Genomic DNA, 279,195 nt, shown 5'->3' on the forward strand with positions numbered 1-279,195 from the left:
GAAACAAGAAGAAGAAAACCCTGCGGAGGAAACCGGCGAGGAGAAGCAGGTGAGGAGAAGGGGGAACGGGGGCGGCCGCGCGGGCGGAATACGCCCCGGCCGCCGCTGATTGGCCGCCTCTGCCTCGGGCTCCACAGGGGTTGGCCACTACTAATGTCGCGCAGGCTACATTTCGGCGCGGCCTAGTGCCCTAATGTCGATTAGTCAAGCCGATTGTCAATCTGTGGGATCCCCAGTCTTATTGGCCAATAGACCTCTATTCAGTTCATGGAAGCTGTTCTATAATTGGCCGAGCTCTGGCGTGGGCGGGTGTTTGGAAAGATGAGGCGAATGAAAGGGGGCTGGCTGGTGGTCCTGAGCTGTAAATGAGATGTTTGATTAGTAGAGATAACCACCAGACCGGAGCTCATCCTTCATCCACAGCAAGATAAAGGTCAAGGTGAAGACATTTAAAATGAACCAGCATGGGGGCGGGGGAAGGATAATTATTACCGCGAGGTAGGTTCAGGTGGCAACTTCCTCAGACCTATTTGATAGGGATGATTTGTTGTTCACCGTCGGTGACTTATAGATCCCCTCGAATTTCTCTTCAGTGGGATGTAGTCCACTCACCATTGCATTATGAAAACACTAGTGCCAAACCCCTTCTTCAACATCATATTTGAGTTACTTAACACTGAGCTCAAGGACTCATTAAATACACTTTGTGTTCTCTCTGAACCTGTTTTTCAAATGAAAATACACTAGCCAGGAGATGGTGGCGCATGCCTTTAACGCCAGCACTCGGTCGACAGAGGCAGGTGGATCTCTTGAGTTCAAGACCAGCCTGGTCTACACAAAGAACCTGTCTCAGAAAATTTTTTAAAAACACCAAAACAAGAAAAACTAATGGCATGTTGATTTCTGTTTACCTCTTGCCTGCCTGCATTTATGAAAGTATATTACTCAGGTAGATATCTTTAGAATAGGCTACATGCCGAGCTAGAGTCCACAGCGAGACCAGATTGCTTCTTAGAGTGTGAATGAGGAGGGAGCCTCTCAGAAGATTAAGCTCCTCTTACCTGTACGACAGCCAGGAACTCTCCCAGGTCCTTTTTTTATCTTTCCTCCTAGCAATACTGAGTGAGTTATGGCTTGCTCTATGATTCAAGTATCATGTTTAGATACTACCTTTACCCTAATCCTCACAGGTCACTGGGGTGATTCCTTGGCTTAATATAAGAACTAGCTTGTTTTTCTTTACTTGATACAGTTATCTTGGGCAAATCTTTGAGCAAAGGTCTAACTTTTAAGAGTGGATGAGCAAAAAAGATGGCTCCGTGGTTAAGAGCACTCATTGCTCTTGCAAAACACCTGGATTCAGTTCCCAGCACATGGTAGCTCACAACCATTTACAATTCTGCTCTAGGAGACCTAATGCCCTCTTCTCAACCCAAGGGCACCAGGCATCCATGTGGTACACAGTCATACATGCCTGCAGAATACATGCACATAAAGTAAACCCTTCAATAATACACACACTAGACAGAACAGAGTGTAGATAGCATATTTACAAAGAGGTAGACCTCCAGGAAAATTTTGATAATATAAAGGTAGCCAGATATTAGAAGTCATTGGTTTTCAGCCATTAATTTCACTTGGCTTGTTTTCTTCAGGATACACAGGAGAAAGAAGGTATTCTTCCTGAGAAAGCTGAGGAAGCAAAGCTAAAGGCCAAATATCCAAGCCTAGGACAAAAGCCTGGAGGCTCCGACTTCCTCATGAAGAGACTCCAGAAAGGGGTATGGGACGCCCTTATACTGTGGCACCTTGGATGAAGTCTGTAGAGGTTCTACTGCATGTTTTTCTGTAGGTTTGGTTAATAGCAGTAGTAAAGATGAGCTAGAAACTTGAAAAGAGAAAAACATTATTGTGTTTTTCACATTATTGTGAATCTCTGCAATGATGTTACTACTTCCCTATACTATAGAAAATGAAGGCTTAATGTTGGGCATTTGGGTAGGTAGCAGATAGGGACTGAAGGGAGGATATTAGAGACAGAAGACCCAAAATTCTTAAACTGGCGCAGTAGGGTTCTTTAGACTATTAAAACTAGCATCACTCCCCAGCTCTGAAAAAAAAGAAAAGGGAAAAAAAAAAAAAAAAAAAAAACTAGCATCACACATTAGCTATACTCCTAGGAGGAAAGAAATTTGTTTTAGCTGGGTGTGCTGGCTCGTGTCTGTGACCTAAGCACCTAAGCTGAAGCAGAAAGATCACCACAAATCCAAGAGCAGCCTAAGTTTTAGAATAGCGTAGGCTAGGGCTAGAGAGGTGGATCAGCAGTTAAGAGAATTGGGCTGCTGTCTGCCAGAAAGGCAGTGTCTGGTTCCCAGCACCCACATCAGGCAGCTGGAACCTCAGCTCCAGGAGAACCTCTGGCCTCCATGGACACATACAGACATGATTTTTTTTTTTTTTTAATTGTAAAAGTACATGCTTTTAATACCAGCACTGGGGAAGCAGTGGCAGTTAGATCTCTGAGATTAAGGCCAGCCTGGTATACAGAGTAAGTTCCAGGACTTTTTGAGACACTTTCAAAAAAAAATAAATAAATAAAAAAGGTAACACAGAGACAATTCTTTTCCCTGTACAGAATGATAGAGGATATGACTCCATGGGAAAGCCCTTGTCTAGCCTGGGTTCAACCTAAGACCACAAAAGTGAAGAAATAGAACAGCTGGAAGGACCCTCCTCAACAGTGGGGGTCTGCCCTCACAGCCATGTCCATTGTGGTCAGGTTTCTCTGGCCTGTGAACTGAGCTGACAGCAGGTTATAAGGACAAAGTGGCAGTGTAAGGATGAGGTGGAGACAGAAGTAGCCTCCTGTGGAGAGTCCCAGGTGCTCAGTGTTAGTCACAGATGATGGTGTGATGCTGATTTGCAGCTTATCTCGCTTCAGGCGAGCCAGGCGTGGGCAGACAGTCTCACCATGGAACATGTGTGGGAGTGGTGGCAGTCTGGAAAGCACACTGCCTCATGAGCAGCCCAGTTCCCAGTTCCTATTCCTGCTCTGAGAATAATTTCTAACTCTGAGATGGTTGGTTTCCGCTTGGTCTCTGGTCCTCATAGACCCAGATTGACCCTTGAGTTTTACTCATGCATTTCCCCAGCACCAAGGCATTGCTTTGTCACCTGGCTGTCATGAATGAAGTGATTATAATTGAACCTTCTGTTCTCAGTAAGGTACAAAAGATATAGGAGTTGTCACCTAGGTTGAGGGACACAACTGCCTCTTAAGCTACAAAGGTCCATGTTTCTGCTAGGAAACTGCTTATATTCTGACAAGGTCAGAGCATGCTGGGGGATGAGTGTACAAGTGAGTGATGTGGACTCTGCATGGGGAATGCAGGGACAGCTGAAGTGGGTGGCAGCTTATGCTGGTGGTAGACAGTGAGCCCCTGCTTTTGGAGAACACCAGAGCTGCACCTTCATTTAAACCTCCCTCCTGTCTCTTAGCAAAAGTACTTTGACTCAGGAGACTACAACATGGCCAAAGCCAAGATGAAGAACAAGCAGCTACCGAGTGCAGGAGCAGACAAGAACCTGGTGACCGGTGACCACATCCCCACCCCACAGGACCTGCCCCAGAGAAAGTCCTCGCTCGTCACCAGCAAGCTTGCGGGGTAACCTGGGCCCCTCTCTTCCCCTTCCTCACCCACTGGACTTTTATATATTGTAGGCAGGGAATTGGCACCTAGTCAGAGCTCAGCTTGCTGACCAGGGAATACATCCTGCTGGGGGCTTAGGCTGAAGAGGGGCTCTGAGCTCATGTCTTTGGGTAAATTGAAACTCGTATACCATCAAGATAGCCCAGTAGACACCCAAGAGTAGGAAAGACTAGGAATGCAGAGCACTGCAGCTTTTCCTGTGGTGAGAAATGTGGAAGATGCGAATTCTCCTGCTGGAGGAGCAAGTCCTTGGACAAGCTGTCTTGGAGCAGTGTGACAGGTTCAGTGTCCCAAGGCTGAGTTGACATGTTGGGAAAGGTGGAGTGAAGGAGACGCTCTCTGTGCTTCTAAGTGTGTTGTCCCTTAGGCCTCTGTGCTTTGTGTTCCCATCATGGATGTTTAGGGAACCTTCAAAGGAGAGGGCATTTGCTTGCCTGAAACTACAGTTGCCCACCTAACCCCTCTGCTGTGTTCCTGCAACAGTTGCCCTGCTTCTCAAGGAATGTAAAGTTTAATGGACGTTAGCTACTCATGAAAAAAAAAAATGGTGTATTTTTTCTTCCGCATGTTGCTTTTTGAAAGTATTATGGGATATGGAAAGAGTTTAGGAGTTGGAATACGTGGGCTACAGTTCTTGTCCCGCTCAACAGCACTAATGTGTGAGCTTGACCAGGTCTGTAGCCTTTCTGGATTGATTCTGTTCCTCATCTGTAAACAGAAGGAAACACGTACAGGCTAATTCTAACTCTAAAGTCCTACGTCTGCCATTGTCGTACTGGTCATCATAAAACCAAAATTGTGGCAGGCCTGTGGCTGAGCCTTAGCTCTGTAAAGCTAGAAGTGCTACATGGGACGAGAGAGAGTTCAGACTTAAGGGTCATAGCTTCAGACAACAATCTCATAGGTGTCAGCTTTTTTGAGAGGGAAAAAGAACAAACCAAAAAGGCTGGCCCTGTACATGTCTTGACTCTGCCCACTTTCCTGGGTCTGCCATTGACCCTAGCTGCTACAAACCTGCTCTGGCAGCAGATGGATGGGCCTGAGGAGACAGCCTCACTCGCTGTGGCCTCACACTTCAGATGTAGTCAGACACTAGGTGTATGTTAGGCTTGGAGGAAGAAGGGACGAAGGAAGCTGGTCCCCAGAGCTCAGTGCTGCTGCCAGCTGGAGCAGCTGGTCCTTAGCAGATGATTCATGGTGGAGGCTGGAAGGAGGGTGCAGGGAGGGAGGCAGCAGCCTGTCTTGCTGTGTCATCACGAGTTTGGCCTGGATCTTACTGAGTGCCACCTGCTCATCATCAGCAGAGAGGGCCAGAATGAGAACTGGTCAAAAGAGCAAGTTGGTGCAGTCTCTCTCCCCTTCACAGATCCCAGTGTTCCCTTAGGTTGTCTGGCGAGTCTGTGGATGTGTGTTAGGGAAGAGACATGTAAATACACTCTTCTCCTGGCTGGCCACTGCTCAGGTCTCTGGCCATCGTTCAGATAGGGCAGACATAGGTTGGTGAGGAAGGAGTGGAGAGCACAGGATCCCCGGTCTCCCTGACCCCCAAACTCCTTGACTCTCATTTGTAATTGTATATAATTTTTGTGTTTTTTGCTCCATTTTCTCATGCTGTCATCCTTATCAGAAGTCCATGTGGGAGGGGACAAAGCCGAACGTCACTGTATAGTTTCTTCAGTGTCCAGCCTGTTGTACATAGATATGTCATGTCATTATATATATAAATATATATATAATTTTGTACGTTTTCTTCATCTCCGATCTTCTCGAATTCTGTACCTCTTTCTCCCCTGTCTGAGCTGCCTTCTCTATTGGTTAGTTTTGTGTCTTCAAAGCTAATGTTCACACTGAGTCTGGTTTTGGGGAAAGGGTAAGAGAACTAGAGAAACCAAACTGGCTTGCAGTCCCAGCTGTTCAACAAACTGAGGCAGGATGATTCGCTACTTCAAGGCTAAGAAGCCTGGCTCCAGAGTGAGTTCAAAACTGGCCTTTCAGACCCTGCCTCGAAATAAAAAGTGAAGATGGGACTAGGAATATAGTTCATAGGTAGAATACTTTCCTGACACGCAGGAGACCTTAGTTTCAACCTCCAATAATATACATAGTAATTAGTGTTACACACACACTCTCACTCTCTCTCTCTCTCTCTCTCTCTCTCTCTCTCTCTCTCTCTCTCTCTCTCTAGGTTGGGGATAGGGATGGGGAAGGGAAAAGGAAATCAAAATCAAGCAGTGTCTTTGATGCTAAGGAAACAAGCTGACTTCTCAGACTTGCTTCTTAGCATGAAAGGGTCATTTCAAAATCTAAATGTATTTGATTCGTCCCTTCCAAAGGAGTCATGTGGTCTGACCCTGGCCTCTGCCATCAGCATCTCACTGCTGTGATTGCTCTCCACTGCCTCTGCCATCAGCATCTCACTGCTGTGATTGCTCTCCACTGCTGCCGGTGGCTGTGCACTGTATGACTCCTGTGGGCCCTTCACTGCGAAACCTCCAGTTATTCAATGTCTCAAGAATTGTCTTCCTGTTTACTATGAGTATATCAAAAAGGCAGAAAACATTCTGTTTATGGATAGGGAAAGACTAAAATTTCCTTTTTATTTTCCAGCTTTCCTTATAATTAATATTCAGACATATGTAAGGTAGCCTAATGAAGTGTTTGGAGAAACCATGGGGTCAAGACTGGGATGGAATTCACCAGCTTTCCCCTTTTACTTGACAGTGTTTTTTTTTTTTGTTTGTTTGTTTGTTTGTTTGTTTTTTGTTTCTTCTGTGTTCGTCCACAGTGGCCAAGTTGAATGATGCTTCCTGGGGCTCCACCAGATCGTGAGACGCTGCCCACTCGGGTCCTGTGCTGGCTCCTGCCCCTCCCTGCTTTTGTAGCCAGGGGTCAGGAGATGGCCCGGGTGCAGGCCAGAGAGGCAGAGACCCTGCCCACTGGTGTCCCAGCACATGGAGCCCCTTGGGCTGAGCACCAAGACCTTGAACTTTTTTTGTTGTTGTTGTTTTACCTTTTTTTCCCCAAGTAACTGTTGGGAGAAAACCCAATGATATCCCAAGGGTGGGGTTGAAAGGGTGGAGTGAAGATGTGGGGGAAATGAGTGAAGGTTTATAATTTCCTATCACTCTCCTGAACTGCAGGGTTGCTGTGGGATGGCTACAGTGAAGGGATTGTCAGCAGAGCATGGTGCGAGCTCGGTTCCACTCTGACGGGAGAGGCACTCTTTGAATGTGGCAGGTAACCTAGTGTCAGGGAAGGAATTGTGCTCTGTACAGCAGGCAGGAATCTGCTTCTGCAGCCCAGGTTAAGGATTCAGTATGAGTTGTTCCTTAGGAAAAAATGCTGTCCTTGAAATAGGTTTGCTGTATGAAGAAGGGCAGTGAATGGGGAGCCCCACAGAGCCCTGGGGAATTTTTTTCAGAATTTGAAATAAAACAACAAAAATACCCACGGAAAAAACCAAAACTAGAACTATTCTGAAGCAGTTGGTGTGTTTTCTTGGGATTTGGGAGGTGAAGACCAATACTGAAGGTGTGATTGAGGGAGAGTCGGTGTGGGCCCTGAGTTTAAAGGGGCTCTGACAAGGCTTATCACACTGGGAGAGGGAGCAGGAAAGCTGGCACACAGGTCACTGTTGGCCTTTGCTAGCTTCAGCCTGCCCTTCATAGCTAATACAGAAGATGTCACCTTATAAAATGAGAGGTTCAGGGAATTTGATTAAATGGTGTACTAACCCCCAAAGCTTAGTCCAGGCTCAGCAAAAATGGGGCCCCCTTTGTCCTTCTTCCCTTCAGTTTCTATTCCCAAGTTCTATGTTTGTGTGGGAGAAGTGTGAGTTGTTAGTAATAAGCAAAAGAAGCTGGCCTTTCTGTTCCTGGCCAGCAGAAAGCAGAGTGGCTTGCCCATGTCATATCCTATCCCGCCTTCCTGAAAGCCGTTTAGAGGGAAATGCAGGAGACAGAGCTGACTGAAATCACCAGTGTCCTAGGGTTGGGGTCATATCTATAGAGAAGTCCTGCTCTCACTGTCATAGTCAGAAGCGGCCCAGGTCAATTTGTATCTGCCTGAGATGTTTCTGCCTCTCCTCATTTAGCCAGGGCTTGTGATACATCTCAGAAGTTTGTCCTGCTGAACAGTGAGCCTGGAGGGGTGAGAGTGCATTAAAAAGAAGTGTGCTGGGCGGGGTGCGCTGGCATATGCCTGACATCGCAGCCCTTGGGAAGTGGAAGCAGGGGAGCAGGAGCTCAAGGACCTCATCAGCTGCCTAAAACCCTAGATATGGTAGTGCTTGCTCATGACTCCTGTACTCCAGAAACAGGGAAGAATGACATGGTCAAGGCTGTGTGGTAGGACTCCATCTCAGAACAAAATGTGGTTGGTTAAAGGACTTGAAGGAAGCCTGTGTTTGAGTCCTAGAACCTACAAGGGAACTTACCTTCAGTACCCAGTAGAGGGCACTCACGTGCACAGTGACAGTTAACTGTGTAGCTTAAGGAGAGTAACACTTGAGGAAGGTCAGTGCTTTGACAGAATAAGCTCAGAGCGGTGTAATCCTTGCAGGAGCAGTGCTGCTGCTGCTGCCGCCGCACAGAGTCCATGAAACTTTTTAGCTCCATGACTTTCCCCAAGTAAGCTGTATTATGTCCATTAAACATGTATGGCTAGGGAGTGGGGAAAGCTGTCAGAGCATCCAGGAAGTACAGGTTCATTTCCGTACAAGTGAGGAAATTGGAGTATGGAAGAAGATGCTTATAAAACAGCAGGTCAAGGAAAAGCTCGTATACTGTCTAGCCCATGGTATTATAAACTCCGGAGTCCCCGCTCCTTAGTTAAGCTGTAACCCTGAAAGCCCTGGGTACTGAGAAATGGTCTTGGATGCCTGTTTACCAGTATTTGGGTCTGGGGAGAGAGCTCAGCAGGTGATGCACTTGCTGTATGGGCCCGAGAACCGATCAACCCCAGAATCCTCATAGCACTGGAAACAAAGCCAGCTCCTCAGAGGGGCAGGTGCCACATGTAATAAAATTCTGTTTTAAAATAGGGCTGGGCTGTGCATGGTAGCAGCACGCACCTTTAATCTCAGCGCGTGGGAAGCAGAGGCAAGCGGATCTCTTATAAGGCGGAGACCAGCCTGGTCTGCATCATCGAGTTCAGGCTCCCCAAGAGCTACATAGTGAGTCCTTGTCTATAAGTCTGTCAGTAGCCAACCTTACTTTGTTTTTTCTCGAATACATTCTTGTATAATCTAGGCTGGCGCCAAACTTGACTCCTGCCTCCCCCTCCTGTACTGGTTAAAGGCACACTACACGGCAACACGTGGCTCTGCTGAGAAGTTCAACCAGTATTCTCTGAAATCTTTTACCTCAGAAGTAGGTGAGGCGTTCTCCAGCTGCTCTGACATAGTTGGGCTATGACTCTGATGACAAACCTGTCAGCTGAGCCTTGGTGTGCACAGAGTAGCTAGTCTGCCCATTCTCTCTTAACTAGTGTAGCCTACACACAGAAAAGATAGAAGCCAGGCAAAAGGGCAGACACCTGTAACAGTTCTCAAGTCTGAGGCAAGCAGAGTGCCATGAGTTCAAGGCTAGCCTGGGCTACCTAGTGAAACTATCTCAAACAAAAAGTAATGATACACCCTGTAACCCTAGCACTGAGGAGATAAAGATAGGAAAATCAGAAATTCAAGGCCAGCCACCTGCCAGTAACCCCAGTTCTCAAAGGCAGAGGTAAGAGAATGGTCTACATAGCTAGTTCTAGGCCAGCCAGCACTACATAGCAAGCCCCATCTGCTCAAGCAGCTCTTATGACAGTGCCTGGAAGAAAACCAGAAAGGGAAGGGAGGGTATCAGAAGGATGCTGTGTGCTCTAAAGTGGGACTGCCGTGCTTATCTAACTATGGGGAGCCCTGCGTGAGAGGCCAGGCAGCATTAAGCAGTACAGTCATGAGAACAAGGGGACAGGTGCTACACACAAGCCTAAGCTTTGAAGGGGAGGGAGGGGCTCGGTGGTGCAGATCAGTGGTCATTCGCTATGTGCTCAGAATGTGCTAAAACAAAGTACTCTCCACTGGTGGAAAAATTGCAAGGGAATAAACTGACACAATAGTGTGACATTTAGTGGTGGTCCATCTGCAGGGGATAGAAACAGGAAAATTCCCAAATAGTTTGAAAAGTGTTGTGAAGCACCAGACCTCGCAGATAACTAGGGTCATCTTATTTAATCCTCAGTTTTGCCTTGTTTCGGGGAGTTTGATGTGTCCTGCTCTGTAACTGCAATTCCAGGGGGTCCTACACCATCTTCTGGCTTCCATAGGGATCGGGCACAAATACAGTGCACATGTGTGTGTACAAGCAAAACACTTTTACACATAAGAAGTGAGAGATGGGGGTTGGGGATTTAGCTCAGTGGTAGAGCGCTTGCCTAGGAAGCACAAGGCCCTGGGTTCGGTCCCCAGCTCCGGAAAAAAAAAAAAAAAAAAAAAAAAAGAAGTGAGAGATGCAGGCATTGTGCTACATACTGTAGTCCTAGCAATTGGGAGGCTAAGGCAGGAGGATTGAAAGTTCGGGACAAGCTAAGCCGTAGCAAGACTGTCTCAGAAACCCAACCGTGGGTGGAGGCAATGCGTGTGTCCAAGCAGACGGAAGCAGGGGGATCACTCGTTTGAGGTCAGCTTGGTTTACTTACGTCTCCAGGGGGAGTTGAGGAACTCCATGTGACGGGATTGTTGATGAGCTCCAGGTATGTGGGTCTGAGAGTAGAGAGTGTACTCGGTTGACAACAGAGGCAGGGAGCAGAGACTTCATGAAGAAGTTCTGACAGAAAGACAACAGCTTCAGGAGACTGACGGGAGGAAGACATTTTGGTAGAGGAACAGACAACGATGGAATGGCACACCAGCATGGACACAGTGAGGTGCCTCTGAAGACTGTCTTGGGACCAGACCAGGGCACAGGAGGAGGAGTCAGCTCTCAGAGGATGTGAGATGCACGGTGTAGGAGCCACCAAGGGGATTTCAAACAGGGATCTGCTCGGATCTGGTTTAGATTGGTCAGTGCCAAGTTGTGTGGAACAGGAATTTACTCTGATTGTTGAAGATGCACTCCCATGTGCAGGGCACTCCCCTGTTTGTGTGCATGTCGGGGCAGTTTTAGTTCTAGCGTCCAGTTAGTTTTTTTTTTTTTTTTTTTTTACTGTATTATATTTATTTTGTGGGTGGTGGGGTGAGAGGAGAGGCAAGTGCCCACAGTGCACTAGCAGAGGTCACTGGACAGCTCATGGGAGGTGGTTCCTTTTCTGCTTAGCTGGCCCTGGAATTTGCTCTGTAGAACAGGTTGGCCTTGAACTTTCTAGGTCCTCTGCCTTGCAAGTGCTAGAATTAACAGGCTGGTCCCCACCTGCCTGGCTAAAGTGGATTTAATGGCAGGCTGTCTGCTGGGTTTCAGATCCTGGCGTTGGTGTTTGGAACGGGGGTGGTGGTGTGTGATTGTGTTTGCAGGTGTGCATGTATAGGCCAGAGGTCAGCCTCAGGTATCATCCCGTCACTGAGACACATGCCACCACACCCAGCATTCATTTGGATACTGGGGATCTGAATTCCAGGTCCTCATGCAAACATTTACTCACCATGTACATGTCTGGATTTTGGTATTTAAAAACAATTTTAGATTATTTTTCTATGTATGTTTTTACCTACATGTATCTGTGTGCACCACCTTTATGCCTGATGCCTAGGGAGGTCAGAAGAGCATGTTAGATTCCCTGAAATTGGAGTTGCAGGGGGTGGTACCACTGTGTGTGAATGGAGTTCAGAACATAACCTTGGGAAGTTGGTTCTCTCCCTCCACCATGTGGGCACCAGGGATTGAATTTGGGGTGGGAAGGCTCAGTGACAAGGCTCTTTACCAACTCACTGGCCCAATGTTGGGGGTTTGTTTTGCTTTTTTATATTACTCCAAGCAAGGTTCTTAAATTCTCCCTCAATTTGTTTATAGAGGTGTAGTATGTACCATACAGTGTATGATTAAATCATACAAGACAATGCGTGTAAAGCCCTTCAAGGACCTCAGCAGTGTACAGATGTGGTTCATACCTTCACAGGGTTCACTGGCTATGGGAATATAATAAAGACAGATCTGAGCTTCAGATATAGCTCAGTGATAAAGCACTAATCTAGCATACACAAAGTCTTAGGTTCAGTTCCCAGTACCACACACCCCTAGGTAGGTAGATAGGAAGGTAAGAAGATAGGATCAATACAAGGACTGGGGCTGAGGAGGTGAGGTGCTCAGTGCTTAGGGCACTTGTTCTGCAAGCCTGAGAACAAACCCAAGCGCCAGGCATGGTTCTGCCTCAGCATACAGGTCTGAAATTGGCAGTTTCCTGGAGCTCGGTGACCTGCCAGCTAAACAGAAATGCAATCCACCGTATCAGTGAGAGACCCCACATGAGCCCACTAAGGCGGAGCTCAGTAGAGGAAGTCAAGCCAGTGTCCTGCACCATGAACTCACAAATCTGTACAGACTAATACTGATGAAATATCTGCTAACCCTCAGTAAAGCAGCTTGCTCTGCTCCTGCGGGGACAGGCATCCTCCATCCAAAAAGGTTGGGGGACACATGTCCTTAAACACCTCAGGCTGGTATCAGCCTTCCTAGTGCTGAGCTTTCTGGCACAAACCATGTACAGGCCAGGAACTTACACTGCAGTGACTGAGAAGCTGAGGCACTGAAGATGCAGCCTGCCTATGTGACTGCCTGTCATCAGCCTAGACTAGGGATGCGGATTGGGAGGGCAGACCTGACACAGGCCCGGTAGAGGCTTCTTGGAACAGTAACATTGAGCTGCTTGCTGGAGATGAGCTAAAGATAGGTGAGAAGAAGGAATGTTATGGAGGTTGTCAGCAAATGTCACACTTGGGGGGAATCTATATTATATATGAGACACTGTCTCTGTCTTCAGACACACCAGAAGAGGGCATCAGATCCCATTACAGATGGTTGTGAGCCACCATGTGGTTGCTGGGAATTGAACTCAGGTCCTCTGGAAGAGCAGCCAGTGCTCTTAACCACCGAGCCATCTCTCCAGCCCCGAGACCCCTCTTTCACAATGTCTTTCTAAGATGAGATGTAGAGGGGGAGGAGGGGGAGAGCTTACGAAGACACAGACTGGAGAAATGTCATCAGGAGAAAGGACAGGAAAATGATTCAGAGGTGCTATCTTCTGGAAACTAAAAATGATTCATACACTAGGCAAGGCCAGAAATGAGAAGAAGGAAGCAAGAGACAGGTCATAGGTGGCCCTTGACCTACCTTTATCCTAAAGATTTTGAGGCAGATGGGTCACACACCCATGATGCAAACATTTTGGGAGGAGCACTGCATATTTGAGGCCAGCCTTCACTAGACCTAGCGAGTTACAGGCCAGCCTGGGATACTTCTCTCAAAAAAACCGAAAATAAACAACTCTGAAACGGGCATGGCAGGTGAAGGGGGCGGGAGGCCCTGTGCTGTGGCTGAAGAAATAGACGCTCAGTGCAAAGGCTTTGGCTGCTCTTGCAGAAGACCTACCTAAGTGTGGTTCCCAGCCAGGCAGTGGCTCACAAGTGCCTGTAACTCCAGCTCCCAGGGATGTGACTTCTCTGACCTTCCTGCACTTGTGTACATACCTACATGCAGACAAATAGGTTTTAAAGTTTGAAAGTTGTTTTAAAGAGGCCAGCCTCACTAGGCAAGGTAGTGCACACCTTAATCCCAGCACTCCAGAGGCAGAGGTAGACCAATCTCTGTAAGTTCAAGGCCAGCCTGGTCTACAAAGTGAGTTGCAGGACAGCCAGGGCTACACAGAGAAACCCTGTCTGGAAAAACTAAAACCAAAACAAAGGCCAGCCTGGGCTACATAGTAAAACTTGAAGATATAACTTCCTTGGTAGAAGTGTGTGTCTAGAATCCCCAAAGCCCTGGTCTCTGGTACCCTTTAAATCCCTGTGTGGTACATGTCTATAGCCCCGACATTTGGGACATGGAGTCAGAGGGTCAGAGGTTCAAGGCTACATAGTGGATTCAGGTATACAAGGTCTGTCTCAAAAAAAAAAAAAAAAAATTGTAGCACCTAGGCATGGTAGCACACATGTGGAATCTCAACACTTTCAAAGTTAAGATAAAATAATGTAGAGTTAAAAGGTTAGCCTGGGGGGTTGGGGATTTAGCTCAGTGGTAGAGCGCTTGCCTAGGAAGCGCAAGGCCCTGGGTTCGATCCCCAGCTCCGAAAAAAAGAAAAAAAAAAAAAAAAAAAAAAGGTTAGCCTGGATGGACTGGAGAGATGGCTCAGTGGTTAAGAGCACTGACTGTTCTTCCAGAGGTCCTGTGTTCAATTCCCAGCAACCACATGGTGGCTCACAACCATCTGTAATTGGATCCCATGCCCTCTTCTGTCATGCAGGCATACATGCAGGCAGAAAGCTGTATGATGTATACAAAATAAATATTTTTTAAAAAGGTTAGCCTGGGCTACGTAACAAGTGGGGTAGGAGGGTAGTTCAGTAGTGAACACTTGGGACAATATGCACCAGCCCTCTGGGTCTGATCCCTCACGTGTACATGTACAGAGATTCCTATTCTTATATGATGCTACTCAAAACTCTAGAAAATACAAAAATAGTGATAGTTTCTTTAAAAGGTAAACATACAGACTATGTGGTAACATACATCCAAAATCCCAGCCTGATCTACAGAGTTGAGTTCCAGGCCAGCTAGGACTACACAGAGAAATCCTGTCTTGAAAAACAAAAAGAATTGTTTTGAGATACAGGATTTGGGGAAAGATGGAAATAAAAAATGAAAATAAAAAAACATTTCTGTTCTGAATTACTGGGTAAGTGGTGATGATACCATAATCAAAAGAAAATAAAACTGGGAGAGGAGAGGGTGCAGTCAGGTGGGGAGGCACTGATTTTGTGGATTTAGGACATACTGGCAAAACTATACAGTGGAAGTGGGAAGGTGGAGGGCCAGGGCTGCAGCTCAGTGGTAGAGTACTCTCCTCAGAGGTGTCAGGGCTGCATGTGATCTCCATCCAAACAAGGTAAACAACAGAAGCCTTGCTGAATGTGTGCACAGAACTAAGACCGAGGGAAGGTGAGCTTGCCTCTCATGTGGTCTCAGGTGGAGACCCCAGCTTAAGCTACAAATGCTAGGGACTGGGGCCCAAATTGAATGAAGAAAGCTCATCAAAATTGGGAGAATCGAGCTGGAGAGATAGCTCAGTGGTTAAGAGCACTGACTGCTCTTCCAGAGGTCCTGAGAGTTTAATTCCCAGCAACCACATGGTGGCTCACAACCATCTGTAATGGGATCTGATGTCCTCTTCTGGTGTATCTGAAGACTGCTACTGTGTACTCATACATAAAATAATAATTAAATGTAAAAATAAAACAATCTGGGCTAAGAAGAAGGCTCAGCAGCATTAAAGCACATGTGTGACTGGTGACCTCAGCTCAGTCCCTGGAGTCACTTAAAGCAGGTCCACCAGGTAGTGATGGCATATGATGCCTTTAATCCCATACTGATTTGAGGCCAGCCTGGTCTACAGAGTTTCAGGACAGCCAATGCTACATACAGAGGGAAACCCTGTCTCCAAAAACAAGAAGCCAAATTTGATGGCTGAGATCTGTAATCCCAGTGAGATGAGAGGCAGAGGTAGCAGCATTAATGGAAGCTTTCCTATCCAGAAATAAGAGAAATCCTGCCTCAGAAAGAAGATGGAGGGCAAGAGCCTACAACAGAGGTTGTTCTGTGACCTATACATGCCCACCATGGCCCGCATATACATACATACACATGTACATACATACGGTGACCTGAGCTAGGTTTGGAGGGAATGTAGCTCCATTTTAGAATTTTGCTTACCATCACGTAACCCTGTAGCATTGGAAACCAGCTGCGGTGTGGAAACACATGCCTATAATCCCAGCATTGGCAAGGTGGAAGCAGGGAGAATCAGAAATGCAAAGCCATCTGCTGCTGCTGATTAACTAAATATGAGGTCAGTCTGAGGCACAGGAGATTCTGTCCGAAAGAAGAGTAGAGGGGTTGGGGATTTAGCTCAGTGGTAGAGCGCTTGCCTAGCAAGCGCAAGGCCCTGGGTTCGGTCCCCAGCTCCAGAAAAAAAAAGAAAAAAGACAAAAAAGAAAAAGGGGACTGAATATCTACTTGATTTGTAACTTCTAGCCTTCCCAAAACGGTTATCAATAGATCGGTGGAGATGAAACCCTGCGTGTAGAACTGAATGCTCCAGGGCTACTTGGTAGTGAAGGGAAGAATGGTTTAAGCAGCTGAACATGGTGGGTGGTGCTCTTCATCCCAGGAGGCAGAAGCAGGAAGACCACAGCCAGTCTGAACTACAAGTCTGCAGCCTGCCTGGCATGTATCTCGGAAAGGGGGAGGGGAGTAGACACATGTGAGGGACTGCGTAGGGGATAAGTAGACCTGGGCTCTCAGAGGGAGAGCATGGGCCGAGGTCAGGTGCGAGTGGTTCTGTTACATGACAGCCCCAGTCAGCATACATTTATTGAGCTCCCACTGTGTGCCAGCCTAGATGCTCTATTTCGTCAGCTGGGTAGGAAGTTAGTTATAAGGAAAGGGTGTTGTCCTTGTCCTGTCTGGACTCACAGCAGTTTATGATTAGAAGTAGGCAACTGGTGGCTGACCCTCTCTGGCCACTACCTTCTTTATTAGGAAGGCTGTAGATTGAACCCAGAGCCTCACATATCTGGGCTAGTCCTTTACCACTGTCTAGTTACTCCCAGCTCTGTGAACTCAAATGTTAAAGTCACTTGTTGCATTGAGGCAGAAGCTGGGTTGGGAGTTTTAAAAGAGCAACCATAAGAGGATGCAGAAGACAGGCTGAGCTGGGCAGTGAAGCACATCTTTAACCTCAGCACTTGGGACACAGACAGGCAGGCGGATCTTCAAGTTCGAGGACAGCCAGGGCTACACAGAGAAACCCTGTCTCAGGGAAAAAGAGGGGTAGGATGGGGGATTGAAAGAGAAGGGAACAAAAGAAAAGCCCGCCCCAAAATAATAGGTAAAAAGGACAGCAGAAGCCAGAAGGATATGCAGCCATGGAATCATTGTTCTGAAGGCAGCCGAGGATGCATGTGGACAGCAATGGTCCAGGAACAAACTGGAAACCAGGAACGTGAGTACCAGCGCCTAGTCTCTTAGCTTAGGAGGCCTCAGCTGCCTGGGAAGAGGGCCAGAGAACAAAGGGTAAGGTTCTGGTGACCAACAGTGTGAAGACTCCGCCTGTCCTACTTAGATAAGAAGCCTAGGAAGTTACCATCCACTGTCCAACAGAATTCTTTCCCAAGTTAAAGAATAGGTGATTCAGCTGTGGCGGAAGTGAGTAACTGGGAAGCTTCAGAGAGGCCACAGGGATGTGGTTGGAATTTGAGACTTGTGAGTTGGACTGAGTTGGGTGCCTAGTAAGGTGGAGAGTGGGGATGGTTCAGCTACTAAGGGACTTGTCATCACTTAAGGCTGTGAAGTTGAGGACTTACATATCTGAGGTTTGTTCTGTTATTTTAGGAAGATAGAATTTTGTTTGTTTTGAAGGGGGGGGGGGTGTCCTGCCTGAAGCCCAGGCTGGCCAGCACTTCCTTAAATGGGTACTTGACCTTGAGTCTCTCCCTCCCCCACCCGCTGCTGAGCCGTGCTTCCAGCCACTGCTGTTTTCGTGGCAGTAGTTCCCCAAGCTTAATTAACACACAAACAATTAAAGAGTTAATAATCCAGAGAGAGTGGGTTGGGGATTTAGCTCAGCAGTAGAGCGCTCGCCTAGCGAGCACAAGGCCCTGGGTTCGGTCCCCAGCTCTGGAAAAAAAAAAAAAGAAAAAGAAAAAAAAAAAAAGAATAATCCAGAGAGAATCCAGTTTCAGTCCCTGGCACCCAAATGGCAGCTCACAACCGTGTGCAAGCTGCAGCCTCTGCAGGCACCAGGCACACTGGCGTACAGACAGACATGCAAATACTCATACTCATAAAATACTGCTTTAGATTTAAATACTCAGATACATCTCGAAAAGAAAAAAGAATGGTGACCTCTAGGGGAAGCTCATCTGGGTCACTGGATCTTAACCTCATTACATTGTTTTTATTAGCATTTACTAATGATACTCAGTGGCTTTGTTATGACACTTTGCACACATATATATTTGGATATTTTATTCTTAGCCACACCCATCGCTTCCCCCTCACTCCCACTGATCCCAATGAATTTGATTAGAAACGCCTTGTTTAGGAAGCCTTTCCTGTTTTATTTTGTTGTTGAGACAGGGTGTCTTGTTGTCCAGGGCTCTTCTTAAGCTCTGTGTGGCCAAGGATGACCCTGATCTCCTGTTTCCCTCTACCTTCCTAGTGCTTCCAGTACAGATGTAAGCAAACCATGGAGTTGAACCCGGGGCTGCATGCGTGCACCTTTCCCTGGCTACCCCCATCCAAATGGACTTTCTGCACAAGGAAAATTAAATTATCTAATTTAGAAAAGAACTAAGAGACTTGGAGAATTGAGTTGGTGGAATATTTAAATGAATCCAGGATTCCATGAGTGTGGAGAGATGGGGTGAAGTTCAGGGTCTTCCTAGAGTAGGAAAAAGAACAAGAAGAGGCAAGCGCTTACTCTGATGGGATTGAATCTGAGGTGGGAAGGGCCAGTGGCCAAGAGCTACCTACTCAGCAGAGCCTGTACCTCCGAGGGCCCTGGTTCAAGCTCCAGGGCTTCAATAAATAAAAGTCTGAAGGATGAGCTACCGTGTGGCAAGCTTCTGTAACCCCAGCAGCACTGGATAGCTAAGGTAGAAGGGTCAGCAGTTCAAGCCATGTGGCAGGTCGAGTCAGCCTGGACTTCAAGAGCCCATCTTTAAAGAACAGAAATAAAAACCATGGAAATCTAAGTTACTAGGAAACTGTATTTGCGGGGGTTTACAGGATGGCAACAAACCGAGCAGAACAAATCTAGTCTAAAATTTCCCAAATTTGTAAGTCTGCTTTATGAGGAAAGAAGAGCAAAAGAACCTGCCCTGGGAGGAACTAAGAAACCCTGGAGGGGGAAGGGGCAACTTCCTCTGGCTGAACGGACCTCGGCCCCGCCCACATGGAAATGTGTAGCCCTCACTAACAGCCTTTGCCACCCTTAGCCAAATGAAGTGTTGGCATGCGTTGTACATGTGATGATAAGCTCTCAGTTGGGTGTTGTGGTTCCTGTGACTAATCCCAGCTACTACAAAAGTTGAGGCAGGAGGATAGGGGATGGGTGGACACCTGACGTCTGCCTCATAAAAATCGTTTTAGTACTAACCAAGAAACCCCTTGGTGCTCGATTCTCTGAGTGGTGAGTGGTAGTGTTAAGTCCTACCTCTGAGAGAATGTTATATATATTAAAAAAAAAAAGACGTGGGGCTGGGGATTTAGCTCAGTGGTAGAGCGCTTACCTAGGAAGCGCAAGGCCCTGGGTTCCGTCCCCAGCTCCGGAAAAAAAAGAACCAAAAAAAAAAAAAAAGACGTTTGGAGGGAAAAAAATTAGTACAAAGACCATGTCATCCAGCCCAAACAAATGGAATAGAATCTTTATTTACTTACCTAACAAGCATTACATTCCTTTCTAGATTTAATTTTTCTGTTATATTTTTTATGTATATGAGTGTTGCGGGGGGGGGGGGGCTGGAGAGATGGCTCAGTGGTTATGAGCACTGACTGCTCTTCCAGAGGTCCTGAGTTCAATTCCCAGCAACCACGTGGTAGCTCACAACCATCTGTAATAAGATCTGATGCCCTCTTCTGGTGTGTCTGAAGACAGCTACAGTGTACTCACATACATAAAATAAATAAAATTAAAAAATCTTAAAAAGAAGTGGTTGCCTACAGGTACATATGTGCACTACATCTGCGTATGGCTGGAAGTCAGAGGAGTCAGGTTGTGACCCACCATAGGGATGCTAGACACCAACCAAACTGTGTCCTCTCTCAGGAGCAAGACATGCTTTTTAACTAAGCCATCTCTATTTTGTGTGCATCTGTGTTTTACCTGCATGTGTGCCTGTGCAAAGGTGTCTGATCCGCTAGAACTGGAGTTACAGTTGTGAGCTGCCATGTGGTTGCTGGGATTTGAACTCAGGTCCTCTGGAAGAGCAGCCAGTGCTTTTAACAGCTGAGCCATCTCTCCAGCCTCCAAACACTAACTCCCCCCCCCTTTCCTTCCTTCTTTCTTTCATTCGTTCCTATCTTTCTTTCCATTATAAGTACATTGTCATTATCTTAAGACACACTAAAAGAGGGCATCAGATTCCATTACAGATGGTTGTGAGGCACCATGTGGTTGCCAGAAATTGAACTCAGGAACTCTGGAAGAGCAGTCAGTACTCTTAACCACTGAGCGATCTCTCCAGCACCACTAAATTTTTTACTTTTAAGATTTATTTTATATATGTGAGTACACTGTAGCTGTCTTCAGACACACCAGAAGACAGCATCAGAACCCATTACAGATGGTTGTGAGCCACCATGTGGTTGCTGAGATTTGAACTCAGGACCTCTGGAAGAGCAGTCAGTGCTCTTTACCGCTGAGCCATCTCTCCAGCCCCACTAAATTCTTAATACCAATCATTAAACTATTTTGTGTGGCTTTGAAAGTCCTTATGATTATAGTTTTTCCTCTCCTTAGGTGTCTGTTTGAATGCTAACATGCAATTTTGTTGTCTCAAATGACTGTTTTATATTCTTGGTGGCTTCTGGGTTTTGAGACAGGTTCTCATGTAGCTACATTGGCCCTAATTCCCTAAGTAGCTAAATATGACCTAGAACTCCTGAAGTTGAAACAGGAGCCTGCTCCTTGGGGCCAATCCCACAACCTGAATCATGCCATGTTTCCCTACATATTTCTGGGGGTAACAGGGAATTAAGAAAGCAGTCTTGTCATTGGCCAGCTCTTCATTTATGGTACCTCCATACCCTTTGTCATGTTTGCTCTGCTGAACTAAATCACATGACGCAGAATTCCCCATCCAAACCTTTCAGGTCTTTCCTTTGTCCTGGGGATTTTGGTCTGGAGACTCTTCAGGGGGACTTTGCCTAGGAATTTTGGCCTGGAACTTGCTATGTAGAGCAGGCTGGCCTATGTAGATCCACTAACCTCTGCCTCCCCAGAGCTTAGCCTCCATTCTCACCCCTCTCCTTAATTAATTCTTTAAGAATTTCATACAGTGTATCTTAGTGGTGTTCACCCCAACGCCTCCCAAGCCCACCTCCCACACCCCCGTGCTTTGTGTGCTTTGGTTTATGTGCTGGGTGTTTTGCTTACATGTGTGTCTGTGCCATGTGGGTGCCTGGTGCCCACAGAAACGAAAAGAGGAAGTCTGATCTCCTGGAAGTGGAGTGACATGTGGGTGCTGGGAACCAAACCGAGATCCTCTGGAGCCATCATTTTTAATAACCTGTGAGCTCCCCTTTGTGCTGTAGTTATTCCTGGGTGTAGGGCCATCCACAGGAGCACTGGAGCCTGAAAACCGGTGCTCCCTCCCCACCTCTCTTGTTAGATTAGTAAGTTTCTCTGTGTAGCCCTGGCTGGCTATCCATGAACTCACTCTGCAGACCCAGGCTGTCCTGGATCTCAGAGACCCACCTCCCTCTGCCTCTGCCTCTGCCTCTGCCTCTGTCTCAGCCTCTGCCTCTGCCTCTGCCTTCGCCTCTGCCTCCAAGTGCTGGAATCAAAGGTGTGCACCACCCCACCACTGTCGGACATACTGGCTTGATCTTAGGAAGTGACCACAAGCTGCTGTACATTCCCAAGCGCAGTGAGTGGTCTTGTCATGTCCACAGTACAGCATTTTCCTCTGGTTCTGCCTAACCTCGCCAGGGTGGTGTAGGTGGCCCATCTGTGGCTGAGAACTGCCATCATTTATTGTCCATGCGTTGATCACTTGTGAGGTTTTGCATTAATTGCCATCCACTGCACCAAGGTCTCTGGTGAGGTCTGAGAGCCACATGTATCTATGGGCTCAGAGACATGAATCTAGAGGGCAGTTTCATACTACGTCCATTTAGCAGTAGACAGTTACATGTTCACCTCTGGACCTCTGAGCTCCCAAACCATGGGTTTTCGCCAGTGAAGAGGCCTTAAATCTAGTCAGAGCCATTAGTGGCTCACACCTTTAATCCCAGCACTTAGTAGGCAGAGGAAGGTGGATCTCTGAGTTCGAGGCCAGTCTGGTCATCTTCAGAGTGAGTTCTAGGACAGCCAGGGCTACATAGAGGAAATCCTGTCTCCAAAAAAAAAGAAAAAGAAAAAGATTCACCCCAAAAGCCATTACTGTGCCTGTCTTGCCACACTGATTGTTACTGCAGTTCAGAGGTCACAGCTGAGTAAGGCTGTTGACTCCCTCCCCAGAAGCCTAAATATGCTTATGCTAATAAAAATGTAGTTTTAAAAAGACCTGAAGGCCAATGAATAACTGTTTCTGACCTTGGAAACAGCAGCCTTCTACAAGGTCCCTGGGTCTAAACAAATGCCATTAGTTGTGGAAATGCCCCTTGTTACTTGCCTTTGAAACCCTCCAGTGACCAGCGTGAGCTCTGAGAAGGATGCTGGAGCCACACTGTGGTGCATGAAAGGAGACCATGATAAACTGACCATAGGAATGAAAGCTTTGACTTCTGCACTTGGAGGCAGAGGGAGGCGGATCTCTCCACAGACTCTAACTGTGGCTCTAGTCACAGCAGCCAGGAAGTGGAAACAGCCCAGATGAATATATAGACGTGGAGTGTGTACACATAGAGTGGAGTTGATTCAGCCATATACAAGAATGACAAATACGTTTGTCTAGACTGCACAAATATTGGACTTGACAGTAGAAGGGGGCTATTTAAGAGGAGGAAGAGGGTCAACAGGAGGGGGAATATGTGCAAAATACATGTTTAATATACATATATGAAAATCCCATAATGAGCCTCTGGTTTTGAGCAGTGAACATATGCTAATCCTATTTTAAGAAGATGGGGACCACTAAACAAAAATGCCTCTACTGTGGGCCACGTTCCTGAAAAGCTGGAGGCTGCTGTTGGTGGGAGACAACAGCCACGGGTTCCACTCCCCTCAACAACTCAGTTTGAGCACCGCACTGGGTGTGCTCGTTCACAGACAGGAAATAAATCAGGATATATGTTTGCCCAATTGGACCTGATGGGAAATATGGTGCTTTATGGGGTTTATCTTTTTTTTTTTTTTTTTTTCCTCAGAGCTGGGGACCGAACCAGGGCCTTGTGCTTGCTAGGCAAGCGCTCTACCACTGAGCTAAATCCCCAGCCCCGGGGTTTATCTTTTTAAGCCTGAATGTGACTGGCCAGAGTCCATCATCCTGACAAGTATATAATTAAAGCTTGTTTCAAATTTGTCTTTAAAAAATAAAAGAGGGGGTTGGAGAGATGGCTCAGTGGTTAAGAGCACTGATTGCTCTTCCAGAGGTCCTGAGTTCAAATCCCAGCAACCATATGGTGGCTCACAACCACCTGTAATGAGATCTGATGCCCTCTTCTGGTGTGCCTGAAGACAGCTACAGTGTACTTATAAATAATAAATAAATCTTTAAAAAAATTAAAAAATAAAAGAAGGGGGTTGGGGATTTAGCTCAGTGGTAGAGCGCTTGCCTAGCAAGCGAAGCACAAGGCCCTGGGTTCGGTCCCCAGCTCTGGAAAAAAAAAAAAAAGAAAAGAAAAGAAAAGAAGATGGGGGCTGTCAAGAAGGCTCAGAGGTTAAGAGCACTGACTGCTCTTCCAGAGGTCCTGAGTTCAATTCCCAGCAACCACATGGTGGCTCACAGCCTTCTGTAATGAGATCTGATGCCCTCTTCTGCTTTTCTGGTGTGTTTGTAGACAGCAACAGTGTACTCACATTCATAGAATAAATAAATCTTCTTTAAAAAAAAAAAAAAAAGAGATGGACTGGGCTTGCTTTTTTGTTTGTCTTTTGGAGGCCGGGACTCATGTATCCTAGTCTGGCCTAGAACTCAACTTTGTAGCCAAGGATGACCCCTTAAACTCCTGCTCCACCTGCCTCTACTTCCCAAGGGCTAGGATTACAAGCGTGTACCAGCATACTCGGTGCAAATGGTACTCAGGCACAAACACCGGGTCTGTGCATGCTAGGCAAGCACTCTGCCCATGCTAGATCCACACAGTCTCTGTGAAGCCTTAGTAAATCTGTCAGCAGATTCAGATAGAAAGACTGGATAGAATTTACATAACATCAAGTTTTCTCAAATCATCCCTGGATTTCCTCCTTGGATCATGCTCTCAGAGTCTTTCCTTTCCCATGTTAGAAACAAAATCTCAACATTAGCTCAGGCTGACCTAGAACTTACCTGTCTGTCCTCCCACCTCAGCATCCTAAATGCTGGGAGGTTACATCTGTGCATTGCCAGACAACACACAGTGTTCTTTTCAAAATTACATTCAAACTGTTGTTCACCTTTATATACTTGTTTGGAGGAATGTGTGTGCAGAAACCTGAAGAGGGCAGGTACGGGCTGTTCTATGTTAACCTGAGAGAGGTGCTGGGAGCTGGAATGGTGTCCTCTGGAAGGGGAGTGAGGATTCTTAAGTGCTGAGCCACCTCTCCAGTCCCAAAATAATAGTAATAAAATAAAAAAAGATTATTACATTTATGGCATGCGTGCATGTCAAGTGCAGCTGTGTGTACACGGAGGGCAGAGGACAGCTTTGGGAAGTCAGTTCTCTCCTCCACCACATGAGTCCTGGAGATTGAACGCAGGTCTTTAAGTTTGGAGGGAGGTGACCTTACCCTGAGCTGTTTTGACCTATGCTTGTTTTTAACCAGAGCCAAAATTCAGCCAACAGAATTTCAAACTGCAAACTGGGTTGTGGTCCTGCAGACCCGTAACTCCAGCACTTGGGAAGGGTAAGCAGGAAGCTCAAGAATTCAAAAACTGTCTTTGGCTACAGGGAGTCTGAAGTAAGTGGGGCTACATGAAACTGAAACCCTGGGGGGAGGGGGAGGAGAAGGAGGGGGAGAGAGAGAGAGAGAGATTTTCAAACATCAACAAGAGCAATGAGGCAGGTTTTTGGTTTTTGGGTTTTGTTTTGGTTTGATTTTGGCAGGGACAGTGGACTGTGACTAAAGCTATCCCACGTGAATCCTAACTCAGCCTCACAAAGGAAAGTCCTGGCATCACTCAGTTGTCATGAGTCTTGCTTTGACATTAAAGGTCATTTCAAAGTGCTTTTTATGATTAGGACAATCTGAGTCATTCTCCCGCTTCCTCTACTGGATTTCTGCATCACTTCCTCTTCTAATGGTCCTAAAGTACGCAAAATACCCAGGATGGGTGTGGCAGTACGTGCAAACCCAGATACTTAAAGCTGGAGGCAGAGGAATGGCTTGAGCCTAGGAGTCTTGAGTTCTGCCGGGGCAACACAGTGAGATCTGGAAAGAGGCCAGGGAAGGAGAGGAGGGGAGCAGAGAAGGCAGGAGACATAGAACCACCAGAACTTGGTGACACAGTGCTTGCCTGACATGGATGAATCCTTGGGTTTCATTCACAAGACCACAGCTGGGGGTGTGGCTCAGTCACTCAAAGCCCTAGGTTTACTCTCCGGCACCACACTGGAGGTGACCACATGTCACACAGCTCTGGCCTGAGCACTCAGAAGGTGGGGGCAGCTTACCTTTAGCTACACAGTGAGTTCTCGGCCACCCTGAACTCTGCAGATTCTGGCTCAGACAAAATAAAACAAGAGAAAAGAATAAAAGTACAGGGTTTTGAGAATTTGGGAACTAGTGGGTCATTAGAGCTCCCTGAGTTCTGTGCAGTCAGTCACAAGTGATGTAAACAAGGTTGAGAAATCCTTTTTCCTGGCTGCATGACCTCTGTCAAGTAGCTTCTCCTAAATCCAGATTCTCTCCTCTAGATGACTTTTTAAAAGGTTTTTATTACTCTAGTCATACGTATGGACGTATGTATATGTGTCTGGACCGAGGTATGCGCACGTGAGTGCAGGTGCCTTGCAGACCAGAGAGGATGTGGGTTCCTATGAGCTTGACTTGCAGGTGGTTGGGAAACAGCCAACGTTGTGCTGGGAACCAAACCAACCGCTGAGCTCTCTCTCCATCCCAACTGATTGATTTAGCTATTTTTGGGCTTTTGTTTTTTGGGTTTTTTTTTGTTGTTGTTGTTGTTGTTTTGAGACAAAGTCTTGCTATACACCCCTGGCTTGCTACACAGCCCTGGTCTTGCTACACAGCCCTGGTCTTGCTACACAGCCCTGGCCTTGCAGCTGGGTTCCTGCCTCTGGGAGCTGGAATCACAGGTGTCCACCACAGTACCTGCTCGGAGTGAGCTGATTCAAGGCAAGGCGAAGGTGAACTCAGAATAGATTGCTCTGTGCTGCAAACTGACTCCAGAGATTCCTCACTGGACCACGAGCTGTACCCGGGGGGGGGGGGGGGCAGTGTTGACTACGTTTGTTAGAAGCAAACTACACACTCTCAAACTTCTGAGACAGGAGGATCACAAGTTTGAGGTCATCCTGGGCTATGGGCTGGAGATGGCTCAGTGGTTAAGAGCACTGCACTGCACTGTACTGCTCTTCCAGAGGTCCTGAGTTCAAATCAAATCCCAGCAACCATATATATGGTGGCTCACAACCATTTGTATACAATTTAAAAAAAAAAAAAAAGAGGGAAAGAAGGGGAAGAAACCTCACAGGCCAGCACCTTTATTAGCACAACTGAGGTCTGTCGGTGTTTGAGCAGCATAATTTGTGCTCTGAGGCTGCCTTCTGCCTTTCAAGATGTTTACTGATGGGCTGGAGAGATGGATCAGTGGTTAAGAGCACTGACTGCTCTTCCAAAGGTCCTGAGTTCAAATACCTGCAACCACATGGTGGCTCACAATCACCTATAAGATCTGATGCCCTCTGGTGTGTCTGAAGACAGCTACAGTGTACTTATATGTAATAAATAAATCTTTAAAAAAAAAGATGTTTACTGACATCACTGGCAAGCCTAACGTTGGCTCACACTCATAACCCCAGTACCCAGAAGCCAGAGGCAGGAGGATCACTGAGTTTGAGGTTAGCTTGGACTACATAGAACCAAGTCAGCCAGGCTACAGAACCAGAGCCTGTATCAAAAAAAGAGAGACCCACAAACACAAAGATTGTCAAATGCCCCCTGGAGTTTCCTAGGAAGAATTCCAGAGCCTAGCCTCAGTTTCATGCCTCAGTGACACAGGGGCTACCACAGCATCAGGTGGGACTTTCCTGGGCTTTGGAAATGCTTCCTGGTTCAGAGACTGACTTCTGCTAGAGGATCAGGGTTTAATCCCCATCACCCAAAAGACTGATCAAGTCTGTGACTCCAGTCCCAGGGGACCCAATCCCCTTTTCTAGATGCTGAAGCACACACTTCCAGACATGCACCCTTATAGACACACACCCACACACCACACCACACATGCTCCCAGGCATGCATGCGCGCACACACACACACACACACACAGATGGGAGTCTCCCCTCTTTTCCCCTCAGTGGGTGGCCTCGAAAGTGGCACCTGGGGTGAAAATGGGAAGCCACAGCCTCTGTCCTTCCTCTTGCTCATGAAGGGGATCCCCCAATTGGATAAAAGTTTACATAATTGGTAAAAATATCACAAAATATTTGCAAAACTTGGTTTTACCTGTGAGTGCTATAAATCAAGGTCGGGACTTGAGCCCCTTTTAGGCTGATGTACAGAGGTCATAGGTCAGCAAACAGTGCTTGCCTAAGCCTGGAGCCGCCCAGCATTGAAGACACCAAGAAGGAGGGTCAAGAGTTCAAGGCTACGAGAGACGTCATCTCCCCTCCCCCACTCCCTAAAAAAAAAAGACAAAATAGAAGCGGAGTGTCTGCCTCACACCCTGAGTTTGATCCTCAGAACCAGCAAATTAAAAACAAAGCCTTTTGGGGCTGGGGATTTAGCTCAGTGGTAGAGCGCTTACCTAGGAAGCGCAAGGCCCTGGGTTCGGTCCCCAGCTCCGAAAAAAAGAACCAAAAAAAAAAAAAAACAAAAAAAAAACAAAGCCTTTTCTTGCGGGGCAGTGGTGGTGCATGCCTTAAATTCCAGCACAGTAGGAGGTAGAGGCAGGTGGATCTCCTTGAGTTGAGGCCAGTCTGATCTGAGGAACAAGTTCTAGGACAGCCAGGGTTGTGTCACACAAAGAAACTTTGTCTCAACAAAAACAAAACCCGTTTTCTTACTGTGAGAGGGAGTAAGGATAGGAGAGACCAGAAAATGTGCCTTTGATTGGAGGTTACATGGAGACATATTTTTTCTTTCTTTTTGAAATGATATGTCTCCATGCCCACCTGCAGGTCTCCCAAGTATTAGGATTAATGGTGAGCACCACCTTGGAGGGCCCCTGCAGAGTATGTTAATAAAGGACCTAGCTTAAGGGTTTAGAGTGAAAGAGAGGTGCCTGAAGCCCGTGAGACATAGGAGCCGGGAGGCGAAAACAATGTTGTTGTTTTTCTGCAGTCTTCCTTACTTACTACCACTTACTTCCCCTAGCCTGCACTTACTGGGGTCCTTGGCCACACTTGAGCAATTCAAACTATACAGTCACAGAAAGGCAGGAAGCAGATGGTTGCTATAGAGATGGTCTACTTACACACTGGAAAAGGACCAGGATGAACAGCAGTTCCTGCTCTTGCTTGGGCTGACTTTTCCTCTTAACTTGCAGCATTTATTTCTGTGTCTCCTTTTCTCATGTTTACACTTTCTCCCGATTCCCTGCTGGTTCCCAGCTCTCCCGCACTGTTCTGAGTTCCCTCTTTCCCCTTGGGAGATCACAGTTTAAACTGAATTACAGGGGGTTTAGGGGAGGGAGAGGAATAACAGCAAAGTATGACATAAATGTATGGAAATAACGAAACCCATTACTTTACATGCTAATTTAAAAAACAATGTTTGAAAGCTGGGAGTAGTGCCCCATCCCTGTAATCCCAGCTCTCCAGAGGCAGAGGCAGGTGGATCTCGATTTGGTCACTCTGGTCTACAGAGTGAGTTCCAGGACAGTCAGGGCTACACAGAGAAAGCTGGTTTTGAAAACCCCACAACAAACAAACTTAAAAAATAAAGCAACCAAACATTAATTAACTGGACGAGGTGGCTTATCCCTACAGTCCCAGCTCTCAGAGGTAGAAGCCAAAGGATCATAAATGTATGGTCCAGGCAGCAAGATCCCTCAGCAGGCAGAGGAGCTTACAGCCAAGTTGAGGTCATAAATTCAATCTGCAGGGCCTAAGGTGTCCTCTGAGCACTCACTGCCACACACACAAACGAATAAAACATACTAATATTGGGACATCCCTAGCTACATAGCGATAAAAGTCATACTTGCGGGGTTGGGGATTTAGCTCAGTGGTAGAGTGCTTGCCTAGCAAGTGCAAGGCCCTGGGTTTGGTCCCCAGCTCCAGAAAAAAAAAAAAAAAAAGAAAAAAAGAAAAAGATAAAAGTCATACTTGCCTAATCTAATATAAGGGATGAAGGGGGGAGCAACAGACATTTTCCTAGGCTTGGGGTGTGTACTGTGCAAACCTATTCAAGAGGCTAACTGCATGGCCTAACACACTGTTACAGTTACCACTTTAGGATTCATGGGACATTCATGGGAGTTTTTAGAAAATAAAATACTTGTTTTTGTATTTTCTCTCTTGGGTGAGTGGAGATGTTTGCTTTTGTTTAACAGGATTCTATAATAGACTGAGCTGGCCAGGAACTGGGTGAGCTCCAGCCTCCAAGCTTGGTGTCTTCACCTCAGCAATCCTGGGGTTACAGCTGTACCTACCTTCCACATCTATCTGTGGAATACTACAGGTCAAACCCAGGGCCTTCTGGATGCTTCTGGTCCATCAACTGCTCTCAGCCCAATCCTTGTAGCTCATAATCTTCAAGGACACATACCTCTACCCTGAAAGTACAGAAGACTCTCTCTTCTTTAATTTGACGACTACTCCATGGCTCTGCCTGTAAAGTGTAGCCTCAGACTCTGGGAGGTATATGTCCTGGCACCCTGTGAAGGTCAGAGAGCAACCTGAGGCACTCCATGCTCTCTTTGTCCCCTGGGGCCTGGGATCAAGTTCAGATCATCAAGCACCTTTACCCCTAAGCCACCCTCCTGTGTTTCTAAGGGTATTTTTTCCACTTCTACTGCTCATTATAGGACACTCTGTTTCTGAATGTTTTGGTTTTAATGTGTTTGGACATTTTGATTTTTGAGACAGGATCTCATGGTAGCCCAGGCTAGCATCAGAGTCATTATGTAACAGTAACAGCGGATGACCTTGGCCCTTTGCCCAGCTGCCTGTCAAGCACTGGTGGAGTCCAGGGATAAGTCACCCCTCCTAGCACCGGCTTTTGTTTTTGTTTTGTTTTTGTTTCTGAGAGACAAGAGACTCTCTCTGTGGCTTAGGCTAGCATTGGATTTAGAATTCTGTCTTCAGCGTGCTAGGCTTACAGCTATGCACACTAGTACATTATGGTACTGCAGGAGACTCAATTATTCCTTTGCCTCTAGTCCCTTCTGCTGATTCATCCTAACCCCACAATCAGTAATGAAAATTAATTAGAGCATACACCATGACACTCAATGTCATGTTTCCCAACTGCTTATGTAGTCCTAGGACTTGGGGAGACTCTCGCTCCAGTCACGGGTTGGGGTACCCCCAGGAAACACGAGAAGCCGGTCTTGATGTAATCAGCAAGAGGCAGTTTTATTTACGAGATCTCGGGCTGACACGTATCTCACACAGGAGATTGAGTCAAGCCCCGAGCCTCTCTAGGCAGGAGCTTATATAGGGAAAACCAGTAATTGGCTAGTACAAAGGGTGTACAGTTATTTTTTTTTCTGCGCGGAATTGTATTAACAAAGCATTCTAGCATCTTGGCAACATGGGCTAGGTGTCTTATCTCGCTCAACTAAGGGATGACTCATCAGGGAGTGAAGGAAAGGAAGGGAGGTAGCTCCAGGGGTAGCTCCAGATGGCCAGTGTCCTTGGAGCCCTATCTCAATTCTTTCAGGCATAGTCAGACTTTGTTCATGACTAACTTTTAGAAATTTTAACCCTTCACTTACACGAATCCAAACCCATACTATACCCGGGTGGGGGTGGGGGGGAACCTTGGAAGAAGCAGGAGAATTAATTAGCTCAAGTTATCCTCAGCTACACAGCAAGTTCAAGGCCAGCCAAGGCTACTTGTGACCCTGTGTCTAAAAGCTTTAAAAGAGAGATGGTTAGGTGGCTCAGGGGTCAACCTAATATGCTGCCCTTCCAGAGGACCCAGGTTCGGTTTCTAGAAGTTAGCTTCCTCACCTCTGACTTCCAGATGCCTCTGCACTCATGCGCACATGTACAGAACTTAAGATGATATTGTTTTAAGGTCAGGCTGAGTATGCCGCTTGTATCATGACTATACTTCCAGAATGCAGCAGGCTGAGGCAGGGATGGCTTCCAATTGAAGACCAACCTGGGCAAAACTTTCTCTTCCATAAAGCTTTCTTATAAGTCATCAACCACAAATGAATTTCTCTCAGTCCCAACATTTAAGTTGTCACCTCCTATGTGTCCCATCCCAGCTTATGGTTACTTCTTGTTTCGTGATTAAAAGTTCCTTACTGAAATATTTCTTAGTCAGTACAACTGCAAAATGCCTCTCTCCATATTCCCTGCCACATCCTATAAAACTAGGATTCTACTTCTTGTCTTACAAATAACCATGTGGTCCCTGTTTCCTTATTTACTGTAACTTAACATTTATTTATATTGGGTAGTGGGAGGCAGAAGCAGGCAGATCTCTGTGAGTTCGAGGCCAGCCTGGTCTACAGAACAAGTAGCAGGGCAGCCAGCAATACACAGAGAAACCCTGTCTCCAAACACTGAAGACAAAAATGTATAGATTTAATGCGTGTGTGGAGGTCAGAGACAATGTTCGGGACTCAGTTTCCTTTCCACTGTGTGGGTTCCAGGGGTGTGACAGCAATTGTCTTTACTCCCTGGGCCACTGTCTCCCCAGGCCTTCTTTTGTTTTGTGCCTCCCAAGTTCTGGAACTAAAGGTGTGCAGCCACTTTACAGGGTTTTAAATCCAGGGTTTTTGTTAGGCAAGTACTCTACCAATTAAGCCACATTCCCAGCTCCCTTGCTTGCTTGCTTGCTTGCTTGTTTGTTTGTTTATTTGGTTTGAGACAGGGTCTCACCATTTAACTAACACTGGTGACTTGGAGCTTCCTATGGAGGCCGAGTGTCTTAGTTAGGGTCTGTCTCTATTGCTGTGGTGAAATGCCATAACCAAAAGCAGCCTAGTGAGAAAAGGGTTTGTTTGACTTCTGCTTGCTTCCACATCACTCACTGTTCATCACCGGACATCAGGGCAGGGACCTGGAGGCAGAAGCTGATGAAGAGGCTGTGGACAGGAGCTGCTTAAGTGACTTGTTTCCCATGGCTTGCCCAGTCTGTTTTTTTTTTTTTTTTTTTTTTTTTTTTTGTTCTTTTTTTTTTCGGAGCTGGGGACCGAACCCAGGGCCTTGCGCTTCCTAGGTAAGCGCTCTACCACTGAGCTAAATCCCCAGCGCCCAGTCTGTTTTATTATAGAACCCAGGACCACCAGTCCACGTAACTCCAGCTTGTGTGAAGTTGATGTTAAGTCTAGCCAGTACACTAGTACAACAAAGATCTTCACCATTCTATGCTGTGCTGGGGGTCAACCTGGGACTTCCACAGGGGCAAGCAAACTCTATCATTATTTTAGACAGCAGGCTCATCATGTAGCCAAAAATGATCTTTAAATTGAGTCTCCTGCCTCTGCCTCCCCGGGACTGGGGAAGCACTTCTACCAATTGAGCTATAAGACCAGTCACCATAAAGGATTCATTTTTTAGACTTTTGGTGTGTTTGAGGATGGGTAGGGAGCTAGGCTCTTCTGGCAGCCGAAGGACAACTCTGTAAAGTTGTCTTGCTCCTTCACCTTTAGGTGGGTTCTGTGTATTGAACTCAGGACTTTAGGATTGGGTTTCACTGGCAGGAGCCTTTGACCAGTTGAACCTGGCTCCACAGAAATAATCCCTTAATAGTAATCCATGAAGTGTCCTCATTTTGGAACGCGTGGAGCGGACTCCCCCTAATTTCTAAGCGAATCAATGGTTAAGAGTGGTATGGTGCAGGAGTCTGGAGATGCCTCTGAGAATAAGAGCCCTGGCTGCTCTTCCGGGTGACTCAGGTTCAACTCCCAGCACCCACCTAGAGGCAGGCACACGTCCACACATGCACTCAAGGAAAAAAAATGTTTAAGAACAGGTATGGTAAAAAAACAAAACAGGATAGATAATGCAAGCCTATCGAGCCAGGACGAGAACTGCCTAATGTTAGGACCTGCCTGGGCTACGCAGAGTTCCAGGGCAGCCTGAAATTCAAAAATTGGCACAATGCAGCAGGCACTCTCAAGCAGGGACTATTCCCAGGGAAACCAAGCACTTGGCCAGCGGAGATGAGAGTTGCACAGGACATAAAAGTACAATCCGCGAGCCAAGCTTAGCAACCGCGCTCCGCCAACGGTACTCCTCAGAACCGCGAGAGCACTCAGCCGGAAGAGCCACGGAGTGGCCCGGCCAGCTCCCGGAAACTCCCGCCCCTCTCCCCTTTTACGGGAAGTCCTCGCTTGCGTCAGAGCGGCCCTAAGGCGGTGGCAGGGCACAACCTTCCTCACTCCTGACTTCCGCCTGCCTCGAGTCTGGAGTCGCGGCCTTCCCCGCTCTCGCCCCCCCTGAGCCTGCGGCGTCCCACCATGTTTGGCCTTCGGAGAAACGCGGTAATCGGCTTGAACCTGTACTGCGGCGGCGCTAGCCTCGGCGCGGGCGGCGGCTCTCCGGCCGGGACGCGCCTGGCGGCCGAGGAGGCCAAGGCGCGGCGCGAGGGGGGAGGGGAGGCCGCTCTGCTGCCCGGCGCGCGGGTGGTCGCCCGGCCGCCTCCGGTGGGCGCCGAGGACCCCGACGTCACCGCGTCGGCAGAGAGGCGGCTGCTCAAGTCGCCCGGCCTCCTCGCCGTGCCGCCTGAGGAGATGGCCGCGTCGGCCGCCGCCATCATGTCTCCCGAGGAGGAGCTGGACGGCTGCGAGCCGGAGGTGCTCAGCAAACGCCCGGCGGTGCTGCCCCTACTGGAGCGCGTGAGCGAGGCGGCTAAGAGCTCCGGAGCTGACGGCTCGCTGCCCTCCACGCCGCCGCCGCCTGAGGAGGAAGACGACGAGCTGTACCGCCAGTCGCTGGAGATCATCTCCCGCTACCTGCGGGAGCAGGCGACGGGCTCCAAGGACGCGAAGCCTCTGGGCGAGGCCGGCGCAGCGGGCCGGAGGGCGCTGGAGACCCTGCGGCGCGTGGGCGACGGCGTGCAGCGCAACCACGAGACGGCCTTCCAGGGTAAGCGGCGCCCAGGGAGGGCCGGGCCGTGCGGGAAGAGCCAGAGCCTGGCTCTGAAACCAGAATTTTCTGGCCGTGAGTCATTGTTTCCGCCCATCTGGCTGTTGGGTTCAAAGGCCGGAAAGGGTGGGATGTCAGTGTCGGCGTGGGGTCCGTCTGACTGTTCTAGAGCCTGGTCCCCTCATCGTGGGTGGGCAAGGGGGTTCCTGCCCCGCTGCAGACAAAGGAGGCCATGAGGTTTCTTGCTTTTCTTCTCAGGCATGCTTCGGAAACTGGACATTAAAAACGAGGACGATGTTAAATCTTTTTCTCGAGTGATGACCCATGTTTTCAAAGATGGCGTAACAAACTGGGGCAGGATTGTGACTCTTATTTCTTTTGGTGCCTTTGTGGCCAAACACTTAAAGAGCATAAACCAAGAAAGCTGCATCGAACCTTTAGCAGAAAGTATCACAGACGTTCTTGTAAGGACGAAGCGGGACTGGCTTGTGAAACAAAGAGGCTGGGTAAGTTTGTTTGCCTTGTGGTTTAAAGAGGCCATGGAGGAGTGGAAATGGGGTGCAGGGTTTTGGTTTCGCTATGTTTTTTTAAACAAAGGTCCTCTCTGGCTTCAGATCTAATTTGTGTATCTCTTGTTGCTTGATGGTGGTCGTTGTAGGTGATAGGTCCAGAGAAAATCTGACTATGACAGTCTTGAATTGTACCAAAAGGTCTTGTATCCTGTAGGTTGTTCTAATTCAGTTGGATAATCTTCAGAGCAGTGGATTCAAACCGTGACGAAGTAAGAGTCACCTGTGGTGACTAGATTACATTCCCAGTGGGCCCCTCATTTTAATCAAATGGATAAGGGGTAGAGCCTGCATTTTAGAAGCTAATACCCAAAGAGCTCTGGTGTAAGGTGTACTCAAGGAAACATTGACCTATGGGAGAAATACTACATGGGGTTCCAAAGAGTAGTTAGGATTTGTCTTTTACCTGAATAGCCCTCAATTCTTTTGTTCAGATTGTGCTAGAATAATTGAGGTGCAATATACAGTTGCCGTAAGTTAACTGTTGTGAATGGTTACTCACTAAAAAGAACTCCAGAACTCTCTCTCTTGCATGACAGAAGTAAATAATTGGTTTACCTTTGTTTGGGGGATGTTTTAATTCACCCTTTCTCTGTATTTAGTGTTAAAACAGCAGAAACCCATACTTGAAAATGTGCTTTTCTTTTTTGTTTTCTAGGATGGGTTTGTGGAGTTCTTCCACGTACAGGACCTAGAAGGCGGCATCAGAAATGTGCTGCTGGCTTTTGCGGGTGTTGCTGGAGTAGGGGCTGGTCTGGCATATCTAATAAGGTAGCTTGTGAGTGCAATAGGGGACTCTAAAACCTCCAGCCACCAACTACATGCTTCTGTGAGAACAAATGTGTTTATGAAGGTGCACTTGAAGCTGCCCAGGATTATAACACGGCAGAAAGAAAGTGGCTACAGAATTGTGGCTAACGAGAATAAATACATGGGAAAAGTGCTCCCTCTGGAAGAGTCACTGTCTGAATGAAGCAAAGTTCACTCTCAGCAAACTTTGGGAGGCCATGGAGGACTTCTAGAATGAATGAAAAGGGTGAATGGAAAGGTTTGATTTCCTTGTCTGGAGATGGAAGAGTGGCCAGTCACCAGGCTAGTCCTAGAGTTCAATAAGTATGCAGCACCCTTTACTTTGCTCCTAGTGCTGACAGAGAAGCCCTAACAATGGTGGTGACTTGTGTAAAATGGATGTTTAACCTACAAATAACCAATTTGGCTAGAAGCTGCAGTGCTGTACAAGAGGGTGAAGGAGGATGTGCTCTGAGCAGGCCCAGGTGTGCGTAAGTTTATTAGTCTAGTGATGGCCAAAAAGTACTTGACTTAATAAGGTTCATTAATTAGTTACAAAACTGAACAGCCTCAATTTTTAAGAAAACTTATGAAATGTATTTGTCTGTAAAAATTGTATATATTTTTACAGAAAGTCTATTTCTTTGAACATAAAAAGGAAGTCTTGGATTTAGTTTTTCCATACCCTTTTGAAATTTGCAACTTCTCTAGTTAGAAATGTATTTCTTACAGCTTTTTAAAACTTTGTCATGATCAGTTCTAGTGTATATGCAGAGCCAGTTGTGTGTGTGGACTGGTTGTAGTAGAACAAATCCGAGTTATAACTATGCAGGGTTAATTATCCAATCTGTTTCTGTATTTAAGGATCACAGGTAGATGTAAGACATTTGATCCCCTGTTGACTTACTAAATTGTAAAATGCTTTGGGAAAGCAGACTAATCTTTACCACGGTGCTATTCACAGGCTTTACTTGTTTAACACAAGTTTAAGCCTGGTGTCAATAAAACAAATATGTATTTCTTTTCTACTAATGACTGCCAAGCTTTGTTTGGAATTTTTGTATTGGTCTTTCTAGGTGTCTCACCTGTCTTATTGAATTAACCTTGGCTTCTCCTTCCTTTACATGTTGGCTTGTTATGCTTCCTGTTCCCCTATAGATGTAGTCGTCTGCATTTCCTCCCTGTGCTCTTTCCTGGCCATGTTATCTGCATTAGAACCCTTAACCCTAACCCCAAAACTTCAAACCTAAGTAATCCTTCCCCCATCCTAAGTCAGTCACCACAACTTTCTTGTTAGAGGATAGTAATACTTCCTCTTTGAGCCCTGTGACCAACAGTAACTAGGTATGGACATTCTTGGAATGGGATGTTTTCCATTGTTACTTTATCCTCTTTTGGTAAGAAAAGCATCAAAGGTCCCCTTGGGAATTTCAAAAGTTGGAGTGAGCTACATCATAGCTTTATAGTTTGCTCCAAGTGTGAATATGTTCTCAAGTTTAGAGAAACATGGGTTTCGTTAAACCCAGTTATATAAAAGCCACTGGTAAACTGAAGGTGTTTAAGCTAGGGTCATTTGAAAGCTTCAGCCTCAGAATGTGACCTTTAGTCAAGGCTGCAGATAAAAATAGGCATGAATCAAATGACTAAGAATGTAATGGGGAAGAAGTACCCTGCCTACCCATCTCAGACATGAGGCCATCTTGGTGGAGCAATTTGTACCTATGTATTTATCCTTGATCATAATTTGCTTATTTATGTTTATCTCTTTGGACTTAAGAGCACTTTATGTAGTTGAATAAACCCTATAGGTTGAGGTAACTAAAAGGTTGGCCTCATAATCCAGTCATGGAAGTTTTGTTTACTAGGAGCCTGACTTCCCAGCTCACAAGGTGTGAAAGCTGAAGTACAGATAGGATCTTAGTAGGTATTTTCGGTCCAGGGCTATGAAGACTTGGAGAGTTCAAATGGTTGGGAAAGGGATTGATTTAGAAGGAAAGCAGCATGTGGTCTGAGTGCTGACTAGATGAATAGTTGAGGCACATCCTCCAAAGTGTGAAGAGGGAGGGGCTGTTTGGAAAGATGGCTCTCAGCAAATTCTGTTTGTCTTACACGTCTCTCAGGGAAAAAACATGCAGTCTTCAAGCATCGTCCATGTACATTCTGTCTGGGGTGAACACCTTCATTCCGTAGAGCACCTAACATTTTAACACCTGTTCCCGAAAGGGTTAGGACCAACTGCAAGTTAATGTGGGTTGTAAATGTTCCCCAGTCTGTTTCTTCTGAGGAAAAAATAAACCTTTTCCCCCCCAAAGTAAGGTGTGGTATGGGTCTTTTCTTATCGCCTTCTTTTTTGCACAAGCCTTTTAGGGAAGTCAGCTGAAATGTAAGTGAAATAAAAGCAAAAGTCACGATTGATTTGCTTTACAACAGGAATATAGTGCCTGTAATTTAAATTTGTGATCAATGTATTCCTGCTTAAAAGATGGGCGAGAATGCTTTTTGATTTCCTTAGAAACAGCCTCAAAATAGCCCAGGCTAGACAATCTTAAAAACTTGGGTTCTCTTAGCACCACACCTGGCTTTCTCACCAACAGACTTTTTGTTACCCTAAATTCATTAGCCAAGGCTGACCTTAGCTATCTCTGGTGATCCTGCTCTGCTTCAGCTGTGATCTTGAGTGTGTTTTCCCTGCCTCTACAGGAAGTATACTTGGGGAAATTAGTTCTCCCACCCACCAACCTAGTAAAGACTCTCCTTTTGCGAGTTACCAAGTATCAGTGTGCATGAAAACAATGCCAGGAGTTGTACAATGGTTCAACTTGTAAACCAAGGTTCTTATCCCATGTGGCACTTGGGTGGCTAGTGCCCTTCCCTTACCCACTAAACCATCTCAACAGCCCTATCTGGTGTGGGTTTTTTTTTTTTTAAATGTAAAAAGGTTAGCAAAGCAATGACTAAACACACTTTTTTGAGATGAACAAGATTACTCATCTAAAGTTTTTAGTAGTTCTTGGTTTTCAGTGCTCCTTCCAAGGAGGTGCGTAAGCTGGTTAGAATAACTATCCTGTCTTTGTCACATACCTTGAAAGGGAGCTGGTCACCATGGCAATGTGCAAATTTGAGGTTTGCATAACTGGTTTCAGCCACAAACACTAATCATGCAAACAGGATCTGCACCTCCTACTTTTTTCTGCTTTAACATCTGTACCGTCTTAACATGGGTTTATCATTAGATGGCAGCAACTTTATTGCAAAGCCGCTTTGTGGTGGGCATACTGGCATGCCCGTGACCCCATCCACTGCGCCGAGGCAGAAGTGCCTCCTGGAGTTCAAGGGCAATGTGGGCTGCATAGTGCAGTGCTCTAAAAGTTGGGGGGTGGCAGGGAAGGAGCTGAAGAGATGGCTCTGCAATTTAGGAGCACCAAGTTCAGTTCCAGCATCTATGTAAGATAAACCAAAATTACCTTAGTAGAGCTCCAGGGAATGTGATGTCCTCTTCTACCTTGATCCCTGTTCACAAATTGTCAACAGACACGAAAGGGAGTGACTCGCTGTTGGGAATGTGGTTCACTGGATGCAGCACAAGGTCTGCATGAGTTTGGTTCCTAGGACTGAAAAAGCAGAGTGGTGTCCCAAGTACTCCCTTAGCAGGGGCATGCTGAGACAGTGGTAGCCGAGGAAAAGTAAAGCTTAGCATACTCCCAGCAAGAGGAGTACACCAGATTCAAGGTAAGATCCTGACAGGAGCCCAAAACAGACAAGTGTCCAAGTCTTTTTTTTTTTTTTGGAGCTAGGGACCGAACCCAGGGCTTTGCGCTTGCTAGGCAAGCGCTCTACCACTGAGCTAAATCCCCAACCCCTAAGTGTCCAAGTCTTGACCTAGCGGAAGTTCTGCTCAGTACTGCTGCTGCTGATAATTGGTGTTGGGCGGGTGCTTTTGACAGAGCTAGGCTTGCATCAAACTTTGGACACTTGTGCCTCAGCCTTGTATGCCACCATGATGGTCCCATTGATTCTTCAGGCCACGGAGTAGATGTGAGGCATGGAGTGGTGATGCACACCTGGGAGTCCCAGTGACTGGGTATGGAGGCCTGAGGTTCAGGGCTTAAGGGGCAGCCTGTGCCACCTGGGGATGTTGAATCTGGTTTAGGCTGCCTGAAAACTTGTTTGGAGAAAATGGTAAAAGGTGGGTGTGGTAGTGCATATCTTAATTTCACCACTACTTGGGAGGAGTTTAAAGCCAGGACTTACTCAAAAGTAGCCTGAATCACTAGAAGCTTCAGTAAAACATGCACATGGACACGCACGCACATCTGACATAGCTGCTGTTAGCATGTGCTGGTGTGAACCCAGAGCCTTCTGAATAGTAGCGAGCAGTCAAACAGCCGTCTAGCTGTTTTCTTGTCCTGTGATCTCGAGTTTCTCTGAGTTGTTGGTTGAGAGGCACTGGAGTTTCAAGCACAGCCTCCTGGATTGTTTGGCTAAGCTACACCTGTTTGTCTGGTCCAGTAACTCAGAGCTAGGTCGTGCTGTTGCTGAAGAATCCTTTCCAAGGTGGGAGTGTCACTCATTAGGCTGTGTATTAACCTTTGCAAGGTTCTAAGTTCAGCTTTTCTGAGACAACATTAGCACTCTAGCCCAGGCTGGAATCAAACTTGGGAGGATGGTCTTGACTCTACCTCTCACATCCTGATGTGAGGCAGCCATAAGGCCAGCTTAAAAACACCCAAAAACAAGTTTTGGTAACTGGAGGATTTTATAAAAATGAGTGTTGAGCGTTTAAAAAGTCCCATTAGTGCACAGCATGGCTGCAGCTAGAAGCCCAAAGCACAGGTGGGTTCCTGGAGCTGAAGAGTCTGCAGAGTTTTCTAGTGCTTCAGGGCTACACATGTTCAGTGATTTCAGAGTTCTGCCTTCATGAACCTCCCCACCCCCTCTTCAGAGGCTTCTAGAGAGTCAAAAACTTAGTTCTCTTAGCTCACAGTAGTTAGTGTAGGCTCAGCTTATCTCAGCTATGTGAAGCATCTGGAGTGGGGAGGGGCATCCGCCGGGAGGCCGGTGAGTCAAAGGGCTCAGAGAATTGAGTGTTTTGTTTTGAGACCAAGTGTCACTGCATTGCCCAGGCAAAACCTGGACTCCAGTGACTTCTTACCTGGGTCAAGGGAAGAAGCAGCTGGCTTTGGATCAGTCATTCTTTACTAATGATTTGTGACAGGGTATCCTTGAAACTCTTGAACTTCTGGTCTTCCTGCCCACACCCCAGGTGCTGAAGTTACATGCCTTTGCTACCTACCTCACCAGGCTATACACTAATAGTAGTTCTGAGGTAAAAGAGAGGCTCTGAGGAAGTTATGTTGTCTTGACTTTCTTCGAAGTCTTACAAATCTGTGTGTAGACCAGACTGGCCTTGAACGTGCCTTTCCTACCTTTAGCTCCTGTGAGTTTCTACAAAATAATAATAGGTTCCAACAGCTGGGAACTGTCTCAGAGTCCCATTTGTTTGTTTGTTTGTTTGTTTGTTTGTTTTAGTTTTTGAGATAGGCACTATGTAGCTCTGGCTGTGTAGACCAGATGGTCTCAGACTCAAAGGGATCTACCTGCCTTGTCTCCTAGGTGCTAGGATTTATGGCATGTGTCACCACACCCTTTGTCTTTAACCCTTTGTCTTTAGTTTGGAGACAGGGTCTCAATAATGTAGCCTTAGCTTGCTTAAAAGTTGTTATATAAACCAGGAGATCATGCTGGTCTCAAACTCCCAGGATCTGCCTTCCAAATGCTGGCATTGAAGGTTCATGGCCCAGCCAGCTTTATTTATTTTTAATTACCTATATGTGGGAAAAAGTTAATATGGATGTGAGTGGCTCCGTTCCTAGGAGCAGGGATTACAGGCATTTGCAAGCCATCTGGTATTCGTGCTGGGAAACAAACTCTGGTTTCTGTAAAGAACACATATGTTCTTAATGGCCGAGCTCTCACCAGCCCAGAGTCTAGTTTGGAGTTTTACTTTTTTCTGCTGGGACAGTGATATATAGTGCTATATATTCTGGCAATTGGCTACACATTGATCTAGCTCCTAGTCAGCTCTGCACTTCAGAGGGGAGCAACTGATATGACCCCCACAGTCAATATCACAACCCCACAATGTACTGTGGGAGTTGTGATATTAATTAACATTGACTAGCTTAAGTGCCTTGTCTTAGTGGAGACATTTTTGCTCCATAGGCTCTGTCCGTACCTCAGTTTCTGTGCTGTAGCCTATTAGGCTAGAGATGTAACCTCACAGCTGCCAGGGCCTTCACCTTCCAGACCCTCACAGCCAGGAAAGCATAGGACTCTGCAAAACAAAATTTAATAGGAACGACCCCTGAAAGTTACTAAATTCGTAGTGGATTCTATTAATTTTGTTCTCGTGGGAGACTTGATTACTGCTCTTCCCATCCTGATTGAGAAAACCAGTTTGCTCTGGCTGCCCAGACTCCCCACAGACTGCATTTTTCTTGCCCAATGAGCTCATTGTTTTGGTTGCTTTGCTGGTATTAACCCACCATGCCTGTTGGGGAGATCTCAGCTCCTGGTCTCCTAACTGGCCGGAGCTGCATTCCATTCAGAATCTCACCCCAACCCTCCTGTGGTCACATGTGTGTGTTTGTTTATTCAAGGTAGCCTGGGACAAGGTGTGCTGGGCAAGAGATCAAGAAAACAGTCAAGGAAAAGCTTTTGACTGGGAGCTTGCAGCTTTTTTTAAGAACATGGTTTGCTGTGTGTACTAGGTGGGTCTCAAACCTGCAGCAGTCTCCTGCCTTAGCCACCACAGCAAGCCAGAATTGTAAGCATGAGTCAGCGGGCCTTTACTCCCTGCATATGTATCTCCTCTACCTTTCTTTGCTCAACCCACACCTCCATTCCCTAGTGTGCCCGGAGCAGCCTCTGCCTTGGAAGTGGTGATGTGGACAGCTGGGCTGCGGCAAAGCAGCAGCTGCTAGGTTTGTTGGCGCTTCCTGAGGATGACAGTCTTGTTTACTTCCTTTTGACCCCGAGAAACCCAGGTCTGAGCACAAGCACAGCCTGCAGGTGACTGCTGTGCAGAGTGCTGTTTCTCCTAGTGTGGAACATTCTAGATTACAAAGTATGAGCCTGAGAACTGCTTTTCCTCTCCCATCTCGTCATTCAAAACAAAAACAAAACACCATAAATTATGCTAGCAATTTCAACACGAGAGGCAGACACAAGGATTACCTCCAGTTCCAGGCTAGCCTGAGCTACAAAAAGAAAATTACAAAGAAAGTAAGATAAAACAAAACTTAAAACAAACAAGCACACAGAGGCTGTGGGAAGTGACGTGTTTTCAATTCTCAGAAATCCCTCATGAGGCAGTGAAACAGAAACAAGGAAACAACTGTGTTGAAATGTGTGTGTGTGTGAGAGAGAGAGAGAGAGAGAGGAGAGGTGGCTTGGTTTTTTTATTTGGCTGTTGGACTAAACACAAACTCTCCCACTGTACACCCCAGCCCAGCCCTAATCCAACATTAGCTTTAGGAACAGCTACTCTGAGGATGCTACTCTTGGTGATGCTGGGTTTTGGGGAGCCCTTGCTGCCTGCCAGCTTCCCCTCCCCCCCACATCTAGTGGTTGAAGTCTGGTCTCCTCCTTTCTGTGTTGTGATGTATACAGAGCAGAAGCTAGGTATGGTGGTGTCAGAAGAGAAGTAAACCACAAGTGCCAGTGCACTGGAAGGCAGAGGCAAGTGGAGCTCTGACTTGGAGGCCAGCCTGGTCCACAGAGTGAAACCCTGCCTTAATTTGGTTTCTTTAAAAACACAGAAATGGGGGCTGGAGAGATGGCTCAGCAGTTAAGAGCACTCACTGCTCTTCCGAAGGACCCAGGTTCAGTTCCCAGCAACACATGGCAGCTCACATATGTCGGACTCCACGGATCCAATGCCTTTAGACAGATACGCAAACAAAACACAAATGAACCTAAAAAAAAAAAAAAAAAAGAAAGAAAAGGGTGCAGGGGCTAGAGAGATGGTTAAGAGTTAAGAATGTTAAATGTTCTTTTTTTTTTTTTGGTTCTTTTTTTTTTTTCGGAGCTGGGGACCGAACCCAGGGCCTTGCGCTTGCTAGGCAAGCGCTCTACCACTGAGCTAAATCCCCAACCCAAGAATGTTAAATGTTCTTGCAAAGGACCACAGTTCGGTTCTCAGCACCCACACAAGAGTGGCTTACAACTGCTGGTAGCTTCAGCTTTAGGAGACACCTGTGTATACACTTGTGCGTACACACATAGACATAAGTAAATTTTAAAAAAGAAAAACTGCTTAAGAGAGTTAGAAAAATGTATCAATGCCGAAGGAAGGAAAAACTTGTGGCATAAGAATTTGACAAAAGGGGGTTGGGGATTTAGCTCAGTGGTAGAGCGCTTGCCTAGGAAGCGCAAGACCCTGGGTTCGGTCCCCAGTTCCAGAAAAAAGAAAAAAGAAAAAAAAAAAAAAAGAATTTGACAAAAGGAGTTGCTCAGCGGTTAAGAACACTGACTGCTCTTCCAGAGGTCCTGAGTTCAATTCCCAGCAACCACATGGTGGCTCACAACCATCTGTAAAGAGATCTGATGCCCTCTTCTGGTGTGTCTGAAGAGTGAACTCACATACATAAAATAAATAAGTCATAATAGATTAATCTTTAAAAAAAGAATTTGACAAAAACAGCTGGCTGTGGTGGTAAACACCTTTAGCCCCAGCACTGAAGAGGCAGAGAGGCAGGGAGGCAGGCAGATCTCTGAGTTCAAGGATGCCAGGGCTACACAGAAACCCTGTCTTGGGATAGGGAAAAAGCTATTTTATAGCCCTTAAAACAGCATACTGAGATAAGTCACAGCATCAAATTCATTCTGGGAAAAAATTGGGTTTCCTAATTCTTACTGCTTACAATAACCTCGAATTCTGATATTTAGTCTGCCCGAATCTCCGATGCCCTGGAACCACAGTCACCATTAGAAAACACCTGGCTTGCATTATTTATTTTTTATTTTTTGGATTTTTGTGTAACTTTCACTGTCTTGAAACTTTGTAGACCATGGTGCTCTCGAACTCTCAGAGATCTGCCTCCTTAGTACTGGGATTAAAGATGTGTACCAGCTGACTTCATTTTTTAATTTCATTACATTAAAAAGTTATTGCATTTATTTTGTATGTATTTATGGGAACACCTCTGTGCCACAGCAGGGGTGAACCTTCAGGAGTCTGTCCTTGCCTACCCTGTGAGGTCCAGGAATCAAGTTCCAGTGGTCATTGCTTGGCAACTAGACCTTCTCTCACTGAACCCCTGACCAGCACCAGCACAGGGAGTGGCAGAGAGGTGCAGGTGTGCGGTCGGAAGAGAACTTGGAGGTGTTGGTCCCAGAGATCCATCTCAGGGCAATCAGTCTTGTTGCCCAGTGCCCTAACTCAGCTAACATGACAGTTTGGCTTGTGTTTCAAAATGGTTAATAAAAATCTAAAAAGCATTTTGTGATGTACTGAAATATGAAATTAAAAATTCCAGTGTCATACATTTTGATGGGAATGAAGCTTTGCCCATTTGTTCCTGTCTGTGACTCTTGTCCTGCAACACACACGGATGCACGGTTGCAACAGTGATTATACAGCCTGCAAAACCCAGGTATTGATCATCTAGTTGGCCAGAGCAAGTGCTGACAAGTCTCTTTGTATGAGAAAGAGCCTGGTGGCACATGTCCCCAACACCTGGGAGGTGAGGCAGGAGGACCAGGGGACCCGGAGTTAAGTGCTGGTTCAGCTACAGGACACCTATCTCAAAAACAACAACAGGGGCTGGAGAAATGGCTCAGGGCTTGTAAGCTGTGGCTGCTCTTGCAGAGGTCAAGTCCCAGCGCCCTCATAGAAGCTCACGACTGTCAACAGCTCAGTGCAGGGGATCGAATACCCTCTTAATAGACATAGGTGCAGACAAACACCAATGCGCGTGAAAAAAAACAATGTAAAAACAGAAAATGGGGGAACTGCTGGCACGGCGGCACGCCTTTTACATTTTTCTCCCTTAGATTTCATTTGTTCTCTGTATATGAGAAGTGTAACTCTTCAGGTTCACCAGAAGAGTCTGTCAAATCTCATTACAGATGGTTGTGAGATGTGGTTGCCAGGAATTGAACTCAGGACCTCTGCAATAGCAGTAAGTTCTCTTGACCTCCAGGAAGTAGCGCACCCTTTCAAACCAGCATTCAAGAAACAGAGGAATGTGAATCCCTGCGAGTTCAAGGCCAGCCTGATCTATAAAATGACTCCAGGACAGCCAGGGCTATTACACAAAGAAACTGTCTCAAAAAACAAAACAAAAAGAAACGAGCACAAAATGGTAACAGCCAATGGTCAGCCCTAGGGAGGACTGACTATGATATAGGGTAAGCTAATTCGGGAGCAGATGGACTCAGCACCTCTCAAGTGGATAATCTATGCTGAGTCTCTCCTTAGCATAGGAACCCAGGATTACAGCACACTACTCATGGCAAAGAATCCAATGTGGTGCCATCAAGAAGGCTGAGCTCAGTAGGTAAGGGCACTTGCTGCCAAGTGTGATGACCTGAGTTCTATTCCCAGGACCCATGTGATAAAGAACACCGGAAGTTGTCCCCTGACCTCAGCACTGTTGCACAGTGGCACTTGTATGCACCTTCCACACACAAAATATGTGGGGGATGGGGTGCGGGTGGTTCCTTCACAGCTGAACCAATCAACAGGTTTTGGTTCTGACACAGGAAATGCATGGCTTGGTCTGTTTTCCTTTTGTTGTATATGTAGGGGGCAGGGAGTGAAGGGAAGACTTTTATTCCTAGGTCCAGGCTGGCTTGGAACTCTTGATAATCCCTCCTCAGCCTCAAAGGTGAGAGCAAAGATGTGCAGGACCCCCAGCGCTCTGGGTTTAAGCAGATACAGCTGGTGCTCCCCGCCAGCTTAATTATTGAGTCTCCAACCCTACCCAGCTTCCAACCTCAGACCTGAAGCATCCTCCTTTGGAAACCCCCTAACCCCCATCTTCCAGGTAAAGGAGCCCAGCCCCATGTTGGTGACTGGTGCTAGGTGTGCTGAGATTAACCCAGACTGTTTGTCTCTTTTGTTGTCAGACTTAGGTACTTTCCTGAGACTTCCTACTTCCTGTACCAAGAAGGTGCTTTTCTCGCCTCTCCACCTGTGTGCAAGTAAACTCCTCCCCTAAGACACCCCCACTGGCCCAGGGATGGTGGGTTTGAGGATTGCTGGGGTGAAAAGAAACACCTCTATCTCTACTCAGATCTCTGTAGACCACAGGCCATTAGCTAGGTGCTCCTTGGTTGCAAGAGAAGGGCCCCTGGTTCCATTTACTGGTAAGAGAGAGGAGAGAGCAAAGTCTGTAAACCTTGGCATGGTGTGGCACATGCCTAGCACTTCAGAGGATCACCACAAGCCCCAGACCAGCCAGAGCTATAGAGGGGGCAGGCAAGAAAAGAAAGAGGACCAGCTGGAGCGAGTCCAGAAGGCTGTGGCTCTCCACCCCACATCTGCAATCCTTAACATCTGCTCGACCCTCAGCTATAATCCTCTTGTGGGTTTCTTGACCGAGAATGGCCAGTGACTGAGACACTCAAGCCTTTTGGCAGCAGCTCAGTGCTCAACCTCAGTCCTGCCGACCAGAAAGTGAAGTCTGGATGAGCGGCGGAGGGACTGGAAAGGCCAGCAGTGCCACCTTTGCAGCTGTGCACACCTGCTCACCAGGTGGCCGTCGGGGCTACGGAAGTCTGATGGCTAAATTTAGTAGAAAGGCTGCCGCTTAAATGAGAGGGTATTTACCCTAGGAAGTTTAAGTAAGGGGGAGGGGATCCCTAGCCACTAGAGCTTTTAAAAAGTAATGCACAACCCAGGGCGTCATGCAGGCAAAGTAAACTCTCTCACCCAGTGGTGCCTCAGCACAGCTGGACTTGTGAGACCACACAATTTATCTGTGTACTAAACCACCTTTCCCCCCAGCAAACATTCAGGAATGAGGGCTCCGTGGCCATGCGTTGGCCTCTGCCTGCACGCTTGCTGCCCGTGTGCATCTCATTTGCTCCCATCACTGCCCGGCAACCCCCATCTCTTAGAGGTCCAGTTCCTCTAAGTTCTTCCCTAAATTCCCCCTAGTGCACCAAACCAGGGGCTTCACCGCATCCATCTGCCCTGTGGGTTTTAACTTCCTTACTCAGACCCTCCAGAGTTTCAGAGGTCAACAAAGCTGTGTCTGGCCACACTGCCCCTTCTATCTGCGCAGGGAAAAGGGTGTTTTAAGTCAGGCCTGCCTTCCCATACTGCTCACGGTTGACCTGAGGACTGCAAGGACTCTTCTCGTCACAGTGAGGAAGAAGAGGGCAGACCCACCCCACCCCTTAGAGTAACAGGCTAGAGGCTGGAAGCTCTGGGGCTATCAGAAAAAGAAAGGAGGTGTTCATGATGTTGGGGGACCCTAGAGGGCTATGGCTGCGTTCTCCACCTGTGATTGGCTCTCAAGCCCAGACTGAACTCTAAACCTGCCCAGCAACAGCCCTAAGAGGCCTCAGAAGGGAGGGGAAGTCAGCTGAGCTGTGGCCTCCACCCCAGCCCTGTTTCCAGGAACTGATGGGAGGGGCTGGGAGCGCAGCCACCCCTCCCTTGCTCAGGAACTCTGCGTTCACTGCCTGTATCTGGGAGCTGGCTTGTGAGCCCCTTTCTCTGGTCCCTACATCTTTGCCGTCCCTTCCGGGTCACCCATGAAAGAAGCACATCTGACCCGCCTCAGAGGCAGGGTATTCTTGGGCCAAAGTCACTTCCCGCTCCTTCCCCCGCCCCTCCCTGCTCCCCAGTAGTGTTTTTTGAGACTGGGTCTCAGTATAGCCCAGGCTGGCCTTGTGATCCTCCTGCCTCAGCCTCCCAAGTGCTGCGATCATCTCGTGACTTTATTTTTGAATGAAAAAAAGAAAAAGGAAGGGACATGACTGCTCCTAGGTTTGACGAAGGAGATTTACCATAGATCAGGAGAGCACAGCCTGAGGCAGCCTCATCTGGGAGAGTCCAGAGTGGTCCTCACCTTGTGAGGAGAGGAGGAGGGGAAGGAAGAGGGGAACCAGGTGCAGCAGCCAGGAGTCCAAAGGTACAAAAGGGGCAGGTAGCCAGAATGGTTGCTTATACAGGGAGGGGCAGTCCAGTCCCCTGGGCCAGGAGAAAGGGTGTGCCAGCCATATCCATGTAACAGGTAAGGACTGAGGGATGCTGGGAGAACCTGGCCATTAGGTCCACTTTGATAGATTAAGCAGGCACCTCAGCCATTTGTCCCAGGTTTGAAAGGTAACAATTTTCCTTCCTCACCCACTCTCACACTGTGCTGTCTTCCTGCTCAGCTACATCCAGCTGTGTCCCAAGGCAGTGAGCCTTGTACCATTCTAATGTAACAAAGAATTCTACTCTAGAAAACCCTTATTTCTAGGGCAACTTGGTATCCATGGAGTCTAGCAAAGTCACTGAGTAAAACTGTCTGCAGGCTTTTACTAATGGCCAAACTCAGCCTGTTTGGAGAGGCAAGGACAGGACTGGGCTGCCTCCAGTGAGGCCATCTGAAGCAAGAAACTGAAGCCTTGGAACTGTAGGGGACAGGGAAGAGAACCTTGGAGAAGGCTGTCCCCTTTACATCACCTTTAGCTAGTTATTTACTTTGAAAGAAACACAGGGAGAGGGAAGTGGTTGGGGGAGGGAGGAGGCCTGGTGAGACATCTCTGAGGAATGTGTCTCTGGCAGGACATCAGGTCCTGCCTTGGCCCCTCCTCCCTCATCCTGCAGTCACAGAGTCTGGCGAGCCAAGCTCCTATGATTCTGCTGAGCAAGGGGAGGGGGCAAAGTCACCACCACGTGCACCCACGGGAAGCAGTAAACCAAGCATCTAACAGGGAAGTGGGTTAAAGAGAAGACGGGACCAGAGCAAGAGAACCTGAAAGCCTCACCCCTGCCTCCTCCACCCCCGAGTCAGCTTGGTCCTGGCTTGAAAAGTCCTGCTGGATTCCTAGAGACTACAGGAAGAGCCTAACCAAAAGCCCACCACAGGCGCTCTTCTGGGATTCAAGCACCCATTACTGCTCCTTAACTGGGAAAAGTAGCGGCCTCTAGTGGCCAGTGAGCCACCTGCAGTTCTGGGGTGGGACAGGATCTCAGAACGTAGGGCCAGGCTGCTCAGGTCTGTCTGAAGCTCACTGCACAGCCCTGGAGGACCCCACCTTCCTCCCATCCCTAAATGCTGCTCCCCTTCCCACACCACATTCTGGCCTCACACTGCTCGGGTGGTGGGGTCCCCATGAAGATAACAAAGAGTGTATTTCTTATTTGTCACAATCAACTTTAATAAAAAATAAATTACTTCTGGGGTGGGCATCATTTTCAGTGTGAAGTGAGGGCTGGGGCTAGGGTGTCTTATGCTGATGTTTCTCATTTCCACCCACGACACAACTGATCGCTACACTGGAGAGGTGTGGTCCTTCTCGGTCGGGTAAGGTAGGGTAGCAGTGGCTGACCCCCACCCCTGCTAATCTGGGTGGTAGGAATACAGAGACTAGATGAGGCAGGGATAGGAACAAGATAAGTTAGATGTGCCGCCTGACGTGGTTGTGAGGATTGGGGCACAGAACTGGAACTTCTGGGGACACACACTCTCCATGTATCTCAGATTAGTGTGGAAATATAACCTTGCTTTCTCCCCAGCCCAGAAAAGCATGAGAGAAGCCAGCCCTGTCCACTTCCTAATTCTTTCTCAGGGTGCTTCTGAGGAAGTGATAAACGTTCACAGGGGGCAAACACCCAGGTCGGACAGGTACACTCCTTGGGCTATCTCAATGGGTGGCGCGAGAAAACCATAAGAGAGGGGTCTCTTGGACCCATTTCAAGCAGGCTCCAGTTGGGACTGCTCCAGGACATGGGCACAGGAGCGGCAGCAGGTAGCTGTGTAGTAGGGGTAGACGCAGAGCCGTGCCTGTACCACCAGGGGGCAATGTGGAGAACTGTCCTTGCATTGGTCATCTGAGGACAGAGGTCAATAGCACATGTCAGGACTGACATCGTCCCTCTGGAAGTGTGGTACCCATGCCCACCAGCCCGTCTCATATCTGCCCATATTGCAGCTAAACCCCCTCCACTGGGGTGGGTAGAAGCTCTTTACCTGGTCGCTGGTTGCAGGGTTGGCTGTTACAGGGCCGCTTCCTAGAAGGTCGCAGGTGCGGAGGACATCGGGAGCTGAGAGTGTGGTTGCTACTCAGGCACTGGACTTCCCTCGTCTGCACACCTCCTTGACAGGATTGAGAACACTGGGGAGACCATAGCCATCAGATCATATGTCTAAAGTTCTCAGGGCTGCTACCCAGGACACCACCTTCCTCTCTGAAGGACTGCGGTGGAGCATTATCCAGGGACATTATAAAATCCCAAATGGAGAGGGTTCCCTAGTCCTCCAGGTCTACAGGAAGTGGGACAACACAAAAGCCCAGCTGGGTTGTCCTGGGCTGAAAGGGGCTTGGCTGAGTCCAGGCCTCTCTGCTAGAGGCCCAAGGAGAGCAAGGCAAGGACGCCAGGCACTCACCGGACTCCAGAGAGTAGAGAACCATTGGTCCTCACAGGCCTGGCCCTGACAGGGCTGCAGGGCAGGAGGCCTGGGTAGGTGGGAGCAGTTGCTGGGAGAAGTCACATTGAATTTGGTCCCCAGTTTGGATACACAGATAATGTCTCTGTGCTGTGTGCCAGACCCACACTCAGAGGAGCACTGTGTAAAGGAGGGGAAGAGAGACCACTCTTCAGTTAACAATGGGAGCTCACCAGGGCTGGTTTCCCTCCTGTCCCCCATCTCAGGGCCCTCAGCTGACCTCACTCCAGGGCCCGGTGTACCAGCGCCATGTCTTTTCACAGGGCCCTAAACTGCAAGCACGCATGTCAGGAGGGCGGCTTCTGAGAGGGCAACCCTGCTCAGTGCTTCCTGCTTCTGGGTCCCCCTGAAGGGTCTCCCCACTCCTAAGGCAGACCACAGCGCGTCTCTGGATGCCTGTCCCACACTCGGCTGAGCACTGTTGGGAGGGAGAGTGGCCTGTATATAGGGAGGCTGCTGGTGACTGGACCTGAAGTGGGGAGGCCCCAAATCCCCAGAGTTCAGGAATGACCCCGGGGTACCAGCCTGTGAGAAGAGACAGACAGCTGGGTTCCAGTCTGTTCTTGAACTTGGTATAAAGACGAGATACTTAAATTTCTGGTCCTCTTGCTTCTACCTCTTGGGTGCTGGGGTTACAAGTGTGTCGTACACCTGGTTTATGTATTACTGAGGAGCAAAAGTAGGGCCTCACACATGCTAGACAAGCACACCCCAGCGGAGGGAGCTACACCACACCTTGCTGATTTGTATGAAGCCTATTGTTTCTGTATGTAGGATTCTTTTTGAGACAGAGTCTCTTTTTGTAGCTCTAGTCATCCTGGTGCTGGCTGTGTGGACCAGGCTGGCCTCAGACTCAGAGAGATCCTCCTGCTTCTGCCTCTGGAGTAGTGGGATTAAAGGTGTGTGCCTCGAGGCCAGCCTATATGTGTTTGTGCAGGTACACAAGGGTCGGTTCTCTCCTTCTACCACGGGATCCAGGGACCTCACTTAGATTGTCAGGCCGACCACGAAAGGAGTTTCACTTACTGAGCCAGTCCCCTGCTCTGTTTTACTTTGCTATTTTGTGTGTGTGTGTGTGTGTGTGTGTGTGTGTGTGTGTCTGCCAGAAGGGTACCAGATCTCCTGGAACTGGAGTTACCAGTGGGTTCTGAGAACTGAATGCTGGGAAAACAGGAAGTGCCCATAACTACAGCCCATTTTTTCCTTTTTCTTTTTTGTCTGGGTGGTTGGTTGGTTGGTTGGTTAGATTTTTGTTGGTAGTGGCTTTTTGAGGCAGGGTCACTTTTTGTAGCCCTGGCTAGCCTAGAACTCAAACTCACAGAGATCCTTCTGCCTTAACTGGGAATAAAAGTACTGCCATGCCCAGACTGCGTTTGCTTTTTTAAAGACAGATTGAAGGGGGAGAGGGAGGGGTGCACACCTTTAGTCCAGCACTAGGGAGACAGAGGGAGGGAAACCTCTGTGAGTTTGAGGCCAGCCTGCTCTACAGAGCAGCCAGCTTACACAGAGAAACCTGTCTCAAAAAGCCAAAACAGAACATAAAGGTTTTACTGCAGCTCATATGACCTGGAACTCACTATGTAGCCCAGGCTGGCCCAGCCTCCCAAGTACTAAAACTATGGGTATGAATAAGTGGGAAAACCCCACTTATCCCTGAGTCCTTAGGTCAAGAACGAAGAAGTTCATGGAGGCTGTGCTGGACAGGCTGTGACAGCATGGCCTGGGGTGCAGTCACCAGGGAAGGCAGATTTGCCAGAAGTACAGGACCCACCTTGGAACTCCAGTCACTGTAGAACCAGGCTGTGGTACAGGGGCCCATGTCACAGGCCTCTCTGCTGGGAGGTGGCGGGGGCCCGGAAGCACACTCCTGCTTGCCCACCTCATGGCCATTACTTCCAACACACCGCACTTGCCGGCTCCTCTGACCACGACCACAGCGCACAGAGCACTGAAGGATGAGAGACCCGAGCCTGGTGTCAGCCGTTTTCCAGCCTTGATTCTACAGAACCAGGGCTTTACAGACTGAGGGAGCCAAACACCGGGCTCCAGGTGCCGATCCTGGTGCGTCTATCTGATATTAGGGTTCCAGATAGGTCTTGTTTGTAAAGTTTCTGATGACAAAAAAGATAATAAATAAATAAATTCTTTGGATCCTACTCCTCGAGGGTCCTCCTCACCTGGCTCCAGGGGGAGCTAATCTCCCAGTGGCCACAAAGGCGCAGCTGACAGGACTGGGTGATGTTGGGCCGGGGGAGATGTCCGCAACGCTCTGGAGGCACTGAGGAGCCACCGCCTCCGAATTCCTGTCTGCAGAGCAGCTGGCGATGCTGGGTGCCAGGGCCACAGGAGCGGCTGCAGGACGTCCACTCGCCAGCCTCCCAGCTGTGGGTGAGGAGGAGGGAAAGCTGGGTGGAGATGGGTGGGGTTGACAGACTGGGACCGCACAGGAGGGGAGTCATATCTCACACTTGGAATCTGCAGTTCTAGCTGGGAAGAGGCTGCCAGGGTTTCCTTACAGTCTGTGGGACATGAAACTTTCTAATCTAATCTCTCCCTGCATCCAGGTGCTGTAAGAGCCCGAGGGCCGGAAGCAAGTCCAGAACCAGTGTTTTAAGTATCTTAACCCTCCCTGTGGGCCGTACTCACTATGGGGGACACGGTGGTCTATGGCAGGATTCAGGGGAAGCTGGGGGTCTGGCCCCCACGGCACAGCTCTGTTCATCCAACTCTTCTCCTGACTCACGGGAAACGCAGAGGAAGATGGGGCGCCAAACACCTGAAGGGAGTAAGAGGGCAGCCAGGGGAGGCAGGAAGGCTCAGAGCCCCGCCCATGGTCCAGGTTATCTATATAGATGTATAGAGAACAGGGATTTGGGCTGAGCCATGGAATCTCACCTTTGCCACAGGATGCTGAACATTCAGAGTGCCCCACCTGCTTCCAGTACCCAGCCGAAGATCCCATGGCCGTCCTGACATGAGTCGGAGGAGGCACTTGGGGAATCCGTGCCTGACGCTGGAGGGTGCCTGGTGCCCGAACTGGGCGGGGGGCTGAAGGGAGTAAGGGCTCCCCCCTCAGCATCTCTGCAGGGAAGTCCAGGAGCCAGATTAGATGCCTCCCTGCTACCCTGGAGCCCATCTCTGCGTCACCCTCCTCTTCTGGGTCTGGGGATCTTGTTTTACCAGGCTGAAGCTGAAGGGCTGGAGGCATTGTGGAAGGGCTCTCTGGGGCTGCAGAGGTGACATACTGATAGAAGACACCTGGGTTGTCCTCTTGAAAGATCATCTGAGGAGGGAAGATCACCAATGGTTTGGGGTGACCAGAGGGGCATGCACTAGGCTTCTCCCCTATCTTAGCCTCACTGCTCTGCCCTAAGGGCCCTCCCTCTCCAAGGATCTAGTGCCCACTCCAGCTCCTGTCCCAGGCTCACATAGACATCCACAGGCTGGGTGGTAGGGCCTTCTGCTGACAGAGTCTCCCCCTTGCCCTCCTCCCGAGGAGGACGGTTATACTGGAAGACGGTCCCGACGGCCGCGTAGGATCCTGGAGGATCTACAGCCCAGTTCCCATTGATAATGGAGCGGCCACCAGGCCCTCGAAGTGCTGAAAGACAGAAATCTGAGCTGAGTGATCTTCCGAAGCCTTTGTGTCCAGAAATAAGGACCTAGGCCACCCACCTTCCTCACCCTCCACCAGCCCCTTCCTGCTTGGCCCTTTGCTCGGCTGAAGAGGGTGTAGAAGGCAGATCAGAGAAAAAGGATGGCCTGGGCCAGTTCTCACCAAGGTAATTGGAACTGGGTCGGAACTGGGAAATGCGAAGATGGGAGGCTCCCGCAGGAATCCACAGGATCTTCTGATAGCCCAAGGGGCCCCCTCGGTCAGTGAGATTCCCCGAAACGAGACGGCAGGTAGAGCCGTCACCCCCACAGACTCCACAGCCATCCGGACGCCTGCCAGAGCCAAGGATCCCATCACAGCCGGGGCTCTGAGGAGAGTGAGGTGAGGCAGGGGCCACACAGAAGCCAGGCACACCTCACACCTGGCCTACTCCACTCAGGGCCCTCAGCTCGGCCCCTGCTCGGCTCTTTGTGCTTTGGGTGAGAGTGTTCTTTGGGCCCCCAAGCACTTTTGGAGTAGTTTTAGCCGAGTCTGGTAGGATCCTGCCTATGACCCACCCTTACTGGCAGCAGAGATGTTCCCTCTGGCCACCTCAGTCAGGTGTTTTCACTCTTGTAACAAATTGGGGGGAGGGGCGATCTCGAGAGTGTGTGAGGGAAGGTGCACATATACAAACCTGCCCTCCCTCACCAACACCCTGCCCTCCCTCACCAACACCCTGCCCTCCCTCACCAACACCCTGCCCTCCCTTACCAGGCAGTGTCCAGCCACACAAATGTCTAGGGATCCAGGCTGACACAGGGTCCCATCCTGCACCTTTTCAGTGTGACGGACATAAAATCGGAAGCCACGGGGGCGGCAGTTCAGTTCACAGCGCTGGGAGCCTTGAACTAAAGGACAAGATATAGATTAATTAGCTGGGGGTCCCTCCGGGAAGAAGCACCCCAGAGCCCTGACAGCCATTCTACCTTTTATCATGTGTGAGGCTTCCTGAAGTTGGTGTGGAAGGAGGGAGGGGGAGTTTCCCACGCTTAGGGTTTTATGGCTTATATCTTTGTTATGCTGTGTAGTCTCGAGTTTACGATTTGACTAAGTCTCCCATTTCATTCTCCTAAAAAGGGAAAGTTTTGCACCTGGCCATCAAGAAAAGATTCTTGTGGTTTTGTTTTAGGTGTGTATAGGATTGGGGTGCTCACGTGAGAGAAGGAGGTCACCTTGCAGGAGTGGGTTCTCTCCTCCTACCATGGGTTCTGGAGACCAAACTCGGGTCATCCGTCAGGCTTGAGGCAAGCCCCTCTACCCACTGAGCCATCCTACCACTCCTCAAAAGGGTCTCCGACACCTACGATCATAGGCTCATAGCTCATGAAGGTTTGTCAGTGTGGAGTTGACATAGCCACAAGTCCAAGTGGACAGTAACTTGGGAGTAACAGAAGATAGTGTCCTGCTGGGACCAGTGAACAGGTCTCACTCATGCCCTGCCAGATCACAGCATCTTTTAGCCAGCTCCCTCCGCCAGCCTGCTGCCTGTCCTGACCATCCACCCATCGCTTCCCAGAAAACAGCTCCCTTCTCTAGGTCTGGGCTAAGCCTCTGGGGTGACCTGCAAAGTAGGACACCCAGGAGGGAGAGAGGGGCCACCCAAACCTGAGTCGCCCTGCCAGGGGAACTAGAAACTGCACCTTCGGTGAAGGGCTCCCACTGGTACAGCTGGCCCATGAATTCCTGGGAGTCAAAGGCGGCACACTGCAGGGCCCTGGGGTCTGGCTGCTCAGGGGGGCAAGGCTGAGAAGGCAGATATACAGGAGTCAGAGCTGCAGAGGAAACCTGGGGTGTGGGCCATGGCCAACGAGGCTTGGGAACTGGTTGGTCAACTCCATAGAACACCAAGGCGTCTGCCCTGAAGTCAGAACCACCACCCTGGAGTCCAAGTCTATCAAGATGAGGACTCGGGTCAGGGAACAGTGAAAGTCTAGGGTGCAAAACCTGGAGAACAGCTCACCTCTTGGCTGCAGGCTCTCATCTGTTCACTTTCCCCAGAACATTCTGGAGTGGGGCTACTGGGAGCAAAGAGGCTCCAGTGTGGGCTGGAGTCCCTTGTCAGAGGCAGCCAGCCATCTGGGGACCTGTGAGGACTCCCCGGAGGTCTCCAGTGCCTCCGGCTCAGCTGGCTCCGGGTGACAGGAGAGAAAGGATGTGGCTGTCGCTCTGCTCCCTGGGAAGTTGGCATTCGTGGCTCAGGGGATCCCTGGAAAGACCTACTGTCTCTAAAGGAGGAAGTGGGTGCAGGGATACCCATGTCGGAGGGAGCAGAACTGGTTCTGGAGGGCACTTCTGTCTGAGCAGTTCCAGACCTTGGAGTTTCAGCTGAGGGGGAACGGGATTGGGCACGCAGTTCAGGGGGCTGCATGTGGGGGCTGTGCTTTTCAGAGGCTGGTTCTGTGCTTGGAGGCTGGGATGGAAGTGTCTCTTCCGCTGTAGAGGAGTCCTTGGGCTGTCCAGGTTTGTGAGCAAGCCTGCGGCTCCGGTGCAGGGGCAAAGCAAAGGGCACTCGCCCGTAACCGAACATCCCTGGCTTGATAGGGTCTCGAACACGGAACCTGGGAGGATGTGTAGACTTAGTCACCTCTTCGCCTGTTTCCCCGGTCTGCTTCCTGAAAGACTGGCCTGCAGCGCTGGAGTCCCCTACACCTTTCTGTTAACCCCCATTCTGCTCTGCCCTCAGAGCCTCACCTCTGGGCCCCCCGAGGCTCCTGGGTCTCCTCTCTCCCCACTTGAGAAGCAGGACCTCGAAGAGGGCCACCCCTTCCCCGAGGCTGTGGCCTATACAGGGACTGGGGATCCCGTGGAGTCTGGGGTCTGGAACCCTGGCCCCGGGGCTGGGGGGCTTCTGGATGTCTTGGGGGTCGGGGAGGGAGGGACAGGGCTGGGTGCAGTTCACATGTTCGGCTCCGGCGCTGCACCCCCACCCCACAGGGCTGGGAGCAGGAGGCCCATCGGCCCCAAGGTCCCCAGAGACCCTCAGGGACCTGGTCCTCCTCTGATGGTGTCTGAAGAGAAGGACCCAACAGCTAGAGAGGGGAAAAGGTCAGAATTAGTGTCTCAAGGTTCAAGGGTTATTAGTTGTCCAAGGTCACATTTACAGGTAGGGTCAAACTCCAGCCTTTTTTGTGGTATTTGACTAAAAGAGAGGGAATCAGCAGGGAGACTGGGTGGGCCAAACCTGATACTAGGGGCTGAAGTCTCCCTGTGGGAATGTGAAGCCACCCCCAAGGGGAGGCCGGGGTACAGTGGAGGGACCCTGGGCAGGGTAGCAGTGGCTCACTTGTCCTGGGCTCACCTCCTGATCCTGGCAGAGCTGAAGGAGAAGCAAGAGCAGCATGACATACAGCCAGAGCCTGCACAAGGAGGGGGTGGTGGACATCAGAGGGAGCCAGGCCTTACGACATTGCCTGCCCCCTCCCAGGCTCTCCACAGCCTGGTGGCCAGCTCCTCAGCAAGCAGGAGTCCCTTGTCACTCGCCAGACCCCTTCCAGCAATCCGGTCCCTGAGCTTGCTTGAGCCCTCCCCACCCCCACCCGGGTGTGTGTGTGTGTGTGTGTGTGTGTGTGTGTGTGTGTGTTTTGAAACAGTGTTTCTCTGTGTAACAGTTCTGAATGTCCCGGAACTCTGTTCTGTAGACAGTGCTGGCCTCAAACTCACAGGCAGCCACCTGCCTCTGCTTGGATTACAGGTGTGCACCACTACCCCCAGCTCCTTCCCTGCCCTAAGTATCAGAGATAGAGCCGTTCCTCTCACTGCTACCCGTTTCTTACCTGCCCAGCCAAAGCTCCATGCTCTTCCTGTGACTGCCCCTGGGCTGGGGAGAAGGGACAGGGTAGCTACTCTGGCATCAGGGATGGAGGGTGCTCTGAGGAGGGAGGAGCATGGTGTTACCCCTGCAGATATCTGGGGGACTGAAGGGCTGTCTCAGCACAACACCCACAGTCTGGAGGGGTGGGGGAGGAGTGGTCCACCCCTTTAGGACCTAAGGGTGGAAGCAAAGGATCTTTGTCTTTGTCATCTGCTGAGGAGAGGGTGGGGGTCTGACCTCAGCCTCTCAGTTCAGTTGAGTCTCCTCCCTGTGGCCCAAGATGGACTTATCTCCTCTGGAAGCCGGAAGAGGGCCTGTGTGCAGGCAGCTTGGACCTAGAGGTTCTTTCTCCTAATACTCCAGGTCCTAGAGGAGACAGGCTATGCCAGGCACCCATGAGGGGCCAGCCAGAGGCCTCTTAGTACCAGGGGTAGGGGCACAAGCCATAATCCCACACTTGGGAGGGGGGAGTAGGAGGAGCAGGAGTTCAAGGCAAACCTGAGTGACATGGGACCTCTAGCTAAAAAAATTGAAAATCAACCTCCTCCCCCTAACAAAACCCAAGAGCATTTGTTTCTTACCCCTCTTACTCTCTTACTCTCTTACCCGCCCCAGTCTTTCTTTTCTTCCCCTTTTAACTAAGCTCCTTATGGAGGAACAGTGTCATACAGCTTTTTTTTTTTTTTTTTTTTTTTTTTTGTCCAAGGGATAAACTAAGTGCTAATAGCTTCATCTCTTGAGAAGAGGCAGTGACTTATTCTCCCAATGGGTGCCAGCATCCACAAGGCATTGGCTCAGGGTGACTTAGCTCATGTACTAGTTTTCTGCTTTTTTTTTTTTTCTCTTACAATGCTCAGCCAAAATGGCTGGGGCACCTAAGGAGAGATGCAGCCTTCATAGCAGCCCATGCGTCTGAGGCTCTCCTTCAGGTATACCTGGAAAGTCCACCCTTAAGTCTAGCTGTAAACACTGGGTAGTGGGGGGCTTCTATACCTGTCCTCAAACCATGTCTCTCCCTACCCCCAGCCCCAGCCCCTTCCTTCTCGCTGAGGCCCTGCCTACTCACAGCCCTCACCCCATCTTAGTTCTGCTTTCCAGGAAAAACACTGTTTCTGCTGGATCTGAATGGCACCATGAGAAGAATCCAAGGATTGCTGGCCAAAGTAGGCCAGCTCAGGGCATGCAAAGGTCAGAGAGGAGGCACAGCTAGGTTCCACTCCCCCTCCCTGGGACCCCAGGACATGAGAATTTGAGGAGGGGATCCAATTGGCTGAGCTGAGTTCTTGGGGCTGTGGAGGAGGTAAAATGCACTCCTCTCCTTCTTCCCCTAGCTGGGCAGCCACAGAGTCCACCACTTCCCTGATGGAAGAGACCCACCCATCAGCCCTATGCCTGCCTTGGGAGGCTGGACGGAAGGAAAAAAAGGGGTGATGAACACAACCTGTCTCTTGTCCGATGCGGGTCCCCTCTCCACCTCCCTCTGCTCCTCTCTTCTCCCCCAGGTCTGTCCCTGCTGCCTCTCCGTGGTCTACCCAGTACACATAATCCTGTCCTGAGCTGGTTTTGGCAGCTCTCTGGAGAAGTGAGGGGGGGGGGGGGGGACGAGAGCTCCTGGGGCTGGGGCCAGGCCTGGCTCCCTCTCTGGAAAAGTCCACCCCACCCTCCCCCGCCTAGGGGGGCAAGAGCTGACACCCCCTCCCAGCACAAATGTATGCTGGTTGTCCCGTTTTCATGCCCAGGGTGAGAAAGACAGAGGTCGGAGATGGGCAGGGTGGACCCTGAGGTTGGAGATGAGCAGGGTGGACCTAGGCTGAATACAAACCTATGTTGCTCCTGGTCACACCCCCTCTGGGCCAGTGACACCAAGGGAAGTGACCTGAAGGGAGCTAACCTTTTCACCCCAGGTTCACCTGGGGGGGGGGGGGAATGAGCCAATGCGGGGTTGGGGGAGGAGTATGGAGTTAGTAAGGGCTGGGCTAGCAGAGGAAAGATGTTGTCCTGTCAGAAGGCCTGGGTTTTCACGGGATCTCCACCACCACCACCCTGCAAACCATCCCAACAGGTGTCCTTTCCCTCAACCTCTCACAACAGGCTGAGCTGTGCAAAGCTCACTCACCCGCATCCCTCCTGGACACACTATCCCTGCGATCCCAGAGTGCAGGCGTCGGGGCGCATCCTCCCGAAGCCCCTCAGGGAAGAGCCGGCTGCGCCAGCGCGTAGGGAGGTCCCGGTTATGTTTTCCAACTTCACTATGTGACTTAATAGGAATCTTGGCGCAAGCCCTCGCCCGGGTGATGGGACCTGGAGTCCCAGAGACCAGACCCCCTCCCCAGGAATTCGCCTCAGGGTCTACTGTTCTAAGACAGTCAGAGCCCAGGCGGGGGTCAGGGAGGCTCTACCTTCTCTGCGCCCGCTCTCTCCAGCTGCCTCCGGTGGCCACCGCGGCCCGGAGCCCCGGGACAGCGCCGCCCGCGGCAGGCTCCACCCCACGCCACCCGTGCCCCGCCCGCCACGCGCTGGCCTCAACCACCCATCCCGGGCGCCCGGGACAGCTAAAGATCATGCAGTCACACTGCAGGCACCATTCCCGCGCCCACCCGGGGGCTCGGGACCCCACCGACTCTGGAAGGGCAGCCTTTGGGTGGAGCCTGTCCTCGAAGAACCTGAGCTAGCAGCGGACCCGGAGCAAGGGGATTTGCAAACTGGACCCTTGTGGTCCTGCGCAAGCTCAGATCCGCCCAAGCCAAGGCTCTCTCCTCCACGCAGCCAATGCCATCGCCTCCGCTTTTCCCATACTGGGCAGTGAACCATGTGGCTCTGATGGCCCAGGACGTCTGTGAGCCTCGGTTTCTTCATCCATAAAATTTTACACCCTGGAGCTTAGCGGAAGGAATGCACGCTGCATTATGAGTCAGACAAATTTGGATTTGAATTTCAGCTTGAGCACATGCCAGCTCTGTGGTCTTTCATGAGCGCTTCGACGTCAGTGCGGCAGTGTCGTCTGTAGAATGGGAGAATCTGATGTGTGTGCTAGATGTTTATCCATCTCCCTGTGGAAGAATGACTGAGGAGGGGTGGAGAAGGGATGAAATCGGCTTTCGGTTTTTATTCTATTCACATTCTATTTATACGTCTTTTTTTTTTTTTAAGATTGTTTGTTTTTCTTTGAGGCAGGGTCTCAGTAGCTCTGTCTGACTTGAACTGTGTAGAACAGGCTGGCCTTCCACTCACGGAGATCCGCCAGCCATTGCTTTCTGCAGTGTTGGGATTAAAGGCCTGCCTGTGCCACGCCTGTCCAACCTGGTCTACAGGGTGAATTCCAGCCAAGGCTGGGGCAGGGGGAAGTGGGGAGAACATATAGGGCATAGTATTGCACGTTTTATAATCTTAGCACTTGGGAGGCTGAGGCAGGAGAGGAGGACTACTGCAAGTTCAAGGGCAGCCTGGGAAACCCAGCAAGTTCTAGGGCAAGCTGGGCTACAAAGTGAGATCATCTCGGTTTCAACAACAATGAAGTACCCGAGCAAGGGTTGAGAGAGAGCTCAGCCACTGAAGGCCAGGCTCACCACCAATGTCCAAACACTCAACACACAAGTTCTGGCAACATTGTCTTGCAACCCGTAAAACAAGAGGCCCCTGGTGCACCAGACTAAGGTTTCTTGGATATATCTTGTACTTTGTTTAAATTCTTAAGGCTCCAAGTCTAGTTTGAAGAGATCCTGCCAGTGGAAATGGCCACTTTGGAGTTAAGGTGTTAACTGTGGGAGCGGAGTCTATCTCAGACAATGGGTGTGTGTATATAAACCATCCTCTGGCCCGCGGTGCGATTCATGCTGAAGCTTTGCATGCAGGGTGCTCTGGGTTCCGTTCCCAGCACTGCACGGAACCAGGAAGAAAGGTATTGTTTGTTATTTAGCAAGGTCCTGTGACTGTAGGGCAAGTTGACAGGAAACTTGCTGTGTAGCCCAAACTGATCCCAAATTTCAACTTCTCTTGCTTCAGCCTGAGTCTGAGTATTGGGATAGTTCAGAATGTTAACTTTATTTGACATTTAACATGCCTTTTTTTTTTTTTTTTTTTTTTTTTTTTTTTTTTTTTGGCTTTTCAGCAAATCCTCCCAATTCCCTTAGGACAAGCGCCTCCACTGGGGTCTCTCCTTGATCCTCCTCGGTTCCAGCGTCTGTGCCTCGGAAGAGCCTGGAAAAGCAATGAAAGCAATGGGTTAATGCTCCTCTCTGGAGGTGTGGCTTCTCCAGGGACCGCTGCGGACACACAGTCCCAACCTAGCGGTGTATTTATAGAGTTGTTTTCTCAGGGAAAGCCCCTTTGCTTAGAGGGCGCAAAGGCGGATGATCAAAGGCAGCCTGCCTCGTGGGGGCGGGGCGGGAAGAGGTTTTTAAGCGGCTTTCAGCGCTGACCCTGGCGATCGATCGATCGGCCTGACCCTGATTATCAGCAGCCCCTCATCTAGGAGGACACCAACTGCAGGACAGGCAGGCTCTACCGCCAGACAATGGGAAGGCGGTGGAGGGGGAGGACGGGAGGACGGAAGGGCTGTCTTTGACATTTGTAACTCTGAGAGCTGAAGGGCACAAATACTCCTTTCCATTAAGAAATGGCTGTGTACCAAAGAGCCATACAGCTGTCAACTCCCTGGACTTGGGGGTCTAGGGAACTTCTGATGACTCAGCAACTTGGGAAGGGTAAGTTTAAAATTGTGGATCCCATCTCGGACTTAAAGCGTTTTGTTGGGGCTGGGGATTTAGCTCAGTGGTAGAGCGCTTACCTAGGAAGCGCAAGGCCCAGCTCCAAAAAAAAAAAAAAAAAAAAAAGCGTTTTGTTTGTTTGTTTTTCTTTTGTTTTTTTTTTTAATAGAAAGATTATATAAAACCTGGGCCTAGTGGTTCATGCCTGCTATCCCAGTATTTGGGAGCCTGAGGAAGAAGGATTGCTCCAAGGCCAGCCTCAGCTACAGAGAGAGTTCCAGGGCATCCTGGATTAGAGTGAGATCCTGCCATTAAAGGACAAGCTTGGGGCTGGAGAGATGGCCTAGCAGTTAAGAGCACTGACTGCTCTTCCAGAGGTCCTGAGTTTAAATCCCAGGAACCACATGGTGGCTCACAACCATCTGTAGTGAGATCTGATGCCCTCTTCTGGTGTGTCTGAAGACAGCGACAGTGTGCTTATATATAATAAATAAATCTTTAAAGAAAAAAACAAGCTAAGAAGATTATTCAAGAAGTAGATGTTCACTCAAAAGCATCTCTAAGGGAGGAGCAAATTGAAGACAAAGGGTGCTGACCAATCAGGGGTGGCACAGCCTGCTTGCAGTCCCAGCACTTGAAAATCGGAGGTGGGGAGATCAGAATATATAATATAGGCAGGCAGCCAAGGCTACTTTATTCCCTAAGGCCCAAACAGACAACAAAACCACACTGAGCAGACTCTGTTCAGAACAGGGTGCCCCTCTCTGCTAGCTAGCTTTCAGAAGGTGCTGTGTGGCAGACATCAGTGACCCTACTTGGTGGGAAGGGTAGGGACCCAGGGGGTCCCTTCATGCTATAATACCAATGTGCCAGGCAACCTCTGCTACAGGCGCAATAGCAGGCTAAATAGCAGCTCTCTGGTGGGAACAGATGCCTGGTACTGCAATTCTGGTGAAAAGACCATGTCTTGCCAGGAGGCCAGAGGCCCTGGGGTGGAGCCAGCCCTTCTTATTTTACTGAATGAGCATGCTCAGATTGTCCTCCACTGTTCTATGTTGGTACCCATGGACTTGGGCTGATCTCAGCCTCGGTCAGAGAACCTGGTTTTTACAGTGAGTGGTTGTCAGTGCAAGATGCACCCTCGGTTGCAGTTGACAGCCCAAGATTGAAGGAGCCCTGCAAAGAAGCTGAGGCCTGGCATTATGAAGAGAGCCTATAAGAGGCTATTGGTGATGCCTCGTTGCCTTGGAAGACCCCAGCATGTGGTAAATGCCAGTACCATGGGATGATCACCAAGAACAGCAAGAGTGGAGTGGAGTCAACCGTAACCTAGAATGCTACAGAGGACAGAGCCAGAGAAATGACCTAGGCCCTTTGGAGGAGCCCAGATCATGTGTGGATCCCAGATATTGGAGCAAGAAGCTTTAAAATTGAAGTTGTCGTGGATACTCCAAGATGTTAGAGATGTTGGAGACATAGGATACCTGCTGCTAACTGGGAGTGGAACCAACCCAAGAGAATGAAGCTTGTTGCTGCTGAGTGCCAGATCTGCCAACAACAGTCAACAAGCATGAAAGGAGTTGGAGATCTGAGCAGTTCTTTTTTTTTCTTCTTCTTCTTCTGAGTTCTTTGACATTGGACCTGGAGATGTGGAGTTTGGAGTTTACCCAATTGGTTTTCAGTCTTACTTTGGTCCAGTATTTCCTTGCTGCTATGGTATTTTGGAACAGTAATATAGATCCTGGAATGTTGGAGGCATGGTTCTGCTTTTGATGAATCTCAGAAGAGACTTTGAAATTTTTTTTTTTTTATTCTTTTTTTCGGAGCTGGGGACTGAACCCAGGGCCTTGCGCTTGCTAGGCAAGTGCTCTACCACTGATCTAAATCCCCAACCCCGACTTTGAACTTTTAACATTGTTGAGACTTATAGACTATGAGGACTTTGGAAGTTGAACTAAATGTATTTTTTATTATGCTATGGCTAAGTATGGCCCCTATAGACTCATATGTGTGAACAAGTCTATGCCAGGGAGTGGAATGTGGTGGTTTGATTATGCTTGGCTCAGGGAGTAGCACTATGAGGAAGTGTGGTCTTATTGAAGTAGGTGTGACCTTTTTGAAGGAAGTATGTCACTGTGGGGGTGGGGTTTGAGACCCTCCTCCTAGTCAGTCTTTTCCTGTTTGCCTTTGGAACAAAATGTAGAACGCTCAGCTTCTCCAGTGCCATCCCTGGTTGGGCACTGACACACTTCCTGCCTTGATGATAGTGGACTGAACCTCTGAACCTGTAAGCCAGCCCCAATTAAATATTGCCCTTTATAAGAGTTGCCTTGGTCGGGGTTGGGGATTTAGCTCAGTGGTAGAGTGCTTGCCTAGCAAGCGCAAGGCCCTGGGTTCGGTCCCCAGCTCCAAAAAAAAGAAAAAAACAAAACAAAAAACAAAAAACAAACAAACAAAAAAAAGAGTTGCCTTGGTCATGGTGTCTCTTTACAGCAATGGAAACCCTAACCAAGAAAGAAGTTGGTACCAGGAGTGGGGACAGTGTGAGTGCTCAGCCCTTTGTGGAACACCTGTATTAATTCATTCCCCCAACCAAAGCTCCGAAAGAATGTAAGAGGTGGAGGGTGGGGAGGAGTGCTGGGAAGTATGTCATGAAGTCACAGCATGGCTACTTATACAAGATTGAGCCATTCAAAATTCTGCTATAGATAGGGGCAGAAGCAGGCAGATCTCTGAGGTAAAGGCCAGCCTGATCTACAAAGAAAGTTCCAAGACAGTCAGGGCTACACAGAGAAACCCTGTCTTGAAGAAAAATTAGAAATGAAGAAAGAAGAAAGAAAGAAAGAAAGAAAGAAAGAAAGAAAGAAAGAAAGAAAGAAAGAAAGAGAGAAATTGGGCTGGAGAGATGGCTCAGTGGTTAAGAGTACTGACTGCTCTTACAGAGGACTTGTGTTCGATTGTCAGCACCCATAGCAGGCAACTTACAGTCTCCTGTGTAACTTTAAGAAATCCAACATCCTCTTCTGGATTCTGCAGGGACCTGTACTCACATGTGAACAAACCCACATTTGCACACAGACTCACATATATATTCATTTCATTTATTTTTTTTCCGGAGCTGAGGACTGAACCCAGGGCCTTGTGCTTGCTAGGCAAGTGCTCCTATCACTGAGCTAAATCCCCAGTCACATATATATTCATAATTAAAAAGAAAATACAGAAGCAAGCAAATAAACAAAAAAAAAACCCAAGGGCCATTCAGTGGTGGCACGCGACTTTAATGCCAGCACTCAGGAGGCAGAAGTAGGCAGATCTCTGAGTTTGTGTTGTCATAAAATTATAAAAATAAAAGACTGTCTTTTTCCCCCACTAGGTCTCTAGCACCGTAGTGTCCCAAGATATCTGATAGATATCTTAATCTCAGTCAGCAAAGCCTCTCACCTGCTCTGCTCCATCCCATATCACAGTGCCGATGACTTCTCTCTGAGTCTGGCAGCAATCTCTCTACCCATCCAGTTCCCAAGGCAGGCTGCCACCATACCAGACATATACATCTCAATTCCATGGCAGTGCCACTACATACTCTCTTAAACTTAATTCGCCACAAGAAAGAACACACAGCACAATAACCTCTGATCCAATTGATAAGATATAATTGCCCACCTAGACATACAAAGCCCCGTACACATCCATCCCTTAAGAACATTCATAACGGGCTGGAGAGACGGCTCATCGGTTAAGAGCACTGATTGCTCTTCCAGAGGTCCTGAGTTCAATTCCCAGCAACCACATGGTGGCTCACAACCATTTGTAATGGGATCTGATGCCCTCTTCTAGTGTGTCTGAAGACTCATAAAAATAAAAATAAATCTTAAAAAAAAAAGAACATTCATAACAACCTATAAAAGTACAGAGTGGAATCTTTACATCAGCTTCCATATTCTCTCTGAGGCTTCCTCTGCCCTCCTGTTCCAGTCCCCTCCTCTTCCCTCAAAATTTTCTCCCGCCCATCCTTCCTTCTCGTCCAATGATAGGCCTCGTTCTATCTTGTACCTGGCTTCACCCGCATAATGACATCATCCCACAAGTTTGAGGTCAGCCTGACCTATACATTGAGTTCTAAGACAGCAAACCAAACAGGGAGATCCTGTCTCAAAAAAAAAAAAAAAAAAAAACAAACAAAAAAAAAACAAAAAACAAAACCAAACCAAACAAACCCTCCCCACCTCTATCCCCAGAGCATGTCGGTTCAATGATAAAGAGTTTCAGAGAAGGCTCAGCAGTTAAGAGCCCCATCTACTCTTGCTGGGGACCCAGGCTCAGCTCCACGCGGTGGGTTATGGTGGCCTGTAACTCCAGTTCTACGAGGTCCAATGCCCTCTTCTGGCCTCCTTGGACATGAGCACCAGGCACACATACGGTGAACTTACAAACAGACAGGCAAACATTCATACATAAAAATTAAAAAAAAATTGACCCTAAGCTTCAGTTCCCGCTTCTATTCCTGCCTCAGAGCTTTAAATGCTGTACATTTCTCTCAATAAATGAGACCTTGACAACGAAAAAAAAAATTAAAAATATTTTAATAATAACAACAACATGCTCTCTGGACTTAACTCAGTGGCCAAGCTGATAGGGCTTAGCACTTGCCCATCAAAGCTCCAGGCTTGACCGCTGGCACCAAATCAATAATGATTTAGCAACAGATGTGTATTCGCTCTGCCTGCGACCGTTGTAAGGGTCCTGTACACATTGCCACTCTGTCTTGTAGCTCTGTGTGGTGATGACTGTTACTCTATTTATAGATATGCAAACAGAAGCAGTCCTAAATCGGAGTGTGATGGCCTGCCCATGCCTGTAACTCTGACGAACTCGACCCCTTGAGCTCAGGTGTGGGAACACCCTGAAAGACTTGAGGAGAAACCAGTCTGCCACCCGTCCCCGGCCTTCTCCCTCTTGCTTTTCTTTTCCTTATTTAAGACTTTTCTTGCCTTTATGTGGGTGGGTGTTTTGTCTACATGTATGCCTAGGCTCTATGTGCATCTATGGAAGCCAGAGGAGGGGGACAGAGACCTGCCACATGGCTGATGGGAATCAAACCAGGGTGCTCTGCAGGAGCCTTAACTGATCCACCATCTCCTTAGCCATGGTCTTGGGTTTTCTGTTGTATGTGTGTATGTTTGTCCTATGTCTCAAATTTGCTATGTAGACAAGATAGATCGACCCTAAACCTCAAATGTCCTTGTTCTACCTCCCCAGTGACAGGTGCGGGACACCTGCCAGCACTCTTGTCTACATGTCTTTTCTACATGTCTGTCTTTCTAACCTTTTGAGACGTTCCAATAATCTCACTCAGTCACTTCTTTCTTGCACAGAGTAACTGTAATTCTAGCACTGACTGAGGCAAGAGGATTGAGAGTTCAAACCTGCCCCGAGTAACATAGTGAGTTTGAGTCTGCTTGGGTGTTGCATTAAACACCATCTCAAAGTGAATTATCGTATAAGATGTTATCCTTTCTCACGGAAGTGCTGATGCCGATACCAGTCTATACAGTTAGAACCCCGGAAGGAATCCTAAGCTATCGGCCTCTGGTATGTGGCCACGGCAACCGTTTCCTGAAAGTCTGTCCTCTATCTTTCCTCCTCTCAGAGTCATGCTTTGCTCATCTCTGTTCTTCCACAGGCAATGTTCCATTCACAACTGTGACACGCCTGGCTGTCGCTAGCCCTGGTTTCCCGGTCCCGTCATACTATCATACTCATCGATGATGCCCTTCTGACCTTTAAGCTTTGGCTTGACTCAGCTCACACTGCACTGTTCTGGAGGAAACCGCCACCTCCTGTTGTCTCCCCCAGGTGCCTGGAAGGTGGACCCTCTACCATGTGTACTCCGAGTCTACCCACCAGACCTGGCACACAGTAGGTGTTTATTGCGCAGTGTGGGATGAGTCCATAAGCAAGAAGTAACGAGTGCTTCCTACACCACTCTGGCCACGTCCCAGCACTTTCTGGCCGTTGTCTCATGCCATTGTGCGTGAACTGGTTCTTGGGCATTAAGACAATGAGGACAGGACCTATTGGGTAGGGTGAGGACTGAGGTGTGGATGGGTACCCCGGACTCCCAGATGCTCTGTAAAGTCCAAACTGCAAAGCCAAAGTCCTTCCTGGCTTTATCTCTGTATTGTCATCTACTGGGCCAGCCAGGCCCAGATGTCCCCACGCTGAGTGTGTTTGCTCTCTGACAGGGCTCTCAGGACAGGAAGTACATACTTAGGAGATTGGATGGACTGACCACGCATGACCTTGACAGCTAGAATTACATAATCATCAGTACAGTGGCAATTATGCTAAGTGAGTTTGAATGCCTATAAATCTCCCTACATTTTTTTGCTTGGGAAACAAGGTCACTAACTAGAACGTCTGGATTAGGCTTCTGGAATGTTCTCAGCTGATTGGAAAGATGTCTTTGGTGTTGTCTTGACATAACCATTTTACAGAATTTTGAAACTTTATCGTATGTATGAATGTTTTGCCTGCATGGGTACGTACCTGGTGCCCATGGAGTTCAGAGTAGGAATCCCCTGGAGCTGGAGTTGGCCACCCACACGTAGGTGTTGGGAGCCAAGCCCAGGTCCTTTGCAAGAGGAACAAGTGTTCTTGACTTCTGGACCATCTCTCCCGCCCCCATTTTACATATTTGATCAAATGGTATTAGCTATGACAACGGAGGGGGAGGGGTTGAGGATTTAGCTCAGTGGTAGAGCGCTTGCCTAGGAAGCGCAAGGCCCTGGGTTCGGTCCCCAGCTCCGAAAAAAAAGAACCAAAAAAAAAAAAAAAAGGGACGGGGATAGGTGGCTGGGATGCCCTCCTACCATCATGGAGTCCTACCCCTGGGGTCTTAATGAACAAAGTAGCCACACATGTTACGGGCTGGGAAGCCCACTCTAGTACCTGAGACTTTGCTGTTGTTGAATGGCCACTGGGCCTAGAGACACAGGCACAGTGCATGAGAGGGAGCTTTGCCTTCTGTGAGGCCTGCGGTCTTCAGCATTTTATGCGCCGGCTTTCTCCTCTATGAAGTCTGGACTGTGTATCTATTCATAGGTTGTCATAAGAACCAAAAGAGAAAGCATATGTGTGGAAGCTGTAGTCACCTACAAAAATAGCACAATGTTATTGTTAATGATGCTGTAAGAAAAAGACTATTTTTAGCTGAAGTGCCACTTAAAGTTGCCTGTCTCGACACCTGTGGTGCTTGACTGTGGCAGCCTTTACTTCTCATAGCATATTCATATACGTTCAGACTGGGTAGCCATGATGGTCAGTAATACCCAAGCTTCTGTTCAAGGGATTCTAGGATCGTGTGTGGCTATCTGGATGAACCCTGCCTTCTATTTTTGTTGTTGTTTTCTGAGACAGGGCATCACTATAGAGCCCAGCCTGACCTTAAACTCCTCCTACCTCTGCCCCCTGAGTGCCAGGATTAGGTACATAGAGCTAGGACTTCAACCAACTGGACACAGGGCTTCTAAACTTAGCAGGTTTCCTGGACTGGAAGCAGAGGTCATCCTGGGCTGAGGAGTTTGAATGGTTTTTGAGGACAGATGCTCTGAGAGAGAGACAAGGTCATGGAAGGAGGGGTGGGCACTGCCTAGAGGTGGGGAGTCAGGCTGTGGCCTCAAAGCGTGTTGAGAATACAGAGGAACCTATTGTTTCGTCCTCCAGTCTGGAACTGCAGTTAACTGCAACCACAGCTGAACTGTGACCAATTCCCAGATCAATGACAGATGCTGGAATAAGGGTGGGAAATATTACATTTTGTCTGGAGCAAGTAAGGTTATATAAACTCACCTTCCTTCTCAAAGCGTCCTTTAGGACAACAGGATGATTTGTGTGATAATCGGACCTGTCAACCCATCCAAGAAATTAAACCAAGAATGCGCCACGCACAGAGATCAGCTCTGGAGGTGACGAGAGCTCTATCAGTCATTGGAGGGAGTGCCTCTTTAAGAATTAGGGAGAAAAGCAAGGAGATGGGGAGGGGGTGAAAGATCAAGTAGAACAAATTATTTCCATCCCTGGAGCCTCTTTTCTTCCTGGGCTGCGGTGGGTCAGAGCTCTGGCCTCAGCCTTATCATGGGATCTTCCCCATCGAAGTCTTGTTCTGACGCCTAGGCATTTCCTGGTGTTTCCAGGGAGAGCCAGCTCAGTGTCAAATTAGTCTTGACAAATTGCCCTGGAGACGCAAGAACGGCAGACACAGAAGGGCAGGAAGAAGGGGCAGACACAGAAGGGCAGGAAGAAGGGTGCAAACTCCGCTGTGGTCAGAGGTGGGCCCGGCAGCCACAGGAGAGGCAAGAATTTCATACATGCCAAGGGCCTGAAGTCAGAAGTAGAAGCGCCCTAGCCTGCTGTGAGGGAAACAAGCTGAGGCAGGAGGGAACTTGTCTGGCCTCTAACCACCGGCCTCAAACCATGCCAGTGGACAAAGAATAGACCAAAAAGGGACCGTGTCTGCTCCAGGGTGGGCAGTCTTGTTTGCTTATGTCCCCCCTTCCCCCCCGAAGCTGTTGGACCTGGTTCTCCAGCCCTGTAACTCCTCACCAAGCTTTTCCTTCTGGACTCTGTCCCCTTTCCAGTTTTACTGTCCCACACAGACCAAGCACCCCCAGCCAGGGCCCTGCCACCTCCTTAGAGGCTTTAACTTTCTTGCTGGGAAGTTTGCTGGACACCAGATAACAGCTTTACACACACACACCCACCGATCTTTCCAACAAGTCCACTCTGATTTGTTTCCCCATAACAACTCAGTTTCCAGGCCAGGAGTTCACTGTCCCACTTGCCTGGGTAGAGTTGTTTGTTTTGTTTTGTTCTTTTGTTAACCTGACACAAGATGGAACTTAAGTGAGAAAATGCCCCCCATCAAAGTCTCCTGTAGGCCAGTCTGTGGGCTCATTTCTTGGTTAATGACTGGTGTGGGAAGCCCCAGCCCTCCACTCGTGCATAGTTCTGCCCCTGGGCTGGTGATCCTGGGGTTGTATAAGAAAGCAGGCTGAGAAGGCCAGGGGCAGGCCAGTCAATAGCACCCCTCATGACCTCTGTTTTAGTTTCTGCCTCCAGGTTCCTGCCTTGGCTTCCCCTGATGTTGAAATGTTGAACTTGTAACCTGTGACCCAAATAAACCCTTTCCTCATCAAGCTCTTTATGGTCATGGTGTTCACCACAATAGAAAGCAAACTAAAGCAGACATGGATACCAGGGTCATGAGAAGCGGCTATGACAGTCCTGCCACATTTTGAGGAGGGTCCTGGAAGGACTTTAGAACTTTGGGCTAGAAAAGCCACTGAGTGTTCAGAATGTAGGAGACTGTGGCAGTGTGGACGAAGGAGGTTTGGTTTATGACGTCTCAGAGAAAAGTAAAAACTGTCAGGGCCAGTCATTCGTTTATTAAAAATCTGTGATTCTGGTCATCTGGGGCTGAAGAATCAGCTATAATCAATAAGAGACCAGAACCACTAACACCTGGAGTCCCTGAAGACAGTCGTGAGAGGCCATTGGTAAAGGTATATCCTTAGCTGCAGTGGAGATCCTAGCAAGCTGGAGAGGTCAGGACCATGGAATGACCCCCATGCAGCAGCAACTGTGGAGTGGAGCTCATCTGAGCCTATGAGATAAGCTATGTGTGCGCAGAGGGCAGAGCCAGAGAAGTGGGCCATCCAAGGGCCTTTGGGGCCCAGAAGATCTTGAGTGAGTCCCACACGTTGGATACCAAGATAGTTACCTTTTTTTTTTTTTTTTTTTAGATTTATTTACTATTATATTTATATGAGTTCACTGTAGCTGTTTTGTTTTGATTTGATTTTTACTGTGTTCTGGAGCTACCCTTTGGTGAGAACATATATAATCTATTTTTTCATTTGTTAATCCTGAGAGTCACAAGAGAAACACCAGTTCCACAATTTTGAGCCAAATTTGAAGCAAGCTTTAATTAAACACTGACCAGGATGGGCTTTGGTCAGGAATTCCCAGCTGAGTGGTCCTGAGACACATGTTGCAAAAACCTTTAAGGATAAACCGAGAAGGTCACAGTATTTTCCCATGTGGCTTTGTTATTTTCTAAGAACTACAACTTCTAGCATCCCAGGTCCTTGGACAGGTGAAGCCGAGAAGTTAACTTTTGGGTCTTACACATTTCCCAGGAGGCCACAGTTAAAAGATTGGATTTTTAGGGAGATTTGGTTTCTCCCTCCATCCCCATACCACTGTTTTAGTTTTTTGTTTTGTTTTGAGACAGGGTTTCTCTAGGTAGCCCTGGCTCCCCTGGAATTCGATCTGTAGACCAGGCTGGCCTTGAACTCAGAGATTCACCTGCCTCTGCCACCATGCTGCTAACTTTGCATTGGGAGTCGTTCTTTAGGTTTTCCTTTAAAAGTTCTCATGAGTCAGCCCAACCCAGGCCAGTGTCAAACAAGTAGAGGGGTCGCTGAGCCCTCTCATGTCCCACACTGTCCTCTCTTGGCTACACAGCCTCCTGCCAGATATTTAGCCCCTTTGCCCTCCGTCTTCCGCCCTGAGAGGGACAGGCACCCCTGTACAGGCCACCTGGATAGAAGTAGGTGACCATTTTCAGAAGCATGAATGTCACTTAAGTCCAGTGACTTCTGGGTAATATCCGTAGTAGAAGCCCAGAGAGACCCACAGTGGACATGCTCCCCATAATGGTCCCTCACCAAGGTCTGTCCTCTCTCTGTCCACTCAGCACATCCCCCCAGGGACAGTGCTCAGAGCCTTCACGTGCCTCGTACCCAAGCTCTGCACAGGCAGTTTAGCTTCTTCATGTCATTTCAACTCTTCAGGACATGGGGTCATAGACTGATGGAGTGAGGGATACATGGGAGATGCTTGGCTTTAAGAGCAGAACCGGGGGTTGGGGATTTAGGTCAGTGGTAGAGCGCTTGCCTAGCAAATGCAAGGCCCTGGGTTCGGTCCCCAGCTCCGAAAAAAAAAAAAAAAAAAAAAGACGAGCAGAACCAGAGTCAGAACATTGGTCTGCACACTCCCAGCCCAGCTCTGTCACCCCTCACAGAAGGTGACTTTCACAAGTGGGATATCTTCTTCCACTGTGTGGGTCCTCGTCTTCAGGCCTTATCCACTGAGCCATCTTGCCACTCTTGACAATAAACACTTTGTCTAGACAGGTATGAGGGGGTATGCTCTCATCCCCCTTCCTCAGAAGAGGATGCCTTGCAGACCTCAAGGTGGAAGCAGAGGTCAGGGGGAGCTGGTCTTTTATTAATTGACTGTTAAACATTTTTTGTTTTGTTGAGACACAGCGTAGGGCCAGGAGGCTGACCTAGGCTTCTCACCTTGTTAGGGACTTGTCATCAGTGACAACATGGCCTCAGGTTTCTGAAGGTTTGAAAACCAAATGAGGTTGGTGGCTGCGAATGTTTGATGGTAGAGAACAGATGGGCCTTCAGGGCTGGCCAGAGCCCGGCAACCCAAGCCAAGACTCTAGGGAGGTCGAAGAGAACACTCTCTTCCCTGCCTCCCACTATGGGGAAGTTGGGTGTGGACCTTCGGGAAAGCCTTCACTGCAAGGCGGGCACAGGCTTCACAGAGCCACTGATGCGTTGAGCTTAGCAGTGTTCATGAGGTTAACAGCAGGCAGGTCAGTCAGTTTGGCTTCTTCCCAAAAAGGTGAGGGCTCAGTGGAGCCCAGGATGTGGGCAGAGGAGGACTGTGCCCTTGATGACCTGAGCAAAAGGCATCATTGTGTAAGGATCTCTCCAAGAACTGTGTGTGAAAGAGGCCTTGATGGGGCGCAGCCTTCTACAAAAGTTCCTTGATGTTGAAACGAGAGCATAGGTCAGGGGAACTCGGGCCACCCATGGGCCTGGAGGGAGGTGTCTCACTGTCCACCGTGAATAAGAAAGCAATGTTAGGGATGCAGAGATGGTTCCCCCTGGACCAGGGGACACGTCAGCCCCTTCCCCTTCTCCTATCTGTTCTCCAGTGAGTCTTTTACGGCAGAGGTGGGATCTACTATTTACTTGTTTTTTGTTTGTTTTGGAGTCTCAACTAGATAGACCCAGTCAGCTAGAAACTCACTCAATGGTCTTAACCTCATGCTGTCCTTCCGCCTCAGCCTCCCAAGTGTTGGGATTCTAACATATGAGCCGCCATGCCTAGTTTAACGTTTTTGCTTGTTTCTTTTCTTTTATAATGCTGAGGTTCTAAGCCAGGCCCTTATCATAGTAGACAGCGTTTAGTGAATGCTGTTCCCAAGTTACACATTGCTTTCAGGATTAGTTTTCGTTTGGGACAATGTTTCTTAGATTGGTCTGGAACTCCTTGGGACTGGAGGGGCCCTTCTCCTGCACCTTCCCCAGCAGCTGGGATTTTTCTTCTGTTCTTCACGGAAAACACGATGACCAGTACCACCTCGGGACCTTTGTTTAAGCCAGATTCTTCAACAGTTACACTGCTGCCTCCTGGCCTTTCCTGAGTCAGTGCAAACCTTATTTACTTAAGAGACAGCCCCAGTCGGCTTTTCTAGGTTTGGGCATCAACCCATGTCAGCATCCTTCCTGTTTCCTGAGCTCGTTTCTTTTTAAAGATTTATCATCTACTGATGCCCACTACATGGCGGGGGTGAGGCAGTGGATCTCTGAATCTGAGAGCAGCCTGGTCTGTGTGGGTATTTTACTTGCTCCTGTGCCTATGCGCCATGAACATGCATTACCTCACAAGGCCAGAAGAGGGTGTCAGATCGCCTAAACTGGAGTTGCAGACTTCAGAGCTGCAGTGCTGGGAATCAAACCCTGATCCTCAGGAAGACAGCAAGGTTAGGTCCCAAACCCCTAGCCCCCAAAATGGCAGCACTCCTGCCGGTGTCCCCAAATGACAGTCTGGGCTCAGCTCAGGCGGACTCAGGGAAAAACGAAAGTTTGCCTGTGGATAAACAAAAGCTTACACTCAGCATTCTCAAGAAACCTATGCGGGTTGGGGATTTAGGTCAGTGGTAGAGCGCTTGCCTAGGAAGCTCAAGGCCCTGGGTTCGGTCCCCAGCTCCGGGAAAAAACGAACCAAAAAAAAAAAAAAAAAGAAAAGAAACCTATGAAATGGGTTTCTCTCTGCCAGGAAGAGCCGTTTCCCTAATCTATCCCTGCCAAACGGGGCAAATGTGGCAACTAGTTCCCTATCAACTATAACTGTAGCACATATCGAAGGCCCTGGGCTCTTTCGGCCACCAATCTCCCTACCACCACTCTGAACTAACAGGCCGTTCTGGCTTGTATACCTCCCCCACAAGCTCTCCCCTCTTTCTATAACTGGCAATGTTTCCCTACCTTGTTGACCCTTGAGAGCTAGTCTTGGCAGTTTGAATAAACCTTTCCTTTCCAACCACAGGAGTGGTCTAATTCAGCTGCTTCACTGCGACTTCCGGTGCAAGCCACAAGTGCTCCCAAGTGCTGAGCCATCTCTTTAGCCCCTCTTCCCCCCCCAACCCCCCACCAAATCAGGGTGTTTGACTTGTCACTTTGCCTCTTTTTTTTTTTTTTTAAATCAAGGTTGTATTGTGTACCCTGGCTGGCCTGGAACTCAGTGTAGACCAGGCTGGTCCTTCTGCAGTACTGGAATTGAAGGCAAATTACCTTGTATTTTAAACTAATTTACAGCTTAATCTTCATTATCAGGAGCTGTTCACCAGACTTTGCCCTTGTTTAACATTTCTCAAACCTTTGAACAGGTTTGGCTAACATTGCACTCAGCAACTACCTGGTGAGTCCACACAGGACCAACTGGACCGACTGACTCTCAGTTCTCGCCAAGCCCTGTTGCTCCCTGGGGCTGGCTCCGGCCGCTCCGGGCGGCTCTGGGCGGCTCCGGGCGGCTCCAGGGGGCTCCAGGCGGCTCCATGGAACCCCTGGCTCAATCTGCAGAGGTCAGGCCTTTCCCGCTACATGGAGTCTGGCCTCATTTTCCCACCACGCTCAGCCACTCCCTCCCCAATCAGCATCTAACAAAAACTCTTTTGTGATTTTATGCCTGGGGGATTTGTCTGAGTCAACCGCTGAAGCGATTCCCGCAGAGCTGAGTCCAAAGGTCTGCTCAAGGTTTCCTTCTCCTAGTCCAGAACCCCGCCCTGAGGCCCCGCCCTGCCCCGAAGCTCCGCCCTGCTCTGGTTCGCCCTGAAGCCCTGGAGCTGGCCCTCTACTGCCCCTTCACGGTGGGATCACTGGGGTCTAGGGAATTAGAGGATCACATAAGACCAAATGAGTAAATCTAAGGCTGGGAACTGTGAGTTTGGGAAGACTGGGGGATCAGGAAGGCAGGATCGTGAAACTAGGAGGAGGCTGCCGGCCCTGGGAGATGGCACGCAATCTCCTGAAGTACCCCTGCTACGGTGGTGCTTCGCCTGTAAAACAAGATTCCTACAAGGTTATGGACAACCTTTTGGTCTTATGGGCACAGTAGAAAGGATACTTTGTTTTGGAAAATAACTTCCTTACTGCCAAGCCTCTCATCCCAACCTATCTCCCTCTACTCTCTGAAGACCTGTCAATTTCCCATGGGGGAGAGGCTGCCTCTTGCTAAGTGCACTTATAAATATAGTGTGTCTTAGCTGTTGAAAGACAGGCTCCCGTCTTTTCTGCCTCCTGTTCCTTTAAGCTGCCTTAGAAATATAACAGTTTCAGTAAGTCTGACTTCTCTGTAGACTTGACAGGTTCGCGGGCTGCAGGTTGCTGAACACAGTTATAATAATTTTTATGACTGCATTTGCACATTCAAGCTTTTTGTTTACTGACATATGCTAATTACCTGTAACAACAGACTTCATCACACTATTTTCATACACAAAATCAAATGCAGTTGATCATTTTCACCCCAATACATCCTTGTCCTAATTTACTCCCTGTTCCTGTGAATAAAGACTATGATCAAAGCAACTTGGAGAGGAAAAGGTTTGCATCTTACAGGCAGCAGTCCATCACTGATGACCCTCAGAGCAAAGTCAAGGAAGGAACCTGGAGGCAGGACATGAGGCAGAGGTCAGGAAGGAACACCTGCTACTCGTAGCTTAAGATGGCCCTGAGTTGGGAGCTGGACAGCTACAGTGTACTCAAATAAATAAAAAATATTAAAAAAAAAAAAGATGGCCTTGAGTTACAGCTCCTCCCACCTGCATTTCTTAAATCTTGGGGTTACAGTTGCCACTGTGGGGGTGTGACAGACAGCCCTAACCCAAAGGCACTGTGGTTTCCCCCGCTCAGAAGTGAACTACTTGGGGCTGGGGATTTAGCTCAGTGGTTAGAGTGCTTACCTAGGAAGCGCAAGGCCCTGGGTTCGGTCCCCAGCTCTGAAAAAAAGAACCAAAAAAAAAAAAAAAAAAAAAAGAAGTGAACTACTCTGTCCTAGTCAGACCTGACTAATAACTGAGACACATCCCTGTGGTGACTGAAGAAACTTAATACGGAGCCAGGCACACCCCAAGGGCTCTAGGGGCCAAAAGGTTGTACCTGGGAGATGCAGTAGGGGGACAATAGAGTGGGTGAGGGGCTAGGCTATAGGAAGTGCAAATACACAGAAAACATTAAAAATATTACAGTTGTGTGCCCGGGCAAGCCTAGTGGCCTGCAGGTGAGATTACAATAGTATATTAACAGCTTCCTTTTAAAAAGATTTTAAGATTTATTTTATGTATATGAGTACACTGTCACTGTCTTCAGACACACCAGAAGAGGGCACCAGATCCCATTACAGATGGTTGTGAGTCACCATGTGGTTGCAGGGAATTGAACTCAGGACCTCTGGAAGAGCAGTCAGTGCTCTTAACTGCTGAGCTGTCTCTCCAGCCTCTGGTGCTTCTTTACAATAAGTTTCTGTCTGGTCATAGAGGAAGCAGACAAAAAAGTCATTAAATGAAGGAGGAGAGGTAGATATAGGAGGGATGGGAATATTAATTGGCCCCTGACAGCCTGCTATAGAAAAATTTCTAGATCCCACTTGAAGGGGCTGTTTGTTATAAGTGAGGGTTTCTCGAACCTCGAGTCTCCATATTTACATGTTACCCTGGAGAGAAGCAAACAAGAGGACAGAGAGGAGACACCCAGGTCCACTCCAGGAAAGTCGAGCATGGCAGCCGGAGTGAGGCTCACTCTTCTGGGACTGGGGACAAGGTGGTTGGTCTTGGCTTCCTCTGAAACTTAACGGAGCAGGGTCCTGGTCAAGCTGATATGTATGAAGACATGGAAGGCATATCTGGAGTCTGTGTAGATGTTTAAGAATTGTCCTAGTGCTAATTGGAAAGCATGGGTGAGAGCTTTTAGTTCAGCCTGCTGATTAGTGGTGTGGGCAGGGAGGGCCTGTCACCTCTGTAACTGACACTGTGTCATAGCCAGCTTTTTGGAATCCCTCATGTACTAAGGAACTGTGGTCTGTGTACCAGGTATAGATGGCCTGAGGCAATGTGCCCTCCCATATGTGTGAGGGGTGAGGCAGTCGTTCCTCTAAGCTTTCAATGAAAGAAAGAGATGGGGAGTGGTCTGTGTTTGGTCAGGAGGAAGATTTGAGATATTAAGAGGTGGGCATGATTGGAAAGTAAGTACAGAGTCTTCTACTAGTCCCACCCAGAGAGAAAGAACCCCAGAGGGAGGAAGAGTTTGTAAATCTTTGAATGTTAGGAGGTGGGACAGGTTGTGGAAGATTTTTGGGAGCTGACCCAAAAGTCAATTTTTTTGAATTTGTGAATGAGGCAGGAGCTCAGCAGTGGCTAAAGCACACAGGCAGGGTGCCCATCCTTGGGTGGTCACACAGGCAGGGTGCCCGTTCCTGGGTGGTCACACAGGCAGGATGCCTGTCCCTGGGTGGTCAGGTCTAATTTCTTTGAGTGTAAGGCACGGTGCAAAGGAGGCTCGCAGTTGGTGGCCTAGGATCCTGAGGGCCGATCCCCACCCTTTGTTACATAAAGGGGGAAGGGCTGGGTTAGGTCTAGGAGGTATAAGGCTGGGCCTGAAGGATTAGGTGCTTTGTATCCAAGGTGCTTTGGAGGTTGGAGTGATCGTTAGTCCCATGTAGGTGACCTGAGGTGTGGACAGTGAGACGTTAGATGCTGAGACTCTGTAGCCGGAGCTGGACAAGAAGTTCAGAAGAGCAGAGGTGCTAGTTTGACTAATTTGTGGGGATGGACTGCAGAGAAGAATTTATCTATGTCCTGTATGGTGCAGATTTTTGGGGAGAGGTAAAGAGAGTAGATCAGAGGCCAGGACCTGGCTAAATAGGTGTGGTCTGTCCCAGAACCCCTAGGGTAGTCCAGTCTAGGTGAGCTGGGCAGAGGGGTGGGTGTCAGGAACGGTTGAGGTGAAAGCAAAAATGATTTTTGACTAGGTATCAAGGGGGATCAAAAAGAAAGTTTTGGGCTGGAGAGATGGCTCAGTGGTTAAGAGCACTGATCGCTCTTCCAGAGGTCCTGAGTTCAATTCCCAGCAACCACATGGTGGCTCACAACCATCTGTAATGGGATCCAATGACCTCTTCTGGTGTGTCTGAAGACAGCTACAGTGTACTCACATACATAAAATAAATAAATAAATCTTAAAAAAAAAAAAAAAGGCCAGCACTTCTGACTGTGGAGTGAGGGGTCCCTTTTCCAAGCACCTAAGCTTGGCTCTAATGTTGGGGAAACTCTGGGAAAAGTCATAGGTCATGAAGAGCTGTTTACCCTCTTGGTTTTTGGGGTATAGGTTGGTGTACTGTAAGAAGGCCTTTGTGAGGCCTTCTAGGAATTGAGACAGGTTTTCATGTTTGGCCTGGATGACCTTTTGGAGTTTCTCAAGATTTACTGATTTATGGGTAGCCTTAAGAAGACTGGCCAGGGGGTTGGGGATTTAGCTCATCGGTAGAGTGCTTGCCTAGTGAGCGCAAGGCCCTGGGTTCGGTCAGAGCTCTTGGGGGGTGGGGGGGGGAGAAGAAGACTGGCCAGAGGGCAAGTTGTAAACTGAAGTCTAGCTAGAATGGCCCCAGGGTATTGTAGTTCTATTGGGGATCCTCATTAGGGACCTTTAACTTTAATTTTTTCAAATCCTATTTTAATGATGGTTCTTAAAAGCTTTAACCCACCCACCCCCCTTGTAGCCTACCACCCACCAGAGGTAGGGGGAAAGAAAGGATAGGGGGGAAGTGAACCTGTTTAGAAGGGTTCCTTGGAGCAACTCCCGTCTGTGTTGTTTGGAAGTCAGCATTCAGTTCACAGGTCGGCAGGCAGCAGCAGCTCCATAGCTCAGTCCACTCACAAACACCTCACGGATACACCAGCATCCAGTTCAGGAGAGTCAGGTTAGCAACAGCAGTGATAGGAGCTAGCAGAGACAGCCAGGCCTCAGCCTCTGCTCAAGTCAACAGGAGAGACCAGAAGGAACACCAGGAGAAAGGCTGTGCCTCTCTCAGGGCAGTGAAGATCAGCGAAGACTGGAGACCCACAAGCATGGCACAGCTAGCTGTACCAGCAAGCCAAGCTCTGTCTCCATCACTCCCTGGAGTCCTATGTATACCCTCCAAACACCACGTGTCCTCCACGTGCTGTACCTCAGCACAGGCATCCAATCAGCCAGAGTCCTTGGAAGCCACAACTTCAGCACACTAACACAAGTTTTCGTTGTGTTTCTCTCTATGGAGTCCTGACAAATGGAGCTCAACTATGCAATGTAAGGTGAACCAATACATGTGTGTCATTAGCAAAGAATCCTACATCACGTGTCCTTTCGCATGCTTGCTTTAACAGAATATCCTCTCTCCTGTGTCTGCTTCACGAGTCTACCTTAGCCTTTCATACCTGTATCCACTTTAACAAAACGCTCCTTCACGTGTTTGCTCCAGCAGGACACCATCCAACCGACCATAGGATGGTCACAGAGGTCACAGAGGTGAGACTACAGGGCTGGCTCTCTGCAACGAAGGATCAGGAAGTTTGTACTCTCTGCGTGGCTGAGAAGTTTTTCACCTACTAGAACCCGGCTAGGGTAGGGGAAACAGGTGCCCTCCAAAACTAGAGTGCGAACTGCAGCCTACGTCCCACTGCAGCTCAGGAGCAACGTCAGGTAAGGAGCAGGATATAACACTTCTTAATGTCCAACAGAGCTGCTCAGTATTTTACTTTAAAGGGTGGTTTTTACATATTTGTTGTTGGTCGTCGTGTTTTCCAAAAGGGTGTTTTGACTAATAAGTGTCCATGAGGAAATGATGAATTCCTCAAAGAAAATTGCCCCCATTCTTCTCGGGTTGTTAAAGTTTCTTGGATTCGGTTTGGAAATAATGCCAAATAGAATTTGCACCTAAGGCATTGTTTTGTGTTCTGTTCCTTCATTCTTCTTACATCTACCCTAAGTTGTATTTGAAATATACGCGTGTATGAATTGTTTGTAAGACTCCTGGTGTGTATCTCTGATGTTATTTAATGAGTATTTATTTGAGCAGTTAAAACATTAAAGATGTTGTGCTAGTTGCTATAGAGAATATAAAAACTCGAAGATGACAATATTTCAATTCTCAAAAGGTTTAAGATAACATAACAAAAGAGGGACTATAATAAACATTTTAAAGGGCATAAGTATTAATTTCTGTTAAAGTACAACTGAGGGGAAAATCTAGTTCTAAGCATGTGACATATGCATAATGGGGAGATAGAAATTCACCTTAAGACCTCACTTGTGAGTCTTCAGTAGGCCTTAAAAGACTGGGCAACATTTAGAGAAGAAAGGAAAAGGGAGAAAACTCCAAAATAACAAGGATCACAGGCAGAAAGAAAACAAGATAAAAATTTTGAACTATCGGTCCCCAGCTCCGAAAAAAAGAACCAAAAAAAAATTTTTTTTTGAACTAGACACAACTAAGAACACCCTTTAAATATTAGTCTTTTGACTTCAAAATTGCTGATTTTTTTACTTGTCATAAAAACTGACATTTACATCTGACAGTGGTGGCACACACCTTTAATCCCAGCACTTGGGAAGTGGAGGCAAGTGGATCTCTAAGTTCAAGGCCAGTCTGGTCTACAGGGCTGGGTAGTACACTGGAATCTTTTAAGGAAAGTAGAGGAGTTAGAGGTATAGGACCCCGGTTCTTTCTTATTTGAGAGAGTTCACTTAATGAAAAGGGGACATGTAGCTTGACCAGGCCATCCATCCTTGTGACCTCCCAAAAAGGGAGAACTGGGGCTGGGTAAGGCTGGGTGGGGAGACACAGAGGGGTCCCACTGAAGAGTGGGAGAGAGCAGTGGGGGATTCAAGGCTGCTGGCGGGGTGGAAGTTGGTGTAACAGTGGAATGGTTAGAGTGGCCTGTGGCTGAGGAGGGAGAAGAGGAAGCTGAAGAAGCCAGCGGAGGAGAGGGAGCTGTGGGCTAGGGCCCTAAGGAGGGGGTTCATTAGCAAGATCAAGGGAAGTGGAGGTTTCCTCTGGGTGAGACTTCATAGCTAGAAGGAGCTGAGTGGGGAACAGGAAGAACAGAGGGAAGGCAAGAAGAGAAAGCTTGGCCATTGGGAACCCTTTTCATTTACCGGGTCGCTGGCAGAACTTATAAAGATCTCACACAATATTGGAATCTAATATTAGGCTACTTATCTAAGGGGTATTGAGGCCAAGCTCACCTGCAAAGGCCTGTACGTTTAGAAGCCTTTAAGTCAGGTACTAAGTTTAGGGGTCTGAGGTTCTCCAAAAGACATCTCTAAAACAGGGGATCTTGTACGGTCGAAGGCTGACAAAGCCGTTTCCATGGGTGGGGAGAAGAGTCAGGCCTGAGCCTGGGTGTCCCAAAGACAGGAAGGACTGAATTGAGAAGGCACAAGCTATCCAGTGTGTCATCACAGTGCTGGGCAGTGGCTAGGGCTAAAAGTCCAAACGGATGCGGTCTAGAATTTACTAGAGAGAGAGAGAAACCCCATCTGAAAAAACTGAAGCCTCACCGAAAGGAAAAGGTCAGTTCTGTGAAAAGGGCCAACCTTAAAAACTGTGGCTTGGGGAACATCCATTTCCGGGAATACCAGAGAGATGCCAGACATTCGACGGTTACTCCCTCCCATCCAGGAACGTGTTTATGCCAACGTCACTGTTGCATGAAGCGAGGGTGGAGGGGCAAAGATGGCGGGAGAAAAGAGACTGGCGTTTTAAAAGGGGATGCGGCGCATGCGCAGGGGGAAGACATGCCATTCGAGAGAGCGTGGGAATGTGTCGCTCTCTGCAGCTAGTGATGGATGATATATCCTACTGTCACTTGGTCCCTGGGCAGGCTGTGGAGATGCCCAACTGTTCACACAATCAAAAGCATGTTTGTTGAAAGATTGGGAAATGAGGCTTAGAATAATCAAAACCCAGCAACAATAATAATTATGAAAATTTAAATATTTACTTAGGTATTTTATGTTTTGTCTGCATGTACATCAGCACACCAGAGCAGTATGTCAGATCCCATGGGACTAAACTGTTGGGAGTCATTATGTGGTTGCTGGGAATTGAACTCAGGACCTCTGGAAGAACAGCCAGTGCTCTTTACCACTGAGCCATCTCTTCAGCCCCAATAATGAGAAGTATTAACCAACTAAAGATATGTGATGGGTGAGTGTGATTGCAAATCAAGACCCCGTCTTTCTTTTTCTTCTGTCTCTCTTTTTTTCTTTTTCTTTTTCTTCTTTTCTTTTTCTTCTTTTTTTTCTTTTTTCTTTTTTTTCGGAGCTGGGGACTGAACCCAGGGCCTTGCGCTTGCTAGGCAAGCGCTCTACCACTGAGCGAAATCCCCAACCCCTTTCTTCTGTCTCTTAAGAGGAAAACCCCTCTTTGTGCATGATTTGCTGATCCTGGTTCCTTGCTGGTATTCATAGCGCCTTGCACAGCTTAAGCGTTACATGTTATCAGCTCGTTTAACTGTTATAACCCTCTCAAGAACATAAACACCCAAGTAATTTCCTCAAGGTGGCACAGCCCAACCTCAGGGTCTGAAGTTTTCCTCTCTGCCTGTGTCACACTCTGGCTTATGGACAAGCAAGGACGTTTTTGCCCATCAGACACATATCCAGTGAGTCTAACCTCAAGTTAGTGGGCCCATATTCCTGGATCACAGACCACTCAGATCACATACATACATACATACATACATACATACATACATACATACACACAAACACATATACACACATAGATACATACATACACACATAGATACACACATACATTCATACATACACATATATACACACATACATGCATACGTGTATACATACATACATACACACATACACATATACACATACATGCACATACATATATACATACACATACATACAGACATATACACACATACACACATATACTCATACACACAAATACACATATACACATAGACATACACATACACACATACATATGCACATATACATATATACATACATACATAAACACATACACACATACATATACATATTTATATAGACACATACATTAATACACATATACACACATACACACATACACACTTTTTACTTTCTAGGAAATTCACACACTCCCTTCACGCTGTTGTCTAATCCTAACTACCGGCAACCCATCAGTAACAGAGCAGTTCTAGGACGGGTGCTGAAACCCAGGAACAGTCCTCAGTCTGGAACCAAAAGACAGCGCTCTGAGAGGGTTCACTTACTGCACCTCTTCCTTGTGCTTCATCTAAGAACACAAAGCAGACAGCTCGTGAGCCCTTGTTTTGGGATTGCTCTAATCCCCCAGCCTCTCTCCCGTGCCCAGTGAACTGTGGGGAAAGACTCATAATTCTGCCGGCTTCTGCCAATGCACATTTATTCTCCCAGACCCTGCGCAGTCTGTAGAACAGCTCTTCCTGAACCAGAGAAAGCACACACCCAGTTCCCACCACAGCTAGCTCAAAGCCCTTCTAAACGGTGAATTGAGCTTTAAAATTTCCACTTCATCAAAGAGGCATTACCCTCAGTATTTTGTCAGGTTCCCTTCCCTACCTGCTTTTTTGTTTGTTTGTTGAGAGAAGGTCTCATGTAGCCTAAGGTAGTTTTAAAGACCACTGTAGATTGAACTTCCGATCCTCCTTGCCTTTGGTTCCTGCGTTCTGGGATTACTATTTGTGCCAACACACCTGCTTGCTTTCACTCTTAATGCTTCTGAAAGGGTTTCACTTGTAGGGCAGACGGCCTCCAACTGTTAGTCCTCTGGCTCCCGCTTCTCAAATGTGGGGATTACAGAATGTGCACCTCCATGCCCACTTATCGATCACCTCTTGATTCAGGAGCCTGACGCTGGGAGAGGTGTTAGGATATTACACTTCTCTTGATGCAGGGGAGACAAGAGATGGCTCAGCGGTTAAGAGCACTGAGTGCTCTTCCAGAGGCCCAGAGTTCCATTCCCAGCATCCACATGGTGGCTCACAACCATCTGTAATGGGATCTGATGCCCTCTTCTGGTGTGTCTGAAGAGAGTGACAGTGTATTCAAAGTAAATAAATAAATCTTAAAAAAAGAAAAGGAAAGAAAGAACAAAAGAAGGTCCGCTTGGAATCTATCAGGATGAAGGTCAGTTAGAGCCATTAAAAAATAATTGATGTTCTATACGATTTACTAATACATTCACTTAGGAGATACAAATGATATGAAGTAGAATTTCGCTAAAGGAAGGCTGTTTCCCTGGTGACTAGTGATAAGTAGTGACTGGGCAGGCTGATTAGAAAGTGTGTATTTTAAAAACATTGTGCTATGAGTGAAGTTTAGGGTTGCTGAGAAAGTTTCCGCTAATGTTTATGCACCACTGATAAATGGTGATTGACCTCCAATTAGGCTCCATTCCCATAACAACAAGAGGACCCTGACTTACGACTGACCATTAGCCCCATTCTATCAAAGACCATGCCTCTGCAGGAGAGCTCACGAGGCACTGCAAGGTCCTGGCTGTCATTGAGCCCACTCTGCTCTTATCAGGGAAGCACGATTCTAACTGGGCAAAATGGATTTGGGATTGGATTTGGACCACAATTCAAGAAGAACAACACTGCTGAACTCAATAATCCTGGCAATGTCTTTGCTGTGTAAGTTTCTCCTACCTAACCACGTGCATAGACTTACAGTCTCTTCTGTAAATTGTTCAAAGTGCAACCTGGGGCCAGGACCTGAGAGGTTTAAGGACAACAGCATCCGTGAAATGCGTAGGCTTATGGTGTATAGAAGGCAGTGAAAAACTTCTATTCTTGGTCAGCTCCCCTTTGAGCGCTAGCCAGAGCGAGCAGTGGAGTCTCTTCCTTTATTTAATCTTTAGGCGGACTGAGTCCTTCCTCTCTGGGAAGGCAGATCACTCCTACAGCCAGAGCCAGAGAGGAAGATGGTTATTCAACAGTTACAGTTATGATGTGGGGAAATTGAGAGGACTCTAGAATACTCTGACCTGAAGGCTTTGAGGATGTCTCCTTTGAGAAAATGACATTTAAATGGACTCTTGAGAGATATGACAGTCAGGAATGCCTTGAGCTCCTCCCAGGATGCTTGTGTTTCCCATAGGGTGAAGGAGGCTCTGAGGATTCCTACCATTTCTGGAGCACATGGAGCAAAGGGTTCCAACATACTCATGTGAACTCAAGGATGTCCAGGGCCAGGTCTGAGAACCCTGGAGGTGGACGGAGAAAGACTGCCATAGGCTGTCCTCTGACTTCCACATGTGGAGAGGTGCACGCATGCATACACACGCACACACACGTGCACACACACACGTGCACACACACATGCGTGCACACACAAATAAATACATAACTAATGATGTAATAAAAATATCCACAACCACCAATTGACAACTGCAATTTTCTTGCTTTTCTCCTCAGTCAAAAGAAGGTCGAATGGGAAGTCCTTATGAAAAACAAGTTCTCCAAGCAAATCCAGCCCCTGAACAGCCTTCTTTCACAGGGGCATGGAAAGCCATCCTCTCGGGTCTTCGGAGATACACACGGGTCACACACCCCCTTTTGTCTTAGTTTGCTGTGATAAACACCATGACTGAGTGCAAACTTAGGGAGGAAAGGGTTTGTTCTGCTTATTACTTCTGTATTTCCACTTAACAGTTAATCATCAAAAACAGTTAATCATCAAAAGCAGGAATGACTGGAACACGGAGAGAGGAGCTGATGCAGATGCCATGGAGGCGTGCTGCTTACCGGTAAGCTTGCTCCTCATGACTTGCTCAGCAGGCTTTTTTTTTTTTTCTTTTTTTTTTTTGGAGCTGGGGACCAAAAACCCAGGGCCTTGCGCTTGCTAGGCAAGTGCTCTACCACTGAGCTAAATCCCCAACCCTGGCTTTTTTTTTTTTAAAGATTCATTTACTTATTATATGAGTACACACTGTAGCTGTCTTCAGACACACCAGAAGAGGGCATCAGATCCCATTACAGAAAATGCCCTCCAATCTCATGGACAGAGAGTCTCACTGTATAGTCCTGGCTGACCTGGAACTCAATGTGTAGACCAGATTCTCACTGGACTCACAGAGGCCTACCTCCATCTCTGCCCTCCGAATGCTGGGGTTAAAGTGTGCATCACCACGGCTTGGATGAAAAATAAATTAAAAAGAATCAGATGAGGAAAAGCACAGCCAGAGGCATCTGGAAGAGTCCAGAGCAGAGAGAGTAGTAAACTGAACATGGCCAGCAGACTGGATTTGGCCATGAGAGGAGAGAGAGAGGGAGACAAAGAGAGTGTAGGCAACAAAGATCAAGAGGGAGCGGGTCAAGGGAGAGAGACGAAGAGCATACAAGCCACAAGAGCAGGATTCTAAGGGGAGGACCGGGGGAGGGAAGCCATGAACTGGCTGGGAAAGGTTATGGTCGGGGCAGGGTGAGAAGAGCCATGAATGTTTGCTTTTGCTTTTTATTTTTTAAGATTTATTTTTTAAGTTATATGAGTTACTTTTTTTTCATTTTGAAAATGCACTGTTTATTGAGAAAGTTATAAAAGTACTTTGCAATGTAGCACACATGTTTCTGATTGGCTGTGTCAAAGGGTATCGTCTCTGGGGACAAGTGCTTGTTGTGTTTTCTGTAAACATTGTTTGGGTCAAAATCTGTTGGTCTTGACTCACTGGTACATTGCGCTACTCCAGGAGAAGTTATGTGTTTATGTCTGTGTGTGGGTGCGTGCACACGAGGGCATGGACCAGCAGATGCAGAAGTGTCTGGATCTCCTTGGAGCTGGAGTTGTGAGCCATCTGATGTGGGTGCTGGGAACTGACTTGGGTCCTCTGGAGAGCAGTACATGGGTTTTTACCATTACCATGGGTATTTGTGATACAGAATGAGCCTCCAGGAGAGCATGGGCTTTGCTATGCTAATAGGCACCACGGAGAGCCATTTGTCCCAAGTTTCTTTTGGATCTGCCCCATCACACACACACACACACACACACACACACACACACACACACGCACGCACGCAGGCACGCACGCACGCACGCATGCACACACACACACACTATATATATATATATATATATATATATATATATATATATATATATATATATATATAAAATTAAAAATAAAGATTCACGCAGGCCATGGCAAGTGCTTTTGATATCACGGCACTCAGGAGGCAGAGGCAGCCAGATCTCTGAGTTCCGAGTCAACAAGGGCTACATAGTGAGTAACCATCTGAAAAATAAATAAGTAAATAAGTAAATAAACATAACAAAAAGGCTCAACTAGGGGCTGGTTATAGCTTATCATGTAAGCATGGGGTCATAAACCACATCTTCAACATCTATGTCAAAAGCTTGAGGTGACCCACTCTGGTAATTTCACTATAGAGTCTCCAAGATTCCACTGGCCTAGCCAAATTACTGAGCCCCAGGTCAGGGAGAAAGTCTGTTTCAGAAACAAAAGAATAGCTATGGGGTCCCCTCCCCCCACTTTAATCCCAGCACTTGGAAAGAAGAGGCAGGCAGATCTCTGTGAGTTCAAGGCCAGCCTGGTCTACAGAGTGAGTTCCAGGGACAGCTAGGACCACACAGAGAAACCCTGTCTCAAAAAATAAAACTACAACAACGTAAACAAAAGAAGAGGAGGGGGTTGGGGATTTAGCTCAGTGGTAGAGCGCTTGCCTAGCAAGCGGAAGGCCCTGGGTTCGGTCCCCAGCTCTGGGGAAAAAAAAAAAAAAGAAAGAAAAAAAAAAAAAAAGAGGAGGAAGGGGAGGAGGAGGAGGAAGGGAAGGAGGAGGAGAAAAAGATGGTGGTGACGGATCTCTTCAACTTAAGAGTCACAGTGGTTATGAGCAGCCATGTGAGTGTTGGGAACCAACCTGGGGTTCTCTGCAAGAGCAGCAAATATTCATCTGTTGCCTCATCTCTCTGGACCCTTGTCTCCTTTTTTGATACAACATCTTGTGTCCCAGGGAACTCCTCGAACCTCTGGTCCTCCTGCCCCCACTTCTCTGGCAGTGTGGAGGAGTGACCCCAGCCTGCCTGTGCCAGGTGAGCACTCTTTAACTGAGGAGATTTTAGGACAGATTTTCAGCTCAAGTGTTCAGAGGAAGGGTCACACTCCAGAAGGAAGCAAGCTTGTCTGTGAAGACTCAGGTTTGTGTCTTCACAACAGTTGGGGACACCATTCTGAGAGGTCTGAAGAGGATCTTCAAAGAGTTGGTAGGGACTTAGGGGAGGTCCCAGGTTCTCCAGGAACACAGTTGATAATGTAGAATGTAGATATCAGGGCACAGGAAGTTGGGGTGTTTCTGCTGTAAACAAACAACAATCTTGTTTGTGGTATTTCCAGGAAATGCCCAGGAGAGAAGGCCCTCTGTCTCCCTTAAGTTCGCTTTTGGTTTTTAAGTCACAACAACATAAAGACATAGAGGTAGCTAAGACATCCTGCTGACAAATTCCCCTTTCTCCCTTGACTCAGTGCTGAGAGGGGATGCTTGGGAGACCCATGCTCCGAGTGGATGCTAAATCCTACCTGCTAGGCTTAAATCAACACAGAAAACTCAGGCCTGAACTTGATGTAAGGTGGTTACGCATGGCCAATACCCTCAGTGATTTGGCAAAGTAGAAAAAAGTTCTCTTTAAAAGGGTGTGGTGCACAGCCTGTAAGCTGGCAGCTGGGCCAGGGCGCTCAGTCAGTGGTTTGAAGCTTAGGTGCAAGACACAGCCAGAGGCTGTCTCAAAATAGATAGATAGATAGATAGATAGATAGATAGATAGATAGATAGATAGATAGATAGATTGATCAGATCAAAAAAAGAGTTCTCTTGGGGCTGGAGAGATGGCTCAACGGTTTAGAACACTGACTCCTCTTCCAGAGGACCTGAGTTCAATTCCTAGCAACCACATGGTGGCTCACAACCATCTGTAATGGGGTCTGATGCCCTCTTCTGGTGTGTCTGAAGACAGCTACAGTGTACTCACATACAATAAACAAATAAACAAATAAATAAATCTTTTTTTTAAAAGAAGGTGCATAGGAGATGACGGATGTGGTGTTGCATTGCCCACAGTTCTAACACTAGGAGAGCAAGAGGAAGGCTCCTGAATTCCAGATCATCCCATGGCACAGTCATAACAAGGCACGCCAGCCAGGGCTACATACAAAACAAATTAACAAACCCAAACTAACACTCAGAAAAGAATAGCAGTTATAATAGATCGTAGAGCAGACTCGCAAGGTCTCCAGATGCTATGATGGACAGCATGGCTTACAGAGCAATTGAATAGTCAGGAGCAAAAGCCGGGATTAGCTACCTGATTGAGAATTAAAAATTCTAAGAAAACGATAAAGCAGTGTCTGTGGTGGTCAGAAGAGGGCGTCAGATCCCCTGGAACTAGAGACCATTGTGAGCCTCTGTAGGAGATTTTGGAAAAACTCCAAGGGACAGTTGGAGGTCACTACCATTTATTAGTGATAGAGTGATCTTTCTGCACACCGGGCCCTTCCTGTCGGCTGCAGCCTTTTATTTCCGTTTAAAGTTAGACATACAGACTTGAACAGGCTGTGGTTGTACCATGCAATCTTTTCTGATACCCCTGGGGGACGGCCTTCAACATTCATATAAGAAGCAGAAAGGTGCAACTTGATGGAACTTAGAATCTAGCAGATATATAATTATAAACGAGAAACTCTGTCTCAAAAACAAAACACATATATCAAACAATGTCTTTTGTAACAGGGACTTATATAGCTTAAGCTCTCTTGAAACTCAATATATGGACCACACTAACTTGGAATTTTTGATTCTCCTGCCTCGGCTGTCTAAGTGCTGGACTTATAGGCATGGGTCATGCTTAAGCAAGTAAGTTTTTAAAAATATATATATATAGTTTTTTAAAGATATATATATATGTATATATATATATATATATACATATATATTTAGACATACTAGAAGAGGACATCAGTTCCCCTTATAGATGGTTGTGAGCCACCATGTGGTTGCTGGGAATTGAACTCAGGACCTCTGGAAGAGCAGTCAGTGCTTCTAACCGCTGAGCCATCTCTCCAGTCCTGAAATAGGTTTTTAAAAAAAACAGTAATTATGGGGGCTGGGGATTTGGCTCAGTGGTAGAGCGCTTACCTAGGAAGCGCAAGGCCCTGGGTTCGGTCCCCAGCTCCGAAAAAAAGAACCAAAAAAAAAAAAAACAGTAATTATATTAAAAGCTATGAAATATAGCTTGTTTGTCACTCCCCACCCACAACCCTGCACCCGTGTGTGTGTGTGTGTGTGTGTGTGTGTGTGTGTGTGTGTGTGTCTAGTTTTTTTGGCTGGTTGGTTGGTTTGGTTTTTGTGTTCAATCTGACACAAGCCAGGGTCACCTAGGAAGAGGGAATTTCAACAAAGAAAATGTCTCTGTCAGCTTGACCTTCTGGCAAGTGTGTGGCCATTTTCTTGGTTAGTGATGCACTGGGAGGGTCCATCTCACCGTGGGCAGTGCCAGCTGTGGGCAGGTGGCCCTGGCTGTGTAAGAAAGCAAAGAGAGCAAGCATCTTCCTCCCATGGTTTCTGTTCCCGTTCCTGCCCATAATTCCCTTCACCATGGGCCTTTTAGGCTGAAACAAGTCCTCCCCTCCCAAGGTTGCTTAGGCATGCGGTTATCACAGCGACAGGGCAGTTATCACACCCAGGGGATCGGTTCATTTTTTATTTTTGAGACAGGGTCCTGCTAAGTTGCTCCTGGAGCTCCTCTGTGGTCCAGGGGTGTTTTGGATTTGTGATCCTCCTGCCTCAGCTCTCTGATCCCCTGTTACAGTCAATGATCTTAGCCTGGACGTGGTCACATCACAGGTAAGCTCTAGAATGTGTTGTTGTCATTGTGGTGGTGGCTGTTTTGCTTTTTTTTTTTTTTTTTGAAACAGGGTTGCTCTGTGTCCTGGCACTCTCTTTAGAGGACCAGCCTGGTCTCAAACCTCACAGAATTCTGACTGCCTCTGTCTCCTGAGTGCTGGGATCAAAGGTGTGTGTCAGCACACCAGACAAGCTCATTGTTTTTTCCTCATTCTTTAAAAACTAGCTTTTGAAGATGTACGTATTGAATGTTGAGCACATTGCTGCTCCCCTCTGCCTGCTACCTGTGAAACGGATTGCAGAGTCCTCAGCTACCGCTCCAGCATGGCGCCTGTCTGCTCCCCACCACGAAGGTCATGCACTCACCCTCTGAAACTTAAGTAAGCTCCCAACAAACACTTTCTTTAATAAAATGCTGCCTTAGCCATGGTGTCTCTCCACAGCATCAGAACAGTGACTAAGACATTAACGACACAGTCATCTCCTACTGCACCTACTTTCCTGAGAATCTCATTCTTCTTTATGGTTGAAGGAATCCATGCTGGAGCTGGGAAATGGCTCAGTTGGTAACGTGCCTGATGCTTAGAACTGACTTCGAATCTCTAGTGCGTGCGTGCGTGTGTGTGTGTGTGTGTGTGTGTGTGTGTGTGTGTGTGTGTGTATGTGTGTGTATGTGTGTATGTGTGCATGTGTGTGTGCATATGTGTGTATGTGTGTGTATGTGTATGTGTGTATATGTGTGTATGTGTGTGTGCATGTGTGTATGTGTGTGTGCATGTGTGTGTATGTGTGTATGTGTATGTGTGTGTGTGCGTGTGTGTGTATACATGTGTATCTATATATGTATGTATAGTATATGTATGCATGTGTATATGTATGTATAGTATATGTATGAATGTGTATATGTCAGGCCTGGTGGTTTGTGCCTGTAATCTCAGGTTTAGATAGGCAGAGACAGGACATGAGGTCACTGGAGCTCCCTGGACAGGCAGCCTGGGTAAATCTGTGAACTCCAGGCTCAGCGAGAGGCCATGACTCAAAATATTGAGCATTGGGGCAGACGACTGACGCTAACCTTTGGCTTCCGTGTGCTTGAGCACACATGTGGCCCTCACATGAACATAGGCACCTACACACACCATATCTCCTTCTCACTCCTCTGCTGTTGGATACTTAGCTGTTTCAGGCACTATTGCAACAGACACTAAAGAACGAGTGTGTCTGTGACTTGTGTAAATGCCCATGAGTGAGACAGGGAGAGGGAAGTCATGTCCGGTTTTCTGAGAAACCTCCATCCTGACATCCACAGGGACTGGACTACTTCACATCTCCACCACCGTGTATAAGGTTCCTTCCTCTCCACATCCTTGTCAGCACTGGCGGCTGTTTGTTTTCTCAATGACTGCATTCTGATGAGGGTGAGATGGAATCCTAGCATGGTCTGACTTGTAGTCCTCTGACAGCCGGAGAGGTCAAGCGTTTTCTGTATTCTTGGGCATTTGTGTTCCGTCTTTTGAGAATGGTCTGCTCATCTCATAAGCCCATTCCTTGGACGGGTTGGTTGCTTGTTTAGTTTCTTCATGTATTTATCCCAGGTATTAATCCACTGTCAGAGGTATAACTAGAGTAATTTCTCCCTTCTGCAGGCTGTCTTTACTTAACTGTTTCCTTGGCTCCTCAAAAGCCCTTAAATTCCATGAGGTTCCCTTATCGATTGTCGACTTGTTTCCTAAGTAACCAAATTTGGATTTCTTCTCTTTCTTTCTTTTGAGACAAGATTTTTCTGTGTAGCCCTGGCTGTCTTGGAACTCACTCTGTAGACCAGGCTGGCCTCAAACTCACAGAGATCTGCCTGCCTCTGCCTTCCAAGTGCTGGGACTAAAGGCATGAGTCATGACCAACCTGACCTGAAAGGGCACCAGACCATATGTATGTATGTATGTATGTATGTATGTATGTATGTATGTATGTGGTATACATACATAAACACAGGCAAAACATACAGATAAAAAATGTTTAAGAGAGAAAAAAATGATGCACCAGATTTACTTCTTTTAAGACAGGTTCTCATGTAGCCCAGGCTGGCCTTGATCTTGGAATGTAGCCAAAAATGACCTTGTATTTCTGACCTCTGTTTGGAGTGTTGGGATTGGATGAGCACCACTATTCTGGGGCTCAAACACAGAGCACTTCAAACTCGAGCCACTGTACCCACTGAGCTACCTTCTCATCTTCAGAGTGAATTTAAATAGGACCGAAACACAGACATGAATTATGGGGGATGGGGATGTAGCACAATGGCAGTATGCTTGCCCACGATGCATACCCTCACACAAAAGTGAATTCTGGGAGCTGAAAAATTACAGAAAGCAAAAATAAGAAGCAATTAGAATAGATAGTGTTTGCTAGTGTGTACTCGAGGTCCCAGGGTTCAATTTTCAGCAAGACACAAAAATAAGCACAAGAACAAAGTTTTAGCAGCATAGACACAGCAGAAAGGTAAGTAATGAGGAAAAAGGTAGACAGTGATCTGGATACAGAGGCACAGGTTTGTAACCCAGCTCCAGGAAAGTCACAATTCAAGGCTGGCCAAGGCAACTCAGTTTTATATTTATTGAGCTAAGTTTTTTATTTTTCATTTTTATTTTTACTTGGTACCCACAGCTGACTTGAACTTAAGATGTTCATGGTACAGCCTCTTGAGGTCCTGGATGACAGCTTGTACCACCATTTGTTTTATTCCTACAGAATTTAAAGGGTCAGCATGGTAGCGGGAGGGAGCATTTGCCTTTAATTCTTTTTTTTTTTTTTTTTTTTGGTTCTTTTTTTCAGAGCTGGGGACCGAACCCAGGGCCTTGCGCTTCCTAGGTAAGCGCTCTATCACTGAGCTAAATCCCCAGCCCCTTGCCTTTAATTCTAATTCCAGCATTTGGGAAGCCAAGACAGGTGGACTTTTGTGAATCGAGGGCTAGTTGGGGCTATACAGTGAGAGAGTCTCCCTGTCCGTCTGTCTGTCTGTCTGTCTGTCTGCCTGCCTGCCTGCCTGCCTATCCGTCTGTAGACCAGGCTAGACTCAAACTCACAGAGATCTCTCGTCTTTGCCTCCTTAGTGCTGGGATTATAGGTGTGAGCCCCTATGGCTGGCTAACAGTGTGAGAAGAAGCCAGGCCAGCACGTTAGCTCATGCCTATAGACCTAACACTTGAGAGGTGAAGACAGGAATTAGGGGTTTAAGTTCTTCTACATAGCAAGCTGAGGTCAGCCTGGCTTATATCTCTGTGGGTCTGAGACCAGCCTGGTCTACATAGTGAATTCCAGGACAGCCGGCCAGAATTGTATGTAGAAACCCTATTAAAAAAACAAAAACAAAAACAAACAAACAAACAAATAAACAAATAAAAAGTGCTTGCAGTCCCAGCACTTAAACATCTTAGACTAAAAGATCACAAGTTCAAAGCCAGCATAGCTTAACTAGTTAAACTGTCTCAAAGTAATTGAAGCTTTAAAAGGTACCTTCAAAGCTCCAGTAACAAATGAACAAATGTAAACCTTTCAATAGGTTTCCTTTGAGATCAGTGATGTATTGGTATGTAGCTAACTAGCCCGGCACTAAGGAAATGGAAACAGCAAAATGTTATTGCAGATTCTGTGCTTAAGAATTTTGGAAGTGGCTTAATTGGATCAGGCTCGGGCACTGACGACAATGTCTCCTTGTAGGGAGGTGGGGCGGTTGCCAGGTCTCTGTGCTATGCATGGTATGGTACTCCCGCTGAAAACAGCAGCCTTGCCAAGATGCAATGACACTGGGCCACACCACCAAGCCTCAGGCCTCTTTCCTTTTTCTTATTCTCCTCTCTGCTCTTTCTTTCCTTATTTTTTTTTTTTTCTTTTTTTCGGAGCTGGGGACCGATCCCAGGGCCCTGCGCTTGCAAGGCAAGCGCTCTACCACTGAGCTGAATCGCCGACCCTCTTATTTTTGTTTTTAAACAGGGTTTTGTTGTGCAGCTTGTCCTGCCTGGATCTTACTTTGTAGACCAGGCTGACCTCACATGCAATACAGTCCACCTGTATCTGCCTCCCAAATGCTGGGACTAATGGTGTGCACCGTCACTCCCCTCTCTTCTCCTTCTTTTTATATTATTATTATTATTATTATTATTATTATTATTATTATTATTATTGATCATTTTGTTGTTTCTTGTTTTATTGGTTTTCAGTAATACTTATATTTTTTTTTCTTCTTTTTTCTTTTTTTTCGGGGCTGGGGACCGAACCCAGGGCCTTGTGCTTGCTAGGCAAGCGCTCTACCACTGAGCTAAATCCCCAACCCCAGTAATACTTATTTTTAATTGGAAGTTTTTGAATTATGAGGCACACTTCCATAGGCACTGTGTCTTCCAGTGGTTCAGATGATTGTTGCCAATTTTTAGCCATAATGTTTATTATTATTACTGATAACTTATTTTTATTCAAACTTAAGCATACATCTAATTTTGAAACAAAGATCTGTGTGCTTGGAGTCATGAGTCTCTTTATACCTAGAAGGCACAAAACTAATTTCTGGTAAATCTAGTGAGATAGTGTAGCTTAGATGAATTTAATGAATTATTAAAACTAAAGAATTAATATCTGGATGGTGCTTTTAAGTTGTTTTTGTTTTTGAGACAGGGTCTTCCTGTATAAGCCAGGCTACCCTGGAAAGTGTGTGTGTGTGAGATCAGCAGTGATCTTAACCTCGGAGCCATCTTTCTAGCCATATCTGTCAATCTGTCTGTCTATCTGCCCATCTGTCTGTCCACCCATCTGTCTGTCTGTCTATCCATCCATAGATCCATCCATCCTCTCTCCAGCTTATGGTTCTTCTTGCCTCTAGTTCCCAAGTTTATTGTGACAGGCATGAGCCGCCATGTCCACTCCCCTATAGTACTCTGGGTTGAATTTAGAGGCTCACATAGTCTAGGCCAGTGCTCTGGTCTTGAGGCCTGAGGTCCAGCTTTAGCCTTCTTTTTCTTAATTTTATTTTGAGACAGTCTCACTAAGTTTCCTAGGCTTGTCTTAAGTTCACTCCATAACCCGAACAGGCCTTACAATCCTCCTGCCTCAACCTCCTGAATACCTGGGACCTCAGGTATGGGTACCATGTTTGGCTGTTTCTTCCTTCTTTATTTCTTGTGTTCCGAAAATTTCTGGGAGATTGTAAGGTATCATTATTAACAATGAAGAATTGTGTATTGGCCTCGGAACTGCTCCCCTTCCTGTCTGTCTTTTTTTTTTTTTTTTTCCCCCGGAGCTGGGGACTGAACCCAGGGCCTTGCGCCTGCTAGGCAAGCGCTCTACCACTGAGCTAAATCCCCAACCCTTTTTTTTTTTTTTTAAAGATTTATTTATTACTTATAAGTACAGTGTAGCTGTCTTCTGACATACCAGGAGAGGACATCAGATCTCATTACAGATGGTTGTGAGCCACGGTGTGGTTGCTGGGATTTGAACTCAGAACCTCTGGAAGAGCAGTCAGTGCTCTTAAACACTGAGTCATCTCTCCAGCTCTATTGTTTCCTTTTTATTTATCTTTTCTCATTTATTAATTTTGAGATGGAGGCTTGTGTAGCTCTGACCTGGAACTATGTAGACCAGGCTGGCCTCAAATTCACTAAGATCCACTGGCCTCTGCGTCCTGAGTGCTGGGACGAAAGGTGTGCCCACCACTGTCTGGCTTATTTGTATTCTTCCCTTGTTCATGGGCCACAAGTCTGCCATGTGTGTAGCACGTGCTGGTGGAGGGAGTGTGATCCCAAGATCAGTAGTTGCATGCAGATGTGACCTTTCTATGTTCTGTGAACTGAACTTAGGGTTTCTTAACTTCTGAGCCATCTCTCCAATCCCTCCCAACAAAACCTGAACTTGTTTATTTTGTTGTTGTTGTTGTTGCTGCTGCTGCTGCTGTTAGTCTTTTTTAAATGACTAATTCAGTGTTTTGTCTGCTGGCCTGTGTGTATCTGGTCCTAGCACAGGCCAGGAGAAGGCTTCAGATCCCTGTCATTTACAGAGCTGTGAGCCGCCATGCGCATGCTCCATGCTGACGCAGCCAGTGCTCTTAGCCACTGAGCCATCTCTCCAGCTCCTCAAGCTTTTTGTTTAAGATTTATTTTATGTGCGTTGGTGTTTTGCCTGCATATGCGTCTGTGTAAGTGTGTGTGCTGGATCCCCTGGAGCTGGAGTTGCTGCCACATGTGTGCTGGGAACTGAACCCAGGTCCTCTAGAAGAGCAAGCAGCCAGTGCTCTTCGGTCGCCCCCTACCCACCATCAATCAGTTCTCTTCAGATCGCATTCTTGTGTCTCCCCAAAGCTTTAATTCTATCTTAATATTTTCACATCTAATTGCTATCCATTTTAACACTTCCTCCTTTCCTTGGTGACAGCAACCCACATCTTGCTGTTCAAACTCACCACCGAGTTACTAATGCTCACACGCTGAGCCACCATCTTTGCTTTGGTTACTGCTTCCTTCCTTTTGGCTGTTTACTTATTCCTTCCAGTTCCCTTGTCTCCTCCCCATACTGTGAACCACTGTGGAGGCCAAGACTGTGTGACTTGGCCCTGGGCTACAGCTAGGTAAAGACAGAAATGACTACAGGTTTGACAGTTTCCCAGCTTGTTCCCTCTAGTCAAAGTGCCTGGGACTTTGGTGCAGGCTCACTAGAGCTCTTGAGTTTAGGACAGGGACTGAGGTGGGGCGATGGGCTGACAGACAGAGGAATCTGCAAGGAAGTTGCTTAGGAACAACTCTGACCAAAAAATAAATAAAAGGCTGTGGCCCGGCAGGAAGCGGCTGGCGTGGCTTGGATCTCAGCCAGGGTCCATGACGGGCCTTGGTTCACCCACTCTACCAGAACTGGGAGTTGGAAATCTGTGTTTCTGGAAAGATGGACTGCCACAGGGAACGAGGCCGCAGGTCAGAGAGTCCTGTTCCCCAGGGGTATTCTTCATTCCCAGCCTTGAGGCTTAGGATGCAGGGGCCAAGGTTGAGGACCCTGTCACTGCCCATCTCTGGTTCTTCTCGAGCTGGAGCTCAGCCCTCTTGCCCAGGAACATGGCCTTCCTGCCTGCCTGGCTGTTGACTAGACATTTTCAGAAGCAAATCTAAGCACATCCTCTACTGGGAACTCCTTTTATCTCCAATACGGGAGCTGTGTGACAGGGTTGAGATGCTATCCCAAGTGCAGGATGCTGTTCCAGCTCAACTCCACCCTACTCAGGCCCCGTCCTGCTCAGAACAGCCTGGCACCTTGTCCACCCTATGCCACAACTTGTTAAACCTGCAAACAGGTTCCTGGACTGTGAATAGCCAGGGCTGAGGCTGTGTGTTTCCCAAGTCTTAACATGATCATAAACAGCGGTTCAGCAAACCGAACAATAGCCAAAGTGGGGAGTGACTTAAATGTCAGGCTTGGGCTGTGGAGACAGTGAGTGCCTGCCACTGAGTTGGGACCTCCAGCTCCTAAGTGAAACCAGCCATGCTGGTGCAGACCTGTAAGTCCCCAGCCAGGTGGATCTCTGCAGCCCTCAGAGCCCAGGACCAGGGTGGCAGCCATTGGTGAATTCCAGATTCAGCGAGAGAGCCTCGGTAAGGTGGAGGGCCCAGGAAAGGCTCTGGACTTTGAGCTCTGGCTTCCACACCATGTATGTGCATATCTACACGCACACTATAAGCACATTCACAAACACACAGAGACCACACAGACTGGGCTGGGATGTACCTCAGTGGTAGAACATGTGATTAGTTGTCAAGATGCTGGCTTGAGCCCAAGCAGAATAAAATGGCAGGTTGGGCTGTGGCCCAAAATACACTACATCTTCTTCTCTTTGAATACTAACAGCTAGCTACTGGGGAGGAGTTCTATTAAGAGATTTGATTAAGGCCATGATGCCAAGTGAAGTCAAGTCACTTAGCTCTGGTCCCACCACATAAGGAACAACTGTTCAGTCAGGGGAGCAGGCCACTGGGCCAGACCTAGGGAGCTTATGAGGGCGTGTTTGTGCGCTAAAGACAATGAGGATGCCAAATCCAAGAGGCATTTATTGTAATGAGTGTTCAAGGAGGGTGGAGTAGGGCGGGGTACCCCATCTAATCCTCTGAGGCTCAGGGTGACTCATTCTTCCTTGGACCCAGGGGCGGGGCCGACATTTGTTCCCCCAGTTGGGCCCTGCTGCCCCAGGCCAGTGGCATTCCCAGTGTCTCCAGCCACTAAAGCCACATTCCTCAGGTAGTTGGTATTGAAGCAGTTGGCTTGTTTATCTCCAGGAGACAAGGTACAGCAGAGGGCAGGATCTTTCCAGGAGTTCCTCCGGGGACCACAGAGATCCTCAATGAAAGCCAGTTTCTGAGAGAGCAATGTAAAGCAGGGGCAGTCAGGGCTGGGGACGTCAGAGGTTGGGTGTGGGTACCCTCTGGTCAGAAGCCCAGAGCCTGCAAGCTTCCCTACCACAGAGGGATTCCTTGTCACTGACAGATGTGTACATCTGGAAGTGCCAGAAGCTTGAGGCCCAGGGCGGGGACAAGAGGTTCTTAGGAAGGGAGACTTCTAGAACTCTGAGAAATGATGTATTCCACTCAGCCTGACTTCTATGAACAGGTTTGAGGTACTAAAAAGAAGGGCAACCTCTCTTTCTAGCCTTCTTCTGCACACTCACCTCCTCCTCACCACAGCAGGCCTGTTCTGGGTATGGCAGCTCGCAGCAGCGGACAGTCATGTTCTGGATCAGGCCAGGGATCTGTTTACTGTGGTGATTGGCAAGAGAAAGGAAGAGCTCAGGGTCTTTGTTCCACAGCACCCAAAGCCTGTTGGGGTCAGGACTGGTTTATGCCTGTAACTCCATTACTTAGAGTACTGACTGGGGCAAGAAGACCGGTTCAAGACCAGCCTTGACCACAGAGTGAAACTCCTTCACAATAAAGAAATAAACCGTCCTCTAACAACAACTTCAACAGAACTGGGAAGTCATGATTTTGTCCTCCCCAAGGGTATACACAAGGGAGGAGGTTTTGGAAAGGCAAGAGTGTGGAGAAGATCTGGGTAGGACTCACTGCTTGCTGAGAACTCTTCCGTTTCCACAGAGATGGTCCATGAGGTTGGGGGTGACTCGGCTAAGGTCAACGGTCAAGAGATCCCGGTCATAGTTGGGATAGGGAGCGAGGTGGGCAAAACATTCATCACGGGCAGGACTTGGAGGGTAGTGGCAGCACGAGTGGGGGTGGGTCTTTATAGCCAGCTCCCGATCACAGTATCCATCCAGGGTATCCTCCCACTGTGGACCAGAGAGACAGAGGTCAGAAGTCAGCTACTTGGCCCCTTCTCCTTACCACACCTTATCACTTTCAGCTATGAGATGAGGCTCCAGGGGTCAAAGGGGAGGTTGAAAGGGAGGAACACAGATGAGGCTCCTAATTGGCCACTGGAGATGAGCTGGAACAGTAGGTACAGAGGGTCGGTTGAGACCATAGCTGGACGGATGGATGACAGACAGATGCATATGTGGGGTCACGGGTGATGAGGCCAGGATGGAAGGACGAAGACTCAAGGTGAACAGACTTGGATGACATACACAACGGATGGGCGGACGGACGGACGGACAGTCACAAGCAGACGAATGTGGACGGATGGCTGTAGAATCAGCAGTTGGAGCTGGGTGGGCAGGCAGATAGGCTCCCGAGGAGGCTGGGATGCCCACTTACGGCCTTCCATGTGCAAGTGTGGTTGTGACCCTGGCGGCAGCAGCGCTGGAACTCCGTCTCCAGCCGGGTCAGAGCCTGCAGCTGCCTCTGGATGGCGTCAGTAGCTGGGAGGTTGCGCGGCACGGAGCGGAAGCGTCTCAGGAGACAGATGTTTTTGACATTGTCCGGTGTGGGCAACCCCGGAGGGAAAGGCAGTTGGGTTCCTGAGGAAATGCCAGTCTGGTGGATGGGGCAGGGTCGGAGCAGGTAGTCGGGCCGAGGAGCTTCCTTCTGGAAGCAAGAGAATCGCTCCTCCCCACGCTGTTTGCAGCACAGGTGGGGTCGGGTCTTGACAGAGAATTCAGCCTCACAGAACTGGGTCATTGCGTCCTCCCACTAGAGTGAGAGGGGTGGGTCAGCCCAGCACAGTTCATATGCTCCAGGAAAGGACCCTAGGTAGGCAAGTAAGTGGCACAGACGACCTGTGCTCCGTACCCAGGGTGAGTGTGGAGCCTGCGCACACGCATATGCATACACATGCACGCACACACACATATGCGCGCACACACACACACACACGCACGCACACACACACACACGCACACACGCACAAACACAAACACATATGCATGCATGTACACACCCAGCAGCAGCAGCCAAACCCTTACCACAAGCTTCACACAGTCTAGGCGATTTGTGTCGCTGCGGCAGCGACAGCAGCGGGAATATCCGGTCTCCAGCAAATTGAGGGCCTCTCCCTGGCGACTAAGGTGAGAGTAGCCAGTCTGTGGCAGGTTCCAGGGGCCATAGACCACGTGCTGGCGCTCAGGAAGGCAGATCTGCTTCAGATTGTCTGGAGAAGGCCGTCCAGGAGGGAAGCCATCCAGCCGGTGGCCCCAGATACCTCTCCGTCCCTGCTGGCAGTGACGGGCTGGATTCCAAGTTCGGGGCTCTGGAGGATGCTGGCCCGTCAAGGTGGGTGGCTTCTCTAGAACAGAGAAAGCAGTGGGAGGAATGCACTAAGGAGTGAGAGGATTGGAAACATAGTCTGGGCTTCTTACCTTCAGGGTCACTGAAAGGGAAAGATAACTGCTACAGGACCCCGTACCCGCAGGCGAGCATTAGCTCCTTCCTGAGGCTCAGGGGCTAACCATGGAACCAGACAAACCTATGCGGTCACTCACCCTCTTTCTGCCGGGACTGAACAATCTCCTCCTGATGTTGGACAGGTGGGTCTACTGGGGTAGAAGGAGGCGCGTGAGCAAAAGGCTTGGTGGATGGGCACCTCTAAAACACAGGCTCACGCTAGTTCCCATGCACGAAGGAACTCAGCAGAGAGGCAAGTAAAAAATGAGTGCCATTTTATATCATTTACTCATCTAGCTGTGGAGCAGGCATCGTTTCCTTCTGTCCTTCCCGCCCTTCTTTAAAACCGGGCCTCATGGGGCTGGGGATTTAGCTCAGTGGTAGAGCGCTTACCTAGGAAGCACAAGGCCCTGGGTTCGGTCCCCAGCTCCGAAAAAAAGAACCAAAAAAAAAAAAAAAAAAAAAAAAAGAGGGAGCCACTTACTTTCCTTCTGTTCAATTGGGATTCGAGGAGGGGGCTGCTCTTTCTGCAGGGGGATGGCTTCTTGAGGGAGAGCAGGATCCACTGCAAGATAGGGGAGGGCATAAGGTAGTGGAGGTCAGGCTAGTGTCAGTGAGGTCACTGTGGGGGTGGGGTGGGCTGGGGGAGTAGGGAAGCACTCACCTTTACCTACATTAGGGTTTAGGAAAGTGAGCCATTCCTCCTCATACACAGGGATGTCTTCTGGGGAAGAAGGGGGCTGCACTACAGAACAGGCAGTGTGAGCATCCTAGGCAGACAGTATGGAAGGGGGTTCCCTCCCCACCACCTAAAGAGCAGGAAGTACACAGACTAGAGAACTAGAGGGTAACTGAGGGCTTGGGGCAACCTCACCTTCTTTTTGTTCCTCAAAGAGGGGAGGGTCATGCGGAGAAGTTTCGGAGTGGTGAACTTGGAGTCTCCGGGTTTGTGGTGGGGAAGGGGGTGCTGCATAGCCTACTAGAGGCAAAAGAGGAGACACTCAGAGCCAACCACTTCTCCTAGACGCCCAGTCACAAGCTTGTTCCCCACAAATACTACCAGCCATAGTGTTCCTGTCCTCATCTGACCTGGACAGCTAAGGAGGTTGGGCTCTTACCTTCATGGAGGTGCTGGAAGAGGTGCTCTGGCTTCATCTCTCTCTGGTCTGAAACCTTGAAGGCTGGAGGAAGCAAGAACAAGTTGGGCAGTTTTGAGGGATCCTTTTCTGGTCTTGGGCCAAGGATGGGGAGGCTGCAGAGGCTAAAACTGTGGAAAGACTGCTGTGGGAGGAACTGCCTGTGTTACACACCTCCCTTCTGAGTGAGTGCCTGGGTTCTGAGGAAACCCGAGTTTGGGTCTGAAGGGAATGTCACCTGTGGCTGGGAAGGGAGGTCTGATTTCCTGTCAGTATCTCCCTTGGTTGGGGCTTGTGGCTGCCATCCAGTTGTCAGTGCTTTGACAGTTTTCTAGGGTTCAAGGGCCCGCCTCTTTCCAAACCTCTTCCTATAGGCCTTTAGCAAATTTCAGGCCTTTGGGTAAAATGTCCAGCCAATGTTTAAGCGCCTTCCTCCGTCTCAGCTTATTCTTGGTTTCTTAAAAAATATTGTTTATGTATAGAGGGGCCAGTGTGTCACCATGATCATGTGTGTAGGTCAGAGGACAACTTATGGGAGTCAGCTCTCTCCTTCTATGTGGGTAACTGGGATTAAATACAGGTCAGCAGGCTGTTGGCAAGCACTGTCACATACTAAGCCATCTCATTGGCCAGATGACTTAGAGCTCTGGGCATCTGGAGCAGAACTGAAGGCACAAGCCTAGGAGCCAGGACAGCGAGGCTCTATCTATGGAAAAATCTAAGTCCCCATCCTGTTCAGAGTTGGTATTTCGTTGCGTTAGGACTTCAAAGCAGTGCGTATGTGTGTAATAGAGGGTGAGTGTGAATGGGCCCCTAATTTGTCCTGTAACCAGATTGAGCCAGTCAGAGATCCCTGTTCAGGACACTGAGTTTCAGCAGCCTGAGGGCCTCTTTTTCTCCTCACATGTTCAGACAAGAGGCCCCTCATTCTGTAAACTCACCTGTCTCGTGTTGTCTATTCGACTCCAATTTTTGTGTTAGCAACTACCTCTGGGAATTTTGCTCCTGTTCCGGTCTCCATGGTTAAAGGTTCGGGTACCCCAGCCCTCCTTCACAGTGACACATTCATATAGAGGAAGCCAGTCACCCAACTGCTGACCCCACCCCAACTCACCTCCCTCAGAGGCAGCAGAAGCAAGAGCCAAGCAGGCCAAGATCAAGGCTGAGCTGCGTATGGTCCCCATCCTGGGGTAAGAACTGGTCACGGGTCACCCAGCAGCAGTTGTCACAGGCAGATCTAGACCTGAAGGGGCTGGGCCACTTGCTGCAAGCCTGCTCCTCTGGCTGCTGCTACTGCCGCTGTGAACTTCAAGGCCTGCTGTCTCTCTTTATATGCTATCTCCCGCCCTCCCTCCTGTTTCCTGCCATGACTCAGTCCCAGCGGCTCCTCCCCTTACAGTCACGCCTCCCAGCCTCCAGGAGCCTCCTTAGCCTGGGAAGAGTGGAGGTGATGGAGGGGACACTCATGAGACCCCTCAGAACTGATGCAGAGAACCACGGAGCAAGTTGGCACTGCACCCTTAACTTGTGTCTGGGCTTCCCTCCTGCGTATTGTCCTTTATAGAGAGGGGATCTGGCACCCTCCTGAATGAAGTGGGGGGACGGGCACTAAGAATTTTACTTGGGGATGGGGAGAATGGCTGCCTGAGGTACCTCCCTTGCTGGTCAGAGGCCTCAGCATCCCTTTGCCTCAAGTCTAGGACAAGAGGGAGACAAAACATCAGAGTCAGATGAAGGCAGAGCCTTGGCTTCAAGTTTATTTTTTATTCTCCTTCTATCTAAGCGATACAGCATTCCTTCCCGTGGGAGCCCTACACCATGTCTATTTTCAGAGAGCAGTTCTGATGACTCGGGAACATGCTGGGCGACCATGTGGGATAGGGTCTCCTGTGGAAAAGGTGGACGGCTCTCACGAGTGGACGTCACCAGGGAACATCACTCAGAACAGTTCTTCTGCGTTGGGGACCCTGGCGTCCTGTAACTCCAGCAGCCTCTGCACTGACTCAGCCAGGCCTCGCTCCCCCAGCTGCCGGTTATCTCGAGTGCGCACGTTCACTGACATTTGACTCTGCTCTCTCTGGCCAACCACTGCAGGAGAGGAGAGATTCACAAACCCAAGAAAAAGGTCACTCTATGGGTTGTTTCCTTTTGCTTTGCAAAACTTCAAAATCCTGAATCTTTGGGAAGGATGGGAGCAGAGCCTGGCCATGGTAGCACATGTGCTTGCCCCGCTGTGGTCAGTGCATTCTGAGGAGATAAGGAAACGTCCCAGGCTCGGGCTGCCTTATCAGCAGGTCAGGAGCCCGTCAGACAAAAACAAACATGGAGAGCTACACACAAAGAAAAACTGTATGTGTGAGACAGTACAGGAAGGGGAAAACTGCAGGGCGGGGCTGTGGCGCAGCTTGGTCTTAGTGCTGCCAAGGCAACGGGCATGTGTGATGCCCAGTCAGGCAATCTGGCTGGGAGTTTCTGCTTCTTGCCTTCAGAGGCTGAATAGCCGGGAACAACTTCCTTCCCTTAGGCCTTTCTTGTCCCTTAGAGCTGCCTCCACCCACATAACAATAAACAAGGCTAATTAATGTCTTGATTGGTTTTTGTGCTGGGATCAAACTCGTTGGAGGCCAGTGTTCCACCAGAGCACCATGCCCCGCTCTCAGTTCACACACAGCTCACAGAGGCCTCACACGTCTGGCCTCCTGCAAATCCTGGGATTACAGGTGTGCCTACCGTGCCTGGCTTCAACTGATCCCTTCTTAACCCTCTCTTGTTTCCTCCTCTTTGACGCTGGCCTGGTTAATTAACTTACAGAAACATCCTAGGGTAGGGTTAATGAGAAGACTGTTCTGAGGATGGAGGAGTAGTGGAAGGCAGGCAGATTAGTCAGGTTCTGATCCAGCCCAGGTAATGTACACAGAGCTAAACAACAGACTTATACAGAGAATGTAGAGCTTGGGGCTCTGAGGTCTAAGGCTAACCCTCTTACCAAACTGAAAATTGTAGTGGGCAAGCTGGGCCCGGCGGACTCTCCGGCTGAGGGTCAGTCCACAGTCCGCATCGAGGTCACTCACAAGCCCTGCGGCCTGCAGGCACTGTTGCACCTGGGACAGAGACTGCAGTGAGTCAATCTGAACAGAAGCCTGAGCTATGATGGTCAGTTGCTTGTCTCACCCCCCCGACCCCCGCCTTCCCCAGTGCTCTCTGGAGCTGGCTGCTTGCCTCTTCTCTGAGACACAGGCCCTTCCCATCCTTGACCTAAAACCTTTTGGTGTGCTTCTCACAGAAGAACCCTCGATTATTCTCTGGGCTGTTTGCCAGCGGTCTAACTCTAGTCTGTGTGCATTCTTTTTTTTTTTTTTCCTGAGTTGGGGACCGAACCCAGGGCCTTGCGCTTCCTAGGCAAGCGCTCTACCACTGAGCTAAATCCCCAACCCCATGTGTATTCTTAAGTTTTAAAGGCAATCTCACGAAGCCCAGGCTGTGGCCCTGTGCACAAACATGAACTTTTTTGATCTCCTGCTTTGGCCTCCCAAGTGCTAGCATTGCAGGCTCCTGTGGTACTGGGGACTGAACGCACTGCTTTCTGCTTACTAGGTAAATATGCTACCAACTGGCCTGCATCTAACTATTCAGAAAGGGTCTCAGTAGGAAGCCAAGGCTGGATTCAGTTTTTAGATGGAGAATGTCTAGCACACGGGAAGGCCGCCTCTCAGGCCTTTCCACTCTCCTCTCTGACCAGGGCTGCATGGTAGATGCCCTGCTGTTCCTCATCTTGCTCTCAACTCACCTGCCTGGCATAGTCCTCTTGCTCTGTCCTCACAGGGATGACCACCACCTGGAACGGGGACAGCCACAGGGGCCTGTTGGCAGGAAATGGGGCAGGAAGTTATTCATTTGGCTTTGGCCATTAGGTTAAGGCATAGCTGTAGGGAGGTCTGAGAAGGAAATACACAGGATAAGAGACCAGAACCTAAGGCATGAACTCTCTGAACACGCTGGTGTCCGGTGACTCACCATCTCCCCCCACAGCTTTCTGCCAGCACTCCCAAGAGCCTTTCCACAGACCCCAGCACTGCCCGATGAATAAGGACTGGACACTCGGGGGCCCCCGCCGGCCTGAGGAGAAGGAGCGAGCGAATGGTGAAAGTGCAAATGCTGGGCAGCCCAAATCACCTTCCCATCACCAAGAAGCATCTCTGATGCGGTGGGGTGTGAGGAGCGGCCAAGGTAGAAGGGGCTGAGGCAGGCGGGTGCTGTACCCCTTGTACTGTAGGTCAAATCTCAGTGGCAGCTGGAAGTCAAGCTGGATTGTTCCGCATTGATGGGGCCGGCCAAGGGCATCATGGAGGTGCACATCAATCTAGAAGGAGGGAGGGGAGAGAATCAGACCCCACAGCTTTCATTGGCTTAATTAGCCAATGTCCTCTATCTTGTCCCTGTGAGGAGAGCCGTCCACCCAGACAGCCAATCCTCCTTCCTCTCCACCTAATGAGGGACTGTCCATACCCCAGCCTCTTAATTCTGAATTCTCCTCTGAGACCTACGTCACCCATGCTGCACCACAGCCTATCATCTCCCTCAGTGACCGTCTATACTCTGACCATCCTGATCGGCTCTGCAGCCCCCTTTTCAACCACAGTCCCATCCCCTGTCTACCGCCCTCCTCAGCTCTAATGTTCTCTAGTTCCCCTCACTGCCATTGTACAACTGCTCAGGACCACCTACCATGTCACATGCCACAGATGCCAAAGCAAAGACTGATGCCACCATGGAAATCAGTCCAAGATTCAACTGGTCCCATGCAAACCTCTTTGCCTTGTTCTCCTTAGGGTTTCCTCTCTTAGCTACAGCTTGCTTACTTGACTTATTTCTCGTGTTCTCTCTCTCCCTCCCTCCCACTCTGTGTGTGTGTGCATATGTGTGTGTGTGTGTGTGTGTGCGCACTGACGCGTGTTGGAATCCATCTCGGTAGGAAAGGCAATGTCAAACAAGTGAGTTTCCTAGAGATGGCCCACAGTTTTGCATGGCTGCCGTGGGTGAGCTCTAGGATGTAGATCCTCAGAGACACGCCCTTCCTGTCACTATTACAGAGCCTAATGATTCCTGGGTATCAGCCCACCCCACTGGGCAGCTCTCCTGCAGATCAACATGAAGATGAACTTTCATGTAGAAATTCTGTGTAGACAAACTGGTGATTTCATAATCCCTGATAATGATTTTTTTAGAATTCATAAATCCACACGAGTAATCTTAAGCCCCCTAAAGAAAGAAAAAAAACTGCAAATAGCGAATGGCTCTAGGAAACCTCCATGTGTCATGGGCTAACTACACTAGGAAAAGAAAACAGATTCGAAACAAATTTATAACCAAGGAAAACATTCCTTCTAGGTTAGGAATGAGGCCACCATCTGGTAACTAAAAATCATAAACTGGGAATGGACAACTTGTTATAGGTGCAAGGACAGAAAACAAATGATGGGCTGGTTTATAGAAGACTTCAAAATCGTAAGACACGAGGCAGATGACTTGTCTGTTGACAAAACTGCTGCTTGCTTTAAACTTATAACAAGCTCATGGCCCCAGAACAGACGATGAGTGCTGTTGGATTGGTCCTAATGGAAAGACATGTAGGCAGTTCTGCTGTGACTGCAGGTTACCGCCATGCCAGGAAGTGTCGCCTTAAACTCACTCTGAGCGCATGGATGTAACAGTGCTTAGAAAATCGTGTCACCAATTATCCTGTTGTAATGTCTACCTGACAGCTGGATGATGCAAGTTTTTACGTTAAATATAAAAACTAAGAACAACGACGAAGTGGCAGTGTAGTCTTTTTCTGTTTCATCTGGTGTGCATGTGTCTATCTGTGCCTGGCTTTCTTTCTTTCCTCTCTGACTCATGAGGAGTTATGAACTGAGCTCTCACCTGGCCAGTGAGGGGTCTCTGAGTCAAAGAACTCAAGTAACTAGTTTCTTTTACCCTGCTGCTATCAGTAAGAGGTCATTGCCGGAAGCCATCAGCTTTTGGCCCCAGAACAGTAAGAGAGGTCAAGGGCAGAAGTCATCAGCTTCTGGTGTGAATAGGTATTGTTACACAGCTCTGGCTGATCTGGAACACTACCTTATTCGGTCAACCACGTGAACCATTTCACTTTTTCTTTCTTTCTTTTTTTTTTTTTTTGGAGTTGGGGACCGAACCCAGGGCCTTGCGCTTGCTAGGCAAGCGCTCTACCACTGAGCTAAATCCCCAACCCCACTTTTTATTCTTAATTGCTGTGTGAGTGTGCCTGCTTGTACACAGGTGCTTGAGGCTAGAGCCGAGTATCCTGTGTCTTCTACTGCTCTCTGGCCTCATTCCCTGGAGGCAGTGTAATGTTAGTGTCGACTGTTGACAGGATCTAGACTCACCTAGGAGATAGGCTTCTGACCAAGCTTCTGAGGGATTCTGATTAGATTAACTGTGTGTGGGGCCGTTTCCTGTGAGGAGGCCTGGACTGGATGAAGTGGAACATTGAGGCCCTGCGCCCTCCAGTATTCTTTGTTCCTGACTGTGGTGCAGTGAGGCCTCAATGGGACTCGAGCCTGAGCTATGGGGCAGTATAGACCCTTTCTCTTCCCTTAAGGTGCTCTTAGCAAGAGTATCTGATCACGGCAGCAGGAGAGCCTGAGACAGGCAGGGTCTCTCCCTGAAACTGGGGAGTTTCTCCCCGCTAGGCTGGCAGCCTGCAGGCTTCCTATATAACCGACAACAATGGGGTTACAGACAATCATGAGACCATGGTGAGCTTTTGGGTGGATGCTGGGCTCTGATCTCATGTCCTCACGGTCTGTACAGTAAGCCCCTAACTCAGAACTCTATCTCCGGTCCCTTTTTGTAAGACAGGATCTTGCTCAGCAGTGGTGGCACACGCCTTTAACCCCAGCACTCAGGAGGCAGAGGCAGGTGCATCTCTGAGCTCAAGGCCAGCCTGGTCTACACAGAGACCTCCAGGGCAGCCAGAGTTACACACAGAAACCCTGCCTCAAAAAACAAACACAGGTAGATAAAATATACTTGGCTTCGAGGCATTAGCTTCTCCCCAGGACCATGTGACTACCCCTCAGCCTGCCGTTTATCACATCCGAGCCACGATCAGTGTGCGGTGGTTTAACTTAGTTCTTTTCTCAGCTGTAGAATAATCGTCAGTAAGTGTCCTGCACGGGCCTTAGTGAGCATTCCTCTGCCGGCCGAATGCACATCAGAACACAAGCACATCTAGGCAGCATCCACACTGGAGCCTATAGGCCAGGAGTAGAAACCCTAACAAGCAGAAACTACGCAGGCCAGGATTGGGGGGACACAATTAAACACATGCATACACACACACACACACACACACACCCCTGTTGTGTGTGCTCGAGTGCATGTGCATGCATTGTGGTTGTGTGCCGATGGAAGCTGGGAGAAGGTGCCAGATTCTGAAGCACTACTGTAAGGCAGCTGTGAATGGTCTGATGTGGGTGTGGGCATCAAACCCAGATCTCCAACTGAGATGAACCCAATCTGTCTTTTGAGACAGGGTCTCACCATGTGGCCCTGTCTGGTTTGGAACTTGATATATAGACCAGGTTGGCCTTGAACTCACAGAGATCTGCTTACATCTGCCTCCAAGATTTAAGTGCTGGGATTAAGGCATGCAGTGAACCATCACATTAGGCCCCCTACTCCTGATTTTTTTAAAAAGATTTTTTATTATGTATATAGCATTCTGCCTGCAGGCCAGAAAAGGGGGCCAGATCTCATTACAGATGGTTCTGAGCCACCAGTGCTCTTAACCTCTGAGCCATCTCTCCAGCCCAACTCTTGACTTTTTAAGAGACAGAATTCTTTTTTCCCTTAGTACTTTTAAACAAGGTCTTGTTATGTGTTTCAGTTTGGCTCTGAAGTCAACATCCTCCTGTCTTACTCTCCTTAGTGCTAGGATTGTAGGAGTGTAACAAGATTCATACCTACTTATCTATATAGATATATATTATTTTTAGTTTTCTTTTTTAAAAAATATTTATTTATTTTATGTATGGGAGTATACTGTTGCCATCTTTATTTATTTATCCCTATCCCACTCCCACCTCTCGCTCTCTTTAATTGTATCCCATTACAGATGGCTGTGAGCCACCATGTGGTTGCTGGGATTTGAACTCAGGACCTCTGGAAGAGCAGTCAGTGCTCTTAACTGCTGAGTCATTTCTCCAGCCCTACTTTTGGTTTTCTTTTCCTTTTTTCTTTTTTTTTTTCGGAGCTGGGGACCGAACCCAAGGCCTTGCGCTTGCTAGGCAAGCGCTCTACCACTGAGCTAAATCCCCAACCCCTACTTTTGGTTTTCAAAACAGGATTTTTCTGTGTAGCCCTGGGAGTCCTGGAACTTGTTCTCTAGACCAGGCTGGCCTCGAACTCAGGGACTAAATGCCTGTAACACCACTATCCAGCTATATTGGTTACCTATATTTTAAATTATCATTACTTTTTTTTACATTTATTTACTTTGTGTGTATGTGCATGGAGTGAAACTGTAGAAGGCAGAGGACAACTTTGGGAATTGCCCTTGCCTTACACCATACAGGTTCCAAAGTTGTTTGTTTTTGAAAAAAGGTCTCACTACGGAGTCCTCACTAGCCTGGAATTCACCATGTAGATTAGGCTGGTCTTGAACTCATAGAAGTCCATTTGCCTATGCTGCTGGAATTAAAGGTGTGCATACTGTGCATGGCTATAGATAAATCTTTAAAAAAAAAAAGGCATATGTCACCACTGCCTGGCTCCTACACAGTCTAAAACAATTCTTTGTGGATACAACTTAATAAACCAAGAGAACTAAATATAACTCTTAAGTGTGGTTCCAGCTTGCCTTAGGCCCATAGAACGCCCCATCTCCAGGGTTGAGGTTCCAGGGTTCTCCAAACTCTTCCAAGGCTTGTTGTAGGACCTTAGAGGGAACAGATGAGAGGAATGTGTCAGGAAACTAATGAGCAAGGTAACGTGCCCACCTGTGAAAATCAACACCCATACCTATGCCTTCTGAAGACCTTGCTACATATCCCGGGCTCTCCCCTGGAGCCGGTTTATCTGCCTGGCTTCCCTTCCTCTTACTCACCTTCTCAGCCTGGTCCCATAGGTGAGGCTCCCCTAGGAAGCCGGGTGGTCGGGTAGACAAAGCCAGGTGGAAGGAGAAACCAAGAACCGAGTAGACAGACCGGAGAAAATCAAGGCAGCCCCGGATCTCTGCTTCCAGCTGGAGACAGGAAACCGGGGTGTGAGCTGTATGCCAACTAGAAATCAGAAGGGATAGGTAGTTTGGGGGGAAAACAGGGAAAACCAGAGGAGTAGCTATACTGCAGTAAAAGAAGGCAACTGGGGCCTGTGGATGAAGTCCTGGGTTGGATTTCCAGCACTGTATAATCCAGGCATGGTAGCACATACCAGAAATCTCAACTGCTCAGGAGGTGAGGCGGAAGGACCATAAGTTCAAGGTCATCCTCAGTAACATAGTACATTTGGGGCCAGCCTGGATTACACAAGACCCTGTCTTTAAAAAAGGGCAAAGAAAGCTGACTCTTTTGAAGAGCAAGGAAAACCACCTGACTGGGCGCACAAAAGATGTGAGCATCATCCTGCTGGAAGCGCCACAGCCGCGTCAATCCTCCCAGACTGCCAGAGGCCTCCGCACGATGCAGGACTCCGAAATCAGCCAGCCGCACAGGCAGTTCTCGCCAGGATCTGGGCCGGTGGGCAAACATCAGGCTGAGGTTGGGATGAAAACAGATTAGGGCCATAGGGAAAAGGAGCCCTGGCCTTAGGATGTAGCCTTGGATGACCTAGGACTTGCTATGCAGCTTAGGCTGGTCTCAAACTCATGATCTTTCTGCTTTTGCCTCCCCAGTTCTGAAATTATAGCTGTGTGCCACCACGCCTAACACTGAGTGCCCATTTTCTCTGCAATCCTAGCTGCCACCCTCCCCCTCCCAGCATGCTCTCCCTCCCAGCATGCTCTCCTCAGAGTTTGAGGCTAGCCTGGTCTATGTAGTGAGTTTGGGGTGAGCCAGGGATACATAGTGAGACCCCTGTGTAGAAAAAAAGAGTTAAACTCTTAGTCACACCGTAGTAGACATCAGTTACTGTCCATATTTTGTGATGGGTACAGGGCCTTGACATCACCTAGGGAGCTGGAGAGACGGCTCAGTGGTTAAGAGCACCCAACTGCTCTTCCAGAGGTCCTGAGTTCAATTCCCAGCAACCACATGGTGGCTCACAACCATCTGTAATAGGGTCTGATGCCCTCTTCTGGTGTGTCTGAAGATAGCTACAGTGTGCTCATATATAAATAAATCTTAAAAAAAAAAAAAAAAAAAGACATTACCTAAGAACACAAATGCTCAAGAAATAGAATAATTTCCCAAAATTCACTTGGCTAAACTGGAATCTATTGGAATCTATTGAACATAGATTCAAGGCCCAAATTAGATCCCTCACTATTCTTTCCAAGGTTCCCTCCCTCCTTCCCTCTCTCCCTTCCTTCCTTCGTTCCTTCCTGGTTTTTTGAGACAGGGTTTCTCTTTGTAGCTCTGGCTGTCCTAGAACTAGCTCTGTAGACCAGGCTGGCTTTGAACTCAGAGATCTGCCTGCCTCTGCCTAGAATACTGGGATTAAGGGCGTGCGTCGCCTCGCCCAGCTCCAAAGTATGTTCTGTCACTTCACATTTGGTGACCTGTATCCCAGCCCCAGGAGGAGCTAGGCCTCCTGGCTCCCAACTCACCAGTGTGCAGGGCAGTTCATGGGCTTTAGAGCAAGTGTGTCTTTGGGACACCTGGCAGGATGGCCACTCTGGGAGCTGTCGACACCATCAGTGCCTGGGGGCTTTAGGGAAAACATGTGTGCCCTATAATGCTCCCAGTGCCCTGACTGTTCCCAGAGTTTTGTAGAAAACAGCGTGGGAGTTTTCACCTCTGAGAAACCTCGTCGGGCATACTCAGCCTGCAAAGGTGGAGAGGAGAGAAAAAGCTTTGCAAGTCCCTCGGGGACTCGGACCATGCTGACAAAGCCATGCTGATTCTCTAAGCTGCTTCACCACAGACCACAACAGGAACACCTTGTTAAAGGTCACCAGGACTCTACAAGACTTAGGCTCTCACTCCCTACTCCTTCTTTCCTTTGAGACAGAAATCTCCTACTACATGGCTCAGGCTGCCCTCAAACTCACGATCCTTCTTTTTCAGTATCTTGGTGCTGGAACTGTAGGCACAGGCCAGCGAGCTTCAGCCAATCCCAAACTCCTTGGCTCCATCCCATCCCCTAGACTTGTATCCTTACCCTGATAAAAGCCACCAGGGCGTTATAAATTCTTGTCCCTCGTGGCAGGAAAAAGCAGCTCCCAGGGCTCAGCTCATGGAAGAAGAAGAGCTCCTGTTCCTGGGGAAAGAATAGCCTGTCACTCAAGGGGGAGGGCTCTGGGACTGTAGAAGCAAGTGACAGAGCTGCTCCTGCTGGCTGCGTCTTCTGGCAGATGACAGTCACACTCTTCCACCAGGGGTAGTTGTTTGAACCTTTAATCCCAGTACTTGGGAGGGAGAGGAGGAAGGTCAAGGGTTTGGGTCATTCTCGGCTATAGCAGGAAGTCAGACCAGTTTACATGAGACCTGTCTAAAAAAGTCAAAACTGAAAAAAACTCAAGATAAAAACCCAACAGAAGACCAGATCACATCCCCTCGTCTCTTCCCCCTCACCCCCCTTCCCATTCTTCTGTGCTCTCTACCTTCCCGATGCGTCTGTGATCTCTTAACTCTGCTTCCTCCCTTCGAGCTTCCCAATTCCTCAGTAACTCTGCCTTGGGGAAAGAAATTCCTGATACCCTCTGCAGTGTCTCAGGCGCTTCGGAGGACCTCCACAAGGCCGAGGAGTTCTGTTGAGAGGGCGGAGGGAGGCAAAGGGAAGATGAAGCGGATCAGAGGCACTGGCTCTACCTGACAAGTCTCTGAGGCTCTCAGCTTAGAGGCCACCGCTTGGAGATCAGTTCACCTCACCCATAGGATTACGTGTTTCTCCTTGGGCTACCTGGATCATGTCTTGTAGGTTGTGTGTGTGTGTGTGTGTGTGTGTGTGTGTGTGTGTGTGTGTATGTGAAGATCAGTTCATCTCATTACTTTTCCTATCATCAATACCCATAAGATTGCATCTTACTTGATCTTGTCTTTTATGTATCCCATATATGTATGCATGCATATATGTATGTATGTATGCATATATGTATGTATTAGATGTAATGTCACACAGACACCTTTTTCTCACTGCCCACGGCACCCTTGTCCTCTTACGTTTAGTTCCATCTCCTAATTAATGACTTATTAGAAAAACTAAACTATGGTCAAATGTCAGCCTGCCCACCATTCCTTATCAATACTCCCTACAGCTGCTAGGAAAGTCAATCTTCCACACCACACTCTACTCCCAGCTACATGAACTCCAAATGCCTCTGCCTTTAAGAGGATCAGTCAGAGCCGGCGTGGAGGTGCAGCCTCCAACCCCAGCACTTGGCAGAGGCAGGTGGATCTCTGTGAGTTGGAGGTCAGCCTGGTCTACAAAGCAAATTCCAGGATAGCCAGGACTATACAGGGGAAATCCTGTCTCGAAAAACCAAAAACCAAAATCAACCAATTAACCAACCAACCAAAAAACCCAATATTAATAAAAACCTTTGCTGATGTTGTAAGACAGGGTCTTGAACAGTCAAAGCTGATCTCAACTTGATGTATGACTCAAGGAGGACCTCCATTTCCCAAGTGCTGGCATCACAGGAACATGCCTGCCTTGAACGAACTGACAAATCATAGCCTTTCCCTTAAGCACTCTCACCTGTGCTATCTGGCTTTGTTCCTATGGTGCAGCTTTACCAGTGCCACAGCAATAGTCAGTTTTACTTTATAGACACAAGCATCAGCTGAGGAGATTTGGCCAAAGCCACATACCTCATTAGTGGCAGACCCAACTGTGCAGTTTTCGGCTGAGTTTTCAGGGGGTCTTTTCTACACACCCACCTGTCACCTGGTAGCTTCCACCTTGTCCAGTGACACAGAGTTGAGGGACAGCACTTTCAGGGAAGGCAGGCCTGTGCCTTGGGTGCTTTCCCAAGTCAAACAGTGTCACCACCCCCATATGACCCTATCTAGCCTGCTCATGGTCTCTTGTTTATTTCCCTTAATGCTGATCCAGACTACAGAGTCTAAACTGAATTCTGGACTCTGGCAGGGGCTCCAGTATGTACTGTGAAACTCAGTACCTCCCATGAAACCTTGAGATTCCAGAGTGGAGAGAACCCTCTTTCTCCTAGATTCCCTCATTAGCCATGAGAACAGGGAAGGGACTGAGAGAGAAAGGATCACCCTTTCCATGCTGTGATAACAGGAGTACCACCCTACCCTGACCCCACGACTCACCGTGAGCAGCTTCAGTGCTCCAATCTGTCCTGTGTGCCGAAGATGGGGGCCCTGGCACAGGTCAACCGACATGCCACACCTGAGAGAAGGAGGCCTGTCAGTGCTCTCTAGGTTCTCCTGCTTCCTTTTCTCCCTTTGAGGGCTTCAACTGACAGAGCAATGGCAGACAAAAGTAAACTCCTCCTCCCGTTTCTTTTTCTGGAGATCGGCTCTTCTGCCATCACCTCCCTTTACCCCAGGTCTGGCCTCCTCAGAGTGCCCCTGCTTTCTTTCCTCTTGACAAGGCTCACCCGTACACTGTTGCTGTCGTGCCTGTCACTTTCTCCTCGATCACATGAAGCTTAAAGTGGTTATCCTAGGAGAAGGCAGACAAGGACTGTGAAGCCGCTAGGACGCCTGGGGAGTTACCCTTTTTCTTCCAGCCTCATCAGGTCCCTCTGGCACACCGCCGAGTCACCTTGAAGAGCTGGCGAAGCTGACCCCGGGAAGCCTCTAGCCTTCGGAAAGGCTGTGCAGCAGTTATGATCTCCTGGCAAATCCGCTCTAAAGTGGGCAACTCCGTGCTGCGGACTGTCCTGGAAAAGGAGCATCACTAGCTTGCTTCTTTGGACACAACCCCTAAGTGATGACATGCTAGCCAGGGGTAAAGGCCTGACCATTGACAAATCTGTAATTACTGGCAAAGACAAACTCAGAGAAAACATAAATAGGAAAGTAAGTGTAGATAGTCTGTGTAGATTTAAGTGTATGTGCTGGGGATTGAACTCAGGGCCTTGCTCATCCTCGGCAAGTACTATTTAGGCAAGGTAGGAGGATCATGAGTTCAAGAACAGGCTGGGCTATAAAATGAGAAAGAGAAGGAGGGAGGGAGGGAAGGGGAGAGAGTGTGTGTTGAAAGGAGGAATGCCGGACGAACAATGGTAACACCTGAATTCATGAAGACCAGAAAAGGTGAATTGCAGCAGTCAGAAGAGAGACCCACTGCAGAAGGGATGGGAGTTTCTGTTTGGTGCCTAGAAGATCTCTTAGCTTCTCCTCTAAACTAAGGTTGCTCCAAGATCCCAGAAACCACCCCAGAATCAATCTCCTTTCTTGGACTGCTCACCGTTCTTTTCCCAGGAAGAAATCAAGGTAAAAGCCAGATTCTGTACTTGGACCTCTGCAGAGAACAGCACCCAGATGTTGCTCAGCTGCTGCACCCAGAACGTGGGCACTAGAGCGCCAGAACACCTGGATTCGCAAGAACGAAGTCTGAGCTCGTCAACCTCTTACCAGTACCAGCTCTGAGGCTCTTCTCGAGAGGCTGCTGGCAAAGCTGGAAAGGCTGCTCTAATGACCGCCACGAAATGGAGAACCTAGATGTCTAGAGATGGGTTCTATAAATAGTAAAAAGTTGTTTTAAATGGGGGTTGGAGAGATGGGCCAATGGTTAGTAACCTTGTTCTTACAAAGGACCTAGTTTTGGTTCCTGAACCAGGTAGCTCACAGCCACCTATTAACTCTGATTTCCTGGGATCTGACAGTCTTTTGTAGACTCTATGGGCTCCAGGTATGAATGTAAACACATAACACATACAGGCACTCACATGTATACAGAAAATAAAAATAAGAAGAAGAAACGAGGGGTTGGGGATTTAGCTCGGCGGTGGTGCACTTGCCTAGCAAGCACAAGGTCCTGGGTTTGGTCCTCGGTTCTGAAAAAAAAAAATGAAAAAGAAAAAAAAAGATCTAAAAAAAAAAAAGAAGAAATGATATATCTATTTATTTATGGGTATTTTGCCTTTCTGCACAGGTATGTGCACCGCATACATGTCTGCTGCCACGGATTCCCTGAAAGTGGGGTTTCAGATAGTTATAAGCTGCCATGTGGGTGCTGGGAATTGAACCCTGGTCCTCTAGAAGAACAACGAGTGCTCTTAACTGCTGAGTCATCTCTCTAGCCCCCAATAAAAAACATTTACAGGAAGCAGAGGGCCAGTATCGTTTCTTCTGCTACTGAGGGAAGTGTGGGTCCACCCTATACATCCTCAGTGTCTCCTGGACTAGGAGGCCAGGCTGTTGGCCTTTGCTGCTCCTTTGAGCTTCGGGGCTTCAGTGTGTACTACAGAAAGTGTGGCTCCTAACTGGATGCTCTCACTGGTGGGGAAGCTCTGGCTGGAGGCTGGACTTGGCCTACATAGCAAGACACTGTCTTAAAAAAACAAAACAGAACAAAACCAACCCGCAGTTCCTTAGACTTTTGGTTTTGCTGCTGTTGATACTGCTGTGTGTGTTGTTGTTATAACCAGGCCTCGCCCAGTGGCTGTGGCTGTCCCAGCAGTCTGATATGCATGCCTGAGTGCCATTATTTTCTGTTCCCGTAATCTACTGTGATGGAACTATTCTTGGATTGGTTCACTATTCACATCTAGATGATAAAAGAAATACATTTTTTTCTGGATTCTAATAAACAAGGTTCATATGATGCTTGGACTGACGTGAAAGGAAGGAAGCAGAAGGCCCCTGGTTTGTGTTCAGTTACGGAAGCCATGAGAACTGAGTCACAGATGACTTACACTGTGTGCACCGAGAGGTTAACTAGGACATTATCCTGTTTCTCAGCATTGTCTCCCTTTCACTAGCACACAAGGCATTCGCTTAGTAGACCAATGTTCAATCAATCACTCAATCAATAAATAAATAATAGAGCCTTCCTCAAGGTTTTCCAGGCTCCTAAGGAATAATCTGTCTGTGACAGGTCTCCTTCCCACTTTTGAATTGAGAAAGTGAAGCAAAAGAACAATTACATTTTCCTGTTTAAAGATCACTCAGATAATCAGGCTCGGTGCTCACCATATGGAAGAAACTTACCGCTTTGCCCTCTGGGGAATCAAATGTCAGAAATCTGAGGTGACAATCTGTCTCCAAGGGTCGGTCCAGATCGTAAAGTTCTCCATTTACTTCAGCAGCCACTGCAGTATCAGCCAGTGTCGAACTGCGGCAGTAGGAGGGCAGTGGGGATGAAGACAGAGTGTTATATTCTACAGGGCAGGGGGTGGTATCTCTCAGCACCTCTAATTTGCCAAGTGGAGATAAGTTTCCAGAGTGATAAGACCTACTATTTCTTCCCCCAATGTAACCTTTGGGAAGGCAGAAACTCTGGAACTATAAAGATAAATGCTTAAGAAAAAAGCTCCCACCCTCCGTTTTAAAGACAGGTCTTGCTATATGGCCCAGGCTGGCCCTGAATTCTGAGTCTTTTGTCTCCGCTCTCTGAGTGCTAAGATTACAGGTCTATAGCACCGTGCTTGGCAAGAAAGGCTATCCAAGCACAGTGGCTCACACATGTAACCTTGCCACTTGGGAGGCCTAAGCAAGAGGGTTTTTCCTAAATTCAAGGCCAGGCTGGGCTGAGGCAGTCTCAATAGAGGGAGTATCGAGCACAGTTCCTGTGTGGAGCAGAGTTCTTTGGAAGCCACTACAAGGTATGGCTGGGTCTCAGCAGACTTCTGTGGCCAGAGTTACAAAGACACAATTTTTCTTGCCCCTTTACTTCTTCTGACCTCCATGACAACTTAAAACAGCATGGCTTTACCCTCTTCTCTCCTTGTTTTATTCAGAGCAGCTGCTGCCTGCCCTGGAATTTTTTTTTTTAAACTAAAGTTGTTCTTGAAAAAAAAAAAAAAAAAAACCAAAACAAAAGACCTCACTCAGGAGAGCGCTTACTGAGATGCAAAAAGAGCTGGGTTTGATTTCCAGCATTACATAACCATAAATGGCCGTGCACACCTCTAATCTTAGAAGCTAGGAAGTGGAGGAAAAAGGATCAAGACAGCTCAAAGTTGGGGTGCCCAAAATGTTTGTGAGCTGGTACGGGTGCTTGCTTCCAAGCTTGATGAGCTGCGTTCAATCCCTGGAATTATACAGTGGAGGGAAAGAACTCACTCCCAAAAGTCGCTCTTTGACCTCCACATGTACACTGTGGTTTGCATTTGTGTGGCCATGCTGAGGCACACGGGTGAGCATTGGATAAGGATGTGTCTGGTGTGTGTGTGTGTGTGTGTGTGTGTGTGTGTGTGTGTGTGTGTGTGCGCGCGCACGCGCTCGCACAAATGTAAAAAAAAAAACAAAAACTTTTTTTTTTTTTTGGAGACAGGGCCTCTCTACACAGCCCAGGTGTCCTGGAACTTCAGGCGATCTACCAGGCTGGCCTGGTATGCAGAGACCCACCTGCCTCTGCCAATGAATTCTGCGATTAAAGGTGTGCACCAACAAGATCAGCTGGAAAAATAATTTTTTTTTTTAAAGATGCTTTTCTGGGGGAGTAGGTATTCTGTCTTCTTCCTTAAGAGCCAACAATCATGTCTTTGGCAAGGCGCACGGCCAGCAGGCTAGGCTGGCTGGCCAGATAGTTCAGGGATCTGCCTGTCTCTGCCTATCCAGTTCTGGCATTACAAACACATGCCATCACACCCTTCTTATTTTTAACCCCAAACTATTATTTCGTTTACTTATGGGTGGGACACACATGCTACAGAGTGTGTGTGCACGCGCGCACAGGGTGTGGGGGGTGGTCAGAAGACAATTTTGAGTCAGTTTCCTTTCACTATGTGGATTGTAAGATCAAATTCAGGTCTCAGGTCCTTATGCTTGTGACTGACTGACCTCTAATCCTAACCCTCTCCCTACCCAAAGACTACACCTTTCTGATGGGAAACAAAGACAAAGAAAAATGTAAACAAACAAAAAGCTGCTTTCTTTTCCTGGCCCGGTGCAGAAAAGGACAGAAAGATAATTCTGTAGGTAGAGGATGGCTTGATACCTGATCTGCTGGGCCAGTTGATAAGGGGTTGTATTCCATGCAACAGCATCTACCTTCTGGCCTTCAGGAAGTGATATCTTAATAGTCCGGGCTTTCTTCTGTGTCATACTTGCTAATCTCTTCACCTGAGCAGTCCATAGCTCCTCAAAAAGGCCAAATCGTTCTGCCAACCAATGTGGAGGAGTTGGTATAGGGGCCTGAAGGGAAAGACAGGTTAGGAGGAATCACGGGGAGTAGTTCCACTACTCCGGAATGGGGGTCGTAGGGGTTATGGGTGTTTAAGATGCATTGATTCTAAGGTGGGGACTGGGTGACAATAGGTCTTAAACTGGGGATTCAAAGGGATCAAACATTTCCGAATGGGGAAGTAGGGTCCAGGGGAGGCTGGACAGCCTGCCCTCTTGGACTCTGCAGGGCTGGATGGTTGGGAGCTTGGCGTACCTCACGCACTGTGTGGAGCTCGCAGCGGCGGAACCCCGGGAGTGGGAACCCAAGCCGGCGCCACCTCAGACAGAGACCCATGCTGCCTCAAGTCGGTACCTCCATGCTCAGATCACCGATTCTTCCTCATCAGACTCCTCATTGGCTCCTAAGCCAGTAATATCCCTTCCTATTGGATAATGTCGCCGCCACTCTGGTCGAGCACCACCCCCAGGAACTCCGCCGAGGCACGACCCACACAGCAGCAGCCGCTCTGGGAAAGGTTCCGGTTGACCGGAAAGTGGAAGCTGTTGCACACACCTGCAACCCGGCGCCCAAAGTGACAAGAAGGTGGCCAACTTTGAGGACCGGGGGCATACCTCCTGGGGGCAAGAGTGAGAGAAAAACAGGAAGTGGAAATTAGTCATTTTTCTTTAATTATAAAATTTATTAAATATCCTAAAAGCTGGCAAGAAATAAGCACAGACACTGGAACTAAACATCTAGAGTAAATCCTGGATCTGGCATTAATCAAGTAGTTTTTTGTAAACTTTCTGTAATCTCGATTTTTCTCATCCTTAAAACAAGAATAAAAATATCTGTTCGAGTTCTGGAGGTACATTTTATGTAAATTGCTAAACTCAGTGCTTGGTATATAATGAGCGCCAGCAGCAAGGCACTGTTACTACCACTGACTACAACAAGACTATCTTGGTGGCCATTCCTTTGCAGGCGTGGAGAAGGGAGAGTTTAGAGACCTCTTAATATCACAGATGTGGCATTTAATTAGTCAATCATTATTGTGTATGTGTGCATGGAGGATCTTTGTGGGCATGGGTGGCAGTTTTGTAGGTCAGATACCACCTTTCTGTGGTCAGTTCTGCCCTTTCACCTTACATGGGTCTTAGGGATCAAAGTCATGTTGCTAGGCTTGACCAGCAAGTCCCTTTTATCTCCTGAGCCATCTTACTGGTCTCAGATGTGGAATTTAGAAATCACAGAAGGTAATCAAGGTAAAAAAAAAAAACCTCGGGTGCTGATGAATCCGAGGTGTGTGCTCTTCCAGCATACCTTGCTTTTTCTGTACTTCCAATAGACTCCAAGACCATCTTAGCGACATCCAACTCTGTCCAGTTCTGTTCCTTAAATAAGCCTTCATCTTCCTTTATCCTTTCTTTTATCCCTCTCCATTAAATCTCGAATACAGGGCTAGCTATATCAGCTTTATACAGTAAAAACAAAAGCATGGTCAGATGTGTGGAGAAGCATAAAGGGAAGTGAACTTATAAGCACCTGTTGAGGCTCAAATAGTCCCTCACCTTGGGGTGGGGTGGGAACACTTAGTCCGTTACCAGAATGCGGTCGTGATGGGATCATAGGGTCTTGTGGAAGAGTAGTCAGAACAAGCTGCTTAACCTAGGCTTCCAAAAAGGCCCAAAGTTCTGTCTGGGGAGGGCAGCTGACTCGAGTCATAGGCCACTCTGGGGCTCCATCTTCTGATATGTAAGACCTCCTGAAATACAAACAAAGAGACAAGGCTATGGGGAGGAAGATTTTGTGTGAGTTCTGGTGGTCAGAGTGCAGCATTTTAAGTAGCATTCAGAAAGAATGGCGCCATCAGACCTAGATTTTCTTGTGGCACTGTGGCAGAGGGAGTGTGGCAGAGGCAGTATAGAGGCAAACCACAGACAACAAAATAGATGGTGTTCAATAAAAATGTTAAATATTACTGGTTGTGTACTGATTGAAAACTTCAAAAGATAGGGATTTTGGACACAATTTTTAAAAATTATTCTACAGGCCCTTTTGATAGGATCACAGAGAGGTGCCACCCTGGAATGACAGCTTCTTACACTCATCCTTCAACATTACTACGTGCAGTGCACTGGGCTGATGCTGCCTGAGCTGCTACTACATCATGAACCTTGATGTTATCCCCTCACCCACTGTAGCAAGTCAGGCATCTAAGGCCGATACTTATTTGTTCTTTACATCCTCAGGAGATATTAAGCTTTTAGTTTACCTGGAAAATACCTCTGCAACTTTCTTGCCTACCCCACACTTGCCTGCCAAGATCCCGAGATGCAGTATTATTTCACAATTCCATCTCATCCCCAGAACAACTGTCAGTACTGTTCTTATGCTCCCTTTAAACCCTGGAAAGTGACCTCAAGGCCAAGACCTAGTCTGCCCAAATCCACAGCCTGGGTTACTTACAGAGCCACACCACCTCTTTAAGGCCAGATAATCATAAGGGGTCATGCTTGCTAACATGGATTTCTTTTCTTTTCCTTCCTGAAGCATATGACCCAGATACTTGGAGTCCGAGAACTTTTAGAGTGAAGTACTTCCAAGAAAAACTCAAGAAATGTGATGTCTCTAATCCGTTTCTACAGACTGGTTAAGGAAAGTGAGTAAATGAGGCCCACAGAAGTTTAAAGAAAATCTGCAATAAAGAGTGTTTTAGATTCTTAATCAAATTTTAGGAACTTCTCAGGTTTCTTCTACTCTTAGACCAGGCATCCTCAGTTGGCTGAAGTTTTGGTTCAGGTATTGGCTTTATAGCTTTAAACTACTTGCAACTATGTCCAATGAGTACTTTTCATTTGTTGGGTTCAGTACATACCCCCCCAAACCCATCCTAGCTATTAGAAATAAATTCAGCACCCCAAATGTGAAAAATCTTTGCCACCTTTCCCCAGGGACACTGGGGCTCAAAGCCTCAAAAATGAGAACTTGGCTACTCTTAAAGCTCTAGTTCACCCTGCATGTGCTGGGAGTTCAGGTTTAAGACTCTTCAGTATTGTCTGTGGAAGGTGTAACATGGGACCAGGCTTATACTTTTATAACTTCTACTGTCCTCAGCAAGGACCAGTGTTTATAGGACTTTCATGTCCTATAGAAGGGCTCTAGCACATGATAAGGAGGAATGACTGGATGCTGTCAATGTTCTTCCGATTCTCACAGACACCCCAAATATAGGAAGCATCAGATTCTCTCTTTTCCACAGATCAGTTGACAAAGGACTTGAGCATCTTACAAATACAACAGGATACAAGAGATTTAAAAAAGAGAGAGAGAGAGAGAGAACATTTAGTTTGCCGTGAACCTAAACAAGTACAGGGTGGACTGGGTTAGCCAGCATCCTTTTGAGTCAGACATGAAGAGATGTGGCTTTTATTTCTCAGTTGTCACTAGTGCCTCCACCCATATTGATGTTCTCCTGCTTGAGAACAAAGAGATGAGAAAAACAAACAAAACCCAGAGGAGCTGGGATACAGTTTAGTGCTGAGTATGTATGAGGTCCTGAGTTCAACTCCAAGCACAGAAAAAAGAAAACAAACCCCAAACAAATCACAACCCAATTCCCTCTGTCCCCTCTCCCAATGTAACTATATGTCTAAATAAATCCCAGTCTTGTTTCCTAGTGTTAAGGAATCAAACCCGGGGCCTTTTTTATGCTAAGCAAATGCTCTACAATGAATTAGTCTGTCACCCAAGCCCAACTTTGTGGCTAAGGGAAAAAGTTTTCTTTCCACAAGTAACTCTGACGTCTAGTTTTTTGTTATTTTTTTTTTTAATAAATCACACTTCATGGTCTTCCCTTCTACACAGAACAGGATGTTTACTTTAGAGATGGCTCTTATAGGTGACCTTCTAGAAGCCTCATCTCCATAGCCTCTGTGAGTTATTCCTTAGCAATTGTGAATGGCAACTGATCAGACTTGTCTCTAGTTACTCATAAGCAAGTATGAGAAACATCCTAATACCCCCAAACCCATTCTGATGGCGTTACTAAGTCTACACACAAGAGGAGGTAACTCATTCCTCCCGTGTAAGACTGGCTTAAATAAAACCTGGGGGTGGGGGGCAGAAGCCATGTTTTCAAAATGCTCAGAGGCCAATGAGGAAGTCTAAAAACTGGTGCTCTTTCAAGGGTAGAGCAGTCAGCTAGGCACTGAGCTGTGAAGTGGAGCCAGATTCCATTGTCACTCTAGTAGTACACTGTAGCAGCTGGGTGTGGTCCCTAGACTGCTGCCGTCGTTTCTGAGACATTGTGACACACGGAGCTTCATGAAATTAGGGCTGCTGTTCAGAGCCTTCTACCCTGCCAGTGACCCAGGCCTGGCCCAGATGTAGTGACTATCCCTTGTGATCCTTTTAAGCCAACATTCCATTTACTAGGCCTCATTGGGTTATGAAAAGGGATGGAGTAAGAGAGAACTACATATGGTTTCTGCATGACAGATCAATCACCAATATGTGACCAAGGACAGATATGGATAGCTGACCAGAAGGACCCATTTCCACACATTCCCTCCACTCTGTGATTACTTTAAATGTTCCTGGAAGGTTAGGGATGCACTTCAATGGTAGGATGCTCGGCACTACAAATGTTACAATGAAAACCTTTTGTTCTTGGTTCACGATTGTACAGTATTTGGAAAGCACATAATTATCTACAAAGTATATAGTGACCATCCCTGGAGCACCATGGTCTCATCCCACCCATGACAATATAGAGGAACAAACAAAAAACCCAAGAGGCCATGAAGATCTTAGAGGCTCAGCTAGACTTCAGTGACACAGATATACAAGTCAGCAGGACAGCTGGAAAAGGTCAATGTGAGAGGGGAAAGTTAACCACGCAACAAACAAAACCATATTTTATTAAGCTGGAAAACAAAATATTGGACACAGTTTGTTTTTTCCAAGAAGCTCGGAGAGGTAAGTCTAAGTGGCTATGAAGAAAACAGACAAGGTGGGCAGGTTTGTGGCACATATGCCTCAGGTAAGTGGGGGGTACACACCGCCTTCTGTCCTTCCCACATACCCTCTGGTGAAAAGCCAGTTTAGTGGCATCTTCAGGGCTGTCCCCCAGCTTTTCTGCATTCTGAAGCCTGTTTCACCTCTGGCCCTGGATAGTCAAGATGTATCTTCACTGGAGAATTTAACATAGGTCTGTGCTATAATGCTGCTGTTTTGGCTCCTGGAGAAGAGAAGTCGCTTCTGCTTGCACTTACCAGAAAAGCCAAGGGCCCTTGGTCAAAGCCCCAATCTCAAAGAAAAATGTCAAACCTTTAGAACTAGTTATTTTATTGATATTAATACACATTCCAAAAGGATTTCACTGTTGTTGCCTCTAAAGCATGTACTTGTTTTCCACACTGAACACGTGAGAATATCAATCCAACATATCTACTTTTTAAAAAAATCTTAACAAGTAACCCCACCAGTTAAAAATATGAAGGTGGGGGTAGGAGCAGTAATTTACAGCCGCTTCAAAAACTAACAGCTGAGGCCTAACTCCATCACCAGGTAATATTAGGACTGAGTGGATACTCTGCAGTAAGAAAGCTGAGTCTACTCATATGGTCTGGATCGGTTTGCTGTACCACACGTTATCATAAACACTGTTTCTGGGTTCAGAGAGGAGAAAAGTCCTAGTTTGCTCCTGATACCCTCCCAGGAGTCAAACCAAGTTCTGCTGACCTCAGAGGGCAGAGAGGTGCTCCTGTCTAAGCTGAATAAACTCTCTGAAACCCCTTAAGGATCCTATCTGACATAGCATTGCTGAGCTCTGTGTGGCATTGGAGTATTCATGGAATTCTGTGTGGCTTTACAGTGAGCATTGAGGACCTCAGTGACAACTACTCATTCTGCTTCATATGACTCATGTCCTTGCTAAGACACACTATGTTGTTCATTCTTTAAAAAATATCTTGTTTATTTATTTTTAAACTCAGGGTGAAATACAAAAGTCAGAGTATGGTACCGAGTTTAAATCACAGACACAGGAAGAATAAAATCCTTGCTTTATCTTTATGAATACCAGAAATGTCTTTTGTTTCACTATATCACAAATATACAGTTGTCTTCATTTACTGTTGCAGGAAGATTTCCTTAGAATATCTGACAGCTTCATACAACCCCCACTTCCACCCTGAAACAAACACACTGAAGATCTTGTGGCAAAAACAAAACAAAAAATATCCCACAAACCCCCAGGCCCTGGAAAGTCCATCCTTGAACTGCACAAAGCACTCCTGTCATGTGGTGGCCACTAGGTTTTTGAAGACAAGTTATCCTGCTTCAACATTCCAGAAGCCACTTTCCTGATACTTCCCTGTTTTTTTTTTTTGTTTGTTTGTTTGTTTTTTTTAGAAAATTAAATGGTCAGAGAGCCTTTTCAAGTAAACAGTATGTTTAAGCTTAAATAAGAGTGGTGGAAAGAATTCACATTCTTTTATTCTAGACTGAAAAACACCCCCACTTAATTTCTGGGAAAAAAATTAATTCTGAAAGTCACAATTTCCCTGCCCCCACCCCCATTGTTTGATACTTTTTTACTAAAGAAATGTCTTAAGACTCAATATATAACTATATTTCCCTTGCTTTGCTATGCTATATACCCAACCTCACACACGAGGTCATGATATCATGCATTTTTGTGGGGAGATCTACAGGGCAGAGAGGCTTGAGGGAGGAAAGAAAGAACTGGCTCCAAACGGGATGTGAATTCTGAGAATGTCTTGCTGCATCGTTCACACAGAACACAGCTCCCAGGTTGTGCTGGACAGTCTTTCTTCAGGAAAAAAAAGTGGTTTGTTCTGAGACAAAGGATTGTCTGTGACCACATGCCACACTTCCATCCATTTTTGCTACCCCACTGAGAAATCCAAAGTACTCCTTTACCTCTATGTTAACTTGCTGGAATTCCTTCAAAAGCTCAACACATTGTTTTGCACACCTAGCTGGAGATTATCAGCATGCACCCTGGTGCAACACACCAACAGAAAACCTACTATGCAGTATTTGCTCCCCAGATACAAAGACAGAAACACTCCGAGCACAGTGATTGTCTTTACCTTAAGAACTAGATGCAGTAACACAAACAAGCCCTTTACTGCAGGGAAGAGCTCTCCCCGCCACAGCAATGACTCAGGCAGAACAAGTAGCAGGTGACAAGAGGGTGGGGGATTGAAGGTGGGCACTGGAAGCACCAAGTTGCTATTTGCTGAGGGCTAACATGGATTCACCAGGACACCGATTCTCTGTAAAGGCATGGCCAGCAATACCCACCTGTCTCTAAGACACACCTACACAGCTGTCATACAAGGATACCACTCAATCGCCTCTGAACAGCAAGAACAGGTGAATATAGGACTGAGATGGGGTGGGGGCAGAAAGAAACTATAAAGACAAAATATTTTCCTTTCTCTAATAGTTAATGTTTGCTGACAACCACCAGTTAGGCACCATAGTAAAGTGTCTACTTAAATATTTAAGAAGGCAGGGATGATATTTTACCTACACTCACCAACTTAGAATAACTGAGGGAGAAAAAGTAAGGGAAATCAGAAGACAAGGGCTTAGAAGAGAAATGCAGAACCATCAAAATGTTTCCCTTGTCCTTGTTTACAAAGGATGGTCACACAGCACCACTGAATGACCCTTCCCTAGTTTTACACATTGTGATCATTTCCCATTTTAACCTTGAAATTATATTCAGCTTTTTCTTTCAACAAAGAGACTTCGTTTTTCTTTCTTTTTGAGACAAAGTTCCACTACGTAGCCCAAGCTGGCCTCAAACTTGCCATTCTCTTGTCCCTGCCTCCCAGTGCTGGGGTTCTGTGTTCTACCACATCCAGCAAGAGAACTTTTTACTACATAGTATGAAGTTTGTACTGCCTCAGAGTAACTGCCTGGTTATAGTTCAGTGGAGGCTGCTTAAAAAAGGCAAAGTGCTCTGTTTCAGCATGCCTTAGAATTAAGCAAACACACCCGACGGGCCCAGAACTGCCTGCACTGTCTCTCTGCACACTCTAGGCCTTCTGCAGGGCAGAGAATATAAAGGGGGAGCCAAGCTGGTTACAGACGTTGCTTAGCTGGAGGGAAGGAGACAGGGATCCTCCTACTGAGCACCAGCCAGGCCAAGACCCAAATAACACCCAGCATTGCACGTTAGTATCTGTGCTGACCGAAGGTTTATTTTGAATGTAAATAATCTCTCCAATAGGTGGGATAAAATAACGGTTTTCCTCCCCACTCCCCACACCCCCAGCCATTGTGGCTTTGGTTATGTTTACTTGGTTTTTTTGTTTTAAGAAAAAATACAAACAACTTGGGAAAGGTCCTAGGTGTGGAGAGAGGACTGGATAATAGCAAACTGTTACCATGTATGCTTTCTGAATTTGGAAGGAAGGCCCTTCATTAAAAAACAAAATGAAACAAAACAAAAATCAAGAAAGGAAAAACAAATTAAAACAAAAACCCAAACTGCTACTTCCAATGCTCTCTAGACTGTTCAAAATGCCTTCCCCAGATTTCCATCAGTACCTGGGAGGGAAGAATGGGCGTTTTGGTGCAAAGAACGGAGGGCCTCTAACAAAAGGCGGCCTGGGCCTCTTTAAACTGTGGAACGGGTCTCTGCCGAGAAAAGCTTCCCTGGGCCGGAAGTCTGGCCGGGGACTCCGGAAAACCACACCACTTCGGCTGATGGCGTCTCTGTGTGCAGGACCCAAGGGAAGGCCACTGCTGCTGCTGTTGCCTCCCCCACCTCCTCCAAGGGCTGGGCCCAGGTGATCCAGAGGGTGGGAAGGCAGGCTCAGGCTCTCTCGTGCACGGCTAAGACCAGGGCCATTGAGGTCCCTGGGTCCTGTGAGCACCCCAAAATGCTCAGCCATGGTCCCTTGAAGGAGGGAACTATGGTCCTTGGGAAAAACTGCCACAGCCCCAGTCACTCCATGCTCTGGCAGTGGTGGAGTTGGGAAAGGTACAACCCCAGAGTGGTCAACAGGGGGTGGAGGAGGGGGCGGAGTAGCAAAGGGGACACCACTCCCTCCACTGCTAAGTTCCCCAGGGGGTGGAGGAGGGGGTGGTGGAGGGAAAGGAACTCCACTGTGCTCTCCAGGAGGAGGTGGTGGGCCAGCATGGGCCAGAGATGCCTCCTTTGTAAAGGGGTTCGAAAGATCCACAGAGGGCAGATGAGTGGGTGCCTCTCGAGAGAAGATACCACCATGATCCTTAGGAGGGGCAGGTGGGGCAGATGACGGCCCCACTGGCTCTCTCTGGAAGGGTGTCCCATGTTCCAAGGGGGATGGGGGGAGATGATGCTCAAATGTTGAGTTGAAACTGTTGGAACGAAAGCTGGTGACACTCTCCTGAAACTGGGGTGCCCGTTCCTTGTACGGCGTTGTCTTAAAGCCAGTTAGGCCTCCGCTGCCCCCACCCCCAAGGGATGCCAACTCAGAGGCACTTGAGGGACCATTGTCAAAAGAGCTGCCTGGTGTGCTCAGATCAAACCAACCCACTCTGGAAACCTCCCGCCCATGTCCTCTATTTCCCTTCCCAGGAACTCTTACAGACTCTACAGTCTGTATCGGCTCCCCTGACATCCTCCTATTAGCTGCGTTATGATAACCTAGAGTTTCTATGGGGGCCCCCTTTTCTTCTGTGCTGTCAGGCAAGTCTAAACAGGAGGAGGAAACACGAGTTTCTATTCGATAGTGTTCTTCTTGTTGCTGGTCAGTGGTAGGCAAGCTGGGCTGGGTGAGGTTTGACAGACTGACACCATCACTTGAAGTACCCTTGTTGGGGGTCTGGCCAAAATGCTTATCGTCTGAGGGCTTGCGTGAGGCATTTTTAAGCATGTTCTTAAACTCAATCGTCGATGTGGTGGAAATCGTAGAGGCCAGGACTTTCTCCACGCCTGATGTGGGTGGGTGACCCGCTGGAGCGGCAAGGGTATTCTGTGAAGAGAAAACGGACCGATGTGGGACTGAGTGAGGAGAGTCTGGGTACTGCGTCTGTGGCAAAGTGAGATGTCCAGCAGTAGACTGAGACAAGCCACTGTGGTTGGAGTCAGGGGTGAAAAATGAATCATTTTTACTCGGAGATGGTGACCGCTCAGACCCAGGTTCACTCCCTCTTATGCTGAAGGCACCAAAGAGCCCAGGGGGAGATGAGAGGCGGTCACAGTTCTCACTAGAGTCCAGGAGGGCCCTTACAGATGGAGGAAAGGCAGACTTGCCCCCAAACTCTTGGGCCCTGTGGTTGTAACTAGACAGGATTGGCTGGTACTCGGTGGCATCAGAAAGCTTGCTTGACTTCAGGATAGATTTGGCTGGTTTCTTCTCTAGGTTCATCATGGCAGATGGTGGAGGCCCTGAATATTCAAAGTCTCGGTAGTCCTCATCTTCCTGGAAGGAAGTATCTGGGAAGAGCTTTTCCTGTGAAGAGTCCATCAGTGATGACGGCCTCTCAACTGCACTAGAAGACTGCTTGTAGGGAGAGCCACCGCCCAGGCCAAAGGGTCGATATGTAGACACAGAACTGGGGGGCTCCTGGGGGTAGCTTTCATCTCCTCCAGCAGGTGGCGATCTTATACTGCTGGGTGTTGAGGAACCAGGGCTGATGATCTTAGACAGTAGGGACATAGTGTCTACACTGCTGGATGTAGGCTTATCCATCATCTCATCCTGGGTGGGTGTCCCACTCCGTTCATCCCGAACCGGAGTTCCATCGATGTTGTCAACTGAAGTGCTGGTAGGACCACGCTGGAAGTCCGAGGAATGGCCCTCTGATGGGGCACTGGACCCCAGGCTGCTCAGGATTGGGATGTTTAAGTTCAAGCCGCTGAAACCAGGATTACCTTTCAGGAAATTGTGGATCTTCATTTCCAGGCTTGGAGAGGTGGACTCTGATTCTGGCTTTGGCTTGGAGACCTCTGAGGATTGGCACATGGCAACTTCAGTAGGTGGGGCAGCAGGGCTAGTATTGTGTGTGCCTGTAAATCCTAAAGAACTGGACGGTAGTTTAAAAGTAGTGCTTGGGAGGACTGGGCTCTGCCCAACGGATGCCTTGCTTGCTGACGTGGAAGAGACTTCAGAAGTTGAAGAATTGGGAGAATAGTTGAAGCTCTTGGAAATAAAAGACTGGGTATTGGAGAGCAGATTTCTCCCCTTTACAGCAGAGCCTGTGGTGCTGGCAGGGGAGGCCGCAGTGCTCTGTGAAGCAGCTTCACTGGCTGGCACAGGGTTCCCAGTAACACTCTGAAGTAAAGATGACAAGCCTGCAGAAACAGATTAGAGGGGTTAAAGAGAACAACTACCCACACTATAATGAAAACAAGGCAGGCTTATTAGATACCATCACTCACTCTGGTGGGAACCAGATAGACTTTAAAATATGAAGTTAAAAGGAATCTAGACTAAACAGGCAGTGCCTAGATGAGACAAAACAAATCAGGTCTATTTATCAATCTAAGACAGCAAAGCACTCAGATAGTCCTAGAACAATCCAGATGCAAGTCCCATAATAAAAGGAAACAGGAAAGAGAGGGATTTTTAATGTCAGAATCATTCACAGCTTCAACAAAGCAAAGCAGCAGAGGAAAGGAAGCAAATTCCTTCTGACACAACATTCTAAGCCAGCATCTGTGCTCGAGCTGTGGAATCTCTAAACACAAATGAATATTCCCACCACCTTGTAATTTATTCTGATACATTAGCATGCACTGTTGTTCTCAAGAGGAAAAGAACGTATGTAAAACCTCAGGCTGGAATATTTTTTCAACAAGTTTGCCTATCGCTAGATCAATGCTTTTATTTTATATGTGTATGGTGTTTTGTCCTCAGTTATCTCTATGCACCACATGCATTCCTGGTGCCCAAGAAGGCCAGGAAAAGGCACTGGATCCCTGGAACTGGAGTGACAGTTGTAGACTCTATGTGGGTGCTGGGAATCAAACCTAGGTCTTTGGGAAGAACAGCCAACGTTTTTATTCACCAAACCATGTCTCTAATCCCCGGTGTTACTCTTTTTTTGAGTCAGGGTCTCCCTATGTATTCCTACATTCCTATGTAGACCAGGCTAGCCTGAACTTAGAGAGATCCACTAGCTTCTGTACAACCTCCCATGTTCCCACCCCATGTTTAAAGGTGTGAATCACCACAGCCAGTAACCAGAATTACTTTTTTAGGAACAATATTTTCTTTCAAAATTTTTACCGTGTATGAGTTTGTGTATTGGTACATGTGCCACACACAGCATGCATGGAATGATTAGAGGACAATTCTGTGGGATCAATTATTTCCTTTTACCTTTATATGGGCTGTAATACCAAACTAGGTCATCAGGCTTGTGACAAGTGCACTTACCCACTGAGGCATTTTTGCACACCTTCTCTCTTCAAAAAAGCATTCATTTTTTTATGTGTATGGATATTGTGTATACACACACACACACACACACACACACACACACACACACACACACCCCTCATGTGTCCATGGAGACCAGGAAAAGGCATCAGATCTCCTTAGCTAGGGTTGGGTATGAGCGGCCATGTGGATGCTGGGAACCGAGCCTTAGTCCTCTGTGGGAGCAGTAAATGTTCTTCAGGCCTGAGCATCATCTTTCCGGCCCTGTATGTTTGGGGGGTGGGAGTTCTTATGGAATCCAGGCGGGCCTCAAATTCCTTATGTAGCTAAATGTGGCCTTACACTCTAATCCTCTTGGTTCCACTTTTTAAATGCTGGGCGCTCACTATGTAGATTAGTTTTGCCTTGAATGCATGGAGATCTGCCTGTTTTTATTTGTGTGTATGTTTGTGTAAATGTTCACTATATGTGCTCAGGAGTCACTGGAAGACAAGCCATTGGGTCTTCTACAGCCACAGTTTAGAAAAAAAGAGTCAGGCTGTGGTAGCACATGGCTTTCATCCCAATACTGCAGAAGCAGAAGCAGGCAGATCTCCATGCATCCAAAGCCAAACTGGTCTCCATAGCAAGCTCAAGGTCAGCCAGAACTATATAGTTGAGACCCCACCTCAAAAATTAATAAAACAAGCAAGCCAGCCAGCCAGAAGAGTGGCTGGAGCAGGCCAAGCAGTTGAGAGCATTGTTTGCTCTTCCAGAGGGCCCAAATTGTCTTTCTGTCTAGCTTACTCTGCTTAACACAATGGTCTCTGGTTACACTCATTTTCTTGCAAATACTGTATTTTTCATTTTCTTCATATGGCTGAATTAAATCCAAACGGACATATGTGCACACTTTGTTTAACTATCTGTGGATGGGTACTGAGGCTGCTTCCATTTCTTAACTACCAAAGGCAACAGGACATCTGTGGTGTGTTGAGTTCTATAACTGTAAACTCAGGATCAACAGTACCTGAGTCTTACCAGAGCTCCATTTTCAGAGTTTCGAGAAAAGTTCATCATTACGTCTATGGTGGCTAAAACGTCTACAAACCCGCAGCACTAGAGACAAACTTAACTGTTCTTCTTGTTTTGCTCTACATGTGTAGGCAAGTGCTTTGCACTGAGCTACAGCCCTGGTTCAGGTGGGTCTTTTTCAGTCTTGCTGTATACCCCGTGGTGGCCTAGCACTTGCTCTTTAGCCTACACTGGATAAATTACGATACTTCTGCCAGTCTGACCCAGGTAAGGGTCACACAAACCAGGTCTACCCTTTGTTTATTTATTCTTTTGTTGGTTTTTTGAGACAGGGTTTGACTACATAACCGTGGCTGCCCTAGAACTCACAACATAGACCATGATGGCTTCAGACTCACCGGCCTCTGCTTCCTCAGTGCTGGGGTTAAAGGCGTGCAGCGCCATGCCTGTCTACTTGTTTATATACTGTTTTCTCAAACACACATTTGCTACACAGCCCAGGGTTAGCCTAGAAATCATAGCAATCATGACCAAATGCTAAGACTACAGATGTGAGGTATGCAAGACTTTTTAAAGTTACTTAGTTTTATCTCTCAGACTTATTCCATAGACTACTGCTTTTTCAAAGACAGTTACTGTCAAGTTAGTGCGGTGGCTCAATGGGTAAGGCACCCAATGCCAAGCCCGCAGACTTGAGTTTGATTCTCAGCATCCATATTGTAGGGAAGAGAAACAATTTCTACAAGTTGTCCTTTGACCTCCGTAAGAATAAAGGCACATAAACCCCTCCCCTATAAATAAGTGAAAAAGAGACAGCTGTTACTTATATTTTGTAAGACATAAACTTCTTTTTGACACTTTATTATACTTCTTTACCTCAACAAGCTGTGAAGTCTTTTTTTTTTTGGAAAATCCATCAGTAGGACTGTGGATAGCAAAATTAAAATAAAGTTCTAAGGAAAAAAATTTTTTTTAAAAGATAGGGTTTCTCTATGTAGCCCTGATTGTCCTCAAACTCACACTGCAGACCAGGCTGCCCTCTAACTCAAGAAAGCTACCTGCCTCTGCCTCCTAAGTGCTAATTAAAGGCATGTACCACCATACCCACACCTGGACAAAATTTCTTTTTTGTTTAAAAAACAAAACAAAAGTCTTTTTTTTTTTTTTTGCAGTTTTTTTTTTCTTTTTTCTTTTCTTTTTTTTCGGAGTTGGGGACCGAACCCAGGGCCTTGCGCTTGCTAGGCAAGTGCTCTACCACTGAGCTAAATCCCCAACCCCAAAACAAAAGTCTTAAAAAAAAAACTATACTCTGTGTATGTGTGATAAAGAGAGAACAATTTGAGGGAGCAGAGTTTCTTCTTCCGCCATGTGGGTCTCAGGTAGTCTGGTTTGGCAGCAAGTGGCTTTATCGACTAAGCTATCTTGTTGGCCTCTGAAAGATTTTTTACAGTGTTAGGGTGAACATGAGTATTTATGTCCTTACCATGCTGAAAAGTTTAGATGGCTCAGCAGTTAAGAACACTGACTGCTCTTCCGGAGGTCCTGAGTTCAATTCCCAGCAACCACATGGTGGCTCACAACCATCTGTAATAGAACCCTATGCCTTCTTGTGTGACTGAAAACAGCAACAGTGTACTCACATAAAACAAATAAATAAGTCAAAAACAAACAAACAAATAGGACCCCCTGTGTAGCTCTGGCTGTTTTGGAACATGCTCTGTAGACTACCCTGGCCTGGAATTCACAGAGATCCACCCGCCTCTGCCTTCCAAGTGCTGGAATTATAGCCACCACACTTGGCTAAGAGTTCCATTTTCTAAAAGCAAAAGAAAGGTGACAAACTCTGCTATATTCCATTAAGGGGTTATTTTCTGTGTTTTTATTTCTCATCTTGTCAGAGCACATTTCTTTCAACTCATAAGGATAGGGTTCCTCACCTTGTCTGCTGATATTCTAGCCTGGGTACATTTTTGTGGTTGAAAACTATTCTATGCATTATAAGATATTCAACGGTTCTCTGACCTTGACCCATTAATGCTAAACAGAGTTTCTGTCCCAGTTGAAACAAAGTATCTCTAGTCATTGCTAAATGTTACCTAGAACTACCTGGCTTTAACAACGATGATACTGTTCTGGAAATTACAATTAACTGCATAATTACACTGAGATGTTTAAGAAGGGTTGTGTAGGAATCTGGAAAATAAGAAAGATCAAATATGATTCATGAAAAACGGAAGCAATTTTATGTACAAGACATAGCTGAGAAAGCCAAAAAGAGAAGTTTAAATGAGGCAGAGACTACAGATAGAAGGGAGAAAAAAAAATATATATATAAGGATAAGGTTATATTTGATTATAAGTTATATATTAAAACTCAAAACACTCTCTCTCTCTCTCTCTCTCTCTCTCTCTCTCTCTCTCTCTCTCTCTCTCTCTTTCTCTCCACACCCTGCACTAAGAGCTAGGGTTAAAGGAAGCCCAGCAGTGCTCTGTTGCAGGATAGAGTATTAGCTAAGCAACACATCTGGCTTCTAGTCTCAGTCCAGACTCATCACCTTAACCAACCACATCACTCATGAGCCTAGTTTCCTTACCTGAACGGAGGATATTACTATAAATATTAGAGTCTCTTTTAGTGATGACATTTGCAATTCTGTAACTGCCATGTCATAAATGATAACTATAAAGACAGTAATGAATTAACTATATGGTATACTTCATGGCTTTGCATTCCTCAGAACTAGAATTCAAGGTTACACTGGAGACAAACATTCACAATTCAAGTCCCTCTGGCACATGTCAGTTTACCTTGAAGTGCAGGGGCTGACTGTGTCTGGGTTTTAGAAAGAGCAGAGAGGATGCTCTCTGGGGTGATCTCCACCTTTGACAGGATATTTGCCAGAGGGTTGTGAGATGGTGTTGTGGCGGGTGCAGGTGTTTTCAGGCCACTGCTGAGGCTGCTGGGACTGGTAGGAGTTCCTGGAGAAGGTCTTGATGCAGAACTGACCCCTGGTGGCAGAAAGATGAACTCAAGAAAATGCAATGCTCAATTCATGACACTTTCCACTCAATCAAAGATTGTTTTAATAGTAATTCTGGTGACTGATCCACAAATAGTGCCCATTTTGACATATACAAAGAAAAACATCTGAAGATAACTGTTGTTTCTATTTGGAATAGTCTTAAAACAAACAAGCACTATGTTATTTTCATGCATATTCCTTGGTTTTCAGAGTGGCAACCAGAACAGAGCAGGCAACCTGCTTCTGCTCCCATGATGCTCAGCGAATCCAGCAGGATGGCGGGATCAAAGGCACTGCCACTGCAGAACGCTGTCACCACGTGTCTATGTGAGTGGCAAGGGTTTTTCTCTTACACAGCCTTTAAAGTGACATTATACAAATAAAGCCCTTTACACTTTTGCACTTCAAAACACTGGGTCAGTTATCAACACAGTAAAAAGGTAAATGCAGACGCAAGAAAACATTTGATTTCTTAAAATATGACAAAACCACTATGAACAGATGTTTTACAAAGAAAGATAAATGAACAAATGAAAAATAATCTTTAATAAAAATATAGATATTATCTTTTCAAGATTGAACATGACAATGGGAAGGGTTAGGAACAATTAAAATTCGAAACACTAGGTATATAAAATAGTGTACTCTTGGATAACAATTTAAAAGCTATATGCTGCCTTTTGGTTTTGTATTTTTTTAAACAGGGTCTCATAATATACCCCAGGCTGGCCTTTAATTCTTAGTCTTCCCGCTTGGCTTCCTTAGTGCTCATGTTATAGGTGGCAGCACATCTAGTTCATATGCTCATTATTTTCCCAAAAATACTACAGCATGGGCAGGCACAGGTGAGAAAATGTGTTTCTGTGTCCTCCTGCACCTGCGTGTTGTGCAGTACAGTCTATTATCACATTTATCATTGTTAGTGTGTGGCTAATGGGAGAATTTAATGGAGCCACATCATTCCTGCCACCTTTACATGGATCCTGGAGATTGAATGTAGGTCTCATCAGGTTTGCATGACAAGGAGTTCAATTTTCTTTATAAAGTGAAAAGCTGGAAACAGTAATGTCTAGTAACAATTCTTATCATATAAAGCCATTACTGTAGATGACTTTTTCTGAGTGTGATATATGCACAGTTATACATTCCCACATTGTATGCACATGGAGACCAAAATGACACTATGTGTCTTCCTCTGTCACTATCTAATTTTGGGAGATGATGTCAATCACTGGAACTTCCAGTTTCTGCTAGACTGGTTGCCACTCCCCAGTCTCTACCTGTCTGTACTCACTCCCAACAGTGGGCTTACACACACAGAGCTCAGCCTGTTTTTCTATGGGTGCTGGCAATCTAAACTCAGGCCCTCCCTCACGCTTGCGAATCAAGAACTTCACTCACAGAACCGTCTCCTGACCGATCTCCATCATTTCTGTTCAGAATGGGCCTCATGTAGCCCAGGCTATCCTTGAACTCCTGATGCTTCTGCCTCTTTTCCCAAGTGCTGAGATTACAGATGTGTGCCACCACAACCAGCTGTTTAGATGAATATTTAATAACATAAAATCTGTGATACATACTTAAGTTTTAAAAAGCCGATTTAAAGATAATATAGACAAATCTTTAATTATTAAAGACAAAGTATCCAAATAGAATCCCTCAAATCCAGATACATGGGTGCTTTTCTTTGATGTAGTAAGATTATTTTTTGACTTTTCTATGGTGTCTAAATGTATTTTTGATGAAAAAATTTTAAGAAATTTCACCACCACCACCCACAAAAGAAAAAACAAAAAAACAAAAAAAACCAAACCAAACCAAAACCACTTTGATGGTTCAGTTAAAAAAAAGAAAAAAGATGGAAATCAGTGGTTTAGCATCGTCACTGGGCTCACTTACCCGTATTTTTCATGACTGATGTTAGGCTGCTAAGGATGGAACTGATCTTTGCCAGATCCACATTTGCCAGGTTTGGCAAAACCAAAGTTGGGGAAGGGGACAGAAGTGAAGTGTTCAGAGGCTTTGGGAGAGGCGGGGCTGCTGTCGTGGGCACAGACGGTGGGGCACATGGTGAGGTTTTCGAGATATTTTCTGTTGACTTGGTGACCACACCAGTAGAGACAGCTGGTTTCTCCACAGGTTTTTCTTTCCTGTCCTCCACTGTTTGAACAAACAAAGGAGACAATTTTATGACCTATTTTCTAGATTTTATGTCCAAAATGAAACAATGTTATGTTCTAATATTTCCTAATTTGAAGACAGGTAGCCCTACACCACACACTTTATGCTTCAAAACAAAACAAAACAAAACAAAGCAATATTAGGCATAGCAGCGATATTAGGCATCTGACAATGCCCAGAAACTCCAACTTCAGGGGACAGATATCCTCTTCCATGGCCCATGGGGTATGTATATACATGTATTCAAATGGCTGTACACTCACACACATAAAAAATACGAGATAGAAAAGATGAGTCTAGGGGCTGGAGAGATGGCTCAGCGGTTAAGAGCACTGACTGCTCTTCCAGAGGTCCTGAGTTCAAATCCCAGCAACCACATGGTGGCTCACAGCCATCTGAATGGGACCTGATGCCCTCTTCTGGTGCGTCTGAAGAGAGAGACAGTGTACTCACATATATAAATAAATCTTAAAAAAAAAATTCAGTCTATATATTTTATGACCATTCCCGCCAATTAAGTACTGCATCTTACTTTTTAATGATTCTTTTGTATATTCTGATTAGTGGAAGGCTAAACATAAAATGTATTTTTCTGCAACAAGAGACACCAGGGAGGGAAATAAGGATGTTCAGGGAGAAAAAGATAACCAAAAATAAAATAAAATAAAGAGCATTGCAGCAGCAGCACCAATAGCACCCCCTTACATTCTTGAGAACATATCTTTATTTGCTATTCATTTGTATTGTTTTATGGAGATGATGGTTGCCACAAGGTATTGTTTTTTTTCATGAACAACTTTCTTAGTAACAAAAACTCATACACATTATTATGATGTTTTTGCTTCTACAAGTTGTCCAACTGTGAGTTTAACAGACACTAATTATTTTTCAAATTTATTTTATGTATATGAATTTTATACGACTGTATGTATGTGTTCCATGTGTATGCAGTGCCCCAAGAGGTCAGAAAAAGGCATCGGACTTCCTGGAAGTGGAAATACAGAGGCAGAGGGCTGCCACTGTGTGCTGGGAATGGAGACGGGCAGCCAGCGCTCCTAGCTGCTGCGCCATCTCTCCAGCCCCTAGGTACTAATACTAATCTGAAACTGCAATGCTCTAAGTCTTAAAAACTTTGGTTGGACTTGGTTTTTTATTCCTTCCTTTTTTTTTTTTTTTTTTGGCTGGGGAATGTCTGGAGGCAGGGATGGGGTGGCATGGGGGCAGGAGATAGGGATCTAGGGGACTGGAAAGTCAGTATGATCCAGGTTATAATGTGCAATTTCCAAATAATCAATAAAAATATTGTGTGTAAAAAAGAAAACAAGGGTTGGGGATTTAGCTCAGTGGTAGAGTGCTTGCCTAGCAAGCGCAAGGCCCTGGGTTCGGTCCCCAGCTCCGGAAAAAAAGAAAAGAAAAAAAAAAAAAAAAAAAAGAAAACAAAACAACTTTAGACTATATTCCTCTTACTACTTTAAAGAACTTAGTGAATAGCTTATTTAATTTAACAGAAGTCAAAGTACTTAATAAGAATAATTATAAAAGTGCAGATGCCAGACAAAAACCAATTCAAGTTAGCTGTGAAAATATAGTTAATAAACTGCAGCTTTAGAATTCTTTTTCTTTAAATTGTTTTTTTGATTTACTTATGTGTATTTTGCCTGCATTCACATGCACATTTCTGCCTGGTGTCCAGGGAGGTTATAAGAGAATATCAGAGCCCTTGGAACTGGAGTTACAAGCAATCGTGAATTGCCAAGTGAGTGGTGGGAACTGAACTCGGGTCCTTTGCAAGACCGGCAAGTACTCCTAACCACTGAGCCATTTATTCACACTAGTCACTTTAAGAAGAAACAAAAAGCACTTAAGTGTTACAAATTCTTGTATTATAAATATATCCAAACTATTTGTATTCTGTAATGTATAAAAATAAAATTGTTATGAACACTGGGCACACTGCCTGTGAAAGGCTGTGGCTCTGACCTCCAGGTCTGTGGAAGATCAGTCAGTGAGAACCCTTCCTCCTCTGTGCTGATTAACTGTGGGAACCATGGCAGGCCTACCAATGATTTTTGATCCATCATCTTCCACATCTGAGAGTTCCATGTCCTCCACGTCACGGTTATCTGTCACAGGCTCAGGTGTGGCAGATTTGTCACTCTCCATGGTTGGTGACTGGGATTCTTCACCTCCCATACCCTGAAATGGAGACTCGGAACCAGTTGGAGAAGGAGCATCCATACTTGGAGAGGGGACTGGTGACTCCTCAGGATCAGGAAGGGTTGACTTCAACTGATCCAACTTCTTCTTTAAGTTGTTTACTCGGTTAGCGAAGGTTTTGTAAGCCTAAGAGAGAGAAAGAAAAGTGCTTATTTCTTGACATAAGGAACACCTAGCTATCATTTGACAAAACTGGCACAAAACAAGAATATCGCAGAGCACAGAGTAGTCTTGGGTTTCTACTTCTGCTCAGTGATATTACTACCCTCAGCTGTTAGAAATCTTTTAAGTTTATCGTGTATGTGTATATGATGGATAATGGGTGGGTAGGCCATGATGTGTATGTGAAGGTCACAGGAAAACTGGAGTAAGTTCTTTTCTTCCATTTTTATGCAGGCTCCAAAGATCGAACTCAAGTCTTGTATGTGCTCAAACTTTGCTTAACTTGATAGAAATGCTGTGTCAGTCACCGTCATGAGCTGGTATTGGCAATTATTCACCAAAGTTTTTGCTTTGTCCAGATTTCCTCTTTTTTGCCCACTATTCCTTTTCTAAGTCAGTATTGGATTTCAGATCCCACAGAAGTCATGTTACCCCGGTCTCTCATTTGTGATATTCTTGAAATTTGTTCCTGATGACTTTAACAAATGTGTATATTTACTTTAATAATTCAGAAGAACACTGGAAAGGTCAATTGATATTTGTCTAGTGATTTTTTTTCATGATTAGACAGAGATCATGAGTGTTTAGGAGGAAGAGCACAGAGCTGCCATTCTAATACACTCACAACTCATCATGGCTAATGCTGATGCCAGTAACTTGCTGTAAACTGATTATCTAGCTCCTTTTTCTTACTACTTAAGTGTGAGTGTGTGAGAGTGTGAGTGAGTGTGTGAGAGAGTGTGTGTGTGTGTGTGTGTGTGTGTGTGTGTGTGAATATGCACCATGGCATGCAACTCCTGAAAAAAGACTTGTCTTTACCTGCAGAGCCATCTCAGTGGCCTGCTGCTGTGTCCTCATCTCTTGATTATCTTAAAGCTTGGTGCTTTTTAAATCACTGCATGTACAGAGGTCAGAGAGCAAACTGTGAGAGGAGCTGCTCTCCCCTCCACTGCCCAGGTCTTTAGGTTTGGTAGCAGGTGCTTACACTCAGCTACCTTACCCTCCCTTCCTTTTGTTTTCAGAGTCTTGAACTGTCACATTGTAGGTATTATTTTGGCTAGATATTTAAAAAGACACTAACTAATATACTGGGTACAGTGGCACATGTCTGCAATCCCAGCACCTAGGAGATAAGGACACTGGCTACTCTTACAGAGAACTTGCATTCAGTTTCCCAGAACCCACATGAGAGGTCACAACTGCTTGTAACTCCAATTCCAGGAGATCTAACACTCTCTTTCTGCCTTTGAGGACAAAAGGCACACCTGTCATGGTCATGTACATACACATACATGTAGACAACACATACAAAGGCTCAAGACATAGCTCAGCAGTTTAGGAGCACTGACTGCTTTTCCAGAGGACATAGTTCAATTCCCAGCACCCACATGGGTGGCTTATAACCACTTACAGATTACAGCTGACTTGACACTCTCTTCTAGACTCCAAGAACACTGCATCAACGTGATACACAGATGTGTATGCAGAGGCATATATTCATGTACAAAGTAAATTTTGAAAAGTTAAAAAAACAAAAAAAAAAAAACAAAACAACAATAACACACACAAAAAAAAAAAACCCTCAAAATATTCTTACAAAATGGGAGGGGGTGGGGGTCAGGCAGGCGTGGAGCCACATGTGCTGGAGATGTGCCTCAGTGGCTAAAAGCAGTGGCTGAATCCCCAGTACCCACACGGCAGCTCAAAACTGTCTAGAACTGTAGTTCCACGGGATCCAATGTCCTTTTCTGATATGCAGATGTGAATGAAGACAAACAACCATATACCTCAATAAATTTTGAGACAGAGAGAAAGAGGGGAAGGGGAGGGGGCGAAGGGGAGGGGGGGAGAGAGAGAGAGAGAGAGAGAGAGAGAGAGAGAGAGAGAGAGAGAACACAAGTTTGGCATGGTAGCATGCACATTTAAACCCAGCACCCAGGAGGCTGAAGCAGCCTCTGAGTTTGAGGTCAGTTTGAGGGTGAGTCCTAAAACAGCTAGGGCTGTACAACCCCCCGCCCCCGCCCCCACCCCCGCCCTGCATCTCCCTGGAAAAAACCCCAACATCAAAAAAACCTAGGCAGATGGAACCCAGAAGTTGGGGAGATGTCTCACTAGCACTGGGTTCAGTACCCGATACCCACTTAAAGACTGGTGTGGTGACTGTAACAGGGCTGTGGGTGGAAGGGTCAGGGCAGGACAGGAAGATCCTGAGGACTTGCTGTGTGCCAGTCTAGCTGAAACCATAAGATTCAAGTTCAGTGAGAGATCTTGTCTCAAATAAAGAAGGAGGCCGGAGGACCTGGGTCCATCCAGAACCCACAGTATGTACATGATATAGACATGCTTGTAGACAAAACTCTCATACACATAAAATTAAAATAAATAAATCTTTGGGGGGAAAAAAGAGAAGACACCTGCAGTCGACAACCTCCAGTGGCCTCCCTATGTGCACGTGCAGGCAAGTGCACTGCAATGCACATATACACCTTCACATACAATGCACATACACACCTTCACATACAATGCACATACACATCTTCATATACAATGCACATACACACCTTCATATACAACGCACACAACAGAGAACATCACAGTGTATCTGAATGTACTAGAAACTGCTGGTGCGACCAAAACTTAAGAGAAGGACACCAGCAGAAAGACCATGGAGAAAGCCGGTTAGTGTCAGTGGTGTCCTGTTCCCTGAGGTTTGGGTTTTGGGGAACAGTGTAAAAACTTGAGTGTCCAGACAAAAAGGACACAAAAGGTCGATTACACTAATGAGTAGGGCTTTTCGCAGTACAGGGAAACAAAATTAGAGCCTCAAATGGCTGAGACCTTGACAAGAGGAAGGGCAGAACTGACCAACCACTTTTTGTTTGTTGTTACTGTTTTATCTTCTGACATACACAACATGTGCCATAGGATATGTTCCTGTCTACTCTCTTACACATGCCTCCCAATAAGAAAGTTTTAAAAGTGTATGTGTACACACACACACACACACACACACACACACACACACACACACACTTAGTTTTTGAGACAAGTTTCTCTTTAGCCCTAGCTGTCCTGGAACTAGCTCTGTAGACCAGGCTGGCCTTGTATTCAGTGACCTGTTTGCCTCCACCTTCACCTCCTGAGTGCTGGATCAAAGGTATGTAACAACACCCAGTTTTTCACGGACCTCTGCCTCTTTCCCTTTGCTTCTCGTCTCCCTCTCCCTCTCTATAACTAACTTATATATACTGAATAATAGTAAATACATACCGCAACAAATAATATATAAATTATACATATGTATTCTGGAGGTGGGCATATGGGTGAGTGTATGCCACAGCAAGCAGACAGCTGTCACAGATAAGTCTGTGGGAAAGCTGGTTTTCTCCTACCAGGCGAGTCCTAGGGACTGAACGTAGGTCATCGGGTTTGGCAGCAAGTACCTTTACCACCCTTTAAGGCATCTTACCAGATTCTAAAACTAGTATAGTCTATGTAGAGAGTCATGTATGTTTTACCCATATGTATTTCTAGTCTTTGTTTCCATTTCTATAATACTGTGAACTTCTAAAAGAGTAAAATTAACAGAAAGGAAAAAGAAACATTAAGCAAGATAAAATTCAAAAGCAAAGGGTCTAGTTACAATATGAGTTGTTATAGTAACTCATGCACTTCTGGAGGTTGGAGGAATCGCTTCTTGTTAGCTGAAGCTGAAACCTTTCATTAAAACATTCTAGGAAATGACTTCAGGCTTTCTGTTAAGATCTGTCCCCCATAGGGATAAACTTTTTATATATCTATGTATTGTATCTTTGTACATATACATGACTTGAGGAAGGGGTCCCCTTCTTCTCAAGAAACTACTACTTTACTCTAACATTCTGAATTACCAAATCTTTGGTTCTTTGACCACTTGCATTAAAAATTAATTTAAAAAAGTAATTAAAAATTACTATAGTATCTCTAGTCATTATGGTACCCCAGCTTAAAAAAAAATCCTTGTAATATCTAAATGTATAGGAAGAGAAATAAAGAAATACTAAGACACTATTGTTAGGATGTACATGATTACTGGTATCTAAAGGAGTCATGTCTTTTTTTAAAGAGAATATATTTTTTAATTCATCAGTTATTTTATATATGTGAGTACACTGTAGCTGTGTTTGGACACACCGGAAGAGGGCATTGGATCTATCCCATTACAGATGATTGTGAGCCACCATGTGGGTGCTAGGAATTGAACTTATGACCTCTGGAAGATGGTGGAGTCATCTCTCCAGCCCCCAAGATCCGTGTCTTACTCTAATCTACAGGCTCTAAGGTCTTGTGTGAGGATACTAACTATCCATTTGTGCAGTGGAGACTCTAATGCTCATCTGTATAAGCAGAGTCTGACACACAGTGAGCTCTGGGTATCAAACAGGCGCAAGTACTTACGTTAGCTACCACTTTCACTTCTTTGTACTGTGCTTCATAGAAGATCCCAGCATTCTCTAATGCTTCCGTTAGCGAGGGCCCATTTTTCACCTGCTTATCTAGTCCATTCACAAATTCCTCTAGCTTGGAACTTGCTTCTTCAAATTCTTTGGAGAACTTCTTTCCACCTGTTTTATCTGAAAGGATGGAGAAAGTACTTATATCAAGACTAGAAAAGTAAAAGTTAATCCTCTGAGTGAAATCCCTTTCCATGCCACAGTTCTTACTCTTCTTGGCACTTTTCTTGCTGCCTTGGTGTAGTCATTTTTGTTTTAAGAGAGTGACTAGGCAAACCAACCGTATCTTAAATTCACTATGTATGTAGCCCATGATGGCCTCAGACTCTCTGCCTGAGCTTCCTGAGTGCGGAGAGAGCTAGCATGTACCACCACATCTATCTTTAGTGTGTAATATTCCTAGTTTAAACTTTTATGGAGAAAGAGTTTCAGGAAGTTGTTCAGGTTGTCCTTTGTTCTTCACCTTCTCCTGAGTGGCCGATATTATAGATTTGTGCCACCAGACTATAAAACCAATCTCTACCCTACCACCAATACACACTCTGCACAGATCAACAAAAACAGATCCATGTGAACTTGGGAGAGTAACTCCAGAATAAAGGTGTCTGTAATTAAGATAAAGTCCAGCTGAACTGGTTACTTTTTTTTTTAAACTTTATTTTTATTTTATGTATATGAGCAAGTGAGAAACTAGAATTACAGCCAATGGTAGTGAGTCACCCAATATGGGTGCTGGGAACTAAACCCAAGTCCTCTGAAAAGACAGCAAATATTCTTGACCACTGAACCACATCCTTCATTTCACAAACTTTCTCCATGCTCTGCCTTAGGAATATCAGAATAAAGCTCCACTTATTTTTTACCTGTATCTACTTCTACTTCCTGTAGTGCAGAATATTCTAAAATATGTCTCTTCCTCAAGAAACTAAGGTTAAGAGAAGCTAAGTCATCTCTGGGGTAATCAACAAAAGTTCACTCTTCTCTGCAAAGTGTCCTTAAAATCCATCAAATGCTCCTTTCTCCGTGCTTCTTGAAATACAGCACTGCATAAGGGGATTCGTTCACTGTCTTTGCCTTTCATCAGCTACACAATGTCAGCAGCTCCTGCTCTCTGAATGAGCCCTGAGCGCTCTCATGGGCATCACAGAACCCTGTAGGATGCTCTCGCATAGTGAGAAGGATTAAATTAGTGCCTTATAATCAACTAAAAGTGTGGTGCAGAGGACAGGGATGAGTGGAGAATACTGAAGTCACTCTGAGCATCCAGTGTATTATCACTTACTTCTGTTCTCCCAAGCTATTTGGTGTACACTCAGTGGATTCACCCTTAGAAACATGACAAAAAAAACGTCCAGGCACCTTGATCTTTGGTAACTAAATGCACATTAGCAGATCTATGTCACTGTTGTAAAGCATGAGCAGAGCTGGAAGCATCCTTTGTGTCAATGTGAACTGTTTACAAAAGGTGTGTGTGTGTGTGTGTGTGTGTGTGTGTGTGTGTGTGTGTGTGTGTGTTGGTGGCAGCACATACCTTCCCATCCCCCACTGAATGTTAAACACAGCTACCTGGTTTAGAATGCATTCTTAGCTAAGTCTAACTTCATACAAATACTGTAAATGTTGTCTGAAGCAAAATGGGAACATTAAACAAATACCATAACCCTCACTAACAGCATTATGACCTTGCTATGAAGTGTAGATTTTGCTCTTTGGAGAAAAAGAGCTTATAACCATTATGTATGGCTTATCTAGAAACGTCTATAAATCTTATTATGTTCTAGTAAAATATTCTGTTATCCTACAACTAAGTAAAAACAAAGCATGGCACAGGAGCAACAGATACAAAAATGAACAGCTAATCACCACTCACTTGTTATTCTAGAGATGTGCATCAAATGCATTCTGTGCATTTGCTGAAGCATTAGAGGAGAGCAATAATTCAGTGAAAGGTAATCTCTGATTGCAGGACGCTTACATTCTAGTGAGTTATGAGTATAATTGTGTACTATCTAATGTGAACAAGGAGAGGAGTCAACTAGATCTACAAGACAATAGCATGGTCTTACTGAAGAACACACCCAAACCAATTAACCACAGAGGGGAAACAGCTGCTGGTTTATAATTCAGTGCAGCAAGAAAGTGAGAGTAAGAATTTGTAACTGGGGCTGGAGAGATGGCTCAGCGGTTAAGAGCACTGATTGCTCTTCCAGAGGTCCTGAGTTCAATTCTCAGCAACCACATGGTGGTTCACAACCATCTGTAATGGGATCTGATGCTCTCTTCTGGTGTGTCTGAAGACAGCTACAGTGTACTTATATACATAAAGTAAATAACTAAAATCTTTAAAAAAACAAACAAACAAAAACCTGTAACTGAAGCAGGTACAGTGGTGCACAGGAGGCAGAGGCAGGTAGTAGATCTGTGAGTTCAAGACTAGTCTGTCGGGGCTGGAGAGATGGCTCAGTGGTTAAGAGCACCCGACTGCTCTTCCAGAGGTCATGAGTTCAATTCCCAGCAACCACATGGTGGCTTACAACCATCTGTAAAGAGATCCGATGCCCTCTTCTAGTGTATCTGAAGACAGCTACAGTGTACTTATATATAACAAATAAATAAATCTTTAAAAAAAAAAAGACTAGTCTGTCTACCGTGTGAAACCCTGTAACAAACAACTCCCTACCCCACAAATGACAGAAAAAAAAAACTAAAACCAAAACCCAAACCAGGGGCTGGAGAGATGGTTCAGGGGTTAAGAGCATTTGCTGCTGGGGCAAAGGACCTGGGTTTTGTTCCTAGCACTCTGATGATGGCTCACAACCATCCCTAACCCCATGGGGATTGTCCAATGTCCTCTTCTGACCTCTATAGGTAGCAGGCACAGATGTGATGCACATACACACATTCTAGCAAAACACTGATACATAGCAAATAAAATAAATAAATCTTTAAAGCCCACAAAAAAACAAAAGCAAATTCCTATCCCTCCGCAGGGAAATTTATTTATGTACAAGGTTTACACAAATCAAACTGCTGTTTGGGAAACCAGTGGAACGACAAGGGTTCTGAAAATTGTTTCACCTGGAAAAAAGAAAACCAACCCCCCCTACCTCACTTTAAACACTTTGTGGGTGATTCATCCCAGAACCACACTGAAAATTCTTTTTATGTGACAAACTAGTCTGATTGCATAAAAACGAAGGATCAAGAAATGAAACACTAGGGCTGGAGAGATGGCTCAGCGGTTAAGAGCACCCGACTGCTCTTCCAGAGGTCATGAGTTCAATTCCCAGCAACCACATGGTGGCTCACAACCATCTGTAAAGAGATCTGATGCCCTCTTCTGGTGTATCTGAAGACAGCTACAGTGTACTTATATATAATAAATAAATAAATCTAAAAAAAAAAAAAAAAAAAAAAAAAAAAAAAAAAAAAGAAATGAAACACTAAGCTATTTTATTAGAAAAGACATGTCTGTTACCTTTTAAACACTTGAGAGTTTCTGTGCTGCAGACATCCACTCTCATGGTTGACAACTGTTTCTCCTTCAGTTCTATCTGATCTTCTGAGCGTTTGTACATCAACAATTCTTCAATGAGGGCCTGAGACTGAACACAGACCACAGTCAATTTCATTCATAGGATTAAATATTTTCTCTCCTAAAAATACATCAGACTAACGACAAGCAAAGCCCTTAGGGGGAAACACTTGCTTTTCCTCAGAGCAACAGAAATTGATGTTCAATTCTCATGTCAAAACCATACTCTTAGCTATACACTTACTTTTAGGTTTTGGAAGACAGGATCTTATTATGTAGCCCTGAAACTTGCTCCATAGACCAGGCTGCCCTCAAATCCGTTCCTGCCTCCTGAGTGACAGGATAAGCCTTTCACCATCACAACCAGTAAATTATATACTTTAATATATATATTTATATTTTTATATATATAAATATTTATATTATACATACATATTATATTATATATAAATATATATATAATTTTTTAAAACTTTCTTAAAAATTAAAAGTCTTAAAATTCTACATGGCTCTTTAAAATCTGCGCAGCACATGGGTGTCAGAGTGCATGTGTAGAGGTCAGCTGACAGCTTTTGCAGGAGCCAGCTGTAACAAATCCTTATATCCTCCTTAAATTTAATTAGATATATACTCTTGTTCTGCCTTAAGAAAATTTTAATTTAGTAGCGCTGAATTTTAAAAGGAGGCTTTCAGACATCATAAACTATGCGGGAGTAAGCTAGCTTAAAATCTGCGCAGCACATGGGTGTCAGAGTGCATGTGTAGAGGTCAGCTGACAGCTTTTGCAGGAGCCAGCTGTAACAAATCCTTATAACCTCCTTAAATTTAATTAGATATATACTCTTGTTCTGCCTTAAGAAAATTTTAATTTAGTAGCGCTGAATTTTAAAAGGAGGCTTTCAGACATCATAAACTATGCGGGAGTAAGCTAGCAGCAGATGTTCTGAAAGGCTGTTCTCCATTTGGAAAACAGACAAACTCTAGGCATTCATCCCTGCTCTGGATTCCCCACATACGACAGAGCAGAAATAAGTGTAACTGGGAAGGAACTCTGGCTTCAGAGGTGAGTAAGTGATTTTTTGTATACTTAGGGCATTCTGTAACTTACTCGAAACTCAGCAACAATCTTAGATTTGAGAGCAGCTTTTGGATTCGTGGATGCTGTTGAATGAAATAAAAATTCATTAAGAATACAGCACAAAGACTTAACCAAATCCAGGACAACTGAAACGTAGAGTTAAGGGTGTACTCTGCAAACATACAGCAGCCATGCACACTCAAGTCATAATACAATCCTACAGTAAATTAATTATGAAACTTAACACTCCTAGATATGGCCAATAGAAAAGTAAACTACTTAGATAAGTCTAACCAACTTACCTCCAACAGACTTGTTACATCCTCAAATTAATGATTTGGAGACACTGAGGTAGGTACATGAAGCACCTTCTCCTAGTCTCATCAAGTGTAATAAAATCTCAGTATTCCAGTTTAAGAGGGACTTCCCAGGAACAAGACATCCAATTAATCCTGAGCACTGGCTGGAGAAGATTCTCTACAAATATCAACTCCCATCTGGTTAAGTTTGGATTATATTAGCAGACTCAGTTCATAGCAACAAAGGTCTAAACACATTATCGCTGCGATTGAGCTTTGGCCAAACTGATGGGTCCCGTGGTTCCTAAGCATGCAATGTATGACCAAAAAGAGGCCAGAGGACTCCCTTAACCGTGGCGAGCATCACATGCTTGATGGAGCAAACATCCCAACTCTCTTGTGTCACCTCCCAATTTTCCACTGTCCTTCACCTTCAGCCCTCCAAACCTTCCAGTTTCTCGTATTCCTCAGTTTGCCCACAACAGTCTATCACATGCAGCATTCCACTCCCTTGATATCATGCTGGGTAAACAGGACAAACACAACAGGAGCTCCAGATAGAGAATGTTTCTGGCCAAAATTGGAGGCCCATGTCTAATGTGGTAGAGTGTATCCCCAAATCTGAAGGCTTTCATGGCTCCCAGAGAAACACTTCATAATGCCTAGTCTCCTCTTCCGCTCAGTGGTGTCATGCCAGCTGCCTCTAACTTCACAAAGCTCTGAATGTGGGAATTTCCCTGGGCACTAGCAAGTACTTTCTTTTCTTCTTTCAATACCCCTACTACTCCTGGATCTTCGCTCAGTTAAACCCTTTTCTGTATTTCCTTTAATAGTAGTTTTTTAAAAGAAGTAACTTCATGCTGGCTTGATTAGCCTAAGTCACTGGGAGCCTCTCAGGCCTGGAAAACACAGACGTGCCCAGGTACGATGTCAAACGGTTTACATTTTCTTCTGCTCCAAAAGGAGGAGGTAATTTTACGTTAGTTGAGATTTTATTCCTTACTTTGTGATTTCTTCCACTGCTTATTCGGTTGTTTGTTCAGATTTTCTTTCAGCTGCTTCTGAGTTTTGAAAGTGGTACCTGGAAAACATTGCAGTTTTTGCAGTCTGGCATTATGGGAAGCTGCTCTGTGTCCACTTCAGTGCCAAAGTTGTAGCATGAAAAAGGCAATCCGTGACTGTGCAGTTTCTTTCATTTCTTTTCTTTTATTTTTATAAAAACAAAAACAAAACCAGAAAACACCCACCAAATCTAAGAAGCTATTAAATAAATGCAATTTCTATAATTAATGAAACCTCCAATTCAAAAAAAAGGGCAGACACTAAAAATAAGTTACTTCTTTTTTTTTTTTTTTTCTTTTTTTCGGAGCTGGGGACCGAACCCAGGGCCTTGCGATTGCTAGGCAAGCGCTCTACCACTGAGCTAAATCCCCATCCCCAACAGTTACTTCTTAATAGAACACAAACTCATATGAAGGACTTAGCTTCTTAGACGGTGTTCGTTTAAAACCAAATTCCTAGTGATGGTCTGATAATGGTTACAGTAATAATTATTAGCAACTTCTATTCGGTGATTTAACTACTTAAATCTTATAAGAACTAATTTACTTAAACACATACAAACACACGCACACAAACACAAGAATATACATATATATCTTACTGCAAATCTATGTCAAATGGAGATTACTCAAGCATGCTCACCACCAACTTAAAAGCTGTGAAACCATGCCCAAACTTTCTCCGATAGTAAGACGACAGAGCAGTATTGATTAAACATAACCAATGAATACTCTGATGGGTATCCTCACTTAACATATTTGCTTTTAGTTGGCAGAGACAAAAATCTAACTCCCTACGCCAACCGGTTCTATTTTGAGTTCAAGCATTCATATATTTATGTATTCAATTCTAAACAAATCAAGCCAGATTCTTCTACCCCCCCCTTCAGAGTTATACAACAGAAAAAATCTGTAAGTACACACAAAACTGTAAAGACTGACTTAAATTCTTTTAGTAAAGAAAAGGAACTTACTTAAAGCTTCTCTCAATGCCACAATCATGTCTTCTGGGTACACATTTCTATCTTCCCAGATTTTAAAGATTCGTTCTATAGACTTAGAGACAGATGGATCCCTGGAAGAAAAGTAAAATATAAAAATGTTGACTTATGGGCTGGATGTGTTGACACAAGCACATGGGAGGCAGAGACAGATGGATCTCTGTGAATTCAGTATGGTCTATGTGAAGCAAATTCCAGGATAGCCAGGGCTATTACAAAGAGTAACTTAGTCTCAGAAACCAAACACAGCACAATACAAAAAGGTTGATTCACCCTCAAACTAGAAATCTGTTACATACGCAACAACTTACTATTACCTAAATTTCTTCTGTGTTTTATATGTGTGTGTGTGTGTGTGTGTATGTTATGAAAAAAGATCTACTTATTTATTTTACTTCATGTGTGTTGTCTGCACATAAACACATTTGCAACATCTGTGTCCAGTACCCAAGGAGATCAGAAGAGGATTTTGGATATTCCAGAACTGGAATTAGGGAAGGGTTTGAATATCCTATTGGTGCTGGGAACCAAATCTGGGTCCTCTGGAAGACCAGCAAGTACTGAGTCAACTCTCCAGCATTGTGTATCTTTAGGGTTACTATATAATAAACTTTGTGATGCGTGTGGAATTCAAAGGTCTAGTCAATGCCTGAACACTTAGCACTCCAAAGGATAAGCTGAACCTAACAAAACAGAGATTTGGGGCTAGAGAGACTACACAGCAGTTCTTCTCTTATAGAAGACCCCGTTGGGTTTCCAGCACCCATTATGGGCAACTTTTTAACTGCCTGTAACTTCAGCTCCTAGGATCTAACATCCTTTTCTAGTATTTATGGACACTGTCACCCTCCCACCCCTACCCAAAAGGAAAAGAAATGTTGGAGTTGGGGATTTAGCTCAGTGGTAGAGCGCTTGCCTAGCAAATGCAAGGCCCTGGGTTCAGTCCCCAGCTCCGGAAAAAAAAGGAAAAAAAAAAAAAGGAAAAGAAATGTTTATTTATTCTGCCCCCCCCAACCCTGGAGACAAGGTCTCACTCTGTATTCCTGGCTATTCTGGAACTCACTCTGTACATGAGGCTGTCCTTGAATTCACAGAGAGCCACTTTGCCTCTGCCTCCCAAATGCTTTAGTTAAAAGCATATACACAATGTTTTGCATAAAAGGAAATTTAAGTCAGGGGTGGGATGGTGGTGGTGCACACCTTTAGTCCCAAGGCAGAGGGAGGTGGATTTCTGAGTTCCTGGTCATCCTGGTCTAGAGAGAGAGTTCCAGGACAGGCAAAGAAAGCTATACAGAGAAACCCTGCCTCAAAAACCCAAAATAAATAAGTAAGTGAATGAATCAATGAATAAAAATTTTTTAAAATTTTTTTAAGGTAGAATTTGATCAAAAACTGAGAACTTAATTCTATCCCTGGGACCCACATGGTAAAATGAGAGAATTAACTCCTGAAAGTTGTCCTCTGACCTCCATATGCATGCTGTGGTATATGTACACATATATTAAATAAATGTAATAATGAAACAAAAACATAACAAATGGCAGATAGTTCAGCAGTTAAAAGTACTCACTGCTCTTGCAGAAGACCTGGTTTGGTTCATTACACCCACATGGGGCTTACAACTGTCTATAATTCCAGTCCTAGTCTTCTCTATGGACGGAAGTCATGCATGTGGGGTGTGTGTGTGTGTGTGTGTGTGTGTGTGTGTACAGATATGTATGTGTATAAGCAAAACAATCGTATACATAAAAATAAAAATTTAACAAATCAGAACAAAGAGCTGGGATGTATTGTACTGTCCCAGCACTGGACTACCAAGTATCCATACACACAGTCCTGTTTTATATCTTCAGCACCAAAACATGAATACCAAAACCAAAATAATTGCACTAGGATAGAAACACTGGAATTTTCTTCCTTTAAGGTTTACTGAACACTAATCACAAATGAACTCCACCCTACAACACGTATTCTGAGAAATGGACGGGAACCTGTCACACACACAAAAGAAAGGTAAATAAATCTAAAGGATAACACCCTCAAACACAAAAAACAGAAAAAAGAAGAGTCATGAGCTGAGCATGGCGGTAAGAAAAGAAAACGAGGGATGGAACTGATATGACCTCCAAATGCAAAATAAGGACGGAAGAACAGGAGAGCATCCAACAGCCTAATATACCCATCAACGGCAAACAGAACCCTAACTTTTAAAGCAAATCCATCAAACTATATGGACACTACAGTACAAGATTAAAAAACTAACCTAACTGGGTATGTGGCTCAGACCTGTGACTCCAGCATTTGGGAGGCAGAGAAAGAAGAATGGCCTGGCTTCAAGGCTAGGTTGGGCTCTGTAGCAAGATTTTGCCTTAAAAGAAATTTAAAAAGGGGAACTGGCAAGATGACTCAGCAGTTAAGAGTAGCCTTTCCTCCAAAGGACCCAGACTCACTTTCCTGTATCCATATTGTGGCTTTCAACCATCTATAATTCCAGTGCAGGGGATCTGATACCCTCTCTGGCTTCTGTAGGCCCGGCATATGGTGCACAGACAGAACATCCATGCACATAAAAACTAAGTTAAAAACTAAAATAAATAAAACAAAACAACAAACACCCTACCAGCCCCAAGCCAGGCAAACAACAAACTAGCACGGCGCACTTCCTGCCTCACTCTACAGGCTGTGACGCTGGCACACAGATGCCTTCTTCTGCTACTTAGTGACGTGCACAGGAAACAGAGCTATCCTGAGCGTCTGTAGAATGCTAACCCTGTGTTTCTAACGGCTTATTAACTGGAACAGATTATACTTCCAGTTCTTACACTTTTCATGCTGACTCCATTATTAAAAAAAACCCTGTAAGTTGAAGAACACTAAAATTAATTAAACTATGAATGAATCTAGAAAGAGGTAAGAATGAGCTACCACCTCCTACCCCCACCCCGTTTTTGCTTTTTGGACACAAGGTCTCATTGTATAGCTCTAGCTGGCCCCAGAGTCAAGAGCTGCGCCTCCCCGCTCCCCATTACCCTTGGCCGTTAGCACAGTATTTTACTTGGGTCTTGAAATATGCACATTTTTCATGTTTTTGCTAGTAAGTGCAAAAACAAGAAAATAAAAACTAAAAAAGAATTAAATTCCAAAGTACTGTAAGAATTTACTCACTTCACTAGAGCAGCAGCTTCAGGAAGCACATCAGCAAATGATTCTCGAAATATGATTGCATTTTTCCTTTTACAATTCTGTATGACATCATTGGCAAGATAAAAGAGATTCAAACGGTGGGGATATGTGGCTGGAGAGAAGAAACAAATGTCATTAACTTTTCCCAAATACACTGTTTTCAAATAGCTTAAAAATCACATGTTATTATTTTGTTTTGGCTGCTTGTATATACATCACATACATGTAGTGCCCACAGAGGCCAGAAAAGGACTTAAGAGGGACCAGTGCTTCCAACCTGAGCATCTCCAGCCTCATGACTAATTATATGGAGGGAATAATAAATAAATAAATAAGGGATTAATTTATTAAATGTACTAAAAAACCTGTAACTATTTGAGGTTAAATTTCTGTCAAAGGTACTCTTCAAGTAGACCACCTCTTTCTGTAGATACTTAGCACTAAAGAAAAAAATTTGTTAAAGAAATGAAAACAAAATTTTTCCCCCAAATATTTGTAAACACCAATAAGTAAGTAAGTGAATAAATAGTTGAATGAACTCAACTTATTCCAAAAATAATACCAAGGTTAGAAGAAAAAGCACAACATTGATCTCTAATCAGAAAAATCAGAAAATAACTGCAAATAATGTTTAATAGCATTCCATACACAGATCCTTAGATCAACCAATCCAGACACTACTCACAAAACATCTAAGTGCCCCCATTTACTGGCTGACGCTATTTGAATGTTTAATGTTCTAGGGATACTCTAACTCCATGTTAAGTTACACAAAGGTTTACTGTTAAAATGCTGGGCAATTCTAATATTCACATGGATGATCCAGCGCTGTAGTTACTCGATAACTTGTGGTATCTGCTCATATATCCCTTCTCTGACACACTCGCCCACTCCCATTATACCATTCTGCACCGTCATCAGATACAGTCCACTTCCTCTAACTCCTCAGTCTCTTTAGAATTTCTTATTTCTATTAATTCCACAGTATCTGATACATTGTTTATTAAAACCCTCAGTTTCTTTTCCTTCTCTACCTAATTTAGCTTTCTAGTACAAAATCCTAAGTTTGGATTAGTCTAAATGAATGCTTTTCCTGGACCTTTCTTTTCTTTACTTTTTTTTTTTTTTTTGTCTCAGAGCTGGGGACCAAACCCAGGGCCTTGCGCTCACTAGGCAAGCGCTCTATCACTGAGCTAAATCCTCAACCCGGACCTTTCTTTTATAATTTACATTTTTATAATCATTTTAAAATTAATTTATAATGTACATGTTTTTAAAATTATATCTATTATTTTTATTTTATGTGTGCTTAGCCTGTATGTATGTATGTGCATCAACAATGTGTCCCTCTCTCTAGCACCTTCTGGTCTGTTTTCTGTTGTTTTATTTTAAACAAAGTGTGCCAGTCTGAATAAGAATGGCCCTCATGGGGGCTGGAGAGATGGCTCACTGGTTAAGAGCACTGACTGCTCTCCCAGAGGTCCTGAGTTCAATTCCCAGCAACCACATGGTGGCTCACAACTATCTGTAATGGGATCCGATGCCCTCTTCTGGTGTGTCTGAAGACAGCAACAGTGTACTCACATACATAAAGTAAATAAATAAAATCTTAAAAAAAAAAAAAAAAAAGAATGGCCCTCATAGGCTCATATACTTGAACAATCAGTCACCAGAGAGTGGAACTCTTTGATAGGATTAGAAGGATTAGAAGGTGTGGCCCTGTTGGAGAAAGTGTTACTGTAGGTGGGCTTTGAAGTCTCAAAAAGTTCTTCAAAAGCCCATACTAGACCCAGTTTCTCTGTTTCTCTGTGTGCATACCCCGCCACACACACACATCAGGATGTAACTCTTGCCTATTTCACCACCACCCTGCCATACTCCCTGCCATGACAATAATGGACCAAGCCTCTGACACTGTGTGAGCAAGCGCTCAATTAAATGTTTTCTTTTATAAGAATTTCTTTGATCACAGTGTCTTGAACACAAGGTCTCACACTATGTAGACCGGGCTGCTTTCAATCTCTGGGGATCTGTCTGCCTACTCCAAAGGTGTAGTTTTTTGGAGTTTTGTTTTGTTTTTTTTTTTTTCCTGTTTCTGAGTCAGGGTCTTGAGAAGCCCAAGGTGGCTTCGATTCCTGATCCTCCGGACTCCACCTTCTAGACACTGATGTTACAGGTATGAGCTACCATATTTTGCTGTGCCTCTAATTCTGCTGTTAGATTCTATTAAAGAAAAAGTATATAACAAGAAGGGGACTAAAAGTCCAATGAACTCAGTTTCCTTCAAATGAGCCCTTTCTGTTAACAACTCCTCCAAGTATTTCACAATATACCACCCATAACGCTCTCTACAACACATAGCTCTCTCACCCTTGGGACATAAGCATGCATGCTATTTTACTGACAAAGTAGTCAAAGTAGAAACCATTGAATGAAAATTATCTTCCCTCAGAACATATGCGGCATCCCCAGCCCATTACTAGAGGAATTCTGACACCCTCAGTGGAAGCCCAAAAGAGTGAACAACTCAACAGTTTAAAACAAAACAAAGATAGACCAGCACCAGCACCAGCTCCAACCATCAAATAAAAAACCAAAACACCTTGCAAGGCCCACGTGGGTGCCAGTGCCTGCATTCCCAGCCTGGGGAGTGAACAAGGCAGGAAGATTAGGACCTGAGGGCTACTCTAATAATACACTCATGGAGCACATGAGTAAAAGTATACAGAAATTTTTTGTAATAGTCTTAAAGTATTTTTGCAGTTTGAACTTTAAGTGCTTGTATTACAAGCATGAGTTTAAGTTCAAACTTCAAGAACAACTTCCCAATGTGCTATATTTGATTTGGTTATCACCTTGTCTTACCCCATCAGAAACTTTCTGGACGTGCTCAGAAACCAACATGAAAGCCCCCAACTTACTGCCTCTCTGAACACTGTAGGCACACGGCACACACACATTTAGGCACTCACACACAGTAGATAGACAAATCTTAAAAAACTAAGTGGAGGTTGGAAAGATGGTTCCTTGGTTAAAAGCCTGGGTTGCTCTTTTAGAGAACCCAAATTAGATTCCCAGCACCCACGTAACAGCTCACAACAGTCCCAGAGGATCCAATGGTCTCTTCTGGCTTTTGAGATCACAAACAGGGCACAGAGACAGACAAAATACCCATGTACATTAAAAACAACAACAACAACAACAACAACAACAACAACATGATGTTGGCCTGGCAGTGGTGGCACACGCCTTTAACCCCGCCATTTGTGGGGAATCTCTGAGTGCAAAGAAGCCCCGTTCTACGGAGTGAGTTCCAGAATCAGGGCTACACAGAAAAACCCTGTCACAGAAAAATCAAATGAATGAATGAATATTTTAAGTGGCCAAGGACAAAGGCAATTAAACAGAAAGAAATCTGGGGCCATACAGAAATACTAATAAAGAAATGGAAAGCAAGTATTGTCTTTACAAAGACAAAGAGACAGAACAATTAGAAAGTACAATTCTTCCTAAGTTGTTGGTGTTCCAAGAATCAAAATATTTAACTGTTTACTGATGAATGAAATATTATAAATTATGTTATATATTCTCATATTTTAACAAGACTTTTACAAAAAAAAAATCAGCTGGGTGTGTTGGCATTTGCCTTTAATTCTAGCACTAAGGAGACAGAGATTCAGGTGAATCTGTGAGTTCAAGGCCAGCATGGTCTATAGCGTGAGTTCCAGGACAGAAAGAAATACAAAGCGACCCTATCTCAAAAATAAGTAAGTGAATGAATAAATAAGTAAACAAATATCATGGATGTTGTAATTAACAATTTCAGATACTTTCAAGTCTAGTGTCACTTAATGTAATGATTATAGAAACTAAGTGCTTAGTAAGTTGATTTTGATGTACATTGAAAAGGGGAGCCATATCCAACCTAAAATTCAAAGTAAAGTACTACCAGGGGCCATCAAGATGGCTCACTAGGTAAAGGCTCTCGCTGCTAAGCCTGAGCACCTGAGTTCACTTGCTGAGACTCACATGGTGGAAAGGAAAAGACACCAAATCATTCTGACCTCCCCCCACCATCACGCAGGAACACTAGTGGGTGATGTGCTTGCTGACACGCATAAGGACCTGAGTTTGAGCTCACAGCACCCACATAAAGCTGGGAATGGTTGGGTACACCTGTAACCCATCCCAGGGCTACAGGGTACAGGCAGGAAAAATGGCTTACGGGAAAGACAAGCCCCAGTTTCAGTGAGAATTTCTCAAGGGAAGAGTGAGAGTAATGAGTAAAACACCAGATGTGTTCCCTGCACATGTAAAGACATACACACATGTAAACTACACATATGAAAAGAAAAACAGACACCAGTCCACCGAGATCCACTCGAGAACACTGGCCGTGTAGCAGAACTGTAGCTCATAAAGTAGCTCTAACAGCCAAAAGAAAAGTAGACTCTAAACATCTGCTCACAGAGTTGACTTACTAAATCCAAAGCATGAACAGAACCACTGTCCAATGGGAAAACCTTCAACGATTTTTTTAAATGGTTTAAATGCTAACTATAAACAAACCAAAACCTAAAAAAGTATGACAGCCTTGAATCGTATCTTTATTTTCTACACCTCAAAAGCTCTGAATTAAAATTCATTTATATACTTCCTTTTTTGGGGGGGGGGCTTAAAACTTCCCTCTCCCCCTCCTCCATATTCCTCAACACCCTTTCCTAAATGTATTACTTCTAGCTGGGTGTCATCCTACATGCTTTGAATTCCGGCATTCAGGAGGCAGAGGCAGGCAGATCTCAGTAAGTCTAAGGCCAGCCTGATCTACACAGCAAGGTCTGCAGTTATGACCGCATGGTGAAAACACACACACACACACACACACACACACTGGTAACAGTACTTTTTTTTTTTTTAAAGATTTGCTTATTTTGTGTGTATAGGTGTTTTGCCTGCATGCCATATGTGTGCCTGGTGTCCTCTGAGGCCAAGAGAGTGATGGAACTGGAGTTGGACAGCTGTGAACCCCTACATGGGTACAGAAACTGAACCCAGGTCCTCTGGAAGAGTAGCCAGTGCTTTTAACCAGAGCCACCTCTTTTAACTTGGTATCTGCGCTCTTAAAGCTTATGCATAGCACAAGAATCTAAGAATCTCACTAAGTTTTAGAGACTTTCTTTTTCTTTGTCTTTTGAGACAGACAGAGTCTCCCTATGTAGCCCTAGCTGTCCTGGAACTCACAGAGCTCCTCCTGCCTCTGACTTCAGAGTGCTGGAATCAAAAGCCTCTCAAAATGTTTAATTCAAAATATAATCTTGACTGTGCTCAGCACTGTATTTGTTTATGCTTCCATCAAAGATTATTTATTTTCCTTTTTCAAAGCTATATTCTTTAAAATTCATTAACTGGGGCTCGATAAATGGCTCAGGATGTTAAGCGCACTCGCAGCTCTTGCAGAAGACTCAAGCTTGGTGCCCGGCCCCCACTGACTGTTAACTTCAGATGCAGAGGTTCTGACACCATTTCCGGGGCTCCTGGGTATGAACACAGCGCCAAGCATGTACACACCTAAGAAAAAGGATGAATCAGGGCTGAAAAGATTAGGAGCACTTACTCTTGCAGAGGATGGAGTTCAATCCTCAGCACTGCCTGGCAGCTCAGAATTGTAACTCCAGTTCCAGGGGACCTGATGCCCCGTTCTGACTTCTGTGGGCACTAGGCACACATGCAGTGTACAGATATACACACAGGCAAAACACTCATAACATAAAATTAAATAATAAATCATTTGAAAATAAACCTTAAAAAAAAAAAACTATTAAAAAAAAAAAAAACCAAAGCGGGGTTGGGGATTTAGCTCAGTGGTAGAGTGTTTGCCTAGCAAGCGCAAGGCCCTGGGTTCGGTCCCCAGCTCCGAAAAAAAGAAAAGAAAAACAAAAAACAAAAAACAAAAAAACCAAAGCCCATGTCTCTTATATCAAAGACCAGCAGCCTCTCTTGTTCAGCTTCGTGACCCTTCCCAACACTGCTCTTGCTCTCCTCATGAATATGATAGGTTAGCAATAACAGTTCCTAGCTGTTGTCAAGATTACGTGACTCAAAACATGTAAAACTCTAACTTCAGCATCTAGCGCATGACTGTTAAATGCATGCGCCAGCAGTGTGCTTGAGTGCTATACATGCAGCTAATTCCCTGCTACCCAGCTCTTGTCACTCATTCCCTGCGAAGATGCAGAGAACACATCTTCTGAATTTTTCTCTACCTCCACCCACAACATCCACCTTGTCAAGTTTGTCAAGTTCTACTTCCTAAATCCTTCTAGACTATTTCTCCCTCTGTTTTAATGCCAACTTTCTTGGTCAGATTATGTACGAGCCTTCTGACATTTCTTTCATTTTACTTGTGTCCCTATGAAGTTCAGGCTGGCCTTGAACTCACTCTTATTTTTAGTAACTAACATCACTGTCAGATACTGCCATGTGCGGTGCTCTTTTAAATAATAGAACACAGTACTTTGCTCCTCATATTTGAGACAGAGTCTATGTAGCCCAGCCCTTCGCCTCCTGATCTCCTGATCTCTTTGCCTCTGTTATCTCTGGTGAGAACCAAAGAAATAGATTCACCCTGAGATGGACAGGGTGACACAGATGAGGAGGACACAGATGAAGGAGGAGGCCAGGGCAAGACCAAGATGGCAGGTAACGGAACACATGGCTGAGAAGCAGGCCAGGCAGCAGAGAGGGTTAGAACAGCTCAGAACCTGCCCAGCCTAGTGCTGGGGCTTTTAATACACACACCACGTCTCCATGCCACCTATTCAGGAGAGAAAAGGAGGAACAGAAGAGCCCCTGCATTTACTGTACACAGGATTAGGGCAATCTTTCCTAAGTTAGCCAAGAGAAAAGTGAAAAGTTCACTCTTTTTCTTTTCTCTTTTTGGAAACAGGTTCTTGTAGCGTAGACTGGCCTCAAACTTATTATGAAGCCAGAAATGACACTGAATTCCTCTGTCTCCACCTGAAGTTTAGAAATGTTGAAGTGCTGATTAAACAAATGCTTCTGAAAGGACTATTTACTCAGAAGGGGTGAAAGAAGAGGAAGACACTGAAGTCCAGTGCAGAAAAGGACAGCACGCTCGGGAACTATAAAGGTGACATTTGCAATATGGAAGGCAAAAATGTCAAGGCCAAGTTTCAAACAGCTCAACTTAAATAGTTTGAAGATTTATTTTTTACTCTGAGATACATTGCTTCTAATTCTAGCAGTTTGTAAAACAGTAGTAATTAAGCCAATAGTAGCATTTTATGGTCTTTGGTAAAATAAATTGACAAACAAAGATTTTACACATTAAAAGAAAAACTACACTTGGGAGCTAATTCAGTTGAAAGTCCTGCAATGGGAAGTTGCCTGTTTAGTGCTTACTGCAAGGTAACTCTGCCTACTGGTCAAGCAGCTGCCAGTGAGGTCCTGTCCTTTATAAGGGGTTGAGGGGAGTATCCTTAGTAATTGAGAGCATGTGTTGCTCATGCAGAGGACTTGCGTTAGACTGTCAGCACATACACAGTGGTTCACAACTCCAGGTCAAGAGTTCTGATGCTATCTGACCTCTGTGGGCACCATGCACACAGGGCACAAATATAGACAGAGGCAAAGAACTCAAATAAATAAATTAAAATAAATCTAAAAAAAAAAATAGGTTGTCAGTATGCCAGGACCACCAAGGATGCTCTCTGGATGAAGGCTACCCAGTGTACCATAAATATGAACGTGCACACACAGAACTTAGTTGAGCACATCAGTAATTCCAGCACTAAAGTATCTAAAGCAGAGGAAATGCTAACAGTTTTTGACCAACATGGGCTACATACATAGTTCCTAGTCTCAAAATCAAACATACAAACAGTAGCTTGCCCACATGTTGCTAGGCCTTGTGTTTGCTCAACAGGTGCCACCAAGCCTGGTGAGAGGAGTTCCAGATTTCCTGGACCCCACACAGTGGAGGGAGAGAAGAAGCTTCTGCAAGTTGTCCTCTTACCTCCACATACATGCCATAGCACAAGTGCTGACAGGCAGACACACACACACACACACACACACACACACACACACACACACACACAAATAAATAAATGTAGACATCCTGTGCAGCCCAGTCTGATTAAGTGTAGTTCTTACATTTAATCAATAAAGCATCTTTCAGCAACATAAGGAACGTGGGTCACCCAACTAATTCATCTACAACACAATTCCTTTAAGAGGGAGTAGAAAGATTTTAAGAGCCAGAGGCATAAGACATCTATTGATAGTGTCTTAGGTATGACAGGGAAAATGAGCCAATAAAATCTCAGATAGTCAAATGCTTGCATAAACAAAACCAGCATGATGACAGCACAGCTGATATGCCAGGCCGAGCAGCAAAAATTCCAGATGGTCCCACCCCCGGATGAAGAGAAACGGGGTCAATGGCTACCAAGACAAGAAAACTTAGTTTTCTCCATGTATGAGTTCCCAAATGGGAACTAGTCTAGTTTCAAATGTCCTAGACATGTACATAGGAGCAACGCCAACTGGAGTCAGTAGTACATACATGTGCCCATGCACAGACACACTACAACAATCAGAGACCAAGAATTTGGAGAGGGGCATGGGAGGAGTCTGGAGGGAAAGCAGCAGTGGGAGTGATGTATGAAGCTGCAGTGGTCAGGGAGTGGCACTATGAGGAGGTGTGTCACTGTAGGGGTGGGCTTCCTCTTGGCTGCCTGGAAGACAGTCTTCTCCTGACTTTCTTTGGGTCAAGATGCAGAATTTGTGGCTCCTTCTCCAGCACCATGTCTGCCTGCACACTGCCACACTTCCTCCCATTTGGCACAATGATAATGGACTGGACATCTGAACCTGTAAGCCAGCCGCAATAATGTTTTTGTCCTTTGTAAGAGTTGTCTTGGTTACCGTGTCTTCTCAGCAATGAAAACTCTAAGACAGTTGTCAGAAAGGAAAAGAGAGAGAGAGAGAGAGAGAGAGAGAGAGAGAGAGTAAGTGTGTGTGTGTGTGTGTGTGTGTGTGTGTGTGTGTGAAGGGGCTGGTGTTGCGCAATATCTGATCATACTGAGAACTTCAAGATCATGTTATTTACTTGTAGGATGATGTCACAGGTGAGGCAGGCACAAGATAGAAGGAGGCCTGTCATTGGATGAGAAGGAAGGATGGGCGGGAGAGAAGTTTGAAGGAAGAGGAGACTAGGACAGAAAGGTAGAGACAGGAGAGAGGGAGAGAGAGGCCGTGGCAGGACAATATGGCAGGTGACGTTAAGATCTCGCTCTGTGTATTTACAGGTTGTTATTAATGTTCTCAAGGGATAGATGGTACCAGGCTTTGTACGTTTAAATGGGCAATATATCTTACCAATTGGGTCAAAGGTTATTGTGTTGTGTGTTCTTTTATGTGACGGAAAGTGTGTGGCCGCAAGAGACACTGGGCCGCCGAGGAGTTGGGATGTGATTCTGCCAAGATATCTAGCAGATATCTTGGGGCACAGCGGTGCTGGACCCAGCGAGGTAAAATACAACCATACTTATATTATTTTTATATTTTTACAACAACATTTACTGAAAAAAAAACTTTCTAGTTGTGAGACTCAGCTCTTATTACATACCTTTAATCTCAAACAATGATGGTAAAGTTAGTTTGTAGAAGGAAGCATCCATCTCTGAAAGTGATGACTAACTGAGTGGCAGACAAAGTGATGGATCAGAGAAAGATTTGACAGATTTGATAGGACAGCCTAAGTCTCACGAGGAAAGAGGGAAAGGGAAGCTTCTTGAGGGGCAATGCAGGAGAGGAAAGCAGTTTTACTGGGAGAGTTTTTCAGAGACCAGCTGAAGGGAAAACAAGCTAGACACGGGTGCAGACAGAGTGAGCCAGAGAATGAATAGGGAATAGAGGAGACTGCCAGAGTTAGTCTGAGGCCAACAGAGCAATTCAGAAGAGACCGAGAGAAAGAGAAGCTAGACGGAGTCAGTCTGGAGAGGAGTTTGAGGCAGAACAGCTGAGTTGAATCAGCCAGCCAGAGATCAGAAAGAACTAGGAAGGGGTGAGTTTATTCAGCAGTAAGTTTCAAAGGCTTGAAAGCATTCTAGGCCTAGATAAGATTGTACAGAGGCTAGAAGCTTCCAGTACTAGGCCTAGTTAGCAGACCGGGTTATAAGCCTCCAAGATGACAATTATATCAGGTGAATAAAAGAAACTTTTACAGGCTGAATAGCTTTGAAATTAAGGACACTTGTCCTTGCCTAGGATCCAGATTCTGCTCCTAGCACCCACGTGGTGGCTCACAACCATCCATAACTCCAGTTCCAGGGAGACTGGCACCTTCTCCTGACCTCTGCAGGCTTCTGGGACAGATGTGGGACACATATATACATGCAGGCAAATCACTCATACACATAAAATTTTGAAAATTGTTTTTAAGTAAACAAACTTATTTTCAAAAGGGAAAGGTTGGGGAATATGGCTCAGTGGTAGAATACTTGCTTGGCATGACAAGATTCTAGATTGGACTCTCAATACCACTAAATAAACAATAAAATTTAAAATGTAAATTATGCCAGGCATGGTAGCACAGGCCTTTAATTCCAGTTCTCTCAAGACAAAGGCAATGGATCTCTGAGTTGAGGTCAGCCCGGCCTACACAGTGATTTCCAGGCCAGGTGAGGCTACAGTGAGACCTTGTCTCAAACAAACAAACTAATATATGGTAAATTACATTGTGTGTAGTGGCATAAGCACTCAGCTACAGTGAGTTGAAGACAGTTTGGGCTACAAAAGAACTTGTCTCAGAAAACAGACAAAAATGTCAGAAAACAATGACAAAAAAAAAAGATTTCTTTTTCTTTTAAACACTAACTTTTTGTTTGTTTGGCTTTGTTTTTTGAGACAGTTTCTCTGTGTGGCCTTGCCTGTGCTGGAACTCTGAACTCTAGGATTAAGGCGTGTACCACTATGCCTGGGCAATACAACTTTTTTTTTTTTTAAAGATTGAGCCACCATGTGGTTGCTGGGATTTGAACTCAATACCTCTGGAAGAGCAGTCAGTGCTCTTAACCGCTGAGCCATCTCTCCAGTCCCGCAATACAACTTTTACCTAAGAGTAATTTTTATCTAATGAGTACCAAGAAACTAGAAAGTGAACTAAGTCACAGGAGTAAAATAGAAGGAGAAATAAAGATTAGGGGGAGACACACCATAATCAAACTAGCATTGAAATGTAAAGCCATGCTATCATTTAGTGTATTTCACTAAAATCTCTGTCACTAGCCTTGAAAACCTGCAATCTCAGCACATGGGAGGCAGAAGCGATGGATCCTCTGAGTTTTAAACTAGCACAGAGAGACCCTGTTTCAAACAAAGCAAAAGCCTCTACTTCTCAACCCAGGGAGGTGCACAGCTATAATCCTAGCACTTAGGAGGTTGAGGCTGGAGAATCTGTGTTCAAGGCCAACTCTGGGCTTCAAAGAGAACGCCTTAGAAAAGTGAAGCAGTTTAAAAAATCTTTATCTTATCCTGAAAGCTTTAATGTTTCAAAGCACAGAGAAATAGCTGCCTTTCTGAGGGGAGTAGCTAGTTTCTACCTCTTTCTGTTCAAGATGAGTTTTGCCTGTTCTCTAAACTCTGTGGGGGTGCTGGAATCTGTAACACCACAAAACACTGCCTATTTTTCTTTTCTGACAATAGATGACAAAAATCAGTCTGCTATTTTTTTTTAAATAATTCTTGGATTGTTTGTACTACAATCTTTGAGGCCCTTCTACAAATTAAACCTTTCTTTTCTTTTTTTTTTTTTTTCGGAGCTGGGGACCGAACCCAGGGCCTTGCGCTTCCTAGGCAAGCGCTCTACCACTGAGCTAAATCCCCAACCCCTAAACCTCACTTCTTGCACTTAGCAATCACCATTAAACATTTTTTGTTTTTAGACTTTTTTTTAAAATTTGTGTGTGTGCTTGTGGGAGTTCATGGGTACCAATGTGTGCTCTAGATCTCCTGGAACTGGAATTACAGATAGCTATGAGCCACCATGTGGGTGCTGAGAACCAAACTTGGGTCCTCTTGAAGAGTAGCCATACTCCTTACCACTAAGCGTCCAACCCCAGTCAAATTTTTACAATGATTTCAAATCTCCCTGCTGAACTTTGAGAAGTACTACTGTTAAATAATAATCACTTGGTTGACAAAAGCCTAAGAGGAAAAGTAATCTGGATATTAATTTGCAAATGGCAGGAAGCAACATCACCAAACATAAATCAGTACACCATGCAAGGTGGTACACACCTTTAATCCTGACTCTAGGGAGGCAGAGGCAGGTGGACCTCTAATGGATTCACGGAGTAGAAGCTACTGCACAGGTTAGTCATAAAGTTAGTGTTACATGGGTTTGGTTCCCAGCACTCACATGGTAGCTCACAGCCATCAATAATAACTCCATTTCCAGGCTATCCAACAACCTCTTCTGACTTCTGCAAGCACCAGGCACACATGTGGCACACATATATACACGCAGGTAAAAAACTCACACACATAGACTAAAATAAATCTAACAAACTGAGCTATATCACTTGCTCCTGATTTAAGTTTGTAAAAGATTATTTTGATTGCTGCAGAAATAAAGATATCAGAAACAAAGAACATTCCATGGTACCCTAATAAATAAATAAATAAATACAAAAAGTTAAAAGCCAAAAGAACAGAAAAACACTAAGTTCCTGAGCTAGAGTGAGCCAACGTGAGAGCATTTGTGGCTGGAAAGCAGTTAGGATGGGCCTTCATTAGCAGACAGTTCAGAGTTTATGATGGGATAGAGGGTAAAGGGATAATACATCAAGGACTGCTTTATTACAAAGAGATTTATTGTATAAACTGAGTATCTGTATATGAGGATGTCTTAGTGTGTGCATGTGCCTGTGCATGAATGTGCCCATGGAGGCCAGGACAGTATCCTATCTGTCAGAGCTAGAGTGTCAGACTGAGCCGCCTGATGCTGGGATCCCATGGGTGCTGGGATCTGAACTCAGGCACTTTTAACCACTGCTGAGCCATCCTTCCCAGTCACTCCTCATCAAGGGTCTTAATAGGGACTTGAAGACTTTGGATTTTGCTGTTTGTTTTTCTAGAATAGCCTCAGACTTATGTTGTAGCTGAGAATGACTTTGAATTTCTGATCCTCTTGCATCCAGGTCCTGAGTGCTAAGATTGCAATCGTGTACTACTGTGTTTAATTTATGCAGTGCTGAGGATTGAACCCTGGGCCTTGTGAATTCTAGGCAAGCCATCTACAAATTGAGCCATATCTTTAGCTTAGGACTTTTATACTTAGAGCTGTTGAGCAGAGGAGGATCATCTGATTTATGACAGCGTGTGTGTGTGTGTGTGTGTGTGTGTGTGTGTGTGTGTGTGTGTGTGTGTGTGTGTGTGTTTGTGTGCATGTTTGTATGTGTGCGTGTGACTGATTGAACCAAGGGCTCAATACATGGCTGATGTTCATTTGTTTTTTAAGACAGAGTTTTACATAGCTCTTTCTAACCTTAATGATCTTGAACTGACCTTTCTGCCTCCCAGGTGCTAGGATTACTGCTGTGTGACTGTGATAGAATGTAGGATATCGTGAATGCTACACAAGCATTCTACAAACTGGAGCTGGAGAGATGGGTAGTACTTGTTGCTCTTGCAGAGGCCATGGCTTCGGTTCCCAGCACTCACATGGCAGCTCACAACCATCAATAATAACTTCAGTTCCAGGGGTTCCAGCAACCTCTTCTGCATATACATGTACATATACATATATGTATGTGTGTATATGTATATATAAAATACAAACATAGAATAAATAAATATAATAAACTCAGCTATACCACTCACCCCTGATTTAAGGTGTAAAAGGTTATTCTGAATGCTGCAGAAACAAGAACACTACTAGTTAGATGACTAGTATAATCTGTATACAATGTTAGTGGCTTGGATTAACCTTGTGTTTCCCAGGTAGATCTAACCATAGCTTCATGTTAATTAATATTGTATTGTTATATACATAGCCCAGTCTGGCCTTGAACTCACTATGTAACCTAGGCTAGGCTCGAACTTACAGCAGTCTTCCGGTCTCAGCTTTCTGGATACAGAATGTGAGTCATGATACCTGGCCAACAGGATTTACGTACTACTTTTATTGGTATATATTCATTATAAGGAATGATGAATTTCACAAAAACCTTTCCATACAAGGATATAGTTTGGGATGGATTCGATGTAGGGCTAGAAGAATAGTCTGAAATGTCTTTGAGTTTTGCCTCAGTGACTACCAAGAGATAGTGGTTACTGGCGAAGATTGCAAATGGAACAGGTTCTGAAAAGTATATTAGAAATTTAGTTTTGAATATGTTAAGTTTTGGGATGTTTGCTTTTTAAGATACCTTGAGATACAATTTATGACTGTAAAATTCACCATTTTAAGTCGTTTTAGTGTATTCCCAGTAATATTTAAGTCACCATATTACCTGGGAGTTGAGACATGAGGACTGTGAATTTGCAGCCAGCCAGGGATACATACCAACAACAAAAAACATGCTTAATATATTCTAGACATAATAATTAAGTTCATGCTTAGACAGGGACTGGCTATGACTCAGTGGAGTACTGATACTGAGATCCAGGTAAAGGTGCTTCATGTTTTTGAAACATTCCCAAGAAACATGGAATAATATCTGTATCTCCATGAGCTTAACACACTGAAACAAACAAACAACAAAAAAAAAAGGTGATACAGGCATTCAAAGGGAAGACAGGGAGGGATGGCTCAGCAGTGTTCAAGAGCGCTTACTGCTCTTCTAGGGGACCTGAGTTCAGATCCCAGCACCCATGGGATCCCAGCATCAGGCGGCTCAGTCTGACACTCTAGCTCTGACAGATAGAATACTGTCCTGGCCTCCATGGGCACATTCATGCACAGGCACATGCACACACTAAGACATCCTCATATACAGATACTCAGTTTATACAATAAATCTCTTTGTAATAAAGCAGTCCTTGATGTATTATCCCTTTACCCTCTATCCCATCATAAACTCTGAACTGTCTGCTAATGAAGGCCCATCCTAACTGCTTTCCAGCCACAAATGCTCTCACGTTGGCTCACTCTAGCTCAGGAACTTAGTGTTTTTCTGTTCTTTTGGCTTTTAACTTTTTGTATTTATTTTAAAGAATGTGTGTGCTATGGGATGTATGTGGACAGCCCATAGGAGTTCTCTCCTCTTACCCTGTGGGTGCTAGGGACAGAACTCAGGTGGTCAGATGTGGCAAGCACCTTTTCCAGCTGGCACCCTCTTTGACTGTTATGAACACTTCTGACTTGCCTTCTCACTCAGATGTTATTTCCATACCACTAACCTGATAGTCCAAATCTCCTAACACCGTATTCCCCCTTTCTGCTTTATAACATTTACCACAGTATAAAAGATTTATTAAACTATGTATTCATTTTATCTGTTGTCTGTCTTACCTCACTACAGTAAGCTGTCTGTCAGAAAAATGCTTTACCCACTTTGTTTGCCCGCTATACTTCGTGGCCAGACATTCCCTGGCACAGTAGGTGTTCTGAGGATTTGTTGATTGCTGACAGGCACAGAAGTACAGTTAAGGGGAGGAATAAATCTCTCTCTAGCACAGTAAGGTAACTATGCTCAGCAACAACTAACTATACTTCAAAACAGCTAACACTAGTTTTTCTGATCCTTTTTAAAGATTCCTTTTTATTGTTTGCATATCTGTGCCTGTGAATGTACATGCTCATGAGTGTACTGGTGCCTACCGGCCAGAACAGAACAACGGACCCCTTGGAGCTGAGATGCAGGTGTTTGTGAGATATCCAATACTTGGTTCTCATGATAAAGCAACAAGTGCTCATAACTGCGGAGCCATCTTTCCAGACTCTTGGAAAGGATTTTCAACATTCCAAATGCAAAATAATGAAGTCTGAGACATCACAAAAGCAACTATGTTATATACTCATTACCTACTATATAAACACATTGAAATATTACACTGTATCCATGAATTTGTACAATTACCTGTCAATTAAAAATAGAAATAGTGGGGGCTGGAGAGATGGCTCAGTGGTTAAGAGCACTGACTGCTCTTCCAGAGGACCTGAGTTCAATTCCCAGCAACCACGTGGTGGCTCACAACCATCTGTAACGAGATCTTATGCCCTCTTCTGGTGTGTCTGAAGACAGCTACAGTGTACTTATATATAATAAATAAAACAAAAACTATGATTTTCGGGGTTGGGGATTTAGCTTAACGGTAGAGCGCTTGCCTAGCGAGCGCAAGGCCCTGGGTTCTGTCCCCAGCTCCGAAAAAAAGAAAAAAGAAAAAAAAAAAAAACTGATTTTCAAAACATCAAATAATTATTTTTATCATAATGGGGGAATTAAAAAAAAAAGCAAAAAAACCTCTCAAACCTCAAAGCTAAAGAGAGCCCTGGGTTCTTCTGTGGAATCCACTTTGGAACCTAAAGTTTAAACTAAGAAATCACTGCGTAGCTCAAAGATAATACTGTGGTTCCAGGCTAGTTTGGGATACACAGTTAAAGAAGCAAGCAAACAAGTAAACAACAACAAAATATGATCGCATTACTCACAAGGCAGCTCACAACCATCTGTGTATCCAGTTCTAGGGGGTCCAATACTTTTCTGGCTCTGCAGGTGCCAGGCCTTCAAGTAGTGTGTACACATGTATACACACACACACACACACACACACACACACACACACACACACACAAACACTCATATATATAAAATAAAAATTAAAACTTCAACGTTCTCCACAAAGAAATGTTTGAGGAAATAACATTTATCTTGGTTTGAACATTATATACAATATAACTATACAAGTATACAGTAAGAACACATGTATGTACAATTGTATATCAATCTAAAAACAAAAAAATTAGAGAAGCACCACCACAGTTGGTTGCCTATTTTTTGTAAATTTAACTAAAAATAGTTGAGGAAATGGCCAGGGTGATTGATTGCTCAGGTTGGAGGGGAGTCAGTTGGCTATCAAGTCTGACCACATGAGATCCATCCCTGGAACCTGTCAGATGGGGGAAGAGAACGGACTCCCAGAGACTGTCCTCTGAGCACACATGCCCTGTGGCATGGGTGTATTTCCTTCTCTAAAACAAATACATGCAAAAGAATGTTTTTTAATAGCTAAATGGAGCCTTAAGAAATTTTGTGGCTTACAGACTTAATTAGGCTTCTACTTTTCCTGTGGGAGCTCATTTAACTAATTCTCACTGTGCTTCCTAAAACATATCAAACCACTCAATGGTTAGAAATAAGATAGAACAGGGTCTAGAGAGATGACTCAGTGGCTAAGAGTGCATACAGCTCTTCCAGAGGACTTGAGTTCAGTTCCCAGCACCCACAACCACACATTCAAATTCCAGTTCCAGGGGATCCAACCCATATATCCCCAGACAGACATATATGTAATAGAGGTATCGGGATGTAACATTTCTACTTCTGTCCCACTGGTTGTTCAGACTACCTCCTAATCCACTGAGAAGTTGATCCAGTTCTCTCCTGATGACTAGTGACCCTGCCCCTATACTCCAAGCAAAGCTTTGCTGTAACTGCTGAATGTATAGGGTCTCAGTAGTAAACAATTAACATTTCTGTAGGTTAACTCTACACTAAGATCCATGCATAATCTCCTTAAACCAGGGCCACAAATTCTATGAGAGTATAATGTTCCCTATACATAAGTGATAAAAGCCACGGTTTAAGTACTATGCATAGTGCATCCCCCAGGATGAAGCAATGGGAAAGATCTCAGCCTAACTCTAAACCTAAAGCCTTGGTTTTTCTACCTTCCTATATTGACTCTTGTTTTACAATAAATTTGGGAGAGAAAAATGAAGTATAAAAATGATAACCTGGGGAGCTGGGGATTTAGCTCAGTGGTAGAGCGCTTACCTAGGAAGCACAAGGCCCTGGGTTCAGTCCCCAGCTCCGAAAAAAAGAACCAAAAAAAAAAAAAAAAAAAAAAAAAGATAACCTGGTTAAATTACACATCAACTCCCTGTAAAGCCATATCTTGAACCAGCAGACAAGCAATCCCTACAATTTCACTAAATTATAAATATTTTCATAAAAAACAATTAAAAAAATTGTTCGGGGCTGGAGAGATGGCTCAGCGGTTAAGAGCACTGACTGCTCTTGCAGTGGTCATGAGTTCAAATCCCAGCAACCACATGGTGGCTAACAACCATCTGTAATGGGATCCGATGCCCTCTTTTGTGTGTCTGAAGACAGCTACAGTGCACTCATATACATACATAAAATAAAAAAAATCTTTAAAAAAAATTGTTCAAGCTTTTTGGGTTAGGGGTTTAAGCCCAGGTTAATCCCAAGTGCTACAACTGCAGACATGTGCCACCAAGCCAAGAACAACGATTTTATTAGTCTTTTTGCAACATTATTTTGGCAAACAGTTACTATATCAAGTGGTTTGGGATAGAGAAACAAACAAGACACAACCCTGACATTTGAGACAGATAGGCAATAATGATATAACAAGTGACTTCAGTAATTTAATATACTAAAAAAAAAAAAAAATGCTATTGCCTGTCAGGCATGGTGGAGCAAGCCTTTTAATCAGGAGGCAGAGGCAGGTGGCTCTGTAAGTCTTAGGCCAGCCAGGACTACACAAAGAGGACCTGCCTCCAAAAAAAAAAAAAAAAAAAGGTAGAGGCATGACGCATGATCCGTTCATACCATGGAAAGATGGCTGCCAAGTATGTCGGTGAATAGCTACAAACCCAGCAACAGGGAGGCTGGATGGAAGATGCCAATGTGGGCTACATACTACATACCAAACTAGTCAGGGTGACCCAGACTCTCAGAAGACAATGACTGTTAGAGACATGCCTGGACGAAATCAATGGTGCCTGCCTATGGAATACATCTTCAGGAAGCACACTTGCTCATTAAATGTTTTCTTTACAATGTTTAAATGTTTAATTCTTTACAATGAATTAAAAGCCTGTTACTATTATTATACACCATAAGATTAAGGATTCAATAAAAACCCCTCTGGTGGGGTTGGGGATTTAGCTCAGTGGTAGAGCGCTTGCCTAGGAAGCACAAGGCCCTGGACAAGGCCCTGGGTTCGGTCCCCAGCTCCGAAAAAAAAAAAAAAAAAAAAAAAAAAAAAAAAAAAAAAAAAAAAAACCTCTGGTGAATTAAGGTGTAAGCTCAATGGTGGTGTTTGCACAGAATCAGATGTACCACCAAATGACAGAAATAAAACATCTCTTGATAGATCGAGTGCAGTTCCTTAAATCTAACTGAGGGCTACATGACTACATACCTGTTGTCATAAGAAAAGGGAGAAGCAAGAGTCTCATCAGGGAAGTGGACAGAAACACTGGGAATGCATGAGAGCCACCTCACAATTTTGCCTAAGCAAACTTAGCAACTCTGTGAAGGTCTAAAAATTAGGTGAAAACACTGGCCTAACACATCAACCATTTGTGTCCTAGCCTTTACCAGCCTGGCTTTATTTATCACCTGTAAATATAAATGTCCACAAATTATTCTTAGCCATTTTATAAAGTTTAAGTTCCACCCCTCTTTGAAACTGACAGATTTTTTTTTTTTTTGGTTCTTTTTTTTCGGAGCTGGGGACCGAACCCAGGGCCTCGTGCTTCCTAGGCAAGCGCTCTACCACTGAGCTAAATCCCCAACCCCGAAACTGACAGATTTTAAAAAGCCAAATGCTTGTCATTTCATTTAAATTATGTAGAATCCACTTTTCAAATAAAATACTGCCCTCCTACTCTTAGAACCAACAAAGGAAATAAACTCAGGCACAAAACCACAGAGACAGGAAAAATTCTGGTCCTTGCATTTCTCATTATTCTTGACTAGAAAAAAGTATAATTTTCACTTGTGATCCTACACACAGAGCTAGGGACCAACTTATTCTTGAAAATATGTAACATAGGGTTAAAGCACTAGAGACCAACAGTAGGCAATGGAAAATGCTTCATAACTCGGTAAAATGATTTAAAACAGGGTGGGAAATGTCCTCTTCCACACACTCGCATCGCTTACTACACTGATGCACCCATTACACCAAACACTGTTCCACAAAGTTAATGATAAGAGTCCAATCCAACCTACATCATTTTACTGAGTAACCTTTAGCCACCTGACATTTCTGAGCCCTAGTTTCCTCCTGTGTAATTCAGTGGACTATGAGATATATTATAAGGTATACAGAAATGCTTGGCATGTGGCAGATACATATATGTGAGTCTTCGGAGATGACAGATATTGCAGATTCTAGTATAATCTCTTGGCAAGAAGTAAACAAAAAGATCTGACAACAGTAAAGAAGGACTAGCTAATCCCGTCTTTTCTCTCAAATATCCTTCTCAGCACTGTATTTCAAAGAACCACAGAACAACTGTCCCATCAATAACTTTAAATACAAAAGATTTCAAATTTGGAGCCTATAATTTTGAAGTTTTACCCACTTGTTCACTAACAAGTAAACTCAAAAATATTATAGAAGCAAAAACAATGTGGGATAAGAAACTGGTAAATGAGTGCCACTGGCAAGAGGCCATATAGGTAAGATGCAAACTAAAACTCAAATAAATACGTATGAGTTCGCTTTATGACTGCTTGAAATTTACTGTGTAGAACAAGCTGGCCTCAAACTTGCAGTAATCCTCCTGCCTCAGCTTCTGGAATCACATGAGCCACCACGCCCAGTTTAACAATCATATTTTTAGAAGACCTCTTTTCTATAGTAAAGTAGTGCGGGGCGAACCCCACAGGTTGAAGGCAAAAAAGTACAACTTGGGAGGTGGGTTATACGCTAAAACAAATAATATTTTAAAATCCACATTTCCCATTTTGATTGCCTATGCAAACAAACTCAATTCTGTAAAATATACTTCAGGCGATTAAAAAGTGGCCGGATATATTTTATGCTCCAGTACTAATGATGATTACAGTCTCGGAGTTGTATCGTCCGTATCACTAGTCTGTATTTTACTGTTACAAACACAGGTAAAAGGAAAACAGGTGGTCGCCTCACAGCTCTGTAGAGCTCATACTGCTTCACATTCATCCAGGGAAATCCTCCTTAAAACACATGCCAAGTTTCACACACAGTAATCAAAAGAAGGCCCCTTTCTATAATATCACAAGTTTCACGTCGGCGGAAAACACTGAATGGTCCAACATATTCCAGGGAAGTGGACAGCTTAAACCATAGCTTGACTAACCAACAGGAAACCCAGAGATCATTAACACGTCAAGGCCTGTAAGAAATAAACGGACGCGACAATTTCCGTGAAGGTTCAGGATAATCAACAACACACCTCACAGGGCTCGGAAAGGAAACACGTAAATCTCTATGGGTCTAGGCCCAACGGCCCAAGGTCACGCCAAATGTGAAGCTGAAAAATTCCAAGCAATGAGCCCCCTGCAGATCAGAGCAACCGTGCCTAGGTTGGAGTCTGGGCTTGGGAACACTCGTGTCGGATCTTTAATGTGAACCCCAACTGAATGCAGCGGCTCCGTGGGCAAACCCCAGAGTGTTTTGGGCCGCATTTCCTCCATTTCCCCAGCCTCCCCCTTCCCAATCGCCCCCACACTCACATCTCCGGAGCCACTTCATCCAATGGTAGACGATTGTACTGTGGTGTTTCTTATTTTCTATACACCAGGACGACAAGCCTTGAATGGATTCCATGGTGTTGGTCACCGACTGGAATTTTCGATCCAACGAGGACTCCAGGGCCCCTGCGGACGAGGCCGACGAGGAGGAGGCCTTACTGCTGCCTCCGCCGCCGCCGGCCGCCATCTTCCCGGTTTGCACAAGCGCCGCTGGTCCTCTGGCGGCGGCGGCGGCGGCGGCGGGAGCGGGCAAAACAATCACTGCGAGTGCGTGAAAGCAGCAGGAGGGGAGGGAGGCCAGGGGGTGGGGATGGTGCACGCGCTAGGCTCTTCTGGAGGTAGGAAGGGTAGCTGCTGGGCACGCTGGCGGCTCCCACACGCTGCAAGGAGGGGCTGCGAGTTGCGAAGGTTTGTCAGTATGGTTCGGGGGTGGTGTTTAAACCAGTAGTCGGGAGAGAACTACGTAGAAAACAGGACCTGCGACGCCTTTCAAAATGCCCAGCGCCGAAAACTAATGGTTTTATCCTCTACGGTCCTCTCAACTCTCAAGGCCCTTCCCTCATCCCGTTGCCCAAACTCCGGTGAGCCAGGGAGGCCTTAGTACCGAAAACGTAATACCGTAATACTACCCGGCTGTCCCTTCGGTTGCAGAAAGCTTTTCCTTTAGATTCTCTACCACAGAAAAGGCCCAAAGCTACCTAGTCAGAATTTTTTTTTTTTTTTTTTTTTTTTTGGCAACGCAATAGCAGCAATGGACCAGCAAAAAAGCAATGCGCACGCGCACGGAAGCCCCGCCCCTCTGCTTCCGAGCGCTGGGAGAGGCGGGTTGGCGCTGCAATCTGACCAATCAAGGGAGGGGTCGGAGAAGCGCGCGCAAGAGTCCTCCGGCCCCAAACGCGGAGGAGGCGCTACGTTTATTTGTGCGCCTGCGCGTTAGTTGTTCGCGTAGCGGGTTGGGAGGAAAACCTGGGAAGGCAGGATGAAGGAGCTGGCGAACCTACGACGTTAATAGCCCGCGTTCGGTGCTCGGCACTGCTTTTGGCTTCATGGTGGGGTTACTCACTTGGGGCCTTTAGCTCACACTAGGCAGAGAAATGCCCATCCTTCTGGGGCCACTGTTTCTGACAGCTGCATTCCCTACCACCCGCAATCGGGGACCTACGCGCGACAAAATGGCTGGCACCCATCTTGCGGCATGGTAGAAGGTGCGCATGCGTCAGATCCAGTAGCCGTTCTCTATGCACTCCTAGACTCCTGCTATACATCCGACTTCGATGACACCATTCACAGCCAGCCGACCGTCTGCATTCTAGAAAGCGGGAATAAGAAAAACGAAATTTTCTCTAAGAGTTAAAAACTTATAGAAGCGAGGAAAGAGTAATTGACAAGATGTGGCTTCTTTGCACAGTTGTAACATCACAATTTCGTAATGCGTTATAGTTTACAAGAGTCTTGAGTATTGGATTTATTAGGATAGCCTCAGTTTAACCATTACATCTGATCTGCCTGTGTGAATCTTTTGGGGAAATTTGGATGTTCGTGTATTCCTACTGAACCCAGCAATTTCATTTTAATTAGGCCAACTCAACAGAAGAGAGATTTTTGAGGCAAGAACCCTGTTTCATCATTTAGAATTAACCTCTCTGTGCCAAGAACTGTTTTAGGATTAGGGAAATGATGGCAAAGCAGACAAAAATTCCTCCAACTTGATTTGGCATCAGGACCAAACCACAAGTATGTGTCAAGGAGTAAGGAGTCCTAAAGAGGTACGAAATAAGCTAAGGGAGAAGGACGGGGGATATGAATAACAATGATGTGACCAGTTTTTAACAAGAGATACTTGAGGAAAAAGCAACCAAGCACAAATGGGTAGGGGAGAAGAGCTGGCAAAAGAACAAGTGCTGATTCCCTAACCCAGGACTGTTAACGTTTTAGAGGAAGAACAAGGAAGCCACTGTGACTAGAAGATACTGAGAAAGCCACTAAGACAAGAGGCAGAAGAGGTCAGAAGCAAAGAGGGCACGTGTAGGGAATTGAAAGCCACTGTTTCTTTTTTGTTTCTTTTGAGGTAAGGTTTCTCTGTGTAGCCCTGGATGTCTTGAAACTTGCTCTGTAGAGTCTGGTGTCCAGCTCGAGATCCTGTCTACCTGCCTCGGTCCTAAGTGCTGAGATTAAAAGCCTGCCACCATGCCCGCCTGACTTTGGGCTCTCTTTCTTTCATCCAAGCTTTGATTTTTATTTCTTAAAAAAGTTGTATATTTATTTTGCTTTCTGACTCTGTGCTTTTGCCTTCAACACTTACACAATGACTTTCTGCTCCTCAATAAGGAAAGCCAGCTTGATCCTGTCACGGTCACACTGGGCACACATGGAGCCACCATAGGCCCTGCTGGCGTGCTTCTTTTTCTTTGACAATCTCACAAGGACTTTGGGTCTCACAGCAGGAACCCCTCGAAGTCTGCCTGGGCACCCATGCAGATTTAGGTGTTTTCCTAACCTTGGAATAAAGGTGAATAGTCCTGTTGCCAGGGGTTCGAGACAGGTACTTTAGTTAGAGGCTATATTGTAGGAGAGCCTACAATGGTTTGTCAAACAGTGGACTGGAAGATCAACTTTGGCTTTCTTAAAAAGAAAAAATTTGGGGTTGGGCATTTAGCTCAGTGGTAGAGCGCTTGCCTAGCAAGCGCAAGGCCCTGGGTTCGGTCCCCAGCTCCGAAAAAAAGAAAAGAAAAAAAGAAAAAAAAGAAAAAAAATTTACAAGAGTTATAAAGACCTTAATGATCCTAGAATCAGGCAACTTCTCCTTTTACGGAAGTTTGGCATTACAGATAGAAAAGGGCTGAGGAAAGAAGAAACAACTAAAAGCAGATTGTTTTCAAGTTATTTTCGTTCCAAAGGTTAAAAGCAGGACTTCCTTATCATGCCAGCTGAAACTGGCCTGCTCCGAGATGACTATTACCTCTTTCCTGGTTTCTTGGGAGATCAAAATAAACAAGTTTCACTTGGTCACATGAGCCTTTAACATGTGATTCCATTTTTATGTGGTTGAGCACTAGCCTGTAAATTCTAACCATCTTTAAATGACATAGTAAGCAAACCCTTTTAATCAGGAGCATTGCTGGAGTATGTGTGTCTGTCTGTCTGTTCATTACTTCTGGCTGAAGAAGAGGACTTCTCAGGTCTTGCTCTGTCTGTTTTATTCCTTACTGTTTTGTCTGTGGCCAGCAAGCTCCAGCAATCCTCCTATCTCTACCCAACACTAGCTGGGATCTGGGTTTGCAGATGCTAACTTCCACACCTGGTTTGTCTTTTTTGTCATTTGCTTTTTTTTTTTTTTGTAGTTCCACCTGGCTTGCTTCAAAGAGATACACTAACCTCTGCCTCCTGAATGCTTCGCCACGGCCATTTATGGTCTTAAACATTCCATTTTTGTGTTAGTGTAATGGTTTCAGAGCAAGGCTGTGTAGCGCAAGAGTAGTGTAAACGAAGCACTTCCCGTTTTTTACTATAAAAGCAGCATGAGGTGATGTTTACAGTTAGCCTACATGAATACAAGGACAGCAAGGGAATACACCTGGTGTTATGTCTTACCATCCTGTGAAAAGAGCCAAGAATATTCCTCCCAGGCTTTTGCCTTTCCCAGGGAGATAATGTGGACGTGCCAGGGCATCCCCTTCATGTCCTGACTTTCAAGTGCGTTCACTTATCATAGCGTATGCAATTCTTTCTAGAAGGTCACCTCGTGGGAAGAACATTCTGCACACTGCGCCATCCATAGATCACGTTATATTCACAGCTTTGTTACACATGCTCTAACACAGGATATTTAATTAGAAGACTGCTTGGCCAGACATGGTGGTATATGCCTTTAATTCCAGTACTCAGAAGGCAGAGGCAGGCAGATCTTTGTGAGTTTGAGCCCAGCCTAGTCTACATAGTGAGTTCCAAAACAGCTGTTGTTAACACCGAGAAACCTTATCTCAAAAAAGCAGAAAATAAAATCATACTACTGAAACAGTGTTTTCACAGGCAGCTGCAATTTCAGGTTTTTGGGTTTGTTTTTTTTTTTTTTTAATGTAGGAGTGACACACTAGAAGTAGGCATCAGATTACTTTATAGATAGATGTTCATGAGTCACCATGTGGTTGCTAGGATTTGAACTCAGGACCTCTGGAAGAGCAGCTAGTGCTCTTAACCACTGAGCCATCTCTCCAACCTTCAGGGATCTTTTCAAAACTCCTCCAATTTGTCCTAATAATTAGAAGCATGTCGAGTGCTTAGAGAAGTGCTTAACAGAGGTGAAGGCTTGATGACATGCATATAAACCTATTTAAAAAGAAAATTTTAAAGTTGTGGAGGAAGAGGAGGAGGAAGAAGAGGAGGAGGAGGAAACAGATTCCCTGGAGGTTGTGAGTTGCCTGGTGTATACGCTAGTGTCAGGAAGGGCAGCCAGCACTTTTTTTTTTTTTTTAAAGATTTACTTGTTTTATTTATATGAGTACTATAGCTGTCTTCAGGCACACCAGAAGAGGGCATCAAATCTCATTACAGATGGTTGTGAGCCACCATGTGGTTGCTGGGAATTGAACTCAAGACCTCTAGAAGAGCAGTCAGTGCTCCTAACTGCTGAGCCATCTCTCCAGTCCAGCAACCAGCATTCTTTTTTTTTTTCTTTTTTCTTTTTTCTTTTTTTCGGAGCTGGGGACCGAACCCAGGGCCTTGCGCTTGCTAGGCAAGTGCTCTACCGCTGAGCTAAATCCCCAACCCCAGCAACCAGCATTCTTTTTTTTTTTATTTAATTTTCAATTCTGTAACTTTATTTGACATTCAGCAGTTAGTTCTCATCCACATTGACCGTCTGTAGATTTTTGAATGTGGTAACAGGCACGTAAGTTACCAGTGTGTAGAGCTTGTTTGGTGAATCCTCATCCTCATTACGGTTTCTGGACAAACGTACTCGGATGCGGTACGGAACATTCCTTATTCCTTTGGCCCAGACGGCTTTATTGAGCCTGGTGTCTATGCGCACATCTGGAGTTCCCATCTCCTTCATGGCAAATTTCCGAATTTCTTTGAGTGCCCGAGGAGCACGCTTCTTGAAGCCCACTCCATGGATGCGTTTGTGAATAGCAACCAGCATTCTTAATGGTTAAGCTATCTCTCATCTCTCCTTTCCTGCCCCAGACTTGTTTTATCCCTTGTGTTCTTGGGGTCAAGCCACAACCTTTCCTAATCTATACCCCAAGCCCATTTCAATCTGTTTTATTTTGTAACAGGGTCTCACTTTGTAGTCCTGGCTGTACTAGAACTGTGTGTAGACCACCTCTGTCTCTCAAGGGCTGGAATTAAAGTATGTTTTTTTGAGACAGGGCTTCTCTATGAGTCTTGGTTGTCTTGGACTTAATTTATACATCAAGCTGGCCTAGAATTCAGAGATGTGCCTGCCTCTGCCTCCAGAGTGCTAGAATTAAAGGAAAGCCCACTTCGATCTTAAAACCCATTTCCGGGGCTCAGTGGTAGAGCGCTTACCTAGGAAGCGCAAGGCCCTGGGTTCGGTCCCCAGCTCCAAAAAAAAAGAACCAAAAAAAAAAAAAAAAAACCATTTCCCTTCGCCTCCTCTCCCATCCTTTTCTAAAGATTTGATTTATTAGCTACATTAAGATCTATTTAAGACGGCTCTGGAGTAGACCCATGGCTTCATATGTGCTGAATAATTAGTCCACCAGTGAGCTACACTTCTGGCCTCCTTGGTGTTGTTTTATAAACAACAAGCCCTTGTTGATGTTGTTTAATAAAAACTTTTTGGGGAACATAAAAAAAAAGATTTATTTAAGGTCAGTATCCTAGCTTTTATTTTATTTTTTTGAAACAAGGTCTCATGAAGCCTAGGCTGGCCTCAAACTTCTTAGTCCTGGACAACCTTGAATGTCTTCTGAGCCTTACCAACTCCCTAGTACTTGGTTTATAGGCACACACCACACCTAGTTTCCCAGTTACTCTTTCCCTCTATCAAACCTCAGACCCTCTAGGTTCTTTAGCATTAATCCCCTTGCCTTCTGAGGGTATCATTATCTTTACAAGGTGCTTTAGTCAGCTCATCTACAGAACCACCTGACGGGGTTAGGGATTTAGCTCAGTGGTAGAGTGCTTGCCTAGCAAGCGCAAGGCCCTGGGTTCGGTCCCCAGCTCCGAAAACAAACAAACAAACAAACAAAAAAAACAAACAAAAAAAACAGCTAAGTGGTTATAACAGCTTACCCGGGGCTGGAGAGATGGCTCAGAGGTTAAGAGCACTGACTGCTCTTCCAGAGGTCCTGAGTTCAATTTCCAGCAACCACATGGTGGCTCACAACCATCTGTAATGGGATCTGATGCCCTCTTCTGGTGTGTCTGAAGACAGCTACACTGTGCTTATATATAAATAAATCTTTAAAAAAAAATTGCCTGAACCTGAACATGAATACACACACAAATAAAACTAAAAAGTGTTATTTCTTGTAACCTACCAAGTTAAATACTAGCTTTCTTCCAAACCATAACCTAACTTTTCAATAATAAATGGCCTTTTTCCTATAGTTCCCTGGAGTCTAAGCTTTTTTTTTTTCAGTTAGCATATTTCAAAAACTTCTATACAAGATGTTTGCTTCCCTTACTATAGTTGCTTTTTTTTTTTCAGTAGCTCTAGGTTTTCAGATCCAAATCCAGAGCATTGAGCATTCTTTAATGTTTTAATACTGAACTATAAACCACAATTTTTCTATTCTCTTTCAAGTAAAATTATTTGTATATTTTTATGATCATCAGAAATATCAATAATCATAAACTCAAGTTCTGCCTGGACTACAGAGTGAGTTCAAAGCCAGCATGAGCAACTTAAGACACTTCCTCAGAATGAAGAGAAGTGTGGGGATACACCTGTTGAAGTAGTTGCAAGCATGCATGGGCCTTGAGGTCCAAATCTCATCCCTGATCGTTCCCTACAGACACAGCAGTATCAGCCAAAGGTTGGACTTTAGGATTTTTGAAAAAAATTATAAGCCAAGCAGTGCTGGCACACACCTTTAGTCCCAACACTTAGAGGCAGAAGCAGGTGGATCTCTGAGCTCAAGGCCAGCCTGGTCCAGGACAGCCAGAGCTATAGAGAAACCCTGTCTCAAAAAAAAAAAAAAAAAAAAAAAAGTGCTTGTGTGTGGGTGAGGGGTGGATGCATGCCTTGGTGCACTTGTGGAGGTCAGAGGTCACCTTGCAGTTGTTCTGTGTGGATTAAACACATTAGTGATTAACTCCAAGTTACCAATAATATGTTGGTTTTGCAGTAAGAATCAAATCTCCTTGGGGTCATTTAACCAAGAGTGAGTCCAGATTTGGATTCTTTGCTTCATGTTCCCTCTGTTCCCTCCTCTGTCTGTTGAGTCTGAATCTGTTCCGGCCTGAAGGCTGTCTCTCAAATGTGTTCCTATTCCGTCCCAACAAAAGGGCTGTGCTGCCTATCGAACAGCCCGGAAATCATCACATGGGAAAGCATATAGGACACTTAACAGAAACCTTGAACAGTTTTACAAGACAGTCTTTCGGACTGGGAAGACCACAAATGACCCAGAGAACATTATATGTCTTGTTTATCATCCAGTATCTAAACGTGGCATTCCAACATTTATGGTGGGTATTCATTTTAGGAGATTGCTTTCTTTCTTTCTTTCTTTCTTTCTTTTTTTTTAGTTTTGTAATAGATTTATTTTTAAAGGGTAAAAGGAGATTGCTTTCAATCTCTATCTTTGCACTTTCAGCAAACTATACACAAACTCTATGGGTTGTGAGCATTGAAAAGTGTCTAATATAAGTTTACAGCTATATATTGGCTTAGGATGTCAAAGCTGATTACATGAGAAACCCAAGGCAAATAAGGTTGATGGCTACAACTTTCTCTTAAAGGTAGGCTAAGCAGTTGGAGTGCACGGTAGGTTATCAGTCTTAAGTGACTTCAAGGTGTATTATTAACTCGGGCTGTGAGCTCTAGCAAAAGTTCATCTCTTAGAATGTAAGAGATATTTTTATAACATTACATCAGCATACTCTCCTTCTATCATGTGTGTCCTGGAATTGAATGGCAGTAGGCCATTTTTTTTTCTTTTAAAAACAAAACAAAATACAAGGGCTCTATGTGGCCCAGGTTGGACTCAAACTCATGATCTTGCCTCATCTAACTGCTAAGATTACAGTTGTGTGCTATCTTGTGTGGCTAAGGTTCACTCCAGAACATTGTTTGGACAAAAAATGTATTATGACATGAATTCTCATAGCTCTTCACAATTAATAATCTTTACAACTTTAGTTTGTATTTTTATTCATTTTATTTTATATTTTATTATTTATGTATTTATTATTTCCCATATATGTGTTTGCCTGTGTATATGTGCACTTATCAGCATACAGTGCCCATGGAGGTCAGAAGAGAGCATTCGATTCCCTGGAACTGGAGTTAAATATGGTTGTGAGCTATCATGTGTGCTAGGAATTGAACCCATGTTCTCTGCAAGAGCAACAAGTGCTTAGTCACTAAGCCACCTCTTCCTGATCTTTACTATTTACTATGTATTTTAGAATACATTCATTGTACAAAGCAATAGGTTTCATTTAAATACATCCCATGTTGGACCTGAGGGTGTATGGCTGTATTCCCAGCAATCAGGAGGCAGATACAGGAAGATCTTGACTTCTAGACCAGTAAACAACAAACATATACAAGAGAGACTGTATTAGTTTTTCTGAGGCCTTGTTTTTTCCGTATTTACTTTATAGGTCCTTCCCTGTAGCCATGTTGTTGGTACTCTATAGGGCTTTGGGGCCATTTTCGTTATAGCCTCAGTAGACAACATGAAGTGGTAGGATAGGTACAGGCAGTTCTATACTCGACCATAGGGACCATCATATAGTCAGTTTCTGATGAGAAGTTTTAAAAAATATTTAATGAGTGTTCTATCTGCATGTACACCTACATGCCAGAAGAGGGCACCAGATCTCATTATAGATTGTTATGATCCACCACGTGGTTGCTGGTGATTGAAGTCAGGACCTCTGGAAGAGTCAGCCAGTACTCTGAGCCAACTCTCCACCAACCCCCCCTCCCCCCTCCCTTTTTTTAAAAGATCAGGTCTCACTGTATAGCTCTGAATAGCTTTTTTTTTAAAGATTTATTTATTTATTTATTATATATAAGTACACTGTAGCTGTCTTCAGATACACCAGAAGAGGGCATCGGATCTCTTTACAGATGGTTGTGAGCCACCATGTGGTTGCTGGGAATTGAACTCATGACCTCTGGAAGAGCAGTCGGGTGCTCTTAACTGCTGAGCCATCTCTCCAGCCCTCTGAATAGCTTTGAACTCAAAAAAGTCCACCTACTTCTCCCTCCTGAGTGCTGGCATTAAAGGCATGCTACCATATCAAGTTCTTTTCATTTATTTTGAAACAGGGTCTCATTTTGTAGTCTTGGCTGGCCTGGACCTCTGTGTAGACTAGGCTGGTCTTGAACTTGGAGATCTACCTAATTCTGCTTTCCAAGTCCCAGAATTAAACGTGTGTGTCACATCTGGCTTTTCCCTCCTGCCCCTTTTGACATAGGGCTCTCTTTTTTCAAGGTAGGGTTTTTGTGTGTGTAGTCCTAGCTATCCTGGAACCCAGTCTGTAGATGAAGCAGGGTACTTATGCATCATAGGTCAGACTTGAACCACCTAGGCCAAGGATCATCCTGAACTCCTGACCCTCCTGTCGGTACGTCCAGTGTTAAGATTACAGGTATGTACCGCATGTTTGTGTGGTGCTAGATGTTAAACCCGACTCTACATTCTGTAAGTATTTTACAGAGCTGCGTTCCGAGTCCACCTATCTTTTGGAAAGGACTTGATAGGGTTAGGAACATAGCTACATCTACCAAGGGGGGTGGGGGTGGGGAACTAAGTCTTCTTCTGTAGGAAGAGCTTATCATGAACCTTGAGTTACCTTCAAATCCTGTTTTTTCCACTTGTGATCCAAGTGCTAGATATACAGATCTGTGTGCACAACCATGCACAGCGTAGTGGACAAAGTTGTGTATGTGTATCTGAGGGAGTATTCTGGTTCAAATGGGAAGTGCCTACATGGGTTTATGTATCTGACCATTTGACCTTTAAGTAGTGGCACTGTTTGGGGGGCAGTAGCTATGGAACCTTTAGGGCTTAGACCTTTGCAGATGAAAGACTACCGCTGGGGGCCAGCCTTGAGGGTTTTAGCTTTACCCCACTTCCTACAGACTTCCCTGCATCATGTGCAGGTGAAATGTGATCAACCAGCTTCCTGTTCTGTCCATCTGCTGCCAGGCCTGCCTCAACACACAACTCATGTGAAACCATAAACCAAAATAAACTTTAGTCATGGTGTTTTATCACAGCAAGGAAATAATACAAGGGATGTTTGAGATAGACCAGGCTGTCCAAACAGTCCAAGCTCAGTACTAGAGCTACAGGGATCTGCTTGATATAGCTTCCTTAGTACTGAGATTACACAGACCACTATGCCTGACTACCTGACTCCCCACCACCTGCCAAGGACAATGTATTAAGTTAGGGACTGGGAATGAGTTCAGCAGGTACGGCGCTTGCCAGTACGCACAAAATCCTGAGTTCAGTATCCCCAACCACACATATAAAGGCGTTATCTCAGTAGGTGAAGTGAGGGTAAGAAGCTCAAGGTAACCCTGAGCATAGCCAAGTTTGAGGCTGATCTAGGTTACATGACATCCTATCTTAAAATCATAAGTTTATTTAGCATATCACTGAGAGGAGTCGCATGGCATCACTAACAGATCTACCTGTGAAAACTGGACTGAATTACTGAATCCTGTCTTAGTCTACTGTAGTGGCTGTTCCTGGCTGTCAACGTGACTACATCTGGAATGAACTACATCCAGAATTGGAAGGCTCACCTGTGATCCTCATCTTGAGACTGGGAGATAGAAGTTTCTGACCTGGATCTTGGCATGGAGATCTTTTTTTTTTTTTTTTTTTGGTTCTTTTTTTCGGAGCTGGGGACCGAACCCAGGGCCTTGCGCTTCCTAGGTAAGCGCTCTACCACTGAGCTAAATCCCCAGCCCCGGCATGGAGATCTTGAGGCAAAGTGGCTATGAATCCCAGGAGCTTAAGGCAAGGAGATCTCTGAGAGCAAGGTCACCCGGGACAAAGCAAGTCCCAGATCCATGTGTGGTGTTACACACCTTTAATTTGGGACACACCTGCTGGAGACTTACATAAAGACATTGGAAGAAGGAAGACTCTTTTTTTTGCCTGCCTGCCTGCCTGCCTGCCTGCCTTGCGGGACTGTGCCACTGCTAGATCCTTGGACTTCCATTCACAGCTGCTGGGGAGTTGGACTACAGACTGTAAGTCATCAACCAATTCTCTTTCTATATAGAGACTACCCATAAGTTCTGTGACTCTAGAGAACCCTGACTAAGACATCTACCAACTGATGCCTTTGGACAGTATCTAGTTTATTTCAATCAAAATAGCCATACCCACTTAACTAATTTCCTGGGACCTGACCTAAAATAAAGAGACCAACATATGACCTTGTTACTATAGCTACCAAGGTTAAGAAATACACAGTGTACTTGGCCACTCATCCCACAAACACCTGATACCACTTCTGACTCACTAGCTCCAGAAAACTAGACTTACCGTTTGCTTAGCAGTCAGGTGTTTACACACTTCAACTGCCAGGATCCTAGGAAAATGGAAAAAAGTCACTCACAGAACCAAACTTTAATATCTATGACCATATGAAAAAATCATACTAATTTTAAAAATAACTCTTTAATCATATGCACATACAGGAGGAAGGGTAGCACCAGGCTGACTGGGTGAACTTGGTAGTCTCTTTGCCCCAGTATCAGCCTGGCACGGTTCTGAGATCACACGCACAGTTGGGTAAGGTTGGGAAGCAGAGTGAGAAGAAGACACAAGGCTAGCAGTCGTCTCAGTCGGTGGACTCCAGCACAGATTCACTCAGGGCAAGGTCCCAGTAGTGCTCAGCCCCGTGCTTCTTGAAATGCTCACGCGCCATGTTCTCTGTAGGGCACTGTTTGAACTTCATCTCTCCAAAGCTCCGGTCTTTGGCTGTGCCCTAGGTAACAAGTGAAAGGTATATTTATTTACTTATTTGAAAAGAATAACTCCCTTTGAATTAGAAATCCTACCTCAGCATCCTAATGTACCACCAAACCCAGGAGAGACTAGAATTGTAATAAGCTTTCTAATTCATCCGCTATCCAGTGCTGGAAACTGAAGTTAGAGCCTTATTCATGTTAGGCAAGCACTCTAACACCTCAACTTAATTAAACAGGTCATAATACTCTTTTAAAAAGGCTAGTAACATTTGTGTAGCAACATCCCTAGCTGAAATGTGATTCTATGATAAAGTAATTATAACCCCATGTCTTAGATATTTGTGTAATTATATATAAGGGTTTCTAGTTTGTTTTTTTCTGTTACTGTTTTAAAGGGAACCACAGATGTAAACAGCTTTTTTCCTCCAAGTACTGGGGATCTAATCTATGGTGTCAGGTATGTAAGAAAAACAACTCTAGGGGTTGGGGATTTAGCTCAGTGGTAGAGCGCTTGCCTAGCAAGCGCAAGGCCCTGGGTTTGGTCCCCAGCTCCGAAACAAAACAAAACAAAACAAACTCTACACTGAGTAACAGCATCAGCCTCTTTTTTTTTTTTTTTTTTAAAGATTTTTATTTTACGTATGTGAGTACACTGTAGAGTGAGTACACTGTAGCTGTCTTCAGACACACCAGAAGAAGGTTTCAGATCCCATTACAGATGGTTGTGAGCCGCCATGTGGTTGCTGGGAATTGAACTCAGGACCTCTGGAAGAGCAGTCAGTGCTCTTAACCACTGAGCCATCTCTCCAGCCTCCCAGCCTCTTTTTTTTTTTAAGACTAAAAAATTATTTATGAGCTAGAGAGATGGCTCAGGAATTAAGAGCAACTACTGTTTTTTACAGAGGACCAGGTTTGGTTCTAAGCACCCACATAGAGACTCACAACTATCTGTACCAGTTTTGAGGGATCTGATACCCTCCTTCTGGCTTCTATGAGCATTAAGGCATGTATGTGATGTAGATACACACATATATGCAAAGCAAAGCACTCACATACAAAATAAATCCCTTTAAAAAGGAAAACACATGTTCATGTGAGGGCAGGCCATCTGTCAAGGCCGCGGTGTCAGATCCCCTAGAGCTGAGTTACAGGAGATGAGCTCCTCCAAACTGAGTACAGGGAGTTGAATTTGGGCCTGCTCTAATTTATTCTCAACGCCCATATTTTATAGATAAGACAATGAGACTTGACGCCATCCTGCTCAGACTGAATGGCTGACCGACACACTGCCAGCGTCCTATTTTGCTACAGAGCTGAGGATCAAACTCGGACTCTAACTGCATTAGATAAGCACTCGTCACGGGGCTCCCACCCACCCACCATCAAATTCTTCCATCTAATGCAGTTTTACTCCCCCAGAGGAAAGCAGCATAATTTACTTCCCTCCCTCTTCAGGCCCGGAAACACTAACTTCCAGGTGAGATGTGCACTCCCACTCCTATTAGCATTATCTCCAGACACTTCCCCAGTTGGTGTATTCTACAGGCCAACTTCTAAACAGTGCTCTAAACATTCCAGCTAACTTTCCGTTGCAGCATTTTACAAAGACACTAACCTCCCACACTAGTACACATTTGTTAGTTTTCTTCACAGCTTCTTCATCAGATTCCTCATCATCTGGAAAAGACAAAAAAAATCTCAGTATTTGTTTTGCTTTTTTGAGACAGGTTCTCACTACCTAGTTCAGGCTGTCCTCCAACTTAGCAGGATTTGCCTACCTCCACCTCCCAATTCTGGGTTACAGGCACATGCCACACTTACTTATTGAGATAGGCGTTACCCCTGTACCTTGGGCCTCTTCTTCAATTTGAGACCATCCTCCTGACTCAGCCTACTGAGAGCTGGGATTACGAGCTTCAGCAATCATGTCCCAGTAAATATCTCTCTCTCTTTTTTTTTTTTTTACCTGCGCCCCACACCCTGTCCCTCAGTGTCCAGGATCTTGAACATGGTAGACAAATGCTTCACTAGTAAATTTTAATGCTAGCCCCAAAGTTATCTTCCTTGTGGCTGAGCATGGTGGCCTATGCCTTTAATCCTAGCACTTGGCAGTCAAAGTAAGGTAGACCTCTGTTGTGTGAGAAGCCAGCTAGGTCTACATAGTTTCAGACAAGCCAAAAACCAGTTTGTCTCTAAACAAAACCCAAAGTATCCTTTCCTGACTAAAAGTGTTGGTGATCTGAAAATCTGTTTTTTATATATTCAATACTCCTTTTTTGGGGGGATGGGAGGTGGGAGGAAACAGGGTCTCTGTATGTAGTCCATATCTGCTTTAAATTGGCATGTATCCTCAGTTGGTTTCAAACCCATGATTTTCCTACTTTCATTTTCTGAGTGCTGGGGTTTTGGGTGCACACTACTAGTCTAGAGTGATTAAAATAAATACCAACTTTTTTTTGAGACTCATGTGGCCTAAGCTGCTTTCAAACTGCTACATAACTCAAGATGACCTCCTTTGAGAGCCTCTTAAGTGGTACCATTACAGGTGTGAACTACCATGACATAGCTAACAAGAAACTTAACTGAAGAATAACATTGGGTAGATATTGTACACATGAATGCATAGTTTGCTGACTTTAAATATACTCTTGCAACCAGAACTTACAGCCAAGACAGAGAGGAAAGCCAGCTGGGAGAAAGTCCTGGAAGGATACAGGGAACAATGCTGTCTAAGTCAGCCTAGCTGGGCAGGGTGGCACACATCTTATCTCAGCCCTTACAAAGTACAGGCAGGTGGATCTTAGGAATTCAAGGCCAGCCAGTGCCATACAGTGAGACCCTGTCTCACACAAAACAAAACAAAATTAAGTAGTCTGTCTAAAATTCTTGAACACTAGACTATTCTAGGAAAGGTGGAAGAAAAGCAGACAGAACTATTATCCCACCTCCCATAGCTCTCCCATTTAATCCCTTCTAACCCCAATTCACCATCTCCCTTCGTGTTAGACGTCTGCTCATCCCACTTTATCCGATGTAGCATGAGACGCTTAAATTTCTTCTGGGCTTTGGGGCCTGAAAGAGAATTTTGAGTTGGAAAGATGACACCATAGAAAGAACCTCTGAGCCCGTCTCACACTTGGATGGCCCTGGGTGGGTGACCTGAGCCCAGGACCAGAGCACAGGTCCTACTGCAGACACAGCAGAGGCCACACACCTGCTTCACACACCTCTCTCTGCCTTCTCCCCACCATGCCAACCACTTTAGGGCTCAGGCTGTTGAAGAAGAGCTTCCCTCAACCCTGTGCACACTCACCCCCTTCCACGACCACCACGTTGACATCCTTGTGCAGCACTACCACCCCCGTCAGGTACAGCTGCCCAGCATTGGCCTCGATCTTGAACTTCTTGGCTGGGTTGCTCAAATTTCGAACTCTGGAGGAGGGAAATTTTAGTTACGTCTTCAGTTTTACTATTAGTAGCTGCCTGAATGGAATGGCGAATCCAAGGATCTACAATCAGGACCTCTGGAGCACGGCTGTGTTTCTATTCTCTTGTAAATACAGTTCTAGCTTACTTTTTTTTAAAAAAAAAGATTTATTCATTTATTGTATATAAGTACACTGTAGCTGTCCTCAGACACACCGGAAGAGGGCACTGGATCTCCTTACAGATGGTTGTGAGCCACCATGCGGTTGCTGGGATTTGAACTCAAGAGCAGTCAGTGCTCTTAACCTCTGAGCCAACTCTCCAGCCCCTGTATCTTACTTTTTAAAGACAGGGTCTCATTATGTAGTGTGGCTGGCCAGAAACTCACTGCATAGACCAAGCTAGCCTTGAACTCAAGAGATTCTGCCTCTGCCTCCCAAGTGCTGGCCACATAGTTCTCCATAGTAAGTAGTTAGAATATTCTCTATGAATGCAGGACAGGTACTTACTATCATCCAAAAGTATTTATAAGCACAATGTTCCAGCAGGTAGAAAAGGCTCTAAATTCTGTCACCTCTAGAGTGTAGATGCCATATATTCATAAAACTTTCCAAACAGAGACATCAAAAGCTGTAAATAGTAATTAGCTATAGATAGAGTCCTAAGAGATCAGAGAACAGGGAGGGGACTCTTTCAGAAAGTGCTTCTCTATATTATTAGAACATATCTTGCTGTTTTCCAGTTTGGGATAGCCAAAAACGTGCTATGTGGCCCAGGTTAGTTGCAAACTCAGAACTGTCCTGTTCCTCCTATGTGCTGGAATTACAGGTATGCATCATCCCATCTGCTCCAAAAATTTTAATCTAAATAAACAGTAGTTTAATAATAATGTGCCACTTCTGATAAAGAACTAGTTAGTAGAAATAAGCATAGCTAAAAAGTAGGAAGCATAAATTTAACCTAGAAAAATAAAATAAAGACATTATATTAATACAAAAATAAAAATGTATTCCAGCATGTGGATAAAGACAGGGTAATAAAGAAAAAAATTGTCCTTTCTAGAGAAGTGAGGTATTCATCACAAAAGAATAATATAGGAGGTATATTTTAAGGCTACAGTGATTGGGCTTCCCAAGTACTGGGAAGATATTGAGAATTTAGGTGCAAAGAGGGCATGATGATGGACCACACCTTTAATCCCAGAACCAGGGAGGCAGAGGCAGGTGGATCTTTGGGTTCGAGGCCAGCCCAGTCTACTTATGGATCGCCAGGCTATCTGGGACTAGGTAGAGAGACGCTGTCTCAAAAGAGAAACAGGGATGGCTGCCTATGTAACACCTACCTATACACAGATATGTGCACCCCCTGTGAAATGTCTTCTTTAAGCTTTTTAACTTTCTTGACCTTTCTCTGTTCTGCTGTAAGTTTTCGGGCAGCGTTGGCCTCTTCGTGCGCTCTGTCGTGACAGGAAGGACATCCACAAGTGAGAAAGGCATTGCCGATCAGAGGCAGGGCTAAGGGAAAGAGAGAGCAACAGAGGACTCTCCCCTCCTCCCACAGCAACCCCGGGAGGGTCTGGAAGGATAGCACCGGGGCTCTGCCCATCCCACCCCACCCCACCGCACTCCACCCCACCCTACCCCACCGAACTCTACTTACTTCTGTCTCTTTGCCATCTGAGCTCTGACGTGGGCTTCTACCTTTGTAGGGTCTTGAACTGCTTCTGTTCCTAATACTCGCATTAAATTGGAGATCCTCACTACAACGGAAAGAAAGCAGCAATCAATCTCCTAATCTCTTATATTACTTCTTTAGCTAGGATCACCTACTAGCTATATATACTATCTAGGTATATCCTCCCAAATATATATATTCATGAGGACAATAGTTGTATTTGTAGAGTTTATTTATTTATTTTTAATGCTGATGAATGAGAAATGAGAAATAAATTGAACTCCTATAAAATCTGAGTTAACCAGGTAAGGATTTTCAATGTAGGAATTATTGTAAAAAGTGAATTTAAAGCAGAGATCTGAAATAAGCAGTGATTAAGAGAAGTTAAAAAAACCCAACCAACCAACAACAAAATAATTAAAAACAAGTTCTAAATGACTTCTATAATGAATGTGTTCTAGAATGTATTGTTCTGCTATAAGAAAACAGCACAGGTAAAAAGAAATCCTGTAAATGATTAAAAAAAAAAAATCAAAAACATTAAAGTGCCTTTAGAAGACAGATTGACGGACTGACGGACTGACTGACGGACAGACTGACGGACGGACTGACTGACTCTGTGGTAGCAGGCCAGCAGGCATATACCTTTGGGCTCTGGAGGAGGTGTCAGGCCTAGCCTGACTTTCTCCTGTAGCTCCTTCTGTGCCTCCCTCCTTGTTTGCCTCCGAAGTTTCTTCTGCTCCTTCTTTGTAAGATACACACCCAGGGTAACTGGTGTGTCATTGTCAACTGTCAAAAAGAAAAAAGAGTTACCAAAACATAAATCACAGGAGCTTAGATGTGTATCTCTCACTCAGAAAAGCCATCAACTAGAATCTGAGGGAAGAGGCTGAAGGATAAGGCTTGCTTTGTGGCCCAGACTGGCCTTGAACTCAGGTCCTATTGCTTTCACCTTAAAACTGCTGGAATTATAGGCATCCACAAACCGTGTGACCCATTTGTTATTTTAAGGGGTGAGAGGGATGTGATTATTTTTTACTATAAAGTATTATCTCTCATCAATAGTGTTTAAGAAGCTGAACACTTTCAGCAGATGCAGTGTGCAAACAGCAGCACTGGGTAAGAAGTCGAGGAAGTGTAAGAATCTAGAATTCCACCCAGGCCCTACTTCCTGTACTTTGCTGCTTCCACGGAATACGATTTGAAATTCGCTAACCTATACAACAATAAATTTTGTGTTGGCAATGCAGCAATGGTAACTACTGTACAACTCGTCTCAATTTCAGTACTAGGAAATAGGGAGAATCCTCTGGAAGGAGCTAGAAGGGGAGATGGTTCAACAGTTAAGAATACTTATGGGGCTGGGGATTTAGCTCAGTGGTAGAGCGCTTACCTAGGAAGCGCAAGGCCCTGGGTTCGGTCCCCAGCTCCGAAAAAAAGAACCAAAAAAAAAAGAATACTTACTGCTCTTCCAGAGAACCTGAATTCAAGTCCAGTATTTACATAGGCAGTTTATAAATGTCTCTAAATTCTAGGACTTCCAAGAGCACCTAGATACATGCACATTACCCACTCCCCATGACACCTAAATAAAAATACATTCATTATTTTAAAAAGTGCACACTGCTCTTCCCGAGGACCTAACTTCGGTTTATAGTACCCACACGGGGTGACTCACACCAACCACCTGTAGCTCTAGTTTCTGATCACTGAGGGCATCTGCGCATTCACACATGCACACAGACACACACACAGACACACACACAGACAGACAGACACACACACACACACACACAGAGATCTTAATAAACCTTTACTAGCATCACACTCTAACTGAACCAATGGGCTTGATAGTAAAATAAAACTTTTTAAAAAATCCCCTATACTTTTAAAGCATATTTACTTGATAGTTTATGACAGTTAAATAGAATCTAATTAAGCCTAGTTCCTATTTTTAATTTGTATTATGGGCCTAATCTAAAAAACCTAAAACCTGCGATTCTCCAAAATGATTTTGAACAGGATGTCATTATCCCAGGCTGGTCTGAAAGTCAGTAGGTGTTGAACTCAATATACGAGGATGACCTTGCACTTCTAATATTCCTGTCTCTACACTGATATTATTAAAGTGTATAAAAGTGCTGATATTAAAAGTGTATGGCACTGCACTTGGTTTATGTAGGGCTGGGATCCAACCTAGGGGTTAATGCATGCTAGACAAGCATTCTACCAATTGAGTTATATTCCCAGTGTCAGAAATCCAGGAAGCATTTCAAATTTAACTTGTTTTGTATGTGTGGTGTGCAGACACGCATGTACACCTACATGTGTGTGCCTGTGTGTGTGTAGACCAGAGGCTAACTGGCGTCTTCCTTAATCGTTCTCCACTTTGCACACTGAGGCAGGAGGCTTGCTCTAGGGCTGTCTCTCTCTCACACCTGTGTAGCAAGTGCTTTACCCAATGAGTCACCCCTATCTCTTGAAATTAAAACTTTTCGACTATTATATTTTCAAATTCCCACATGAGATCTCAAATGCTATGAAAATGTCTCAAAGACTGAAACAACAGAATCTGAAACACTTTTGTCCCAAGCATTTCAGACAAAGGATGTCTGACCTTTATTTCAAGGTCTCAATATATTTTTCTGAACTTCTTGGAACTATGGCCAAGTGAAATTGTCACTATGGCATTATCTCAGTTCATCCTGAGGGAAGGTAACTCCCTTAGGATCTACATCCCTCTCTTTTGTTTGTTGGAAACAGGTTTTATGCACCCCAGGTTGGCTTCAAACGTAGAACTGCTTCATCTCTATCAGCTTCCTGATGCTAGGATTCCAAGAGCACGCATCATTATGCCCCGCCAGTAGCATATCAGCTGTTCTTTGGGGGAAACTCTAAGTTCTAAGTGACTTCCTGAAGGCACACAAATGGAGAACAGACCCACAACTACAACCTCTGCTGCTGTCTTAAAGTATATACAGTGGTCAGGTAAGCAACAATCGCCCTCCTCCTTTTGAGATAGAGCCTCTGTATCTATCCCATGCTTACATTGAATCACAATTCCCCACAGTGCTGGGGTTACAGACATGGAGTAACACAACCGCTTAAACCACCTATCTCATTTGACCAAACTAACAGATTTTATTATTTAAAAAAAGAAAAAAGGAAAAAAAAAGACTGAATAAAGTCAAAGACCCACAAATGGGGGCCAGCAACATGGGATTCACATACACAAAGGGTGGTCATTGCTAGAAGAATTTTACTGAGAAATTCCAAGTGATTTGGGGAAGTGAGTGAATTAGCACACATCTTCCATTTATCAGTGTCTCAGGCTAGAGACCCTTGGGTTTCTGACAGACTCTTCACCTCACAGATCCTTACCCAACCCAGGCACAGGAACAAATAAACAGGCTTATATTTCATAACAAATAGCCTAGGTAATGAAGTGGCACCTCCACTGGTTACCCCAAGAGTTAGCTAGATTTTGTTATTTTAATGCTAACACAATGCTAAAGGAAGCCAGGAGAGGAAAACAAAATAGATTGGGGGGGGGGGGGGGAGGGTTAATCAGGAGGCAGAGGCAGGAGGGCCTCTAAAAGTTCCAGGTAAGCATGGTCTACATAGTAAGACCCTTTCTCAAAACAAACATATAATGTATCAAAATAAATAAAAATTAAAAGCAAAAAACAAAATGGCAATAGATTGACAGTTTTTGGTGGTGGTAGAATTAGCATTTGACATTATTACAAGTTCAACTTGAAATATCCACAGTGTTGCCCCAGTAGCCACTGACCAGTTCAATCATTTAACTTAATTAAAATTTAAATTCAAGGCGCTGGAACGATGTCAGGAGAGCACTGGCTGCTCTTCCAGAGGACTGAGGTTCAGTTCCCAGCACCCACATGGCAGCTCACAACCATCTGCAACTCCAGTTTCAGGGGATCCGACACCCTCACACAGACATACACGCAGGCAAAACACCAATGCAACTAAAAAATAAATCATTTCAAAAATCACACGTGGCTCTAGGTTGGAGAGCACAGGCCAAGAGCGCATGTATGCATGCACTGTGTGGTCAATGCTGCATTCTAGACCTTAAGTTGGACAATCTGCACATTCATTACCTGGAGGGTTAAGCTGGGCTGGATGTTCAACAAGATTTGTGATTCCAAAATAATCTTCTCTCTTGGGATTTTCCTCTGTACTAAAATTGGAGGAAGAAAAGAAAACAAGATATGTGGGTAGAGATGATATCAAGAATAGCTTAGAAAACAAACAAAAAGAATAGCCTAGAAACACACTGAAAAAATATCCATTCTTTATGTGTTTTCCTATATTTATTATACTTAATTACACATAATTTTTAAAACAAGAAAATGGGGTCTCAATGGCAGATCACAGGTGTCAAACTCCAGTTCATACAGACATACATACAAACCTCCAATGTACATCACGCAAAAATAAAGAGTCGCACATCTTCTTTACACTAGCCATTCCCAATCTTAATGTCAACTTTGATATCCCTGATAGGCCGCCTGTTTTCTCTTTTTGATTCATTTTTATGTGCACTGGTGCTTTGCCTGCATGTGTGTCTGTGTACAGGCACCAGATCCCACCTCACAGATCCCTGGAGCTAGAGTTAAAAACAATTGTGAGCTGCCATGTGGGTACAGGGAATTGAGCCTGGATCCCCTGGAAGAACAGTCAGTGCTCTTCACCACTGAGCCATCTTTCCAGCCCCAAATGTATTTTCTGATTAGTAACAATGAGTTACTAGAAAAGCAGGCAGACAAATAAATAAATGGTTTGAAAAGAGAAAAAAAAAAAAAAAGGTTATGACACAGGCTTCTAAAGCCATTATCAGAATGAAGGAACAGATGTGAAGTTCTCCAATAAAGTCTTTGTCATGTGTATATTGTGCAAGTGTGCATTACACTCAAGTGGAGGACTTGCTCAATCCTTCTCCACCTTATAGACTGGCTGGCCAGTAAGCTGGAGGGATCCTCCTATCCCTGTCCTCCCTAGTGCTAGGATTACAGGCCCACACCATTATACAATCCTAGCATACTCATGCTCACTCACACGCATGTATGCACACACGAGTTGTTTTGTGTTCCATATGCATTTATGTATGTGTACCATGTGTGTGCCTGGTATGTACAAAGGTCAGAAGAGGGAGTTGGATCCCTTGGAACTGGAATTACAGGTGGTTGTAAGCCATGTGGATGCTGGATTACTTTAATTAAGTGCTCTTAATTTCCGAGCTCCCACAGCTGGCTTTTTACTACTGAATTAATATCTTAGACTGAGCAGCAAAGTAGTAGTTTGCCAACTGAGCAAACTCAGTGACACTGTGCTAATAAAGTTCATCATCATTATTGGACCAATAAATTAAGAACCTTTGTCCTAGAGGGGGTTGTAAACTCTGTAGTAAAGCACTTACTTAATTTGCATAAGCTTTGAGTATTACTAGTATTACCCATACTTCAAAAAGATGCCAGGAGTGGTGGTACACCTTTAATGTTAACACCCAGGAGGCAGAGGCAGGTGGATGTCTTTGAGTTTAAGGACACTCTACTGTACACAGTAAGTTCCAAGCTAGCCATGGCTACATATTGAGACTCTATCAAATCTCTCCCTGGAAAACAAAAACATAAAAAAACCTATGAAAAGAAAAAGAATGAAAAGAAATCAGTTACTAAATAAAGCAAGAGGACTAGAAAAATGGCTCGATGGCTAAGAACACTTCTACTAGACTGGGCAGTGGTATTGAACACCTTTTGTCCCAGCACTCAGAAGCTAGAAGCCAGCCTGTGACAAAGTGATAGCCAGGGCTACCCAGAAAAACCCTGTCTCAAAACAGCAAAACCAACAAAAAACCCAACTAACTGAAACCCACTTCTGCTTTTCCAGAGGCCCAGGGTTCAGTTCCTAGCACCCACACAATGACTTGTCAATGGGTACAACTCCAGGTCCTGAGCATCTGGCAGTCTTTTCTGCCCTCCTCAGGCACTAGGGAAACATGTGGCACATATTCATACACTTGCAGGCTATTCAGGCAAAGCATTCATACATATACAATAAAAATAAAAAGAAAGCTGACTGTAGGGCTAGAGACATGGCTCAGGGGTCAAGAGCACTGACTGCTCTTCCAGAGGTCCTGAGTTCGACCCTCAGCAACCACATGGTGGCTCACAACCGTCTGTAATGGGATCCAATGCCCTCTTCTGAAGATGTCTCTGTACTCATACATAAAATAAATAAATAAATCTTTAAAAAAAAAAGCAAGCAAGCAAGCAAGCTGACTATAGTAGCCCACACCTGAAATTCCAACATTCTTACAACAAAATGGGAACTGGAAAAAAGTGAATGGTTGGCAAAATCCTATGTGGAACACACTGGAGGTAACAAGAGAGACACCCCTCCTCCCAAACCTGTCTCAACAATGTAGAAGGAAAAACTGATAAAAAACTATACATGGGCACACCTGTACATCTGCATGCCTGTACACACACACACACACACACACACACACACACACACACACACACCACTAAATTTAAAGGGTGGGGAAAAAAAAAGCAGTGATAAATTTTCCTTTTTTGCAGCTCTGGTATCAAACCCAAGTACCTTCTACAGACGAGGCACATGTTTAACCACTGAACTAAAAATGGATCTTTATAAGCAGGTAAATACACAGAATACATAGTAAGAAAAAACCATAAAACTCTAAAATATGCCAAGATAAAATAGACCCTGGGTTCATCCCCTAGCCCTACAAAAATTAAAAAGTAAATATATGTTTTTCAGACTCATTTCACATTACTGGTCTCTGATTTTGGTACACTAACCCCAAAAGCTAAACATAAGTCAAGTCGGTTTGAAAACCTGTTTGTGTAGTTATTTACTCCTCTGCATTTAAAGTGTTATCTGATGTGTATTAGCACCTTTCTCTTGGTAACTTAACAAACTCACAGGTCAAAGCCATTGGGAATGATGTAGGAGTCCCACCACTCAATTTCAGGGATGTCGCCTTCCTTCAGCTCTTTTTTAGGAGCAATGAGGGCAAGTCTAGTCGACGTATGAATGCCTGTTTTTCTAGCAGCCTGTGAAATCTCTGCTTGCAGCTTTTCCAACTGAGCCTAAGAGCAAGACCAAACAAGGTAGGGAGGTAAGTTAGAGCAAAGAACGTCGTAGAGACACAAATTTGACAACAAATTTAACTCTTATTAAATTCTCACACCTAATGTAATGAGTTCACAACGTCTCAAGGGTTTGAAAGAGAAGCTGCCTCACTTTACTCGGTTTACTTACTCCCCCAACTCTTGTCTCTTTCACTCATACTGCGTGTTTTCAGTAGACATACATTGGTGGGAGTCCATAGAAACCTCACTCTGAGAAGACAAAAGGGTCAATCTAACTAACTACAGTCAATCCAACGCTCCCAAGCACATAGATTTCCTGTAGTCAATTTTAAAATCAGGCAATCGTTCAACAAAAGAAGTCAAGAAATTGCTTTGAGCTGTTCTCCTCAACTGTCAGTCAATGGGAAAATATCTACATAAGCAGAAAGCAGTCAGGAAGAGAAATCTAGTAAACAACAAACATTCTAAGAATATTAGACCACTTAAACCAACTACTCATTGTTTTAAATTGTTTCTATTTCCCAAATATATGGACCTAAAAGTGTCTTTGTGTCAGCTTCTTAACTTCTAAATTACCTTTGTCCGTAATCGTTGAGCAATCTTCTCAAATTTGCCCTTGTCATGGAATTTAAAAGTGCGTCTTTGACGCTGGGAAGGGGCAATTGAGACTCTGGGGTCAAAAAAGGTATTAGATTCCATGTCTTCTGATGGCTTTTCTTTTAGTTGCTGTTTGAACTGTTCCCTCTTCACAGCTCGAATGTTTGCCTTCAGGGTGGGCATGCGGTGTGTGAGCTCCACCTCCTTGCCTGTGGCATCCACAGTGCGGCCTTGCTCATCCAGGATCAGTGGGGTGGGCTTCGTCTGATCTTTTAACTCGACTTTCCTGAAAAAACAAAACATCCCCCAAAGAAATAAATCCTACATGGAACAACAAAGCAAGGAAAACCCAACAGAAAACAAAAGGAATCAGACTTATCAAAGACAATTGTAAATTAACCTTAGGGAAGGCAATCTCATCAGTGCTTAGGCTTGGTAAAATCTCCATTTAAAAAAAAAAAAAAATCAGAGGGCTGGAGAGTTGGCTCAGTGGTTAAGAGCATTGACTGCTCTTCCAGAGGTCCTGAGTTCAATTCCCAGCAACTACATGGTGACCCACAACCATCTATAATGGGATCCAATGCCTCCTGGTGTGTCTGCAGACAGTAAATCTTAAAAAAAAAAAAAAAAAAATCAGGGTTGGGGATTTAGCTCAGTGGTAGAGCGCTTGCCTAGGAAGCGCAAGGCCCTGGGTTCGGTCCCCAGCTCCGGAAAAAAAAAAAAAAAAAAAAAAAAAAAAAAAAATCAGAGTAGGGGGACTGAGAAGAGATGGCTCAGTTGAGAAAAGGACCTGGGTTTGATTTTCAACCCCAGTTGGGCCTTACGGTTGCCTGTAACTTGAGTTCTAGGGAATTCTAGGCCTCTTTCTGACCTCTGAAGATACCATCTACCCAGGAGCTACAAAGATATCTATGCAGGCAAAATATTCATATGCATAAAATAAATCTTGAAACAAAACAGCAAAAAATGTAAATTAGTTCTGTTTTTTAGCTAAGAGTTAATATAAAATAAAACATCAAACCATGATGAGGATATATCTCAGTATTTGAGAATTTGTACAGCACATTCAAGTTCATGGGCTCCCACAAAAAATACATCAAACCAAGTATTTGGAAACAGGGTATAATCAAATGAAATTAATTCTAAAATCATATTGAGAAAAATTTGTTCTTTTTTCCCCCTGGTTTTTCGAGATAGGGTTTGTGTAGCCCTAGCTATCCTGGAATATAGCCCAGACTGGCCTCAAACTCTGACTTCCCTGCCTCTGCCTCCTAAATACTGAAATTAAAGACATGTGCTCTTGCCACCACCTGGTCATTATCTAATCTTGTTTTATTCCCAAATTCTTCTCCTTTTTCAAAATTTATTTTCAGGTCCTCCAGAACCAGACTTAAAGATAGCCAACCTGTGAGTACGGAGAACCAAACCTTGGTCCTCTGGAATAGCAGCAAGTACTCTGAACTACTAGCCACCTTTCCACCAAACCCTCACCTGCCCTTTTTTGTTCTTATTTCACCTGCATTGGTGTTTTGTCTGCATGTAAGTCTGTGTAAGTGCATTGGGTCCTACAGAACTGGAGTCACAAACAATTGTGAGCCACCATGTGGACACTAGGAATTGAACCTGAATCCTTTGGAAGAAGAACCAGTGGTTTAACCATTGAGCCATCTTCTAGGTTATTCCCCTTCACCCCCATCCCTTTTGTGGTGGTTCAAGGGACTGAGAGCCCAAGGCCTCCTGCATACTAGCCAGACGTTCTACTACTGGGATGCATGGGAAACAACTCTATCATTTGCACCCAAGTTCTTAGTCTTGGGATGCTAGACCAATCACAAAGGAGACAGGGTCTTGCTACGAAGTTCTGGCTGGCCTAGGACTTGTTATGTAGACTAGTCTAAATTCGTATTTACCTCACTATTCTTGCTTCTCCCTCCTGAGTTAGAGTTGCAGACATATAGAGTCTCAACCAATATTGTTTAGTGGCTGAAGCTCTTAAGTAATAAGTCCAGAAATCTGATTCTATTCTTACCTCTGTTATTAAGTGAAAACATTATTTTATTTCTACCAGTTATAAGCAGACAACAAAAGCCAAAAATAAATGCAACTGAATTTAGATCATATATTAAAAATATAAAACTGTAAGAAATTATTTAATGTTCTTTGAGAAAATAAGTCATTAACAGGCCGGAGAGGTGGCTTAGCGGTTAAGAGCACTGACTGCTCTTCCAAAGGACCTGAGTTCAATTCCCAGCAACCACATGATGGCTCACAACCATCCATAAAGGGATCCGATGCCCTCTTCTGGTGTGTCTGAAGACAGTTACAGTGTGCTCACATATATAAAATAAATAAATCTTAGAAAAAAAGACAGAAACATGTAAGTAAATTACCTTTAATTAACTACTCCAAAAATGTTAGAAGTGACAAGGGACTGTGTGAAGGATACTCACGGTGGAGCTATGCCCATGGCATGGAGATTAGCTAGGCCCACCATGTTGGCATTGCCAATAAGCCCTGGCTTCAAAGCCAGCTGGGCCTGGATTCGGGCTTGTAGTTCAGCGGCTTTCCTTGCCTTCTCAATGGCATCATTCATAAAGGTAGCGGCCTGGGAGGGCTGAATAGTGTTGCCAATTGGAAGTCGCTCTGGTTGGGAAGAAGAAGGTGTCTTTGGCTATAAGACAGAGATTAAAAGAAATCCAAGAGTTTGAAACAGGCATAACACAGATACACACATAGACACCGTGGCAGATTATGGCAGACAGCTGGAGCACTTGCTGGACCCTCGAGTGGACGAATGACAACAGACTATGTGCTAACCCGTCTTTCAGTACCTGAGGTGCAGGGGGGCTGATGAAGCTCAGCTGCTTTTTCCTTTCCTCGATTTGTCTCGTTGCTGCCTCCATCATCTGTTTGATCTGCTCTCCAGAGGGAAAAGGTTGAAAAGATTAATTTCCCCCATACATGGTCCTAAATGAAAAGGCATTCAGTTCCAGAGACCCAAAATTTTGTGAATGTCTCCACAATAAATATATTATCTATACCACAGACAAGAAGATATACACTTAAGCACCAGAATTTTCTGATCGTTCCCCACCCCCAAGTTAGGACTGGTATATTAGGTAGCATACACTACAGTGACTGAGACTCAGACAGTATAAGGCTAGAACTGCGCCACACTTTCTGCCTGTATTTCTTTGGATAAGGCATTAATACCTTAACTTCTCACAAATCTAAAAGGGGGGAAAGCAGTGCATGCGTGCTTCCTAACAAGCTACTATGTTAAAAGCAGGCAGGGAGACTATAGAAATGGTTCAGAGCTAAAGCACCAACCACTCTTGTACAGGCCCTGAGTTCAGGTCCTAGCATCCACGAGGTGGCTCACAACCATCTCTAACCAGTCCTAGGGTATCTGACACGTAACTCCCACAGGTTCCTGTGTGCACATAAACATTCACAGTATGTTTAAAAATCATGGTTATGAGCCACGCATGACAGCACACGCCTTTAATCTCAGCACTTGGAAAGCAAGAGCAGGCAGATCTCTGTGTCTGAGGCCAGCCTGATCTTATACATTGTGAATCGCAGGCCAGCCAGGGCTAAATAGCAAGACCTTGTCTTTAAAAATGTTAATAATCACATTATCGGACCCTGAATTCCTACTGTAGGTGTGCATGGGCAATGGTGCAGGCTCTTTAGAGATGTCTCCATGAACCCTGGTTATGTCCTAACAAAATCAGAAAGAAGCTCTGAAGTCAAGCTAAGTGCTGTCATTTCATTTTCTTTTTCCGATGATGATGTATCATACCAGGTGCTCAATAAATCCAATTTCAATAATTCTTAGCTGGGTTACTTCTGATCAAACCAAAGACTGCTAAAATATAAAGGAAAAAATAAAACTCCCCCAAGTAGTTAACACAAACTCAAATCACGATCACTGTGGGCCTGAACCCATGTGCTTCAACTCACAAAAATCCCTTTGCTTCTTTTAACTGACCTGGAGCTTCGTTAGCATGCCAGGGCTTTCTGACGGAGGTCCAGGGATCACCTCTGGTTCCTCTTCTACCTCCTCAAAACGGGGTATTCGCCGCTTCTTTACCCCTGATGATTCCTTTGAGATCTCAGAGTCATCACCAAACACCTCCTAAAGGAACCCAAAATGAAAGAATTGTATCCCTCCCTAGGGGAAAAAGGAAGAACCATCCCAACCCCTACCAGCATCCTGTGGTTTCCCCAGGGAAATACGACAATCTTTCAAAAACTACTTGCAAGAAGCAGGGTCTTCTAGATATTCCACCAAGTGGACCATTCACCCAACTTCATCATTCTCCTTCCTGATTCAAGCAAATTTCATTCCCATGTTCTGATAAATGTTCCCATGTCAAGATCTTTACCAGTGCTACTGCCTATGTTTGTAATGCTCTTCTTCCTTTCCCACAAATCCTGTCTAAAACTCACCTCCTCCAGGAAGTTCTCCTCATTATCTATCTCACCCCACTCTGATCCAACTGTTCTTTCACACCGTCTCAGCACTCCGAGCTCGGCTCATGTTAGATCACATTATACTCTGACACTGTTTGCCAAGTGTTAGGTATTACTTTCTCCCAAGTAAAAGCTAAGTTCTTCCAGAAAAGAGATTTGTTCTTTTTTAGTATTCCCCAATAACATTTTCTTCTTATCATACAATGGGAACTCAAATATGTTGACTAATTTGCAAAATGAATTTAATAGGACCAAGAGTGGCCAACTGGAAGGGACAATGGGAAAAAGCAAATGTACACACCGGTGGTAGGCTTTGGGTGACATCCCCTCTTCACTAGGAGGGCTCGTGTTTTGCAAGGACATATCCTCAGCCAGGGGCGAGCGCTTCCTGGAACTCCTACAGTTCAAGAAAAAGGACTCTCCCATAATATATTGTGTGGAGTGGGGACTTGAATGGACCAAAAATGGGACCCATATCCCATGCTATCTAGATCTCTCCCTCAAGAAACCATTGTACTATCCCACCCAATGTAGTAAATTCATTCACAGCATGAGCTTGTCATTTACTGCAGCAGTACTGCTGTAACATAATCTTCCCTGAGTTAATCTGTATGGTAGGTGGTCTAATCATCTCCTCAAGTTCAACACAAGTCTGAAATTCCATAATCAATTGTAAATGTAGACAAAACTGCCACTCACATTTTGTAACGTGTGTCTGATTTATTGCAACTCCGCACTCCTAAACAGCAGACTGATTTAAGTCAAGGACTAAGTCTCCTTTCTCTGATCACCCTATAATGTTCAAAAAAACAAAAGGGATAGGAGTTTCTATTTTCCTGGTCATATGGCATGGGTATAGACCCAAGCGGACACTGCTTATTTTTCTGTGTGTACCTCAGGAAAAGCAAGTGATGTGCAAGGTATCAAAGGCTAGGGCTGGGCATGATGGTGGAGCATGCTCAGAATCTTGGCACTCAGGAGGCTGGGCCACAAGAACCTGAGCTTGAGGACAGTCTGGGCTGGGTAGCAAAATCCAAGACAAGGGCTGGAGAGATGATTTAGAGGTTAAGAGTGAGCACTGTCGGGGTTGGGGATTTAGCTCAGTGGTAGAGCGCTTGCCTAGCAAGCACAAGGCCCTGGGTTCGGTCCCCAGCTCCGAAAAAAAAGAAAAAAGAAAAAAGGAAAAAAAAAAAAAAAAAAAGAGTGAGCACTGTCTTGTCAAGAGTTTGTTCCCGTAGTGGCTCACAGTTACTTACAACTCAAACCCAAGGGGATCTGACACCCTCTTCTGATCTTTAGGGGCACTTGTGTGGATACATAGAAATAAAAATTTAAAAATGAGTCTTTAAGAAAAATCCATAAGCAAAAGAAAACTTGCTAAAGACAGACAACCTGATCATGGTGGTACACATATGTAATCCTAGCACTCGGGCACATCACAGTTCTAGAACGGCCTGAGCTAGCTATATAGTATGACCCGATCTCAGAACAAAGCAACCAAACATCTAAAAGAGCTGACGGGAAGGCAGATAGAGAAACTGGCTATGTTAGGGAACTGAGATAAGAGAGACCAGTCACTTGACACTGCTCATGTTAAAAGGTCATGACTACATAGCAACCACAGAATATGCCCTTTAGAAAAGGTGGTATTTCTACTCCCTAACTCTTTCACTTGGCCCACGCATGGAGTCAGTGACCCTCAGCAGGGTACAGAGTGATGTGGACTGTATGGTAGTTGTTTTTAGGCAGAGTATCTGTAAGCATTAAATAGAAATCTCTATTAATGAGGAAGAATGAGGTCTACAGTCAGGAAGCAGCAGAGACATTCTGAAGCATGTCTAGGCTTCAAACAGTCCAAGACTCTTGGACAGATCATTTTATAGGTAGTAGTAAAGAGGGAATGGTGAAAATAAAACCACATGTGAAAAAAAAAAAAAAAAAAAAAGACGAAGCTATCAATTGCTTCTTTGAACTACTTCAACTGGACTTCACTCATAATCCATAGACCATGACAGTGACAACCCTACCCTCTACTTTAATATCTGAGGACCTTTCTACAACACTGGGTGTTCTGTTTTGTTGTTGTTTTTAACCTCTATTAATTGTTGCAGTACTGGACGGAGCCCAGGGCCTCATGCATGCGGGGCAAGCACTCTATTAATGAGCTATCCCCAGCCCCAACACTAGGTGTTCTAATAGTAGATGCCAAGGGTGAGCCAGGTAAGCTCAGCACGTTTCTTATGGTTCCAAACACTCCTGAGCTCACTAGATAACAAACCATAACCTACCTTTAACTCTCGTTTCCTGCTTCTGTCACTGCTAGACTTGGAGTGTCTTGAGCTCCGGCCTTCCTCCACAGCTTCAAACAACTTATCCACAAATCGGAGAGTGGAGTCATCAAGAAAAGGTTTCAGGTGATCTGACAGGAAAAAAAGAGACCATAGATTAAAAAGTAAAGTATATAGTCCAATACCAGACATGTAGTAAACCACAGACTAAAAGAAGAGGGGAAAAGGTTCTTACTTTTTATTTTTTGGGGGGGGAATGCAGGAGGGGAGAGTGACAGGCTTTCTCTGTGCGGCTCTGGCTGTTGTAGAACTCACTCTGTAGACCAGGCTGGCCTCAAAGTCAGAGATCTGCCTGCCTCTGCCTCCTGAATGCTGGAATTAAAGGTGTGTGCCACCACCGCCCAGCAGGAAAGTTCTAAGAATTTCTTTGTAGAGGACTAGAGAGGACATACTGCTGCCAGTACCCAGAATCCACAATGAATACCTTACAACTGTCTATGACTCTAGATCCAGGGGAATCTGACCTCTCTGAAGGCATCTTCTCCCATGCACACATACCATATACAGACACACAGATGCATAATTTAAAACTACAAACTGTAGGGGCTCAAGAGATGGCCTATCAGTTAAGAGCACTGGCTGCTTTTCCAAGAGGACCTAGGTTTGATTCCCAATACTCACATGAAGGCTCACAACTGTCTTTTGTAACTCCAGTTTCAGGGGATCTGACTCCTTCTAGCTTGTGGAGCATATACATAAATGTAAACAAAACACTCAAACACATAAATAAATAAAACAAAAACAAAAATAGCCAGGCATAATAATATACACTTTTTTAATCCTAGATTCAGGAAACCGAAGCCAATTAAGGCTAAATTATGAAACTCTGTTTTCATAATAACTAAAGAAACAATTTCCTTTGCAGAATTCCCAGTTTCTGATTTACTTAATGACCTTGCTGTATGAAGTAAAAGGTCTTTTATTTTATTTTATTTTTTTAAGCAAAAAGTAGTATGGCTACTTTTGATGCTGAAATTGAACAGCAAAATTTAAAATGAAGGCTGGGAATGTAGCTCTGTGGAAAAATACTTAGGCAGGTACAGGGGCTGGGGTGCAATCCCTAGCACCTTAAAACCAATTTAAGATAAAATATCACTTTATACTACAAATTATGGAAGACTACCAATAACAAAATCTACGTATTTTGAGATGCCAATCAGAATCAGCCATTGATTGCAGTATATTTCCTAAGCAAATTTGACTTGGGTGACTTGGTACGATGATCAAAGATTGTAATTCACAATGCACCACGAATAATAAAAAGAGAGAAAGGTTGGTTATCTAAGCTCTTCCCATTATAACAGAAGAGAAAATAAGGAGCGAGGAATGGCTCAGCTGGTAGAGTGCTTGCCTAGGTGCCAGTTTCCTCAATCTTCAATACTGCATAAATCAGGTGTGGTGCAGGCCTGTGATCCCAGAATTCAGGACGCAGGACAGCAGTTCTCAACCTTCCTGATGACTCCACCCTTTAATAGTTCCTCATGTCATGGTGACCCCAACCATAAAATTATTTTGATGTTATTTCATAATTGTAATTTTGCTACCGATATGAATCCTAATGTAAAAACCTGATATACATGACATCTGATATTCAACCCTGTGGAGTCACAGCCCACAGGTGGAGAGCTGCTGATGTAGAGGAAGTAGACTCCTAAGTCTCAGGGCATCCTCGGCTAGTGAGCTGGAAGCCAGGCCGGGATCCATGAGACCCTGTCTTTTAATAAAAAAGGGGGAGGAGGGAGTGGTGTGTGCTTTTAATCCCAGCACTCAGGAAGCAGAGGCAGGTGGATATCTGAGTTTCAGGCCAGACATCGCTACAGAGGAAACCTTGTCTCAAAAAAACAAAACAAGAAAACAACAACAAAAGGAGAAGGGGCTAGCCCCACCTTTCCTTTGATGCTCCAATAGGAACAACCTGGGGCAGTTTCAAATTAGTGTTTGGAATCAATATACTTGTTAAGTCAGAAGAGTCAGAGAGGTACACACCAGCCGCCTTCTTTTTGTCCATGCCCTTCCCCACACAGTTCAATGCCGCTGTGACCACCGTGGGCTCTGAGAAACCCAGCACTCTCTTCACTGTCTTCTCTATCCATGGTTTCAGCTCATCCAGTTCCCGCTTAGACAGTGCCATTTTGGAGGAAACAGAGACTAAGAGCTCAAATCGGACAAAGTACTACACCTAAAAGAAACCAAGCAAGAGTCAGAGAAAAGGAAAACAAAGCAATCAAGATAACAGTATAATAAGGGTGCTTTCCCCACTCCTATTTTCAACCCCTAGGCATGTCTCTCCATTTGATATGGAGAATACTTTCCCTAAAACCAAGCTTCAAAACAGGAGGAAAGGGTTCCATTAGCTTTTCTGAGTTTTTTTTTTTTTTTTTTTGGTTCTTTTTTTTTCAGAGCTGGGGACCGAACCCAGGGCCTTGCGCTTCCTAGGTAAGCGCTCTACCACTGAGCTAAATCCCCAGCCCCAGCTTTTCTGAGTTTTGAGATAGGGTCTTACAATGTAGCTCATGCAGAACTCAACACTTGGCAATTCTCCTCCACTTACCTAGTGAGGAATTCCGGGAGCATACCACCATGCCCCACTCATTTGATATTTTGATTCTAACTCAGCATCAGTCATCAACACTATCTGAAGAATAAACAAACTAGGAATAACCTAATCTGAGGAATGGGTTCTAACTTCTGACTCTGTCATATAAAGGATAGGCAAACAGAACATCTGAAGAGTCAATCTAGAAGTCAACCTTACTATTACGTCTACTCTGGAAGGCATTCTCTAACCCGGCTTTGACCTAAAACATCTTTAATGGATACAAATAAGAGGTTTTATTCAAGTCAGTCCTCCTGTTAAATCTCATAATCTTTAAGAATGCTGTCATTTCTCTGTAGATTTATTCATGGTTGTAAGCATTCTATATGCCAAAATGATTCTTTATTACTTAATGCAAATTGGTGTAAAATTTCAACACTATTCATGCTTACATTTGGGTACTCTTAAATCTCAAACATCTTCACCAGCATAAAGTTAACTTAATTTCTGATTTTCTTCCCAATGGCTGTATGTCAGTCAATTGACCTTAACTTCCCAGCTGACCTCCTCTTAGCACTGCCCTGTATCGTAGTGCGATCTGGGAAATGACTCTTTCAAGGTGTTTAAAGACATCTAAAAGATGCCACCTCAAATGACCATACAAGTCTGTGATCCCAGCACAAGGGGAATCAGGAGTTCAAGTCCAGCCTTGTCTACGGAGTTCAATGTCAACTCTTGGCTATATGAGACCTTGTCATAAAACAAAAAGATGCAGTCTAATTAGCTCCTACAATTGACAGACTTATCTCTCAGAAGATCTATCAATGCACAGTATTTAATACACCTGAATGAAGCTGAAAGGCTGTTCCTCAGTGACAAGTCTTATGAATAATCCTGGGATTGCTTTTTGGGCCATCATGAGATAGCAGTATACTGCCTATCAAAAAGAAAGCAAACACAGGCACTAAAGGTGGAGAAGAAAGCCCACTGAAGAGAGGATATAGTAAGCACTACCATTTATAAGCCCTTAGGTAAGCAAGTTAATCACCAGAGCCTCAGGATACTCATCTTAGAAAGTGGGAACATCTGACATAACACTCCATTCAGTAAATACTTAAGTTCCTATTACTTGTTAAGCAGAATACTTACTGCATGTAAAGACACATACAGCAGTGAACAAAACAGCCAAGAATCCTCGTGTTAATGAAACTTACGACCCACTACAATTGAGTAATAGACTGGAAAGTTTAAGCAATTTTCAAAATCCAAAGTAATAGGTGAAACACTAGAAGACTGGATGTGAGCCCAGGCAATATACTGACAAATAGATGTCTTCAAATTCGACCCGAATGTGCAAACGAAGCAGTCAATGGATAAGAAAGTTCCAATCACTACAGTTGTCACCAACCAAATAACTATAATAGCGAGGAGGCGTCAGTGTCGGTGTGGGCCTGGGGGGTAGAGGGGAACGGGAGGAAGGCAGAAGGCTGTCTTCTGAATGAGCAGAAAGCAGACTCTCATCTTCTGAAGGAATTCCTTACTTTTCTAAGCTACAAGCCCCTGAGTCCCCCATGCTCCCTCTTTACTATCTTTCCAACTGGCCCCCGCTTCAACCGAGTCCGACCTAACTCCTCACCTCAGAGCAGGTCTGCCCACCCTGCTCCTTCCCGCCCCCGCCCTTTTCCTTCAGCAAGCCCATTCTGATTCCGTCCCCCAACAGAACCCGGGGTTCCTCTCAGCCTGCTTCCCGCCGAACACTCCCGCCCTGTCCAGCCGCTCGGACCGAAGGCTATCCTCTCGGGCGCAGGGCCACTACTCACCTCACAAACTTCAGCCCCTGAGACGGAGCCCGAACGTTACACCGGAACCGGAAACCTTCCGGTTGCCCTATGGCCCGCCGTCGCTACCGCCAGAGCCACCGCCACGCTGCGGTCCCTATAACACGTGACTTGAGAAGGCGGGACCTGAGCCGCGCAGCCGCGGTATCAAGGTGCCGGCGGCCGGGCGCACGCGCGGCGGGATCCTAAAGCTTAAGTCCGCTCGCTGACTTGCCGCGGAGCAAAGCCAACGTTAGTCCAGTCCTGATTGCCGGGAGCAGAAGTCGTTTGGCAGCACATTCCCTTGGGTCAAGAGTTAGTGCGCTAACCTTATTGCTAGAACTAAAAGCAAGGACATCCACATTCGTACTCAAAGTGTCCTTTATAGTAAAAACAAACAAAAAAAATATTAGGGGTTGGGGATTTGGCTCAGTGGTAGAGCGCTTGCCTAGGAAGCGCAAGGTCCTGGGTTCGGTCCCCAGCCCCGGAAAAAAAGAAAAAAAAAAAAAATTGAGCTGGAGAGATGGCTCAGCGGTTAAGAGCATTGACTGCTCTTCCAGAGGTCCTGAGTTCAATTCCCAGCAACCACATGGTGGCTCACAACCATCTGTAATGGGATCCAATGCCCTCTTCTCGTGTGTCTGAAGACAGCGAGAGTGTATTCACATAAAATTAAAAAAAAAAAAGTAAAACCTTCATGATAGAGCTGGAGAGATGGCTCAGTGGTTAAGAGCACTGACTATTCTTCCAGAGGTCCTGAGTTCAATTCCCAGCAACCACATGGTGGCTCACAACCATCTGTAATGGGATTTGATGCCTTCTTCTGGTATGTCTGAAGATAGCGACTATATATATATATGTATATATATATATATATATATATATACATATATATATATAAATCTTTTTTTTAAAAACCTTCATGCTATTGGAAAATTCTAATTTCCATCTTACTAGGAAACAACTTCACTTTCTAATGAGTCTACCGCATATTTCTTCTAGTTCTAGTTTCTGTTGGGGTTGGTAAGATGGCTCAGTGGGTAAAGGTGCTTGCCACCAATTCTTGCAGCCTGAGTTCAATGCTCAGGACCCACAAGGTAGAAGGAGAGAACCGATTCCTGAAAGATGTCCTCTGACTCCCTCAGGTGACTGTGGTGTGTGCGCACACACACAAGGTACATAAATACATGTAATCTGTAAAAGTCAGTTTTTGGCATAGTGGTGGTGTATAGTCCTTAATTCCAGCATTTAGAGAAAGGCAGGCAGATCTCTGAATCTGGGGCCAGCCTGGTCTACAGAGTGAGTTCCAGGAAAACCAGGGCAACCCTGAGAAACCATCTTGAAACAACAACAAAGCAAACAAAAACTCTTAGAAGAAAACAGGGTTTGTCTTCATGGCATTGGATTTGGCAATGAATTCTTAGATGTTACACCAAAAACAAGAGCAACAAAGTCAACTGGACATGGAAAACTTCTGCCATTTGGCTGGGCGTGGTGGCAGATGACAGTAATCATCTCAGTGGTTGCATCTGCAGAGTGGGAGGTAACACCTACATGTCAGGTACCTAAGGAAAGACCTTGTCAACTCAGGCAATAAGGGACTTGAATGCTTCCTCAAAGGAGGAACGGTGAGTAAAATCACAAGAGGGTTCAAAGGCATTCGCCATTAGAAAAAGGACAAGCCTATAACTTCAACCGGAGAGGATAAGGCAGATAGAGTGCAAATTTGAGGCCAGCCTGGGCTAAGTTCCTAATCAAAATGAAAAAAGTGAAGGCTAGAAATCAATGTTACACCACAAGGGGGCGATGTTTTCCCACTAGTTCTGTCCCTAACTCCATGCTTAGAGGGTAGCATCCTGGGGCGGGTGGCTAGCCTTCCTGCCTCTTCTTTGCCAGTCTTCTGCAGATGCTGCCAACTCTCCGGGTACTGGAGGTGCTGCTGCATGGCGACCGAGAACGGAGGAAACAGAGGGCAGCCATGAAAAAACAGCAAACTTTCTCACTGGGGTCAGAATGCTGGCTATGGGAAGGTTGACAGCGGGCATCTCCAACCGGAAGCTGAGTGCAAAGGTTCCACTCCAGCAGGAGTTACAGTTAAGCACAAGCATGCTTATTAACAGCGTGCTGGACTGGACCTAAAGCAGGGGCCCTAACATGAATGACACAGCTCCTGTGCTGACATTCTTTTTTTTTTTTTTTTTGGTTCTTTTTTTCGGAGCTGGGGACCGAACCCAGGGCCTTGCGCTTCCTAGGCAAGCGCTCCACCACTGAACTAAATCCCCAACCCCCTGTGCTGACATTCTACGTCTCACTGAGCCCTTCTTTCCTCTAAGCACACCGCGTTCCTCTCATGATTCAGTTACTGCTTTAGCATCCATTCAGTGCACTGTTCTGCCCTCCTCCCCTTAGCCCTTTCATGAAGATTCAAGGACAGAAGCAGGAGTTAGCATCACTGGTTAAGGTCTGTTCTTGGATTCTTTTGGAGTCTAGTTTAGTAGCTAGGTATTTGAGGAGAATTTATTATGAACATACTTTACTCAAAGGGTAAAGAAAGGCAGTTCAACTGCATTTCCAATGAGAGTTGCTTTGGGAGTCATAAAAACTGGATAGGAGGGGTTGGGGATTTAGCTCAGTGGTAGAGCACTTGCCTAGCAAGCACAAGGCCCTGGGTTCGGTCCCCAGCTCCGAAAAAAATAATAAACAAAACAAAACAAACAAAAAACCAACAACAACAACAACAAAAACAACTGGGTAGGAAATGCAGGGCTTTTTTCCTACAGTTGGAAACCTTCCTTGTCTCGTCTGGACTTAGAGAAGGGGCTTTAAAATTCTAAAAGCACAACAATTTAGCTGGACATGGTGGTGCACACCTTTAATTCCAGCACTCAGGAAACAGTAGTAATATAGCAATTTAACCAAGTGTACAGCTCAGTAGTGTTAAGTTCATTCACTTAATTCAATGTGTTTCACTAGCATGGCTGTCTGTTCACCAGGGGTATATATGGTGCCTATGGGGACCAGAAATTGTGGTTCCAGTCACAGTGAGCCACAGGGGTATGTGTACCACATGCATGAAGTGCCCAAAGAGGCCAGAGGGTGGCGACAGACCACCTGGAACTGGTGTTTCAGACCTCAGGAGTCACCCAGTAGGAGTTGGAATGCAACCAAAGTCCTCTGCAAATGAGCTGTCAGCGCCCTGAACTGCTGAGCCATCTCTCCAGCCCTAATATTCTTTTTTTGGCACCAAGGTTTCTAGAACTTTTCCAAATCTTTATAAACAGAAACTCTACCATTACATGTATCTTCTGATTGGCCCTTCTCCTAGGCTGGCAACAACTAATACTGCTCCTATTCCATTTTTTCATTCTTTTGTTTTCCCCTTTTAATCAAAGAAAGAGACCAATAAGATAGCTCTGTATGTCCAAGCCTTCTTGTTCACCTGTGATTGAGTTTATTGTGGAGAAAAGTAACAGAAATTGGTTGCATAAAAAAAGGAGTTGGACGTAGAAACAATGTGGGCTCAAGCCTTAGCAGCCCAGCCATGGGTCTGCACGGTTCTTTCGCATCAAGAAGTTAATCTTTCGAGCCATTTCCATGTTGTAGATCCTCCGGCATGTTTCATAGCTCTCCCTCTGGCGGCGGCGGCAAGGCTTCTCATAGTAGCGTCGTCGCTTTATGACGTCAATAAGCCCGTCGGTGGTGAGGATTCTGTAGGAGGCAGGTGATGGAGTCAGATGCTGAGGCCCCATCACTGTTTCACAGCCCCTCGGAAGCCAAGAGGCAGAAATAACTTGTGTTTGAAAATTACAGTGGGAAGAGGTAATAACACAGCACTCACCGCTTTCTAGAGGCTCCAGTAAGAACCCCGGAGGTGAAGTAACAAGCAGCCACAGTGCTGGCTCCCGGGGAACTTACAGTCAAGAGTTTGGCTCTCACGTTTGACTCCCACGACTCACCTGGTGTGTGACAGCTTCGAAGGGGCAGTGGTTCCCTACGCTGTGCTTTCCAATCAAAGGAGGGAAAGCACATGTGAAGCTTGTCTTGTCGTGGGGTGGCAATCACCTTTAATCCCAGAACTCGGGAAGCTGAGACAGGTGGATCTCTGTGAATTGGAGGCCAAGCAGAGCTACATAGAGACCCCTAGTCCCACAAAACCCAAACCAAATGAAAACCTCAACTGAGGCAAACCATTTGTAATTAAAATGAAACCAAACGGGGTTGGGGATTTAGCTCAGTGGTAGAGTGCTTGCCTAGGAAGCACAAGGCCCTGGGTTCGATCCCCAGCTCCGAAAAAAAGAACCAAAAAAAAAAGAAAAAAAAAAGGGGCTGGGGATTTAGCTCAGTGGTAGAGCGCTTACCTAGGAAGCGCAAGGCCCTGGGTTCGGTCCCCAGCTCCGAAAAAAAGAACCAAAAAAAAAAAAAAAGGAAACCAAACACGGTGATTCCTAGTTGATTCTTGGTGAAAAACGTAGCTTCTTCCTCTTTGTATTTGAAAACTGATATCTATGGTGGTACATGTCTGTCAGCCCAGGGCTTGGAGGCTGATGTGAAAGGATCTAGTTTCAGATGAGCCCTAGTAACTTATAATTTAGATCCTGCATTAAAAAAACAAAAACAAGACAAATGAACTCTAACTAAATAAAAGAAATATAGCTCAGTGGTAAAGTACTTGCTTTACGAATATGAAACCTTAGAAAAAATTGATACAACTTAAGTCTGAGGAACTGTGGGTGCTCTGTAAATACCAGCTTCGTCACATCATGATACAAATGAGAGACTGTCATAGCGTCACCCCATCTTCCCATGTCCCATGACTGTCACATCATGATACGAGTGAGAGACTGTCATAGCGTCACCCCATCTTCCCATGTCACATGACCGTGTGTCCATGAGTGTGTGGGTGCTTATGGAGGTTAGTGATCTGCCTGCAGCGCTGATTCTTCAGGCCCATCCTCCTTACTTTTGTAAGGATCTCATTGGCCTGGAGAGCACCCAACTGGGACAGGCTAGACACTTAGACAATGAGAGGGGGAGAGCTGGGTGGAGCTTCTCACCTGTGGGGAAGGAGCAAACAAGCCAAGAAGATGGCGTACCGTCTCCAATTCCTAAGCAGTTCTTTTGTCTTTGGTGCTGGAGAGGATACCAAGAGCACTGACTAGCAAGACAGACCACGCATTTAATCCCAGTACTCGGGAGGCAATGGCAGGTGGATCTCTGAGTGTGAGGCCAGACTGATTTACACAGTGAGCTCCAGGCTCACCAGGACTATACAGGATTGTCACAAACAACCAAACAAAAATGAAAATAAATAAATAAATAAATAAATAAATAAATAGCACAGATTAGGCTGCGGAGATGGTTGAGCTGACACAGGATCTGAGTTCCATCTCAGAATCCATGTAAAAGGCCCCACTGTAATCCCAGGGCTGGAGAGGTAGAGCTGGACAGACAGACAGCCCAGCTTACTGAGATAGACCCTGTGTCAAACAAGCAACAAAAAAAGGTAGGTGGTGCCTGAGGAGGGTCACCTTATGTGTCCTCTGGCCTCCAACACATGTGCTGAATACTCACAAGAACACACGCACGCTTGCTCACATGCACCCACACCAGAAGCTCTCATTCAACTTCATCTCTAATAGGCAAGGATGTAGGTCAAGCTTTGTAGCAGAACTAAAGTCTGGGGCTAGGATGGGACTCGGTTAACCCAGTGTGGTGTTGCACACCTGTAGTACCAGCACACTGGGAGGCAGGAGTTCAAATGTCATACATGGCCAGCTAGGACACACGAGGCTGTCTCTAAAGAACCCTGAAGCCAACCAAATAAACAACCCCAAAAGAACTCAAGAAGTAATACAAGGGCTGGGGGGTGTAGCTGAGGGGTAGAGCGCTTGCCTGAGTTACATGCAAGGCCCCTGGGTCTAGTTCCCGGGGCAGGGGTGGGGGTAGGTGCAGATGGAGCTCAATGGCAGTACTCTGGGATGGTGTTACTAGTGTCACATCAGTCTGCAAAGGTAGTTCAAGGACTAGCAGATGAGAGCTTAGTGTAAACAGATCAGCTTGGAGTTCTGGTGCCTGGCAACCTTACATGAAGGAGAAACCAGCTGCCAGTTTTAGTAAAATTCAACTGATTATGTAAAAGGAGCCGAGCTGCTTACAAGGGGAACCTGGGGGTGGCAGATTCACATGTCAGGGTAGCCAGGCTGCGTCAGCCACTGTGTATGCAGAAGGACTCAATGAACCCAGAAGCTGGCCCATCAGGAGTAAAAGGGGTCAACCGGGCACACTTCCAGTGTTCTTGTCTTTCCTAGTTTGGGGGTCAGCCAATCACACACGGCTTCTAGCAGCCCCCACTCCCTACATCCTCGTTTCAGGGCACCGGTGAAGGCCCCTGGTTATGTAATAGGCATTTGTGGCCGTCTCCCAGGGTAGACACACAGGCCTTTTCCTTTGTAAGGCTCCCTTCTGTGCTCCAAACACCGTAAAGGTCCAATCACGGTTCCCCTCTCGCTTGCAACTGCTAACGTAATCAGATCACAAAACAACTTCTTTTTTAAAATACAACTATCTGAAAGCTAAGAGAGAGAAGACTGGGGTGAAACAGGTTATATAGAAATGGTGACCCACAGGGAAGACATTAGAGAACAGCAGAGGAAAAGATGTGTAAGAGAAGCTACATCAGGGAAGACTGTATCTGGCAGTGCCCTATGAGTGAAGGATTGATCCTTCCCTCCTCCAACCAGGCTAACGTACAATTATAAGACATTTCCATAACACTCAAAGACTTAAAAAAAGGAAGAGAAATGCAGCTTTCTTCTTCTTTGCAAATTATATTTTTACACTAAAAAGATGTAGCTTTTTGGTTTTGAGACAAGGTCTTAAATATCTCAGGCTGGCCTCTGACTTTTTTTTTTTTTTTTTTTTTTTTTTTTGGTTCTTTTTTTTCGGAGCTGGGGACCGAACCCAGGGCCTTGCGCTTCCTAGGTAAGTGCTCTACCACTGAGCTAAATCCCCAGCCCGGGACTTAATATGTAGTCAAGGATAACCTTGAATTCCTGATTCTCCTGCCTTTGTTTCCTTGTGCTGGCTGGAATTACAAACACATGCCACCCTGACCAGTCTACTATTGTTTAAATGCAGCTTTCTGAAGTGGCATTAAGCCGCTAAAACTTTCTCTGCTCTGTTTTCCAAGTCACAGTTTCAGTGTCATAAGGAAGCCCCAAGGAGCTTAAAGCTTGGGTTCAGAGTCCAGGGGCCTGAATTCCTTCACTTGTTCTTATAAACATCTCCTCTGCTCAATTGAAGTCTTCCTTATTCCAAGGATTCTCTCTGACAATCTTACGCAGCCCAGGCTGGCCCGAAGCTTGCTATTTCACCAGGGATAACTTGATCTTCCTGTTTCCAACTCTGACTGTCAGAGTTACGGTCAACAGGCACCATTGTCATTTTCTATGTCCAATGCCTTTCAACCAAGAAAAAAGTACTTTATGTCCTCATTTTTTTGAGACAGGGTCTGCACAGTTCAAGCTGGAGATCCTCCTGCCTCAGTTTCTAAGACAGGGCTGCAAGTGTAAGTCACCATCTCCACTGCTTTGTACTTACTTATGCTGGGGATTCAGCTTATAATTGATTGGTAGGGTGCTTCCCTGGCATCATGGACGGAGGCCTGGGTTCTATTCCCAGAGCTGTGTAGCCCAGGATAGCCTCAAATTTGCAATATAGTCAAGAACAACTTTGAGCTGCAGATCCTCCCAGCACCTCTTCCTAACTGCTGGGACTGTGAGGGCCTGTCGCCACACACAGTTTATAGAGAGAGACCCAAATCTTCACGCGAGCTAGCCAAGCACTTCACCACCTGAGCTACAGCCTCAGCCCAGGAGGATAGTCCAGCTCCAGGGAACTCCGTACCCTCCTCAGGGGTACCTGAATATAAGTGGTGCACACAGACACACATAAATAAAAATAAAATATTTTACTTGTTTTGTTTTTTTGGGACATTGCCCTGACTGACCTAGATCTCAATATCTAGACCAAGTTGAATTCACAGAGATCAAGTGCTGAGATTAAAGAAAAATAAATCTTTAGAAACAAAAACAAGCGGTGTTCCTGGAATGGTGGTGAGCACAACTGCTCTCTAAGCAGCTGGCCCTGGGTTTGATTCCCGGTCAAGGTAGCGTGCCCACATTTGGCCAAGGTCCTGGTCTGAGGAGGCTCTGAAAGGAGCTGTTTGGCCCCTTTGTGTTTGTCCTGAGACTATGCCAGGGAACAACGGATGTGACAGACATGAGATGGCTCAGTGGTTAAGAGCACGGGCTACTTTTCCAGAGGTCCTGAGTTCAATTCCCAGCAACCACATAGTGGCTCGTGACCATCTATAAAGGCACCTGACGCCCTCTTCTGGCACGTGTGTGTAAATGCACAGAACACTCATTAAATAAGTAAATCCGTCAATAAATCTCCTGGTAACAAATAAGACTGTGACCTGGCTTCAAAGAATGGATGACCACCTCGTTCAGAGAGGGGAGGAGAAATGCTTTCCTTTATAGTCTTGAAAGTAAAACTAAGGAATGCAGTCCATTACGCATAAAAAAGTGGGCAAAGGAAGTAAGTGCTGTTGAGAATGAACATTAAGTGAACCAGAGGAGGACCTAAGCTGCAGATACCACCAGCAACACAGGAGAACTTTCTCCAGTACCTGCAGCAAAGCTGTCTTCATTCTAAAATAATGCTTATCATGTCTTTCCACCTCACGGCCAAGGAATGAGAGAAAGAAAAGCTAAAGAGAGAAGCCTGGTGGTACACATCCCAGCACTCAGGAAGCAAAGCGGGCGGATCTCTGTAAGTTCTAGGCCAACCTGGTCTACACAGCAGTTCCAGACCAACCAGGGCTACACAGTGAGACCCCTCTCAAAAAAACAACCAACAGCGAAACAAAACAAAGCAAGAGCTAGAAAGATGGCTCACTGGCTACAAGTGAGCGTCTCTTCCAGAACCTATGTCAGTGGCTCACAATTTCTGGAACTCCAGCTCCGGGGGGCTGATGCTTCTAGCCTCCGGCACCTGCACTCACGTGTGCATACTCATCACCGAAATGAAATAAAAGTGTTAAATGAGGCATGCCAGACTAGGGAAGTCATATTAGTACCAGATCATCAGGACCAGACTCTATCCCACAGTCTACTGTCCAGATACCTTTCCGTGGAGTCTCTCCTCTCCGCTAGGCCATGGTTTTTACGTGTAGGTATATGTTTGCTATGTCACACGTGTGAGGCAGGCAGAAGGGTGTACAGGATCCTTGACATCAGTTGTTGGTACTGGGAACCAAACTTGGGTCCTCTGACACAACAGCAAGTGCTCCTTACCACGGAGCCATCTGTCCAGCCCCTAGCTATGTATTCCTGCTTATGCCATAACTCTCTTTGGAACCTCAAATGCCTTCTCATACACTTCTTCAAGAGCCCGATTAGCACTCGTCTTTCCTAGTAAACGGCAGCGAACACACAATCAACCCCAGCATTTGGAGATGGCGGCAGGAAGATCAGTTAAGGTTATCCTTGGCTACGCTGCCCATTCTAGGCCAGCCTGACCTACATGAGATGAACAAACCCACAAAGCAATTAATCTTCTCTAGTAGCCTTATCCCACCGAAACTGGCTCGGCTGTCTCTCACGCACCATGGCTCTGCTTCTTGTTCTTCATGGGGAGGGGTCAAGTGAGACAGTCTCATCAGCACTGTCTAAATTATTTTCAAATTCTTCCTGCCTCCACCTCCCAGGTGCTGGGATTAGAGCATGCACAGGCAGACACAGACTTACAGGCTCTTTCTCAAACGTTGGATAGAACTCAGGTTTATCATCCAGGGGTGCTGGCTGCTTGTTGGGGCTAAAAAGTGTCCAGAGTCTACCCACTGAGCTGGCACCAGTGTGAGGCAGTTTATGAGGTGGGTAGGCTTGGAGGATAACCTTACATTTCCCACAGCTGGTCTAGACAAGACTCTGACTCGTTTTACCTGTTCAGGGTCCTGTAGGCACCTTCCACGTTCCCCTCCTGAACCATCACAGTCCTGGCAATGAACTTCAGATGTTTAGCCATGACCTTGAATTTAAATCTTCATTCTTCAGGACCTATAGACTGGACAAGGAGCATGGAAACCAGAGACCCAATATGAGAGAACAAAGCCCATCAGAGTCACGCGTTACCACTGGTGGTGGTTTTACTCAATCTAGAATTAGAGCCAGCTCAGGAACCGTAGAACTGGGCAGGAGGAATTCTAAATATCTTAGAAAGTACAAGTAGGTCTGGAGAAATGTCTCAGTAGTTAAGCAGTTAAGAGGATCCAAGTTCTATTCCCACCACCTACAGGGTGGCTCACACCACAGCCAGTCCCAGGGGTTCTAACGCCCTCTTCTGGCCTCTGTGATGCACAGACATACACCCAAGCAAAACACCCATACACATAAAATATAAATAACTTTTTTTTTTTAAAAGAAAAAGTACAAGCGAATTGTTACCAACAATCCTCTCACTGCACGGTGATATGGCTCAGCAAGTAAAGGCACTTGCCGCCAAGCTTGACGACCTGAGTTGGAGCCCTGGATCCATATGGTGGAAAGAGGGGACAGACTACTGCAAGCTGTCCTGATTTTCACCCCCCACCCTCACCCAGGGCCGCACCAAAAAATAAATTAAAAAGATAATTGCCCGGCGGTGGTGGCACACGACTTTAATTTGGGAGGCAGAGGCAAGCGGATCTCTAGAGTTCGAGGCCAGCCTGGTCTACGGAACGAGTTCCAGGGCAGCCAGGGCTACATACAGAGCTACAAACATTCTCGAAAACCCAAACCAAACCAAACCAAAAAACAGGTTTCCGCTGAGAGTTGGAAAGAACTCCTCGTTCGTCCCTAGGCACCAGGCTGCCACACGAAATTCTGTCCTACCGCCATTCACGTTTTGCAGCTCAGTGACCCCCACACCTCCCCAGCTCCCTACCAGCGGCCTCCGAATTCGGACTCCGATACCCTCCGTACCGGAAGCGGAAGCTACGGAATCTCGCGGCGGGAGGAAGCTGCGCTGAAAGGCTCAGACCGCTGCAGAGTACCGCTTACAGTTGACCTTGCAAAGGTTCGGTTCTGAGCGCAGGCTCTGGACTTTTCGCCTGACAGTCAAAGAAACAGCGTCCTCACCTTCCTATGGAGTCGCGGTCGTTGGTCTGCGAGAAGGTCAGCCCGATCCGTAGCTCTAATCCTGATAAACCTTTACTAGATCTGAGCGATTTCATTTTCTGGATGGGAAGTGTCCTGAGAATATTTTCTATTTAATAAGGACAGATCTGCTCACCGGGTGAAAACCAGATCCACACCCTTCATCTGCCTAAAAGTTAAGAAAAGAAATTACAGACTGTGAGTTTCCCATTGCAGCCGTTACCTAAACCATTTCACTAAGTAAAGTAGAATCACTAAAGAAACAAATGGGAAACGCCTACAGAATTTTAAATCAAAATGTTGTTGTTGTTTTAATGCCTACTTTGCCATTTGTTGCCTAGTAAGATCTGGTAGAAATCTCAATTTTTTTCTTCCACACTGTCTTGACAACCTTATGTGTATGTTAAACCCACATATCCATGTATGGTTATTTACATGGGTTTAGAAGTAATGAATACAGAAAAACCTAACCACAACACTCACAGATGCACCCTCATCTGTTATTTCTAAGATTTGTTTTTATTTTATGTGTATGTACTTGCGCCTGCGTGTACGTATTGGTGCACCGTGTGCATGCAGGAGCTCAAGAAGGATTGGAGAGGTGTTGGATCCCTGGAACTGGAGTTAATAGGTGGTTCTGAGTTACCATTTGGATCCCGGGAATTGGGAACTGAACTCAGGTCCTCTGCAAGAGCAATTAATCTTCTTAACTACTGAGCCGTCTAGCCATATCATCATCAGTTAATAGGTACTCGCGCAAAACGTAAGCCTGCCTCACGGTAAGCCAAATGCAAAGTCCCAAACTGAAGCTGGACACCATTGGGCTTGTCGTCAAACTGAATTGGATGGCTGTTCTCTGCTAAGCACTGTTGATGCTATTCCAGTGTCTCTTGCACAACTGACACTTCTGTAGACACAGATTTAGGCTGGGTAGCATATAGTAAGTGCAAAATGAGTTATATGGACAGTAGCATAATATGTTAGAAAAGAGCTCTAGGTTCTGTTCAGACTCAAAGAGTCACCAGGTGTATGACTTTGGATAGTTACTCAAACTAGGAGTCTGCACTTTTTTGTCTAAATAAAAATATTGGAATTACTATCGTGTTTATTTGTTGATTGTGTATGGCTATTTTGGGCTATAGTGGTAGACTTGGGTAGAAGAGATGGGGATCTGTGACCTACAAATATTTATAATCTAGACCTTGTTAGACATGAACTCTCAATCTGGCTCCTTATTTGTAAAATGACACTAAAATCTACTCTGTTGGTCTCACAAAATTGGTCATAAGAATTGAGTGGGATATAATATAAAAGTACTTCATTACTTTTAATTTTTAAGGCTTATTTTCTTTTTATATGAGTATTTTGCCTACATGTATGTTTGTGTGCCATGTATGTGCCTAGAGGTCAGAACAGGACAGTGAATCCCTTGGCCTGGAGTTACAGACTGTTGTGAGCTCCATGTACATGCAGGGAATTTAACTTGGGTCTTCTACAAAAGCAACAATGCTCTCTACTGCTGAGCCAACTCTTCTCCCCTTTGTTATTATTTTCTTCTTCTTCTTTTTTTTTTTTTTTACTGAACTTTAAAAAAAAACTGCATTAGTCTCAAGTTCTATCTAATACAAAATCTGGATTGACCCACTGCATCTGGATTTACAGATGTTGTAAGCCATCATATGTATGCTGGGAATCTAACCTGGGTCCTGGGTCCTCCGTAAGTGCTGTTAACCTCTGAGCCTTATGCCCGACTTCAATGCCAAGTTTTAAGCCTAGTTATCTAGAAAAATGTTGGCATCATATATTTCACCAACAGAAGGAGTAATTGTGTGTGTGTGTGTGTGTGTGTGTGTGTGTGTGTGTGAGAGAGAGAGAGAGAGAGAGAGAGAGAGAGAGCGCACGTGCATGTGTTTACACAAAAGCTCAGGTATATGTGTCTTAGCACATGTATGGAGGTCAGAGGACAACTTGCCAGAATTGTTTCCCTCCTTTCAGACCAGGTGGGTCTCATGGTCTGAACGCAGGTCATCAGGCTTAGTGGTGGCTGAGGTCTTTATCCACAGAACTATCTCACCAGGCCTTTTACTTTAAAGGTGTGTGTGTGTGTGTGTGTGTGTGTGTGTGTGTGTGTGTGCAGATATATGTGCACATGCATGTTTCTGTGCATGCCCAGAAGAGAGCATCAGATTTCTCTGAGCTCTACAGACATTTGTGGGATGCCCTGGCCTGGTTTACTAAATGGTTTCTGGAATCCTAAATCAAGTTCTTATCATGAGATGGCAACTGCTCTCAACTGCCTAGCCATCTCTCCAATGTTCCCCATGTTTTTTAAAACAGGGTCTAGGCTGGTCTGGAAGAAGATGTGTAGCTGAGGATGACCTTCCATCAACTTATGATCCTCCTGCCTCACCTCCCAGGGGCTGAGATGGCATCCACGTGCAGCCATGGCTTTGTGCAGACACAGCCAGCACTGTATGAATCTGCTTCCCCAGCCATAAAATGCTAACATTTCAATAAATTTTTTTTTTTGGTTCTTTTTTTCGGAGCTGGGGACCGAACCCAGGGCCTTGTGCTTCCTAGGCAAGCGCTCTACCACTGAGCTAAATCCCCAACCCCCATTTCAATAAATTTTAACTAGTTAAAAATATTTGGGTTTGGTTGGGGATTTAGCTCAGTTGTAGAGTGCTTGCCTAGGAAGCGCAAGGCCCTGGGTTCAGTCCCCAGCTCCGCTCCGGAAAAAAAAAAAATAAAAAAAAATTAAAAAATATTTGTGTTTATGTATATGTAAGAGTGCTTTGCCTGCATGGATATGTACCATAGTAGGTCAGATACCCTGCAACTGGAATTACAAAGGTTTGCAAGCCACCATGCGGCTTTTGTGCAAGCTCATGTGTGCGCACGCACGGTCACACACACACAATATTACTCTCCTTTTCTGATAGTGAAATATATGATGGCAACATTTTTCTAGATAAGTAGGCTTAAAACTTGGAGGCATTGAAGTTGGAAACTGAACTTTGGCCCTCTGCAAGAACAATAGGTGCTCTTAACTCCTGACTATCTCTGTAGCCCTCAGCAGTTAAAACCCAACAAAAACGTGTGTGTGTGTGTGTGTGTGTGTGTGTGTGTGTGCGCGCGCGCGCGCGCGTGCGAACCTACATGGTTATGTGCATGTGCAGAGGTCAGAAGACAACTTGTGGGCTCTCTCCTTCCACCATGTGGAATATGGGTGTCCAGCTCAGGAAGGCCTTACAAGGACCTTTATCTGCTGAACCATGCTGCTGGCCCCTTCAGTCACTTTTGTATTAGCAGTATATAAACTCCCCAGCAGAAATGCATACCTTCAGTCTGCCGCCTTAGGACAGATGATGCAAAGTTAAGATGATTGAATATATAGAGAGAAAAGCCAAGACTGGAGCCTTAGAGAACACCCACACTCTGTGGTGGGTGGGAATGGGGCCATTAAGAAACCTAGAAGGTGCTGCCAGTTGGGTAAGAGGAGAGTTGGGACTGTGTGTAGTCACAAGATCTAAGGTAGGAAAGTTTCAGAAGGTAGCATTAAGTGTCAAGTGATACAGCACACAGGCTTTGTGAAGGTTCCTGGGTTTCACTATTGATTGGGGTTAGGTATGTTATAAAACACTTTAGTGCTGATTTTATGGGCTTATTAGTTACTTTGGAAGGTGCAACAGAACGAAAGCAGTGTGAGCTGGGCTGCAGACAGTTGGCTGCAGTGGTGATGAGGTACTAGAAAAAACACTGAGGAATTACGGTGCATATTGGGGGCTGTAGAGTTTGTGATAGAGCACTTGCCTAGCATGCATGGGAACCAGAGTTCAGTCCCTAGCACTGGGTGGTAGTGAGATAGAGCAGAACCATAGTGCAAAGAGGAGAAAGGGGATATTTTGGCTCAAGAGGTATTTTCAGCAAGCCAATAACTGGTGACACAGGGGAAGTAATTAGTGTGGATAAGAAATATAAGTTACAAGTTTCACAAATAAAAGGTAATCCAGAGGACTGGAGAGATGCTTGTTGTCTTGCAGAGGACCTGAATTTGGCCCCCTGCACCTCAAACATGTTTGGCCCTCAAACATCTATAATTAAATTCCAGGGAACCTTCTGACCCCCTTGGATATCAGCCATGCATATGGTGCACATACATTCAGGCAAATGATCATACACATAAAATAAATCTTAAAAAAAATAAAATAGAATGAGCCAGGCACGGTGGCTCATGCCTCCTTTAACCCCCGCACTCAGGAGGCAGAGGAAGGTCCGGTCTGTGAGACAAGCTCTAGGCCAATCAGGGCTACACAGTGAGAACCCTGTCTCAAAAAAAAAAAAAAAAAAAGATATAAAAAGCCATCAAAATCATAAATGGAGCTAAGATTGGTGTTTCACACCGTATTTGTGGGGAACCAGGATCATTTTGATTTCCAGGCCAGCCTGACCTGCACAAATAAAGGTTTGCCTCAGAAAGGAGGTCATATTCTCTGAAATAAAGGGAGGTGATTTATTTACAAGAACACCAGGCTTGAGGAATGGGAGAAAGCTGACTACTGAGAAGCACGCTGAGCAGCTAGGAAGCAATGACTAAGAAGACAGTTATCTGATGCTCCGGGAAGGCTGAAGAGGAGAGAGAAATGGTTTTGGTAGAAAGTAGGACAAATAGGAAGGAAGGACTACACAGAGAGGAGTGGATCCATTCATGGGCTGCAGTTAGTCACCCTTGAGCTTCAGTTAGCACTTAGAGCTGTTGTAGGGATGTGGCCCAGAGACCTCCTACCCTGACCTCAGTAATTCTAGGGCACTATGCCCTCTTCAAAACTGGCACCCTGGTGATTGTCTGGGCTTCCCCTCCTCTGGAGGCAGCAACAGGTTACATGTACGTTCACCCCCAAGCATCAACAGCTCCCATCAAAGCAGAAGTGTGCCAGAGTAGAAGAACCTGCTTGTCTGGCCAGCTGGGAGATTCCACAGAGACAGACACAAAGGGGAGGCACTAGTTTCTGAGTGCGAACAGACAGAAAACCAAAGCGCTTCAGCTCCGCACCTCTTAAGTGTCCCAGGGGTGCTCCCTCCCAGGGGTGCTCCCTCACAGGTCTTGTATGAGCCCAGCCTTGTGGAGCTCGTGTCTGAGAACACATCTGTCCTATTTTTCAGAAGCTCAGTGGGTGAGATTTATGGTACCCCAGGCTCAAAGTTTTCAATTTACAACAGTCAGAAAAATGTTTAAGTGAAAAAAGTGTCTTTAATCAGAAAGGATTTATTTTTCCTCACCGCAAATACATTAAAAGTAAAAAAAAAAAAAATACACACAAACATATTTATACAAACATATTTATACAGGTTGGGATCCAGGGGAAGTTGCAGAGCCTGGGTTAGGGCTGAGGGTCTGAGCAACTGGAGGATGGTTCATCATCTGTGGCTCTGGTGTCCTGTAGTCACCTCTCGATCTGCGGTAGGTAGGACAGGGGGACAAAGGATGCACCTCCAGTCTGATGGCAGCGTTACTGGCAAACTGTGGCAGCGAGGCTCCTCTCCCGACAGTTTCCTCAGATCACCAGGGAGGACAGGAGACAGTGTAGTTGGTGGGATTGGAGTGCCCGGGGCAGAATGGGTGAAGGGCTGTCCTCCTTTCTGGAGGACAAGGATGACGCCAATGCTGGCTCCAGTGCCGTTGGGGCTGTGGCCAGAGGTGGAGCCTTGGGAACCGAGGGGAGGGTTACAAATTGGAGTGTCATGGATCCAGGTGAGGTTCATAGCCGGCCATCCTGTGAGATGCCAAGGCTGCTTTGGTTTCAAAACTAAATGTCCCAGCTGTGTCTGGCCCATCTTCCCTATGAGAGGCGCAGGAGAAGAAGCACCTGAATCACTGTGGTGGCTAGGGAAGTGCTAGAGAATGGGAATAAAGGAGAGACAAGAGTTTAAAAAGCTTACAGAGGAGCTCCACTTAAGCTTAGACCTTTGCTTTCCTTGAGAACTCATTGTGCAGTGCAAACAAACGTTGTTTTGTGCAACAGGTGTGTTCTTGCCAAGAGATGATGAAGTAAAGATTTTAGCAATCAAGTAATGCTTCCATCCATTCAACAGAAAGTCGGAGGCGACTCTGCGTAACACTGTATGAGGCCACTAGAAATGGACAGGAGAAGAGCCCCGTGGCTCACTATTTATACAACGATTCCTCTTCAACTTCCTTAAATCAAATCCAGGGCCCACAGTGTGGCAGGAAAACAGTCTCATAAACCACACCACCAGCCAGAGAAGTTGAACTGACATTTAATATCTGTGATTAATTTCCCATGTTTAGGTCTTTATGAGGCATGAGCCTGTTAATTTTTCAATCGGTCATTTCCACATCACTAGAAACTGTAGTTGATTTGGCTGGGCATGATGGTGTGCACTCAGGAGGCTGAGGCAGATGCATCTCTGTTCAAGGCTAGCCTGGGCTACAGAGCAAGCTGCAGGTCAGTCACTACACAGGGAAACCCTGTTTTCAAACAAACAAGAAAGAAAGGAAAGAAAGAAAAAGAAACCCACTGTCTAAGGTTTAGTTAAAGTCATGTTGACAGAAGTCAAAAGATGGGGAAGGAAGGGTTTGGGGAGGAGGGCAAGAAGAAAGGGTCTGTAGAGAAAAATGGAGGCATCTTTCTGTGTGAGTCATTCTGTATCTGTGCAGAAAACAGATCTTCAACAGGAGGGCAGGGGTAAATTTCGTGGGATCTCATCAGAATAGAGCCAACACCTAGGCTAATCTAAAGATCATAGTAATGCACAAAGTTAGGCGGGCGTGCCCTTCCCTCAGAGAGAAAAAAGGAACAGAAGGAAAATGGAAGGGGAGCATTCGCCAGACACAGTCCATCCTGGATTCTTCCCCTGGCTCATCCCTGGTTTTTAGGTTCCTACCTTGCTTATCTGATGCCTGCTTCCTCCTAAGGATGATTTCTGGGCAGCTATATGAGGAAACCAAGTCTTTAGCATGCCTTCCACCTGCAGCAGGGTTCCTAGATAACGCTCTCTGCGAAAAAAGAAACAGAGACTTATACAGGCCTCCCTCAGTAAGATACCCAGAAGAGGAGGAAGGAAAGAGGGAGACTTACCCCATATGAGGCTTCTGTAAAACACCCACTATACGCTGGATCCGGTCCATGGCCACGCTCTGTTGGAAGCTACTTAATCCTAGGGTGAAAGAGGGAGGGTGATTAGAGGGCGTGGGATGTAGCTCAGTGTCTGTGGAACGGATGGCAAAACTGTAGGTTCACTCTCAGCATGAGAGAAGCAGCAGAGGTGGGGATTGAGGTAAATGTAAAGGAAAGACAGACATAGACGGGGTTCAAATGAATTCACATGAAGAAATTAAGTCGCAGATTCCCAAAGAGAAATGTAAGATGTCACTCAGAGAAGGGGGCTACCACCCAGAAATGTAATCAATCAGGTTATTACCTCTGTCAAAGCGACCCATTTTTAATCCGTTCAGTAGGTCTGTGAGGGGCCGTATGAACCCTTGGAGTTCTTTACACTGTAGAAAAACAGCACAAGACTATGAGACCAGCAGTGATTTATCTGCTGTAATGAATCTGGCAGTCAATACCACCATCTTAGGTCCTTATCAATCAATCAGGTGTTTGACACTGCACTACCTTCTCTGCTTTCTGTTACCTTTTGAGCAAAGAGCAGGTCTCCCTCTGTAGTACATCCCTGGGTGTTTAGACTTGTCTCCAATTCACCGTCTCTTGATCTTTTGACTTCAGATCCTTGCTGTTCCAGGTGAGATGCTGTATGTTGGTTACTAGAAACCCTGGGTCGGTGTCGGCAGCGGATGGGGCCTGGACTGGGCCTGGAACCTCCTCTCTGCCCCACAGTGTCTGGCCTGAGCTCACGGGTGCGCATGCCCTCCCTCTCATTATCAGATGGGAAGCTAAAGTCACTGTTCACAGGGGACGTGGAAAATGACGGGGAGAGAGAGGAGGAGGAATAAGAAGAAACGCTAGATGGAGAATCCATAGGTCCAGGAGCAGGGGGCTGAAGAGCAGCTCCCGTAGTACCAAAGATCAGAACCTGCAATTGAAAAAGCAAAGCGAGGGAGTCTGAAATCAGAGTCGAAGATTAGGAAAGGGACTGGGAGACTGGGGCATTCTAGACAGAGTAACATCGTTTTTGCTTTGCTCTGTTTTGTTGTTTTTGTTTTCCCGTTCTCAAAAGAAATAAGGAAAATAAAAGACTTGCTCTTCCAGCCGCATTTAAAATCTAGACCGCCAGCACACGCAGAGCTCTTGACCCCACAAAGCCTTTCCTCCCTTGGGTTCACAGTGAATAACCGACTTTACACCTTCCCCTCAGCCTGCATTTCTGGGCTGTTCCCAGCCAGACCTCATAGGGAGCTTATCGACCTAAAAACCGGCACTCGCTAGAGGATGCTCTGCGCACCAGAACCCACCTCAGGTCCCTAGAGTACCGCCCCCATGGACACCCGGCTCTGTAGCTTTCACATCCATCACCATCAGGTGCACTGCGCCGGTCAGTCTATGATCGCACCCGCCAGGTGATGCAATACCTCCCAACATCCCGATCTGCGGTCTTAACAAGCCCACCCGCTCCGGGTCGTCTTCCGGAGAACGCTTGGCTCTCGTCCGCTTACCTGGGTCTGTCAGCTCAGTCCTGTCGGTATCCAGCTCCTTCACCGTCTGTGCGGGTCTAGCCGACCCACCTCCGCCTCACTCTGTGGGTCCCGCCCCTTCCCCCTCCCAGACACGTGCGGCTCTGCACGTGCCTCCCCCTGCGTACACAGACCTTGTGCTCTCATTGGATACTTTGCCGGCAACACGTGACTCTAGATACAGCTGCTCACAGCCCATTTGCTGAAGCACGCGGGGGCTCGGCCAATAGAGAGGCAGCCAAGTGGTGATTGGCTGGATGGGAAGCAGTCCATGCTCCGCCCGTACATGCGGCTCCTCGGGTGATAAAAAGGAGGATGGAAAAAAGTGAAAATGAAGGAAGGGGCGGAAAAGGGTGGAGCTCGTAGCCTTAAATAGGACGGCACTGCGCGGGAGACGGGCGGCTGGAGTGTGCAGAGCGGGGCCGAGCCACGGAGGTGGCGCCCCGGGACGTGAGCCCCTCTGAGCGCTTCCGCGCACGGGCGCAGCACGTGGAAGCCGTCAGCAACTCGTGTCCGCAACGTGTGTGACAACGGACGTGTGACGCCGGGCATCCGTTCCCTTGTCGGCGGCTCGCCCTCGTGACTCCCCGCTCTTTCATCCTCCCCTCCTCGCCACCAAGTTGGGTGCCTCCTGCCCTGCTGGGCGAGGAGGGTGGGGACTGCGGCCGGAACACCGCGTCCTCTCCGGGGCTCCCGCCGCGCGGCTTCTCCAGTCGGTTCTTACATAACTTGCCACGCACGTTACCAGCTCAGATGCCAGCCCGCCAAGACTCTAGAGGTCATAGCCGAACTTGTCCCTGACTTTTCTGCCCCGGTCCCTTTGGACCCTTCACTTAGAATAATGATTCTCAGTACAGAGAACAGAGTAGAGTAGATCTTTGATCCTCAAGGTTATGGCTTTATCTGGATTCAGTTTATGTGTACCTTTGAGAAAACTGGAAAGACGTTGAGGAAGGAAAAGAGTAAGTCCAGAGTTTAGAGAGTCACCCATAGACATTAACATCCGCTGCACCGTGTCACAGTTAAAGGACAGACAATGGAGAACAGGACCCTGTAGACCGAAGACAGCAGGGGAATCGCAATCGCAAGGGGGCACTCTAGTTCTGATTAGGGTCTAGAGAACAGATTTTTTTTTTTTTTTTTTTTTAAACGCAGTCTTACTGAAAGAAAAAGTTGGACAGGGATATATAAGTCATGGTTTGGGGGACGTGTGGTTATTTTAAATATGTTCTAATGCTTTTTTACTTATATTTAGCAATGTGGTTATTTTGTAAAAGGAAAAGGATTTCTAAATTAAACCTCAGCACTGTTTCCCCAAACACAATTTCAAGACTATCAAATAAAATAGAAGGAATCTAGGTGTGGTGGCTCATGCCTTCTGTGATTCTAAGGGTTCGATGCAAGGAGATAGTTCAAGACCAACCTGAGCCACATGGAACCCTCAGAAAAAAGAAACAAAAAATAGAATTACAGGCTTAGAATGAACTTGTTATCTGTGAATATTCTCTATTCTACTCTATATGGTATAATCCTGTCTAATTAATTGGTATCTAATTCCTATTTTTTTTTCTTCAAGACAGTTTCTCTGTGTAGCTCTGGCTGCCTTGGAACTCACTTTGTAGAGGAGGCTGACCCTTGAACTCAGAGCTCTGCCCTCCACTGCCTCTTTGGCTTGTAATTCTCTTTCTAATCTGCCCTTCATGCCCCTAAGTCTTGGTGTATATGTCAGTGTTGACTTCAGAACAGACTCTCATTAAGAAGCAGGCAAAACTTAATTTTTTATTTTCCATCCAAATTCTTGCCAAAGAATTCTAGTCCGAAGAGTCATAGCAGCCTTCTCTCACCTGGGAGGGGGAATAAAAAGAGGGTCAGGGTAGCTGGCTCAGTATTTAAGAAAACATCGCTTTCACAGAGGACCTAAGCCCCAGTCCCTGCGCTCATGTCAGGTGACTCACAAACCCCTGTAATTCTCCTCAGGAACTCTGGTGCTTCTGGCCTGAGTACCTGTACTCATGTGAACACACGCCCCCACACATACACACATATAATTAAAAATAATAAATAAAAGAAAAGAGCAGAAAGCCAAGGAAGTCTCTCTGCTCCCACCTCTATGACATGCCACAGATTTCATGTTCTAAGATGGATTCTCCACCCTATTTGTTGAGAAAGATGTGCCCCTTCCTGCCTCCTTCCTCCTCCTGTTGAACTTTGCCTCTTGGCTCTACAGGGTTGTAGGACACACCCATTTTGACCTCTGGCACCTGCTATAACTTCAAACCTGGGCAGAATGGAACCAACTCTGATTTTCCAGGCTTGTTAGGAGTTTGAAAAAGGCTTCTCGGGGGTTGGGGATTTAGCTCAGTGGTAAAGCACTTGCCTAGCAAGCGCAAGGCCCTGGGTTCGGTCCCCAGCTCCAAAAAAAAAAAAAAAAAAAAGGCTTCTCCATTCAGCTTGCCTCTCCTAGGAGGTCTTGAAAGTCCTCCCAGGTCTGAATAAAAAAAATGACATCACAAAAGTCTTTTCTTCAACATCTTTCACATTTCTTCAAGATCAGATAATTAGACATTTCTAAAGATGATCCAGCTTCCTTCTTTTTTTTTTTTTTTTTCTTTTTTTCGGAGCTGGGGACCGAACCCAAGGCCTTGCGCTTGCTAGGCAAGTGCTCTACCACTGAGCTAAATCCCCAACCCCCCGGCTTCCTCCTTTAATCGTATGAGAACTGATGTCCAGGTTGGAAATATAAGCCAAAGATAATTGGTAAGAATTACTCTACAGCACCCCACCAAAGCCAGTGACTGCCCCCTTACCTTCTACATAAAATGCACCCCTCCTTGAAGGAGGATCCATAACAGAAGACAGGACACAGGACTCTGCAGAGCGGATATGGCATCATTCTGATCTGGACTCTGCTAAAACACCCCCCACATACACAAATAGGTCATTGTCACCCTTCTAGCAATTTCCATTCCCTCTCCAGGAAGACAGCCACCTTTTTACACTAACCCCTTTCTTCTTTACCTCTGGTCTCAAAGGAGATCCCGCCCTCCTTCCTATCACAATAAAAATTCTTCCTACTTGGGAGGCCACAACTCTCAATAACATTTCATATTTTTAACCCTTTGCGTGCATGACTTTGTACTAGTCACTGTGCTGGGTGCTTTTTGGGGAAGGGAGATATGAATGAGACTTACTTCCTGGGATTAAGAGGGGCTTACCATCTGTAGAGAACCTACCTCACACTTACAAATGTGTGTGGGGTGTTTACTGTCAGCTTCTGCTTGTCGTCAACATTACTGAATCCTCCATTTCTTTTTTTTTTTTTTTTCTTTTTTCCGGAGCTGGGGACCGAACCCAGGGCCTTGCGTTTGCTAGGCAAGTGCTCTACCACTGAGCTAAATCCCCAAACCTGAATCCTCCATTTCTGTTCAACTGAATGCATGCTGCTCTTTGGTCCTTTTGCCCTTTATTAAGTATAAAGTCGTATTGCTATTTTGGTTTTGTTTTGTTTTGAGACAGAGTCTCTCTGCATAGCCCTGGCCATCCTGGAACTTGCTCTGTAGGCCAAGCCGGACTGGAACTCAGAGCTCCACCTGCCTCAGCCTCCCTAGTGCTGGGGTCAAAGCATGTGTCACTTCACAGGCCTTCCCTCCTCTTAAGATAGGTTATCCACTTAGAGTCCAGGCAGGCCTCTAATCAGAGATCAATTGCCTCTGCCTTTGGGGTCGTGGACACCTCACCCAGCTAACACTCTGCAATCGCTTATTCCACAAAATTAACTTTCTCTTAACGACTCAAACGACATTCTTGGGGACACCCATGCTTCTCCTCTTCGGGCTCTCAGTAGCTTTTTTTTTTTTTTCTTTTTTTTTCAGAGCTGGTCTCAGTAGCTTTTGATTGATTATATCAAGCTTTCTCTTCTAGTCCCTATTCCTCAAACTTGGCGGTCTGCCTGCCTTTTCTAGCTCCTTGGTTGATTTATCTGCCTCCGCTGACTTAGTCATTGGCCTTTCTACTTTCACAATGCAACTTTGCCCTTAGGTCTCTACTCCTGATCTAGTTCAGCCGCCTTCCGAACACACACACACAGGACTGTCCAGTTTATCACTTTCCTTCCAAACCACGCTGGCCTCCAACAGTTACCATTTTGGTCAAACGTTTTCTCAAACATGTTTATTAGATTTCATTTCTGTTTCTTGTGGGTGTGTGTGTGTGTGCATGTGTGTGCGTGCGCATGCATGAGTACACGCATAGAGGTCAGAAGATAACTTGGGAGAGTGGGTTCATCCTTTCCGTCACATGGGACCTAGGGATCGAACCCTGATTGTCTTCTAGCAGACATCTTGACCAGCTGAGCCATCTCACTGATCCTCTCAGAACATGATTAACGTCTGTAGGTTATTTTAATTCTCCTTCTTTATCACTGAAGATAAGCAAGGCATTTTCTTTTAACTTTATTTTTTTCCTCTCAATTCGCACCGCATGCACCTAGTCCAGCCCTTTAGCAGGTGTTCCTGAGACAGTATAAACCTTTGCACCTTCCATAGTCAGACGAAGAGCTTCCCAAATTTTGATTTCACTGTCCTCACCCTGCTGGAGGACATACTGGGCTCCTTCTTGCTTATAAGCCCAAAGTCCTGCCTGACACTTCAGACTGTCTGTAGGTTTATGCCTAACTTGATGTATATCGTGTTACTATGCAAATATAAAAGGCCTTGTGTAATTTTTTTCCATTTACTTATTTAGGTGGGAGGGCATAGGATGTTACAAGTATGGAGATCAAAGGACAACTCTTGGAATCTCTTCTATCCTTCCAAGCAAGACTCAGGGATCGAACGTGGGCCAGATCCTCAGACTTGTCAGCAAGCACCTTGAAAAGCTATCTCACTGATCAAAAACGTTTTCTAACAGCCAGCTCGTGTAGCCTAGCTGTCCTAGAATTCACTGTGCAGGCTGGCCTTGAACTCACAGACATTCACTTCCCTCTGCCTCTAGAGTGCTGGGATTAAAATCATTTGCCACCATGACCAGCCAATTTTTTTAAAAAAATATGGCCTAGGTTGGGGATTTAGCTCAGTGGTAGAGCGCTTGCCTAGCAAGCACAAGGCTCTGGGTTCGGTCCCCAGCTCCGAAAACAAGAAAAAAAAAAAAAATACGGGCTTCGGGCTTCGGAGTCAGAATGCTCAAGTAAAAAAAATATGGCCTTGCTATGCATGTCTTTCTGGTTGGTCCTGCTTCCATCCAACATCCCGACAGGTGGCCTATTCAGGCTTTTTTTCCTGCACTTCATCCTGCAAGGAAGCCTCCTGTCCTCAACCCCACATGGTGAAACATAATTCTCGAATTATCTATGCAGGCCCTTGCAATTTTTTTTTCTGATTTTTTACTGTTCCCCTCTGTAGATTCCCCTAAACACCAAAAATAGTTATTTATTCTGGGGCTCTTCCTTTAGCCGCTTTCACTCTTACCATAATAGCAGCAATTCTAAGTTCACTTCTCCTTACAGAACACCAAAGCAAGCAAAAGCTGCATTGGTCTCAAGTTCTATTGAAAACAAAATCTGGATTGACAAAACAATTCAGCTCACACCACTCGAGCCCAACAAACTGAGTCCCTAAAGTTGTCTTCTGGTCTCAACACATGCACACATACACACACAAACACACCCACAATCACATGGGAAGCTGGAGCCTCAATTGGAGAATTGTGTCCATCAGATTGGATTGTGGGAATGTCTTTGGGAGAATGTTCTTGATTAATGATTGATGCGTCCAGCCCACGGGAGGGAAGTGGTATAAAAAGGCAAGTTGAGCAAGCTATGGGAGCGAGCCAGTAAGCAGTGCCTCTCCCAAGTCTATGCTTCAGTTTCTGCCTTGAGCTCCTGCCCTGACTTCTCTCAGTGATGAAGCCTTACCGGGTAGTTGTAAGATGAAATAAACCCTGTCTTCCTCAAGGTGGTTTTGTCAGTGTTTTATTACAGCAAAAGAAAGGCAAACTAGAATTCCTGTATGGCAGTATTAATGATATAGTTCTCCCTTCATGCAAAACCTGCCCTCTGTTTACTACTGCAGGTCACTAGTCCTGGGATCTGTCTGGGTAAGAGATGCCATATTCCCCTCCTCCTCAATCCCCATTTGACTCACTGATTCTGTGGTCACTTGTTTTGTAGTCACTTGTTTGGTAGTCACTGGTTTCGTGGTCACTGGTTTCATAGTCACTGGTTTCGTGGTTACAGGATTCTGATGGTCCACAGGTTCGGTATGAAGACTGTACGAGGAAGCGCTAGTCTCCACCGCTTCTGTTGTTGTTACCTCCTCATTCAAACTGTTCTGCCCACGGCAGGATTGGGAAACAGTTATCACTCCTTCCATCCAGTATCTCCATAGATGGTCTCGTTAGAGTTTTTCATCTATTCCTACAAGCAAGCCTCCTAATCAAACCCCAACCCCACAGGACTAAAACTGAAGCTCAGGGCTTGTTTGCACCTGGCAAGCACAGATTGAGTGTGTATGTATTCCACTCATTAAGTCCCTTGACTGCCCCTCCTCTGGGCACTAGTAAGCCTACTAGGTTCTGGCTTCCTTCTCCCAGTTATGGTTAAAGGTCTATTTGGGACCCACATCCTAGTTTCTTTTTTTTTTTAATTATTATTGGATATTTTAAGTTTATATTTCAAATGTTATTCCCTTTCCCGGTTTCCTGGCCATAAGCCCCCTATCCCATCCCCCTCCCCTTCTTTTATAAGAGTGTTTCCCCTCCCCAACCACCCTCTCTTCCCACCTCTCCCCTTGGCATTCCTCTACACTGGTGGTCCAGCCTTGGCAGGAGCAAGGGTTTCTCCTCCCATTGGTACCCAACAAGGCCATCCTCGGCTACATATGCAGCTGGAGCCATGGGTCTGTCCATGTATAGACTTTGGGTAGTGGTTTAGTCCCTGGGAGCTCTGGTTGGTTGGCATTGTTGTTCTTCACATTCTAGTTTCTATCAGATTTTCTTTTCTTTCTTTCTCTCTTTCTTTCTTTCTTTCTTTCTTTCTCTCCTCTCTCTTCTCCTCTCTCCCCTCTCCTCTCTCTTCTCTCTCCCCTCTCCCCCCGCCCCTCTTTTTTTCCCTTGAGATAGTCTTACTATATAGTCACAGCTGGACTTGAACTTGCTGTGTAGACTAGGTTGACCTTATACCCATGACAACCTTCCTGCCTCTGCTTCCCAAGTACTGGACTTCCACACCCAGCCTCACATTTTAGCACTTCCTGTTTCTGTTTGGGTGTTATTTGTCCTGGCTCTCTCAGATAGAGACATCACTCACCAACCTATCCTCTGACTCAAACGCGGAGTAATCAACAGTGAAGTTTACATTAAAGTCATCTGGAAAAGAGAAAAGAGAAAAAAGAAAAAGAAGAAACAAGTGAAAGGGGAAGAAACCTCATGCTCAGGGTGCTTCCCCTAACCCACATTGTGAAGTGCATTGGTGTAATTTACTTCTAGTTAGCTCTAGCATTAAAATGTTTGTGAATTCGAGCCAGAGAGATGGCCAGGCAGTTAAGAACATGGATTGCTCTTTCAGAGGACCCCAGTTTAGTTGCCAGAATCCACACTGGGCAGCTCTTGGCCCCTCATAACTCCAGCTCCAGTGAGAACTGACACCTCTATTCTCCACAGCACCGTCCTTCATTTACAAATACATACCTTACCACATAGGCATAATTTAAAATAATACTGAAAACAAAATCTTTTTAAACTGTGAGTATTTGTATGGATTTATATTGTCCATCTAGCATACACAATAATTTACAGGTTAGAAATTTTTGAAATTGTCCGAGCCATTTTCCAAAACATAAAAATATAATGAACTTAAGGGGCTGGAGAGATGAGTGACTCGGTGGTTAAGGGCACTGGCTGCTCTTCCAGAGGACTTGGGTTCAGTTCTCAGACCCACGTGTCAGCTCCCAACCATCTGCAACTCCAGTTCCAGGGGACCCAGTGCCCTCTTTTGACCTGCGAAGGCACCAGGTATACATGTGGTGCACAGACATACATGTGGGCAAAATATTCACACACATAAAATTCTTACTTTTTAAAAAAATCCTAAGCCTAAGAAAGAATACCAAGAGTCTTGAAAGTTTTGTTAACAGCCAAATTTGACTGGTCCGGTTGTTCTTTTGCAAAATGAAGGACAATCTTAGAACTAAGTAGTCTTCAAATCTTTCTACCCCACCAAGAGTCAGAGCCTTTCACATACGTACCATAATTAGGGGTCACTGTGTAATAATAATACGACACTTGATAGTAATCAACCTCTTCCAGCTGTTCTTCATCCTCATATTCCTGCCCTGCAGGGGACAAGAGTTACAGGTCAGAAGCATCTGGAGCTCCTTAGCAACAGTGCACACGTTGTTGAGCCCAGATCTCCCAGCTTCCCTTCTCTCTGGCCCCTCTCCAGGGTCTCCCTGCCTCTGTACATCTGTACTAAGTTGGCCCAAGTCTCCCAGCTGCAGTGAGGCCAGTATTCCCAGGACAGAAAGCAGATTCTTTCACATATTCTAAGCCCCAAGGGAGACGTATGTAAACCCTTTAAAAGTGGAAGACAGAGACAAAACTTTAGAAAAGCCATATAGATTCCATATGCTCCCAAATTTTTTATACTTGGGAGAAGTCTTACCAGCATCTCTCACAAAAGACTATCACTCAATGTTTTAGATTTGGGTTTACTTCCACTTCATTACTAACTAAGCAGAACTTTTCATAAGTCTGCTTCATACCCCACCTGTTCCCTCTTTGATACAGAGTCTATGTAGCCCTGGCTGTCCTGAAACTCACTGTGTAGATCAGGCTGGCCTCTAACTCACAGAGATCTGCTTGTTTCTGCCTCTGCCTGCCAAATGCTGGAATTAGAGGTGTGTACTGCATATCGCCTTCCTTAAAAATAAGTCAGCAGGGGGTTGGGGATTTAGCTCAGTGGTAGAGCGCTTGCCTAGCAAGCACAAGGCCCTGGGTTCGGTCCCCAGCTCCGGAAAATAGAAGAAAAAAAAAAAAGTCAGCAGGACCAAATGACCCATGATAACTTTCTTCCCTTCCAAAACTAACACTGCAGGGCTTTGATTATTGAATCCAGAATTCTAGGCTTTCTCTAAACACATCCCTCCAACCCCAAGCTAAGGACATAGGATTTAAAGGAAAAGGAAACAATGACACACCTGGCTAACTGTGAGAACAAAGGGGGGAAGGAGCCAAGCTACTCTTGGGACCTGGTCCCTGTAAGCAGCCAGCTTTCTCCTATCCTAAGCCAACCTATACTTAGGTTTTGTTTTTGTTTTTTTTTTAATTTTAAAAAAAGACATTGTTTGCTATGTATCCCTAACCAACCTAGAAGTCACCATGTAAACCAAACTAGCCTAGAACTCACAGAGAGAGACCTTTCTGTTTCTGCCTCAGGAGTGCTGGCATAAAGTAGTGAGCCACCACCCCAAACTTGGTTTTCTTTTTTTAATACAAGGGGTATTTGTTTGTTTGTTTATTTATTTATTTTTGAGGCAGGGTTTCTCTGTGTAGTCCTGGCTGTCCTGGAACTCACATTGTAGACCAGGATGGCCCCAAACTCAAAGTTCTGCCTGCCTCTGCCTCCAGAGTTCTGAGACTAAAGACATAGGCCACCACACCCAGCTGAGGGCGTATTAATTATCTGGGGCTAGTCAGGAACTCACTATGTAGTCAAGAATGACCTTGAATTTTTTTTTTAGTAATATACATTATTTTATTACAAATTTAAAAAAAAAAACAAAAATGCAACATCCTAAAAAAATTCTTTTACTGGTAATACAAATTCCTATGAAGTTTTTTTTTTTTTGCTCTCATAAGAAATTAAAGAACCCATTAAATATTTAGAAACATTCAACATCAAAAGCTTTAAATCTAACTGTACGTTGTAGCCCCTGAAAAAGCTACAAACTCTTTTTAAAAAGTATTTTCTCAGGGCTGGGGATTTAGCTCAGTGGTAGAGCGCTTACCTAGGAAGCGCAAGGCCCTGGGTTCGGTCCCCAGCTCCGAAAAAAAGAACCAAAAAAAAAAAAAAAAGTATTTTCTCTACAAAGAATCTCATCAGCTATACAAAAATCTGTACAGTTTTTATACTGAAGCTAATGTTGAGCTGCACTTGAATTTCACATTCTTAGCAAAATAATTGCCTGAGCACATATACTCCACACTTTAGGTCAGATACTTATTCTTCATCCTCCTCTTCATCTTCATCATCTTCTTCCTCCTCCTCCTCTTCCTCATCTTCTGGTTCATTCTTCTTCTTTGAGCCTGTTGGCCTACCAGGACCCTTCTTTCCTACTTCACTTTTGCCCTTGGGACGGTACGCAGCAATATCCTTTTCATACTTCTCCTTTAGTTTAGCTGCTTTCTGCTCATACGGTTGTTTATCTTTGGCAGATTGCTCAGACCACATCTCCCCGTTTCTTTGCAGTATCTCCAATAGACAGGCCCGGGTGTTCACTTTTGATCTTTGGGCGATGTTCAGAGCAAAACAGGAAGAAGGCAGACGGTGGTCTCTTGGGAGCATTTGGATCTTTTTTCTTTCCTTTCTTATCACCTTTGGGAGGAACATAGTTCTTCATCTCCCTGTCATAACGAGCTTTGTCGCTCTTGGCCAAATCTTCAAACTTCGACTTTTCCTTGGCAGACAAGGTCTTCCATCTCTCCGAACATTTCGTCGAGAACTCGGCGAAGTTGACCGACGAGTCGGGATGCTTCTTCTTGTGCTCCTCCCTGCAGGTCTGCACGAAGAAGGCGTACGAGGACATCTTGCCCCGCGGCTTGTTGGGGTCCCCCTTGCCCATGATGACGGCGCAGCGTCTACCTGGCGCGAACTCTTCCCTCAGACCTCCACAGAGAGACTTCCCGACCTTGAATTTTTGACCCTTTCCCCTCTATGTCCCAAGAGCTGGGCATGTGCCATCGAGCTTGGCTCTCACACCTATGTCTTTGCTAATAGAAGGTTTGTTTGTTTTCTTTACTTTGTGGGAAGGAGATGCTCTGGCTTAGCTCACTAATCTCACTCCCTCGACTTTCGAGCGCCCACTTCTTTCCTTTACTGCTCCTCGCTCTTCTGCTCAGCTTTGTGGTGACAGGAACAGAAATCTGAGTTCAGAGTTGCTGAAGGAACTCTCTTTAGGGCTCCATCGTCCACCAGCCTGTCTCTTCTTTGACAAGACTTTGCTTTGCTTTGCCTTTGGTTTCCTGGCCCCACCTTCCTGATCCCTGCTCTGCTCCCACCCCTGGACTCCAACGGCTGAGAAAAGCTGTTCGGCTCCCTTCTGAAATGCCCGACGTACCTCTCTTTGCATCTTTTCTCGAATCCCATTTATAGTAAAAGACCTGGAACAAAAGCCCAGGGTCAGAAGGAGACTTACCCAGGACAAGTGGTGCCACAAGGAGGGCTATAAAGAGGACATCCATTCTGGATTTTGCACTATCACTGTGAAAGTAAAGAGAGGAAATTGCTCTGTTTCCCACCACACTTACCCCGCCTCCCCCGCTGCTGTGAAGTTGGGAGGGCACTGGAGCGATTCTTCTCCCAGGGGACAGAATCCTCCGCCTACTCACTCAGGCGATCTTTACATAGCTGTTGGACTAAGAGGCAACCCCTACATGGATGCTAACTTGTTATTCCTGGAGAGGCCCTAGCCCTGGCTTAGGTTCACTCAGGGCTCCCACTGCTGGGAACAAACTTTACCCTCTCCTCTCCTTTGCTCCTCCCTCTCAATTCTCCCAAATTTTCTCCTTCCCTCTTGCAGGCCTTAAGTTACCATTGCCATGCAGGGTTGCTCTTTACTCCGAGGGGAACATGATCCTTTTTATCACTGTGGGAATGAGAGGGGAAGGGTGAGGACTTTTTTTTTAGACTGTAAATAAATAGTGCCTCTTCTCTGCCTGTCCTGTCTGGAGGATGGAAGCAGTGTTTATGGACCATTGTTCAACTCCCAAGTTTCCTTCTGCATTGCTGCTGATAAAAAAAAAAAAAAAAAATCTCACCACTCTCAGAAGGCAGAAGCATGTGAGTTGGAGGCCAGCCTGGCTTATAGATTGAGTTCCGGGACACTTGGGTCTACACAGAGGAAAAGAAAGCTCCCTACTCTCAGGTCCAAAGGATGCTCCAATTCCCAACCTTCAAAAGGCAGTGCCTCTACTCAGAGCTCCGTCCAGCTTCCTCCCCACAGCTGTGCATCCCATTCTCACTGTTCTTGGCTGCTTCTGCTCTCACTAAGCTCCTTCTCTCCTCCAGCCCCTGCTCTTCTCAAGTCTCTCACAGACAGCCCTGGCCACGTCCAGTCTGCTGGCCACGCTCAGTCTACTTCTTTCTCTCTCTGCTCTGAACTCTTCCTAACGCCTCTGACTGTTCTCTCTCTTAATAAAACCTTAACCAAGCAGTGGAGAAGTAGAGTTGGCAGTCTCTTCACTGCACCCACCTCCCCAGCAGACAACAGCCAAGGTCAGTCCTTTTCTCTCCACTTGATGTTCACCTCGCCCCTTTCCCCCAACTTCTTGGACACAGGATGGAAGAAAAGAGGAGGCAGATTCTCTTTTCCTTTGTTGGATGCCATGCCTGCTTACCGCTTTAAGACACATGGCACGTTTTTATCATTCTGTCTCCTTCTGTGTTTCCTGTCTTTATTCAGTTCAATTCAGAAGCAAGAGCATATTTATTGGGCATAATGAGCTAGGTTTAGTCTGTTAGGTAATTGAAATCTCACGGATGTGATGACTGAAACATAAAACACTGCCAGGTGTGATGTCACAACCCTTTAATCCCTGCATTTGGGAAGCAGAGGCAGGTGGATTTCTATGAGTTTGAAGCTAGCTGGTTCTATATACATAGTGAGTTTCAGAACAGCCGGGGCTACATAGACCCTGTCTCCAAAAGCAAATAGACAAAACACACACACACACACACACACACACACACACACACACACACACACCATACAAAAACAAAAAATACATTAGAAATCAGATGACATGACTATAAATATAAATGACTATTCTCCTTATATTTTGGCATAAAGTTGTGAATGTCAACTTTGTAAAGCAAATACAAGAAGAAAATTAAGTATCTTAAAAACCCCCGGGGCTGGAGAGATGGCTCAGTGGTTAAGAGCACTGACTGCTCTTCCAGAGGTCCTGAGTTCAAATCCCAGCAACCACATGGTGGCTCACAACCATCTGTAATGGGATCCGATGACCTCTTCTGGTCTGTCTGAAGGCAGCTACAGTGTACTCACATGAAATAAATAAATAAATACATCTTTAAAAAAAAAACCCACATATACCAACCGGGCAGTGGTAGCACAAGCCTTTAATCTAGCACTCAGGAAGCAGAGGCAGGTAGATCTCTGAGTTCAAGCCCAGCCTGGTCTACAGAGTGAGTTCTAGGACAGCCAGAGCTACACAGAGAAACAATATCTCAAAATCCCAAAACCAGGGGCTGGAGAGATGGCTTGGTGGTTGAGAGCATTGCTACTCTTCCAGTGGACCTAGGTTGGATTCCTAGCACCACACCGTGGACCACAATCATCTGTAACTCTAGTTCTGAGAGATCTGATGTGCTCATCTGGCCTCCAAGAGCACCAAGCACATACATGTTGTGTTGCACAGATATGCATGACACAACCCCTGCCACACACATAAACCAACATTAAAACAAAAGAAAAGCCCCACATACTTAGTAAACACTTGCTGAGCATTGAAAAAGAGTCCTTGAACACCGTGCAAGTGTCTGTGGACTCATCATGCACGGGATAGGTTTACAGACGTTCCCTACAGTCAGGAGATGTTCTGTTAACAGCTCACAGAGAAGAGTGGTTTTCTCCCTATTTCCCCAGATTCAGCCTGGTGAACTTACAAGCAGGGCACACATGGAATCTTGAACCTGGCCAAGATGCTCCCATCCTCTTAACCTTGGGGAACAACTTTTTAAAAAAAAAAAGATTTATTTATTTATTATATATAAGTACACTGTAGCTGTCTTCAGACACACCAGAAGAGGACATCAGATCTCATTACAGATGGTTGTGAGCCACCATGTGGTTGCTGGGATTTGAACTCAGGACCTCAGGAAGAGCAGTCGGTGCTCTTAACCACTGAGCCACCTCTCCAGCCCTGGGAACAACTTTTTGCAAAAACCCTTTTCTCCATTTTCCCCCCCAGAGTTCACTGGGGGACACCCACATGAGTGGCACACATGTATTACATCATAAATCACTTCAGGAAATATGGTAATCTTTTAAATTTTTCTCTAGTTTGTTATTGCTTTGTGCATACCCTCAAAAACGATTTTCTTAAGTATGATTAAAACGATTGGATACCATCGTAGGACTCCTTTCTTCGGCAGCCTCCTAAGGACCAATCTGTCTTCATACAAGTGATGATTCGTGCTAATGTGAAATCCCTCTCCCCAGTCTGAGGAAAAGACACCACTCAAGTTTATTTTCCAGACTCTAAATAAAGGAAGTATGACATCAAAGGAACCAAGCAGCTCGGCTTGGGACGAGGGTGGTGGGGGTTGGGAGAGGATGTCATTTCCCCTCGGTCCCATTGCTCTAGTTGCTTTGTGACTCCAGGATTCCCTCTAAACATTTTTCCTAATATTTCTCTCCCGGCTCCTCTTGCTTCTCTTATTCTGTCATTACAGAATACGAGTAGAGGCTTCATTTGAGACATAATTTCTATACCAGGCTGCCCAAAGATTTCCAACTTTTAAGCCTAACTTTGATCCCTCAGGATGCTTCTCTGGGTCATTTCCTTTAATTCAAGTTAAGAACAATGTCTGTCCCTGTCTTCCCACAACCCCTATCCTGTGCTCTTTTTTATTTGTCTCTAGATTTAAGCAGGATCTTTTCCAGACAAAGTTCCTCTAATAAGTAGGATGGTTATCACCCTTCTCTACCGAATGAAGAAAGGAAGCCGCGGCTAAGGCGCAAGCGAACTCCGGAATCCTTGCTCTGATTGGGCCCAGTCCTACTCTTTGAAGCCACTCCCAATACCAAGTGGAGAGTTCCGAGGATGTGAAACTACAACTCCCAGAAGGCCACGCTGCCACGACCCCGCCTCTGCAGTTCCGCCCCACCAAGTATTCATTGGCCTTCCGGGGGTGGGGATTAGATGGGAGGTGGCCATGGGGCAGCAACCGGGGGTTGTTCCCTCTTCGGCTTCCGTAGACGAGGTCGGGCGGACCTTCGTCTGGGGTTTCGGCACCCCCCCTTCCCCTTCCCCGGGGTCCGGGGGTGACATTGCACCGCGCCCCTCCTGGGGTTGCGTCGCTGCCCCACGCGGACTCCCCCTCGGAGCGCTGCTCCCATTCGCCTCCCTTGGCCGGGTCTCCTTCCCTCCCCCAGCTGTCCAGTCATGGGGGCTGCTGTGTTTTTCGGATGCACCTTCGTCGCGTTCGGCCCAGCCTTCGCCCTTTTCCTGATTACTGTAGCCGGAGACCCTCTTCGGGTTATCATCCTGGTGGCGGGGTGAGTGTCGAGTGGTGGAGACGGGGCCGAACGTAGAGAAAAAGGTGCAGAAAGGGCTGGAGGAACTGGAGCAGGCTTGGGAGCCTAAGTTGGGGGACAGAAGTCGGAAAAGGTTGTACAGGGTCAAATCGTGATCTAGGAGAATTTCCCGCAGTCGGCTTCCGCCTTCCAGGGATTTCACCGATTCTTCCTGTAGTCCTCCGGCAACGTCAGAGAAGGCCCAAGGCCAAGATTATTGAGGGGGCTGTGCTGACCTCAGCCAGCCAAGGATCCTGGAATGGATACCTTGTCCCTTCATTCATACTCACACACTCTGACTCTCATCTCACTGAAGACTGTAACCAGATTTGTACCCCTTCTGCTGCTTTCAGATTCCTACAGATGAGTCTGTTGGAGACACTTATCCTATCTGGACCCTGTCTCCCTTACCATCCGGAAGTCTAACTTCCACTTTTCATACATTTCGTCCTTGGCTGGTTCCCTCCTTGATTTTTCCAGCTGCTCCTATCTTTGCCTCGCTCATTGTCCTTGTGTTTTCTCAGAGCCTTTTTCTGGCTGGTTTCCCTGCTCTTGGCCTCTGTGGTCTGGTTCATCTTGGTCCATGTGACAGACCGATCAGATGCACGGCTCCAGTATGGCCTCCTGATTTTTGGTGCTGCTGTCTCTGTCCTTCTACAGGAAGTGTTCCGTTTTGCCTACTACAAGCTCCTTAAGTAAGGACAAGGGGTGATCTAGAAGGGAGAGGGGGCAGTGGTGTGCATTGTGGGAAGTGGGCCAGCCCTTGGATGGTGGTTGGAATAAGGGGCATTAGAGAGAGGTGTTAGACTGAAAGGAACATCCCTGCTTTCCTTTTATTTCCCAGGAAGGCAGATGAGGGCTTAGCATCACTAAGTGAGGACGGAAGATCGCCCATCTCCATCCGACAGATGGCCTATGGTGAGCCAAGGGAGAGGGACCAGAGGAGGGAGTTGGACACCCCTCCTTCCTTTCTGGGTAATCTAAACATCCACATGTGCTAAGTGTTTTTCTTCATACTTGACTTCCAAGGAGAGGCGGTCTAGAGGGAGAGTAGGTATGATAGAATTTTCCCTGGGCCTGGGAAGTAGGTACTGGTAATGAGGTTGTAGTGATCCTGGTCGTTGATGAGACCCTCCCTCCCCCCAGTTTCTGGTCTGTCCTTCGGTATCATCAGTGGTGTCTTCTCTGTTATCAATATTTTGGCTGATGCACTTGGGCCAGGTGTGGTTGGGATCCATGGAGACTCACCCTATTACTTCCTGACTTCAGGTAAGGCTCACTTCCGACCTTGCCTGTATGCCCTATCCCGCCCTGGCCCTGATCTGACTTACTAACCTTCCCTGGGAGACTCCTCTGGCTCACCATCTCAGGAGGCTAGGAGACGATCAGGGATGTACCTCCTCCCCATCTCCCTCCCTGCAGCTTTTCTGACAGCAGCCATTATCCTGCTCCATACCTTTTGGGGAGTTGTGTTCTTTGATGCCTGTGAGAGGAGACGGTACTGGGCTTTGGGCCTGGTAGTTGGGAGTCACCTTCTGACTTCAGGACTGGTGAGTCGGAGCTAGGGGCCGGTCAGGGAGAAAGCATTCAATGGTGAGTGGGATGGGGTATGTGTTCTCATGAACAAGTAGTCTGAGCTTACCTTGGGTGGAGGCAAAAAGGTAGTCTCCTGAGCTCTGGTACCTCAGCTTCAGTGAGGTCACCTGCTCTGGGGGAGAGTTTGAATTCCTTACTCAGATTATCACAGAAGGCCTGAGGTGAATAGAAAGAGACGAGACCTTTGAGGGATTCTGAAATCAAAAGTTGCCTTAGCTATAAGATGTTGGTGCTTTGAAGGGAAACGGAGTAGTCTAACGGAGGATGTCTAGGGGAAGTTGGGTCAGAGGCCCAAAGTGAATGTTGCGGTTAGGTGCGTGGAGAATCTAACCTCTTTTCTGTCCTCATTCTCAGACATTCCTGAACCCCTGGTATGAGGCCAGCCTGCTGCCCATCTATGCAGTCACCGTTTCCATGGGGCTCTGGGCATTCGTCACAGCCGGAGGCTCCCTCCGGAGTATCCAGCGCAGCCTTTCGTGTAAGGACTGACTACCTGGACTGATCGCCCGACAGCTCCCATCTGCCTGTCCACTGCCCATGACTGAACCCAGCCCCAGCCCGGGTCCATTGCCCTCATCCTCCGTCTCCTCGCTGATGTGTCCCACTTCCTTCCGGGTTTGGCGTTGTCCATTTGTGACCTGTAGTCTCTAAGCTTTCTCAGGAGCAGCTTGGGTGCAGCCCGTCAGGGACTGGTGGGCTTGAATCTGCATCTCTCCCCACCACCTGGGGACCCCCTTGTTGTCCAGGTCTCCCCATGTGTCAGTGCTCTATCCCCACCCTGCCCATGACTCACCCCACTTCCCCTCTGCAGGCCGACGGCAGGAGGACAGTCGGGTGATGGTGTACTCTGCCCTGCGCATCCCACCCGAGGACTGAGGGAACATGGGGGGGACCCCTGGGCCTGGGGTGCCCTCCCGACCTCCTCGTCCTGTATTTCTCCATCTCCAGTTCTGGACAGTGCAGGTTGTCAAGAAAAGGGACCTAGTTTAGGCATGGCCCTGGAGATGAAGTTCCTGGAGGCTCAAGGGTAGATGAGTTCAGTGCAGTTTCTCCTGCCCAGACTGGACATCTTGGTCTTTTTCTCAGGTCTGAAAGGAACCATTTTTTTTTGGTATGATAAAGACCCCAAAAATGCCTTTTTTTTAAATGGGGGAGAGGGAGGAGGTGTGCCGGGAGCCTCCTTGACCTCCTGTAGGCTGTGTCTCTGCTCCTGAATCTGCTGATTGTGGCTCACTTCTATCCTATTATCCCTTTGGTCCAGGCCCTGGGGAAAAGGAAGGAAGTGCATGTGTGGGAACGGGTACCACTGGAACTCCTATTTTAACGCCTGTGACCATTAGCACCCCTCCTTTCCCCAAGGTGAAGTGGAGGGTGCTGTGGGGGCCAGCCCACTCCATGGCAGTGCCCCAGAGGAGTCAGACTACCATGGCATCGCAGCCCAAGAGGACAGGCATTTTTTCTAGTTTTTAATTGGGGTGTGGGAGGGCTGGGGAGGTTTTCTATCACTGTATTGTTTTTTCTGCTGAGGGTGGGATATTCCATCCTTTTAATCAAGGTGATTGTGATTTTGATTAATAAAAAGGACTTTATAATTGTGGGGGAACTTGGCTTTAAGAGGGGATACTGGATTGAGATTTCTAGCTTCTGGTGGCTCTGGTCCATCTTTCTAGCCTAGCACCCGATGTTCATTCACAGTTGGAAGCTTTGGTGTGGTGAAAGAAGCACCGGTTGGTGGTGTAACTTGTGGAGGTTGAGTTAACTTTCCCCAGGAGGCATCTCCCTTGTGCAGGAACAGGATATAGGAGTTACTAATCCCCGCTTTCTTTCTCTGCATCTATCTCTGCTATTCAAAGGACGGAGCAATGCTCCCACCCTTGAAAGCCACAAAAGACAGTCCAGAATTAAGGTCAAAACCTTTTAATTTTCAAACATATATTGAGCAAAAAATAATTAAAACCCTATTAGCAGCCCTTTTTTCCTAGAGGGAAAAACTACAAGGTGTATATGTGGGAGGGAACATGACAGTGTGAGGCGAAGGGCGGCAGAGCTTGTCCTCAGCTTCTTCATAACTAAACACTAAAACAGGGATCTCCTGATCTACAGCTTTGAAAGGCCAAAGACTCAGCCCTTTCTTGAAGAACTGGGGTCCTCGCTTCTCTGGTATTCGTGTATAGAGAGGTGGTATCTCTCTATACCTGAATGAACCTGCCTATGACTGGTAGTCCGGTGCCTGTACCCTCTTAGAGAGGCTCCCTGACAGGTATGAGAGGAAGGCATCCATATCTGCAGCATCTCGAGACAGAGTTCATGCCTCTGTGGTAGCCCGAGCAGAGGTGAAAACCACACTTTTCCTGTTTCCGAGCCTCTTCCTCCTGGAAAGGGGAGCAGTGATCATGGGAGTGACTAGTATGTTAAGTGAGTAGAAGTAGAATAGTAAATACTTTTTTTTTCTTTTTAAAGAACTCAATAAGTATATAATCATGACCTTAAATTTTCTCTTTTCCCTACCTCCTGAATGTTGGGATTATAAGTATGTGCCAGTGTGCCAGGTTTAATGTGGTGCTAGATTTCAAACCCAGGGCTTTGAGCATGCCCAGAAAGCACTCCGCCGACTGAGCTGCAGCCTCAGAACTTTCACTGGGGTACGGGGGAGAGTGGGTCATCTCACTATGTAGACCAGGCTGGCCTTGAACATACAGAGATCATCCTGCTTCTGCCTCCCAAGTGTTGGGATTAAAGTTATGCACCACCATTCCTGGCTGAGAATGCTTTTTTTTCCCCTTTTTTTGAGACAGGGCTTCTCTGTACCCTGCCTGCCCTGGAACTCACTCTATAGACCAGGCTAGCCTTGAACTCGAGATCTACCTGTGAGTGCTGGGATTAAAAGTGTGCGTTGCCACCACCCAACCTCTGAGAATGCCTTTTAGTAGAAAATAAACACTGCAGGACCAGAAAGTAGGATCTCACCTAATCTTCTGAGCGATGAAATAAATAGTCAGCAGAAGGCAGAGACATCCAGCCGAGATTCCCATACCTAGACCCAGCATCTCTCCTGGGGAGACAAGGATGTCAGTCAGCCTCACAGGTCCTGAGGCTTTCCATCTTTGCTGGGGTCCCCCTCATGTTGCCACATAGGGCCATCTTACCTGTGGTATACAGTGGTCCCACTGCAGAAGAAGAAAATGTGGGTTAGAAGAGCTCTGCTAGGGGGCTGGGGATTTAGCTCAGCGGTAGAGTGCTTGCCTAGGAAGCGCAAGGCCCTGGGTTCGGTCCCCAGCTCCGAAAAAAAGAACCAAAAAAAAAAAAAAAAAAAAAAAAAGAGCTCTGCTAGGGCGTCCTTTCCTGGGGGTGATTCCTGGTCCAGGGATGTACTGGAACCCTTTCCCCTCAGCCGTTTCCTTCCCAGGGGCCCACTATTTCATGCCTTTGAGGTCCCCAGTTTCCCATCTCTTTTGAGCCCTGCAAATCACCTTGGATGAAAGAAGCAAAGATGGTCCTCTGGTTGAGAGGCTGGGGCACTCTGTAGTTTTGTACAAGGGGCTCAGATGGGTCCTCTTCTGTAGAGGACAGTGTCTCCTGAAGCTTTTCTAACTGGGGAGCAGAAGAAGGGAACTCACCCCAGGGCATTGGCAAGGATCTAAGGTTAAAGCGTCTATTCACCTTGTCACCCCTCACCTGTCCCATTGAAATCTGGGCCCTTCTGTTGAACACTGTCCAGAGCACACTCTGGTAGCAGGGGGGGGTTGTGAGCGAGCCATTGTAGCGGAAGAACTGCTCCAGCTGTTGGGGGAGGAGCTCCCTCACATTGAAGGGAGGCACGGAGGTCTTCTGATCTAGAGAGGGCGGAGCAAGGGTCAGCCTTCCTGGACAGGATTCCCCTAAGCAGAACCCACTGCTTACTCAGCACCCCTCCCCAAGCCTCTCCGGCCAGGTCTTGAAAGTTTCCCTGCAGTTGAATTCTCACTGTAGGTTTTCAGGGCTCACCTTTGTATCTTACTTCATGCAGATGACTCAGAATGTGATCATAAGCTGGATTCTCAGTCTCACCCACCTATAAAGGGAACGCATGGTAGGAGCATGTGTTCGGACTAAGTGTTTGGGGTAAACTTTAGAGAGGCCAGTGATGAGATAAGCCTAAGGGATGTAAAGAAAGGGTTAGAGCTGAGAGGAGTTAGGGGTTACTGACCTCAATTAGGATGCCTAGGACAGCCAGTCCCTGAGGCTTCTGAGCTGCCTCACTCAAGCTGCCATAGGACTCCGAGTCATAATGGACCACGTGGAGCTGAAGGAAGGCATAAGGAGACCGAGTTACCAAACATTTCTTCATTCCCTCTAAGGCTTTGGTTTTAATCAGCACCTCAGCCGCTCAGTCTAAGTCTCCGCCCCCAAAGCTGCGTCTTATCTCGTCAATAGGACTTTTCAAGGGTCCAGATGCTTTCTTCGAGAGCCACTGGACCGAACCATGCATCCGTGTCCCAGTGTGAGTTCCCTGGTACCTCTGCAGCTGTGGCTTCACTGTTGATCTGGTGCTCTGATCCCTTTAGGGTTCCCTTCTGACCCCAGTGCAGGTGGAGCTGGGCTGCTGTGTATTTCCGGGGCAGTCCACCAAGGTGCAGGGTTGGGGGCAGGGAGAGCTGCACTGTGAAGAAAGAGCAGGCTAGGGTTGGCAGAGGAATGTGGGCAGTTTCCACCACCACTTGCCACCACTTGGGACATTTGGTTCTCCTCCTTCTCTAGCCAAGAAGCCTCTCTGCTGCTAAGATTGAGTCAGTGCTGTGACAACTGCTTGTGCACTGAACTTGGTCGCAGACATCCAATCCCAGCTTAGCTGCAAGAGCCTGAACCTCGGTGTTTTGTTGGTTTTTGAGACAGGGTTCCTTTGTATGCAGGCTGTAGCCCTGGCTGTCCTAGAACTCACTCTGTAGATCAAGCTGGCCTCAAACTCAGAGATCCACCTGCCTCTGCCTTTTGAGTGCTGGGATCTTGAGTGTGCCACCACTGCTGAGCTCTGAATCTCATTCTAAAATCCACATTCATTAATGGTTAGGTCTGTGGTGTTTTACAAGTTAGAACTCTGTTTGCCCTGGCTTTTTGGTTTTCGTGTTTTTCAAGATCGGGTTTTCTTTGTACCCTTGGTTGTCCTGGAACTCACTTTGTAAGACCAGGTTGGCCTTGAACTCAGAGATCTGTTTGCTTCTGCCTCCCAAGTGCTGGGACTAAGGCATGAGCCACTACCATTTGGCTTCCCCTGGCTCTTTAAGATCTGAACTGGAACCTCCAGTCACTTGGAGCCCAGTCTTTTACCTGTATGGCCATTATTGTGTAGATCCAAAGGCTCGGTACCAAGCTGGTCATATCCGTGGGGCTGCACAGTAGGCAGATCGGGGTCAAATATCACACCGTCTGTCTGGATATCGATGGGGGACTGGGCATTGCCTCCACATTCAGGATAGGAGGCTGGCCAATGGTCCTGACCGTGTGGGCCTGGTGGAGGTAAGTTACCATGGACGTTTGTCCAGACCTACAGCCCAACCACCCTTTTGTAACCCGATCCCATGTTGTAGTGGAAGTAGAAATCCACTTCTCACCACCCAGTTGAGTGGAGCTGGGTGAGGTGGGAGTCCCCACTGCACTCTAGGTGGCAGCACCCCGCATCTCCCCAGAAGCAGGGGAGATGATCCTTCAGCTACTCTAGTAAGTGGGAGAGTGGTAGCTCTCACTCACCTGTAGTTTCAGACCAGTGCAGCTGAATGAGGGGAAGAGGAAACAGACAGAGAGCCTGAGTTCTTGGAGAAGAAGAATCAGAGGACAAATGGCCCTTAACAGATGGAGTATCTTTGGGGGACCCTGTAGTAATCTCGGGGTTCAGATACCCTTTCTATCATTCATTTTTTACTCTCACACTGGACCTTGCTTTGACTCCGGATAGGTCATTAATCAGAAGTTCAGAGGGATTGAGTTTCACTGTCCCTGGAGTCACATATCCTGCCAGCCTTTTCCTCCTGATCTCAGGCTCTGTCCAGTTTCAGAGGCAGGTTGGGGGTAGGACTATTTAGGAGAAAGAGAGCCAAAAGAATGGCAGCCAAGCTCATGTGCCTCTCCCCGCCCAGTCTTCTTCATTTCCACACGGATTTACGGAGGACACATTGGCTTTTTTGCTGAATCAGGAGATGTGGGATTTAATGATTACAGCGGGGTCTAGCAGCCACGTGTGTAAACCCCAGGGTGTGTGTGTGTAGTAAGGAAAAGAGGAGCTGGTGGGTAAAGCTCAGGAAAAGCTTTTTCCTTCCTTAGGACAAGTCTTCATGCCAGGTGAGGGGCCCCAGGGTGATAGGAGAGCCAGTCCATCTGGAGTTCCAATCTCACCTTCATATGTCCAATGGTGACCTGTAAGAGAGTGATTTGGGCTGGGGCCAGTGCAGCCTCCGCTCTGCTCTCCCTCCTACGCCTCCTCCTTTCTGCTCTCTCTTCCCCACCTCCACTCCAGTGCTTCCAAGTGAAGTACTGACACTGGACACCTCTGTAGGAAGGTCGGGGGTCCTATTTAAAATAACCAGCCAGGCCGCCCTCGTGGCCAATGAGTAAAGGGGGAGGAGCAAGGAAGAGATAAAGCTGGGAGACTAAAATTAACCTGGATCCAAATGTGCAGGCGGCCCAACCCTTACTTTTTTCCATCTGGAGCCAAGTCAGTGTAACACTTAGAAGGTTGGGGTGGGGTAAAGTGAGGGTGTGGGCAGAGGGCTTGGAAACATAGAGAACAGAAGAAGCCGAGGGGGAAAAGTTCAGTGTGTGGCAATGCTATTGAAGATGAGGGGCTTAGTCCTTTGCCTTGGTGCATCACTGCACGGGCACGGCACCCGCAGGGAAAGTTTGAATTCTTCCTCTCTGCTCTCAGTAGCTGTGGTCAGCCCCGCCACAAACCTCTTTGCTCCTTCAGGCTCAGATGGCTCAAGAAAGGCAGGAGTCGGGGTAGGGCCTATTCTAGGTTGAGGGTGGTGGGTGGGCACAAGCAGCCAGAATGGCAAGGACAGGAAGAAAGTGAAGCATTGTGTGTAGAGAGGAGAGCTGCCAGCCGGGTCACATGCCAGGATCTCATGCAGTTCTGTCTCTGGCCAAAACGCTAGGGGTCTGTGGATCGACTCCCCCACCTCAACCCCCATGGCTAACCTGCTTCAAGGAGAAAAGGTAGTCCTCTTGTAGATTGACTTGTACTATTTAAATCTAGAAACTGGAAAAAAAATTCCTAAGTTCCTTTTCCTCTTTATTAGTCCTTTATTTATTTTGTTCGAGACATGATTTTGCTATGTAGTCTATACTGGCTCAGTATTCACGGTGTGGTTCAAGCTGACCTCAAACTTGTGGCAATTCTGCCTCAGCCTCCTGAGAGCTGGGGTAAGCATGTGGTACAATGCTATTCCTTTAACTGCTCACACGGGTAAGATGTTCAGGGGCTAATCCTTGGTCTGTCCACGCTGGTACATTCCTCAGCTCAAGCAACTCTGCAGTAGCCCACCCACTCAGTCACTGTCTCTGTGGGATACCCCAACCCGAGTTCTCTGGCTTTGTGAGGGTGCCCTGCCCTTCCTGGGAAGTGTAATGAGCTGATTCTAATACCTCCTTTTCCTCTTTCCAAATGGTTTCTTCTCAAAAGAGATTTATGACTCTTCATTTTCTTTTGGATCCCTTGGTCCCATCTTTCTAGATAATCCTCTCCCAACTCGTTCTTCCAACAAACTTTAATCCCTCACCTACTATGTGCTAGACACAGAGTGAGAGGCCTGGGAAGCACAAAAACGGGGTGTAGGGGTGTAGAAACCAGGCATGGTGATGCAGAGGGGAGGCAAAGGCAAGCAGGTCGAGTCTAACCGAAGCTACATAGTGAGTTTGAGACAAGTCTGGCCACTTGAAACCTTGTCTCAAAAAAAAGTAAATAACAAAAAATAACAATAACCACCACAACAAAAAAGGATGTGGGAATTCTTAAAGCTTCCTGGACTCGAGGAACAACTGAACTTGGTTTCCCAAATGTCTCCCCACCCCACTCCTGCTCCTGAAAGCCCTTTGTACAGTGTAAAGAGCTGAGCAAACGTTTAGTTGTGTTACTTTCAGGGAAATGGACAGGCTGCCCGTGCACCTTGGCAGGTAATGGGGTTATCCTTTGATCAGCTGGGAATGGGGTCTGAGTTGGGCAGTACTGTAGCACGTGTCCCTTCCGACCCCTGCTCTCCCTAACCAGCAGAGTGCGTAAACAAAGAAGGGCAGGAGGGCTGCCTGGGACTAGGGCAGTGGGGAAAGCGGCGCGGAGAGCTGAAGCTGGCTGAGTTTCCTACACTTCTGAGTATTCACACGCTGGCCTCCGGCTAGCTCTCCCCTGCCGCAGAGATAGCAGTAACAGTTGGGCTAGAGAGGAAAAGGAAAAGAATGGGAGGGACCTCTTCCATATTCTTTCTTTCACTCCATGCCTTTTTCCCCAGCCCCTAGGCTTCCCTTTCTGAAACCTCTCCTCCCCCACTTAAGTACACATGGCTACGGGTGGACATTAGCACAGACCCAAATGTACCTACCCCCATCTGCAGCCAGGATCCAAGTCACCTTTAACAGGAGAACGAAGAACAACATATTATCCTCACAATGGGGAACAGGGGGCCAGGAATTTGGGGGCTAGAAAAGAGAGGTGGGGAGAGAGAGGAGTTTCTGGCGTCCCGTCTCTTCTTGTCTCTGTCTCTGCAGACTTCCAGGGATTTGATTTTTTTCACAGGTTAACACGAACTTCTGGACCCCAGGATAAATTTCTCTCTTCCTCACTTTGTTTCTCTTCTTCTCTGCCCTTTCTGTAAGTCCTCCTGTGGTCTTCACACGACTAACTGGCTAGCAACTTCACAGTTGCCTCCCGCTTTTAAGGTGGCTCGGAACCGGTGTACGTGAGGAGGGGGGTGGTGCCTGGGCTGCAAGCGAGCAGCTCCTTAAATAGCGGATTAGGCATGCAGGATGGCCCTGCAGAGCCCAGTGCCCTGGCCTTGGCTCAGGAGCCCAGCTGGAGTGAGCTCTTCCTTGCCATTTACACTGCCGCTCCTATGGGTGTCCCCTGGAACTCTCGGTCAGGGAAGGGGGGTTTCTCACCTTCCCTCCCAGGACACTGTGTTCTCATTCGCCTGCCTGGGGAGCACATCCCTGGGTGTTGTGGGACAGCTGGTGGGGAACCTGTTTCTGAAACCAAGAAAAGTTGAGCTGGTTGGAACCAGAAAGAATTCAGATTCGGGAGAGAGAACAGAAGTTGGAGGCGCAGGGCGCAGGTGGGGAGCGGAAAGCCAAAGTTTAGAATCTGGATTGTGGCGAGCAAGAAGTGGGGCGAGGGGAATATTTGTCTTCCACGCTGTCTTTCTCTGGCGCCTGTCACCACCCCCTTCCCTTGGTGAGGCTTAGGTCCACGTGCCTGTGTAGCCTGGGGTGGGGGTGCGGTTTTGTTTGCCGTATAAAGCCCATTTGTGTGCACAGCGGGGGAGGGGTTGTCACAGCACCAGGGAGAGACAGCATTCTAACTACCAGATCCAGCCACCTCCCTCCCCAGGGAGCCCAGATCTAGGGCGCCTTTTGTCACTGAAGAGGACACTGACCCCTAGCAGAGAGGCCGGGGCAGGAGGAGTGATGGGTGATTGTAGAAACAATTACTGTCACCAGGAGAAAAAGGCGGACTCCAAAGAAAGAGAGGGGAGGGGCCATAGAAAGGCCATGTGACCAGGTGGGTGAGGGGTCCAGGGGCTTCCCGCCCACCCAACAAAGGGTCCAGGCAGGTCCGCTGGGACCCGAGTGAAACCTGTTGTGGTAGAGTTGAGTTAGCTAGTGGAGCATGGAGGCTGCGTGGCGTCTCAGGAATGCTAGCTGGTGTGCGCTCCCCCACGGGACTAGAAATCCCGATCGGAATGTACATCCTAAATCCCTCATTAGTGAGTGTGGGACCACAGATAATTTCTAGCTAGACGGTGAAATCTCTCCTCCATAACCTTCACTTACTGCTCCAGGGCATGCATACCTCCGTAAGGTCTTTTTGCCCTCCTTACTTCTAACAAGTAGCAATAAATAGCCAAAACAAAGGAGCAGAAGCCAAACAAGGGCACGGGATAAAAGCCAAATGAACAGGAATAATGCATGTGCTGGGTCATCACTCCTGCGGAGACAGGAGCTCAGGGCGCTTTTCTGTCCCGTGACTGAGCCTCAGAGCAAAGATTTTTTTAATTAAAAAAAATATATATCTTTTTGTCGCTTTGCGAATACTTCATCCCCCTAAAAAACAAAGTTCCCGTCTTAAAGTTTTTCCAAAGCCCCATCCAATCCCATCTAGGAAGAATAAAAGAGATATACATGCAAGTTAAGATTTCCTTGGAATCCGGAAAGTTAAAAGGAGATGGGGTGGAGTAAAAGGAGAACCGATACATATTTCACAAGGTAGGAAAGAAGAGGTTTGAATAGAATAACCCCTATCAGGACAGAGCTCGCCTGGAGCAACTGCGACCGAAGTTCAGTCTCCCAGGAAGTGAGTCTCGCCTGGCGCCACCTCCTGGCCTCTCTACGAATTTTTAAATTTTAAAACTTGGAATTCCTTCTGGACAGCAGCAGTTGGTGCTGAGGGTTTGGGGACTTTGCCCACACTATTGAATATTGCTTCAAAAATGTTTTAGCCCTGGTGCTGGAGAGCTGGCTCAGTGCTTAAGAGCACTCACGACTTTTCCAGAGGAATGGGTTCAGTTCCCAGCACCCGCATGGCAGCTCACAACTATCTGTAACTCCAGTTCCAGGGGACCGGATATTCTCACACAGACATACATGCAGGCACATCACCAATGCACATAAAATAAAATCATTAGAAAAGAAAATGCGTCTTTAAGAAAAATCTTAGCCCCAAGTCAACACTTAGGCTCTGGAGCAAGCAGCCTCTTCGGAAGTTCCGATTCCCTCCAGATGAACAAAACTGGTTTCTAAGAGAGAGAGAGAACTGCCCTCCTCGGGTTTGATGTTTTGTTTGGATAACGTGAACACTTTAGTCATTGCCTTCTAGCTCTGTTGATTTGGAGTCCGTGCAAAGGGACTGCAATGTGAAAAGGGAAAGGAAAGGGGAAGAAAAAAGAAAAGGTGACTGGCTGTGACCTCCTCCAAGCAGTTTCTTCTCAAACTCTTTTGTTTCGTTACGGCTCTTCTCGCTCCTAAAACCTCTTCTCGCCCTGCACCTGGCCCAAAGACTACCATACCCGAGACCTTCCGCTGCCATGTGGCGCCATCTCCTGTCCTTGCAAAGCAGTGAAACGTGAATGAATGTCAGATCTAAGTGTTCTTTCTGTTCCAGTGTGGTGACTTTTTATTTATCTTTTCTTAAAAGTTCTTAACTTAGGTATTTAAACTCAGTCCTTTAGAATGTTCCTTGAGCAAACCCACTCAGCTCCCCGAGTTTTCATGGTGGGGTGCAGGGAGTTCAATAAAGGAGGGAATCAGATTAAAACAACAATCCGTGAGGGGACTGATTAGATGGAATTAAATTTTCTAGAAAAGCTAATAACAAAAACAAGAGACAGAAAGCTAGCAAACAAAATGACAAGCTAATTACTGTGTGCTGCGGTGATATAATGGAGGTAGAAACATTCTAATTTGATAGGCAGTCACATTTAGTACTACAACCTTGTCTTCTGACTTCTCAGTCCCAAAGCCCCTTCAGCAAATACAAAGGTGCTTAAATTAAAGTCACTGGGGACCCGGAGGAGCAGGTGATCAGAACCGTCTGGGTCAGCCTCATGATTTCCAATGCAATTGATGCAGGAGGAGAATCTTGTGGAGAGAGGGCAGATAAATTTGCCGTCAGAAATACTGCTGTTTAATAAAGAAGAAATTTTCTGTTATGAATTGGGTTCCATGCACAGAACAGCGCTACGTTTGTAAATACCTGTGGGTTAAAAGAATGAATCTCATTGGGAGACCAGTTAGTCACTTTGATTCTGCCTCTGGTCTTTCATAGACCTTTAGACCAGCGGAGCCTGTAGGCATCCATCCAAACTCCTTGTTATGCTCAGTGGAGAGTGAATTTTGAGGGATTTAGGAATTCAGCTGTGGTTGACAAGAAAGCTGTTGGGCTAAACCAGAAACGAAACCCAACCCTCCATGAGCATTTCTCTGTGCCACTGGCTCTCAAGCCCTGGTGTGTGTCAAAGTCACCTGGAAAGCTTCTTAACATACAGATTTCTAGCCTGCCTCTTCAGTTCTGCAGGTTGTTTGGTTGGCTTTTTTAAATTGTTTGTTTTATTTTATTCTTTGTTTTTTGTTTGTTTGTTTGTTTGAGACAGGATCTCTCTACATGGCTCTGACTGTCCTAGAATCCATTCTAGACCAGAAGAGGGTGTTGGAGCCTTTGGAACTGGAGGTAGAGATGGTTGTGAGCCACCACAGAGATGCTTGGTCTTCTGCAAAAGCAGCCAGTGCTCTTAACCACTAAGCATCTCTCTAGCCTATTATTATTATTATTATTATTATTATTATTATTATTATTATTATTATTTTGAGACAGTGTCTCACTTGCTAGCTCAGGTGGGCCTGAACCTTTTGGTCTTAACCTGAATGCCGTAGCCACAAGCAGGAGGGAAGCTGACAAAGTCCTGAGTGGTGTGCATTGTTGATGTGAGCACAGCTCAGTGCCTCAGACCCATGGGGGCGGCAGAGCCTTCCGTGGCTTAGGGGAATGGCAAGGTTTTCTTTCTGTGGGAGTACATGTGCGACGTTGTACACAGAAAGCATCAGCCAGCTCCGTTCCAGATGTGTGCAGTGGAGACTGAGCCCCCACAGAGACCCTCACAGACATTAGCTAAAGTCACTCACCTGTGGTGTGTGCAACAAGGCTCTGCTGCTGGGACTCCCCAGCACACCTGTATGTGTGTCTGCCATTGGTCGCCCAAGTCAGGTCAAAGAGGCCCAAGACCTCCACTGGCCGAGAACTGTGATGGATTAAGGCTGGCCTTTAACGTCTCACTCTTCTGCTTCCACCTCTCGAATGTCAGGGTCACTAATGTGTTAGAAATCAGGTAATCCCCAGGCTGCCCTCGAATCACCACAGATCCATCTCTTGTTCTCCTGGTCTGTCTTCTCTGTCCTTGTCTCTGTCCCCACTTCAAAAGGTACTTTTACCCCTCCCCCAAAACATCTCTTGCATAAGATCTATTTCATGGTGTGATCTCTGCAACATACCTTGGCCCCTACCCTCCAAGATACGCCATTGCAAAACCCTAACAATACTTGTTGAGGAAAAGATTTTTCTTTTTCTTTTCTTTCATTTTTTAGTTTTATCGAGTCAGAGTTTCTCTCTATAGGAAGCCCTGGTTGTCCTGGAACTCACTAAGTAGACCAGGCTGGCCTTGAATTTACAGAGATCCACTTGCCTCTGCCTCCCAAGTGCAGGGATTAAAGGCACACACTATCACCAGCTTTTTCTTCTTTTCTTTTTTTTTTAACAGTTATTTATTTATTATGTATACATCATACAGCTTTCTACCTGCATGTATGCACCTGCAGGCCAGAAGAGGGCACCAGACCTGATTATAGATGGTTGTGAGCCACCATATGGTTACTGGGAATTGAACTCAGGACCTCTGGAAGACCAGACAGTGTTCTTAACCACTGAGCCATCTCTCCAGCCCTTTCTTTTCTTTTTTAGATTTATTTATTTATTTTATGTATGTGGGTACACTGTAGCTGTCTTCAGACACACCAGAAGAGGGCACCGGATCCCATTACAGATGGTTGTGAGCCACCATGTGGTTGGTGGGAATTGAACCCAGGACTCCTGGCTAGAGCAGTCAGTGCTCTTAACCACTGAGCCATCTCTCCAGTCACCCCCCCCCTTTTTTTTCTTCAAGATTTTTTAGATTTTCAAAGCATGAATGTTTTTTCAGCATGTATACATTTGCAATGTGTGTGCCTGCTACCCGCAGAAGTCAGAAGAGAGCCCCAGCTCCTGGAACTGGAGTGATGGATGGTTGTGAGCCACCATTTAGGTGCTGGGACCTGACCCATGTCCTTGGAAGAGGAAGATTCTCATAGCTCTTTTTCTTTTCCTTTTTTCTCTTTCTTTCTGAAGATTTACTATTTTTCTTTTATGTATAAGTATTTTGCCTACATATATGTAAGTGCATTGTGTGCCTGTTCACAGAGGCCAGGAGAGGATGCAGGATGCCCTGGGACTGGAGTTACAGACGGCTGTGAGCCACCATGTGGGTGCTGGGAACCAAACCCAGGTCCTCTGCAAGAGCAGCCTCTAGCCCCACACTCTTATTTTCCAAAGAACTGTTATGTGTATATCTGTAGAGGACAGTGATTAGAGGATGTCACAGAAAAACCTTGTGTGAGCTTTTTGGTATACACTAAGTCCTTCCCACATTAGAAGTCTGCTCTCGGATCAGATTAAGGACATTTCCTTTTTTTTTTTTTTTTTTTTTTTTTTTTTGGTTCTTTTTTTCGGAGCTGGGGACCGAACCCAGGGCCTTGCACTTCCTAGGCAAGCGCTCTACCACTGAGCTAAATCCCCAACCCCTAAGGACATTTTCTTAAAATCATAAGGTAGTATCTGGAGCAATGGGTGTAGTTACTCCCACCTCCTGGAGTTCTATCGTCGGACATCTATCGACATCTTCTATGGAGTGCTGAACGGAAGAAAACTGGGAAGATTTACTCTCCACTCCTTACTTCTCTCCTCCTCACCCCTATGACCGCCTTGGCCCCTCACCTCATCACTGGGAACAGAAGTTAGGACCTTGCACACGCTGGTTCTAACACCAAGCACACACTAAACACCAATATAGTAGTTTTTTTTCTTTTCTTTGTATTGTTTGTTATTGTTTTTATTTATTTTTTTTTTTTTTTCGGAGCTGGGGACCGAACCCAGGGCCTTGCGCTTCCTAGGCAAGCGCTCTACCACTGAGCTAAATCCCCAACTCCCTTGTTTATTATTGTTTTTATTTAGGCTCCCTTTCTCAGAAGAGGGTCTCACTGTGCAGCTCAGACTGGCCTTGAACTCCAGGTTCTTCTGCCAGTGATTCCTGAGTCGATAGCTGTGTATCAATTTACTCCCTCTTTGTTTTTATTTATTTTATTGTTGCATTTATATATATATATATATATATATGTATATGATTTTTTTTTGAGACAAAGTTTCTCTGTGTCGTGTTGGCTGTCCTATAACTCACTCTCTAGACCAGGTTGGCCTTGAATTCGCAGAAATCTACCTGCCTTTGCCTCCCGACTGACTGGTTTAAAGCCTTGTGCCCCCACCATTCAGCTTCATTTTTATCTTTATATTTTTTTGAGCTGGGAATTGAACCCGGGGCCCGGTTGAGGAGTTAGCTCAGTAGTAGAGTGCTTGCCTAGCAAGCGCAGGGCCCTGGGTTCGGTCCTCAGCTCCGGAAAAAAAAAAAAAAAAGATTGGTCCAATTGAACCCGGGGCCCTGTGTGTGATGGCCAGGGGGGCGCTTAAACACTGAGTTTTAGCTGAGTCTTCTTTTTTTTTTTTTTTTTTGGTTCTTTTTTTTCGGAGCTGGGGACCGAACCCAGGGCCTTGCGCTTCCTAGGTAAGCACTTTACCACTGAGCTAAATCCCCAGCCCCCTAGCTGAATCTTCTTATTACTTCTAATTAGGAGATAGGAGTCTCACTAAGTTACCCAGGCTAGCCTTAAACTTGTGCTCTTCCTCTCTGCTTCTCCAGTGACTGGAATAAAGACTTTTTAAAATAACGAAAAGACCCCACAGGCAATGGGCAAAGAGACACTTGGTTAGTGGTGGCATTTTTGTGTCAGTCAGGGGCAGAGCAGATGCCAGTCCTTTGTTCGTCCTAGCTTGATGCTTGGCGTGGTGGCCAACGCTGTTTACTCCTAAGAGACATAAACATCAAATCTGGTAGTGCTTCGAGGGAGGAGGAAGAGAGGCCTGTAGACAGCCGTGTCATCCACAGGCCTCTCCCCAGTGCGCGCCACTCGCAGGCTCTAGACACCCATGCCACGCGGTGCAGCAAGGACAGAGAATGTCATGCAGCCGAGTGGCCAGCCTGCAGTTGGAACCACCACACTCTGCGAGTTTGTGGTGGTCAGACTCGAGGAAGAAAGACAAGTGGAGCATCTTGAGCATTGTGAGGAGAGATGGAACTGGAGGGCAGAGCATAGGCTGTCGTGAGTGGGCAGCCCTGTCACTTGGGGCGGTAGTGAGGTCCCAGGCTGGGCTGCCACTGAGGGCCCAGAGTCTGTGGCTCCACTGCTACAGACGTCTGTGGCTCATATTGCCTCTAGAGAACATGGCGATGTCCCTGGTCCGGGCAGCCGCCGCGGACCACTGCTCTTCACTGACTGTTGCATTCTAGAGAGCTGACCCCATCTCTCACTGGTGGCCACAATCGAACGGGACCTGAGCCTTGCCCAGGCTGCACAATGGAGTTGGCCCTGATAAGAAAGACACAGGTGAGCCTGCCCGGAGGGCGTGGGAGGAGAGAGCTGCCCAGCTCCTTGCAGGCTTCGGACTTTGACTGAGCTGCACAGTGGAGCTGGCTCTGGAGGCAAGTGTGCAGGTGAGCTGACCTGAGGGCACTAGAGCAGGAGAACCGGCCCAGCCTCTTGCCGGTGGCAGCTTTGGGTGGTTTAGCTGGAGCGGTTCTGGAGAGCTTGCCTTGGTAGCAGATAGGGGAGATCCCACAGGCCACCCAGGCCCAGATCCAGGGCTCCAAGTTGACCCACTCCAAAATCTCTAACATCTGTAAACGGCTGGGACATATGAAAGGGCTAGTCCTGCTGATCTGAAGCCGCAGGGTCTCCACGACACAGGGCAACAGCAGGATATCCAGGAGGAGTCCAAGTGAGGATCCAGTATTGATGGTGTCACTAAAGCCAGAGACCTCGAACCAAACCAATGACTCATTGTACTGAACGTATGCAAATGAGGATGTGTGCACAGGGGGACACACTGTGACACACTACAGTTTCTACGACAAGATTTTTTTTTATGTTTTTTTTAAAAAAATGTGTGTTTTTTATTTTGGGGGTGAGGTTGCAAGGGCGAAGGGCAGATATTAGGGAACAGGGAGATGAGTGGGACTGAGGTGCATGATCTGAAACTCAGAAAGAATCAATAAAAGTGAGAAGGAGGAGGAAGAAGAAGAGGAAGAGGAGGGGGAGGGAGAGAGAGGAGGCGGGGGAGGGGAGCTAAGGAGATAACTCAGCAGAGCAAGTGCACATCTTCTAAGCATGAAGATAGGATCCTGATCCCCAGACCTCAGGTAAAATATGGACAGGTGTGGTGGCTGGGAACAATCAAGGAAGACAACCCTATACAAACTTTGGACACTGCACACACACACAATCATGCACATTACACTTCCATGCACAAGCATGCTTACCAGCACCCACCCACCCCACCCACACCCACACAGTAAGTAAATTTAAAAAAAAGGGGGGGGGGCTAGAGAGATGGCTCAGTGGTTAAGAACACTGACTGCTCTTCCAGTCCTGAGTTCAATTCCCAGCAACCACACGGTGGCTCACAACCATCCATAAGGGATCTGATGCCCTCTTCTGATGTGGTGAGGACAGCTACAGTGAGCTCACATACATAAACTAAATAAAAAAAAAAATCTTTAAAAAAAGAAGAGAAAAAGTAATTACTTGGACTTAACACCAGAATAGTGGGGAACATGAGGTCTCAGCAAAGAATAACAGTTTTCTCCTCCCTAGTTATCTAAATTTTAAAAAAGAAACATTTTTACTATAAGATATTGTTCACTAATCATCAATAATATTATCAAATATTTTAAAAACTTGGTTGGAATAAAGTTTATCTCATTTGCCTGTAAACAGCCGCTACGTAGATCAGGCTGGCCTGGAATTCATGGAGATCCAAGTGCTGTGATTAAAGGCATGCACTTCGATACCCAGCTAATTATGGCATTTTGAAAATGCATATTAAGTCAGAGGCTGGAGAGATGGCTCAGGAGTTACGAGCACTGGCTGCCCTTTCAGAGGAGCAGAATTCAGTTCTCGGCACCCATGCTGCACGGTTCACGGCCACCTGTAACTCCAGCTTCAGGGACTCCAAGCCCTGTCGTCTCCTGACAGCTGCTCAAACATGCTCATAGCAGACACATCAATACGTTTTAAAAAAATGTGTACTAAACCAGCCGAGTTATGCTCTACCCCAGATATAACAAAGTACAGAGGAAGACATTGACTAATAATGAGATTTGTTTTTAAAAATTTGGGCATTGGGGTTGGGGATTTGGCTCAGTGGTAGAGCGCTTGCCTAGCAAGCGCAAGGCCCTGGGTTCGATCCCCAGCTCCAAAAAAAAAAAAAGAATAGAAAAAAAAATTGGGCATTATCTACAGTGTTCAAACAGTGGAAGCAAATACTAGAAAGTCCCTGAAGTAATGCAATTTAAAACAAGCAAGCGAGAGAGCGAGCGAGCAAGCGAGCCTCAGTGGCCGGGAATGGTGGCGTATGCCTTAAATCCCAGTGCCTAGGGTGCAGGAGGATCTCTGATCGGAGATCTGGTCTGTGAAGGGAGTTCCAGGACAGCCAGGGCTACATAGACTAAAAAGACTCTGTCTCACAAGAACAAAGAGAAGAGGAGAGGAGAGGAGAGGAGAGGAGAGGAGAGGAGAGGAGAAGAGAAAGCTTATGAGGATGGTTTGGTGGTTAAGAGCTTATCCTGCTCTTGCAGAGGACTCTCGTTCAGTTCTCAGCACCCAGGTCTGCCACCTTGAGCCCCTGCACTCACACCTCCCCCCAACCCCAGACACAATTAAAAATAAAATACATCTTAAAAAAAAATCCTTATAGGCCAGCTAGAATCCATTACAATTCATGCCACAAAGCACAGTTCATTTAACAACAGGGCACAGAATATATATGAAAAAAAAAAAAACCAACAAAAACCCACAAGCCAGCCCTAGTCCAGTCCACAGTAGAGGGACTTTATATAAAAACCTAAGCTATAAATAAAGGTTGGTCCTGTGGAGAATAAACAGAACGCACTCTAGATTTTTTTTTCCGGGGGGGGGGGCTGTCCTTTTATTAGAGTAGTGCTGGAGAGCAAAGAAAAAGACAGGGCAAACAAAATGCTCTGAGCAGTTGTGATGGCAGACGTCCCTAGGGATCCCATCAGGATGGTCACTGTGGCCATTGGGAGGAAGTTGCCCTTCCAGTTGCTTTCTTCATGTCTGTCGCCCGTGCAACTACGGAAACCCTCAAGGACTGACAAGGGGACTTTAATCATGTTAAATAAACAAGGCACTAAAGAGAGTGGGAGTTAACCAGACACCCACGTACAGAGGGAGGGATGAGAGCGGAGGGTGTGGAAGAGCCACACCCTTGTCCCTCCTGGCTGGACTTGTTGTGGCAGCACTTGTCAAGGGAAGAATGAGAGAAGCCAGGGCTCAAAGTGCGGGGCAAATGTGGACCCCATCGGCAGGTGTACAGCCCGGACCTCGTAATGTAACTTATTTTTGTAAGCAGGATCCCTTCAGTTGCTAAGACAAAGTGAAGCCATTTCACTTCCTCTCCCCCCCCTCCGGTTTCAGAGTGTGTGAATCATAATCGGGCTGCAATTATGATTCCAGATAAAGGTTGGTTATATGCAGTGGTTAACATACAGATGAACTTTTGGGCAAACAGGAATCACAACACTGAAAAGCAGGTGAGAAAACTAGCTTCTATCTACATAGTCTGGCGGCATCTGTTCATAGTTGGGGTGGTGATGAAGACATTTGCTCGGCTGATGGGGAAAGACAGCTTACACATCAGACACTCTCAGAGCGGGTCCATGCTTCCTTATTGAGTCTGTCTCCCTGGGCTCTTTCCTTTCCCGTGACTGTAGCCGATGATGGCACACAAGGAAAGTGAGCAGAATTTCTTAAAGGGAGGGAGGTCAACAACTGTCTTTACTGACACAGGTACACAGAGAAGACAGACTCATAACTGGCCAGCCAGAATTTCCAGATTCAGGATTTAAGCTTATAACTGGTAACGTTTAAGAACAATTTACCCCTAATGCCTAACAGTTGACCTGGCAGCTAGAACCCAGAGTCTCTCGGGTATTTTGCCATTGAGTATGTCTGTCCTTCCTTCCTTCCTTCCTTCCTTCCTTCCTTCCTTCCTTCCTTCCTTCCTTTTAAAAATTTATTATATTTATATGAGTACACTGTAGCTGTTTTCAGACACATCAGAAGAGGGCATCAGATCCCATTACAGATGGTTGTGAACCACCATGTGGTTGCTGGGAACTGAACTCAGGACCTCTGAAAGAGCAGTCAGTGCTCTCAACCACTGAGCCATGTCTCCAGCCCCCTGTCTCTGCCTTTCAAGTGCTGGAATTAAAATTGTGCATCACTACACCTGGACCGGTAGGTTTTCTTTTTCAGTTCACTTCTTCTGACCTGTTTTTGGTCCAATACACTCCCAAGACCATAACCCACCTAAAGTGGCAGAATACGCCTTTAATCCCAAAGCTCAGGAGGCAGAGGCAGGTGGATATCTGAGTTCAAGACCAGCCTGGTTTACATAGTGAGTTCCAGGCCAGTCCAAGGTACATGGTAAGACCTTGTTTCAACAAAACAAAACTAAGACTTTCCCAGCTCTGCCTTTAGTAACGTTGTATGTGGGTACTCCACCTTGACTCCGCCCAGATGTTCACTGTGCAATCATTGTTTGGGCAGCGTATAGATGCTTTGGTCACTGGGTATTTCTTTGCACCCAGTCAAACTGTTGGTGAGGCCGCCTTTCTGTCTTCCTGTAGAGATGGCGATACTCTGAAAGATGCCCTGGCCAGGCTGCTGAGACACATTTGGTATCTCAGTATCTTACATTGACTGCCTCCTGGAAGCAGCCATTGGGGCTCTGCCAACAGACCATCTTTGAGCCCTTCCCACTGTAGTGAGGACAGTGAGGACCCAATGCCTTTTTTTTTTCTTTTCTTTTTTTCGGAGCTGGGGACCGAACCCAGGGCCTTGAGCTTGCTAGGCAAACGCTCTACCACTGAGCTAAATACCCAACCCTGACCCAGTGCCTTAAAAAAAAAAAAAAAAAAAAAAAAAAAAACTAGGGGGCTGGAGAGATGGCTCAGCGGTTAAGAGCACTGACTGCTCTTCCAGAGGTCCTGAGTTCAAATCCCAGCAACCACATGGTGGCTCACAACCATCTGTAAAAAAAAAAACTATTTATTTTTATTTTATGTACATTGGTGAGTTTTAACTGCATGTATATCTGTGAAAGGGTGTAGGATCCCCTGGAACAGTAGTTACAGAAGTGAGCTGCCATGTGAATGCTGGGAATTGAACCCAGGTCCTATGGAAGGGCAGCTAGGGTTCTTAACGGCTGAGCCACCTCTCTCACCCCAAATACTTCTAATATTGAAAATTATTTAAAATTTTTAAGAAAGGGGCTGGAGTGGCTCAGTGGTTAAGAAGATATTTTTGGTCTTAGAGAGAATGAGGGTTCAGTTCCTCCATATTAGGGGATCACAGCTATCTTAGCTTCAGCACCAGGGACTCTGATGTATTCTTTTGGCCTCTGCAGATACACATACATACACACACCACATATCACACGTCTCACACACATGTTATACACATTTATATATACACACACAAATAAATAAATTCTTAAAAAAAAGAAAATAAAAACTTCAAGCAACACCAGATGTCTTAGTTAGGGTCTTACTGCTGTGAACAGACACCATGACCAAGGCAACTCTTATAGAGAACAACATTTAATTGGGGGTGGCTTACAGGTTCATCAAGGCAGGAGTATGGCAGTGTCTGGCAGATGTGGGGCTGGAGGAGCTTGGAGTTCTACCTCTTGTTCTGAAGGAACCTGGGAGAAGACTGGCAGCTAGGATGAGGGTTTTAAAGCCTAGGCCCACAGTGACACACCTACTCCAATGAGGCCATACCTCCAAATAATGCCACTCCCTGTGCCAAGCCTAGTCAAACCACCACACTTAACTGGGAAGACTTGAAGACTATAGCATTGAAAAGTCAGGTACTGTCTCTCTTTGCCCCATCTACTGTGAGAATGAAGATCATTCTCAGCAATCAGACTGTTGACAATCCAAAAAATGTCGACATCACTCTGAAGGAGCATACAGTCATTTGTGAAGGGCCCCAGGGGAACTCTGAGGAGGGACTTCAACCACATCAATGTAGAGCTGAGTCTTCTTGGAAAGAAAAAGAAAAGGCTCTGTGTTGACAAATCGGGTGTGGGGGTAACAGGAAGGAACTGGCCACTGTCAGGACCATCATGTTCAGTCCTGCAGTCATGTTCAGACCACGATGAAGGGTGTGACACTGGGCTTCCATTACGAGATGAGGTCTGTGGAGCTTCCTTCCCTATCAATGTTGTTATTCAGGAGAACTGGTCTTTGGTTGAAATCCGAAATTTCTTGGGTGAAAAATACATCTGCAGGGTTTGGATGAGGACAGGTGTTGCTTGTTCTGTCTCTCAAGCCCAGAAGGATGAGTTAATCCTTGAAGGAAATGATATTGAACTTGTTCCAAATTCAGCGGCTCTGACTCAGCAAGCCACAACAGTTAAGAACAAGGATATCAGGAAGTTTTTGGATGGCATCCGTGTGTCTGAGAAGGGAACCGTGCAGCAGGCTGAAGAGTGAGACCTCAGGTTCCTGGCTCCAGAAACAAGATCCTGATCACAAGTACAATGTGGGCTCTTTGGGGACAAGAAAAGACTTATGTATTGAAAAAACAAAATCAGATCTTGTGTGGTACCGCTATGTGTTCCCAACACGTGGGAAGTTGTGGCAAGAGAATCATCAGTTAGAGGCCAGCCTGTGATACCTAGCAAGAATATCTAAAAGAATAAAAATAAAACTAAAAATAAAAAGGGCAATAACAGAAATAAAGGTAACATATCTCAAAATTCAAAAAATTCTCTTGTTAGGAACAACCAGTGTTCACATTCTGTTATTTCTTCCTCCACCTCCCAGGTACTGAGACAGATGCTTATGCCACCATCTGATGCCATTGATGGTGACTTCCAACTTATGGTCGTCCTGCCTCCACTTCAGGGTGTGTCTTCACAGCAGTTTAAGCACTCCTGGGGAATCAAAGACAAGGCCTTTTGCAGATCACACATGCGCTCTACCAATTGCTGTGCATCCACAGCCACATTCCGATGTCTTAGGAATTTTTTCCTGCAATGCTACATACAAATGCATGTGTTTTGTGTTCATATACATTTTAGATTTTACAAATATGGGACCATATTATATGTACAACTTGTGAAAGTCATTCTAATAAATAAATACTAAGTCCCTGCCAACAGTTTAGTGACTTTGTCATGTTGAAATGGCATAATTTTGCCAGACCTGAGCAGGCTTGGACTCACTTGCTCCAGATGGGTATGGTGGGAGGATCGAAAGTTCAACACCGTTTTCATGTAAGAAAATGCCCTCCTAAGATCAGGCATGTGGGCAAGCCTGCAGGGCATTTTCTTAATTATTGATTGGTGTAGGGGTGGGGCGCCCAAGCCCATTGATGGTGTTGCTGTCCCTGGGCTAGTGGTCCTGGGTGCTGTAAGAAAGCAGGCTAAGCAAACCATGAGGAGCAAGCCAGTAAGCAGCACCCCTCCATGGCTTCTGTATCAGCTCCTGCCTCCACATTCCTGCCCTATTTGAGTTCCTGTCCTGATTTCCTTGGGGGACAGACTACCATGCAGAAGTGTAAGCCAAATAAACCCTTTCCTCCCCAACTTTCATTTTGTCCTGGTGTTTTGCTATAGAAATAGAAACCCTAAGGGAGCAACCTAATGGGATCCTGTTTTAAAAGTCAAATGTAGGTTTGAGGATAGAGTTCAGTGGTAGAGTGCTTGTCTGGTATGTAAGAGTCTGAGGAAGAAAAAAGGGAATTTTATTATTTATTGTATGTTTGGTGCTATGTCTTGGACACCAGGTCCTTTTGCATGGTAAATACATGCTCTCCCATTGAGCTACACCTCCAGCCCCAGTCTGATCTATCCCACTGATCCTCTGTATCTGGACTAAGTCATTTTCGGTTTTTCCCTCTGACCAACAACAATTAGAATACTCTTCCTTATATATACTTACCCTTGTCCAGTTTGCTCAGAAGTGACTCTCAAGTGGGTAATGCAGTTGTTCCTTTTAACATTATACTGTGAAAAAAAAGCTTGATTCAGGCTTACGGAGGTATAATTTATATGCGGCAAAATCACCCTTTTTAGTATACGTTTCCATGAGTTTTGACAAATCCATTGGGTAACTACCCCATAATCAAGATACACAACAGTTTCATCACCACCACCCCCGCACTAAGGCCCGTGTGCCCCTTTGTAGTTAACTTCTCCTCCCACACTCAGCCTTTGGTAACCACTGTTCCCTGGCCCTATAATTTTGGCTTTCTCAGCACATCTTGTGTATCAAATTATACATGCCTTTAGATTTGGCTTCTTACCCTTAGCATTCACTCGGATGTTGAGTATCCAGGATTCGCTCCACTTTATCTCTGAGTTTCTC

General features: G+C 45.8%; 12 protein-coding genes, 2 long non-coding RNA genes and 2 other non-coding genes across 67 annotated transcripts in view; 5 read left to right on the forward strand and 11 right to left on the reverse strand.

Annotated features, from left to right (window-relative positions):
* Positions 1 to 7,191, forward strand: part of Ensa (endosulfine alpha) — a 7,339-nt gene extending 148 nt beyond the window's left edge. Inside the window, exons 1-4 of one of the 2 annotated variants that reach the window (NM_021842.3) lie at positions 1 to 49; positions 1,656 to 1,781; positions 3,499 to 3,665; positions 6,496 to 7,191. The exon at positions 1 to 49 is cut by the window's left edge and continues 148 nt beyond it. In NM_021842.3, the coding sequence (NP_068614.1) occupies positions 1 to 49; positions 1,656 to 1,781; positions 3,499 to 3,665; positions 6,496 to 6,511 (358 nt within the window). In that variant the 3' untranslated portion in view covers positions 6,512 to 7,191. Of the gene's footprint in view, positions 50 to 1,655; positions 1,782 to 3,498; positions 5,472 to 6,495 lie in introns of those variants that run through there. The other variant, NM_001033974.2, reaches the window with a different exon arrangement.
* A 3,001-nt stretch (positions 7,192 to 10,192) lies between these two features.
* Mcl1 (MCL1 apoptosis regulator, BCL2 family member) lies at positions 10,193 to 37,885 on the forward strand. Of its 2 annotated transcripts, NM_021846.2 has the most exons (3): positions 33,521 to 34,216; positions 34,475 to 34,722; positions 35,444 to 36,606. In NM_021846.2, exons 1-3 carry the CDS (start codon positions 33,589 to 33,591, stop codon positions 35,558 to 35,560), a joined length of 993 nt encoding a protein of 330 aa, NP_068618.2. In that variant the 5' UTR covers positions 33,521 to 33,588; the 3' UTR covers positions 35,561 to 36,606. The 2 variants fall into 2 exon arrangements, with proteins under 2 accessions (XP_063138510.1, NP_068618.2); XM_063282440.1 differs by lacking the exon at positions 34,475 to 34,722 and having other exon boundaries at positions 10,193 to 34,216; positions 35,444 to 37,885.
* Positions 37,886 to 49,934: 12,049 nt separating this feature from the next.
* Adamtsl4 (ADAMTS-like 4) lies at positions 49,935 to 61,392 on the reverse strand. Of its 18 annotated transcripts, none has more exons than XM_063281876.1 (19): positions 60,834 to 61,392; positions 58,955 to 59,083; positions 58,680 to 58,774; positions 58,205 to 58,262; positions 57,598 to 57,935; positions 56,867 to 57,464; positions 56,547 to 56,649; positions 55,618 to 55,754; positions 55,027 to 55,231; positions 54,677 to 54,849; positions 54,429 to 54,531; positions 54,144 to 54,329; positions 53,895 to 54,024; positions 53,426 to 53,630; positions 53,020 to 53,196; positions 51,469 to 51,666; positions 51,189 to 51,368; positions 50,772 to 50,916; positions 49,935 to 50,632 (listed from the first exon to the last, which is right to left on the reverse strand). In XM_063281876.1, exons 3-19 carry the CDS (start codon positions 58,697 to 58,699, stop codon positions 50,496 to 50,498), a joined length of 3,093 nt encoding a protein of 1,030 aa, XP_063137946.1. In that variant the 5' UTR covers positions 58,700 to 58,774; positions 58,955 to 59,083; positions 60,834 to 61,392; the 3' UTR covers positions 49,935 to 50,495. The 18 variants fall into 18 exon arrangements, with proteins under 18 accessions (XP_063137946.1, XP_038958291.1, XP_063137948.1 ...); XM_039102363.1 differs by having other exon boundaries at positions 58,190 to 58,262; XM_063281878.1 differs by having other exon boundaries at positions 61,117 to 61,173.
* A 196-nt stretch (positions 61,393 to 61,588) lies between these two features.
* Positions 61,589 to 88,426, forward strand: LOC120100878 (uncharacterized). Its single transcript, XR_005501121.2, has 3 exons — positions 61,589 to 62,615; positions 62,826 to 87,511; positions 88,295 to 88,426. It is a non-coding gene; the product is annotated as an uncharacterized LOC120100878 (long non-coding RNA).
* Positions 79,100 to 84,585, reverse strand: LOC120100879 (uncharacterized). 2 transcript variants are annotated; one of them, XR_005501122.2, is made up of 3 exons: positions 84,420 to 84,585; positions 81,613 to 82,371; positions 79,100 to 79,314 (listed from the first exon to the last, which is right to left on the reverse strand). It is a non-coding gene; the product is annotated as an uncharacterized LOC120100879 (long non-coding RNA). The 2 variants fall into 2 exon arrangements; XR_005501123.2 differs by lacking the exon at positions 84,420 to 84,585 and having other exon boundaries at positions 81,613 to 81,785; positions 82,259 to 82,369.
* A 13,365-nt stretch (positions 88,427 to 101,791) lies between the features above and the next one.
* On the reverse strand, positions 101,792 to 107,009 carry Ecm1 (extracellular matrix protein 1). 4 transcript variants are annotated; one of them, XM_006232942.5, is made up of 11 exons: positions 106,783 to 107,009; positions 105,651 to 105,713; positions 105,407 to 105,508; positions 105,197 to 105,277; positions 105,017 to 105,097; positions 104,631 to 104,684; positions 104,115 to 104,434; positions 103,468 to 103,842; positions 102,820 to 103,040; positions 102,426 to 102,513; positions 101,792 to 102,115 (listed from the first exon to the last, which is right to left on the reverse strand). In XM_006232942.5, exons 1-11 carry the CDS (start codon positions 106,850 to 106,852, stop codon positions 101,885 to 101,887), a joined length of 1,686 nt encoding a protein of 561 aa, XP_006233004.1. In that variant the 5' UTR covers positions 106,853 to 107,009; the 3' UTR covers positions 101,792 to 101,884. The 4 variants fall into 4 exon arrangements, with proteins under 4 accessions (XP_006233004.1, NP_446334.1, XP_063137240.1 ...); NM_053882.1 differs by having other exon boundaries at positions 105,407 to 105,511; positions 106,783 to 106,959; XM_063281170.1 differs by lacking the exon at positions 104,631 to 104,684 and having other exon boundaries at positions 106,783 to 107,007.
* Positions 107,010 to 107,394: 385 nt separating this feature from the next.
* Positions 107,395 to 124,508, reverse strand: Tars2 (threonyl-tRNA synthetase 2, mitochondrial). Of its 4 annotated transcripts, NM_001014040.1 has the most exons (18): positions 124,371 to 124,466; positions 123,930 to 124,126; positions 121,979 to 122,102; positions 120,234 to 120,358; positions 119,586 to 119,703; positions 119,419 to 119,483; positions 119,129 to 119,207; positions 117,451 to 117,597; positions 117,009 to 117,107; positions 116,455 to 116,672; positions 115,280 to 115,442; positions 114,796 to 114,933; positions 114,550 to 114,627; positions 109,928 to 110,028; positions 109,683 to 109,784; positions 109,456 to 109,528; positions 108,655 to 108,769; positions 107,418 to 107,756 (listed from the first exon to the last, which is right to left on the reverse strand). In NM_001014040.1, the coding sequence occupies exons 1-18, from the start codon at positions 124,449 to 124,451 to the stop codon at positions 107,608 to 107,610; spliced, it is 2,172 nt and encodes a 723-aa protein (NP_001014062.1). In that variant the 5' UTR covers positions 124,452 to 124,466; the 3' UTR covers positions 107,418 to 107,607. The 4 variants fall into 4 exon arrangements, with proteins under 4 accessions (XP_038958296.1, XP_038958297.1, XP_038958299.1 ...); XM_039102368.2 differs by lacking the exon at positions 117,451 to 117,597 and having other exon boundaries at positions 107,395 to 107,756; positions 124,371 to 124,508; XM_039102369.2 differs by lacking the exons at positions 119,586 to 119,703; positions 120,234 to 120,358 and having other exon boundaries at positions 107,395 to 107,756; positions 124,371 to 124,508.
* Positions 124,509 to 125,727: 1,219 nt separating this feature from the next.
* Positions 125,728 to 182,296, reverse strand: Rprd2 (regulation of nuclear pre-mRNA domain containing 2). Of its 6 annotated transcripts, none has more exons than XM_063281095.1 (12): positions 181,489 to 181,693; positions 159,743 to 159,872; positions 156,551 to 156,651; positions 155,519 to 155,596; positions 154,247 to 154,299; positions 153,082 to 153,208; positions 149,548 to 149,723; positions 144,792 to 145,074; positions 142,450 to 142,710; positions 140,336 to 140,536; positions 132,690 to 135,423; positions 125,728 to 125,862 (listed from the first exon to the last, which is right to left on the reverse strand). In XM_063281095.1, exons 1-12 carry the CDS (start codon positions 181,691 to 181,693, stop codon positions 125,766 to 125,768), a joined length of 4,446 nt encoding a protein of 1,481 aa, XP_063137165.1. In that variant the 3' UTR covers positions 125,728 to 125,765. The 6 variants fall into 6 exon arrangements, with proteins under 6 accessions (XP_063137165.1, XP_063137166.1, NP_001414272.1 ...); XM_039103792.2 differs by lacking the exon at positions 125,728 to 125,862 and having other exon boundaries at positions 134,013 to 134,101; positions 134,242 to 135,423; XM_063281096.1 differs by lacking the exon at positions 155,519 to 155,596.
* Trnap-agg87 (transfer RNA proline (anticodon AGG) 87) lies at positions 179,485 to 179,565 on the reverse strand. The gene has a single exon. It is a non-coding gene; the product is annotated as a tRNA-Pro (tRNA).
* An 11,036-nt stretch (positions 182,297 to 193,332) lies between the features above and the next one.
* On the reverse strand, positions 193,333 to 217,780 carry Prpf3 (pre-mRNA processing factor 3). 5 transcript variants are annotated; one of them, NM_001108559.1, is made up of 15 exons: positions 217,671 to 217,780; positions 215,301 to 215,493; positions 213,255 to 213,385; positions 210,482 to 210,628; positions 209,319 to 209,402; positions 208,938 to 209,158; positions 206,467 to 206,773; positions 205,721 to 205,887; positions 202,870 to 202,949; positions 199,391 to 199,534; positions 198,731 to 198,830; positions 198,414 to 198,527; positions 196,959 to 197,077; positions 196,634 to 196,717; positions 193,333 to 193,662 (listed from the first exon to the last, which is right to left on the reverse strand). In NM_001108559.1, the coding sequence occupies exons 2-15, from the start codon at positions 215,443 to 215,445 to the stop codon at positions 193,592 to 193,594; spliced, it is 1,914 nt and encodes a 637-aa protein (NP_001102029.1). In that variant the 5' UTR covers positions 215,446 to 215,493; positions 217,671 to 217,780; the 3' UTR covers positions 193,333 to 193,591. The 5 variants fall into 5 exon arrangements, 4 of the variants coding, with proteins under 4 accessions (NP_001102029.1, XP_063138242.1, XP_008759536.1 ...); XM_063282172.1 differs by lacking the exon at positions 217,671 to 217,780 and adding an exon at positions 195,261 to 195,322 and having other exon boundaries at positions 193,337 to 193,662; positions 215,301 to 215,445; XR_005500314.2 differs by lacking the exon at positions 217,671 to 217,780 and adding an exon at positions 195,261 to 195,322 and having other exon boundaries at positions 193,586 to 193,662; positions 196,624 to 196,717; positions 215,301 to 215,445.
* A 3,301-nt stretch (positions 217,781 to 221,081) lies between these two features.
* On the reverse strand, positions 221,082 to 228,704 carry Mrps21 (mitochondrial ribosomal protein S21). 3 transcript variants are annotated; one of them, NM_001287116.1, is made up of 3 exons: positions 228,654 to 228,704; positions 227,674 to 227,795; positions 221,082 to 221,375 (listed from the first exon to the last, which is right to left on the reverse strand). In NM_001287116.1, the coding sequence occupies exons 2-3, from the start codon at positions 227,754 to 227,756 to the stop codon at positions 221,195 to 221,197; spliced, it is 264 nt and encodes an 87-aa protein (NP_001274045.1). In that variant the 5' UTR covers positions 227,757 to 227,795; positions 228,654 to 228,704; the 3' UTR covers positions 221,082 to 221,194. The 3 variants fall into 3 exon arrangements, with proteins under 3 accessions (NP_001274045.1, XP_006233045.1, NP_001119566.1); XM_006232983.5 differs by having other exon boundaries at positions 228,176 to 228,679; NM_001126094.2 differs by lacking the exon at positions 228,654 to 228,704 and having other exon boundaries at positions 227,674 to 227,984.
* A 5,392-nt stretch (positions 228,705 to 234,096) lies between these two features.
* Ciart (circadian associated repressor of transcription) lies at positions 234,097 to 239,131 on the reverse strand. 3 transcript variants are annotated; one of them, XM_039102784.2, is made up of 6 exons: positions 237,656 to 239,131; positions 236,525 to 236,923; positions 236,309 to 236,384; positions 235,966 to 236,044; positions 235,772 to 235,883; positions 234,097 to 234,760 (listed from the first exon to the last, which is right to left on the reverse strand). In XM_039102784.2, exons 2-6 carry the CDS (start codon positions 236,867 to 236,869, stop codon positions 234,284 to 234,286), a joined length of 1,089 nt encoding a protein of 362 aa, XP_038958712.1. In that variant the 5' UTR covers positions 236,870 to 236,923; positions 237,656 to 239,131; the 3' UTR covers positions 234,097 to 234,283. The 3 variants fall into 3 exon arrangements, with proteins under 3 accessions (XP_038958712.1, XP_038958714.1, NP_001128065.1); NM_001134593.1 differs by lacking the exon at positions 237,656 to 239,131 and adding an exon at positions 237,504 to 237,599 and having other exon boundaries at positions 234,105 to 234,760; XM_039102786.2 differs by lacking the exons at positions 236,525 to 236,923; positions 237,656 to 239,131 and adding an exon at positions 237,504 to 237,605.
* A 143-nt stretch (positions 239,132 to 239,274) lies between these two features.
* Positions 239,275 to 249,990, reverse strand: C2h1orf54 (similar to human chromosome 1 open reading frame 54). Of its 9 annotated transcripts, none has more exons than XM_063281205.1 (7): positions 249,326 to 249,990; positions 248,930 to 248,994; positions 245,762 to 245,848; positions 244,825 to 244,883; positions 243,662 to 243,847; positions 240,329 to 240,427; positions 239,275 to 239,365 (listed from the first exon to the last, which is right to left on the reverse strand). In XM_063281205.1, the coding sequence occupies exons 1-6, from the start codon at positions 249,487 to 249,489 to the stop codon at positions 240,332 to 240,334; spliced, it is 657 nt and encodes a 218-aa protein (XP_063137275.1). In that variant the 5' UTR covers positions 249,490 to 249,990; the 3' UTR covers positions 239,275 to 239,365; positions 240,329 to 240,331. The 9 variants fall into 9 exon arrangements, with proteins under 9 accessions (XP_063137275.1, XP_063137274.1, XP_063137276.1 ...); XM_063281204.1 differs by having other exon boundaries at positions 240,329 to 240,430; XM_063281206.1 differs by lacking the exon at positions 248,930 to 248,994 and adding an exon at positions 248,852 to 248,894 and having other exon boundaries at positions 240,329 to 240,430; positions 249,326 to 249,349.
* Positions 248,376 to 256,239, forward strand: Aph1a (aph-1 homolog A, gamma secretase subunit). 2 transcript variants are annotated; one of them, XM_006232977.5, is made up of 9 exons: positions 248,376 to 248,514; positions 251,724 to 251,791; positions 251,908 to 253,033; positions 253,576 to 253,746; positions 253,896 to 253,969; positions 254,198 to 254,320; positions 254,474 to 254,601; positions 255,002 to 255,125; positions 255,459 to 256,239. In XM_006232977.5, the coding sequence occupies exons 3-9, from the start codon at positions 252,921 to 252,923 to the stop codon at positions 255,521 to 255,523; spliced, it is 798 nt and encodes a 265-aa protein (XP_006233039.1). In that variant the 5' UTR covers positions 248,376 to 248,514; positions 251,724 to 251,791; positions 251,908 to 252,920; the 3' UTR covers positions 255,524 to 256,239. The 2 variants fall into 2 exon arrangements, with proteins under 2 accessions (XP_006233039.1, NP_001014277.1); NM_001014255.1 differs by lacking the exons at positions 248,376 to 248,514; positions 251,724 to 251,791 and having other exon boundaries at positions 252,729 to 253,033; positions 255,002 to 256,239.
* Positions 256,240 to 256,548: 309 nt separating this feature from the next.
* Positions 256,549 to 263,517, reverse strand: Car14 (carbonic anhydrase 14). 4 transcript variants are annotated; one of them, XM_039103191.1, is made up of 13 exons: positions 263,453 to 263,493; positions 263,212 to 263,308; positions 261,014 to 261,034; positions 260,372 to 260,393; positions 259,952 to 260,131; positions 259,144 to 259,286; positions 258,834 to 258,929; positions 258,632 to 258,698; positions 258,323 to 258,480; positions 258,118 to 258,238; positions 257,794 to 257,814; positions 257,615 to 257,699; positions 256,549 to 257,019 (listed from the first exon to the last, which is right to left on the reverse strand). In XM_039103191.1, the coding sequence occupies exons 2-13, from the start codon at positions 263,215 to 263,217 to the stop codon at positions 256,953 to 256,955; spliced, it is 987 nt and encodes a 328-aa protein (XP_038959119.1). In that variant the 5' UTR covers positions 263,218 to 263,308; positions 263,453 to 263,493; the 3' UTR covers positions 256,549 to 256,952. The 4 variants fall into 4 exon arrangements, with proteins under 4 accessions (XP_038959119.1, XP_063138677.1, XP_006233052.1 ...); XM_063282607.1 differs by lacking the exon at positions 263,453 to 263,493 and adding an exon at positions 261,815 to 261,875 and having other exon boundaries at positions 263,212 to 263,234; XM_006232990.4 differs by lacking the exon at positions 263,453 to 263,493 and having other exon boundaries at positions 263,212 to 263,350.
* Positions 263,518 to 270,414: 6,897 nt separating this feature from the next.
* LOC120101278 (small nucleolar RNA SNORA48) lies at positions 270,415 to 270,557 on the forward strand. Its single transcript, XR_005501652.1, has one exon. It is a non-coding gene; the product is annotated as a small nucleolar RNA SNORA48 (small nucleolar RNA).
* The last annotated feature ends 8,638 nt before the right edge of the window (positions 270,558 to 279,195 follow it).

The sequence above is a fragment of the Rattus norvegicus genome, chromosome 2 (genome assembly GCF_036323735.1).
Source record: "Rattus norvegicus strain BN/NHsdMcwi chromosome 2, GRCr8, whole genome shotgun sequence".
In the NCBI taxonomy this organism is placed as follows: domain Eukaryota; kingdom Metazoa; phylum Chordata; class Mammalia; order Rodentia; family Muridae; genus Rattus; species Rattus norvegicus.

What these genes read in the sequence shown, in the direction of transcription:
- Ecm1 (NM_053882.1), bottom strand. Translation starts at nt 106,852, where the DNA reads ATGGGGACCATACGCAGCTCAGCCTTGATCTTGGCCTGCTTGGCTCTT. An exon ending in TAGACTGTGTGAAGCTTGTG is followed by an intron (nt 103,843 to 104,114) that starts GTAAGGGTTTGG and finishes CTCTCACTCTAG; the next exon opens with TGGGAGGACGCAATGACCCA. An exon ending in ACACTTGCACATGGAAGGCC is followed by an intron (nt 103,041 to 103,467) that starts GTAAGTGGGCAT and finishes TCTGGTCCACAG; the next exon opens with TGGGAGGATACCCTGGATGG.
- Tars2 (NM_001014040.1), bottom strand. Translation starts at nt 124,451, where the DNA reads ATGGGTCTCTGTCTGAGGTGGCGCCGGCTTGGGTTCCCACTCCCGGGG. An exon ending in ATCACAGACGCATCGGGAAG is followed by an intron (nt 117,108 to 117,450) that starts GTAGAGAGCACA and finishes TTCTTTCCCCAG; the next exon opens with GAACAGGAGCTCTTCTTCTT. An exon ending in ATGAACTGCCCTGCACACTG is followed by an intron (nt 115,443 to 116,454) that starts GTGAGTTGGGAG and finishes TCCCAACCTCAG; the next exon opens with CCTGATGTTTGCCCACCGGC.
- C2h1orf54 (XM_063281204.1), bottom strand. Translation starts at nt 249,489, where the DNA reads ATGGTCCATAAACACTGCTTCCATCCTCCAGACAGGACAGGCAGAGAA. An exon ending in TTGAGTCAGAGGATAGGTTG is followed by an intron (nt 243,848 to 244,824) that starts GTGAGTGATGTC and finishes TGCCGTGGGCAG; the next exon opens with AACAGTTTGAATGAGGAGGT. An exon ending in AACAAGTGACCACAGAATCA is followed by an intron (nt 240,431 to 243,661) that starts GTGAGTCAAATG and finishes GGGGTGTTTTAG; the next exon opens with CAGAGTCCAGATCAGAATGA.
- Mrps21 (NM_001287116.1), bottom strand. Translation starts at nt 227,756, where the DNA reads ATGGCTAAACATCTGAAGTTCATTGCCAGGACTGTGATGGTTCAGGAG. An exon ending in GCCTACAGGACCCTGAACAG is followed by an intron (nt 221,376 to 227,673) that starts GTAAAACGAGTC and finishes TGCCTCCTACAG; the next exon opens with AATCCTCACCACCGACGGGC.
- Car14 (NM_001109655.3), bottom strand. Translation starts at nt 263,266, where the DNA reads ATGTTGTTCTTCGTTCTCCTGTTAAAGGTGACTTGGATCCTGGCTGCA. An exon ending in TCACCATTGGACATATGAAG is followed by an intron (nt 260,132 to 261,013) that starts GTGAGATTGGAA and finishes TACCTCCACCAG; the next exon opens with GCCCACACGGTCAGGACCAT. An exon ending in TCCTAGGCATCCTAATTGAG is followed by an intron (nt 258,699 to 258,833) that starts GTCAGTAACCCC and finishes TTCCCTTTATAG; the next exon opens with GTGGGTGAGACTGAGAATCC.
- Adamtsl4 (XM_039102360.1), bottom strand. Translation starts at nt 58,699, where the DNA reads ATGGAGCTTTGGCTGGGCAG. An exon ending in GAGCCTCGGGGGGCCCAGAG is followed by an intron (nt 57,465 to 57,597) that starts GTGAGGCTCTGA and finishes ACATCCTCCCAG; the next exon opens with GTTCCGTGTTCGAGACCCTA. An exon ending in ACAGTGACTGGAGTTCCAAG is followed by an intron (nt 51,667 to 53,019) that starts GTGGGTCCTGTA and finishes CCCTCCCAACAG; the next exon opens with TGCTCAGCCGAGTGTGGGAC.
- Mcl1 (NM_021846.2), top strand. Translation starts at nt 33,589, where the DNA reads ATGTTTGGCCTTCGGAGAAACGCGGTAATCGGCTTGAACCTGTACTGC. An exon ending in CCACGAGACGGCCTTCCAGG is followed by an intron (nt 34,217 to 34,474) that starts GTAAGCGGCGCC and finishes TTTTCTTCTCAG; the next exon opens with GCATGCTTCGGAAACTGGAC. An exon ending in TTGTGAAACAAAGAGGCTGG is followed by an intron (nt 34,723 to 35,443) that starts GTAAGTTTGTTT and finishes TTTGTTTTCTAG; the next exon opens with GATGGGTTTGTGGAGTTCTT.
- Ciart (XM_039102784.2), bottom strand. Translation starts at nt 236,869, where the DNA reads ATGGATTCTCCATCTAGCGTTTCTTCTTATTCCTCCTCCTCTCTCTCC. An exon ending in ACCTGCTCTTTGCTCAAAAG is followed by an intron (nt 236,385 to 236,524) that starts GTAACAGAAAGC and finishes GTTTTTCTACAG; the next exon opens with TGTAAAGAACTCCAAGGGTT. An exon ending in TTACAGAAGCCTCATATGGG is followed by an intron (nt 235,884 to 235,965) that starts GTAAGTCTCCCT and finishes CTTTTTTCGCAG; the next exon opens with AGAGCGTTATCTAGGAACCC.
- Aph1a (XM_006232977.5), top strand. Translation starts at nt 252,921, where the DNA reads ATGGGGGCTGCTGTGTTTTTCGGATGCACCTTCGTCGCGTTCGGCCCA. An exon ending in ACCTTCTGACTTCAGGACTG is followed by an intron (nt 254,602 to 255,001) that starts GTGAGTCGGAGC and finishes CCTCATTCTCAG; the next exon opens with ACATTCCTGAACCCCTGGTA. An exon ending in TATCCAGCGCAGCCTTTCGT is followed by an intron (nt 255,126 to 255,458) that starts GTAAGGACTGAC and finishes TCCCCTCTGCAG; the next exon opens with GCCGACGGCAGGAGGACAGT.
- Rprd2 (XM_063281095.1), bottom strand. Translation starts at nt 181,693, where the DNA reads ATGGCGGCCGGCGGCGGCGGAGGCAGCAGTAAGGCCTCCTCCTCGTCG. An exon ending in AACTCTCAAGTGTTTAAAAG is followed by an intron (nt 149,724 to 153,081) that starts GTAACAGACATG and finishes CCATCCTTTCAG; the next exon opens with ATAAAACAGGTGGAAAGAAG. An exon ending in CGCCCATTCTTCCCTCCCAG is followed by an intron (nt 125,863 to 132,689) that starts GTACTGATGGAA and finishes TTTGTATTTCAG; the next exon opens with GAGGTCTTACATATCAGAAG.
- Prpf3 (XM_063282172.1), bottom strand. Translation starts at nt 215,445, where the DNA reads ATGGCACTGTCTAAGCGGGAACTGGATGAGCTGAAACCATGGATAGAG. An exon ending in GTGCACATATCTGTGTATAG is followed by an intron (nt 197,078 to 198,413) that starts GTAGGTGTTACA and finishes TCCCTCCTCCAG; the next exon opens with AGTTCGAAATTTGAGCAACC. An exon ending in CGTGGTGGTCGTGGAAGGGG is followed by an intron (nt 196,718 to 196,958) that starts GTGAGTGTGCAC and finishes ATTCTCTTTCAG; the next exon opens with GCCCCAAAGCCCAGAAGAAA.